Source organism: Ovis canadensis, chromosome 5 (genome assembly GCF_042477335.2).
Source record: "Ovis canadensis isolate MfBH-ARS-UI-01 breed Bighorn chromosome 5, ARS-UI_OviCan_v2, whole genome shotgun sequence".
NCBI classification, from domain to species: domain Eukaryota; kingdom Metazoa; phylum Chordata; class Mammalia; order Artiodactyla; family Bovidae; genus Ovis; species Ovis canadensis.
In genome coordinates this window covers 19,236,213-19,510,898 of record NC_091249.1, presented here as the reverse complement: position 1 = coordinate 19,510,898, position 274,686 = coordinate 19,236,213, and the positions used below count along the sequence as shown (strand labels likewise).

The 274,686-nt window shown below is 54.2% G+C and overlaps 9 protein-coding genes, 4 long non-coding RNA genes, 1 other non-coding gene and 1 pseudogene across 55 annotated transcripts in view; 6 read left to right on the top strand and 9 right to left on the bottom strand.

The window, feature by feature from the left end:
• Nucleotides 1-13,469: 13,469 nt before the first annotated feature.
• JUND (JunD proto-oncogene, AP-1 transcription factor subunit) lies at nt 13,470-17,599 on the bottom strand. The gene has a single exon (XM_069590376.1). The coding sequence runs from the start codon at nt 15,442-15,444 to the stop codon at nt 14,161-14,163; it is 1,284 nt and encodes a 427-aa protein (XP_069446477.1). The 5' UTR covers nt 15,445-17,599; the 3' UTR covers nt 13,470-14,160.
• A 1,376-nt stretch (nt 17,600-18,975) lies between these two features.
• On the bottom strand, nt 18,976-23,040 carry LOC138440702 (uncharacterized). The gene is made up of 2 exons (XR_011257096.1): nt 22,989-23,040; nt 18,976-19,652 (listed from the first exon to the last, which is right to left on the bottom strand). It is a non-coding gene; the product is annotated as an uncharacterized lncRNA (long non-coding RNA).
• An 8,593-nt stretch (nt 23,041-31,633) lies between these two features.
• Nucleotides 31,634-44,880, bottom strand: LSM4 (LSM4 homolog, U6 small nuclear RNA and mRNA degradation associated). The gene is made up of 5 exons (XM_069590377.1): nt 43,700-44,880; nt 39,409-39,450; nt 36,778-36,876; nt 34,081-34,264; nt 31,634-32,266 (listed from the first exon to the last, which is right to left on the bottom strand). Exons 1-5 carry the CDS (start codon nt 43,700-43,702, stop codon nt 32,175-32,177), a joined length of 420 nt encoding a protein of 139 aa, XP_069446478.1. The 5' UTR covers nt 43,703-44,880; the 3' UTR covers nt 31,634-32,174.
• Nucleotides 44,881-48,092: 3,212 nt separating this feature from the next.
• Nucleotides 48,093-50,803, top strand: LOC138440701 (uncharacterized). Its single transcript, XR_011257095.1, has 4 exons — nt 48,093-48,189; nt 49,202-49,353; nt 50,274-50,381; nt 50,553-50,803. It is a non-coding gene; the product is annotated as an uncharacterized lncRNA (long non-coding RNA).
• Nucleotides 50,804-55,439: 4,636 nt separating this feature from the next.
• Nucleotides 55,440-58,418, bottom strand: LOC138440697 (uncharacterized). The gene is made up of 2 exons (XR_011257094.1): nt 58,242-58,418; nt 55,440-56,163 (listed from the first exon to the last, which is right to left on the bottom strand). It is a non-coding gene; the product is annotated as an uncharacterized lncRNA (long non-coding RNA).
• Nucleotides 58,419-58,522: 104 nt separating this feature from the next.
• PGPEP1 (pyroglutamyl-peptidase I) lies at nt 58,523-96,075 on the top strand. 8 transcript variants are annotated; one of them, XM_069590369.1, is made up of 5 exons: nt 58,523-58,689; nt 60,680-60,732; nt 81,182-81,298; nt 86,407-86,639; nt 91,502-96,075. In XM_069590369.1, exons 1-5 carry the CDS (start codon nt 58,656-58,658, stop codon nt 91,692-91,694), a joined length of 630 nt encoding a protein of 209 aa, XP_069446470.1. In that variant the 5' UTR covers nt 58,523-58,655; the 3' UTR covers nt 91,695-96,075. The 8 variants fall into 8 exon arrangements, with proteins under 8 accessions (XP_069446470.1, XP_069446469.1, XP_069446475.1 ...); XM_069590368.1 differs by having other exon boundaries at nt 58,547-58,689; nt 81,182-81,313; XM_069590374.1 differs by having other exon boundaries at nt 58,557-58,689; nt 91,542-93,881.
• LOC138441889 (U6 spliceosomal RNA) lies at nt 69,103-69,209 on the top strand. The gene has a single exon (XR_011257464.1). It is a non-coding gene; the product is annotated as a U6 spliceosomal RNA (small nuclear RNA).
• LOC138440695 (putative coiled-coil-helix-coiled-coil-helix domain-containing protein CHCHD2P9, mitochondrial) lies at nt 75,678-76,159 on the top strand (annotated as a pseudogene).
• A 19,554-nt stretch (nt 96,076-115,629) lies between the features above and the next one.
• On the bottom strand, nt 115,630-133,649 carry LOC138440696 (uncharacterized). The gene is made up of 4 exons (XR_011257093.1): nt 133,391-133,649; nt 116,309-116,409; nt 116,063-116,210; nt 115,630-115,897 (listed from the first exon to the last, which is right to left on the bottom strand). It is a non-coding gene; the product is annotated as an uncharacterized lncRNA (long non-coding RNA).
• Nucleotides 133,650-135,253: 1,604 nt separating this feature from the next.
• On the top strand, nt 135,254-138,967 carry GDF15 (growth differentiation factor 15). Its single transcript, XM_069590361.1, has 2 exons — nt 135,254-135,653; nt 136,707-138,967. Exons 1-2 carry the CDS (start codon nt 135,371-135,373, stop codon nt 137,348-137,350), a joined length of 927 nt encoding a protein of 308 aa, XP_069446462.1. The 5' UTR covers nt 135,254-135,370; the 3' UTR covers nt 137,351-138,967.
• Nucleotides 138,968-140,396: 1,429 nt separating this feature from the next.
• Nucleotides 140,397-168,731, bottom strand: LRRC25 (leucine rich repeat containing 25). Of its 6 annotated transcripts, none has more exons than XM_069590364.1 (5): nt 168,239-168,731; nt 166,595-166,748; nt 144,241-144,391; nt 142,907-143,697; nt 140,397-140,818 (listed from the first exon to the last, which is right to left on the bottom strand). In XM_069590364.1, exons 4-5 carry the CDS (start codon nt 143,686-143,688, stop codon nt 140,680-140,682), a joined length of 921 nt encoding a protein of 306 aa, XP_069446465.1. In that variant the 5' UTR covers nt 143,689-143,697; nt 144,241-144,391; nt 166,595-166,748; nt 168,239-168,731; the 3' UTR covers nt 140,397-140,679. The 6 variants fall into 6 exon arrangements, with proteins under 6 accessions (XP_069446465.1, XP_069446467.1, XP_069446466.1 ...); XM_069590366.1 differs by having other exon boundaries at nt 142,907-143,710; nt 168,239-168,509; XM_069590365.1 differs by lacking the exon at nt 166,595-166,748 and having other exon boundaries at nt 168,239-168,706.
• SSBP4 (single stranded DNA binding protein 4) lies at nt 160,833-176,585 on the top strand. 24 transcript variants are annotated; one of them, XM_069590353.1, is made up of 17 exons: nt 160,833-161,275; nt 169,568-169,640; nt 170,018-170,079; nt 170,166-170,250; nt 172,982-173,071; nt 173,707-173,766; nt 173,851-173,920; nt 174,060-174,127; nt 174,208-174,278; nt 174,595-174,640; nt 174,727-174,762; nt 174,864-174,918; nt 175,006-175,076; nt 175,156-175,234; nt 175,584-175,612; nt 175,728-175,835; nt 176,197-176,585. In XM_069590353.1, exons 1-17 carry the CDS (start codon nt 161,217-161,219, stop codon nt 176,224-176,226), a joined length of 1,092 nt encoding a protein of 363 aa, XP_069446454.1. In that variant the 5' UTR covers nt 160,833-161,216; the 3' UTR covers nt 176,227-176,585. The 24 variants fall into 24 exon arrangements, with proteins under 24 accessions (XP_069446454.1, XP_069446445.1, XP_069446449.1 ...); XM_069590344.1 differs by having other exon boundaries at nt 160,917-161,275; nt 175,153-175,234; nt 175,728-175,951; XM_069590348.1 differs by having other exon boundaries at nt 160,930-161,275; nt 175,728-175,951.
• A 257-nt stretch (nt 176,586-176,842) lies between these two features.
• Nucleotides 176,843-180,631, bottom strand: ISYNA1 (inositol-3-phosphate synthase 1). Of its 2 annotated transcripts, XM_069590335.1 has the most exons (11): nt 180,005-180,631; nt 179,770-179,898; nt 179,455-179,616; nt 178,956-179,088; nt 178,680-178,873; nt 178,343-178,492; nt 178,046-178,261; nt 177,769-177,933; nt 177,569-177,682; nt 177,276-177,493; nt 176,843-177,151 (listed from the first exon to the last, which is right to left on the bottom strand). In XM_069590335.1, exons 2-11 carry the CDS (start codon nt 179,887-179,889, stop codon nt 176,950-176,952), a joined length of 1,674 nt encoding a protein of 557 aa, XP_069446436.1. In that variant the 5' UTR covers nt 179,890-179,898; nt 180,005-180,631; the 3' UTR covers nt 176,843-176,949. The 2 variants fall into 2 exon arrangements, with proteins under 2 accessions (XP_069446436.1, XP_069446437.1); XM_069590336.1 differs by having other exon boundaries at nt 179,770-180,106.
• A 2,910-nt stretch (nt 180,632-183,541) lies between these two features.
• Nucleotides 183,542-260,742, bottom strand: ELL (elongation factor for RNA polymerase II). The gene is made up of 12 exons (XM_069590334.1): nt 260,541-260,742; nt 212,356-212,403; nt 205,723-205,844; nt 205,179-205,342; nt 203,065-203,339; nt 199,186-199,310; nt 193,300-193,396; nt 191,569-192,055; nt 187,886-187,952; nt 187,445-187,616; nt 186,383-186,427; nt 183,542-185,713 (listed from the first exon to the last, which is right to left on the bottom strand). The coding sequence occupies exons 1-12, from the start codon at nt 260,673-260,675 to the stop codon at nt 185,597-185,599; spliced, it is 1,854 nt and encodes a 617-aa protein (XP_069446435.1). The 5' UTR covers nt 260,676-260,742; the 3' UTR covers nt 183,542-185,596.
• A 10,110-nt stretch (nt 260,743-270,852) lies between these two features.
• Nucleotides 270,853-274,686, bottom strand: part of FKBP8 (FKBP prolyl isomerase 8) — a 10,527-nt gene continuing 6,693 nt past the window's right edge. For all 6 annotated transcript variants that reach the window (XM_069590328.1, XM_069590329.1, XM_069590330.1 and 3 more), the window contains exons 6-9: nt 274,512-274,684; nt 272,421-272,498; nt 271,807-271,938; nt 270,853-271,373 (exon numbers count right to left, since the gene is read on the bottom strand). In XM_069590328.1, coding sequence (XP_069446429.1) covers nt 271,287-271,373; nt 271,807-271,938; nt 272,421-272,498; nt 274,512-274,684 — 470 coding nt within the window. In that variant the 3' untranslated portion in view covers nt 270,853-271,286. The remainder of the gene's footprint in view (nt 271,374-271,806; nt 271,939-272,420; nt 272,499-274,511; nt 274,685-274,686) is intronic.

Genomic DNA, 274,686 nt, shown 5'->3' with positions numbered 1-274,686 from the left:
CCAGATAAATAAATAAATCTTTTTTTTTTTAATTGGCATTTTTGGCTATAACTGTCCATGAATATCCTCCATGTTCATGTCTTTGGATTAAAAATGAAACATCAAAAACAAAGCATTTTAAGTCCAAAAAATGAATGTGCAAGGAAGTTTATTCCTTTTTTAAAAAAATTTTTATTGAAATATAGTTGATTTACAATGTTGTATTAGTTTCAGGTATATAGCAAAGTGATCCGGTTATATATACATATCTATATTCCTTCTTAAAATATTTATTTGTGCTATTTTATTTATTTAGCTGCACCAGGTCTTATCTGCGGCATGTGGGAACTTTAGCTGCAGCATATGGGATTTAGTTCCCTGACTAGGGATTGAACCCAGACCCCCTGCACTGGGAGCTTGGAGTCTGAGCCACTGGACCATGAGGAAAGGCACATATATATTCTTTTTTTACATTCTCTTTCATTATAGGTTATTACAAGATATTGAGCATAGTTCCCTGTGTTATCTTGTAGGTCCGTTTGGTTATAGATTTGATATGTATCCAGTGTTATTTTGTACCTTAAAAAAATAAATAAATAAATAACTGAAAATAACCAAAAAGGTGATTGCTAGGGGGTCAGTTAACAAGTGCATAAAGAAGGGTACTCAGGATGTTCATCACTGTATTGTTTATGAGAGTCAAAACTGAAAACAACAATGCTTATCAGCAGAGGGGTGGCTTAAATGCAGGAGGCCCAGGTTCAATCCCTGGTCAGAGAACTAGATCCCACAAGCCACAACTAAAATTTCTCATGATTCAGTGAAGACTGAAGATCCTGCATTCTGCAACTAAAATATGGCACAGCCAAATAATATTTTTAAAAAAGAAAAGAAAGGGTTTAAAATAAGAAATGGTGTCCAGATCCAAGAATAGGTAAAATTTAAAAGGTAAACAAGTTACAACCACTTGGATCCATATCTTGAAGACAACTCATCAATTCCACACAGATGAATATACTCAGGAGGTTCAAGTGTTTATACTCTCCCCAAACCAGAAACTATACAAATGTCCATCAACAGAATAATGAGTAAATCAACTGTGTATCCATCAATATAGTAATATAAATGAATAGAATTTAAAATATTGACCTATTTATAAATCAATGGATCCTATTTGAGATGTCAGTGAGAAAATGGTCAACAGTACAGAGGCACCTCACATACATTGTTTTGAGAGAAAGAAACTGAACGTAAAAGATGACAAATTGGTTACTCCAGTTACAGGACATACGAAAGAGAAGAGAAGAAATTAAGCTCTGCTATTAAAAGGCTGGACAGGGGCTTCCCTGGTTAAAAATCCACCTTGAAAAGTAAGGGACACGGGTTTGATCCCTGGTCCAGGAAGCTCCTACATGCCAAGGAGCAGCTAAGCCCGTGTGCCGCAACTGCTGAGCCCGTGTGCCGCAACTGCTGAGCCCGCGTGCCACAACTGCTGAGCCCCACACACCTGGAGCCTGTGCTCCACGAGAGGGGCCACCGCAATAAGAAGCCCTCGCATCACAACAAAGAGTAGCCCCTGCTCACAGCAACCAGAGAAAGCCAGTGTGTAGCAAGGGAGACCCATCACAGCCAAAAAATAAAATGCAGAAATGAGGTGATTGACAGGGGACATGAGGGGGCTTGGGAGGCCAGTCACATAGGTTTCTTTGGATTGTGAAAATAAGGCCTGGCTTTTCTCTTTGCATCACCTTCATATAGAGGCCAAAATACTCATAAGTGATGATGAGGAGTATGTAAGGAGATAAGCAAATAATCCGAGCATACCTTAAATGAAAAATGCAAGTTACAAACAGCAAGCTCCACAGGCCTTGACCTTTTTTCTTCTGTTCATGTGTTTGGCTGCATCAGGGCTTAGTAGTGGTGGGCAGGCACTTCTCCACCTACGGCGTGTGGGCTAAGTAGCTGCAGTGTGCCGCCTTAGCTTCCCCTGTGGCATATGGGATCTCAGTTCCCCAATCAGGATCAAACCCACATCCCCTGCACTGGAAGGTGGATTCTTAACCACTGGACCACCAGGGAGGTCCCAGGACTTGACTTTAAAAAAAAAAATAGCCCATACAAACAAGCACAACACACACACACACTGGAATGGACATTAAAAAGTCAGGAAGGATAAACATTAAATTGACAAGTGCTTATGTGTGTGTGTAAGGAGTAGACTCAGGGGTACTTTAATAGACAAAATTTCACTTAAAAAATTAGAATTTGGCCTTTTAGTCAAGGTGGCAGAAGGATGTGATGTGGGAACCTAGCCTCCTTCACTCCTTCACTCAAACATAGAAAGAATGATGGAATATTTTAAAACAATGTTACATGGTGATCATTGTTTAATGCATAGAAACATCAGATTACTAAACTGTAAACCAGTAGTAACTAACTTAACACTGTGTGTCAATTACACTTCAAAAACAAACAAACAGGGATTTCTCTGGTGGTCCAGTGGTTAAGACTTCACACTTCCACTGCAGGGATCTCGGGTTCAATCCCTGGTCGGGAAACTAAAATTCCACATGCCTTGTGGTTCAGCCAAAACAAACAAACAAATAAACTCATAGGAAGAGAGATCAGATTTGTGGTTACCAGAGGGACTTGGGTAGGGAGAGGGGGAAGTGGATGAAGACAGTCAAAAGGTACATACTTCCAGCTATAAGATAAATACATATTAGGGATGTAATGTACAACATGACTTAAAAATACTGTTGTATGTCATATACAAAAGATTTAAGAGAGTGAATTCTGAGTTATTATCACAAGGGAAAATAATTTTTTTTCTTTTATTTTGTATCTATATGAGATGATGGATGTTCACTGAACATTTTTTTCTTTTATATATTTATTTATTTATTTAAGGCCATGACTTGCATTATGTGGGATTAATTCTCCAAGTGAAAGTGAGTCGCTCAGTCATGTCCAAATCTTTGCAACCCCATCTTCTATACAGTCCATGGAATTCTCCAGGCCAGGATACTGGAGTGGGTAGCCTTTCCCTTCTCCAGCGGATTTTGCCAACCCATGAATCGAACCGGGGTCTCCTGCATTGCAGGCATATGCTTTACCAACTGAGCTATAACCAGAGATCAAATCAGCACGCGCTGCATTGGGAGCTCAGAGACTTAACTGCTGGACCACCAGGGAAGTCCCAATGTTCACTAGACTTCTTGTGATCATTATTTCATGATGTATGTAAGTCATTATGCCATACACCTTAAATTTACACAGTGCTGTATGTCAATTATTTTTCAATAAAACTGGGGGGGAAACTTTTCTTTAAAAAGAAAACTATACCTCAAAAACAAACCAACTCATAAAAAAAGAAAGAAAGAAAGTGAAGTGGCTCAGTCGTGTCCAACTCTTTGTGACCCCATGGACTCTAGCCCACCAGGCTCCTCCATCCATGGAATTTTCTAGGCAAGAGTACTGGAGTGGGTTGCCATTTCCTTCTCCAGGGGATCTTCCTGACTCAGGGATCGAACTGGGGTCTTCCACTTTGCAGGTAGACGCTTTACGGTCTGAGCCACCAGTTACCATAAAAAAAGGAAAAGAAAAACTTTGTAATTTCCTTTTTAAAAAAGAAGAAAAAAGAAAAACATTACCAAAATCTAGCTCTCCCTAACAGATATGATGCAAATACTCTAAAAAAAACGACCAGTTATCAGAAGAATAATACTATACCCAAGTAGGATTTATTCTAAAGATGTAACAGTAGTTCAGTATCTTTAAGCTCCCAAGGTAATTCATTACATCTAGGACTTTAAAAGATAGCCATATGGTTTTCTAAATAGCACCCCAAAGCATTTTCCCAAATCCATAGCTATTTATGATAAATATTTTTAAAAATAGATAAGATAGTACCTAAAAATGGTAAGTCTAACCACAAAACCATAACAAATGCCATTTTAAAATTGAAATTCTGAAGTCATTTTTGGTAAAGGAAGGAGAAAGATGTTGCCCACCCTTGCTATGGGTCTCATTATTTTTGGTAATTACAGCAAAAGCAAGATAGCTGGGACTTGTAAATGTTTGAAAAGAGAGCTTAGCAGGAATTGTCAACTTAGAAGATCCAAGAAATTCTAATTTTTAAAAGCATATATGTACACACACGCAGAACACATGTATGTATATATCCCATCATTCTTAAGGCACATGGCCGCATACAAAAAAACGAGCTGTAAATGGGAATGAGGAAAAAAATTCATAGTGATGTCCAAAACTATATAATTCACAGGAACAAATATTACACAAAAGCCAGGCTTACGTGAAGGCTAGGAAAAGAGACAAAAGATCTCTTGGAGGCTTTTCTCTCTGCATCACCTTCATATAGAGGCCAAAATACTCTGAAGTGATTTTGAGGAATATGTAATGAGGTAAGCAAATAATCAGAGCAGACATTAAATGAAAAATGCAAGTTACAAACTACAGGCACCCTAGCACCTGATGTACCACCAATTTAGGAGAAAGAAAGAATTCCTATAACAATTATTACACAATGTCACAATTCACAGACTATAATTCATGTCCGATTAGAATCTCAATGTGGAGTGTTTTGGAAATATTGAAGTAATTTCAGTATTCAGATGGAAGAGTGAGTGTAGCCAAAAAGATCATAAAAAATAACAGTAATAAGGAAACTTTGACTCGCCAGATGTATAGACTTAGAAGCCATCCTAATCACAGTATGGTTCACATCCATGACTAGAAAAATAGACCAGCGGGACAGAAAAATGAAACCAGAAATTAATGCCAGTGTACCAAAATACCAATGATATAATATATTTCAATTTAGGAGAGGGAAATCCTGTGTTTAAATAAAGGGTACAAGGCAATCTATCTGCAACAACATATGCTTGGATCTCTACCTCATACCATATACTAAAAAATTCAGATGGATTGAAAAATTATAAGAACATTTATTACCATGTGTGTATAAGTAAGTGAGCTCTTATGATACTAAACAGGAAACCCAAAAGCTTCGAAAAAGATAAACGTGTTTAACATCACAAAGACAAAAACAAAAAAGTGTATGATTAATGGTGCCATAAAAAAGGCCAAAGTGTAAGAGACTAGGAAAAAAGTTTGCAATGCATGTGGTAAAGAGTCCAAGTTACTCTCCTGCTAAAACAAAAATACCCATACTTTTGGAAGACTATGACAGTATCCAGAGTGTCTGCAACTTAACATTTGCAATGTCTAGGATATAATCCAAAATGACGACACACTTGAATAAACTCAAAAAAATGAAACATTCTCATGAGAAAAGTTATCAATGGAGTGTGACCCCAAGAGGCTCAGTTCTTGTAATTATCAGACAAGGATTCTAGAGTAGCTATTATAATCATACTTAATAGGAAAACATGCTCATAAGGAACAGAGGCAGGGGATCTCAGTAAACAGAAAAATAAAGATATTGGAAAAGAACCAGGTGGAAATCCTAAAATTAAAAATATAAAATATCTGGAATTCAAAAAGTATCTGGATGGGCTGAAAAGCAGAGTGCAGATGACAGAAGAGTCAGTGAGTTTGAATATAAATAGGTAGAAATTATGCAATTTGAAGAACATAGAAGGGATAAAGAATGGGCCATAAAGCAAGCCTTAGGGACCTATGGGGCAATAGCAAATAAATAATTGGGTCCCAGAAAAAAGGAGGAGGGTATAAAAATATGTAAAGAAATAGTGGCCAAAAATTTATTGATACAAAATGTATAAGTTTAAAAAGCTCAGAAAACCCTAAACAAGTAAGCACAAAGAAACACACCTGGGCTCAACACAGTCAACATCCTGAAGAGCCAAGATCAAATCTTGAAATCAGTCACAGAAAAATAACAGATAACATACAGTGGAGCCATGATTCAGCCAACTTCTCATCCAAAACTATGGAAGCCAGAAGACAGTGGAATCATATTGAAGCAAGTCTGGGCCCAATCAGGAGATCAAAACCAACCATAGATTAAATGAGGGATGTTTCATGTACTGTTTATGACAATAAAACAGTAACTATAAGGTAAAAAGAAGCTCTGATGTGGTTTCCTAGGGTTGAGCTATATCTCCAAAGAAGGGCAAACTGGGAAGAAATTCAGACTTCCCTGGAGAAGATGTGGTTAAGACTCATCAGACAATAGAGATACCAGCTGGTTTGGCCAGACTGAAGCAGGTTTGGAGTTTCCAAGCAAGCAAAGGCACCCTCCCCCTGAAGTGCAAATGAGGGAACAGGTGATCAGTAACTGGTGATGTGAACACATATCAGGAACCCAGTTGCTGGAGGCAGAAGGTCTGCAGAGTGTGTGGGCTACCATGGGGGCTTTGACGTCAAGAAGGCTACAGAAAGGTTTTCACCAGGCCAAGCCAGCAAAATCTCAGGAGTGAGGCAGATTCACCAGGAATCTTCACACTTCTACTACTGACCCATCCTGCAATGTCTCACCAGCACCCTCTACTAAGAAAGATTAATATTAGGCTCACTTGAGACAATGAAAGGAACTCCTTTGTTTATTACAGATAAGGTACATAGTGAAAGGTACATTTGGAGGCAAGAAGTAATAGATTGAGGACTGGCATGCACATAATGAAAGAGCTGAAAGAACAGCCACAAAACACTGCCAACTGGTAATTCTAAACCTAGTAAACACGTCCTTTGGGAATAAAGGTAAAGACATTTTCAGGTAAAATAAAACTAAAAGAATTTGTCACCTGTACATCTGCATTATAAGAAATGCTAAGAAACTTCTTCAAGTTGAAGGAGAATTATGCTTGAGAGAGACATATCTGGGGAGAAATGAAGAATGCATAAGGGATGATAGATACCTACATAAAAAGGAAAGACTATTATTTTCATTAAAAAAAACACATATGCAGAGAGTAACACAGGGTCTTGTGGCATCTATAATCTATGTAGATGTATTTCACATGAAAAATAGAGAATAAACAACAATGTTGAGGGTAAAAGGACCTATATGGTTGGAAGATTTTTACATTTTAAATGAAGTAAAACAACAGTGACTCTAATTCAGTTATCATTTAAGGATGTTTGTTAAGGATTACAATTCCTTGAGCAGCCCCTAAAAAGGAAAAAAAAAAAAAAGGCAGTAGAGTTTAAAATAGAATTCTAAAAATGATTCAAAAAAAAAAAAGGCAGAAGGGGGGATGGAGGAATAAAATTCGGAGGCTACAGAAAGAACACTAGTAAAATGGTATATTTAAGTTCAATCATATTAATCACTGATATGGTAATGGGCTAAATACCTTAAGACAGAGATGATCACAACCAATTTGTTTTCAAAGACCCAAGCACCACCTCCTTTCGCATTAGAAATTTGACTTCACTTGTGTGATGGTCTGAATATCTGGCCCCAAGATGGGCCAGGCCCAGGCACAATGGGCATCAGTGGGAACTGACTCATAACAGCCAACTGGCCTGAGGCTGGTTCCCCTGGGGGTCTGCACAGTCGCTATCTCCATGTCACAGAGGAGGAAACTAAGGTCCACAGGAGCCAACATACCATGTCTTACTTCTTTATTTCGTTTCTTATTTGCCTCCCCCATTAGACTGTGAGCTGACCACCAGGTAGGACCCTTCGTCTGCTTTTGAGTCCCAGTGTCTAGTACAGTACAGATAGTAGGTGTCCCAGATATATTGATGGGGACACTTCCCTGGTGGTCAAGTGACTGAGACTCTGTGCTCCCAATGCAGAGGGCCCGGGAATTGACCCCTGTTTGGGACCCTAGATCCCACACGCCACAGCTATGAGTGTGCATGTCTCAGCTAAAGATCCTGCATGCCACAAGGAAGATGGAAGATCTCGAGCGCCACAATTAAGACCCAGCACAGCCAAATAAGTATTTTTTTTAAACAGAGAAATGTATGGATAAATGGAAGAATGAATGGAAGGATGGATACATGGATGGACCAACAGATGGATGGATGAGCGTGGCCCAGCCTTCAGAACTCGGAGATGGCAACTTCAGGATCTGAATCAGTCCATCTCAGGTTCTGAGGTTTCCTCAACCACATGGTTCAGCCTGTCCCATAAACTCAGAATGAGACAAAGGAAGGACAGGGTGACAGAAACAGGATGTCGAGAAATGAGAAGAAGGGGTAAGAGCCGCAGACATGTGAGCTGAGTAGCCAGTTGGGCAATTTTGAGTAAACCCCTCTGAGTCTCCATTTAATGTCACATGAGCAAAGACCACCTCCCCAGGTTCCCAAGAAAATGTGATAGGCTCTCCAGGCTGGGTCTCTGAGGCAGACAAACTCACCATCAGGCCTTTGGGGGCCCCTTGCACCTTTGCTGTGAGGGGCTGTGGGGCTGTCCCACCTCTCAGACCAGCCTGGAAGGCCCAGGAGGACCCTGAAGACCCTGGGGGCCCTGGGAGAATGACCAGGTCTCCACGTACCCACCCTTACTAAACCCACAACCAGCCTCACTCACCTGCCCTTGAAGCTGAACCCACCAGCCCGAATGGCCAGCCTTGGGGTGCTGGTACCACGGCGGCTTTGTGACTCACAGCCAGGTTCCAGCCAATCCCCACCAGTTCCTGATGGGAGGGGGTTCTAGAAGGCTGACTCAGTGGGATAGGGGAGGGGCCAGGGACCCAGGTCAGGGCTGAAGGGTTGCTACATCTTGCCTGCCCACCCCAAATAGAAAATTTAGGGCTCTGAGCACAGAGGGGACCCCAAATTATCCCCCTTCATGTGTCCGGAGATTACTTAGTCTCTCCCATCCCTTGGGCATTTGCTGAACACCTACTCTGTGCTGGGACCTTTGTGCTGGGGACACAAACAACTCAAATAATTTAGGGGTGTGAAACTGTTAGGAAGGAACCTGTCGACTGAAAAATAGTCACAACCTGTACATAGAGAATTGTTCTATTTGGTAGGAATGTTAAGGACACCAAGCCCGGGAGCCAGCTTCTCAGTAGCGCTGAGAAAACTGCTCCAAGGATGCGGGAGGGGGAGTCAGGCTATATCCAAGTTTGCAACAAAGGGAGCAAGCAGTCAGAACATCAAAGATTATTGTGAGGTAAGAAAAATCAGGTATCAAGGAATTTAACACACTATGTAAAAGATGTAAGCCTCTGGGCTCGCTGAAATGATTTCTTTCCCATGCACCTGAGCCATGTGGGGCCAAATCCTGTTTCCTTGTTCACTGTAAGGGGTGGCAGGTGTGGCGAACAGCTACTTCTTGCATCCTCCCTAACCCCGCACCACCCAGCTCCTCAGCAATCACCATGGGGGAAAGCTGCTGGATCGCAGGGATCTTGTGCCCTTTTGGGAGCCCTCATTTACATTTAGAAGCCAGAAATTGCTGATGGCTGTGACATTTCTTGCCCACTGGATTCAGAAGGAAATATTTCATTTCACAAACCAAAGAGGGGGTGGGATGGGCTGAACCCCACAGAGAGAGAAAAAGAGTTTACTGGGGGCCTGCTGTGAGAAGGACAACCCAGATGGATGGCAGGGCACACGCCAAGGCCCTGAGGTGAGAACAAGCTGGTCACGTTTAGGGAACATGGTGAAAGCGTTAGTTGCTCAGTTTTGTTAGACTCTGCCACACCCCTGGACTGTAGCCCACCAGGCTCCTCTGTCCATGAAACTCTCCAGGCAAGAATAGTGGAGTGGGTTGCCATTTCCTACTTCGGGGGATCTTTCTGACCCAAGGATCAAACCCAGGTGTCCCGCACAGCAGGAAGAATTCCTTACCGTCTGAGTCACCAGGGAAAACCATAGACATCATGGAGGCGGCTAAAGCCGTTGAGGGAGGGAAAGGAGGGTAGGGAGGGTGACTGTATAGGTGGGGCTTCAGAGAGGAGGACAGCAGCTTTGGTTTTGTTGAGAAGGTGCAGGGAAGCCATGAGAGGGTTTAAAGCAAAGGAGCACAGGCTCTGGGCTCCCGCTGTTGAGGATGGGGGCTCCTTAGGGTAGTGCCCGATCCAGGGCCCCTTGGGAACTTACCACTGCTTGGCAAAAGTGGGCACTGACCCTGAGCCACAGTCCTGGAAGGGGAACTGAGGCCACCGTCCCCAGTCACCTCCTGGGGCTGGGCCAAGGCCTGGTGTGAATCACTGCTGGCTGGGTCCCGGCTGACACACACTTTGGCCTCAGCTCAGCAAAGTCCTGCCAAAGCCACAGAGCCTGGCCCACAGGCCTCTGGCTGGCCTCCCTGGGGAGCCTGCAGGGTGGATGTGGGGGACATCCAAGCAAGAGGCCATCAGGGATGCTCAGCCTTCCTCTCCAAAGACCCTGTCTTTTCCACACTGTGGGTGAGGTTCTGGGCAAAACCAGGGACATGGCAGGTGGACAAAACTTTGGTCTTTTGTTTCGGCAGCCACCAGGATAGGTCCTATCCTGGCCCTAAGAAAGCCAAACACAAATCCAGGGTGATCAGGGCAATAACAGCAGAAGCACAAAGCACCGATGGAGCCCCATAAGGGCACCTGCAGCAGAGGCTGAAAGGTGGAGATGAGCTGTGTGGCTCAGGGAAGAGGTGTCTCAGGCCATGCAGCTGTGCAAAGGCACCGAGGCCAGAAGGAAAGGCAATAGTTTGTGTGGGGAGGTGGGGCCTGGAGAGAGACACCTGCCCAGGACCAAGTGCAGTCAAAGCCTTTTTATCCAGAAAAGTATCAAGTAGGGGTCAGATCTGTGGTTTCCAGAAAGCCTTTCATGGCACATGCTAGTAAAAAGACTGGGCTTCCACCGAGCCCCAAGGCTCCTTCGAGGGAGGTGAAAGGCCGCCGACCTGCCATTTAGCAGGAAGGTGTAAGACACACTTGATCCTTTTTTGGCTGTGCAGGGTCTTAGTTGCAGCATGCAAACTTTTAGTTCTCACATGTGGGATCTAGCTGCCTGACCAGGAATCCAACCTGGGTTCCCTGCCCTCTGAGCGTGGGGTCTTTATCCACTGGACCACCCGGTAGTCCCAAGATATATCTGATGTTTGTCCTTGGTTTTTAGCACACAGCTTCTAAAACTTTGGTGAACTCTGGAGTTTTTTTTTTGTATCTAATGTGTCTTTTGTATGCTAATAAGAAAACCAGTGGCCCAAGGCACTTAAATAGCTTCAGAATGGGGCCTGGTCTCCAAAAAGACCCAAGATATGACTGTGCTGTGTGAAGTCACTTACTGTCCTACTCTTTGCAACCTCATGGACCTTAGCCCACTGGCTCCTCTGTCCACGGGATTCTTCAGGCAAGAATACTGGAATGGGTTGCCACTTCCTACTCCAGGGAAGGCGTGATTAGATGGTTGTAAATTTCAGCCCTAATTCCCAGAACTCCTGGGAGGGGAGATGGCTGGATTTTGAGTTAATCCCCAAATGCCAGTGATTTCATCCCATCGGTGAACACATGGGATGCTCAGAAGATGAGGTACCTAGAGAGAGCAGGGAAGCTCCTTGCCCTTCCCCCATACCTTGCCCTGCGCGTCTCTTCCATGTGCTTGTCGCTGAGTTGTTTTCTTTATAATCAACTGGAAATAGTCTGTGAGCTGGGGTCTGTGAGCTGTTTTAGCAAATTACTGAACCTGAGGAATGGGTAGTGGAAACTCTCGGGTTTATAATCAGTCGTTAAGAACTATAAGGGGCAGAGAACTTCTTAGCGCTCCAGTGGTTAGGATGCTGCCTGTCCACTACACGGGGCACAGCTTCAAATCCTGGTTAGCATGCTCGGCGAGGCCAAAAATAAATAAATAGGTAATTTTTTTTAAATTAAAACATAAAGGAGTATAGGTAGTAATCTAGGACTGATTGGTATCTGAAGTGGGGCAGTCTTGAACTCTTCACCTGTGCAGCCTCTTCTAACTCCAGTAGAGAATTGTAGGATACCCAGTTGGTGTCTGGAGTTGGAGAACTGGTTGGCGCAGGGAAAAATAAAACAAACATGCATTTGATGTCAGAAGTGCTGTGAGTAAAAACATTTCAGGGGGCATCAGATCTTTTAACCTCCCTGGGGTCCCCCCTTCTCTATGGATTTGGGGCTGCACGGGGTGCACCTCACCTGACTACTCTTGCTCTAAGGTTTGTCTCCTGAGCACTTCCAGCTTCTGACCTGAGACATGTTACCTGGACACAGGAAACATCCTTTTTCACAGCGCAGGAAGTAAAGGCCAGAGCAGGAAGGGAACTCGGCTGAGGGTCACCGTGGCAAACTGGCATTCAAGCTGGGACCCAAGTCTTCCAAAGAGTGAGGCTCTGCCCCCAGGCATGGTTCTTCTTGGTCCCCTCTGTGTGGACACCCCAAGCTCAGTTACCAGCCCTCTTCTCACTCCAGGCCCCTCTCTTGAAACGTCTGCCTGAAGGTGGTACCAAGGAGAGGTCACATGGTTAAAACAGCAGCTCTCAAAGCCTTGAAAAGTGGGCAACCAGGGTGACCTGGAGGAAAAATGAACTTGTAGGTAGAGGCCCCTCTCTTTTGATGGCCAAGGGGGACTGTGGGCACGAGACCTTCCTTCTCTGCATCTGTTTCCTCATCTGTAAAACGGGCATATTTGCCCACCTTCCCTAGCAGGGTTGGGTACACAACTGGAGTTCAAAACTCACTTGCCCTGTGTCGTTGGCCACCAAAGCTCAAGACCCTAGGGACCCCAAGTTAGGCAGAAGCCCAAGGTCTGGGGTCTTTTGCCCCCACAATAGGAAAAGCCAGAGCAGACAGGGGAAGAGGGGAACCTGGCAGTCAAAGCTCTGGAGATGAGAGGTCCAAGGTCCATACATCCCCACACAGGCTCCTAAAAAGGGTATGTGACCTCAAGCCAGTCACTCAACTCTCTGAACCTTAGTTTCTTCAAAACGGGAGAATAGGATGTTGGGGGAGGGGTGTTTCAGAAAGTACTTGAAAAATCCTGGATTTCAAGTTAGTGCTCTAACAGGGAGGTCCCACAGAACCTACCTACACCCCAGGCCTGGAGGAAGATAGCCTTTCTTCTGGTCCTGCGATTCAGGTTTCCCATCCAACAAATGATAACACAAGCTTAGACTGAGCACCACCTGTAAGCCAAGACCTGTTCTGTAAACTAACTCTCTTAATCCTCACTTTATGGGACAAGTTTACGATTGCTCTGCCCATCTTAGAGACAAGCAGACAACAGCCCGGAAAATTCACGTTTCTGCCTTTCACTCCGTCTCGGGCTGGAGTTGACCCCCGCTCCCCTCTCGCAGTCCCTCCTACGCAAAGGGGATACCCGCGGGTTGGCTATTTCCAAAGGCAGGTTGCAAACCCCAATGTCCCCCACCCAAGCCGACTGGAGTCGGCCCGGCGCCCAGAGGCGCCTAGATGGCGCTCGCTGAGCGCCAGATGTGCAGGCTCTTCCCGGACGCCGAGTCCGGCCTCCTCCGAGCAGAGGCGGAGGGAGGAGGTGAAGGAGGCAGGAGCGGAGGGGACTCGGCCAGGCCCCGCCCACCCTGTCAGGCCCCTGCGAGAGAAGAAGGAGGCGAAGAGCCGAGCTGGCGTCAACGAGACTTTACTGAAAACAGAACACCGGGCGAACCAAGGATTACAAACAGGAATGTGGACTCGTAGCAAAACAAAACAAAAAAACAAACAGAGGAAAAAGGGCGGGAGGAGGGGGTGTCGGAGGGATGGAAGGGGAGGGGGAAGCGAGAGCGAGGAAAGGGGGGGAGAGAGGGCTTTTTTTTTTTCTTTTTCTTCTTCCCATTTCCTTAAAAAACCAACACAGGAGAACACACACACACACAACCAACGTTTGTTCCCGAGTAGAAACATAAATAGGGCAGAATCGAACACTCTGTTCTTCTCTCTTCCAAAGTCAAAAAAAAAAAAAAAAAAAGGGGTAAAAGAAAAAGGAAGCGCAGGGCTTGAGGCTGCGCCCCCTCGGAGCCTCCTTCGGCGGTGGTGTGTACAAAGGGGCGGCCAGGACGCGCGGGTTTGTGCAACACGGGGTGACCGCGGCCCGGGATAAAGGCAGCGCAAGAGCGGGGCAGGGGAGGTCATGCGCTCACCCCCCCGGGAGCAGGGGGTCCAGCTTGTCGAGTCTGAGGCGCCCTCTCCGAGTCCTGGCACCATGGGGGGGGGGTCCCCGGGGCCGCGCCCTCTCCGAGTCCGGAGCGCCCACGCCCCCCCCCCACGCGAGCCCGCCTCTCTGGGAGGGGGCCGCGCATGCGCCCCGTGCGCGGGCTCAGTACGCGGGCACCTGGTGCTGGGGCAGCAGCTGGCAGCCGCTGTTGACGTGGCTGAGGACCTTCTGCTTGAGCTGCGCCACCTGCTCGCGCAGCAGGCTCGCCGTGGACGCCAGCTCCGTGTTCTGGCTCTTGAGCGTCTTCACTTTCTCCTCGAGGCGCGAGATGCGCTCCAGCTTGCGCTTGCGGCACTTGGAGGCAGCGATGCGGTTGCGCAGCCGCTTGCGCTCTGCCTTAATGCGCTCTTGCGTGTCCATGTCGATGGGAGACAGCGGCGGGCTCTCGCCGAAGCTCGGCACGTCGGGCACCGTCTGCGGTTCATCCTTGAGCGCGGCCAGGCGCGGCGGCCCCAACGTGCCTGGGGGTGGCGGCGGTGGGAAGGGCACAGGCTCCGCGGCGAAGGCGACCGTCGCAGAACCCCCAGCACTCCCGGTGCCGCCCGCGTAGCTGCTCAGGTTCGCGTAGACGGGTGCCTCGGGCGTGGCCGCCGCTGGGGCCAGCTCACTGGGAGGCGCGGCGCCCGCAGCCGTGCCCGAAGGTCCCCCGGCGGCGGCTGCAGCGGAGGCCGCGCCCGCGCCCAGCTGGTTTTGCTTGTGTAAGTCCTCTAGGGCCTTGACGAAGCCCTCGGCGAACTCCTGCTCCTCGCTGGCCGCCACCTTGGGAAAGAGGAACTGCGTGCTCGTCGGCGTGGTGGTAACCAGCCCGTTGGACTGGATGATGAGGCGCTCGAGCTCGGGCGAGGCGAGCTTTAGCAGCCCCAGGTCGGGCGAGGCAAGCAGACCGTCGGGGGGCGCCGTGCCCGGGGCGCCGTCGGTGCGCAAAGGGCCCGGGGGCGGCGCGGCCGCGGGCTTGAGCGCTGCCGCCACCTGTTCGCTCAAGCTTAGCGTCAGCGCGTCCTTCTTCATCATGCTGCCGGCCGCCGCCGTCGGGGGCGCCCCGGGGAACAGACGACCCGGGGACGCGAAGCTGCCACCGCCGCCACTGCTACTGCCGCCGCCGCCCAGGCCGCTCAGCGCCTCATCGCCGTAGAAGGGTGTTTCCATCCTCCGCCTCCCCCGCCGCGCCGGCCCGGGGGGGGAGTGGCCGCGGCCGCCCGGGGGCCCGCGCCCCCCCCCGTCCGCTCGGCCCTGCACCCTCCCCGGCCGCGGCCGCTGCGCCCAGCCCTCCACTGGCGGCGGCTCCTGCGCCGCGCAACCCGTGCGCCCCTTTATAGCCTCGGCCCGGCGCGATGAGCTCACTGTCCCCGCTCGCCATTGGGCACGAGTGACGTCTCTCATTTGCATGATGGGGTGGGGCCAAGTCAATGACGCCCCCCTTATCCTCCACCGCCTGCCGTTGTCCGGGTGACGCGCGGTAAACGGCACAACAGCGCGCTGCCTTGTGGGTTGACGTCATGGGGGCGGGCCGAGCACCAGGCCTGGTCACTCCGCCCCAGGAGTGCTGTGTACGACCAATGCCCCCAGCGCCGCCTCCCGCCAAGGCACGTCCCGGGTGGCGTGATGGGCCCGGCCACCCGGCGCCCGCCCTCCCAGAGGCCCCGCCCCGCGTCCGCGCGTGGGGCCCCGGGCGGGACGGGGGCGGTGCTGGCCTCTGGGGACCGGAGGGGGATGGGGCTCCGGATAGATAAATAACTCCCTGGCGCCTCTCGCTTCACTATGCTGTCTCCCTTGTCGCGCCTCACACTGGGCATTGTGCGGGCCTAAGGGAGCTGTGTCCGGCGGCTCGCCGGGGGTGTGCGCCAGGTCTCTTTCCAGCTCACCCCCACCGCAGTGTGTTTGCCCCAGAAAGACTGAGGAGGGGAGAGGAGGTTCCAGCCAGAAGTTGTTGGAAATGCTTTGATCCTGCTGCTTTTCATAGGGTGGGGTCTAAATCGCGGGAGTCCGACTTCCTGACTTTACAGACGGGAAATCGAGGCTCTGCGAGGTGGAGTGACCTGCCCTCGAGGCCAGAGCGTGACCAAGCCTGAGCTCTTATCCATCCAGTAGAACCCGGGCGTCCATGCCCCAGGCAGCGGCTTACGTTTTTACCTCTGCGTCTGCCAGAGCCTCCTGTGGGTACCTCGGTGGCTCCCGGACTGGGCTGTTAAGTCAGGAATCCCAGATGGTAATTATTACCTGTTAATTACTACTATGATTGTCAGGTCAGGCTTAATAGGCCTCCATAAAGACTGGCTGGAAATGGGAATATGAGGGAGGTTGCAGGGGCCCTTCATCACACTGCCAGGAGATCCCTGGGACATCTGGGTCTGACCTACGACCCCTGCACAAACCCCCCCCCCCCCATGGCTCTCATCACACACTGGATGGCCCCCAGTCAGTCCATCACCAGTTGGTGGAGGGCCCATACATCCCTTTGTTCTTTCCGGTGACACCCTCTAACCTTTCACTCTAACCCTCTCTGAGCGGCGTCTTCCCAACTCCTTGCTGCCCTCACGGCCTTAACAGGTGCTGGCTCCCTTCAGAGAGGCCCCTCCCTACCTGGAACCATCCGCAATGCTAGGGCGGACCAAAAGTCCCAGCAGGGCAGACTATCTTGGGGCTGCTGGGTCTTCGGCTCCCTGCATGAGGCCTAGCATCCAATAGCCAGTGTTAACGGGGAGGGCTGGTGGGGTTGCTGTGGCACTTTCTGGCCTGTTTGTCCGACTGGCCTATGGACATGAACACCTGCTTTCTGTTTCCCTTCCTCACATGGCCTTGCCCCTAACTGGGCTGTGGAGCAAGAAGGCCTTGAGGGAGGCTGCACCATGAGCAAGAGGCCTGGCCTGGCTGGTGGAGCGTTGGGGGTATGTGTGTCTGTGGACCCGCAAATGTCTGTTTGTGCCCACATGTGCCTGTATGTGTTCATGTATGAACCTAGGTGTGTTCACACACAGGAGTGGGTGTCTGTGCTTGTGTGAATCCATGCATATGTGTATGTATGTGTATGTATGTGTGTATATGTGTTTCCAGGCATGTGGGTTTCTGTAGCCTCCAGTCGTGTCCTCTCGGGCCCCAGTCTGGCCAAAGGGACGCCTAAATGAAGGGGATGCAGCCCGTAGCCTATAACCAGCCGCAGCCTAGGACCCTTCTCTGGGCCTATGCGGTGGGGCTAGACTGAAGGAGATGAGACCATGCTTCTCCCCAAGGCAGGAGGGTGAGTGGGTAGCCTGAGGAGGCTCCCCCCGACCTTGGGCCTTGACTTTGATAGGTCAGAATGGTCTGGTGAGCTGCAGGCAGGGCTAGCCTGAGCTGAGAGGGTGACCAGCAGACAGGCTTTGGAAAATGGAGGCAAAGGAAGCCCAAGGAGTATTACCTCTCTGTTTATATTTATTGCTTATGAAAATGGAGCAAATAATCCCACCTACTTCATAGAGTATTGTGACTTCTATTGGAAGTATTTGAACAAATAGTAAGAGCTCAATAAATGTTTTCTGTAATTGTTTTATTATCATTTGGCCAAACTTAACTGCAGTTCTTTGGAGTACCCTCAGCCTGGACTGCCCTTCCTTAGCCTCCTGGCAAACTCCTACTCATCCTTCAAAACCCACCTCCAGTTTCCCCTCCTCCAAGAAGTCTTCCATCACCATGCCTACAGGGATTTCCCTAGACCCTTCCATCTGAGTGAGCCCTTCCCACTCTCTATGTCTGATTTACTCTGCCCCAGGAGGGTCCTTGGGGCTAGATGGGGAAGACCTGTCTTGGCTGCCCTTGGCAGCCTCTGCCATCCCTAGTCTCCAATACCTACCCCATTAGGCTCCTGTGCTGTGACTTGCCATTCCTTGTGACCCAGTGTCCTTCCTCATCCTCTCCTTTTTCCCTCTGGGATACCCCAGTCCTGATCCTCCGTTGGGCCAGAGGCTGACCCCCCAGAGCTGGGGTGCAGCTGTTTCCAGCTTAGTCTTCCCAGACTGGGGGCTCCTCAGGCAGGTCAAAGGGGGCCTGAAATCCATCAACCAGTCCCAGGCAGTGAACATGGGCATCTCCCATTCATTCATTCCACACACATTGACTGAGCACTTACTGTGAGCCTAGTGATGGGGGAACACATGAATGACACAAACACACGAGCACCCGCTCAGGCACAGAGTCTGAGGGAGGAACCTGACAAGCACAGCTTCAAGGAGAGTAAATGGTACCTCTTTCCTGCAGGATGCAGGGGGAAGTGGTTTTAGAGTTGAGTACTCTGGGAGGGTTACCCCAGGAGATGATGCTGAATTCAGGAGGAGCTGGAGCAGATCATGAGATAATTCATTTGAGGGCAGTGTCCCAGGGAAAGCAGCAAGTGCAAAGGTCCAGGGGCAGAAACCTGCTGGCCACATCTGTGCAGGGTAGAGACGGAAGTGAGGCTGGATTCACTGAGCCAGGGAAAGCCAGAGGGAGAGAAGGTAAGGGTAGCGGTGAAAGGTGAAAGTGCTTCCACTGAAACCCAGGTGCTATTTGAACTTTGGGACGTGGTAAAAGATAGGAAGTCCATGGGATCGCTAAGATTCGGACATGGCTGAGCGCCTGTCTCAAGGGCAGAAGTGGCAGATGGAACTGAGGGACTAGACGGTAAAAGGGCTAGGTTGGGACTCTGCATTCCCATTTATTCTCCCTGCAGCGTCTCAAGTCCTGGGAATTATCCCACCCCACCCCCCACCCAGAGCAGGGTCCATAGAGGATGTGTGACCTGCCCTGGGTCACAAAGCCGAAGCTGAAGCCCCATCCCCACCCTAGCTTTCCAAAGGGAGGCTGGCTGATCTTAACGGCCCCCTCGCCCGCTTTCAAATCTCCAGGCTCTGGCCTCTCCCCAGCGCGAAGAGATTGCGCTCTTGTTTAAAGGAACCTACAATTCGATTTAATGTTTAGTCTTTATTTGAAGATCGAGACCTAAAATCTACTTAATAAAACACAAAGCCCCAAAGAAAGAAAGTTAAGGAGGAAGCCGAAAGGAATGGGAGGGGTCCTGGGGCAGAGGGTCTTGCCAAAGACGGTCCCCGGGCGCTCGGGACCCCGCGGGGCAGGTGGGGCTCCTGTCTACAGAGTCCCCGGCGCTTAGGACCCAAGGGCTGGTTGGGGTGGAGCTTGCGGAGACCGTCCCCAGTGACAGGACCCGTGGATCGGCCGGGGGAAGGGCGCCGGGCTCGGGCTGGGGGCGCGTCTGGCCCCGGCGCATTCCAGAGGATCGGGTTACTGGCGCAGGCGGCGGCCCCTCCCCTCCTGCCCCGCTTCCGCCCTGGCCTGGAGCGGGAACGGCAGTCATCTTCCTCGTCCAGTGCAGGTGTTTGTCCGGTCGCTGGGTGAGGACCCAGCCCCAGCCCTCTGGCTTTTTCCAGTCTCACAAGACCATTTTACAGGCGAGGAAACTGATGCGCCGCCAGAACCCTTCAGCACCAGAAGAAAGGGCAGAGCCTGCTTTACGACCGGCGACCCTGTTGACTGTTCCCCGAGATTGTGATGTCCCTAGGCTCCCAGAAGAGCCGCTAAGTCCAATATATGTTGATTGATCGACGTACCAAGTAAGCCCAGAAGGACTATGGGACAAGAAGAAAATAACTTAGCCCACTCTGACACCGCTCCCCCCACCAGGATACATTTGCTGAATACCCATGCCCAGGTTCCCAGGTGGCTCAGTTGTAAGGAATCCACCTGCCAATGCGGGAGACAGAGATTCCAGTTAGATCCCTGGGTGGGAAGATCCCCTGGAGTAGGAAATGGCAACCTGCTCCAGTATTCTTGCCTGGAAGATTTCATGGACAGAGGAGTCTGGCGGGCTACAGTCCATGGGGTCACAAAGAGTCGGACACAACTAAGCACATAGTACAGGCCTAGGTGAGTACACTTACTGTATACACAAGCCAGGCCCAGTGTATTCACAGGTGGACACTGGAGAAACAGATTTAAGGGTCAGATGTCACAAGACCAACTTCAGAAGTTGATTTTTGCTTTTGGCCAAGTTGAAGCATCATCACTCATCTACCACCCTCTACTGAACAACTTCGGTATGCCAAGGCCTATGCGCTGGGGGAGGGTTTAGGGCCGTCACCTCTAAGCTGGCTAGAATCTCACGGGGGATGGGAAACCACCACTGTAACAGAGATGCCCACTTTAGGTCAGGGTCACCATTTTTTTCCCCTTTAAGTCGACCCCTTTTCAGCTTTTACTTCAGTAAATGCATTTCAAAAGGGAAGCTTCGAGTCACCACCAGGAATGGAAAACCAGTTTCTCTTGCCATAAATAGAAGGAAACTGAAAAACAAAGAAATGAGAGCAAAACTCAGGCATTCCCTCCTCGGGGACACTCCGAGTCGATTCCGGACCCCAAATGTTCCAGTATCCAAAAAATAGTAAAGGCTGGGAAGCCCCAAACCAAGAAGACAGGCATGTGTGTTCACAGGGCAGGAAGGGCCGCAGGCACCCACACAGCATTCCAAGAGGGGGGTCAGCATACAGTAGGAGCTCAATAATGTGCCCAGCCTGGGTGATAAGCACCTACTATAATATGTGTGGGGTTTGCCTGCATCAGCCAGAATCCTCCCAAGGTCCTTCGAGGTACTGAGCTGTTTGGGGGGCAGGGGGGACAGATGGCAGTGGCAGGCAGAGGCCTCTTGGGTGTGCATCGCCATGGGTCTCTCTGAGGAGGCTTCAGGTTGGTTAAGTGGAAGCTCTCATTTCTGCCTAAAGACCTTGGGGCTTCCCCACCCACAATACTGTGGGACCCTGACATCCTTCCCATACTACCTGGGGTTGGGGAAGGGGGGATGTCAGTCGTGTCTGACTCTGCGACCCCATGGACTGTAGCCTGCCAGGCTCCTGTCCTTGGAATTCTCCAGGCAAGAATACTGGAGTGGGTAGCCATTCCCTGTTCCTGGGGATCTTCCCGACCCTGGGATCGAACCCAGGTCTCCCGCAATATAGGCAGATTCTTTACCATCTGAGCCACCAGGGAAGTTGGGAATCAATGGATACAGTAACAAATAATTAAACGAATAAGTGTATAATTTAGTGAAGTAATGAGCAGATGCTTCCAGGAGGCCAAGATGGGAAACTCACTCGACATTGTTCTTTAAAAGCCCCACAGAAGCACCACGAAGAGGTACACCTGTCCCCATTTTTCACATAAATAAACTGAGGCTGAGCAATGCATAGATCCAGACTTCGGAGGAAGACTGGAATCCAGGTGTATCTCTACGGGCAGGCAAGGCTCAGGGAGCTGGGCATCTCGGGGAGACGAGACCTGGGGCTGCGGGGGCCCCTGGGGGAAGGCACCACGGCGGCAGCGCTACAGGATCCTGGCCCCTGTAGGGGAGTAGATCGAACGGGGGGCTGAGGCAGCCGGGAGGAGGCGGCGGGGGGCCCCAGAGTGGGGAGGAGCAGGCGGAGTCCGCGTCGCTTAGGAAGAGGCCCCAAGGAAGGAGCAGACTGGGGGCGAGGGCCTACATGGGTATGTATTAACGCCAGTCCTGCCCTTAATGGGCGAAGGGGCCTGACGACCCTTCCTCTGAACCTGAGGACATTCTTCCGAACCCCCTAGCCCGTCGCCTCCTCCCCCTCCCCCCAGGCTCCGCCGCCACCGCCTCTCCCAGGGAGGAAGTGGTGAGGATGCGGGGGAGGGCCCCCCATTCTCACTTCCCCTGGGGCAGGGCGGGGCCTGCAGGGTTCCCTCCCCCGCAGCAGGAATCCAGAGCCCTCACCCCAGCACACACACAGAGGTTGGGGCCAAGGGGGGGGCTGCCCGAGCTGGGACTGGGCCAGGGCTGCACGCCTGCCACCCCCCACCCCACCCCGGTAACACAAGTTCTCTAGGCTTTGACGGTTCTCATCTTAAATGTGAGGGTAAGAAGCTCGACCTTGAAAGTGAATTGCTGGGTGAGAGGTCCCCGCCCCGGACCTGACAAGCCCCTCGACCCTATCCATTCCCCACCCCAGCTCCCGGCCCGGGGCGGGAAAACCCAGCCGGACAAGGACATGCCCAGCCTTGGAAGGGTCAGGGCCGGGCCGGAGGGAGCGACGTCGCGGTAAACGTGGACTTGGAGGGAGGAGGGAGGCGCATTCCGCGGCGCAGGCCAAGACCGGATCCCGGTGGGGCCTCTCGGCTTGCCTCGCGGCTGCGCTACCCAAAACCTGTCTCACGTCGGTCCCCGCAGCCTGGCCCCGCCTCTGGCGGGGATCGGGGAAAGGTGGTGGCGGGGGTGGCGAGGTTCGGCGCAGCGGGCGGCAGCGCAAGAGTTAACCCCTGCTGCGGCCGGACTCTGGCGTGGGGGTGGGTGGCGTCAGAACCGACGTCAAGGCAAGGAGGAGCGGCGTAGACGCGGATGCTCGGGCCTGCGGGCCCGCGCCCCCGCCGCTCGGGAGGCGGTGGGTGTGTTTGGTGGGGGGAGGCCTACCCCCGCAGTTTCCCCCACGCGGTGCAAAAGGACGGGGCCACTGAGGCACGAGAAGGGGCGTGGCCTGCCTGGAGTCGCCGCGGGTCTCCGGGCTGCAGGCCCCCGCCCGCCCCTGTCCCACCTGGTCACCCTCATCCAAGCCGGGACGCCCCACCTTCGTCCCCCGACCCGGGGTCGCCTGGCTGGCACGGACTGATGTGTTAGTTTTGTTCTCCAGCACGCGGACAAAGCCGCCTAAATACTCGCTGGGGGGTCCCAGGCGCGGCCGCACTTAGTCGCCCCTTCAACGTGGGCCTCAGTTTTCTCCACCCGACAATGGGGAGAGAGCTGGCGTTTACTGCGAGTGCCCGCTCGGCCTTAGGGAGGGGGTTGGGAGGGGATTCCCACCCCTAGGGGCGGGGAAGAGAGAGCTCAGAGGTACGAGTTGGGGACGCTAGCCAGGCAAGGTTCGAATCCCCACTGGCTCCCGGCCCCCCCTCCTTACCTCCAGCCCTCTCCGGTCCCTCTCCCTCCGTTCTTTTCCTCCCTTCCACTTCTCCCCCCCTCCACCCCTCCTCCTTCCCATCGCCCCGCCACCCCCGGGCTGGCTGGCCTCCCCGCGGGGCCGCTAATTAAATGCAGGGCTGGGGAAGGGAGGACCGTACGCCTTAACCCCTTCCATGCCGGGCCCTGGAGCGCTGTTACTGCCCAGGAAGGAGGGAGAGTGTCAGCTGCCAAGCTCCCCTCCGCCCAGAACTTCAGGCCCCAGGACAAGCCCATCTGATCAATGGGTTGTGGTTGTTTGGTCGCCAAATCACGTCTGACTCTCGCGACCCCATGGACGAGTAGCCCACCAGGCTCCTCTGTCCATGGGATTTCCCAGGCAAGAATGCTAGAGTGAGTTGCCGTTTCCTTCTCTAGGGGATCTTTCCCACCCTGGGATGGAACCCGAGTCTCTTGCATTGGCAAACGGGTTCTTTACCACTGAGCCACCAGGATAAACTGAATAGATCCATCAAGGCTTAGGAGCTGGCCCCAAGATTCTGGACAAGGCAGACTCTTCATGGCCTCCTAACGGAGGGCTGGAGCCTACAAATAGTTGGGGGGGAAAAGGAATTATGGTGACTGTGAAATATAGTGAAAGAAGGCAATGACACCCCACTCCAGTACTCTTGCCTGGAAAATCCCATGGATGGAGGAGCCTGGTAGGCTGCAGTCCATGGGGTCGCTGCGGGTCGGACACGACTGAGCGACTTCACTTTGACTTTTCACTTTTCATGCATTGGAGAAGGAAATGGCAACCCACTCCAGTGTTCTTGCCTGGAGAATCCCAGGGACGGGGGAGCCTGGTGGGCTGCCGTCTATGGGGTTGCACAGAGTCGGACACGACTGAAGTGACTTAGCAGTTAGCAGTGAAATAAACAAAGGGAGAAAGGCAGAGACGGAGGAAGAGAGCAGGAAAGGGAGGGAGGCAAAGTCTGGGGGAGATAGAGGGAGACCAGAGAGAAAGGAGGTGGGAAGAGAGACCAGTTACAGAAGGCAGAAGAACAGCAAGAGACACTTGATTGTTATAAAATCAAGCCAGTTTTCACTGGGATGCATGGTTCTTGGCTGGGGATTGGAACCAGTCTTCAGTCCTGTTGGGATGGTGAGAAGGTGACATTATAAATCTGTACAAGGAAGGTACTATCCAAAGTGGCTGTCCGAGGGCAGCCTAGTTGGAGCTAGTGAGGACATGGTGGCCCCAGCAATGCTCAGTATGTGTGGTGATAAGGGATTCAGGAGGCCACCTTGGTACTCTGGAGGCTCACAGGGCAAGACCCCTGACGCTGGCTTCTGGCCGTGGCCTGGCTGACCCACTGCTCGGTGACCTCTGACAGTGTTTCGTGGCCTGAACCACCCAGGGAGCTGTGGCTCTCGCTCCCAAGCCCCCAGCCTGGCCCTGCAGCTCTGGGTCAGGTGGAGAGGACCCAGACACTGGCGTTTCCTGGTCTGGCTTCCCCTTCCCTCGGCACACTGGCTACTGCCATCGTTGGATAGACCGACACTCTGAGAGGGGCCCGCATTCTTGGGGTGGGAATGTCTGAAAACATAGGTAATATAATATCTGGCAAGAGCTGTGAAGAAATCTCACCAGGAAGAGAGGAGTGGGGAATACAGCGGGTCCATGACATCTGCAAGAAGGCACCAGGGAAGGAAGTTCCTAAACGCCGGATTAGCAAGTGCAAAGGCCCTGAGGTAGAGATAGGGGGTGTGTTGGAAGACAATCAAGGAAGAGGCTGGAGTGGAGTGAGGAAAGGGGACGTGGGGGAAGGTAAGGGCAGGGGTGAATCACAGGGGCATCCATGTTGTCAGTAGCTGGGGTGGGGCTAGGTGGAGTCCTTGCCAGCTCAGGTAGAGCCTGTGACTACCCTCTCTGCCTCCGTTTCCCCACCAATGCCCATGTTCCAGAGAATGCAGGGGAGACACAGGGGGCATAGAGGCTGCCCAGGGTCACAGGGGTCCATCTTCGGCTCTCTGAGAGTGCCCCCCTGGCCTCTTCACATGCCCTGTGGCTCCCTGCTCAGCCCATCTCCTTGTCACCCCCTAGCTCTCTGCCCACTGCTGCCATCAAGCCACCTAACCTTTGCCCATGATATTCCCTCACTAGTGCCTAGAAAACACTCTGCAGCCCCCCTATCTAGCCGAGCCTGAAGACTTCCCTCGGCTGGCTCCCCAACCCCACTGGGCCCCTCAGCCCCCTCACCCCATGTTTGGCTGCAAGCTCTGCAGAGAGGGGGTGGCTTAAGAGACAGAGAGGCTGACAGATGGGAGAAGGTGGGCATCGGGGTCCTTGAGCTCTGCCCGCAACCTGGTTAAAAATAGCTGCCCCTCTGCCCCAGCCCCGTGTGAGGAGGTGGTGGTGACGGTGGCTGCAGTGATGGGGGATGTGCCCGGAGGAGCATCCGGCAGGGCCCGCGTTGCCATGGTGATGTTGACTCAGAGGCAGAGGCAGGTAGCAGCATCTGGTACCCGGCGGCCGCCTCTGCACGCAAGGCACCCTGCCCAGCCCCCACCCTGCAGCCTCCACTCCACTCATCTTCTGAGACCAGAGAGGGGTGGGTGAGGCCCTGTGGCAGCTGGTTAAGTTCCTCCACAACCCCCATCCAATCACCTACTAGCAGGTGGGAGATCCTGTTCTCACTGCAGTGACTGGGTACCAGCTCTTCCTCCCTCCATCCACCTGTCATCCTGCCCATCTGTCTGTCCACCCATCCATCCACCCACCTATCCATCCATCCCTCTGTTCATTCATCCACTTAACGTTTATGGACCACTTCCTGTGTGGCCACACTGTTCCCAGCCCAGGGTAGTTAACTTGCCCATGCAGTCAGAGTATCTGAGAAGGGTTTGGGCTGGCGAAGACCCTTGGCCACTTGGGCCCCGGGGCCTCAAGATGCTGAGGCCCTCTTTTCTCCCTTCTGCTGTCAGTCTCTCCCCCTCTTCCTGTGTCTCTTTCAGTCTCTCTGTCTCTCCATCTCAAAGTACAGCCCAGACGCTTCCCCACACCCCTCAGGCCTCACAGCTGTGCCCACCTCACTCTTCACTTATCCTGCTCTAGCCACATCAGCCCTTGTGCCTTTCCTCCAGTACATGAGCTCATTCCTACCTTGGGGCCTTTGCACATGCTGCTCTCTCTGCCTGGAAGACCCTTAGGGTCTTCACCCGGTATCTGTCTTGTTTAATTCTTGGTTTCCTGGTTATCTCTCTACCCCCATCTTCAGAGTATATAGACCTAAGAGATGGCCTGTTCCTTAGGTGTAAACACAGAGTAAACACTCAGTGGACAGTCTAGGAGCTGATGAAGGATAAACACAATGTATCCCGTCATGTGGCATATTGTTCAGCCAAAGAGAGGAATGAAGCACCGATACACCCTGCAACACGTATGAACCTTAAAAATCCCATGCTGAGTGAAAGAAGCCAGATGCCAAGGGCCGCATAGGATGTGATTCCGTTTATGTGAAATGTCCAGAACAGGTCAGTTCGTAAACACGGCAGGCAGATTAGTGGTAGTCAGGGGCTGAGGAGGAGCGAGTGGGCGTGAGGCTTCTTTCTGGGGTGAAGACAGTGTTCTGGAACTAGGTACAGGTGGTGGTTACACAACATTGTGAATGTATTAAATACCGCTGAACTGCTCACTTTCTTTTGGTTGTTTCTAATTTGCCTGTGCCAGGTCTTAGATGTGGCATGCAGGATCGTTGGTTGAGGCAAGTGGGATCTAGTCCCTCCTGACCAGGGATGGAAGCCTGGCCCCCTGCACTGGAAGCAAAGTCTTAGTCACTGAGGTCCCTGAATTGCTCACTTTAAAAAGGTTGACTTTATGTTACTGAATGTTACTTCAATTGTTTTTAAAGTACTTTAGGTAAAAACTGTCTGTGTTAGTTGCTTGGTTGTGTCCGACTCTTTGCAGCCTCGTGGACTGTAGCCCGCCAGGCTCCTCTCTCCGTGGGATGTCTCAGGCGAGAATACTGGAGTGGGTTGCCATTTCCCTCTCCAGGGCATCTTCCCAATTCCAGGGATGGAACCCGGGTCTCCTGCATTGCAGGCAGATTCTTTACCTTCTGAGTCATCAGGTGTGGACTTTAAGCAATAATGCTCACTTTGCTGTGTCTTCAAGACACCCAGCATGTGCCTTCCCCGGGGCCTTTGCACCTGCTATTCCCTCCAACTGGAGGCTTCAGGGGGTAGAGAAATGAATCAGACCCCAGTGGGCCAAGCCACTCTCAACTCGAATCATTCCCCTCTCCTTCCTGGGGCCACAAGAAAGGTCAAGGAGCTTGGTGGTTAGGATGGAGTGTTCCCAGGACACTGAGTGGTTAGGATGATGTCAAAGATATTTGGGTGTGTTGGAGGGGGACAGCCTGCTCCCTGGGGGAGGGAGAAGGACCAGTAACCTACGTGGGGCCCCAAAACAGGTGGCCGGGGGAGGCAACAGGATTGGATCCAGCTGGGGGCCCTGTCCTAGGAGCCTGCTTCCAGCAGCCTCGTGAACACAAACAGCAAGATCCATTTTCTAATTTTGAAGGAAAAGTGCTGAGTAATGAAGATCTCCCTGATCCATGTTGCTGCGTCCTGGCCTCCCTCTCCAGGAATCAAGACTTCTAAGGGTTATGGAAAAGGCTTCGCCCTTCCAGAGAGTTCTGGGGAACCTGTGGAGTCTCTCCATGGCAACAGGGAGGAAGCAAGGCCACCTCACCACACTTGACAGGGATGTGGGCACTTGCGGACCTCCCACAGCCCTGCTGGCCAGGGAGGCATAACCTGCTGGAGGGGTGTAGCGTGGAGGGACGGGCCCGGGGTGCTTATAGGGATGGTTTTCCAAGGAACAGAGAAGGGAACAAGGGAGGGGAGATGCATGCCTGTATTCCCCACATATTTTTAGACACTGAACGTGGCCCTGAAATATTCCACGGCCACTCCCAAGAGTGAGCTGGGTGACTATTTTGGTGCCTGGTTCCAGCGGGGGCGGAGTGGGGGTGAGTCATCCCTGGGTGGCTGGGCCCAGACCAGGAGGGGGGTTCTCAGGGCAGGACCCAGGGCCTGTAAGGTGACAGCTTACAGACCTGGGGCCAGGCATCTGGTGTTGGCCTCCGGGGCACAGAGGACGGTGGCCCGGCCCCTCCCTCTGGCGTGGCACCACAGCCCAGGTCCCCCCGGCCAGTCAGTTACGCTGCCCCCACAGCTAATGGAGAGAAAGAGGGTCCCAGGTGAGGTTTCAGACACTCCCCAGGTGCCCAGTGAGGCGCTTCTCCTGTTTCCAAGCAGGAATGAGGGACTTCCCCAGAGGTCCAGCGGCTAAAACTCCGTGCTTACACTGCAAGGGACACGAGTTCAATCCCTAGTATGAAAAACATTTTATTTTTTAAAAAAGCAAGTATGGAGCGCTGGCTGTGTGTCTGAGGCACAGTGGGGCTACACGTCCCAGCGTGTGTCCTGGGGTAGATGGCTCGCCCTCTCTGTGTTCGCACACGGGCACTGCCTGTGCCCCACTCGGCTGTTACTGGGATCGAGCACCTGGGTCTGCTCATCCTCACTTCCCTCCCCAAGCAGGCCCCAGAGTCTCAGGGGTTTTGTGCCTACTGTTCCGTTTACCTGTTATTCCCTGCTCTCTTCCCGAGACCAGAGGCTTTTTTTTTTAAAGACTTTTTTGATGTGGACCATTTTTAAAGTCTTTATTGAATTTGGGCAGTCTTGTTACTGTTTTCTGTTTTGGTTTTGTGGCCCAGAGGCATGTGGAATCTTAGCTCCCTGACCAGGGATCAAACCTGCACCCCATGCATTGGAAGGCAGTCTTAACCACTAGGCTTCCAGGAAAGTCCTGCCCAGAGGCTTCATGTCCTTCAGAAACCAGTTTGACCATGTGCCCCTTCTTCAGAAAGCTCCCAGCCCAGTGTCCTGAGCTTGCAGAACAACCCTGTCCCCTTCCCCCACCGCCTCTGTGGCCTCTCCCTTGGGCTGACCCCACCCCCCACCCCAGCACTGCTTCCTCTGGTCTCTTGGCTTCCAGGCTTGCCTCCGTCTGTTCTAGAACCTTCTGTGGCTTCCTGTCTCACTCAGGGCCTGCACCTGCCCCATTTCCTGTCCTCTCACGTTGTTCCTGCCACCACCTGGCACAGGACCTTTGCACAGGCTGTCTCCCTGTCAGGAACACTCTTCCGCCGGGGGCATGGCTCCTCTGCCTCCCTCCAGCCCTTTTCTCAAATGTCACCCGTGGGTGGCCTGCCCTGACCGCCTCTCCCCACCCTCATTTTCTTCCTGGCATTTGTGCATTTGGGCTGTTCGTTGCCAGCTCACCCTCCTGGAAGGTTAAGGGTCACTGGGCTGGGGGACTCTGTTTAATTCACAGCTTAGTCTCCAGTGCCTGGGATGCGGTTGTGGCCCCAGTTCCTCCACCCCCAGCCAGGCCTCTGTTCCCGTTATGGCGAACAGCTGCCCCCATTGAGACTGTCTGAGTGGACATCAGACCACCTCCCGTACCTCCCATAGACCAAACAGCCTTGTCCACGGAGGGCTCTCAGAGAACACTGAGACAGTGATGGCAGGTAGGGACACACAGGCCGGGACACGCAGACCCCAGGGCCCAGCTGAATGGCTGGGGAGGGCACCTGCCATCAAGCCTGCCTGAGGAAGTGGGAGGCAGCAGGCTGGGGCAGGGCTTCCAGGGGAGGTGCTGGTGGAGCAGCCGGTGAGGCCAGTGGAGGAGGAGTCAGTGCTGAGGGGTGTGCAGGACAGGAAGGCAGAGTCGCCCTCCTGCCCACCACTACCTGGGGGCTGCTGCTTACCGCTGCCCACTGGATCCAGCTCCCTGAAATGGACTCATGGCCCCAGGTTGAAGCAACAGGGCAATCCAGGCAGGCCCCAGGCTGAGTCACACCTGGGTGTGTGGGCCTCTCTGGCCTGACAGCTGGAACAAACTCCAAAGGGAGGACGGCCCGCGGGAAACACCTACACTTCACCACCTACACTTAAGGTAGCCCGCAGGCTGCGGGTCATGCAGCAGTCAGATGGTGGGGGCGCTAGCCCCCGGAGACAGACCATCAGGAGGGCAGAAAGAAGGAGGCCGGCTTGTGGGAACCAGCCCGGCACTTTTGGTTTCTCTTCTTGTTCAGGGCGTTGAGGCTGGTTTCTTGAAACCAACCAGGAAGAAGAACTGGAAAACCGGGCTGTCCTGACACCCAGCTCAGGAGGACGGAGGCTTCCGGAAGCCCCTTGGCACCTAAGCGGCCAGTGCTGGGGAGGCGGCTCACGTCACCAGCGGGCTCGGAGAGAACTGGGCCGGGAGCCGGGGCTGCCCGGCTGGAAAGGTCAGGGGCGGCTGGCGGCGCGGGCAGGAAGCCGCGATTACGCACGCCGCCGGGGATGCGCCCCTGTGTGGAGACGGGGCGCGTCGGAGACCCAAGACCTTGAGCAGCGGCGAAGAGGCCCTTGGGAACGTCTGAACATGTTCTTGGTCCAGAGCTAAGGAAGAAAAACCAAACCGCGAACGGCAGGAAGGGGCGGGGCTTCTAAAGGGTTTCTCGTTCACAGCCGTGCAGGACACCCGAGGCAGAGCCCCCGGCTTTCATCAAAGCCTCACCAGACATCACGCCCTTGCAAAGTGGGAAACCCAGACTTCAGACCAAGGCCCCCAAAGGCCATTAGGGGATTCTGTGTCCAGGGCTATGGGGTGAACACAGGCCCTCCCTCCCCGCCATTTTTTGTCTTCCTACCAGCCTGGCCTGGCACCGCCCACGTCTCTGAGGGAGGTGGGTTCCCAGGGCCCAGGTCACATTCAGACCCCGCACCCCTGTCCCCAACCTATGCCAAAACAAGGACTCAGGCAGCAGCAGGTCCTGGGCGGGGTGCAAATGGAGAGAAGCAATGATGAGGAAGTGGCAGGGAACAGCACTCTCCAGATAGGATGAGACTGAGAAAACTTGAGAGGCTTTGCCATAGCTAGGCCAGTACTTGGCAGACCTAAGTGGAGTTCTACAGGCACCACCATCTTTTCTTCCAATCACCCTTCAGAACCGGTCTCAACATGGTATCGGTGACAAGTAGACCTCAGGCCAGGTAGACCTCACATCCATAGGAACCAGCCTCTTAACACCAGGCTGTCCAGGAATATCGGTCAAAGGACCACATCGCCGGAAGTGTTCCGCACAAGTGCTGGCTCAGCGTCTCAGGCAAATCGCTGAGTCGCGGACCGGCAAGTGCCCCGACCCTAAGAGGAGGTAAACGGTTCGTGAAAAGCCTTCCTCATGTGTTCCTGGAGGCAGCTCCGTGTCACGGCTTCTCAGGGAGCTCTGCTGTGAACAGTGCTTGCACAACAGAGACGGAGGCTGAGGACAGGCAGTGTGGGTGTCCCACTGGCTCCCACCCACAACTTCCCTCCCCCACCGCCCCACAGAGGGGAAGGGGCTCCCCTACTGCCCAGACCCCCATTTTGCCTTCCACCTTTTGTAAGAGGCTGCTGAGGGTCATGGGAACCAGTGTCCCATTGAAATGCTTCCCCTTGGTGAGAGGCCACAGGGGGCAAAAGGAAACTTCTTGCGTGGGGGCTGTGATTTCCTGAGGACACTACAACTAGATTCACCCAGTGGTTCAAAGGAATTATGGATTTCGCAGTTTGTAGTTGTATTTGTTTTTATTTTTCTAAGACAAAGAGGGAGAGAAGAAGGGACGGAATAGGGCCCAGCATCATCCCCCAGAACAGCTTCTGAGGCATACGTTTGCCTGGATCCATTTCAAAAAGGCAGTTTCAGGGTCCGTGTTTCAGGAGACCCTCCAGGCTATCAATCTCAGTGCAAACAGCTGAAAATAAAAAACCTCCCGTCTGTTTACCACACAGAATGCAAAACAAACCTGTTTGGAAAATGCCTGCCCTTAATACAAGAGTGAGGGCTTTAACGATGCATTAAACACAGAATCTTCCAGGAATCCAGTTGGCTGCGGCTTCACAAAACCAGAAGCACAGAATTAACATTTCCAACCATAGAACTGCTAACAAAAAAAGAGGAGGACCACAAGAGGACAGGCAGGGGGTCCTCCCCGACCCCTGCCTCTTCTTTTTGTTCTGAACAGTCATAAACTGGAGACCAGGAATGCAGCCTCAGGGTGGGAGCAGGTGCTCGGCCCGGCAGCTCAGTCTCGGGAATGGAGGGGCGGCTCACTGTTTGCCCGCCTGTCTGCCTGGCTTCTTTTCCGGTTGACCTCTGCCAGTCCCAGGGATCCCACCTCGGCCCCGGCCACCGAACACACCTGTGAGACAGGAGGGGGGGGTTCAGTAGAGCCAGGCTGGGAGGGTCACTGTGGGCAAGGGCCAGGAACTGGAACCCTTAGACTATAGCCAAGTCGTTGAACCCCTCTGAGCCTCAGCTTTCACCTCTGTAAAGTGGGGGCAGTGACTGTACCGTCGGTGGGAAGAGCAGGTTGAAAACCTGAGATGGAGTGTCTGACCAGGGCTGGGCAGGGGTACTGCTCCACAACACTCTCAGTGTGACAAGGGATATCAGACCAGGCGCCCTAGGGGTGCGAAGGATGCCAAGAAGGACAGAGGTTGGCATCAAGTCACACTGGGGCTTGCGGGGGCGGCGGGGGGGGATATGCTTCCTGGAAGAGAGGGCTGAGGGCCAAGGTGAGGGGGTGGGTAGTCATCAGCAGGACAAAGTCAGAAGGGTTTCCAGGAGGAGCTGGGAGTACAAGCTAGGATGAGGCCTGGACTCAGCCCAGGGGTGGAGCAACGATGCTCAGCTCTGTGACTGGGGCTGCACCGGGGGACCCCACCCTGCCTTGCTGAAACAATGGGGTGGGGTGGGGTCTCTGTGTGTCCAGCCCAGAGAAGGGGCGGGGGAGCCTCCTGAGCTCTGACCTCTGCAGCCAGAGGTGGGGCTGTTTCCGAAAGGCATTTTACGTGGAGCACACAGCACTGCTGCTGGGGAAGGTGAATAGCCCAAGGGTGGGTGCAGCCCCTGCCCAGGAAGTCGCAGAAGCAGCAGCCTGGCCTTCCAGGGCCCCCTTCCTCCACACGCATACAGGGGACAGGGCCAGGGCTGACAGGGTCTGCCCAGCCTCATCTCTAATGGAGCAAGACCCAGCTTGGGCAAGGGGAGCCTGGTCATGCAGGGGCCCCTATGCAAGCGCCTCTCCCTGTCCTCCCTGCTCCTTCAGGCAGTTTACTCGACAGCGATGGCACCCTGGGTGGGCAGCCTAGCCCTGGGGGCAGGTCCTGGGACCTCTGGGGCCCTGCTCACCCCCATCCTAGGTTCTTCTCCACCTGCGGTGCCCTCTTCTCTCTGGCTCCTTTCTGTCACTCAAGCCTCAGCTCAGGGGGGGCTCCTATGTCTTTCCTGGCTCTGCATATAAGCCTCCAAGGTGGGTTCCTGGAACCTGGCATACAAGCCCCTCCAGGTGGGTGAGACAGAAGTCGGGTGGGGGAGGGTGGGGCCCACAGCTGGCCTCTGGGCTGCGGCTCTGGCTGACTGCACGTTTAGTTTTATGCAAGATTTATGATTTCAGGGTGGTGCGGGGTGATCTACCCAAAAGGCGTGACCTTGGTTTTGTCTAAAGGAGTCACAGCATGGAAGGGTCCCAGGCTGGGCACCACGGGGATCTTCTCCGCAGGGGGGAATCTGAGCCTCCCCGAGGTGCCCAGAGCACCTGCCAGGAAACACAGGTGGGGCTCAAGTCCCAGGTCTGTGTGGGTGCTGGGTTAGTCTGCTGGGCGGCATCTGGAGCTGAGGGAGCACCAAGAGCCACTGCGGGGAGGAGGGCCCACATTGTGAGGATGGGCGCGGTCAGCACTGACCACTAGGGCTTAGCTGGGCTCCTGGGGTGGGGGACACGGGGCATGCAGGTGGCAACCAGCAGCACCAACTGTTCTACAGAAGAGCCCCGTGAGTCACAGCCCCCTAGTGCCATGGAGGAGGGGCGCAGAGCCAGGCCCTCGGCAACATGACGCCACCAGTGGAGAATGCCAGCACTGGGCCAGGCCAGATGCCGCGCGCGCGGCAGTCACGCTCCAGTGGGGAGGCCCCGGCTGCCTGCCAGGGGAGAGGGAGGAGAGAAGGGCCTACCTCGCCCGGCGCCCCCCATCCCGCGGCCCTTCTGCTGCTTCTGCTGCTGCAGGCCACCGCGGCCACGGCCCTTGGCCACCACCTCCTCCTTGACCATGTCGATGATCTCGTCGGGGATGCGCAGGTACTTGATGGTGCTGCCGCGGATGTAGCACTCAGGCATCCGCCAGAATTTGTCCCCGTCCTGCAACGGGGGTACGTGTCAGAGCTGTGGGGAGGAACGTGTAGGCAGCCGGGCAGCATCCATCCACTCAGGCTCCCTGTGCCTGGCGTCGCCCCCGCAGGGTACGAGGCTCCTCCTTCTGCACAGGACGCGGGAGGGCTGCCCTCCAGCAGGCTCTCTCCAGACCCTTGGCAGCCCTTCACGCACGAGGGCGGGCAGGGCAGGGCCTCGTGAGTAGCCTGTGCCCTCAGCCTGTCCTCTGGTGGGGGATGCCATCCAAAGCCTGGAGAGGCGCGAGGCTGCCTCACAGGCCAGGTGCTGCCACAGCTCAGCTCCTCCCCCTTCTGCTCCCCGTCTCCCCGAGCTCTCCTGGAGTCCGCTCCACGCACTGTGACTCAGTCATTCACACAAGTGTCTCGTGGCAGGGTCTGAGCTGGCCATGGGACACAGGTGAACAGGACACAGACCCTGGGTGGTGGGTGAAGAGGGCCAGGAGAGGGTGGGGAGGCAGGTTTGGGGCCAGCCGGGGCAGCATCCAGTGATGCCAGTTTACAGGGGAGCTAATTGAAGCGCGAGAGACAAGGGGACTTGTACAGTTGTAGACTCTTGAGCAACGCCGACCTTGAAGTTTTCAGGATGCTGTCTCCCCCCAACTCTCTAAACACCCTGTGACCAGCACAAGGCCTCACCCCACCCTCCTGCTGCCCTTGGGCAGGAGCCCGGGATCTCATCCATCAGATTGCTTCTCCTGCCCCACCCCTGCTGCCCCAAGCCAACCCCTCCCCCACACCCCTAGAAATCAGACCAAGACATCTCCCTGCTTAGATCCCAATCAGGGCCCCGTTGGCCAAGGACGAGGTCCAACTCTCTCAGTGTGGCTCCAGAGGGCCTGAGATCCAGCCCCACTCTGGCTGCCCTCTCTCAGCATTCGATGTGCCTTCCAGATGGAACATTCTGGAACACACGCAGTGGGCTTCTGGCCTCCAGCATTTTGCACACGCTGTTTCCTCCTTTTCATGTCTGGCTAACTGCAGCCCTCAACAGGCCTCGCTTGCAGCCTCCTTGAAGCCCCCAGTCCTCCTGAATGACATCAGCAGTGCCTGGACCACTTGGCGCAGCCCAGTGCAGGCGCTCGGCGGGGACAAGTGGAATGTCTGAGGGCCAGCTCTTCCCAGGAACATACATAAGAGCCCCCGACCCATACAGGAGCCCCAAGAGGCCTCAGAGCATTCTTTTCCCAGAAAGGGTAGGCGAGCAGCCAAGTCCGTGGGGATGCAGAGTACAGCCAGGCAGGACGATGATTCTGTGGAAGCTCAGGGCTGGGACCGGGGCGGCCTTTCAGCGTGAGGCATTTCCCCAGCCAAGGGCAGCCCAGCCCAGCGCACTCCCTGGGGGAACCAGGCTTACACGCTTTCCATGGGGGCAGCTCATGCCTCCAGACGCTTGCTCTCCTGCACACTCTCAGCCTCTGGGGTCTCTGGATCCGGCTGCCCCAGGGGAGAAGGGGCTGCTGTCACCTGCTTACAGGTGAGGAGGCCTGATGGCTGCACAGATTGGTTCCTCACACCCAGTTTCTCCTCCCAACTGCTGGGTCCTGAGGGGAACCTCCAGGGGGAGCCATGTGTCCAGGCTTGGCCGTGGAGGCAGGACTGACCTTGGCCCCAAGACCCAGTGATTGGCTCCATGTCCTCAAAGTGGACAGAAACCCGTTGGCCGTGTGCAGAAGGACACGTGCCCAGTTGTGCACCATGGCGCCATGTGCTACAGCCACAATGGAAATCCCCAGCCACCTGCCACCTGGAGTTTGGTCCCAGGAAATAAGCCACAGAGCTGAGCAGCTGAGGGGGAGGGGGGGTGGTCCCCCCGCCCCTGTGTGTCTTCGAGGACAAGAGTGGCTGCCTCGTGCTCTGCTGAATGCTGGCAGGGCGAGCCCTGGGGGTACCCTGTCCTTGGCTCAAGACAGCCCGGGCCTCCCAGCAGGTTCTTCCCCGTAACATGGGGGGCTACCTTGGGCAGGTGATGGGAATCAAGGGGAAAGGAAAGCGCTAACTAGCAGAACCCAGTGCAGGCAGGTGGAGGGAGTCTGCCCTGGAGGCCACCCCCTTCCTGCAGAGAACGGCGCAAGTCCTTCCTGGTCAGGAGTGGGGTTGGGGTTGGGGGGTGGAGGAGCAGCTCAGTGCCTGCTGGGCAGCAACCACAGGTGCAAAGTCCAGGGCACCAGAGACTTGGAGCCTTGTGCCTCTGCCCAGCTCCACATCCAGCCCGGTGCCTCGGGCCCCGGCCCTCCACAAAGCCCTGCCACTGGCAGGATGACCTGCAGTAGAGGCTGAGGTGTGGGCTGTCCCACTCCTCCCAAAAGTCCAGGCAGAGGGCTTGTACCGGACCTGGAAGTGGGAAGGCCGAGGCTCTGGAAGGTCATCCCAGGTCCCAGTGCGTGACCCTGGCCACAGAGCCTCCACTCAAGACACCCACCAGACCAGTACCACCTGAAGGCCCCCGGATGGGGGTACAGGCTGAGGGCACAGGGTACTCACCCTGGACGTGCAGATCACCTCACGCAGGTTGATGTTCATCCAGTTGTCACAGCTCACCAGGTGCCCGTTGTATGTCTCCCCGTTTTTGAGCTCCACCAGCTGGAGAGAAACGGGCCCCACATCAGGCACAGGCCCCGAGGAAGGGCAGACCTACCCCGAGGAGCAGGTCGCCACCATCGGGCCTGGTCAGACACGGCCTTGGCTCCTCTTAGGACCCAGTGGGCACAGCGCACGGTGCCCAGGCCCCCAGGGGCCCATCTTGCAGGAGATGTGCTCTGCTTTTTCAGTACACTTTGCTGGGCATTGTACACTTTCTATGATGAAACCGTTTTCCTGTGTGTGGAAGAAATGAACAACACCCACACATCTTTAAAAGAACGAGTAAAGTTAGGGTAAGAGGGTGGCCAGGTGCCCAGTGATGCCACATGTGTGATCTATGGTGGTCTGGAGATAGTCTTTCATTGCAGGAATTACTTGCCTGTCTTGATGTGTTTTGGGAAAAGCACCTCATTCAGAAGATATGCTTTTGCTAGGAAAAGCCTGTCTTAAAAAAAATATCAACTGAGAGAACAAACTTATGGTTACCAGAGGGGGGTGGGGGCGAGGAGGGACAGTTAAGGAGTTTGGAATTGACATGTAGACACAACTATATTTAAAATGAATAACCAGGAACCTGCAGTATAGCACTGGGAGCTCAGCTCAATGCTGTGTGATGACCGAGACGGAGGGGAAGGGGGTGGGGTGGGACGAGGTCCAAGAGAGAGGGGATATATACACATATTGCTGATTCACTCCATGGTAGAGCAGAAACTAACGGAGCACTGCAAACCAATTCTACTCCAAAAGCAAACAAAAAACTGAGCAAGGACCTACTCTAGAGCACAGGGAATTCTTTGCTCGACATTATATAACAGCCTAAATGGGAAAAGAATCTTTCAAATAGCAGATACCTGTGTATACATAACTGAATCACTTTGCTGGACACCTGAAACTAACAAAGTGCTGTGGATCAACCATATTTCAATCTAAAATAAAAATTTTTTTTAAATGATCAACTCTTGGGGCTGGAGAGGCACTGGGCTGCCCAGACACCACCTCTGCACCATTCTGTGGGCTGAGCCTGAGCACTGGCACAATGCCGGGTGCTGGCACGATGAGCGCCAGCGGCAGCCCAGCCCATGCCCGTGACTTCCTGCTCAAGTTCCTGCTGGTGGGTGACCAGTGACGGGGGCAAGGGTGAGACCCTGGTAGGCCTGTAGGACAGCTTAGCTGAGTCCCCGGATGGCCACCGGCAGTCATCACGTGCTCTCCCCTGCCTTCCATGGTGCTGTCGACATTTTACAGCTACTCTGCCTGTTTCCCTTGGCAACCACTTTAAGGTTTAAACATGATTTAGAAAGTCATCACTTTCCAGTTTGAAAAAATTGAAAAAAAAAAAAAGAAAAGAAAAGGAATCAACTCAGCTATCTGCCCAAGAGAAATGAAGGCATACATCCATGGAAAAATGTGCACACGAATGTTCCCGGCAGCTCAAACTTTCAGTAGCCAAAAAGCGGAAAGAACCCAAATGTCCGTCATCAGGAACAAATGGATGTGTGTTAGTTGCTCAGTCGTGTCTGACTCTGTGACCCCATGAACTGTAGCCTGCAAGGCTCCTCTGTCCACCGCAGTCTCCAGGCAAGAATACTGGAGTGGGCTGCCATTCCCTTCTCCAGAGGATCTTCCCGACCCAGGGATCAAACTCTGGTCTCCTACACTGCAGGCAGATTCTTTACCATCTGAACTATCAGGGAAGCCACCAGGACAAATGGATAAAGTGTCATATATCTACACAATGGAATAGCACCTGGCCATAAGGAACAGAGGGCTGACACACGTTATAAAGTGGACAAACCCTGAGAACATCATGCTGAGGGAGAGAAGCCAGACATGAAAGGCCACATGTTGCGTGATCCCATGTATGGGAAATGTCCACAACAGGCAAATCCACAGACAGAAGGCAGAGTAGTGGCTGCCAGGTGCTGGGGGAGGGGGCTGCGGGGTGGCTGCTAATGGGGACTGGGCCACCTTTTAGGGTGACAGGAGTACTCTGCAATGACACAGAGGTGGCGGCTGCACAACACTGCAAACATGCTGCGCGTCCCTAAACTGTCCGCCTTGAAAAGGCTGAACTGCATGGTCGTGTGAATAACATCCGAATTTAAAAAAGGAAAGACAACAGAACATATTGACAGATATCACACTCTATCACAAAGGAACAGAAGCAGATTAGGAAATGTGTATTGCATGAACCCACCCAGATTTTAAAAATTCATTCATGCCTACACACACGTTAAAAGTCAAAACGTGTAAATACCGAAGAAAAAATTGTTGGGAAGATTAACGAAGAGGGGATTCCACTTCCTCCGAATCTCTAGTATTTGACACTTTTAATAAGTACGTATGACTTGGAGCAGGAGCGGAAATGACACAGGCCCTGGCGTGCGGGAGGGAGGAGAGGACAAGCTGCTGCTTCGCGGACAGGCAGGAGGCGGGCTTGTCTGGAGGCACCTCGCCCTGTGCCCAGTGTCCGTTCCTGTGCTGAGGCTGGGCCCTGCTGAAAGGCACCACTCCAGAGTGGCACATACTCACCATTGGGTGATTCTGAGCCGTTTTCAGCAGCGACAAGGGAAGCTGAAAGGCAAACAAAAGCGCATGATTTGTCTGGCTCATCAGCACAGTGGACTCGTCCTCTAGGCAGGGCTAGCATATCCCTCAACAGAAACACAGCCTCTGAACTCTGCCCAACCCCAGGCCACATATCCGCCTCCCAGGTTAGCACTGAGGTCTAGAAAAAATCTCATTTCAGCAATTCTGCAGCTGGGGAGACCCCAGCCTGGAGAAGGACGTTAGATCTTTGTCCTCCCAGCCTTTTGACCCTCCCCTGAAGTCCTTCAATAAAATGGTTTGATCTCTCCCCTGATAATCTCAGCAGCAGCTGCCCTCTGGTGCTGGGGCTGATCATTCTGGGTATTTCTCTGTAGCTCATGCCTGACAGGACCAGGCATAGCCCTCCAGGTTTATCAACAGCATCATGGCACATGGGTCCTGCTCCTGCTTACGTGTTTTGCTCTGATGATGTTTCAGAGATACGTCCAGGTTAACACATGCAGTTCTAGCTAAGCCTTTCATTTTCAGTGTGGTAGATGGTTATCCTCACACCCACTTTACAGGTGAGGATGAGCTTAGAGACTGAGGAACCTGCCCAGCACCAGAGACCTAGTGAGAGATGGAGCGTGGCTCGACCCTGTCAGAAGCCAGCTCATGCTGGGCCCACACCTTGGGGGGCAGCCCTGACTGTCCCCTGGCAGAGTGATCTATCAGGCTCAACTGGCCTCTTGATCTAAAGAGGTGACATCTGAGCTGGGTATTCAAGAGGAATTTACCAGGTGAGAGGAAGAAACATTTCAGAACAAGTCTGTGGTTACTGGAAGGGACAGCAGATAAACGATGGGATTTAAAAACTCACCCAGGTAAGGTAAACTTTCAAGATAGTTCTGTTTCCTTCATTACTGAATTTCTTTTTCATAAAAAAAAACCCATATAGTGTTAACTGGGGTGGGGGTGGGAATCAGTTTTCATTTTTGTAACACAAATCTTGAGCCTTACCCTGGGGCCTGTCTCTGGGCCTCCAGAAGGGTGACTCAAGGGGCAGTGCTTGGGTTCAGAGTCCAATGGCAACCTATCCAGTATAGGCAGGTGAAAGTTCTAGAGCAAGGGCCCCACCAGACAGGAAATTACCTCAGGGAAAACCGTACCATGCCCCAGTAACTGGGGAACTCTAAGTTGGCCTGACCCCCAGGAGCTCTTTGCTGGGGAGTCCCAGCCTACCCTCAGGCTCTATCTAATAGGGGGTAGCTGTTTCTCCAGGTGGTGGGGACTGTGAGCCTCTCTGTCAGGAGGCCACAAATGGCCCTCAATCTCCAGAGGAAGGCTCCCTGTGGAAGGGCTTGGAGGGAGGGGAATTCCACATCCCACGGGCCTTCCCTACAAGCCACCCAGGGGAGGTCCAGTGGCAGCAGGAAGCTAGGCCCAGGCCCACTTCCTGCACAGGCTTCCTGGAAGGGCAAGATAAGGAGGAAGAAGGGGCCACGTGGAAAGGAGGTGGTTGTTCCCAGAAGGGCGCGTAGGTGGCCAACCTGCCCTCTGCTCTGGAATGAATCTGTGCAAGGCTGCCCGAGTGCGGTGAGCCGGAGGCTCAGACACGCGTGCAGCAGCCACACACCCAGGGTATTTACAGAGGCAAAGCCTCGCACTCTTCCTGGGCAAGCCTGTTCTCTTGTTCTCTTGTGTCCACAATGGGAATCTGCACCGGGGCACACCGAGATCCTCCTCCCAGATCACCAGGTTAGCCCTGGAAGGTGAGAATGAAGATGGACTCTGAGAGGTTGGAGGGGGTCGGAACAGTTCAATCAAGGAGCCTCTACATGAGACACCAGCGGCTAGAGCAGGAGGAACCTGCCTAGGGCCACAGAGCAAGGTCCTGGTAAAGCTGGGGAGAGGGGGCTGATGCCTGTCAGCAGGGAACCCACAGATGTCCCTTTATGGCACACAGAGCCTCTAAGCTGGTCCCTCTCAGGCTGCCACCAGTACCAGCTACCAGTAGCACAGACCTGCAGGACCCACAGCCTCCACAGCCGCTGCTGGCAGTGTGCCCTCGGAGGATGGCTGCGACACAGATGGGACCAGCACCTGCTCCCTAGGCAGCCCACAGAGCCAGACCTGATCCAGCTCCAGCAAACTGGCCCACTCTGTGCCTCACACACCGCGCCTGGTGCTGCTGGCAGCCTTTGTTCTGAGGCTCCCTCTGCCTGGGGTGCCCTGCCCCCAGCTGGTGACTGTGCCCTCAGCCAAGTCCTCGTTATAACCCTGTCGAGGGAAGAAAGGAGGTTTCCACCTGGGTCACCCTCTGCTGCTGCTATTACAGGACACAGCCAGTCTCTAATTAACTTGTTTATTTATGATGTCTCCCTGGCTAGACTGGAAACGCCAAACCTCCTGCTAGACTGGAAAATTCGGAGGGTGTAGACTTTGTCCAGCACTGAACACCCGGTCAGGCACACGAGAAGGTCTCAGTAAATATTTGCTGAACAAATACAGCACACACCACCCGCTGGAGGCACGTGGGGCGGGGGGATTCCTGCTCCACCCCACAAAGAAAGGAGAGCTTAGGTAGGGAGAGGTGGAGCTGGGACAGCCCAGGGCCTGGAGCCACGGTCACATCTCACCATCTTCTACAACCCCAAACTGTGCTGAAGACAGGGCTGAGGGGAAGGGGAGGATCCTGAGGAACCTGAAAGCCAAGGGGAAGGGATAGCAGCACGGGTGGGGGATGGAAGATGCTTGAAAGTGCCAGGGAGACAGGAGAGGGCTGAACACTCAGTTCTGGGGGAGACAGGGTCCTCTGGAGTCAGGGAAAAAAGGTTGAGGAAAGAAAGGCCTTTCTCAGAACGCCTGGGCCCTGGTCCTCAGGCCTAGATCTAACAGTACCCTGAGGCTCCTAATTCAGGAATTTGTTGCAGACCACCCACTCCTTCACCCAGACCTCTGCTTCCGGCCCTGCAGGGACCACAGGGAAAAAGCCCTGTCAACGGCCTCAACACTCCCCAGAAGGAAGGAACAGGCTGAACGAGCCTGTCCTTCACGCAGGCACTACTCTAGGCTCTGGGACTCCTAAGAGAATAAAAAGCAAAAATCCTGTCTCCATAGAGCTTAACACATGGATTTTTCCAGTTTTGCTCATTCCCTGAGACCAACTGTACCCTTGAGCAGAGAGGAACCTGCTCCCTTCTCTCCAGCCTTACACTGACCAGGAGAAATTTAATGAGCCCTCACGGTTGGCTCAGAGAAATGTGCAGCGACCACCTCAGAGCAACCTGGGTGCTGACAGGCCAAGTACTCTCTCAGGAAAACCTTGGCTCTCAATTCCATTGTGGGGCCACAGTTTTTCTGTCATACACTGGGCGGGGCGGGGGGACGTGCACTCTCTGGTTTAGATCTATAACTTGTCCACAACTTGTGAATAGCATGCCTTTGGAGAGGTTTCCTGTCAGGGTCTCAGTTTTTCCTTCTGTGAACTGGGAGGACAGTTAGCCCATTTTGGCTCAAAATGACCCCTCTCCCTCTGAACCGCATCCTGTGTGACCCTGAGAAAAGCAAACCCATCTCTGGATGTTTTTCAGCCTGAAAAGGAGAGGCACAGGAGATTGTGCAGCTAGCATCCTAAGGGCCTTGTGTTCAGTAACTAAGTCGGTCCGACTCTTGCAATCCCATGGACTGTATTCCGCCAGACCCACCTGCTCACGAGATTTCTCTGGCAAGATACTGCCATTTCCTTCTCCAGGGAATCTTCCTGACCCCGGGATGGAACTCGCGTCTCCTACACTGACACGCAGGTTCTTTACCACGGAGCCACGAGGGAAGCCCTCTAAGGACCTTACAAGCTCTGAAATTACCCAAGTTGGCTTAATCTGAGAACGCACAACGGGTCTCTACTTCCTGGCGCTCTAACTTTACATTCTACGAGGTCAGACTGGGTCTGATCACTCGGAGTCACTTCTCTAACTGAGAAGTCATGCTGTTTCATTCACTGGGATTCTGGGAGGGGTGGGGGGTTCCCCTTCCTCTCCGACCTCATTTCTCCCATACAAAAAATGAGAAGACTGCCGCTAGATTGCTACACTATTACACGTTCGTCCAGTCCTCTATTCCCCTGAGACCGACGTGCCAGGTGTCTTAAGAACCCCCTGCATTCTCCGGTCTGTTTCCCCAGCTCCGACCGGGTGGCAGGACTCGAGGCCCGGATGACACACTCGCTCTGCATCGCCCCTGCCCCAGCACCCGCCCCGAGGGCCCTTGGCGGCCGGCTGCCCCGTCGCCTCACCATGGTGTCGGTAGGGACCGGCCTCCCCGGCCACTTCCGCCACCGCCGCCGCCGCTCACGTTCCCGCCGGGAGCCGCCGCTGCGCGCCACTAGGCTGAAATAGAGTGGCAGCGACGCGAGCCAGTCAGAGCGGGGCTCGTGGGAAGGATAACCAATCCACTCAGAGTAAGGCGGGGCCTACTAAACTCGAGGGGCGGGCCGGGCCGTGTTCTCACCAGTGAAATAAGGACCAGAGTCGTAAAGTGCCGTAGTTGAGTGCTGCAAAAGGGGGCGGAACAATGTGTGCCCGAGCAGGAGGCTTTGTGGGTAAAGGCGCTTGCGCAGGTCAAACGCTCGAGGATCTCATCAGCTCCACGCTGTGGGCAAAGTCGGTTATTACTTCCAATTTCCTTGAGAAATGGAGGCTCTTCGGTTATTATCGGTTATTATTGGAATGTGCTTAATGTCTGCCTTCTCGCCCCTTTTCTGGTTCTCATTATTGTTGTTCAATCGCTCAGTGAGTCGGACGCTTTGTGACCCCCATGGACTGCAGCACACCAGGCATCCTTGCCCTTCATTGTCTCCTGGAGTTTGGTCAAACTCCTGGCCATCGAGTCGGTGATGCCATTCAACGATCTCATCCTCTGTCGTCCCCTTCTCCTGCCTTCAGTCTTTCCCAGCATCAGGGTTTTTTCCAGTGAGTCGGCTCCTCGCATCAGGTGCCCAGTGTATTGAAGTTGAAGCTTCAGTATCAGTCCTTCAAACGAATACTCAGGGTTGAGGATTGACTGCTTTGATCTCTTTGCTGTCCTGCTGCTGCTAAGTCACTTCAGTCGTGTCCACCTCCGTGCGACCCCATAGACGGCAGCCCACCAGGCTCCCCCGTCGCTGGGATTCTCCAGGCAAGAACACTGGAGTGGGTTGCCATTTCCTTCTCCAATGCGTGAAAGTGAAGTCGCTCAGTCGTGTCCGACCCTCAGCGATCCCATGGACTACAGCCCACCAGGCTCCTCCATCCATGGAATTTTCCAGGCAAGAGTACTGGAGTGGGGTGCCATTGCCTTCTCCGTTTTGCTGTCCAAGGGGCTCTAAATAGTCTTCTCCAGCACCACAGTTCAAAAGCATCAATTCTTCCGGCGCTCAGCCTTCTTTATGGTTTAATCCTCATATCTGTACATAACTACTGGAAAAACCATAGCTTAGACTATACGGGCTTATGTCGGCAAAGTGAAGTCTCTGTTTTTCAATACTCTCTCTGGGTTCGTCATAGCTTTTCTTCCAAGGAGCAAGTGCCTTTTAATTTCATGACTACAGTCACCATCTCTTTGGTAGGTTGGAATCCTGGCTTTGTCCCTCGGAGCCTTAGTTCACCTCCCTTTAAAATGGGCGTAATGAGTGCTGTAGAAGGTTGCAGTGAGGAGGACATGAGGTAAGCCATGGGAAAGCACACAGAACAGTGTCTGCTTGATATATTCAGATGTGCAATATTTATTGAGCACCTACTATGGGCCTGCTCTGGGAAACACAAAATGAATAAACCAGACGAAACTCCTGGCCCTCCCAAGGCTTAGGAGGGGTGACAGCTGGTAAACAAGACAAATTGGCAAATGTATTCGTTCCCTTGGGCTGCCACAACAGAGCAATCAAACTGGGTGGCTTTAAACCACAGAACTTGATCCAGAAGTCTGAACTCAAGGTGTGGGCAGGATTGGTTTCTTCTCAAGGATCTGAGGGACAGTTCATCCCAAGCCTCTCCTCCAGCAATCCAGCAATGCTTGTAGTTCTTGGTTATAAACATGTCACTCCAGTCTCTGCCTGTCATCACATAGCTTTTCTCTTTCCTCTTCTTTTCTTATGAGGACACTCCTTTCTCTTATTGTGTGCTGTGCGTGCTAAGTTGCTTCAGTCGTGTCTGAGTCTTTGCCACCCTATGGACTGTAGCCCTCCAGGCTCCTCAGTCCATGGGATTCTCCAGGCAAGAATACTGGAGTGGGTTGCCATGTCCTCCTCCAGGGGATCTTCCCGACCCAGGGAATTGAACCTGCGTCTCTTATGTCTCCTGCATTGGCAGGTGGGTTCTTTACCACTGGCGCCACCTGGGAAGCCTGCCCACCCTAAATCCAGGATAAATGTCACCTTGAGATCTTGATTAAATCTGCAAAGAATGTATTTCAAATAAGGTCATATTCACAGATATGGGGACTAGAACTTATCTATGTTATTTAAGATATGTTAGAATGTATCTTTTTAGGGCCAATACTCAACCCACTACATCAAGTATGAGCTATGGTTCCTTTGAACACTAACATTTATGTGAATAGTTCACATCTCCGAGGTGACCGTGCATATACTTTCACACACTCGTGAGCATGTCTGCAGCCTAAATTTCCAAGAGAGATCCAGCTGGGTGGCCACTGAGTGTTCCTTTCTCTGTGTTGGCTTCCACGCTTGCCTTGACTCAGGTTTGTAAATGAGACATAGGTGTCCTCCTCCAGGACTACCCTTTTCCTGGCCTCCTTAGTGTCATCATCGGCCTGAGAGATTTTTCCTTTCTTTTTTTTGGCAGCGTTGCATGGCTTGTGGAATCTTAGTTTCCCAATCAGAATTTGAACCCAGACCCTGGCAGTGAAAACGTCAGATCCTAACCACTGGACTACCAGGGAATTCCCAAGAGCCCAGAGCCAAGCTCTTCCAGCTGAAAAGACCCGATGCCTCTCAGAGCTGGCTTAGGGAACCCCTGATGCTCGGCTTCTCAATAAGAGATTCCCCTGCATCAGGTCTCAGAGACCGGGGCAGAAGAGGATGAGAACTGCCCCGCCACATCCCACCAGGCAGGGCACTAGAATCTCCCCTCCAGGACCTAGTGAGGGGAGACGGTCTGGGGGTCAGTTTTGTTATGAAGGGACTGAGTAGCTCAGGCTTGTTCCGCCCTCTTTCTTCTCGCTAAAAACAAGAATACAGATTTCCCTTCATTCGTGATAGCGTGGTGGTTGTTTAGTCGCTGAGTCGTGTCCGACCCTTTTGCAACCCCGTGGGCTGTAGCCCGCCAGGCTTCTCTGTCCATGGGATTTCCCAGGCAAGAATACTGGAGTGGGTTGCCATTTCCTTCTCCAGGGGATCTTCCTTATCCAGGGATTGAACCCAGGTCTCCTTCATTGGCAGGTGGGTTCTTTACCACTGAGCCAGCAGGGAAGCCCTGTGATGGGGTTATGTCCCAATAAACCCATGGTAAGTTGAAAATGTAATAAATTGAAAATACATTTAATATATTTAGCCTACTAAATGTCGTAGCTTAGTTTAGCCTAGCCTATTTTAAACGTGCTCAGAACACTCAAATAAACCTACAGTTGAGCAAAATCATCAAACACAAGCCTATTGGATTATAGTGTTAAATACCTTATATAATGTATTGAATACTGTACTGAAAGTTAACAAAAAGTCAGTGTATCAGTTGTTTACTGCTGTAACCCCATGACTGACTGGGAGCTGAGGCTCATTGCCAGCTGTCCAGAATCACGAGAGAGCATCTTACCACATATCACTAGTCCAGGAAAAGATCAAAATTCAAAGTTTGGTTTCTCCTGAATGATTGCTTGCCCACATCATGAAGCTGAAAAATCTGAAGTCAAACTATCACAAGTTGGGGACTGTCTATGATCATCTCTGCCAACCAGGGTTACTGTGTGGAGTGATCAAATGTGAAACTCGTATAAAGACTGAAGCAGCAGATAGCCCTGGACCCACGGTTGTCTTTCGTGTCTTTGTTTGGGGTCTTCCCTCCCTCAGAAGCTGACCCTGAAATGAGAACTCAAGGGTACATAGAGTACTCAAGGGATGACCCTAGGAAGTCCCCACTGGGGATGGAGAACTGAGACACGGAGGGAAGGACCCCTGTAGTGGACGCCAATGAGCAGATGACAGCGGGCACCTGAGGGTTAGTGCAGCTGTGGACCTTAGGGAGACAACATAAGAGCTTGTGTCTCAAAGAGGTCCCACCCAGGTCAGGGCAGTGTTTATTTTCCTCTCTATCATGGGCTGGGGGATGATCCCAGGGGTGCTGGTGAGGTCTGGGAAGTGTTTAGGACATTAGTAGCAGGCAACAGTGATATGCCAACTGGGTTAGAGGGATCAGCATGACCAGCCAAGCTGTGTTTGGCAAGGGTAAAGGCCACTTTGATGTAAACAGAAACTGGGGCACATGATGTGCTCCAACGTCAACATGGTGCTGGCAGAAAATTGCATGGTCATGCACCTCTTCCTGCCTTTCTAGATCTTTCTATGTGCAGTCTTTCTCCTTTTGCGCAATTGATAAACTCGTATTCATCCTTGGAAACTCTGCTTGGGTGACCCCTTGTGGCAGACTATGGTTGCTACAGTTTTGCTCAGCTCTTTCAAGAGCTGAAAGAGTGAAGTCACTTTCACTCAGGAGTGAAGTTGCTCAGTCGTGTCCGACTCTTTGTGACCCCATGGACGGTAGCCTACCAGACTCCTCCCTCCATGGGATTCTCTAGGTAAGAATACTGGAGTGGGCTTGCCATTTCCTTCTCCAGGGGATCTTCCCGACCCAGGGATCGAACCCAGGTCTCCCGCATTCCAGGCAGATGGTTTAACTTCTGAGCCACCAGGGAAGCCCTTTGCTGGGCAATTAGAATTCAATCGTAAAGGAAATCAGTCAGTCAGTCCTTAAGGAAATCAACACTGAATATTCATTGGAAGGACTGATGCTGAAGCTGAAGCTCCAATACTTTAGCCACCTGTTGCAAAGAGCCGGCTCACTGGGAAAGACCCTGATGTTAGGAAAGACAGGGCAGGAGAAGAGGGGAATGACAGGGGATGAGATGGTTGGATGACATCACTGACTCAATGGACTTGAGTGTGAGCAAACTCCAGGAGAGAGTGAAGGACAGGGAAGCCTGGTGTGCTGCAGTCCATGAGGTCACTAAGAGTCGGGCACGACTTAGCAACTGAACACCACCACCAAATCAGTTCTCTGTCCACCTGGGCAAAGTGATTGATCGGTTTAATAGGAGCAAGTGACCAACCAAGGCCAGTTAGACTCTCCCTTGAAAGGGATACTGAGGGCTAGAAGGGAGAAAAGCACTTTCTACAGAGGTTTTTGAAAGTGCAATAGTGAAAGCCCAGGGCTATTACAACTGATCTTCCAGAAGCAGCTCTCTACTAACATACACAAGAACTTCTCTGTGGAAAAGAGGCATGTTTTCAGTTCCTGGATCCAGCTGTACCTGAAGTCATAGGTCTGCTTTCTACATATATGAATACAAGTAGTTGTCCTTTGTTGCTTAATCCACTTGGAGTTTAGACTCTGTCCCTAGCAATTGGCAAGCCCTCCACTAATACCGTAGCTGCTCTGAATTCTTGAGTGACCGTCCCCCCAAATCTAATCATTCCGTTTCTTATACTTTGAACTTCAGTACCTTGTATTGATTTTCAATCAATACCTGGTTTGGCCCAAGTTGTAATTGCTTGTTTGCACACTTAATCTTTCTCGATCCTGACTTATAGGAACAATGTGAGAGTTCGCATGGGCCACTGTTTGAGGCTGTCAGCACAGGTTTTCCTTCCCCTTTATCACGGACACACGACACAGGTTCAGCCAATTAGAGGTCTTCCCTGGGAAGCTTCTGGAATCGCAGAGCTGGAGTACTGTGAGTCAGGTACAGACATAGCCATCTTCCCACTTTGGCATCTTGGTCCTGGTTAATCCTAGATCCAGCTGCAGCTGAGGCTTCATAAATTGTCATCATTTCCTATCCCTTGAAAATACTCCTCCATTTTCGCGGTCCAGTTTAAATTATATTTCTGACAGTAGAAACCTAGAGAGTGTCTGCTAAACCCATCAAATTAAAAAAGACACACTAGAGACTTCCTCGGTGGTCCAGCGGTTAAGAACCCACCTTTCAATGCAGGGGACAGGGTTTCAGTTGATGGATCTGGGAACTAGGATCCTACATGCAGCAGGGCAGCTAAGCCTGAGCGTGCAACCAAGACCCCACGCAGCCAAAAATAAATAGATAATTAATAAAAAAAAAAAGATACACCACCCTCCACTTTAAAAATGAGGAGAGGAGGATTTTAAAACTCGATACTGACAAAGTGAAACTGGTAGACATGTATTTTCTTTTAAGTGCAACAAAATGGCATTGTTTCAAAATCCATAAAAGTGTCACAGCCTGCAACTCAGTAATTCATTTCTGAACACTTACACTAAGGAGGTCTTACAAATGAAGGGAACTGCTCTGTGCCAAGGCCTTGCAGCAATGTCACCAATTTTAAAATAGCAGGAAGAATATAAATATCTAACAACAGTGGACTAGTTTAGGAAGCTATATTTCTTCCACTAGACAGAATATTTTCCATTCATTAAAAAATTATATTTTAATCCTCCCCCACCTTTACCCTGGGGCAGGGGGAGCTGCAGTGGGCTGAATTTAGTGGTTAGATTTTAAACAAGAGAGAAAGGGGAAAATAAAAACCCAACAGTAAAAATACTAGCGACACCCCCTGTAGTGGGTTGAATATGTGGTGTGCATATACTCACGTGCTTGGTCGTGTCCAACTCTGACTTGCTCGCCAGGCTCCTCTGTCCATGGAATCTTCCAGGCAAGAATACTGGAGTGGGTTGCCATTTCCTCCTCCAGGGGATCTTCTCAACCCAGGGGTCAAGCCCATGTCTCCTGCATCGGTAGGTGGATTCTTTACTAAGGGGCCACCTGGGAAGCCAGTGGGGTGAATGGTGGCCCCCTAAACATATGTCCAAGTCCTGACCCCAGTACCAGTGAAAGTGACCTTATTTGAATAAAGAGTCTTTTCAGATGTAATTCAGCTAAGGAGCCTGGGGTCGTCTGGGATTTAGGTTGGAGCTGGAACCCAGTGACTGATGTTCTAAGAAAAGGCAGAGGAAGATTTGAGACACTGACAGAGAGGACAGAGGTGGAGACTGGAGTGATGCGGCCACAAGCCAAGGGATACCTGGAGCCCCAGAAGAGGGGTGTGACAAAGAAGGGCTCTTCCCCACAGCCTCTGGAGGGAATGTGGCCCTGCCAACACCTGGATTTCAGACTTCTGGCCTCCAGGAGTGCAAGAGAATAAACGTGTGTTATTTAAGCCAGAGTTTGTGGTCATTTGATACAGCAATCATGAATCTCATACACCGCCTTCATCAAGTAATTCAGATCATGTCACTGGGACAAGTCGTGCGGATGTCAGGGATCCCTGATATGGCAAGATGGGAAGGGTGCCTCAACTCTGTGGCTTTCCTCAAACACCCATTCTAATCATGACAAGGACATCAGACAGACCCAGATCGGGGGCAGCATGAAGGACACCTGGCCTGCCCTCCCCAAGACTTCAAAGGTCATGAGCAACAAGGAAAGCGCAAGGAGCCGTCCCAGCCAGAGGAAACTAAGGAGCTATGAGGACTTAATGGAACAAGGGTCCCTGGCCAGGGTCCTGGGCCAGAGAGAGGACATGAATGGAAGAACTGGGGACATCTGAATAAGGCCAGATGGTTGGTTGACAGCAGCGCGCTGGTGTCGATTTCTTAGTTGTACAAACATTAGAACTGATCATGTAAGCTGTTCCTATTTGGTGACTATGGGTGAAGACATAGGGAACTTTCTGTGTTGTCTTTGCAACTTTTCTATAGATCCGAACTTATTCCACTATTAACAACTTATTTAAGAAGTCACATAGGGGACTTTCCTGGCAGTCTGAGCTCCTAATGCAGGGTACACGGGTTCAACCTCTGGTCTGGGGACTAACATCCTGCATGCCGCAGGGTTGGGCCAAAAAGACCAAAAACCAAAACAAAATTTCAAAATCATAAAACCAAAACATGGAAGCAATATAAATGTCTATCAACAGATGAATGGATAGAGATGTGATATATTACATATATAAATACATAAATAAAATGGGATATTACTCAGCCATAAAAAGGGCTTCCCTGGTAGCTCAGCCAAAGAATCCACCTGTAATGCAGGAGATCCCAGTTCAATTCCTGGGTTGTGAAGATCTGCTACAGAAAGGATAAGGCTACCCACGCCAGTATTCTTGGGCTTCCCTGGAGGCTCAGCTGTAAAGAATTCGCCTGCAATACGGGATCCCTGGGTTGGGAAGATCCCCTGGAGACAGGAAAGGCTACCCCCTCCAGTATTCTGGCCTGGAGAATTCCACGGACTGTATAGTACATGGGGTCGCAAAGATTTGGACACGACTGAGCGACTTTCACTTTCAGCCATGAAAAAGAATGAAATAAAGCCATTTGTAGCAACATGGATGGATTAGATATTATCATATTAAGTGAAGTAAGGCAGATAAAGACAAATATATCACTTGTATGTAGAATCTAAAAAAAAGATACAGATGAGCTTATTTACAAAACAGAAATAGACTAACAGACATTGAAAACAACTTACACTTACCAAAGGGGATAGCGGTAGCTGGGGGAAGAGAAGTTTGAGATTAACATATACACACTACTATATAAAAAAACAAGCAAACAACAAGGACCTCCCAGATAGCACAGGGAACTATACTCAATATCTTGCAATAACCTATAATGGAAACGAATCTGAAAAAGAATACGTGTCTATGTGTAACTGAATCACTTCACTGTATACCTGAAATAAACACAACCGGTTAATGAAGTATGGTTCATACTTCAGTTTAAAAAGGCACCTGTAACATACATGCTACACATAGGGCAGGTTATGATGTTATGTGGAGACGCACTAGATAGAGTAACTGTGATGAGGAGGAGCTCTTCCACGAGGTCAGGGTCTTTGAGCACAAGCCGCTGGAGCCACCCACTCTCCTTTATGGGGCCTTGCGATAATTGTTACGCTCTCCTCCCCCACAAACCCATATCCGTAGATTGACTTTACCGTGTGCATGTGAGCAGACCCAAGTTCGGTTCATTAACAAAAGCACCCCTTCCATTTGCTAGCCTGAGACCCCTAAAGGACTCACAGGTATCAAGGCCACCTGGAGTAAAAGCAGCATTCACCTTTTTAAACGTGCACATCTACCCAACTGTCCCTCTGCCTAATTTGGTCAAAAGGCCATTCGCGTCCCTGAACTGGGCCCAGTCTGCCCTTGACAGAGTCTAAAGAAAGGAGCCCCAAGAAGGAGTCACGGGTCCTTTGGGCGTCCACTCTCTCCCTCCTCCCCCAGGACCACACCCAGCAGCAGCTGGCAACGCGAAGAGTCTTGAAGATGCCAGGGGTAGGTCCAGTCCCAACCCCCCCAACCTGGCTCTGGGTGGCCATGTGTCTCTAATCTCCCGGTGTTGTCACAGTGGGAGCCCACAGGAAAATGCAGCTTCCTTCCCAAGCCAACCTCCAGCGTGGGGGGTTCTGTTCTACTTAGCACATTTACTGAGCAGCTACTGCGTGCTGGGCCCTCTGCACAGCAGTGACAAGTCACACCAGGTCCCCGCCCTCCCAGGCTCACAGTCCAGAGGGAAAGACAGCCTGTAGCTGCATAATTGTATGAACAAGCGTGAAATGACAGTCGTGACACATGTTAAGAGAAACTGGAGATGGTTTCTGGAGGGAGGGCATGTGGAAGACACTGGATAGGCTGTGGGTTTGTTGATCAAGTAAGCAATACACCATACTCATCTTTCCATATTCAAACACACAGACCATTCTACTAAAAAAAACACACTGTGTAGTACAGGGTACTATATTCAATATCTTGTGATAAATCATAATGGAAAGGAATATGAAAAAGAATGTATATGATGTATAACTGAATCATTTTGCTGTAGAGATTAACACAACATTGTCAATCAACTATACTAAAATACATTTAAAAAAATATGTTCCACAAAGACACACTGACCACATTTTTATCTATGCTGCTGCTGCTAAGTCGCTTCAGTCGTGTCTGACTCTGTGTAACCCCACAGATGGCAGCCCACTAGGCTCCCCCGTCCCTGGGATTCTCCAGGCAAGAACACTGGAGTGGGTTGCCATTTCCTCCTCCAATGCATGCATGCATGCTAAGTCGCTTCAATCGTGTCCAACTCTGTGCGACCCCATGGGCAGCAGCCCACCAAGCTCCTCTGTCCACAGGATTCTCCAGGGAAGAACACTCCTATTACAGACTTTACCTTCCTTCCCAGGACTCACTGGGGCCTCGGCACTCTTTGATCCTTATTTTACAGATGAGGAAACAGGTTTGGAATGTGAAAATAACTCATCCAAGAGTGCACACCATATGAGGAGCCAGGAAGAATTTGAACTCAGGACAGTTTGCTCTAGCTGCTATACTTCTTGCCCTCCGTTCTCTCCCTAAGAAAAATGCATAATAATTTTAAGAGGGACAGTTCTTTTTAGGAACAATTCTTGACAAAAGAACTTTTTTTGTTTGTATGGTGACTCTGTGGCATTTGGGACCTTAGTTTCCAGACCAGGGATGGAACCCACACCCCCTACACTGGAAGTGCAGAGTCTTAAAGTTCCTGAAATGTTTTGTTGTTGTTGTTATTTTTTAAAAACTCTGGGAAATCATATGTGGCACCTGAGTCTCTTGGGCTTTCCAGGTGGTGCGAGAGGGAAAAAACCCACCTGCCGATGCAGGAGACATAGATGTGGGTTTGACCCTGTGTTGGTGAGATCAGCTGGAGTGGAAAATGGCAACCCACTCCAGTATTCATTCTTGGAGAATCCCGTGGAGGGAGGAGCCTGGCAGGCTACCGTCCATGAGGTCACAATGAGTCAGACACAACTGAGCGACTACTATTTGGGGGCTTCCCTGGTGGCTCAGAAGGTAAAGAATCTGCCTGCAATGTGGGAGATTGGCGTTTGATCTCTCGGTCAGGAAGGTCCCCTGGAGAAGGGAATGGCACCCCACTCCAGTATTCTTGCTTGGAGAATTCCATGGACAGAGGAGCCTGGTGGGCTACAGTCCACGGGGTCGCCAAGAGTCAGACATGACTGAGTGACTCCACTTAAAAGGGAAGGGTGTTCTGACACGTGCTACAGCTTGGATGGACCTTGAGGACATCATGTTAAGTGAAATAAGCCAGGCACAGAAGGACAAATACTGTATGATTCTGCTCTTATGAGTTTCCTAGAAGTAGTCAAACTCACAAAGAAAGTAGAATGGCAGGTGCCAGGCACTGGGGGAGGGGCGAATGGGGAGTTGCTTTTTCATGGATACAGTTTCAATTTTGCAAGATGAAAAGAGCTCTGGGCCTTCCCTGGTGTTGCAGTGGGTAAGAATCTGCCTGCAGATGCGGAGGACACAGGTTCAGTCCCTGGGAGGATTTCACATGCTGCGAGCAACTAAGCCCGTGCGCCACAACTGCTCAGTCCGTGCGCTGCATGTAACCACTGAACCCACTGAACCCACACGCCCAGAGCCCCCGTACCACAGCAAAGAGTAGTCCCACTCGCTGCAACCAGAGAAAGCCCAAGCAAAGCGACGAGGACTCAGCGCAGCCGAAAAAGTAAGAGTTCTGAAGACTGGTTGCACAACAATGTGAAGAATGTTCTTTTAAACATTGCTGAAATGTACACTTGAAAAATGGTCAATTTTATGTGTGTTTTACCACAATAATAATATTAAAAAAATCTAGGACTTCCCTGGTGGTCCAGTGGTTAAGACTCACACTTCCGTTGCCTGGTGGTCCAGTGGTTAAGACTCACACTTCCGTTGCAGGGGGCATGAGTTCAATCCCTGGTCAGGGAACTAAGATTCCATATGCCATGTGGAACACAAAATCTAGTGGTGTTTTTCAAAGAAGAGAGTGTCCCTATCATCTTTATTTCTGAGTAGTACAGTTCAGTTCAGTTGCTCTTTGTGACCCCATGGGCTGTGGCACGCCAGGCTTCCCTGTCCATCACTAACTCCCAGAACTTGCTCAAACTCACGTCCATCGAGTCAGTGACACCAGTGGAGGAAACGTGGAGGTGTCTCCCTCCCACCCCCACTTCCACCTCCCCCACATCTTGGTTCCCTCCCCAAAGGCCCCACTGCCATCAGTTTCCTACTCTTCCTTCCTCAGATATTTTCTGCATTTGCAAACAAATCTTTTTTGACATTTGTATTTCATTCCAACAATGCTTCCACACTTAAAAAAAAATCATTATGACGGAATATACATAACACTTAACGCTTCAACCATTTTAAAGTGTATCATCCAGTGGTATCAAAGACATTCACCGTGTTGTACAACCATGGCCTCTTATCTAGTTTCAGAATGGTTTCATCACCCTCAGAAGAAACCCTGTCCTCATTAGCAGTCACATCCTATCCCCCCTCCCCTAGCTCCTGACAACTACTAATCCACTATCTGCCTCCACGGATTTGCCTGTTCCGGACATTTTCTATACTTAGAATCATACACTATGTGGTCTTTCCTGTCCGACTTCTTTTATTCAGCATGATATTTTCAAGGTTCCTCCAGGCAGTACCATGTGTCCATGCTTCATTTACTACTGAGCAGGATTCCACTGTTGGGAATGATGGAAAGTAAACTTTTTTTAATCTGCTAATGAGCATTTGTTTTATTTTCTCCCTTTTGGTGATCCTGAATTGTACTGTCATGAACATTCAAAAACTTTCACAGTATTTGGACACTTATTTGTAATTATTTTGGGAGCATCCCTAGGAGAATTGCTGGGGCCTTTGGTAACTATGTTTAACCTCTTAAAGAACGGCCAAACTTTTCCACAGTAGCTATGACTTTGCAGGAGTGGCTTTCCAATGTAACCATCTTTTTTTTTTTTAAAAAAAGCTCTCTATCCGTCCCCTTCCCTTTACCTAGGGCTCTCACAGGCCCTGCGCTGCTGGTTACACTGTTGTAAGCCAGACTGTGAACTCACAATTTGGCTCTTCCAGCCAACTTTCTTTCACCCCGCTTGTCCCTGAGGACTCAGTTATTCCTGATCCACGTCCCAGCCCCTTCCATGTGTGACTTGGGACAAGCAACTTAGCGGCTCTAGGTTCCTTTTCCTCACTTGCAAAATGGGATAAGAACAGTTCCTCCCTCCAAGGCTTTGTGATATTAAAAACAAACACACACACACACACTAGGGACTTCCCTGGTGGTCCAGTGGCTAAGACCCTGCATTCCCAATGCAGGGGGCCTGTGTTTGATCCTTGGGCAGGGAACTGGATCCCACATGCTGCAACCAAGTGTATGAACGCCACAGCTAAAAATCCTGAATGCCACAACTAAAGGTTCCACATGCCACAGCGAAGGGTGAAGATCCTGAGTGCCACAACTAAAACCTGGCACAGACAAATATTTTTTTTAAAAGACCTTAAAAAAGAAAAAAAGAACACTAGTGATATGCTTAAATGGGGGCTGCATCCACTGAACACGAGCTTTCATCCCCAGTCACTCGCGGCAGTAGCATATGACTCAGTTTCTCTGATCACCATTGACTCTGGGTGTTGTTTCCCTGTATTACTGCCCCATTGCAATGGGGGGAAAATGACACCCACTGTGGCTTCTCTCTTTCCAAAGCCCCAGCTTCTAGCAATGCATGCACTTCATCCCAGACACTTATTACATGTTTGAATGATAAACTCTGATCTTGGTTAAGATTTTAGTTCTGTTCTCTTCTTCCCATTGGCTGAGGTCTCACTCCCAAGCCAGCCCAGGCAAGATCTCAGATTTTCTGAATTCTACCTGAAGCTGCCAGAGACCAAAATAGCCACTAAGTATGTGATCTCGGGCTTGAGTTTACAAACAAGGCTTTGGGCAGTTCAGAGAATGCTGCATTGGGTATTCTGAGGCCTGGGTCAGAGACTGACGGTCCTTGGTCAGCACCCTGGTTAAATCCAGGCCAAGGCTGCTTGGAATGAGAGGTCAGTGACCCAACTCCAAGGTCCAGCCCTGTTTCTAAGGATGTGGCCAGAAACTCAGCGTTATTTTTCTGGCTATCTTGGGATGAATTCTGACCTCTGATGAACGTGGACTGGGGACCTACTGTGTGCCAGGCACAAGGCTCTAATGGAGACATGCCCCTGCTCTGGAATTTAGGGCAGGAAGTGGGAAATAAATCAGAACAGCAGGGCCCCCTAAAGGGATGATTTCTGAATGTGATTGCTGCTCTGAAGAGAGTGGAACAAGGAAATGAGATGGACCTACTAGGGTGGTGGTGAAGTGGGATAGGGATTTCAGCCGAGGTGAGGCGGACACCTAGGAGGAGTTTATGCTCCAGCTGAGTTCTGAAGGAGAAGCATTTGGTTTCGCATTAATCTTCAGAACACGTTCCAGGCAGAGGGAACAGCAAGTGCAAAGGCCCTGAGGTTGGGCCCTTGGAGGACTCCTGGGGTTAGAGCAGCAGCTGTGTACTGGAGAAACAAGCAGGGGAAGGCCTGGTCTCTGGGGCCACATCAGCCTCCTTCTCAACGTAGGAGCCTGCTTAGGGCACCACCCAGCTGTGCAGTGTTTTCACTTTATTTCCTTCCCCCCGCCTCAAACTCCTGGCCTGAATGCCGCATATGTAGCCCCAGGAGGCTTCAGTTGAGTGGCTCAGCTTTCTCTATCAAAGGGACGGGGAGAAAGAGCCTTACTCACAGGGAGATGGAAGGGGGGCTCCGATATAATTCACAGCAAGCGATCTGTGAACATTTGTGGACTAAATGATCAGCTCGTCCCCAAGGCATGACCCAGTGAGTTCGAGAGGCCACAGCCTGCGAAGCGAACCGTCCGAATCCTGCAGGTGGGGAAACTGGTTGGGAACGGCGAACAGCCACGCACTTCTCAGCGGAGAGTTATGGACGCGGCGCGCAAGCTGCGTCTCGGGCCCGAGCGGGGGTGGGGCCTGGCGGGGCGGGGCCGGGCTCGGGGGCGGGGCCGGGCTCGGGGCGGGGCGGGGCCGGGCTCGGGGGCGGGGCCGGGCTCGGGGGCGGGGCGGCGCGGGTCCGAGCCGCGGCAGCTGACTCGCCCGCGCAGACCGGGAACCGGTCAGAGGCACAGCCTGAGCCCGCCATGGAGCAACCCAGGAAGGCGGTGGTGGTCACGGGTACGAGGGCATCGCGCGGATGGCGGCCGCGGTGGCGGCGTCCTGGGGCAGGGCTGGGTGGGGCGGCTCGGGAGGCGGCGAGGCGCGTCTCGGGGAGGGACGCGGCGGCCCGGGTGGGGCAGGTGCTAGAAGTCGCCTCAGATTTGGAAGGTGTCATCGCCCGAGGGAGCCCAGCGCAGTCCGCGCGAAACGGAGAACGTGGAGAAGGGGGCGCCCCTGTGGTCCCACTGTCGGGGGTCGGGGCAGCCAAGGACGTGGGGGTCCTGGCAAATGCCCTGCGCGGAGCAGGCCCCTGGGCGTCCTTCCTTTCCCCGTTGGGGACAGTGACCCTCCGGACACCTGTTTGTTGTGTCTGCCCTCTCGGGGTCGGGCTTGACACCACCCCCGGTCCCAGGGGACAAAGGCCGATTTGCGGGCAGGAAGTGCCCCGGTGACAAATGAACGTCTTGCCAGACACTGCTCCCCGAACCCTGCGCTAATGAGGGGCTGCTCCCCCGAGGCAGGGGCAGGCGGAGTTCGGGGAACTTCGGGTTGCCGGCCGTTCTTCCGGTTGTTTCAGGGACTGTCTTGATCAAAGTCTTTCCTGCCCGGGCTGTTTGTGATTAAGCCGGCTTCCCCCCACCCCCCACCACTCCTCTGTCGCCAACTCCCCGAAACTAACTGCGCCTCCCCCTCTGAGAGACTCCGCCTCGGAGCCTCGTGGGCGTCAACTTCCGCCGGGCCTCTGCGGGGGGTGGGAGGGGGACCGTCGCGAGGGGTGAGAGTGAGAAATACGGCCAAGATTCAAACAGGTGGTGTGTGGCCCAGGAAGGTCCGGGCTGGTCCTGGAATTCCCAGGAAGATGGAAGAAGCCACTTACCTGACAGGTGTGTCAAGTTGCCGGAGGGTCACTCTCCCCTGCAGCCCTCCTGTGTCTGCTCGTTTATTACTTTAGGGCTAACTCTGGCGGCGGCCCTGGGAGGGACATTTTTCTGGCCTGAGGTTATTACATCTTTACTGTCTCATTTTGCAGAAGGGGAAACCGAGGGTCACAGAGGTGCCCTTGTTTGTCAGTGGCTGAGCTGGGACCCATATTTGGTCCATGCAGGAGGAGGAAAGGGGTAGAGAGATTCTGGCCCTACATGGGGCCCCCCTGCTGTTCCAGCCCATGTATTCCTCCCAGGGCCATGATACCACCTGGGGCACTTGGCCCAGCTGGAGTGACCCATGACACGTGATCAAGGACAGCCTCTCTTCAAGAGATTTATGTTTTAGTGTGTTTGGGTTGGTCAGAAGAGGCAGGCCACAGACTCTGCTGGGTCTGGGTTTGAATCCATGCTCTTCCTTCTCCTTGTGTGACCTTGGACAGCTGGTTTCACCTCTCTGTGCTTCAGTCAGGAAACACCCTTTGAAAGGGAGGCACAGGGGGGCTGAAGGCCACAGGGCATGAGCACCTGGGACATCTTCAGGTACAGTCTGGTTTGTAAATAAATGGGGCCCAGTGACTAGGGAAGAGGATGAAGGGATGGTGCCTAGACAGCCTGACCTGGGAGATACCAACGTACCTTCCTGAAGGGCCATTCCTTATCAGACTGTGAATCATGGAGCACCTCCAGCCCTGTAATTCCAGAGTCCAGGAAAGGTGCACAAAGACAGTGATGAAACAGTTATATTTGGGGATCAAGGATAGGGGAAGAAACTGAGAGGGGAAAAAAGTCAGCCTTTTCTGGAGCAAAAAGGGGGCGCTGGCCCCTTGCCGACACAAGATCAGGTGAGAGTGAGAACAAGATAGGACTCACAACTTCAGTTAAGAACAGTTATGTGGCAGGGCGCTCTGAAGGGACCACTGGGTGCACCCCAGAACTTGGACAAGGCCCCTGGCATTGTCCCCGGGGAGGGCTGCTCCCGAAGCTCCGCGCTCCGTTCTTGTGGACACACGCAGCCGCCTGGCCCTGGGCAGGCCAGGAGGGGCCTCTGGGTGGTGATGTGCTGCTTTTACTTTTTTTTCCAGGATTCGGCCCTTTTGGGGAACATACTGTGAATGCCAGCTGGATTGCGGTCCAGGTAACTGAATCCAGAGGGGAGGAATCAGGCTGGGCTTCCCCTGGCAATATTTGGTGCCAAAGAAAGCAAGCAACCTACGAAGAGAGCGTCTCCCGTGAAGCTTCCTGGAGAGAGATGTTACCAGTCTGACAGATATTCCTGCTCAGATAGTTAACTGCTCTAATGTTTGTTGAGAGCTTGTTCTGCGCCAGGCATTTTTTCTGCCTAGAGCACTGAATTCTTCCAAGAACCCTTAGGTGTGTTTATTCTTGTGCCCACGTTACAGATGAGGAAACTGAGGCCCACAGAGAGTTATTTGAGGTCATCCAGCTCAGAAACCAGAATGGCCTTTCTTCAAGAGTTCCCATGCCCCAGCCAGCGAATACTGGGAATGGTGGCAACCTTATAGAAGGGATTGCAGTGATCTTCTGTGTTGCCTCTGGGCAGCTGAAGCAAAGACTGCATATTGAGGGCAGGGAGGGGGGAGTCCTTCCTGTTGTCTCAAGCCTTCTAGTTTCTTTGTCAGCTGGGGCATTTGGAGAGACAGACTAGGGAACAATGGGCAGAGAGAAAGAGAGAAACGTTTTCTCCTTATATAAATCAGATCTGCAGAGACTGGAGCCAAACTAGTGTTAATCCTAGCCCATTAGCTGCTTGATTTAAAGCACCCGCCCGCCCCCCGCCCTGGCTTTCCACTCCAGAGCCCTGAATTTGGAGAAAAAGCCAAGTTGAAACCTTAGTGTGTCAACACCTAGTTGGGAAACCCCCATGTTTTTTTATCTCCCTTCTTTCAGACCTCAAAATCTCAGCCACATTCATCTCCCTTTTTTAAAAAAAATTCACCCCACTTTGGAAGCAGGACAGAGGGACGGGATCCCCGGGACTCCACAGATGGGAGCGTGTCTGAGGCCCTGCTCGTTGCACCCGCTCCCTGGAGCCCCAGACAAAAAGGAAACAGCATGTTTCTCAAGGCGTGTGTGTCTGGCTTTGTGCGAGTTTCAGACAGGAGCCTTCACGGGGCTGAGTGGACACAAAGCCGAGTGTCTGAGTTCCCGGGCCCCCAGACACTATGATCTGCATCTAAATAGGAGAAAAATCAATTAAACAATCTTTGGAAATCCCTTGGAGCATCAGGACGGGGATGGTGAAGGATGGCAGCTTCTCTTCCTGCTGCTGGAGGGGAGATCCACTTTGTTTTTCAGTCAACCCTCTCTCCAGACCTTGCCTCTAGAAGTCTTTCAATTTTCTTCCTTTACTTTATGAGACAGGGTTGGGTTCTCCACCATTGCCCAGCTAAAAAGATGCCAACCTTTCCCTTTTAAAAAGCTGGAGCCGCCCCCAGGTACCCTGAGTGCACGCAGCTGTCTAACTTCATGATGTTTGACGCCTGTGTACCTCTGTGGCGCCTGAGCCCAGTTGAAATCTAGAACATTCTCAGCGCCTTCTCTGCTCTTCTGCATTGCAGAAGCCCCTTATGTCCTTTCTGAGCTATGTGCACCACCCCCTGCCCCCCACCCAGGTGCAGGCGTCTCTGCAGACTTTATGGCCACCCTACGTGCGTTCTGCCTGTTCTAGAACTTGGTGTCAGCACAGTTGGCAGTTGGGCCCCATGCCTTTGCACTCCAGAACTCTTGCCTGGAAAGTCCCATGCACAGAGGAGCCTGTGGGCTACAGGCCATGGGGTCACAAAGGGTCAGACACCACTGAGCGACTAAACCCACACCTTCTGTGCAGCAGGGCAACCGCGGGACCTGCCCATGGGGCAGCTTGGAGCTGCTGGCGGTGCTTCTCAGTTGCTCTGGATGGAACAGATTTGCCCATGGGAGGAGTGTAGCCTCTGGACGGGTCCAACCCAGTCCTCAAGAAAATATGCCTAGAAGTGCGTTTGGTGTGGTCCAGACATTAGCTGTGGGCAACCACTGATGTCATCACCTCAAGCTGAAGATGGGTGTTGGGTAAGAGGAGGTGAACAGCAGTCACCTCCTGTCCCAGCTGCTTTTTCCTGAAGCTTAAGCTGCCACCTGGGGAAGGAACTCCTCTTCTGCCAGGGAGTCTGTCTCTCTCTCTCTCTCTCGGCTCCTCTCTAGGTGTCTCTCTCTGTTTCTCGCTCTCTGGACCTCTGTCTTTCCCCTTCTCTCTTCATCTCTCTTCCCTTTTGTCTCTCTCTCTTCCAGTTTCCCGTGGCCTCTCTGGGTCTCTGCCTTTCCCTGTCTCTGTTGCTCAAGCTCTCTCTCTCTCCCCTTCTCCCTCCATCCCTGTCTTTTGCTCTCTCCTTTCTCTCTCCCTCTCCTCGCTTCTTGCTCTCTCTCTCTGTTTCTCTCTCTCTTCTCTCTCTCATCTGACCTTCCTTCTTCATGCCCTGGGTGAAGCTGTGCCCCAGCAGAGGGTGACCTGTTTCCCACCAGCTCCATGGGGGAGGTGGGAGTTCTGGGGACAGAGGGGCACCCCCTTTCCTCTTGCCCAGCACCTCAAGCAGGAGGGGAGTGGGTTTTTCAAGCGTCACATGTCCTCGTAGGTCTTGGATGGTTAGCATGGGATGTTGGCTGTGGGTGTGTCTCTCCCTAGGAGGCTCAGGTGGGTGTCAAGGGCTGGGATGTCGGGAGCCTTCCCTGACCAAGCAGGGCAAGGAGGAACTGGGTCACAGGTCCTAGTGACATCACGGGACAATTACTGCCACAGTGAGTCTAGACAGACCTGCTAAGGATATTAACCAGGGAACAAAGGGGGTCTTTGTTGTGGGGTCAAGGGAATCGGTCAGATGCGGCTGAGCAGCAGGGTCTTGTCAGGTAGATGGGTGTAGACAATGCGTTGTCTGGGGCGCCCAAGTCCCTTTCCTTTCACGGTATGTGCCTGGCGGACTCGGGGTGCACTGCTATCCTCCCCCCACAAGAGAACCGTCCAGATCTTTTGGAGCAGAAAGTATTCAGAGGCCAAGAATTTAGCTTTTCCTAACCTTTCCAAACTTCAAATGAAAAGTGTAGCTATTCCTCTCCCACTCTTGCCCTTCTTAAAATTGGGGAATCTTTTGTATAAAGTCATGTACCCATGTCTTCAATGCCCCCATCACTTTGGTGAAAAGTATTTATGCCTAGGACTTCCCTGGTGGTCCAATGGTTAGGACACTGTGCTTCCGCTGCAGGGGACTTGGGTTCAATTCCTGGCCCAGGAAGATCCCCATATACCGCGCTGTGTGGCAAAAAAGTAAAAATAAAGACGTTTCTATGCCCATGTCACTAATGCTTTGAGCAAGATAGTTGTTTGATTCCCATCAACCCAGAACATTCTTTCCTGCTCAGTGCCCACCCACTGCCGCCCATCACCTTGTCCTGCTCTGTGGGCAGCTGCTTCCCGAGCTCTGTCACCACAGATGGGTGTTGCCTGGTCTCAAGCTGCAAGCAAAGGAGGTGGTCCATGGAGCAGGCTCCGTGGTCCTCTCACACTGGCTGCTTTTGCTCAGCCTGCACTGCTGTGTCTGTGGGGGCAGGGACAGCTGTCTTCTCTCCTGACCCCACCTCTTCCCCTTGGCAGTGGCACTGGGGCCTTCAGGGTTTGCTCCCCAAGAATAAAGCAGCAAGGATGCCCCTCTCAGGGTCTTTGATGAGCAGGTGGATGCCTCTCCGGGGATGCTGGCCATGTGATGTGTGTGTATCTTCAATGAGGATTTTCTTTTTTTTTTTTAAATCTCCGTGGCGGTGCTGGGTCTTCATTGTAGTGCCGAGGCTTCTCTAGTCTCAGCACCTGGGCTTAGTTGCCCTGGGGCGTGTGGAATCTTGGTTCCTCAACCAGAGATCAGACCCATGTCCCTTGCATTGGAAGGCAGATTCTCAACCACTGGACCACCAGGGAAGTCCCAGGGATGGTTTTCTTAGTTTATTTTACCCCCAGCTGGGGAGGGGGTAGGTGAGGACCCAGAGGACATGAGGAGAGAAGGTTAGAACTGGAAGCTGACCCACTCCGTGACACCCTGCTGGCATCAGGGGATTTCTGAATCATCAGCAGTTGATGTGGGCAATTGTTCCCACTGATGCTCGGTAAACAGCACCCAGTGGGAGTGACCCTTGAGTTCCTGTGTGCAGGTGAGGGTGATCGGCATGCAGGAACCAGCCTGCTAGGTGAAGGGAGAGGGGCAGAGAGGATCCAGAGGGTGGGGCTGCTGCGTGTCCGTCTGGCACATCACATCATGGCGGCCACCGAGAGGGTTCCTACGTCCTCCAGTGTTTCCCTGGCTGGGTTACTAACCGAGTCAGCAGCATCTGCAGTCTCCCAGCCCCCCCACCCGCAGAGATGGCTCCGCCAGTTAACCTGCCCGCACCCTGGGTGGCGTGTTGCAGTCTCGCTTTGAGGACAAGTCCCCAAGCGAAACTCTAAATGAATAAAGGCAATCCTTTGAAGTCCTCACTTAACCTGGGGGATGGATTTGTTTTCTTTAGAATTCTTTTAACAAATTGTTTTCGGCTGCACTGGGTCTTCGTGGCTGCGCGCGGGCTTTCTCTGGTGGTGGAGCGCGGGGCTCCCGTCTGGTTGCGGCGCGTGGGCGTCTCCCTGCAGCGGCTTCTCTTGCTGCCGAGCCAGGCTCTAGAGCTCCGTGTTCAGTAGTTGCGGCACACCGGCTTAGTTGCTCTGCTACATGTGGATTCTTCCCGGACCGGGGATTGAACCCGTGTCCCCTGCATTGGCAGGCGGATTCTTAACCCCAGGACCACCAGGGAAGTCGTGGATTCTTTTAATTACTGGCCTTTCATCTTCCGTTGCCAGAAAGGGCTGCCAGGTCCATGGGGAAAAAAAGGCAGAGAGGGGACAGGAAAATTTCAAGCTGCAAGGGGCAGGAGGGTAAGGAAAAATGAGGTTGTCGTTGATAGGATGTCAAAAGGTCTTGATTTCTCCTCTCAGCAGTGGTGGGAGAGAAAGCCATCTTTAACCCCATTCATTTAAAAAAAAATTATTTTTTGACAAGTTATAAGGATAGTGCCAAGAAGTCTTTTCACACCCGGAGTCCCCAAATGTTAACATTATATTGCATTTCTCTATAGATAATTAGGGGCTTCCCAGGTGGCTCAGTGGTAAAGAATCTGTCTGCCTGTGTAGGAGACTCGGGTTAGATCCCTGGGTTGGGAAGATCCCTTGGAGAATGCAATGGCAACCCACTCCAGTATTCTTGCTTGAAAAATTCCATGGACAGAGGAACCTGGCAGGCTACAGTCCGTGGGGTCACAAAGAATTAGACGTGACTGAGCACATAGATAAATAGGTAGGTAGGTAGATAAATATAGTTTAAAATATTTTCTTATTGCTAAGTAATTTTTTTAATTGTGGTAAAATATATATAACATGAACTTTCCACATTAACTGTTATTAAGTGTGCAATTCAGTGGCATTAAATACATTCACAGTTTTGTAACCATCACCATCATTCATTTCCCAGAAACTTTTCATCTTCCAAACTGAACCTCTGTTGCCGTTAAACCCTAACTCCCCATTCTCCCCTCTCCCCGCAGCCCCTGGCAGCTATGATTGTACTTTCTGTCACTAAGACTCTGACGACACTAGGGACTTGATATAAATTGAACCATCCAGTTTTGTCCTTTTGTGTCTGGCTTATTTCATTTAGCATAATGTTTTCAAGGTTCACTTGTACAGTAACATGTGTCAGAGTTTCCTTCCTCTTTAAGGCTGGTTAATAGTCCATTGCGTGTATATACCACATTTTGCTTATCCATTAATGGGTCAGTAGACACTTGGGTGGCTTCTAAATCTGAGCTCCTGTGAGTAACGCAGCTATGAACGTGAACAGGGAGTATCTCTTCAAGACCCTGCTTTCAGCTTTTGTGGGTATGCACCCTGAAGTGGCATGGTTGCATCGTAAGATAATTCTGTTTTGTGTTTTGAGGAACTGTCATGCTTTGTGTCGTTTAGGAGTCAGTTGCAGGCACCAGACCCCTCTATCTTTAAATATGTCACTGTATATTTCCTAAAACACAACCTCAGCACAGTGACCGAAATCAGACTCCTTGAACACTGACACAATTCTATAATATACAGCTCTGATTCAGATTTTGCCCGCCATCCTATTCAAATTCTTCACGGCGAAAGAGAATTCTGGATTGTGCATAGGGTTCAGTCATTCCATTTCTGTAATCCCTTGTGATCTGGAAAGTTCCTTAGTCTTCCTTTGAGTCTCACAGATGATGTTGTTGGCTAAGAATGTCCCTCGGGGTGGTGTTTCCTCAAGACTAGACCAGAGGCTGTGCGTTTGGGGCAAGAATCCCGCAGGAGTGATGTTGTGTCCTTCCGCAGGGATGGTATCAGGAGGCACTGGATGCGCTGATGACCTGTTAAAGATGCCAGCGGATGGGTTTCTTCTCTGCAAAGTTACTTTCTTGCCCTTTGTGATGAAAAAGTATCCCATAGAGAGTTACATCGAGATCATATTAGGGTCTCCCGGTGAGTCTCACCTCAATTAGTTATTATTTTCCTATGATGGTTGCCAAATGACGGTTTTCTAATTCCTTCGATCCTTCGATCCTTTTTATGGCTTTCTACTGGAAGTGTGTTTGTATCTGTGTGAATTCATGGGTACTGACTGTCCTCCACAGATGATAGTCTCTTACTCTCTTCATTTTTAAAATTATTTTTTCTTTGACTACGCCCCATCTTAGTTGCGGCACATGGATCTTCGTTGCAGCACGCAGGATTTTTAGTTGTGGCAAACAGGATCCAGTGCCCTGACCAGGGATGGAACCTGGGCCTTTGGAGCACAGCGTCTTAACCACTGGACCACCAGGGAAGTCCCTCTCTCAATTTTTTTAAGAAAGATTTTATATTTTATGTTGGAGTAGAATTGATTGACAATGCGTTAGTTTCAGGTGTACAGCAAACTGATTCAGTGGTGTGTGTGTATATATATATATATAGACACATACTCTTTTCCAGATTCTTTTCTTACTGTCTTAATTTTGATGTTCAAATTGTCCCACATGTGGCCCGTGGCAGCCTGTTGAGGCTGGCTCCTGTGACTGTCGTCCACGTGCCTATCATTCTCGGATGTGTGACGTCGCTTCAGTCCTGTCTGGCTCTTTGTGACCCCCTGGACTGTAGCCCGCCAGGCTGCTCTGTCCGTGGGATTTTCCTGGCGAGAACACTGGAGTGGGCTGCCGTTTCCTCCTCCAGGGGGCCTTCCCCACCCAGGGGCTGAACCCGGGTCTCTTACGTCTCCTGCATTCTCGAGTGTGTTCTGTACCCACTAGTGCCACCTGGGAAGCCCACTATTTTTGAGCACTTTTTTCTTTTTTTGATTCCATGCTCACTTTTTGAAAATTCTCTTTTTTAAAAAAACAGTCATTTAGTTCGCCTATGTTTGGCTGCCCTGGGTCTTCATTGCTGCCTGCAGGTTTCTCACTGTAGCGGCTTCTCTTGTTGCAGAGCATGGGTTCAGTTGTCCTCACGTACAGGCTCATTTGCTCTGTGGCCTGTGGACTCTTCCTGGGCCAGGGATTGAACCTGTGTCCCCTGCACCAGGAGCGTGGAGTCTTTAGTCACTGGACCACCAGTGAAGTCCCTGGAAATACATATTTAATTTCCCAGTAATTTTAGATTTACTGATTTCTGCCTGAGTGTTGGATGTCAGATGTTTTGTGTGCTTTTTTAAAGTTGATATATAATTTTATTGCAATATAATAGTGTGCCATAAATTTCACCCTCTTCAAGTGTATAATTTAGTATATTAATTATAGTCACAGTTGTGTAACCATCACCTCGATCTAGGTCCAGGACATTTTCATCACCTCAGAAAACACCTCATTCCCATTGACTATCATTCCCATTCCTCCTTTCCCTCCCGGCCACTCATTTACCTTCTGTCTCGCTGGATTTGCCTTTTCTGAACATTTCATAAAAATGGAATCATACAAGATGTGGCCTTTCATATCTCCTTTCATTCACTCAGCACAGCATTTTTGAGATCCATCCCTGTTGCAGCGTGAATCGGGGCTTCACTCCTTTTCATGGCTGAGTAGTATTTCACTGTGTGGATGAGATCGTGTTTCGTTTATTTGTTCACCTGTTGAGGGCCACGTGGGTCATCTCCCCTTCTTTTGGTTATAAGAGTGATGCTGAATGGACATTCACATACAGGTTTTTGTGTGGGTGAAGGTCTTCGTTTACCTTAGGTGTGTATGTTTATATCAGAAGGGGAATTAGTAACTGGGTCATATAGTAACTCCTGGCGTGCTGCAGTTCATGGGGTCGCAAAGAGTCGGACTGAGTGACTGAACTGAACTGATAGTAACTCCAGGTCCACCTGTATAGTCCCCCTGCCCCATCCTGGAAATGAGCCACTTCTCCAGGAAAGCCTTCATTCTTTTAGCGGATAACAGTATTTCAAACTGAAAGCTGGAGCTCGCTTCGGTAGCACATATACTAACATTGGAACAATACAGAGAAGCTTAGCATGGCCTCCACCCAAGGATAACGGGCAAATTCGTTAAGCATTCATATGTTTAGCATGGACATATATCCACTGCCGTGTGTAAAGTAGATAGCTAGTGGGAGGTTACTGTATAACACAGGGAGCCCAGTCTAGTGCTCTGTGACGACCCAGAGGGATGAGAAGGGGGTGGGCTGGGAGGGAGGCGAAAGAGGGAGGGGGCATGTGTATATTTATGGCTGATTCACATTGATGTTTGGGAGAAACCAACACAACAGTGTAAAGAAATAATGAAATCCTCCAATTAAAAATTTTTAAAAATCATAAAGCTGGAGTCGGGGAGCTGGGTGTGCTCACTGCTACTAGGATGTCATTGTTTCTGAGCTCTGTCAGTGGACAGAGCCGGGAAGTGGAGGTGTGTGCATTCATACCCACTCACCCACCCCTGCACCTCCTTCTTTAAAAAAAGACCCACTTTTTATTTTCTGTTGGAGTACAGTTGATTGGGGCTTCCCTGGTGGCTCAGTGGTAGAGAACCTGCCTGGCGGTGCAGAAGACAGGGGTTCGATCCCTGGGCTGGAAAGATCCCCTCGAGAAGGAAATGGCAACCCACTCCAGTATTCTCGCTGGGGAAATCCCATAGACAGAGGAGCCTGCAGGCTAGAGTCCACGGAGTCGCAGAATTGGACACGACTGAGCAGGTAACGACCACCGACATAGTTGACTAACAATTAGTTTCAGGTGTCCTGCAAAGTGACTCAGTTATACATATACATATAGCTTTTTTTTCCGAATTCTTTCCCCATTTAGGTTGTTATATGGAGTAAAGCTCCCAGTGCTATACAGGGGGTCCTTGTTGGCTATCCATTTTTAAAAATAGCAGGATTTTGAGAGCACCCAAACTCACACCCATTTCTGTATCAAAACTCTGAAATTTGCACGGGTGCCTCCAAATTGGATCCAACGTCACAGACATATAACTCATTCCTCCAACAGTGTGGACCACCCCCGTCCGCCCCCCCGGCCATGATCCCCAGTGTGTTCACGTCTTTGATCAGTCCTAGAATAAACAGATAGGAACTTCAGAATTGCTAACCCAGGCTTCCCCCAGAGGAAACCTACTCACTAGAATTTAGTATTTGCTGATGGTTCTTTTTGTCTTTAACCTGAGGGCAGAGTCCAAACACCATGCTCAAAAAGATTACTTCAGTTCCTTTCATTTATTTATTTATTTTTAATAGAAATATAGTTGACTTACAATGTTGTGTTAGTTTCTGGTTTATAGCAAAATGATATGTATATATATTCATACAATATTATAGGTATGGATATATTCTTTTTAAAATTATTTTCCATTATAGTTTATTACAAGATATTGAATATAGTTCCCTGTGCTATACAGTGGGACTTTGTTGTTTATCTACTTGAGTTAGTTTTCTTTTTCTTTTTTTTAACTTGAGTTAATTTTTAAAGGAATAACTTAAAAATACTTTTGGAGGAAGAGAGAAGTGCTTTAAACTATTTTTGAAATATTTCTTTTATGAAAAGTATACGCACACTGTATATAGGGCAATTGTGAAACTGAGCATGAAGCACACGTCTTTAATATAATGTATCTTACATTAAAGTTACCCTGTAACTCATGGGTATTGTCATCTAGTATTTGCGTGTGTGTGTGTGTGTGTGTGTGTGTGTGTGTACGAGTGCTCAGTCACTCATTCATGTCCGACTCTTTGTGACCCATGGACTGTAGCCCGCCAGGCTCCTCTGTCCTTGGAATTTCCCAGGCAAGAATACTGGAGGGGGCTGCCATTTCCTTCTCCAGGGGATCTTCCCAACCCAGGGATCGAACCCATAACTCTTGTGTCTCCTGCATTGGCAGGTGGATTCTTTACCACTGTGCCACCTGGGCACCTAGGGATAAGGCTAAATTTATTTAAGGGAAAAAGTTAAATGATTGAGCTTGAGGAAATATTAAGTAGTATTAGCTCCACTGGGGAAAAGGAACTGAATGTGGTGGACTGTCCAGCCCGAAGCTGGGGCAAAGGTGCGCTGTGCTCTGAACTCATGGCTTTCTGGGAAACTCACATTTCTTGCAAATGAAAAGTTTGTACATCCCCATTTCCTCTACACGTTCAAGATCCTGACAAAGGGACACAGTTCCTCATTTAAGGAAACCGAGGAGGACGCCACACTGGGTGCCTTCGCATGTCTGCCTCCTTCCTGTTGGAGGTGTGTGGAGGCCTTGGAAGCGGATATTTACTCTGTGGTGGGGGTTTGGTCACTCAGTCGTGTCTGACTCTGTGACCCCATCGCTCCTCTGTCTGTGGGATTTCCCAGGCAAGAATACTGGTGGGGGTTGCCATGCCCTCCTCCAGGGGTTCTTCCTGACCCAGGGATCAAACCTGGGTCCCCTGGGTTGCAGGTGGACTCTCTACTAACTGGGCCACCAGGGAAGCCCATTTACTATGTAGATTTTATTTTGTTTTGTTGATTTGTTCGGCCATGCTGTGCGGCATGTGGGATCTTATGGGATCCTCGCCCCCTTGCAGCAGAAGCTCAGAGTCTTAGCCACTGGACAGCCAGGGAAGTCCCATCCTGTGTAGATTTTAGATTTTTCCATTGCGATTGAGAGAAAAAGCAGGAAGGAATCCCAGAAAGTTCTGGAGGATTTATGATTGGAATCTAATAGTTCCCAGCTTTCAACAAATGAAGTACAGTTAGTAAAGAGCCCAATTCGAAATCTCCAACGTGGAGAGTCCGTTGCGCAGGGAACAGCTCAGACCACAGGGAATCATTAGCTAAGATCCCACAGTCAGGGAAAGAGGCCTGATGGAAGCTGTTTGTCTTCCTGATAACAAGTGCCTGAGAGTCCTTGGTGTCGGCGCTGCAGCAGGTGCCTTTAGCGTCCCTGCTCAGTAAGGTGGCTGATACAGACTGTAGCTTCCAGCTTTTTCTTTTTCAAACTGCAATAAAATTTACAGAACATAAAATTTGCCCTTTGAACCATTTGTAGGTGTACAAATCAGTGGCACTAAGTACATTCACGCTGTTGTGTAGCCATCCTTACCATGGGTTTTCCAGGTTGCGCTACTGGTAAAGAACCTGCCTGCCAATGCAGGACACTCCAGAGATGCAGGTTTGGTCTTCCCTGGTTCAGAAAAGATCCCCTGGAGGAGGAAATGGTACCCCACTCCAGTATCCTTGCCTGGGAGATCGATCGGCAGAGGAGCCTGGCCGGCTACAGTCCATGGGGTCACAAGAGTCAGACACGACCTAGCACCACACCATCACCACCATTCATCTCCAGAACTTTTTCATCTTCACGACTGAAACCCCACACTGAACACTAATTCCCCACCTTCCCCTCTCCCCAGTCTCTGACACCCGTCATTGTAAATGCTTTCTGTCTCTATGAATCTGACTGCTCTGTGCACGCTCAGTCGCTTCAGTCATGCCTGACTCTTTGCAACCCCATGAACTGTACTACCTATGAAATTCTCCAGGAAAGAATACTGGGGTGGGTTTCCATTTCCTACTCCAGGGGATCTTCCTAATCCAGGGATTGACCCCAGGTCTCCCTCACTGCAGGCAGATTCTTTACCATCTGAGCCACCTGGGAAGCCCTAGGTGGCTCAGATGGTAATAGGGACCTCATATAAGTGAAATCATTCAGTTTTTGTCCTTTTGTGTCTGGCTTCTTTCACTCAGCATATTTTTTTCTTTTTCTTCTTTCTGGCCATGCCCCATGGCATGTGGGATCCTTATTCCCTGGCCAGGGATCCTTATTCCTGGAAGCAAGGAATCTTAGCCCCTGGACCACCATAGGAGTCCCTGATTTTTTTTTTTTTTAAAGGAAACACATTCATGTTTTAAAATATAATTTAACATGTTTTGAGCCCTTTTCAGCACCAGGCCTTTCACATGTATTGTTTTATTATTTTTTCCCCCTATGATATGGGCGCCACTGTTCATCCATTTCCAGATGAGGAAACTAAAGCACACAGTGTGAGCGCCTTGCCTGGAGTCGCCCAGCCAGGAAGTAGGGGGAGAACAAACCCGGTCCCCTGGCCCTAGAGGCTCTGCCCCAACTCCCACCCTGCACCATCTGTGCAGTGAAGAGCTGCTTTTTTCCCCTTTCTTAAAAACAAATTGAGATGAACTTACACAATATAAAATTAACCCTTTTAAAGTATACAAATCAGGGGCACTTATTACATTCACCATGCTGTCCAACCACCGCCTCTAATTCCAGGGTGTTTTTTATCATCCAGAGAGGGAATCCTGTCCCCACTGGCAGTCATTCCCCATCCCTAGGCCCCAGGCCCCTGGCCACCACCGATCTGCTTTCTGTCTCTGTGGATTTGCCTGCTCTGGACATTTCGTGTAAGTGGAATCACTTAACATGTGACCTTTTGCGTCTAACTTCTTTCACACAGCATGATGTGTTCGGAGTTCACCCACGTTTCAGCTTGTGTCCCTGTTTTCTTCCTTTTCGTGGCTCAGTAAAATTCCACTGTGTGGGTGGGCTGTTTTGTTTATGTCCTTTCATCCACCGATGAACACGCAGGCTGTGTCTGCCTTTCAGCTGTTGTGAACAGTGAGGCTACTTTTATTTTATTTTATTAATATTTATTTCTTTAGCTCTGCCAAGTCTCAGTTGTGGCCCATGGGGTCTAGATCTAGTTCCTGATCAAGGATCACATTCGGGCCCCACTGCGCTGGGAGTGCAGAGTCTTAGCCACTGGACCACCAGGGAAGTCCTGAGGCTACTTAAAAGAATGTTTATTTATTCTTAATTGGAGGATAATTGCTTTACAATATTGTGTTGGTTTCTGCCATATGTCAGCACGGATCATCCATAGGTATACATCTGTCCCCTCCCTCTTGAACCTCCCTTCAACCTCCCACCCCCTCCCACCCCTCTAGACTGTCCCAGAGCGCTGGGTTGAGCTCTCCGAATCGCGCAGCAAATCCCCGCTGGCCATCTGTTCTACATACAGTAATGTGTGTGTTTCCATGCTCCTTTCTCAGTTCGTCCCACCCTCTCCTTCCCCCGCTGTGTCCACAAGTCTGTTCTCCGTGTCTGCGTCTCCATTGCTGCCCTGCAGGTAGGTTCATCAGTACCGTCTTTCTAGATTATGGAATATATACACATCAATAAATGGTATTTGTCTTTCTCTTGCTGACTTACCTCACTCTGTATAATGGGCTCAAGGTTCATCTGCCTCATTAGAACTGACTTGGATGTGCTCCTTTTAGGGCTGAGCGGTACCCCGCTGTGTGTATGCACCGCAGCTTCTTTGTCCATTCACCTGTCGATGGGCATCGAGGCTGCTTCTGTGTCCTCGCTGTTGTAAATAGTGCAGCAGTGAGCGCTGGGGTACGTGTGTCTTTGTCAAGTATGGTTTCCTCAGGATTTATGACCAGTTGTGGGATTTCTGGGTCATATGGATAAGGCTACTTTTAGATGTAAGAAAGGATAAAAAGGAAAGAAGGGTCTTAGCCAACACCAAGTCCAAACCCATTTACAGTTAAGGAAAGCAAGGCACCCTCAGGGGCGTCAAGTACTTGCCTAGGCTCGGCTAGTTCTGTGTTTGTTCTCAGCCCATGCTTGAGCTGCTCACTTGTTCAGCTGACATTCATCAGCGTCTAATGTGTATGCATCCTGGGATGTGGCTGGGACATTGACCTGTGGGGTTGAGAGAGCATGTAAAGCGGGCTGGGCTTCCAGAAGGTCTTGGGAGGCTGAGACATAGGGCCAGAAGTCAACTGACTCCTCAAAGAGGGGGACAAAGCATTTTACGCAGAAGGACCAGCCAGTGCAAAGCCCCTGAGGCAGGAGTGAGTCTGTATTGGGGAAATGGAACAGAAGGCAGAGGAGGGCAGCATCCAGGCCCCCAGGGCATCGTGGGCCATAGTGGGGAGTTAAGAGTTTCATTCCGAGTGCGGCAGGAGTCACAGCAGGGAAGAAGCAGGAAAGGCTGTGAGATGATTTTATTTTATTTTTTTTAAATATTAATTTATTTGGCCAAGCCGGGTCCTAGCTGCAGCACATGAGATCTTGCGCTGTGGCATGGGAACGCTCAGCTGTGCGATGTGGGATCTAGTTCCCTGACCAGGGATCAAACCTGGATCCCTTGCATTGGGATCACGGAATCTTAGCCACCAGATCACCAGGGAAGTCTCATGATGTGATTTTAGATTCTGCCTTGGGTTGGGAGGATCCCCTGGAGAAGGGAATGGCAACCCACTCCAGTATTCTTGCCTGGAGAATTCCATATACAAGGGAGGGCCAACTCAGGAGAGGAGATGAGATTTGGTTTCCAATCAACCTGCCAAACAAAACGTGTGCTGCGCTGTGCTTCTTCCTCTCATTCCTTAAGGACGATGGGTGTGCGTGCGTGCCAAGTCGCTCAGTCTTGTCCAACTCCGCGACCCCGTGGGCTGGACGATGGGTGTGCGTGCGTGCCAAGTCGCTCAGTCATGTCTGACTCTGCGACCCTGTGGACTGTAGTCCACCAGACTCCTCTGTCCATGCGGTTCTCCAGGCAAGAATACTAGAGTGGGCTTAGCAGTGCAGTCAAGATGCCTCGTGGAAGCCGAGGCCACACTTCCTGCACGGCCCCTCCTGCCAGCCTCAGATGAGAGCAGTGCCCAAGCCAGTGCCCGCAGCTCAGCCACCAGCAGCAGCTCCCCCACCTGCCACTGGCCTCCCTGCTGCTGCTCCCCAGCAGTCAGGCCTGATGGCCCAGCTGGCAACCGCTGCTGCCAGCGCGGCTGTGGCTTCTGGGTCACACCATCACGGGGGGGCTTCAGGGGAGGAAGCAGTGCTGAGCCCTCAAGGCCTGAATCACTTACCAGAAGGCTCAGGGAACCCAGCTGGCACAGCTGCAGCAGAATGGCCCCTGCTTCTGTGAGGTGAAACAGTGTTTAGAGTGTGCCCAGAGCCAGGGTGACCTTAAACTTTGCGAGGATTTCATCAAGGCGCTGAAGCAGTGCAGATTGGCCAACGGATTAGCTTAATCAAGAAGGGCCAACTGAAGACATGAAAAATCACCTCTCATGACCATGTTGATTTAGCAATTTAAGTAAAATTAATAGTGAAGTATGAAGTGTGAGACCGCCCGTTAAACTTCTCCTTAATCATTAATAGCTTTTGTGCTTCAGGATTACAGCGGAAGAGGGCTTTGTCACTATATAGAAGTTCATTGAGATGGCCTTGAGTTTGGGTTTGGGCAGAAGAAGCAGTTGTGGCCTCTTAAACGTGCTTTTCTGCTGTTATTGTTTGTGAACTAATTAGAATAAAGTGATTTTCTTTCTAAAAAAAAATACTAGAGTGGATTGCCATGCCCTCCTCCAGGGAATCCTCCCAACCCAGGGATCAAACCTTGGTCTCCCTCATTACAGGCAGATTCTTTACCATCTGAGACACCAGGGAAGCCCAAACAAAACTTGGGTGTATCCAGTAAGCCTCAAGCAAAGTGGTCTGTAATGTCTTTTTTTGCTTTTTTGCCCACACCGAGCAGCATGTGGAATCTTAGTTCCTGAACCAAAGATTGAACCCGAGCCCCCTTCAGTGGAAGCACAGGGTTTTAACCCCTGGAAAGTGAAGTTGCTCAGTCGTGTCCGACTCTTTGCGACCCCATGGACTGTAGCCCACCAGGCTCCTCCGTCCATGGGATTTTCCAGGCAAGAATACTGGAGTGGGGTGCCATTTCCTTCTCCAGGAGATCTTCCCCACCCAGGGATTGAACCCGGGTCTCCCACACTATAGGCAGATGCTTTACCGTCTGAGCCACCAGGGAAGTCCTTTAACCCCTGAACCTCCAGGGAAGTCCCAAATCTTGTTATTTTTAATGTATGGCCATTCAGAATAATCGCCCTGGGCATGCAGTGTGCAGAAACAGGGTGAATGTTGATAAAATCATGGGAATGGGAAGAGGGAGCACAGAGCTAAAACTTCCAGCTCTTCTCAGGGGTTCGATGGTGTAAAAAACAGTATGGTCAGGTAGAGATCGTGGCGGTGTGCCAGGAGCACCAGGCCTGTCTCATCTCTGGATCTGCAAACCTTTAAGGAAAGTCCCCCCTGATTCCCATCTCCACAGACCGGAGAGTTGAGAGGAGAAGGGAGCATGAAGAATAAAAATATTAGTGACCGAGAAAAATGATTGTGCAAGAAATCACATATTTTACAAAGTTTTTTCTTCAGTGTGTTGTAAAATAGATTTCACATAAAATATAACCGCCTTGCCCCCCAGCCATTGACCCACCAGTGTCGGCAGCTCACCGTGCACAAGTTTGCATTCTGCCCTCGTCTCTCCGGCTGTGGAATTTCTTGGGGGCCCCCTCCTGGTCTTACACGTCACTGGGCTTGGCAAGAGCGTTGGGGTCCTAGTTGCTGGTGTTGGCATTTGAGGCCCCCCGCCACCACCCTCCAGATGTCCTTGTCTCCAGGTGACCTTGACACACCCTCTTTGGGGAGCAATTTGGAATTTTCTATCAATGAGGGGGAGCTTCCCAGGTGATGCTAGTGGTACTGTAAAAGAACCTGCCTGTCAATGCAGGAGACATAAGAGACGGTTTGATTCTTAGGTTGGGAGGATCCCTAGAGGAGGGCATGGCAAGCCACTCCAGGATTCTTGCCTGGAGGATCCCATGGACAGAGGAGCCTGGCGGGCTACAGTCTATGGGGTCTCAAAGAGTCGGACACGACTGAAGTGACTTAGCACACAGCTCATCAGTGAGGAGAGACCCGCCTTTCCTGGACGCTCTCTAGAGCAACTGCAGTCAACGGGGCACAGAGTTGGAATAGTGTGGGTAGCAAGGTCAAGGGGACTGAGAAGAGATCCTGCAGCCGCTGCAGGAGATGCAAGAACTCACCTCTGGGGACTTCCCCTAGTGCTCCTGGAGCTGTTCACCTCTGACTGGGGCTTGAACCCATGCGCCGCAACTTGAATCAGGCCAGAACTCACGGTCTTACAACTGAGATCACAGCACCTGGTTTAAGGACTTAATGAAGCTCAGGTTCTTGAGGTCTCATGGCAGAAAGAATTCAGTGAGAGACGAAGTGAGGCAAGAAGTAGATTTATTAGTGTAGGATGCTTGGAAGAGATGCAAGCGGGCAAGCGAGGGAGCTCTGCCCTGAGGATTAACTGGGCTACAATTTTTTAGCCAGAGGAAAGGGGGCGGGGAAGACTGTCTCCCTCGAGTAGATGTGAGGCTTACATCACTAGCTCTTCCTTCATTTCGGGCAGAAGAATATCTGACCCTCTGAGGTCAACTCAGAATATTGTGATGCTTGTTCAAATCGGGGGAAGGGTGGTGGGGTTCTCCAGGCGGCACTCAGTCAGTTCAGTCTCTCAGGGGAAGGGTGGTGGGGTTCTCCAGGCGGCACTCAGTCAGTTCCATCGCTCAGAATGTCAGGTCTCCCTGTCCATCACCAACTCCCAGGTGGCGCTAGTGGTAAAGAACCCGCCTACCAATGCCTGAGACTCCTGAGACACGCGAGACACGCGTTCAGTCCCTGGGTAAGGAAAATTCCCTGGAGGAGGAAATAGCAACCTGCTTTGATAGTCTTGCCTGGAAAATTCCATGGGCAGAGGAGCCTGGCGGGCTACAGTCCATGGGGTCACAGAGTCAGACGTGACTGAGCATATATACATACATAAAAGGGTGGTGACATTTTTCTTCCACCTAATGGCCTGGGGCATATCTCATGCTTTTATTTTTGGCTTTATAGTTAAGCATGCTGTTTCATTCCACGACATTCCAATAGCTTACATGAGTGATCATTAACTTACAGTAATCTCCCCAAAGTTCCTAGGTTTCCCTCTCTACTCTCTGTCCATAGCCCCCTTCTGGAACTTCCACAGTCACCTGCGTAACTATCCTATTCTGTCCCTGCAAGTCCAGTGGTTAGGACTCCACAGTTTCACTGCCAGGGGACTGGGTTCGATTCCTGGTGGGGGAACTAAGATCCTAGAAGCCATGTGGCATGGCAAAAAAAAAAAAACCCAAAACCCATAAAAACTCACCTCTAGTGAATCCCACAAGTGTTAGGTACCCAACTCTTTGTGACACTTTGGACCACAGCCCACCAGGCTCCTCTGTCCATGGAATTCTCCAGGCAAGAATATTGGAGTGGGTTGCCATCAACTTCTCCAGGAAAATTTCCTGGGTCTGCTGTGCACTGGGCCTTGTGCCGGTCTGGGGGAAGAAGCCCAGTCATGAGCACTGCCACACTGAGAATCTGAAGAAAACACCTGTTTCCCCAGAAAAGTACCCCTGTGGTGATCCATCAATAGCCCTGTTTTCCAGATATTTATATCCAAGCCTGTGTGCTCAGTCAATGCCCGACTCTCTGCAACCCCATGGACTGGAGCCCACCAGGCTCCTCTGTCTGTGGGATTCTCCAGGCAAGGATACTGGAGTGGGTTGCCATTTCCTCCTCCAGGAGATCTTCCTGACCCAGGGATCGAAACTGCATCTCTTGTGCCTTCTGAATTGGCAGGCAGGTGGATTCTTTACCACTGAGCTACCTGGAAAGCCCCGTTTATTTATGTAAATATGTATATATAATATATGTATATCCATACATGTATCTATGCATATAGATTTTTTCCATTATAGGTTGTTACGAGATATTGATTATAGTTTCCCGTGCTATACAGTAGGTCCTTATTGTTTGCCTGTTTAATATATAATAGTTCATGTATGTTAATGCCAAACTCCTAATTTATCTTTTTCCTTGACCCCCCACCCCCTTTGGTAACCATAAGCTTTTATCTATGTCTGTGAGTCTGTTTCTGTTTTGTAAATAAGTTCGTTTGTGTCATTTTTTTAGCATCCAGGTAAGTCATAAGGATAATATCCTCCGTCCATGGGATTTTCCAGGCAAGAGTACTGGAGTGGGGTGCCATTGCCTTCTCCGAATATCACTTATATCATACAATATTTGTGTTTCTCTGTCTGGCTTACTTCACTTAACGTTATAATCTCTAGGTCCCTCTACATTGCTGCGAATGACGTTATTTCATTCTTTTTTATGGCTGACTAGTATTCCATCTATATACATATATATAACACACATCTTCTTTATCCGTTCACCTGTTGATAGATATTTAGATTGCTTCTATGTCTTAGCTATTGTGAATAGTGCTGCTATGAACACTGGGGTCATCACAGCCCATTTTTGTTTATAATCCATGATGTTCTTGCACCTCTTCATTCCTGAGATGGTTAGAGACTGTAATGAGTTGGGTCCATCTGTAAATATGTTGGACCCTGCTATGTACCATGCACCAAGATCATAAATAATTCTTAACAGGTATAACAAAGGAAGACCATAATAACAAAGAGCAAAAATAATAGTAGTGATGGTAGCCAGTATTATTTGAGCGCTTATAATATGCTAAGCATTGCAGCATTGCTTGAAACTCTTGAGTGTGAATTAGTTCCTTCAATTATTACAACTACCTTGTGAAGAAAATACATCACTATCCCCATTTTACAGACGGGAGAACTGAGTCAAAGAGAGGTCAGGTGACTTCCCCAAGGTCACACGTGTGCTCAGTTACTCAGTCCTGTCTGACTCTTCACGACCCCATGGACTGTAGCCTGCTACGCTCCTCTGACCATGGGATTCTCCAGGCAAGAATACTGGAGTGGGTTGCCATGCCCTACGCCAGGGGATCTTCCCGACCCGGGGATTGAACCTGGGTCTCTTGAGTCTCCTGCATTGGCAGGCAGGTTCTTTACCAGTAATACCACCTGGGAAGTCCAAGGTCACACAGGAAGGGTTCAAATCCAGGAGCCTAGCTTCAGAGGCCACAGCACCATGCTGCCGCCCATGGAGATGCTGAGAGAATGGGTGGAGAAGGGGCTGAGGGAGGAGCTTTGGGGTGGATGAGCGCGGGTACCTTCCTGTTCTGCCGTGAGTCAGGAGCCCTGCTTTTTTCTGAGGACAGATCAGCTTATCCCCAGAGATTGTGTTATCCCTGCAGCCTGGACCTAAGACCACAGCATTTCCTCTGCTTTTGCTTTCAGGAGCTGGAGAAACTAGGGCTTGGGGACAGCGTGGATCTACATGTGTATGAGATTCCAGTGGAGTATCAGACAGTCCAGAGGCTCATCCCTGCCCTGTGGGAGAAGCACAGTCCACAGGTGAGTGGGGCACAGGTGAGTGGGGCACAGGTGAGTGGGGCACAGGTGAGTGGGGCACAGGTGAGTGGGGGAAAGGCAGGCGCTTCCCTATCAGGATCTGCAGGTGGTTGGCCCAGGATGGATGGTTCGTGTGGCTTTGTTCCTGCTCTGATCATGTGGTTGACACCACAGTCTTATCCCCCCAGGTGCCACACTTTTCTGGGTTACCCTTGGAGGTGAGAGAGGAAAGCAAACATCTGGAACTTCACAGAGGCTGATTCTGTCCCACTAGAGCTCTGTATCAGTCACAACATGTTTCATTATAAGTGGCAGTTTAAACACACCTCGACCCAGCTTGAGCATCAGCGTCTGCATGCTTCAGGTATAGCCTGATCCAGGTGCCCACCCAATGTCATCAGCCTCCTCTCTTGACCACTCATCTTTGCCTTGCACTTCGCTTGTGTTTTGGCAATAATAGGTGGCTGCTACTCAGCCCCTCAGCAAAAAGAGAACACCTGTCTTCCAAATAATTCCCCAAAGTCTATACCTGATTCTCATTGGCCAGCTTGGGTCACGGTCCAGTCCCTGAGCCAATCACGATTGGCTGGGGAAGAAGGAACGCTGTGATTTGTGAAGCCTGGATCCCACATGCCCACTCTGGTGGCCAGGGGTGGTGTCACCTTTCTCCAAACCTCCTAGAATGTGCAGGAGTCGGGAGAGAGGGTGGTGTTTCACAAAGGGAGAATGGCTGTGGGAGGGAGCTGTGGTTTTTAACCGCATGTGACAGATTGGAGGCCGGACAGGCAGGGATCACACCCTCCTACCAGAGGTAGCTGTGGCCCAGCCAAGACCCTGGGCACAAACTGCGTAGGAACTTGGCTGGTATCTCTGACAAGTGAGGTCCCAGTCTCCTATGGGGGCCCCAGTTTTCCACTCTAGCCTATTATTTCATATTCTCCAGGGTTGGCTAGAGGCATCTTCCTTTTTAAGGAGCCCTCTCATTGCCCCTCAAGTGGAATTTGCCTGTTTTTACAGAGGGGGACCTGGAGGCTTAGCGAGAATTGGCTGAAGTTTCTTTGAATGAGCTTTTTCCTCTACTGTGTCTATGCAGCCCTGCCTATTCTAGTTAAAAAGAAAACCTCATGCATGAAAATGTTTTTAGGAAACTTCTCACTGTACAGAATGGCTTCCACATGCCTCAGTTTCCTTCTGTGACAGGTGGAAATAATAATAGTCAAGATGCAACCCAGCACAGATCAAAAATATTAAAAAAAAAAATTCCAGGGAATTTCCTGGTAATCCAGTGGTTAGGACTCTATGCTTCCACACCCTGGGTTCCATCCCTGGTTGAGGAACTAAGATCCTACAGGCAGTGCAGAAAAAAGAATTCCTGAGAGTTCCAAAAAGCAAAATTTGTATTGCCTTGAGTGGGAAGCTATTTATTGACATAGTGTTTACATTCTGGTAGGTATTATACGTAATCTGGAGGTGATGTCATGTATACAGAAAGATATGAGTAGGTTATGCAAATACTAGGCCATTTTAGATAAGGAACTCGAGCACCCCCAGATTTTGGTATCCAAGGGAGGAGAGGAGACCTGGAAGCTATCACCGATAGATACCAAGCCAAGGGGTGACTGTAGTACTGAAATTCTACCACCCAGTTCAGTGTGTGCAGGGGATTATCTGCACACCATGAGATTCCTGGACAGCAGCTGGGAGTCCTACAGCTCAGCTCAGTTCTCACACCCCAGGACTGCCCTGGCTCTCTAGTGGTTAAGATTCCGCCCTTCCACCGCAGGGGGTGTGGGTTAGAGTCCTGGTTAGGGAACTGATCCCATGTGCCTTGGGTGTGGCCAAAAATATAAAAAATAAAAAGAATCAAATTCCACAGGTTAAGGACTGCCCGTCAGATTCCAATCTTTTTTTTTTTTAATTGAAGTACAGTTGATTGACAATGTTGTGTTAATTTCTGCTGTATAGCAAAGTGATTCAGTTATACACACACACGCATACACACACTTCTTTGTAAAGCTATTTTCCATTGTGGTTTATTACAGAATATTGAATATAGACCTTGTTGTTTATCCATTTTATATAGAATAGTTTGCAGATGGCAGTCTTAACTCTAGGTTGTTACCCGTGCTTCTGTCCAGTTGACTTTAAATCAGATCCCTTCTTTGGGTTCAGTTAACTTTGCTGAAGTAGCTCACTACTCAGGAACCCGTTTACTCACTGGATTACCAGTTTATCATGAGAGCACGGAACTCAGGAATAACCACTCAGATGAGAGATGCTCAGGGCAAAGCATGAGGGGAGGAGTGCAGAGCTTCCACGCCCTCTCTGAGTGCCCCACTCTCCTCAAGTCTTCGTCTGTTCGCTAATTTAGAAGCTCTCCCAACCCTGTTGTTTAAGGGTTTTATGGAGGCTTCATGACATAGGCATGACTGATTAATTGTTTAGCCACTGACGTCTGGACTCTCCGTCCGGGGCCTCTCCCGTCCTCTGAGGTCGGGGGGACAGGGTTGGAGTTGAAAGTTCAGTGCTCTAATCATGTGGCTGGTTCCCCTGGCAACTAGCCCCCCTTCTAAGGTGCTCTCCAGACGTTATCTCACTGGACTTCCTGATGGCTCAGTGGATAGGACTCTGCCTGCCCGTGCAGGGACACGGGTTCGATCCTTGGTCCAGGAAGATTTCACAGGCTGCAGAGCAACTAATTTCGTGCACACAAGCACTGAGGACCGTGCACCTAGAGCCTGTGCTCCACAAGAGAAGCCTCTGCAGTGAGAAGCGGGAGCGCCGCAACCAGACGGAAGCCCCCGCCCTCTGCAATTAGAGAAAAGGCCCACAGCGGTGAAGACCCAGTGCAACCAGAAACAAATTTTAAAAATAAACTTTTTAATTACCTCATTAACAAAACAGGGATTTCCTTGGCAGTCCAGCGGTTAAGATTTTGCACTTCCCTTGCATGAGGCATGGGTTTGATCCCTGGTCAGGAAACTAAGATCTCGATGCCACACGACCCCCCAAAAAACACAGCAGGACACCTTTATTGCTTTCATCCCTTAGGGAACTCTAGGGGTTTTAAGAGCTCTGTGCCTGAATAGTGGACTAAGAACAAATAAATGTTTCTTTTTCTAAGATTTTTTTTTTGGATGTAGACCATTTCTAAAAGCTTTATTGAATTTGTAACAATATGGTTTCTGTTTTATGCTTGGCTTTTTGGCCACAAGGCATGTAGGATCTTAGCTCCCCAAACAGAGATCAAACCCACACCCCCTGCATTGGAAGGCGAAGTCTTAACCACTGGATCGCCGGGGAAGTCCCTATATTTCTTACTATAGATCAGAATATCACCAGTACCAACATCCTGAGTTTGTGGTGGTAATGAGGGAGACGAGGCCAGAAGGGTGATAAACGGTTCCTTAGCCTACCCCAGGATTTCTCAGCCTCGCTGGGACCAGAGCCTTCCCTGTGATGGGCCGTGCTGCGCACTGTAAATGGGGCTGAGCACCTTACCTGGCCACCGCCCATTAGATGCCAGGAGGTCTCTGTCTCCAGTTTGGTACCCCCTAATGTCTGCAGATGCTGCCACAGCCCTGGTTGAGAACTCCTGGCCTACAGTGGGCTCTCAGCAGTGGCTGGCTGGAACCATGGTCACTGTCATCGCTGACATCTTCACAAATATACAAATGTGCCCACCTGCGAGTACTGTTTAAGCAGTGTATTCCATGGGTAGGGCTTTCCGGGGGGCCCAGTGGTAAAGAACCTGCCTGTAGAGCAGGAGATGCAAGAGATAAGGGTTTGATTGCTGGGTCAGAAAGATCCCCTGGAGTAGAAGACGGCAACCCACTCCAGTATTCTTGCCTGAAAAATTCCACGGACAGAGGAGCCTGGGGGGCTACAGTCTATGGGGTCGAAAAGAGTCGGACGCCGCTGAGCGACTGAGCGTGCGCTACATGGATTCGCGGGCCTGCTGTAACAGTTGACTGCCAACGAGGTATTTTAAAACAGCAGAAATGTATCTGCACACAGTCCTGGAGGGCAGAAGTCCGCAAGGACAGCGGAGCTGCGGCTCCTTCCCAAGGCTCTCGGGGAGGCTCCTGCCTGTCTCCCAGCTCCTGGGGCTCCAAGCGTTTCTTGTCTTGTGATTGCCTCACTCTGTCCTCTGCCCCTGCCTCCACGTGACTCTCTCCCTCCCTCTCCCTCTGTCCCTCCTCTGTGTGTCTCCTTTAAGGGCATTCGTCAGTGGATTTCGGGTCCGTCCAGGTAATCAGGAGTACTTCATCTTGAGATCCTTTACTTAAGTGCATCTGGCGTGACCCTTTTCCCAAAAAAGTTCCCGGTCACAATTTCTAGGTATTAGCACAGGGACAGACCTTTCTCGTGTGTGTGTGACGGTGGCAGAGTCACCATTCAGCCCTACAAAGTATAAACTGCAGCTGCTGGTTCGTTTTTACATTCAGAGGAGATCACCGTGTTATCTGGTGCTGCTGGCTTATGGAGCACCAGGTAACAGTGTAGCCAGGCAGCCCGTAGCAGATAGAGCAGCCCAGGAGCTTTTAATCACACAGGTCGTTAAAAATTCTCCCTCAACATTATTTTAATAGCTGAGTAGTATTTAGTAATTAACATAGCCATTCTTCTGTTATTAGGCTTGCTGTTCATTCCATGATTTTTTTTTTTTTCTCATTTTTATAAATTACACTGAAGTGACCATTGGCAGATTTTTATCTCTTTGACTATTTTTAGGTTAGATTCTTGGAAATTATACTTTGCCTTTTGCATCTGGCAATATGTCTTGAAGATTATTCCATAAAAAATTGCCCTGAGCATAGTAGCTCATAATTTATTTAGTCAACCCCCCTCCCCATGAATGGCCAATTAGATTGTTTCCAGTATTGTGATGACAAAGCTCCTATGAACATCTTGGCGTATTTCACGTTCTTGCATGTTTCAACCGGCACATCTTTCTGTAGGATCTATTGCAGGATCTTTTCCAGCAGCAAGATGTCAGAAAGCACATAACCACCAGCAGAGCTCTGTGAGGATACTGTCCTCTCCTTGGCCTGGGGGGATTCCCCAGCCCCATGACCAGACCTCATTAAGCTGTACCCATCTGTCTGCAGCTGGTGGTGCACGTGGGAGTGTCAGGCATGGCAACCGCAGTCACACTGGAGAAATGTGGGCACAACAAGGGTTACAAGGGCCTGGACAACTGCCGATTCTGCCCCGGCTCCCAGTGCTGTGTGGAGGACGGGCCTGAAAGCATTGACTCCATCATCGACATGGATGCTGTGTGTAAGAGGGTGACTACGCTGGGCTTGGATGTGTCAGTGACCATTTCACAAGATGCAGGCAGGTAAGGCACCACGGGGCCCCTGTGGTGTAGGTGTGAATGGGGTTTCCCTCCTGTCAGCCCAGGCTGAGTGTTGAATAAGCCAAGTCTGTTTGACTGTGACCTCTTTGGGCCAAGCGCTAACTTATTTATTTATTTAGCTTTTAACTTATGGAAAGGTCGTTGATTTACCACTTGGTAGACTATTTATTTATTTTCAATTTCTTTTAAATAATGAAACACATTTATAGGAGACTTGGAAGATACGGAACAAGGTTACATATAGTTTCTCTGTGTGTTAGTTGCTCATTTGTGTCCGACTCTTTGGGATCTCATGGACTATAGCCTGCCAGGCTCCTTTGTCCGTGGGATTCTCCAGGCAACAATGCTGGAGTGGCTTGCCATTCCCTTCTCCAGGGGATTTTCCCAATCCAAGGATCGAACCCAGGTCTCCGGCATCGCAGGCAGATTCTTTACCACCTGAGCCACTAGAGAAGCCCAGTTCCTTTATATATTACAATTATTTTTTAAGTGGATAAATTAAGATTTTTGGTTGGAATTTTAATATCAAATCTTCAAAAATTGATGGAATGAATATACAGAGGAGTAGAAGAATATAGTAGACCTGAAAAGCACTGTGAACCAATTCAACAGAATTAAGATTTATACAATTTGCACAGAGTAGTAGGATACAAATTCTCTTCAAGTTCCCATAGACTGTAAACTAGGAGACATTGGAACATATCCAGGGTCATAAAACAAGGTACAAAAATGTCGTGGCCTAAAGGTATTGAAATCAAAGCACAGACTATTTAAATAGTATGGTCGAGAAGAGTCTGACATGACTAAAGTGACTTAACATACACACGTGCTAAGTCACTTCAGTCATGCCCAACTGTTTGTGACCCCCTGGACTGAAGCCCGCCAGGCTCCTCCGTCCATGGGATTCTCCAGGCAAGATTACTGGCGTGGGTTGCCATGGCCTCCTCCAGGTTTCTTCCCGACCCAGGGATCCGACCAGCCTCTCTTACGTCTCCTGCACTGGCAGGTAGATTCTTTGCCACGGAGCCACCGGGCAAGCCCAGCACACACACATAATACTTTACACAGTAAACTTTACATAGGATTTCACAGTACATAATTCTCAGTGTGCATAAGGCACACAGCTAAGTACGTATTCATAACAGGCCCCATCTGCAACTCACTCTGTGTGACTCTGCCCACTTTTCCCAACCCAGGCCCCTGGCATCTCCTGGCCGTGGCCCCGGCTGCCTCTGCTGTGCCTCCTGCCGCCTCTGCTCCAGCCCTGACGGGCCTTCTCCCCTAAGCAGCCAGTTTCTCTATTAGCTTCCTGTGGCTGCTGTAGCCCGTGACCATGTTGGTGGCTTAGAACAACAAACGTTTATTCTCTCCCAGTTTGGAGGCTAGAAGTTCAAAATCAAGGTGTCAGCAGGGCTGGTTCCTTCTGGAGGGCCTGAGGGGGAATCTCAGACCCTCTGCTGGCTTCTTCTGGTGGCTTCTGACAACCCTGAATGTTCCATGGCTTGAGATACATTACTCCAAATTCATCTCCACATGGCTTCCTCCTGGTATATGTCTTCACATGGCCTTCTTACAAGGACACCAGTCATTGGATATAAGACTTACCTTCATCCAGTGTGACCTCATCTTAACCAATTATGTCAGCAAAACTCTGTCTCCAGATGAGGTTACATTTTGATGTTCCAGGTGAACATAAATTTGGAGGAGAAGCTGCTCAGCCTATTACAGTCTTTTATGGATTTAAGGCAGATGAAGCCCCTAACTTGCTTAGCTCTCCCTGCAGTCCCTGCTGCACTGCAAATGAAACCCCAACTCTCCGCCATCCACAGGGCCTGGGCGGCCTGGCCCCCGTCCGCCTCTCCAGCCTCCCCTGCCTCCACTCTCCCCTCGCCCGATGCCTTCCACCCGCAGACCACTCTCCTCCCGTCCTCACACGCCTCAAGCTCACTCTGGCCTCAGGGCCCTTGCATATGCTACGGCCTCTGCTCAGAACTCACTTCCAGCTGGTAAGACTGTTTCAGGTCTTAGCTCCACATGTTGGCTCTTTGGGAAGGCCTCCGCTGCCTCCCAAACTTGTCTGTTCTATGCGCTCTCGACACCAAGTGCCTCAGTTTCTCAACACCGTGTACACCTCACCAGCCCAAAGGCAGCAGGTAGCAAATTCAGTTGACGGAATGAAGAAGTAACTGAATTTACCATCAGTCTTTTTTTTCTTTTTTTAATTGAAGTGTAGTTGACGTACAATATTATACGTTACAGATGATTCACAATTTTAAAGGTGTATATACTCCATTTATAGTTATTATAAAATATTGGCTATATTCCCTGTGTTATACAATATGTGCTCTATTTTTGTAGCTTATTTTACACCTAATAGCTGTATCTCTTAATCCCCTACTCTTGCATCGTCCCTTCCTTCTCCCATTAGTCTTTTTTTAAAACTTTTTTTTTTTTTTTTAAACTGGGCCACACACATTGCTGGCCCTGCCAATGAAAGCCTGGAACCCTAACCACTAGGCCACCAGGAAACTCTCCTGAAGCTAATTTTAAGTTACTCGGATAATTCTGAAATATATTTTCATGTGTTCCCATTGTGAAAGATTCTCTTGAGCGCTCTCTCTCCCCACCTCACGCCCTGCCCGGGGTCCCTCTGTTAAATCAGACTCACATCGTGACACTTCCTCCCTAGCACACGTGTTTCTGTCCATGTGTGGGACACTTCATGCGCTGCTTCTGCGTTTTGTCCTGCTTCGCTTGGCTTTTCTGTGGATGAGGTTATACGGTGCGAACTTCTTGAGAGTCCCCTTCCTCGGTTTCATGCGTGGGCGTGTGCTCCGGGTCTTGGTGAGCTCTGTCTTCCCTTGGGCCCACCACATGCCTTGTAAGCCGCTGCACAGTACCCCACTGCGCAGCTGAGCCGGTTTTCTAGGTCATTCCTCTGTCGGTGGGCGGGCTTCCCCGGTGCCTCGGCTGGTAAGGAATCCGCCTGCGATATGGGAGACCTGGGTCAGATCCCTGGGTTGGGAAGATCCCCGGAGAAGGGAGTGGCTACCCACTCCAGTGTACTGGCCTGGAGAACTGTACAGTCCATGGAGTCCCAGAGAGTCGGACACGACTGAGCCTCCTTCACGTTCACTGTCAGTGGGCATTTAGGTGGTATCTTATTCTATTCAGGCCTCTATAACCAAAAAAATCCCAGATGGGTAGCTTGTAAACACCAGAAAGTTATCGCTTATAATTCTGGAGGCAGGGAAGTTCAAGATCAAGGTGGCAGCCCAGTGGCATTCTGATGGAGGCTTTCCTACAGGTTGCAGACTGCCGACTGGCGGTGTCCGCCACAGGGTGGAGGAGTTTGGGAGGGGACCCCCGTGTTCACATTCTAGCACACAGGGTGGAGGAGTTTGGGAGGGGACCCCCGTGTTCACACTCAAGCACACAGGGTGGAAGAGTTTGGGAGGGGACCCCCGTGTTCACACTCGAGCACACAGGGTGGAGGAGTGTGGGCGGGGACCCCCGTGTTCACATTCTAGCACACAGGGTGGAGGAGTTTGGGCGGGGACCCCCGTGTTCACACTCTAGCACACAGGGTGGAGGAGTTTGGGAGGGGACCCCCGTGTTCACACTCTAGCACACAGGGTGGAGGAGTTTGGGAGGGGACCCCCGTGTTCACACTCTAGCAGTTTGCTTCCTGGCTTTCTGTTTCAACACATCGCACTGTACCAGATGCCTTGCTCATCATTCTGCTCTGGTGCACATGGTTCCCAAGATAGATTCTAACAACTTGAAACATCAGCTCAAAGTCGCTGCATTTGTACTTTTAAAAATAATTATTAAAGTATAGTTGATTTACAATATTGTATTAATTTCTGCTGTACAGCAAAGTGATTCAGTTATATATATATATACACACACACACACACCTTATCTATCTATCTATCTATATATATACCTTATCTTGGAGAGGGCAATGGCACCCCACTCCAGTACTCTTGCCTGGAGAATCCCATGGACGGAGGAGCCTGGTGGGCTGCAATCCATGGAGTCGCTAAGAGTCGGACACGACTGAGCGACTTCCCTTTCGCTTTTCACTTTCCTGCATTGGAGAAGGCAATGGCAACCCACTCCAGTGTTCTTGCCTGGAGAATCCCAGGGACGAGGGAGCCTGGTAGGCTGCCGTCTATGGGGTCGCACAGAGTCGGACACAACTGAAGCGACTTAGCAGCAGCATATACCTTATCTATGTGTGTGTGTGCATATGTGTGAAAGTCTCTCAGTCATGTCCGACTCTTTGCCATCCCATGGACTGTAGCCTGCCGGGCTCTTCTGTCCATGGAATTCTCCAGGCCAGAATACTGGAGTGGGTAGCCATTTCCTTCTCCAGGGAATCTTCCCAACCCAGCTATTGAACCCAGGTCTCCCACATTGCAGGGGGATCCTTTCCCATCTGAGCCACCTAGGAAGCCCGTATCTATGTGTATGTGTATGTACATGGTATATATATACACATATATTCTTCTTTGTATTCTTTTCCATCATGGTTTATCACAGGACATTGAATATTGTACACCTGTAATTTTACCAGCCTGCCAGATTGCCCTCCCCTGGGGCAATTTGCGTCCCAACCAACAGCATCTCATTGCTTCTTTCTGCACATATACACCAGCACTTGGAGTTATTGTTTGGCTTTGTTTTTTCATTTTTGCTGCCTGGGGAGGGAGGAGCAGTATTCCCTCTTGCGGATGACTGGTGAGGCTGAGGGGCTGTCTTATGACGGATTTGGATGGAACATTCACTCTCTAACCCCATTTTGGCCTCCCTCCTATCCCCAACGCCTCATGGCTTAGGTACCTCTGCGACTTCACCTACTATACTTCGCTGTACCAGAGTCACGGCCGCTCAGCCTTCGTTCATGTGCCCCCTCTGGGCAAGCCGTACAATGCAGACCAGCTGGGCCGGGCGCTTCGGGCCATCATTGAGGAGATGCTGGACCTCCTAGAGCAGTCAGAAGGCAAAATCAACTGTTGCCATGAACACTGATTGCTGCTCAGGCCTCCCAAGACCTCATCCTGCCAAGGACCCTGAGAGAGACGTCCGCCCTCCGGGCCCTGACCAGGAAAGACAAGCCCATCCAGCGGGGGATCTGATTTGGATCAAATATGCCAGCTTGCACACACCTCCTCTCCCTTTTTCTCTGCGTAAGCGCTGGTTGGTTTGAAGGCAGCAACTGAAGATTTTTTTTTTTTCTATTTCTCTTTGCACCTGGGGATACAGCTGGGGCAGTCAGGAAGCTGGGAAGTCCTGATTTCTACTGAGAACCTCAAAAAGGTGGATCTCTACTCTGCGATCCCATGGCTGGGGCCACCTGCTTTTCTAAGTCTATGGTGGAAGGATTCTAGAATTCCCTCTGTCCATGACTGTTTTTTTCCCAAATTGAAAATCCTCATGAAGACCCTTGGCCCTGATCCAGGTCCCAACAGCCTGGACAGCTCCGGCAAGGACCAGCTTGGGATCTGGCATGGGTTCTTTTTCTTTCTTTCTTATGCTGTTTTTAAAAGCAATAGTGCCAGTTTGGGCACAGAGTTATTTATATTCCCTTTGGTTAAAATGAGGGCTTTAGCCAAACACAAAAGTGTCTTTCCTCTTTCCTGGAGTGCAGCTGCTTCTGCCTCTGGCTTTGAACACTGGACCTACATTTTTGTTTTTGGGGTGACATTAAGATCCCCGTGTTCAGCGGGGGTGGAGCCTAGGCCCTTGGCCAGACCATGGGGAGAGGGGGTTGCTGCTGCCTCAGGAGCCTGAAAGGGTTGCCTAGTCCTTTCGTCAGCCGAGCTAGCTGTGAGCTGCACCCGCGGGGCCTCTGGAGCTGGACCGCTGGTGGGAAAGCAGGCTGTCATTCTAACACGCACTTTTTTTTTAACATGTAAAAGTGTGTAGCAACTACAAACCTACCCCACATCTGGCCTGGATTTTCAGTCTTGGTCTTGGGGACCAGCTTCTTGTTTTCCTTAAGAGGGGGACAGAGTGGAGTCTGGGGGCTGAGCTCCGTGTGTGCTGGTGTGTTTGGCTGGAAGGGCCGTGGGGCAGCCAGTGAGCTTTTGTGAGGCTGGGTTTTGGACATGCCTTGGACTTGGTAAATTTTTATCTTACTTCCTGATGACTTTGAACTGACCAGCCAGGGATGCGCATCTCCCAGGAGGCAACTAAATTCAGCTGGACCTTGACACCCGTCAGAGAGAGGGGACTGGCAGCCGCAACCGTGAGGAAAACAACCATTTGGAAAGTATTCTTCTGTTTCTCTGGAGAATACGCAGCTGCTCCCTCTGTGTGAGGCGTGCTGGTGTCTGATGTGTTAGATCATGGTGGTGTTTCCCAGCAGGTGCTTCTTTTGAAAACAGCTGAGATTTTTGTTTTGTTTTCCTAAATGTTCACCCTCTTTCCCTCCTGTTCCGATGCCCAGGGTAGTTGCCGCCTCCCCTGAGCCGCTGTGTCACTCGGAGACCAGGTTGATGGGTTTCTGAGTGAAATGCATTTTCTGAGTCCTGTGTTTTCTCTGGAAGGGAAGCGTGATGTGGGGTCAGCATACGGCAGTGGGTGTGGAGCGTGTCCTGCAGGGTGAAATGATCAGGGCCTTCTCCCTCCTCCACGCCAGCCCTCCCTCTTCCAGAAACTCCTCCTCCACACCCCCAGTCTGCGTTTGCAGTCTCCTGAGGAATCTGGAGTGTAGGATGCCATTACATCCACTCAGCCAGCCAGCTTCTGTGAGCAGAGCTTGTGGCTCTTTTAAATGAGGGTCTCCCTGAGGTCCCATTCAGAAAGGCATTAAACTCTAATGAGCTCTGTTCTCTAAAGGTCTGATCTGGGGGACTCTGATGAAGAAGTGGATCTAGGCAAGTTGGAGAGGGGAGAGGGGGCTGGAAGTGAGTCAGGTTTGAGCTAAGCTGGGTACTCACAGGAACCCAGACACACCATCCCCAGGTTCTGCATTTCCATCTTTCTTTCGTCCTCATGTCTTCTGTCTGTTTAAAGCAACGTGAGATTCAGCCACTTAGAGATGTAACTTACCGTCTGATCATTATCGAGTGTGTGTGTCATTTTCTGTCCCTGCGACGGTGTTAGATTTCCTCAGCGAGTCAAGCCAACACCTTGTCCTTTTCACGATGCCCAGCATATAGCTCGTTTTTATTTAATTAGACAGCCATTAAATATTTCACTCGCTCCCTGCCAGCTTTTTAATGTTCCTGTTTTTAATTATTTTTATCTTTTTCCTTTTGGGCAAATTCATCCATTCACTCCATGGCGTATCTGTCTGCATTTGTTGGGTCCTGGACTGAAATATCCTTGTGTAAAAAAGGGGGGCCAAGTCCCATTACTTCTCCCTTGTCGTTTCAGAGTCTCAGATTGTGGGGGTGGGGGGGGGCGCAGAACAGGCAAAAGGATAGTTCTGTGAAGTGAGCACAGCCTGGCAGATGTGAAGGTGAGCGATGCCAGAAGGGGTGGGTGCATGAGTGTTAACGGTGGAAAGATGGGCTGAGCGATGTCGTGGGAAGAGTGGTGGAGGAAAGGTGAAAAGTGCTACTGAAAAGTGGAGGGGGTCCTGTCTCTGATAAGCTCCTGTGGCGGGTACAGAGGTGGGGGGTGGTGTCAGGTAATGGTATCTCCCTTAGGATGCCAGAACCTCGGCCCCCTGTAACTTTATTCTTCTCTCAGCCCCTTCGCTTCCCCGCTTCCCACCAAAGAGAAGGTCGGCAGTCTGTGCGTGAGTATGTAGTTTGAAAAAGAAGCTTAAAAGAGTGGATAGAAAGCAAGCAAGGTGGGAAGAAGCAGCGATCCCAGTGGGTGAGCTGGACTTGCTGCCACCCGACTTGTGTGGCCCAGTCAAGAAACAGTCAAGGTCCCAGCCACTGCGAGACACAGGGCCCTGGAGCAGCGAGGGGTGGGAACCCCCAGTCAGTGCCACGTTTTGGGGGAGAGGTCAGACTCTGACCTCTCTGATAGTTTCAGCAAGAAAAATAGTTTTTCGCTACCCTGCTCTTTGCTGGTGTGAAAACTTCTCGAACAGAAAGGACCTGCTCAGGGGGATGACTCAAAAAGTATACGTGGGATGCCTTTTTGTCATCTTGGAAGTTTCTGCCAAGAAGCCAGGCCAGAGGCTGTGCCTGTGCACCCCCCAGGCCTGTGCTCCCCGCCCCCTTCCCAACTCAGGGGTACCTAGGACGGGGAGGGGAGCTGCTCCTGGAAATCGGCCCTCCACACAGGCCTCTTTTTTCTCTGCTGCTGTCTAGACTGTTGACCTTTGACCTCCCCGCCCCTTGGAGTGTGTGAACCCAGAAGTCCCTTGTCATTGTCTGGGTTGGTGGAACAAAGCCTCATTCTTCTCTGTGGCCCCAGCCTCCCCCCGAGACCACTGGAAGCTCTCCTGAGCCTGCAGCCTGCATGGGGCACTGATGGAGGTGCCTCCCCTCGTGGCCACGAGCCCCATGGCCTTCATCCACAGGCTTCTGTGGAGCTGCAAAGGGCTTTGGTTTTATATCTCCAATTAAATTTCCCTTCTCCTGGAACAAGTGCCTGGTAAAGGGCCTGGGGCTGCCACTGGGAGGAGAAGCGTCTCTATTTCCACAGAAAGAAAGTGTGTTAGAGGCCAGGATCCCCCTCACAACTCCACGTCTTGTGAGTCGCCTCTTGGATGAATGCCACTCAGAGACCCCATTCTCCAGTTCGAGGGCGGTGGTTGCAGCTGAGTTTCAGGAGCTCCCAGACCTCCAGGGGCTCCAGTCCAGCCTGAGCTGCTCCCCTGACTTGAAATCCGTTTCCCCTCCTCCCCTCCTCACCCAAGCCTTCCCTTCAGCTGCCCAGAGATCCACAGAAGTGCCTGCCCCCGCAGCACACGTGAAGCACAGAGAGGGGAGACAGGACAGGAGAGAGAAACACCCCCAGACCCGGGCTCCCCGCTTCCCTGGGTGGGGCTCACCCAAGCCCTTCACAGGGGTGGGACCTGGGCCAGGGGCTTTTGGGTCCTGCACGCTTTGAGGAAGCCCCAGGGAAAGCTGGAATTGGGCTCTCTGCCCGCAAGGCCCGGCTGGAGGCCACAGGAGATCCATCTGGGTCTTGGGGGTACCTGGCATGCTTCCAGGGCCCCCTCCCCATCTCAGGTTTCTGTCTTGCCCTAAATCTCTCTCCAGGAAGAACCCTGCTTCCTGGAGGTGACCCTGTGTCCTGTCCCCAAAGGAGAGACCAGCCCCTGCAGCCTTGGGGTGGCCTCTCCGTGACCCCAGGGAGACCCCTTGAGTGCCTTGTCTGAAAGCCCCGTGTCTGGGACCCCAGGCCGGCCGAGGGTCTGCCGGACTTTGCTGGTGGCTAGGCCCTGGGACACCCCAAACTTGACATCCCAGAAAGCAAATAAAACAGTTAACATATGCAATCTCTTGTGTGTCTTTATGAGCAGCTGGCGTCCACCAGGGTCACCCTCAGCCTGGGGTTATCGGCTGGCAGAGGGGGCCCCAAAGCGCCAGAGTTTCTGTCCTTGGCGTGAGACCTGGTGCTTGGTTTGTAGTGGCTGCTGCGAGTGTGCCGAGTGGATAATGGTGAAAGCATTTCTGTGCTGAGTGTTCCTCCTCCTACAGCCAACCTCCTGCCTTTGTTTTGATGCCCAGAGAGGCTGAGTAACTTGCCTACAGTCACACAGCAAGGGCGGGTGAGGGGGCGTGCAGGAATTTGAATCGTGATCACGTTGATCCCCAGGGTGTGTGGAATCCCCCTGTGGAGATGCCATCACCACTTTTTACAGAAGGGGAAACGAGCCTTTGTCAGTTGAAAGCCTGATCCCAGGGAGAAGAAGAGTGAGGATGGGAACCCAAGCTGGCTTCCCTGAAGCTGAGAAGCTTAAATTCTAGAAACAGGATTCGGTCATCCCCCTGTGTGTGTCCTCAGCCAGAATGGGGATATTCCAGGATCAATGGCCTTCTAAGAAGAAGGGGCTTCAGCAATAAAGAAATGGCTTGTCTTTGGGAACATGGGTCCTAGGGGAGGGGGTACCGGCTCCAAGTCCCTGAGGCCCCAGGGTATATACACCTCCCAATGCATAAGTAAGGTACGGGAGGTAGGGGACAATCTGAGTCCCACTTCACTGAGCCTCAGTTTCCCCATACTCAGGCGTCTTACGTGACGCCTGGCACATAGTAGTTACTTGATAAGTACAGACATTGTCACTTCCTCCTCCGGGAAGCCCTCCTGGCTGTCTAGGTACCTCCTCTGCCTCCCATAGCTGCCTGCTCCCCACCCCATCCCCCTGCCAGCGTGCTCTGGGTGGTGACTGACCGGTCCTCTGGGAGCCCTGAGCACAGTCAGATCTGTCTGGGGTCCCCTGCGTGTTGCACCCAGCAGCACAGGGTATGTGATGGTGGTGGTGGTTTAGTCACTAAGTTGTGTCCGACTCTTGCGACCCCATGGACTGTAGCCCGCCAGGCTCCTCTGTCCATGAGATTCTTGCAGCAAGAATATGGGAGTGGGATTGCCATTTCCTTCTTCAGGGGATCTTCCCGAACCAGAGATGGAACCCACGTCTCCTGGGGCTCCTGCTCTGGAGAGCCAGTGCCACAGAGCCAACTGGGAGCCCGCGTGTACCTATAAGCCCATCGACACATATGTATGTATGTGTGTGTGTGTTAAGTCGCTTCTGTCACGTCTGACGCTGTGTGACCCCATGGGCTGTAGCCCGCCAGGCTCCTCTGTCCATGGGATTCTCCGGGCAAGTGTACTGGAGTGGCTTGCCATTTCCTTCCCTGGGGGAACTTCCCTACCCAGGGATCGAGTCTGTGTCTCCTGCATTTGCAGGCAGATTCTTTACCGACTGAGCCACCAGAGAAGCGCTGGGTATGTACCAGCTGTGCGATAAACACCTGGGAAGCCCCGAAATCAGATGGTGCGGAAGGGTTTCCGGTGAAATGTCTCTTTCCCACTTCCCACTCTGGAAACCAGGTCTTTATCTCAGAGATAACCCCCTGTCAGCAGTTTCCTGGGTATCACTGGGTTGCCATTTCCTCCTCCTGGGGGATCTTCCCAACCCAGGGATCCAACACGAGTCGCTTTTGTGTCTCCTGCATTGGCAGGCGGATTCTTTACCACTGAGCTACCGGGGAAGCCACACGCGAGATTCGATCCCTGGGTCTGGAAAACCCCCTGGAGGAGGAAATGGCAACCCACTTCAGTATTCTTGCCTGGAAAATTCCATGGTCAGAGGAGTCTGGCGGGCTATGGTGCATGCGGCTCGCAAAGAGTCGGACACGGCTGAGTGAGCGCACACTCACGAGGAGAGAGGAGAGGCGGGTGCTGGGTGTTCCGTTCCTCCGCCAACAGCGGGCGCGGGGAGGCGCAGGAGCCTGGGGAAGGGGGCGGGGATGGCGAGCCCCTGAAGGTCCGCACCTCCTCCAGCTGAGGCCCCATGCTGCCAGTTCTCTGCCTCTAAAGCCCTGTTTTCTCTTGGCTGAGCCACCTAAGAATTGCCTACTGTGCGCTGGGCTTTGGACTGGAGACACACCAGGAAACCAGCAGCTCCTGGTCTGGGGGTGCAGTACAGGGATCCCAGCTGTGATGAAGGACAGGCAGCTGAAGGGTCCGGGGCATATTCAGGGAGGCTCATTCAGGGTAGGGCTTGGCCCCCTTCAGCAGAGTTTCCCTCAGCTCTCGCCTGGATATTCTCCATCTTAAAGGTGAGGGTCTCAGACTAGTGTCCTTCCAGTTCTACCGATTTGCCTGGGCCCCCCTCCACCTCTCACACTCTCAGTGGCTCCTGTTGGCCCACAGGAGAAAGCTAGACTCTTATGCTGGACATCTGAACCCCTTTTCCCTGGTCTCTGCTGATCCCAGTTTGTCTTTTCTGCCTGGAAGTCCCCCGTCCTCCATTTACTCCCAGAGAACTCCTATGCATTCCTCAAAACCCTAAGTTTGGGGGGAAGATGCTGAGGTCATCTTGGGACACTTTGAGTGGGACGGGTCTGGGAAAGGGTAAGAAGGGCAAAGTATCACCCCGGAAACCTCAAGCTGGTCCTTCTCCCACACCCTCTCTAACCTTCCTACCGGCTCCTTCCTGCCCTGGCAGCTTGCCAGGCATTCAGCAATATCTGCAAGTGCCCAGACCTGCCTGGACATGTCCTGGTCCCCCAGAAGACAAGAAGGGTGGGTTCAGGCTGCCCCCCAGCACCCCCACGCATGCACGCACACACACGCGCACACACACACACACTGTGGTGTTGGTGGTGAGAAACTGAAAAATAGCAAATGCAGTGAGGTCCAGGTGGGGCAAAGGGAGCGAGGGAGCAGAAGAGATGTGGACGCCTCCTAGCTGTTTTTTCTTCCAAGCTGCCGTGTGCGGGGTGGGGACACCCAGAGACCAGCCAAGGAGGAGGACCTGGGGTACTGGGTGACGGGACCTCCACACTGAGTCACGCATGGGGCTGCCCTGTTTTGGGCTTCAGTTTCTGCTGTATCAGGGAGCTGACTTACATGTGCTCACACAGCAGGCGCTCCATAAATGCCCATGGTCTGTGGAGCCATTACAGGAACAGGCATGCAAACCAGGGTGCTGCAGCAGGCTGTGTGGGGGCGGCTTGGGGTTCCGGGCAGTGAGCAAGTGGGGCCTCAAGCTGGAGGCCTCAGCTGACCCACTTCCTGCCTGGCCTGGGCTGTCTTGGTGACCCCTGCCCGCCGTGGCCAGGAACCCACACAGCTGGTCCCAGGGTCTGAGCTGACCACTTCCGTCCCCCTTTCCTCCTGCAGTCCGGCGCACCCTGCTGACTCATACTCAGCTGGCCTCATCCTTCCCCGACTAAGCGCTGATTTGGGGGGTCTGGCAGAGCCCCAAACCCAGAAGGCAGGGAAGTCACGGCTGACTGGAAGCATCACAGAGGAGAACCATACCCCAGACTTAACTGCCTGACAAATAAAAACCTGCCCTTGATAAGGAAGAAAATGAATACTTTAGGGATAGTCCATTAGGATCCATTTCAAACTTTCCAGCCACCAAAGAAATCCATTAAAAAAGAAGAAGAAGAAAAGATAATCCAGGGACAGAGAGGTTAATATCTGTGATGCATTTAACTAACCAAGAAATAACTTCCAGGACATGCGAGCCACCCCCTCTTCATGAGACACACTAGACAGAAAAACGGGTGAATGGTAGGAATTCCCTGGCAGCCCAGTGGTTAGGACTCAGTGCTGTCTCTGCCAGGGCACAGGTTCGATTCCTGGTCAGGGACCTAAGATCCCACAAGCTGTGTGATGCAGCCAAAACAAAGAAAAGAAAGAGAAATGGGCAAGTGGTATTTTTTTGCCGTAACAACCACCACAAACTGGGCGGCTTACAACAGCAGAAACTTTGTTCCTTCACAGTCCTAGAGGCTGGAAGTCCCAAATCAAAGTGTCAGCACAGATGAAGGCTATGAAGAAGAATTGGTCCCAGGCCTCTCTGTTGGCTTCTGACGGCTTCCGGCACTGCTCAGGGTCTCTTTGCTAGTGGCTGCATTGCTCCAATTTCTGCTTCCATCTCCATGTGCCCTCTTACAAGGAAGTCAGTCTGGTAGCGGGGGTTTAGGGCCCACCCGACTCCAGTATGACCTCAGCTTAATAATTACATTGACAAAGACCCTCGTGGTCACAATCTGAGGTTCTGGGTGGACATGAATTTGGGGACTCATTGTGCTTCCCAGGTGGCACAGTGGTAAAGAAGCCACCCGCCAATGCAGGAGACACGAGAGACGTGGGTTTGAGCCTTGAACTGGGGAGATCCCCTGGAATAAGAAATGGCAGACTGCTCCAGTATTCTTTCCTAGAAAATTCCATGGACAGAAGACCCTGGTGGGCTACCATCCATGGGGTCACAGAGAGTCAGATGCAACCGAGTGACTAAGCGCACACACACACACGTTCAGTGCAATACAGGAGCAAACAGGTAATTCCAGGAAGACGAACCCAGGACGACTAATAACTAGAAACTCAATCTAGTCATTCGTGAACAGAAATCACTGAGATGTCTCTTCACTCTTAGGAAGGGGACAGAATCACTGGTGATTAGGCCTGAGAATTGACCATCGAGAAGAACAGTTTGCTTATGCCAGTATAGCTGAGAACGGCTAGAGTCTCCCTCCTGGCCGTCTGGTCTTGGCGTGAACCCCGGAGAAATCTACACGTGCATGCCTTCCCAGCAGCATGGTTCAAAATAAGGAGGACCTGAAAACCAGGGAAGGTTTAGAGTGTGTTCCCATGAACGGAGTGCTATACCGCAGTGAAAAAGGATGGCCAGACTTACAAGCAAAAATGTCCAACTCAGGTCATTCAGTGAAAATTATTGGAAGAGTGTGATACCATTTTTATAAAGTTTTTTTTAATTTGCATTTTTGTATTGTGAAAAAATATGTGTAACATACATAGAATTTGCCATTTTAACCACTTTGAAGTGGACCGTTAGTGACTTAAGCATGTTCCCAATGTTGAGAACACATCATACGTAACCACTGGGGACTTCGCTGGTCTCCAGTGGGTCAGGGAACTAGGTTCCACATGCTGCCACTAAGACTTCCTGGAGCCAAATAAATAAACAAACATTTTTTTTTTAAAAAGCGCAAAACATCACTACTATCTCCTTCCAAAACTTTTCCGTCACACCTAAACAGAAACTCTGTAACCATTAAGCAATAATCCCTCATTTCTCCCCCTCCTCCCCCAGCAGCTGGTAACCTCACTTCTACTTTGCCTTGTCAATTTGCATATTCTAGACGTTTCATACCAGTGGAACCATAACACATTTGTCCTTCTGTGACTGACATTTCACTCAGCATAATTTTCAAGGTTCATTTGCACTGTGGCACAGATCAGAATGTCATTCCATTTTTATAGCTGAGTGATATTCCATTGTGAGGATACACCAAATTTTGTTTGCCCATTTGGCTCTGGGCGGACGTTTGCGTTGCCTTCACCTTTTGGCTATTGTGAATAGTGCTGCTGTGGACATTGGTGTACAAGCTCAGTTTGAGTCCCTGCTTTTCGGTTCTTTTAGAAAAATACCCAGAAGTGGAATTGCTGGATTATATGGTCATCCTATGTTTAGCCTTTGAGGAATGCCAAACCATTTTCCACAGCAGCTGCACCATTTCGCATTCCCCGCGAGGCACAAGAGGGTTCCAATTTCTTCACACCAAAACTTGCTATTTTCCTAAGAGCCATGCTAACGGGTATAAAGTGATATCTCATTGTAGTTTCGATTTGCATTTCCCTAACGATTAATGATGTGAGCAGCTTTTGACCTGCTTCATGGCCATTTGTATATTTTCCTTGGATGTAAAATTCTTTGCCCATTTTTAAATTGGATATTTGTTGTTGAGTTGTAGGAGTTCTTTATATATTTTGGATAATGAACCCTCATGAGACATATGATATGTAAATGTTTTATAGCTTTCTTGTAAATTCTTTGGGGTTTTCTATGACATAGGGTCATGTCATCTGTGCACAGAGATGGTCTTACTTCTTCCTTTCCAATTTAGATGTCTATTATTTATTTTTCTTGTCTTATTGCTCTCATTGAAACTTCCAAATATCACGTTGAAACAGCAGGGGTAAAAGTATACATTCTTGGCTTGTTCCTTGTCCTAGGGGGAAAGCTTTCAGCCTCTCCCTGTTGATGATGAAGTTAGCTATGGCATTTTCATAAATGTGTTTTATCCTATGTAAGAATTTTTCTATTCTTCTGAGGGTTTTTATCATAAAAGGATATTGGGTTTTTTCAAGTGCCTTAAATGTATCAATTGAGATGATCACGTGGATTTTTTTCTCTTCATTTCATTAATAGGATGTGTTACATTGATTGGTTTTCTTATGTTGAGACATGCTAACCTTCCCAAGATCAACCCCACTTGGTTATGAGTTGCCACTAGGTAACTCTTTTAATATGCTTTTGGGCTCAGTTTGGGTTTGCTAACATTTGGTGTGGCAATGTTTCATCTCTATTTGTGAGGGATATTGATCTGCATCTGAAAAACTTCAGTCCTCCTCCTTTGTTTCTCTCTTTTTTTTTTTTCCAGTCACCCCACACAGCAGGCCAGCACATGGGATCTTAGTTCCCCACCCAGGGCTCAAACCCACACACCCTGCATCCCTGCATCGAAAGTTCAGAGTCTTAACCACTGGGTCGCCAGGCAACTCCCTTATTCTCACCACTGTCCCCCTCACAACACTTCTGACCCGAAAAACGCTTCTGTATCTCCCCCACAACAAGCAATTCTCAAGCAACTCACCTGGGTGATCATTTAACTCCGTTCTGATACTTCCTACCTGGAGATAGCATCCGATTCCACAGGTTACTGGCTCAGTCTTGCAAGACGGGCCCCACTTGAGATGCCAATCATAGGTCCAGGTGGCCACCTGTGCTTCTGACCACTGGTCATAAACTGGAGTCTCCCACAGTCCCATGTCCGGGCTATGTGAGTCAGAGCAGATCACAGAACTCAGTACAACAGTTTGCTTCGTGTCTCTGACTTTCTACGACCCCTGAACTGTAGCCTGCCAGGCTTCTCTGTCCAAGGAATTCTCCAAGCAGGGATACTAGAGTGGGTCACCGTTCCCTTCTCCAGGGGATCTTCCCAACCCAGGGATGGAACCTGGGTCTCCTGCTTTGCAGGCAGATTCTTGATTACCTGAGCCACCAGGGAAACCCTTTACTTAGTATAGATCTGTTTATTATATTAATGAAAGAACATGATAAGAGCTAAAGGCTCACAGAAATTTGCAACCCTGAGGCCACACAGTCCAAGATAAATTGCTTACTCATTTGGCGAAAATAAGAGAAAAATTGGGATGACTTCACTGGAATGGTAGATTTACAGAGGGTAACTCAGACGTGCTTTCTCAGCTCTTCTCTTTTCTTTTTGGGAAGTACTTGTGAAAGGGGCAACCTCCCCATGTGGAGGGCCCACTGAAGAGCTGATTGACAGGTGAAATCAAGTTATAATGAAGTCCTACTGCAGTGGCATGGACCCCTAGTCCAGTGTGACACAGAGACAGGTTCACCCAGGAAGAAGAGAGCCATGCGACAATGGAGGCAGAAACCATCTGGGGGGCACCGCACCTTACGGCATGTGGGATCTTGATTTCCACACCGAAGATCGAACCTTCACCCTCTGCAGTGGAAGTGAGGAGTCTTAACCATTGGACAGCCAGGGAAGTTCCTGGAAGCAGAAATTGGAGTGATACACCTACCACCCTGGCAAGAATACACAGAAGAACCATAAAAAAAAGGTCTTCATGACCAAGATAGCCACGATGGCGTGATCACTCAGCTAGCGCCAGACATCCTGGAGTGTCAAGTGGGCTTAGGAAGCATCACTACGAACAAAGCTAGTGGAGGTGATGGCATTCCAGTGGAGCTCTTTCAAATCCTGAAAGATGATGCTGTGAAAGTGCTGCACTCAATATGCCAGCAAATCTGGAAAACTCAGCAGTGGCCACAGGACTGGAAAAGGTCAGTTTTCACTCCAATCCCAAAGAAAGGCAATGCCAGAGAATGTTTAAACTACTGCACAATTGCACTCATCTCACACGCTAGTAAAGTAATGCTCAAACTTCTCCAAGCCAGGCTTCAGCAATACGTGAACCGTGAACTTCCAGATGTTCAAGCTGGATTTAGAAAAAGCAGAGGAACCAGAGATCAAATTGCCAACATCCGCTGGATCATCAAAAAAACAAGAGTTCCAGAAAAACATCTACTTTTACTTTATTGACTATGCCAAAGCCTTTGACTGTGTGGATCACAGCAACCTGTGGAAAATTCTGAAAGAGATGGGAATTCCAGACCACCTGACCTGCCTCCTGAGGAATCTGTATGCAGGTCAGGAAGCAACAGTTAGAGCTGGACATGGAACAACAGACTGGTTCTGAAGTGGGAAAGGAGTACGTCAAGGCTGTATATTGTCCCCCTGCTTATTTAACTTCTATGCAGAGTACATCATGAGAAATGGTAGGCTGGAAGAAGCACAAGGGGGAATCAAGATTGCCGGGAGAAATATCAATAACCTCAGATATGCAGATGACGCCACCCTTATGGCAGAAAGTGAAGAGGAACTAAAGAGCCTCTTGATGAAAGTGAAAGAGGAGAGTGAAGAAGTTGGCTTAAAACTAATCATTCAGAAAACTAAGGTCATGGCATCTGGTCCCATCACTTCATGGGAAATAGATGGGGAAACAATGGAAACAGTGTCAGACTTTATTTTGGGGGGCTCCCAAATCACTGCAGATGGTGATTGCAGCCATGAAATTAAAAGATGCTTGCTCCTTGGAAGAAAAGCTATGACCAATATAGATGGCACATTAAAAAGTAGAGACATTACTTTACCAACAAAAGTCTGTCTGTCTATGGCTTTTCCAGTAGTCATGTGTGGATGTGAGAGTTGGACCATAAAGAAAGCTGAGTGCTGAAGAACTGATGCTTTTGAACTGTGGTGTTGGAGAAGACTCTTGAGAGTCCCTTGGACTGCAAGGAGATCCAACCAGTCCATCCTAAAAGAAATCAACCCTGAATATTCATTGGAAGGACTGATGCTGAAGCTGAAGCTCCAATACTTTGGCCACTTGATGCAAAGAACTGACGCACTGGAAAAGACCCTAATGCTGGGAAAGACTGAAGGAGAAAGGAGAAGGGGACAACAGAGGGTGAGATGGTTGGATGGCATCACCGACTCAATGGACATGAGTTTGAGCAAGCTCTGGGAGTTGGTGATGGACAGGGAAGCCTGGCGTGCTGCAATCCACGGAGTCGCAAAGAGTCAGACACGACTGAGCAACTGAACTGAACTGAACTGATCTGCCAGCCTAGGAGCACCAAGGATTGGCAGCAAGTGCCTGAGGTTAGAAGACACAAGGAAAGGTTCTTCTCTATAGTTCTCAGAGGGCCCTAGCAGATGATACCATGATTGCAGATTGTATCCTCCAGAAATATGAAAATATAAGCTGTTACTTGTTGTTGTTGTTTAGTTGCTAAGTTGGGTCTGACTCTTTGCCACCCCGTGGGCTGCAGCACACCAGGCTTCCCTGTCTTTCAGTGTCTCCCAGAGTTTGCTCAAAGTCATGTCCACTGAGTCAGTGATGCCATCCAATCATCTCATCTTCTGTTGCCCTCTTCTCCTTTGGCCTTCAATCTTTCCCAGCATTGGGGTCTTTTCCAATGGGTCGGTTCTTCCCATCATGTGGCCAAAGTACTGGAGCTTCAGCTTCAGCATTAGTCCTTCCAATGAAATTGCTACTATTTCAAGCAAAAAAAAAAAAAAGATACAGAGATGTAGAAGGGAAGGCATGCAGGAAGAGGCTCAGGGGCTCCATGCCATTTCCGAGCACCTCCGCACTGTCGCTCTCTGAACCTGGTACTTTGGGGATTTTTATCGTGGCATCATCACATCAGCATGATTGATCATTAACTCCATTTACAGGCCATCTCCTCTCTCTGGAGAATGGGGGGAGGGGGTGGGGAATGAGGCTGAAAATTCCATACTCCCGGGAAGGAAATGGCAACCCACTCCAGGGTTCTTGCCTGGAGAATCCCAGGGACGGCGGAGCCTGGTGGGCTGCTGTCTATGGGGTCACGCAGAGTCGGACACGACTGAAGCAACTTAGCAGCAGCAATCATGGCTTGGCCCCTGTGGTGACAGGCTCCCATCCAAGAGCCATCCACACGCCCTGCCAGAGTTACGTCATTACAATGAAAGACACTTCTGTCACCCAGGAAATTCCAGAGGATCTAGGAAGTCTGTGCAGGGAATGAGGGTTAAAGACCAAATATAAGCACAAAAAATGCTCATAGTAGGAAGTTGCAAGGGTTTCAGGAGTTCTGTGCTGGGAACCTGGGGGCAGAGACCAATAGAGATATATACACATATATATTTTCTGTTATCTCATGGTGTATAATTTTATTTTCTGGTGGCATGTTTAGCTGTCATTATTATCAGAGAAATTCTAGCATTGTTAGAACTGTTGCTTCCCCTTCCATTTTTTTGGAAGAATATGATAAGAATTGGGAGAATTGGTTTTGTTCCATAAATGACGGAGAGTTCACCAGTGAAGCCATCTGGTCTTGGCCTTCTGTGTTGGAAAGTTTGTTATTATTTATTGGCCGCACCTCAAGGAATATGGGATCCTAGTTCCCCAGCCAGGGCTCAAACGTGTGTCCCCTGCATTGGAATCTGGGTCTCAACCACCAGACCACCAGGGAAGTCCCAGAGGGTTTTTGAGTTTTGATTCCATCTCCTTATTTGTTATGGGTCTATCTCCTCCTGTATTCTTGTTCCATGGACAGAGGAGCCTGGAGGGCTACAGTCCATGGGATCACAAAGAGTCGAACATGACTGAGGGACTAACATTTTCACTTTCCAGATTTTCTATTTCTTCCCTTAAAAAATTTTTATTATTATTTATTTATTTTGGCTGTGCTGGGGCTTGCTCTAGTTGCGGTGAGTAGGGGCTCCTCTCTCGAGGCTCTTGGGCTTAGTTGCTCCAAGGGTTCTGGGATCTTCCTGGACCAGAGATTGAACTGGTATCCCCTGCATTGCAAGGCAGATTCATAACCGCTAGAGCACCAGGGACACCCTCTATTTCTTCTTGAGTCCGTTTAGGTAATTTGGTGTTCTTAGGAATTTGTCCATCTCATCCAGGTTATCTAATTTGGCATACAATTTTTCATGATATTCTCTTACCATTTTTTTTTCTTTTTATTTTCTCTGTTTATTTTGGCTGTGCTGAGTGGTGCGGCATATGGGATCTTAGTTCCCTGACCAGGGATTGAACCCGTGTACCCTGCTTTGGAAGCACGGAGTCTTAACCACTGGACCACCAGGGAAGTCTCTTGTCTGTTTTATTTCTTTTGAGTCAGTGGTTATGCCCCACTTTTATTTCTGATTTTAGTTTTCTGAGTCTTCTCTCTTTTTCCTTTGTCAACGTAGCTAAAAGTTTGTTGATATTGTTAATCTTTTCAAAGAAGCACTTTTTGGTTTCATTAATTCCTGTGATTCTATTATTTCTTTATTCTCTACTTAATTTGTCTCTGTTCTAATCTTTATTATTTCCTTTCTTCAACTAGCTTTGACTTTATTCTTTTTCTACTTCCTCAAAGTATACATTTAGGCTATTGACTTGAGTTTTTTTCTTTTTTAATGTAGTCATTTAAAGTTGTCAGTTTCCCTATGAGCACTGACTTCGCTGCACCCCGTAACTTTGAGTAAGTTTGTCATTGATCAGGACGCTATGGGGCTTCCTGGGACAGAACCCCCCCGCACGCCCTCACCATATTTTCTGCCTGCATTTCGTCTATAGGAAAACATTAGCCTCCCAGTCCTTCCTCAAGTTCCAAAGAATAAATTTAATCAGAGATGTGAGAAAAGGCAGAAAGAATAGCCCAGCAAGACAAAATAATAATAGTTCAGCCATTAAACAAAGTCAACGATCTTTAGTTCCATCTCAAGGGCTATAAATAATATTCTGAGTCACGTCCCCTGAGCTGGTTTTTAGATAGTGAAACCTCTGCCAGGTGGAAGAAGTTAACCTTATGATGTCCCCAGGCACAGAGGACTCGGAACAGTTGAAACAAGAAGGTCGATGATGTTGACTCCTGATTACCTCACCACCAGCCATGAGCGGATCACAAACCCACAATCCCTCTTCCTCACCTTGTCCTTAAAAACCTTTCACTGAAAGCTAGCAGGGAGTTCAGGTGTATTGAATACTAGCTTGGTATACTCCAGCAAAGGCTGCGTTTCCCTTCACTACAACCAGGTGTCAATAGACGGACTTTACCGCGTTAGGGTGTGTGGGCCCACGCTGGGTTCGTTAGCAGGTGGTATTTTTGTCTTCATTCATCCTCACGTATTTTCCGGTTTCCTTCGTGACTTCTTTAATACATTGTTTTCTGAATAGTATGTGTTTTCATATCCGCATGTTTGTGAACATGCCACCTCTCCGTCTGTTATTGACTTCTAGTTTTATTCCATTGCTGTTGGCAATGATGTCAGCCTTTTAAAATTTACTGAGTGCACCTGCGACATAGACTACTCTATATCAACTATACTTCAATAAAAATAAAATTTGAAATGCCCCAAAATGTGTTGAGAGTTTCTTTTTTGCTGAATAACTGGTCTGTCCTGGAGCACGTCCTAGATGCATTTGATAGGGTATGTGTGTGCTGCCGAAGGAGTGTTCTTTCTATAGATGTCCATTTGGGCCAGTTCAGAGTGTTGGTCAATCCTCATATCTTGAATCTTCTATCTAGATGTTCTATCCATTATTAAAAGTAGGGCATTGACGTCTCCAACTATTATCATAGCACTATTTACTTTTCCCCTCAATTCTTAGATTGAGTTAACAGCTCTGAGTTACTATTTAGAGTAACTTTCAACCATCCAGACTCCTTTTGGCATTTCTTGCATTGCAGATATAATGGTAACAAACTCCTTCAATTTTTGCTTACCAGAGAATGTCTTGATTTCTCCCTTTTCTTTCTTTCTTTCTGATTTTTTGGCCGTGCCCCACAGCTTGCAGAATATTAGTTTCCTGACTAGGAATTGAATCCAGGCCCTGGCATCGAAAGCACCAAGTCTTAACCACTGGGCCACAAGGGAATTCCCTCTCCCTTATTTTTGAGAAACAGTTTTGCTGGATATAGAATGCTTGATCAACAGTTTTTCTTTCAGCAGTTTGAATATGTCATTTCATTGCCTTCTGTCCTCTAGGGTTTCTGATAAGAAATTGGTTTTGATCTTATAGAGGATCCCTTGTACTTGATAAGTAGCTATCTTTTGCTACTTTCAGAGTTCATTTTGCTCTTCGGCTTTCAACAGTTTGATTACAGTGTGTCTCAGTGTGGGTCTGTTTGAGTATATGCTACTTGGAGTTCACTGAGCCTCTGAGATGTGCAGATTTGTCGTTGTTCAGTCACTAAGTTGTGTCCAACTCGTTTGTGACCTCACCGACTGTAGCCTGCCACGCTCCTCTTTCCCAGGCAAGAATACTGGAGCAGGTTGCCATTTCCTTCCCCAGGGGATCTTTCCAACCCAGAGACTGAACCTGCTCTCTTACATCTCCTGAACTGGCAGGAGGATTCTTTACCAGTGAGCCACCAGGGAAGCTCACTAGGGTGGTTTTGTATCTTTCATCAAATCTGGGAAGTTTGGGCCATTATTTCTTCGAATATTCTCTCTGACCTTCCTCTCTCTCCTCCCTCTGGAACTCCCACAGTGCACATGTTGGCCCTCCTGATGGTGCCCTACAGGTCTTTTAGACTCAGCTCACCTTTCCTCACACTTTTTATTTCTGCTCTTCAATTGATCATTGATCTTCAACTTGACCGTTTCAATCAGATGTGCTGATTCTGTCTTCTGTCTGCTCAGATCTTCTATTGAGTGCTTCTAGTGAATCTTTCGCTTAAGTCACTGTACTGTTCAGATTCAGAATTTCTGTTTGGTTTCTTTTTATAATTTGTATCTCTTTATTGATGATCTCAATTTTGACCATCTGGTGATGTCCGTGTGTGGAGTTCATCTCTTGTGTTATTGGAAGGGGGTGTTTGCTGAGACCGGTGTGTTCTCTTGACAAAACTCTGTTAGCCTTTGCCCTGCTTCATTTGTTACCCCATGGCCAAACTTGCCTGTTACTCCAGGTATCTCTTGACTTGGTACTTTCGCCTTCCAATTCCCTATGATGAAAAGAATATCTTTGTGTGTGTGGGTGTTAGTTCTAGAAGGTCTTGTAGGTCTTCATAGAACCATTGAACTTCAACTTCTTTGGCATTAGTGGGGCAAGTTGGGGCAAGACCTGGAGCTGAGATCATGAGCTCCTTATTGGAAAACTCAGACTTAAATTGAAGGAAGTAGGGAAAACTACTAGGACATTCAGGTATGACCTAAATCAAATCCCTGATGATTATACAGTGGAGGTGATGAATCAAGAGATAAGATCCGGTAGACAAGAGTGTCTGAAGAACTATGAATGGAGGTTCATAATACTGTACAACAGGCAGTGACCAAGACCATCCCAAAGAAATGCAAGAAGGCAAAGTGGTTGTCTGAAGAGATCTTACAAATCTCTGAGAAAAGAAGAGAAGCAAAAAGCAAAGGAGAAAGGGAAAGATGTACCCACCCAACTAAATGCAGAGTTCCAGAGAACAGCAAGGAGAGATTTAAAAAAAAAAAAAACTTCTTAATCGAACAAAGCAAAGAAATGGAGGAAAACAGTAGAATGGGAAAGACTAGAGGTTTCTTCAAAAAAACCAAGGGAATATTTCTTGCAAAGATAGGCACAATAAAGGACAGAAATGGCAAGGACCTAACAGAAGTTGAAAAAATTAAGAAGAGGTGGCAAGAATACACAGAAGAACTATACAAAAAAAGATCTTAATAACCCAGATAACTATGATGGTATGGTCAGGCACCTAGAGCTAGAAATTCTGGAGTGAAAGTCAGGTGCGCCTTAGGAAGCATCACTATGAACAAAGTTAGTGGAAGTGATGGAATTCCTACTGAGCTATTTAAAGTCCTAAAAGATGGTACTGTCAAAGTGCTGCACTCAATGTGTTGGTAAATTTGGAAGACTCAGCAATGGCCACTGGACTGGAAAAGGTCAGTTTTCATTTCGATCCAAAAGAAATGCAATGCCAAAGAATGTTCCAACTACCATACAATTGCACTCATTTCACATGCTAGCAAGATAATGCTCAAAATCCTTCAAGCTATGCTTTAATGAGATAAGAGCCAAGAACTTCCAGATGTTCAAGCTGGATTTTGAAAAGGCAGAGGAACTAGAGATCAAATTGCCAACATCCACTGGATCATAGAAAATGCAAAGGAATTCCAGAAAAACATCTACTTCTGCTTCATTGACTACGCTAAAGCTTTTGACTGTGTGTATCACAACAGACTGTGGAAAATTCTTAAAGAGATGGGAATACCAGCCCGCCTTACCTGTCTCCTGATAAACCTGTATGCAGGTCAAGAAGCAACAGTTAAAACTGGACATGGAACAACACACTGGTTCAAAATTGGGAAAAGAGTACATCAAGGCTATATATTGTCACCCTGTTTATTTAACTTATATGCAAAGTACATCATGGAAAATGCTGGACTGGATGAATGACAAGCTGGATTCAAGATTGCCAGGAAAAATATCAACAACCTCAAATATGCACATGATACCAGTCTAATGGCAGAAAGTGAAGAGGAACTAAAGAGTCTCTTGATGAGGGTGAAAGAGGAGACTGAAAAAGCTGGCTTGAAATTCAACATTCAGAAAACAAAGATCATGGCATCCTTTACTTCATGGCAAATAGATGGAGGAAAAGTGGAAACAGAGACAGATTTTATTTTCTTGGGCTCCAAAATCACAGTAGATGGTTACTGCAGCCGTGAAATTAAAAGACACTTGCTCCTTGGAAGAAAAGCCATGACCAACCTAGGCAGTGTATTAAAAAGCAGAGACATCATTTTGCCGTCGAGTGTCTATATAGTCAAAGCTACGGTTTTTCAAGTAGAGATGTTCCAATGTGAGAGCTGGACTGTAAAGAAGGCTGAGCACCGAAGACCTGACACTTTCAAACTGTGGTGCCAGAGAAGACTTTTAAAAGGACAGCAAGGTGATCAAAAAAGTCAATCCTAAAGGAAATCAATCCTGAACACTCACTGGAAGAACTGATGCTGAAGCTGAAACTCCAATACTTTGGCCCCCTGATGCAAAAGGTGATCTTTTCATTGGAAAAAGACCCTGATGTTTGGAAAGACTGAGGGCAGGAGGAGAAAGGGGAGGCAGAGGATGAGATGGTTGGATGGTATCATTGACTCAGTGGACATGAATTTGAGTAAACTCTAGGAGACAGTGAAGGACAGGGAAGCCTGGCTTGCTGCAGTGCATGGGGGGTTGCAAAGAGTCAGACTCAACTTCATGACTGAATAATTGACCATCAGTTTTGTTCGTACACTGCTTACGGCTGCACTGGACTTCCTCTAGTCATACTGCGCAGGCTTCTCGTGGTGGTGGCTTCTCTTGTTACAGAGTGTGGGCTCTAGGAAGCGCGGGCTCAGTAGTTGTGGTGCTTGGACTTAGTTGCCCTGTGGCAAGTGGGATCATCCCAGTGAGTGTATGTTTAGTCACTCAGTGGCGTCCGGCCCTGTGTGACCCCACGGACTGTAGCCTGCCAGGCTCCTCTGTCTATGGGATTTTTCAGGCAAGAATGCTGGAGTGGGTTGCCCTTTCCTCCCAACCTGCATTTCCTGAGTGTCCTGTGTGCAGGTGGATTCTTCACCACTGAGCCGTCGGGGAAGCCCGGCCCAGGGACCAGACCTGCGTCCCCTGCGTTGGCAGGTGAATTCTTATCCACTCTGCCACCAGGGAAGTCCCATATATACACATGCTTTTGAATGGCCTAATTTCCTAAAGAATATCCCCACAGCTTTTCCTCCCGGGGAGTAAGCGGCTGTTAATACGCTTTCCCACAACCTTTTACCCTAGGTGTCTGTATGTGGTTGGTTCAGCTTGAGGTGCTTTTGAGCAAAGCCTACCACTTTTCCAGCCTGAGCTTCAAGTTAGGCAATTCAGAAGTGAGCGCCCATGCCAGTCCTTCAGGAAGTTTCCAGGCAGGTTAAAATAGACCTACAAAATGGTCTGTGAATGAGATCTGCCCTGCTCCCTCCAGATCCGGGGACCAGGTTCCTGTTCTGGGAAACAGGGGTGACCGAGACCACTGCCGAGCTGCAGAGTGGGTATGGTGAGGGCAAGCGGAAATGCCGCAAAGCTTTCCTACCATTTTCAAGTTGCCTTTTTCTTGTTTCAACATTCGCTTTGTTGCTGCAAACTTCTGTTCTCCAGAGTTCTAAAAAGTGGATTCTGAGAGTTTTGTTTGATGGTCCTGTAGGGGAAGGAGAGGTTTGATATTCCTTGCTGTTGTCCAGTTGCTTAGTCGTGTCTGACTCTTGCGACCCCATGGACTGCAGCAAGCCAGGCTTCCCATCCTTCACCAACTCCCATAGTTTGCTCAAATTCATGTCCATTGAGTCTGTGATGCCATCCAGCCATCTTATCCTCTGTCGTCCCCTTCTCCTCCTGCCTTCAATCTTTCCCAGCATCACGGTCTTTTCCAGTGCATCAGTTCTTTGCATCAAGTGGCCAAAGTATTGGAGCTTCAGCTTCAGCATCAGTCCTTCCAATGAATATTCAGTGTTGATTTCCTTTAGGATTGACTGGTTTGACCTCCTTGCAGCCCAAGGGACTCTCAAGAGTCTTCTCCAACACCACAGTTCAAAAACATAAATTCTTTGGCGCTCAGCTTTCTTTATGCTCCAGCTCTCACATCCACGCATGACTACTGGAAAAGTCATAACTTTGACTACATGGACCTTTGTCGGCAAAGTGATATCTCTGCTTTTTAATATGCTGTCTAGGTTGGTCATGGCTTTTCTTTCAGGAGCAAATGTCTTTTAATTTCATGGCTGCAGTTACCATCTGCATTGATTCTAGAACCCAAGAAAACATCACTGTTTCCATTGTTTCCCCAACTATTTGCCATGAAGTGATGGAACTGGATGCCATGATCTTTGTTTTTTGAATATTGAGTTTTTAAACCAGCTTTTTCATTCTACTCTTTAACCTTTTATCAAGAGGCTCTTTAGTTCCTCTTTGCTTTCTGCCATAAGGGTGGTGTCAGCTGCATATCTGAGGTTGTTAATATTTCTCCCAGCAATCTTGATTCCAGCTTGTACTTCAACCAGCTCAGCATTTCTCATGATATACTCTGCATATAAGTTGAATAAGCAGGGTAACAATATACAGCCTTGATGTACTCCTTTCCCAATTTTTAACCAGTCCACTGTTTTATGTCTGGTTCTAACTGTTGCTTCTTGACCTGCATGTAGGTTTCGCAGGAGGTAGGTAAGGTGGTTTGGTATTCCCACGTCTTCACTGCACCGTTTTGCTGATAAAGTTTTAAATACACTTACCATATGTATGTATGTATGTGTGTGTGTATATATATATATATATATATATATATATATATATATAGAGAGAGAGAGAGAGAGGCTTCCCAGGTGGTGCTAGTGGTAAAGAACCCACCTGGCAATGCAGGAGACAAAAGAAACTCAGGTTTAAACCCTGGGTTGGGAAAAATCTCCTGGAGGAGGGCATGGCAATCCACTCCAGTTTTCTTGCCTGGAAATTCTGTGGACAGAGGACCCTAGTGGGCTACAGTCCATAGCGTTGCAAAAAGTCAGGTGTGACTGAAGCGATGTAACACACACATACATACATAGATACATACATACATACGTATATACATGTATATTTATATGTACACATGCACTTCCCAGGTGGCTCAGAGATAAGGATCCACCTGCCAGTGCAGGAGTCTCAGAAGACATGGGTTCCATCTCTGGGCCGGGAAGATCCCCTGGAGAAGGAAATGGCAACCCACTCCCGTATTCTTGCCGGGAGAATTCCATGGACAGAAGAGCCTGGAGGACTACAGTTCGTGGGGTCACAGAAAAGTCAGACTCGACTAAGCAACTGAGCATGCAGGTGTATATATACACATATATATGGGGACGATCAAATCCCAATTTTAGACAAGGGCTTGATGAGTGGTAGGGGTGTACAGTGGCTTCAACTGTCTTGGGAATGTTTTTTCATCAGGGCACCAGGTACATGGGTGTTTGTTCTTTATAACTGACACTTTCTGTATGCCTGGAATATTTCACGATGAAACACTAAACTGACAAGAGAAGGCTTGGCGATTTCTCAACAAGTTAAACATAAAATTACTACATGACCCAGCAATTCCAGGCTTTGGTATATTCCCAAGAGAACTGGACAGGTGTTCAAACAGAAACTTGTATATGCATGTCAATCCCAGCGTCACAGAACTGGGCCCATTCGCCTGGCACGCAGCAAGCCAAATGCTGAAATCCTGAGGTTTGCAGCAGAGAAAGAATTTATTCACCAGGCAGTCAAGCGAGGAGACGGAAGAACAAGGTGAGGGGGCTGGGATATCTACAGGATAAGCAGCGCAGTCTTGGGCATGGGGAAAGGTTTGGAGGTAGGAGAAAAGGTGACGTAATTGGTGATCTGCACAGGTGTATACGGCTTACTTGCTTCCGCATCTTCAAACATGGAGGTGCTTAGCATAACCTGAGGGTGGACTTTTCTGATCCTCTAACGTCAAAAGATCATTCATCCAACACCTACACAGGCCAAGTTTTAGGGTCAGTGGTCCCCATCAGCCTTAGTTGGACAAGCGCTGACTGCAAGTTCCTGTAAAGCAACTGGGCTACGTGACACTGGGGAAGGCAGGCAGTCCAAGAGAGGAAGAAAAGAGTGAAAGGAGGAAAGCACTAAAGCAAGCTTACTCCGTGAAAGCAGGTTACAGCCAGAGGGGCTTCAGCAAGCTGCTTCCCTGTGCGTTGCTTGGCAAGACGAACTCAAGAATCCCCTCCCTTCTTCATCTGCTTCTCTCACCTCTCTGGTGTCTAAGGCCGTTTCAGCGGTTGCCGAGGGCTGCGGGAGGGTCATGGGGAGTGACAACTAGTGGGGACTTTTGTGCTGCACAAAAGCATGCCAGGCCTCCCTGTCCATCACCAGCTCCCAGAGTTTACCCAAACCCATGTCCATTGAGTCGGTGATGCCATCCAGCCATCTCATTCTCTGCTGTCCCCTTCTCCTCCTGCTTCAATCGTTTTGTGTTGCTGGAAGGGTTCTGGAGATAGATAATGGTGATGGTTACACCACACTGAGAAGGCACTAAATGCTGCTAAGGTGCACGTTTAAATGGTTAAAAAGATACACTTTATGTTGTGTGTCTTTTGTGTGTGTGTGGTCAGTCACTCAGTTATGTTGGCCCCTGTGCAACCCCATGGACTCTGGGGGCTCACCAGACTCCTCTGTCCATGGAATTTTCCCAGCAAGAATACTGGAGTGTGTTTCCATTACTTACTTCAGGGGATCTTCTTGACCCAGGGATCAAACCCTTATCTCTTGCATCTCCTGCACTGGCAGGCCGGTTCTTTACCACTGGGAAGCCCCTGTGTGTATTTTACCACAATTTAAAAAAAATTTTTAAGGCAAGGTCCTATTGAAACTTCCCTGGAGGTCCAGTGGTTAAGACTTGGTGCTTCCACTGTTCAGTTCCGTTCAGTCGCTCAGTCGTGTCTGACTCTTTGTGACCCCATGAACCACAGCATGCCAGGCCTCCCTGTCCATCACCAACTCCCGGAGTTTACCCAAACCCACGTCCACTGAGTCGGTGATGCCATCCAACCATCTCATTCTCTGCTGTCCCCTTCTCCTCCTGCCTTCAATCTTTCCCAGCATCAGGGTCTTTTCAAATGAGTCCGCTCTTCCCATCAGGTGGCCAAAGTATTGGAATTTCAGCTTCAACATCAGTCCTTCCAATGAAAACCCAGGACTGATCTCCTTTAGAATGGACTGGTTGGATCTCCTTGCAGTCCAAGGAACTCTCAAGAGTCTTCTCCAACACCACAGTTCAAAAGCATCAATTCTTCAGCACTCAGCTTTCTTTATAGTCCAACTCTCACATCCATACATGACTACTGGAAAAAACATAGCCTGACTAGATTAGATGGACCTTTATTGACAAAAGTAATGTCTCTGCTTTTTAATATGCTATCTAGGTTGGTCATAACTTTCCTTCCAAGGAGTAATCGTCTTTTAATTTCATGGCTGCAGTCACCATCTGCAGTGGTTTTGGAGCCTAAAAAAATAAAGTCAGCCACTGTTTCCCCACCTATTTCCCATGAAGTGATGGCACTGGGTGCCATGGTCTTAGTTTTCTGAATGTTGAGCTTCCGCTGTAGGGGACATGAGTTCAATCCCTGGTCCAGGAACTAAAATCCCACACACCTTACAATGGAGCCAAAAAAAAACAAAACAAAAAACCAAGGTCCTATTGTATAGCATAGAGAATGATATTCAATACTAATATCAATGTAATTTAAAAAACTATTTTCCATTATGGTTCATTATTGATACTACTATAGTCATTAATTAATATACTTAATATATCAATAATACATTGATTATTAACTATGTCTTTGTTTACATGACCCTGGCCATCAATTGGGCACTTTCGGGGTGCATTCACACACTCACAGATTTTTTTAAACTTACCTTGACTATGAAGAGCTTAAAAAAAACCTCTCCAGGTGAGGAAAACTACCTTTGAAAAGCAAAAGATTACAGAATGTGAAGTGCTTGCTTGCCCAGGTCACAGAGCCAAGAAGTCAAACTGGGATCTGAACCAGGCCCGCTTGCTGTGAACGGCCTCATGGGCCCGGGTCAACTTTCGAGTTCCTTTACCGGCCTGGTGCCTGGCATTGCCTGTCTGACCTCAGGGCCTTTGAATATGCTGTGTTCCCCTGCCAGGATCACCCTTTCCTCTCCCTCTCCCATGCCTAGAGCCTTTCTTTTGCCACTTGAAAGGAGTCCAGGCACATAATAGAGGGGAAAGAAATATTTGTGGGATGAACAAATAAGGAGTGAATGGATAGCTGAACAGATGCGTTCCTTTAAAACACCTCCCCAGCGAGCACAAGGAGAAAGACCTGCGGATCCTCACAGCTGCGTCCAGCCCAGGGTTCGGGACGCTGAAGGAAGAGTGGCGTAGAGAGGCCGAGCCACCTGCTCAAGGCCCCACAGCCAGGAACTGGCAGAATCAGGATTCGAACCTGGATCTCCCTTCCCTGCCCCTGGCTTCTTCCCACAGCGCCCAGGTACTGCAAGCCTATTTTAAGCCTGACATCACCAGTGTTTCAGCCCCATCTTAAGGCAGCAGAAGATGCCTCTTCAGCATAAGGATTCTTTTGAAAAAAAACTGCAGATACTGGAGAAGCTCTGAAAACAGAGTAGAAGTTATGCTTTTGTAAGAGACATTTCCATTCCCGTTTATAGAGGAAATCTCCGTTTGTAAGTGTGGGTCCCTTTGTGTGCCCGGAGAAGAACAGCTCCAAAGGACGGGAGAATCTTCTACACGGAGAAAGCATGAATTAAAACCTGGAGGTCCAGGGGTTAGGACCCCGCGCTTTCACTGCAGGGGCCCAGGCTCAGTCCCCGGTTGGGGAACTAAGATCCTGCAAGTTGAACGATGTAGCGGAAAAAAAAAAAATTAAATTAAACACACACACACAAAATCTCCTCCCCAAACTGCAGAACAAATCCTTGTTTACTCTGCTTTTCCTGGTCATTTCCCAGAATTGGCCTCAATAGCCCCCACCAATAGCTTAAAAAAAAAAAGTGTTTTTATTCTGATAAAAGTCACATAAAACATACTATTTTAACCATATTTAACCATACAGTTCAGCGGCACTAAATATGTTCACATTGTTGTCCAACATCATCTGTCTCCCAAAATTTTTACGTTCTTAAGCTGAAACTCTTCCCATTAAATACTAACTCCCTCCCCTCCTCCAGCCGCCAGTCCCTGGCATCCACCAATGTACCTTCTGACTCTATGAATTTGACTATTCTAGGTACTTCCCACAAGTGGAATCAATCCCAGGTGGCACAGTGGTAAGGAATTTGCCTGCAATGTAGGAGACACAAGAGACTGAGTTTCGATCCCTGGGTCGGGAAGATTCCCAGGGGAAGGAAATGCCCAGCCACTCCAGTATTCTTGCCTGGACAATCTCATGGACAGAGGAGCCTGGTGGGCTACAGTCTCTGGGGTTGCAAAGAGATGGATACGACTGAACACACGCGCACACACACACACACTGTATATTGGAATGCATTTTTAAGGTTAACTTAATATATGTCCTGCAAACATATCACACCTGCTGAGGCAGTCCAAGCGCAGGTTGGAGAATTTCCAGGCACAGAGCATTTCAGAAGGGAGTGCATTTATTAAGAACAAGGGACAGAGATAAAGCGGGCACTGCGAGCGCAGTGCAGACCTCCTGACCCTGACCAGGGAGAGTCAACAATTTTCGTGGGTTAACAGCCTCAAGATGAAGAAAATTCCTGCCAGACGGTTGGCATTAGATGATTGGTTGGGGCGCGCTATAGGGTGTTGCTGGAGTGGCCATCTTCACCTAACTGGGAGTCAGGAAGCTTGTTAGTGATCATCAGGGACTTTTGGCAACAGTTACAAAGGGGCTCAGTCAGCTTCAAAGGTGACTTTGGTTCCGGGCTCCGCACGCAAGGCCTCACAGTCCTTGGGGCAGGACTCAGCAGTACCTTATGCTTTTTTCCCCTGGGCTATACAGTAGGCTCTCCTTAGATATCTATTTTTTATATAGTAGCCAACACCCTTCTTTTGTCTTTAGGTAAAACTCTTGAGAGTCCCTTGGACTGCAAGGAGATCAAACCAGTCAATCCTAAAGGAAATCAGTCCTGACTGATTGGAAAGACTGATGCTGAAGCTGAAACTCCAATCCTTAGGCCACCTGGTGCGAAGAACTGACACATTGGAAAGACCCTGATGCTGGGAAAGATTGAAGGCAGGAGGAGAAGGGGACGACAGAGGATGAGATGGTTGGATGGCATCACCCACTCGATGGACATGAGTTTGAGCAAGCTCTGGGAGTTGGTGATGGACAGGGAAGGCTGGCGTGCTGCAGTCCATGGGGTCGCAGAGTCAGACACAACTGAGAGACTGAACCGAACTGAAAGATGGTATTTAAGGGAGTGGCTTAGGCACTTTTGGGGAGCTTTACTCATTTCCGTCTGAAGTACACATGTCAAACTTCTGTGTGTTTCTCTCTTGCCAGTCTATTTTTATTACAGGGGGTCGCAGCCAGTAACTTGGAAGGGAGGAGGGCAAGTTCATCTCCCTCCCCACCCGCCATCGCATGCTCATCCCTGAGGGCAGCCGTATTCCCTGTTCTAAAGGCTCCAGTAAGCTGACTGCCTCGGGCTCCAAGCCCAGCTTCACTGATTTCTGGCCTTGGCACACCCGCCTCTCTGGCCTCAATTTGTCACCCTTGAAATGAAGACACTGATTCCACCTTATCAGGTCTTATAAGGATTATGTCTTACCTGCTGGACTGAGCGCCGCCCCCCCCCCCCCCCCCGCAAAAAAAAGAGTTCCCTTACCAAGTTTATGATTAATTCATCTGTCCCAAACTTTATTCCCTTTCTTGTCCCGTGTGACCTCAATCCTGTGCTAACTGAACACTAATCAACCAGTCAGATGATTACAATTGCTGATGTCGATAACAGTATTAATGTACCAAAATGATCGTTGGAGATAATATCACTAATGTACAAACTCAGGTTGTTTCTCCAGGGCAACATGAACTCACAGATCCTGGAGGCACGGAGCACCTGGCCGGAAAATCGTAAACCAGAGACATCTGATGCTTGGAACTACGATTAAGAAATGTCATAGCGGAACTTCCCTAGTGATACCGTGGATAAGAATCTGCCTGCCAACGCAGGGGACATGGGTTTGATCCTTGGTCCAGGACGATTCCACATGCCTCGGAGCAACTAAACCCATACACCATAACTACTGCATTCACAAGCTGTAGCTACTGAAGCCCACATGCCTAGAGTCTGTGATCCACAACAAGAGAGTAGCCCCTGCTCTCTGCAACTAGAGAAAGCCCGAGCACAGCAACAAAGACCCAGGGCCACCAAAAATAGGATAAAATAAACAGGGGCCTCCCAGGTGGCACAGGGGTAAAGAATCCACCTGCCAATGCCGGAGACACACGAGACGCAGGTTTGACTCCTGAGTTGGGAAGATCACTGGCATAGGAACTGGTAGCCCACTCCAGTATTCTTGCTTGGAAAATTCCACGGACAGAGGAGCCTGGCAGGATGCAGTCCATGGGGGGGGGGGGGGGGCAAAGAGTCGGACGCAACTGAGCGACTGAGCACACGACATAAATAAATAACAAAAGAGAGGAAGAAATGTCATAGCGGGACTTCCCTGGCAGCCCAGAGGTTGAGAAACCACCTTCCAATGCGGAGGAGGCGGATTCGATGCCTGATCAGGGAACTAAGATCCTACGTACAGCAGGGCAGCCCACATTCACCAACAAAGAAAAGATTTAAAATTCTTAAAAAGTCACAACAATGCCACAGGATGATTAATTCCAGCCTCTTTGTTCTCCCCCTTAAAAAAAAAACCAAACTCCTAACTCAAGGTCCAAGGTGCAGTGGTTTGGAGGCTTGTCTTCCCTTCCCTTGCTTGGCGCCCTGCAATGACTGTTGGACTTCTCTTCAACACAGCCATGTTGCGTGTAGAGTGAACTGACCTGAGCTCCCTTTGGCAACAGCAGGTGTTCAAAACTTTTTCCCCTGGTGTTTATTTCTTTGCTCCACACTCTGCTGCAGATCTAGGTATCCCCATGCCGCCACTGCCATTCGCTGCTGCGATGTCTCTCAGGGCTCTTCTCTGGACCACACCTACCTTGAAGATCCATACCTAACCTCAATCCCCGTGAATGTGACCTTATTTGAGAAAAAAAAAAAAAAAGGTCTTTGCAGATGTAGTTAAATTAAATATCTTGAAATGAGGTTGTTTTGTTCTGGATTTACACTGGGCCCTAAATATACCGACAGATTGTCCTTAGAAAAGAGGAGAGATAAGGACTTTCCTGGTGGTCCAGTGGCTAAGACCCCGACCTCGGGGTGCAGGGGGTGCAGGTCGGATCACTGCTCAGGCAAGTAGATTCCATATGCTGAAACTAAGAGTTCACATACCAAATCTAAAGACCTGGCATAGCCAAGTAAGCAAATACATATCTTTTAAAAAAGGAAAACAAGGGGCTTCCCTGGTGGTGCTGTGGACAAGAGTCCACCTGCCAATGCAGGGAAGGTGAGTTCAAGCCCTGGTTCAGGAGATCTCACAAGCAGAGGGGCAGCTGAGCCCATGTAATAGAACGGCTGAGCCTGCATGCCGCAACTGCGGAGGTCCGTGCGCCTGGAGCCTGTGCTCTGCAGCAAGAGAAGCCGCCGTAATGAGAGGTCCGTGCACCGCAATGAGAGGTCCATGTACCGCAATGAGAGGTCCCCACTCGCTGCAACTAGAGAAAGCCTTTGAAGACCCAGCATGACCAAAAATAACAATAAGTCAATAAAAACAGAGAAATAACTAAAGTTATTTTTTACAGAAAAGAGGGAAGATAGAGAAGAAGGGAAGGACGTGGGAAATCAGAGGCAGAGACTGCAGTGATGGAGCCACAAGCCAGGAAATGCCTGGAGCCCCGGGCGCTGAAAAAGACAAGGAAGCTTCCTCTCCTAGAGCCTCTGGAGGGAGCAGGGCCCTGCTGGCACCTTAGTTTCAAACTTCTGGCCTCCAGAACTGTGAGAGAATAAGCTCCTGTTGTTTTTAAGCCAGCCCGTTTATGGCGATGTGTTCTGGAAGCCACAGGAAACTAACAAAGTAACAGAGGGGCTCGGTCCTTGAGAAAGCTCTGGTCTGGCAGGACATAGAACCAGACTCAGACCCTCCAGCTCTGTGCGGTCAGGATGGAGCCAGATGGAGGCTCCCCCTTAGCCTGAGGGAACCAGGGCAGAGAACAAGGAAGACTTATTGGAAGACAGGGTCTCAAAGCTGGGGCTGAAGAGATAAATAAGAGTTTGCCAGTGGGGGCCATTCTTTGTAAGCAAACTTACCCAGGCTTGTCTGAACCCAACTCTGGCTGAAGCTGAGACATTATTGATTGGCCAGCTACCCCAAATAATGTGTTATTAATTCTAAAACATTGGGATTACACTCCAACCAATCTAACCGGCACTACCCTATAAGGGGGTAACACAGAGAAGCAGGTTGCACTGAGAAACTGGGGTTTGGAGAGGAACTGAGGTTCCCTAATCTGCTTGGCATTTCAAGGACTAAGCCAGGATTCGAACCCAGGCTGCCCGTGGACTCCCCTCGATGACACATACACGTTGACCTGGAGGTATGTTTGCAGTGATACAACAGTGATTATCCTTGCCTGTTGAACTCAGAGATTTTTAAATAACCTGCTTTTTCATCTCTTCCAGATTTCGTGACATGACCATGTTTGCCTTACATCATGAGAAACAAACAGCTGGGTTTGGGTTGTTTCTTGTGTGGGGAGCATGTTTGAGGAGGGTGTCTATGGCCAGCAGGAGGTAGTGGGGAAAATTCTAAGTGGTTGGGAGCTAAGCCAAGGGGAGGGAGCAGCATGACCGGTCTCTGTGACCTGTTTATACCGCTGCCCTGGCTTGGCTTCTGGAGCCCATGGAAGCTGCCAGTGAAGATTACAGAGCTCATCACTGGCTGGCTGCCTGCAGTCTGCCCCACCACTCCTCCCAGCTTGGCCAAGGCTGTGAGGTCATCAGCTAAAGATGCTGTGAAGGGGGGCCAAATTGGCTTGGTTGCCAGCATTCCAGAATGTGATAAAGTGGAAACACCATGGAGCTAATGTTCCCTTTTCCTGTCCCTAGGGACCACCCCTGGGCTGTGCCCCCTTGAGAAGTTCCAGGAATAAAGGGAACTAATTACTGTCCTGCTTGTAAAGTGACAGACACCCACTCATGAGCCATCAGCTCCACTCCTGGACATGCCCAGTGGAATACTATACAGCAAGGAAAAAGAATGCGCCGCATGACAGATGAAGAACACAACCATTCGCAGACATGGTATTGAGTGAAAGTCACCAGGCAGGAAAGAGGCTGCACTGGCTGGTTCCATTTATATCGAATTAGAGAATGGGAAAACCCACCCATGTAACAGAGGTGGGCACAGCTGTTACAGGAGGTAGGGAGAGTGGTGAAGCTGGGAATGTCCTGGAAACTCATTTTGGGAAGTGGTTATGTGAAATGTCATCAGGCTGAACAGCTAAGATTAGTCCTTTTTTCTTTCCATAACTTATATCTTTGATAAATGTTTAAAAATAAAAGGCATCTGGGAGCTACCCTGGTAGTCCAGTGGCTAAGACCCCATGCTCCCAACGCAGGGGGCCTGGGTTCAATCCCTGGTCAGGGAACTAAGACCTAGCACGGTGCAGTAAAAAAAATACTAAAAAATTAATAATAATAAAAGACAGAGGGCTATGAAAACATTCTGGTCATGCCTCAGAAAGTTAAACATAGATGACTATATGAGCCAGCAATTCCATTTCTGGGTACAACCTCACGAGAATTAAAAACAGACCCTCCAATCTTCATGTATGGATGCTCAAGAAAGCGCTACTCAGCAGTAATTCAAAAGGTGGAAACAGCCCAAACGATCATCAGTGGATGAACTGATGAACAAAGTGTGGTGTCTTCACACACTGGACCATTAGTCAGTCATAAAAAGGAATAAAGCACAGATAGACGGCCCAACAGAGATGGACCAGGAAAACATGCTGAGTGAAAGAAGCCGGATTCAAAAGGTCACATGCTGTGTGATCCCATTTAGATGTGTATATTGTGGCTTATGGGTTTGCCTGGTAACTCAGCTGGTAAAGAATTCACCTGCAAAGCGGGAGACCCCAGGTAGATCCCTGGGTCGGGAAGATCCCCTGGAGGAGGGCATGGCAATGCACTCCAGTAGTCTTGCCTAGAGAATCCCCATGGACAGAGGAGCCTGGTGGGCTACAGTCCATGGGGTCGCAAAGAGTCGGACACGACTTAGCCACTGAGCACAGCACAGAGCGGCATAGAACTCCTAAAGTCCTCGGGGTCTTCTGTGATGAGACAAAGGTGTCTTTTGTTACGGAATAGAGGTGACTTTGGGGAAACAACCCAAGAGTGGGGGTTGGTTGCTAAGAGCACAAACCGTGTGATCAGAGGGCTGAACATTCAGCTCCACCCCCTCCTGCCAATTTCAGGGGTGGGAGAGGGGCTAGAGCTAGATTTCAGTCACCAACAACCAATGCCTTAATCAACTGTGCCTGTGGAACGAAGCCTCCATAAAGCCCCAAAAGATAGGCTTGGAGAGTTTCTGGGTTGATGAACATACGGAGGTCCTGGGAGAGTAGCGCGCTTGGGGAGGGCATAGAAACCCGTGCCCTTCCTACGCACCTTGGTCTATGCATCTCTTCCATCTGCCGGTTGGTCCATTTCCTTTAATATCCTTTGTAATAAACCTGTGGTCTAGTGAGTAAATGGGTTTCTTGAGTTCTCTAACTTGCCCTAGCAAATTAATCAAACCCAAAAAGGGGATGGTGGAAACCTTTGATACAGCCATTTGGTCAGAAGTACAGGTGACAATTTGGACTTCTGACGGGCATCTGAAGACAGGTGGTGATGGAGGGAGCCCTGAAGTTGTGGGGTCTGATGTCATGTCTGGGTTGTTGCTGTTAAGTCACCAAGTTGTGTCCAACCCTTTTGCCACCCCATGGACTGTAGCCCGCCAGGCTCCTCTGTCCATGGGATTTCCCAGGCAAGAACACTGGAATGGGTTGCCATTTCCTTCTCCAGGGGGTCTTCCCGACCTAAGGATCGAACCTGCATCTCCTGGCAGGCGGTTTCTTTTCCACCGAGCCACAAGGGAAGCCCTACCTCTGGGTGGACAGTGACATAAAGTGAAGCTGTGGTGTCTGACTCTTTACAACCCCACGGACTGTAGCCGGCCAGGCTCCTCTGTCCAGTGAGATTCTCCCAGGCAAGAATACTGCAGTGGGTAGCCATTCTCTTCTCGAGGGGATCTTCTTGACCCAGATATCAAACCCAGGTCTCCCACATTACAGGCAGATTTTTCACCGTCTGAGCCACCAGGAAACCCTAATTGAGTTGAATTAGAAGGCACCTGGAGAAGGCAATGGCACCCCCCTCCAGTACTCTTGCCTGGCAAATCCCATGGGCGGAGGAGCCTGGTGGGCTGCAGTCCACGGGGTTGCACAGAGTCGGACACGACTGAGCAACTTCACTTTCACTTTTCACTTTCTTGCATTGGAGAAGGCAATGGCATCCCCGTCCAGTACTCTTGCCTGGCAAGTCCCATGGGCGGAGGAGCCGGGTAAGCTGCAGTCTATGGGGTCGCACAGAGTCAGACACGACTGAAGCGACTTAGCAGCCGCAGAAGGCACCCAGCTGGCATCAGAGAACTGTTCACGTGGGGAAAGAATGTTTAATGTGAAATGTCCAGAACAGGCAAATCCATGGAGATAGAAAGCTGACTAGCGGTTGCCGGGGGCTAGGGGCAGGAGGATGGGGAGTGACTGCTAACAGGGGTGGGGTCTCCTTTTATGGTGACGGGAATCTTTCAGAACTATAGGGTGGTGGTAGTACAGCATTGTGAATGTACTAAAAGTCACCCGATTGTTCATTTTTAAAGGTGAATTTCTGTTAATTTTCTGGGGAGGCGCATACCTGGGAGGCATGAGAGTCCTGTGAACGTTTCCCAGGAGAGGCAGGGAGGGGAGCAGAGATGACTTCCCCAAAATTCCTCCCCGGCCTCCAAGCTCTGGGTTCCCAGGGAACCCAGGCATTCTGACAAGACTCACTTGGATGAAGTCATGGCCTGTGCGGACACGTGCGCGATCCCAAAGTGGAATTGTCCCTGACAACTCTACCCACCTTACTTCCCCCAGAGTCTTGGTTTCCTTATCCCTATAAAGGGAATGAGTCGTATGGGAAGAAGACTGGTCCAGTCTCCTAAACAGCTGCAGTCACATGGACGTGATGGTGACGGGAGCAGCCAGATGTCTTACGGAGCAGGTGCTGAGCACCTGGGGCATCACAGGCAGAGCCTCAACCCTCCTCTCCACCGCCTGCTGCCGTAGGGCAATCTCACTGCACGCAATCCAAGGCTAAGACCAAATGGAGCCTGAGGTTTGGTGGGCTTACACAGCTGTAGGTGGGGAGGGCCTGGATGTCATTGCTCCAGTGAGAGAGACTTGCTGTGCCCCCGCCTTGTACCTGTAAACTGCACACACCCTATCACACTTTACAAGCGCCCACAGTCTGCCTCCCACAGCTGCCCATTCTCTGTGAAGCCCGGAAGCTGGACGCAGGCGCAGGGATGGATGTCTGGGGCCAGGAGTTCTGAGCAACAGAGCACAGGCTGGGTACCCTTCGGGAAAGGATGCTCCTGGGGCACCCTCCAGCCCTCCATCCTCTGGTGGCTAGACCTGATGCCAGCCTTCCCTGCCCCAGGCTCCAGCACTCCAATTCTCTGCCACTTCCTCTTCAGTCTCAGCCAAAGGATTAGGGTCCAAAGTAGCTTCATCTGACTTATTTACAAAACAGAAACAGACTCACAGGGACTTCCCTGGTGGTCTGTTGGTTGAGACTCTGCACTTCCAATGCAGGGGGCCAGGGTTCAATCCCTGGCTGGGGAACTAAGATCCCACATGCCTGAGATGCCACGTTACGGCCATGGTGTGACCAAAAAATAAAATAAAACATTTAAAAAAAAAACACTCACAGACTCAGGGGGCTTGGGATCAACGTGTACACACTGCTATATTTAAAACGGATAAATTATCACAACATTGCTAACTGGCTAGACTCCAATACAAAATAAAAAGTTTTGTTTCAAAGTTTTTAAATAAAATGGATAACCAACAAGATCCTACCATATAGCACAGGGAACTCTGGACAATGTTATGTGGCAGCCTGGATGGGAGGGGAGTTAGGGGGGAGAATGAATACATGTGGTATGTATGGCTGAGTCCCTTTGCTGTCTGCCTATCATGACATTGTGAATCTGCTATGCCCTAATACAAAACAGAAAGTTAAAAACAAAAAAAACAAAGAAGTTTCATCCCTAAGCCTTCAAGATGCTCCCAGTCTGGAGCAGAAAGGGCAAAGCACACACACTCCCAGTGCTGTGGGGTCAAGGCTGGGCTGGAGAAAGGGGTGGATTGGAAGCACACTGCTGAGCCTGGAAAAGTAATGTCAGAGGTGGGAGGGGCTTTTTGAGTAGGGTTTTGAGGAATGGATAGGAGTTCCCCAGCTGAGGCTGAGTAACTGCAAAACTAGCCAGTCTATTAAGCACCTGCTGTGTGACCCTGTCCTTTATACCACATTTGATCTTCTCTCAAGTGAGAGTCTCAATCTTTATTTTCCAGGTGAAGAAACAGAGGTGTGATAGAGAAGCATGACTTACTCCAGGTAATCCTTTCTGGCTCTTTCTGGTCATTTTCCCTCTGCTTCCTTTTTTTTTTTTTTAACATCTTCAGGCTTTGATCCTAACCAGAGGGAAGAGAGGGGAGAATCCTATGGGTGAAGAAAGCCACCTCTTAAACTCCTGTTATGGAATTTAGCACAGCATAAAGTTGGCTTTTTATTTTGTTTTTTGACAAAATCATTCTTTCCCCAAGCCCATCAGGCTGGAATGATGTTCTCAGTTAATGGAGGAAGATACTGAGGCTCTGAGTGGTGCCTCAGCTTCCCCAGGAGCACATCCCTGGAACCAGGCCCAACTTGGACCTCTTAAGTATTTATTCTTCACACAAGGGCAAGCAGAAGACACCAGGCAGGCCAGAGTGGATAAGCTCAGACTATGCAGGAGGTCCAAAGGTGTCAGTTCTGGCTCAGAGCCCTCCAAGCACAGACATGCCTGGGCTTTTCACCAACCTGCTCTCTGATGCCGCTGATGCCCTGGGGGTGATGTCTGGGGTGCACCAACACTGGCTGAGGAGGGCCTTCTGGCTTTCCCAGGACCCTCAGAAGCGCCATCCAGCCCAGACACCCCCAGACTCCAGGAGCTGCAGAAATCCTACAAAGATTTGCTGACTGGGCTGCGAATGAAGGGAAACTCAAAAGACTGGAACCCAGACTTCAGACTAAAGCCCAAGCGGAAGTGCTGAGATTCCCCCTGGGAAGCCCCCACATCTGACCAGTGGTTCCATGTCATAGAGACCCAGAGCTGCCACTCAGCCTCAGTTTCCCCATCTGCGAATCCTGCGGGAACATCCCGCTCATCTTCGGGACTGACGGGGGAATCAGCGGTCTCCTTTGTGGCCAGACAGGGTGGGACTCGGCCACTCTAGGCTTGTAGTAGCCCCTCCTGGGGTCGCAGATGGGGATACTGAGGCCCAGAAAGCCCATTGACTCTCCCGAAGGGGCACAGCACCCCAAGAACACAAAAGCAGGATCTCTAGGAGGGCACAGTTCCTAGCCCTCGGCTGCGGGGAGGAGGGAATTCAGGAACAGGGATGTGGGTAAGCTTGTGGGGGGCAGGGGAGGCAGAGCTTGCCCAGACTAGCCCTGGATTTGAAGCAATCGCGTGTCAAACACCACTGAAGCTACCGGCAGTGGGAACCCTTACAATTTCCCCTAATTCCTTGCATTCCAGGGAGGCTCCAGGGGGGTGGAAGGAGATATGGGCTACACCAGGATCTGGAGGGACTTCCTGTGTGTGTGTGTGTGTGTGTGTGTGTGTGTGTGAGTAACTTGGTGGGGGCAGGGGATGTCACACCTCAGAAGGCGCTTTCAACCCTCTCTAACCTCACCTGTGCTGTGTGACTCCAAGCAAACCCCCGTCTTCTCTGAGCCTAGTGACGACACTGAGGGCCCTAGACCCACAGCCCCGCCCCACACTCAACTGCAAGATCTGGACCACACTGGGAGAGGGGGGGTGGTCCGTGGACTCTGGAAACTAGGTGACCTGTGTGGTTTGCGTGCGTGCTAAGTCACTTCAGTTGTGTCTGACTCTTGCGACCCCATGGACTGTAGCCCACTGGGCTCCCCCGTCCATGGGATTCTCTAGGCAACAATACTGGAGTGAGTTGCTATGCCCTCCTCCAAGGGATCTTCCCGACTCTGCGATTGAACCCACGTCTCTTATGCCTCCTGGATTGGCAGCCACGTTCTTTACCACTAGCACTGCCTGGGAAGCCAAGGTGTGTGGTCTGGTACCCTGCATTTCTCAGCTATGGAATCTGAGACCCAGAGAGATGAAAACACAGCAGCTGCTTGCTGCATCCTCAGCCCCAGGCACTTAGTAGGCCTTCAGTAAAAATTATTCTGGCTACCAGAAGGAGGCACAGCCAGTGTGGGAATCTCTCTGTCTAAAGATCGGACATACACTCAATATTCCTGCCAGTATTAACTAAGCACCTACTGTGTGCCAGGCACAGTGGCAAGCAAGCAGACAGAAATCCCTGCTGTGACTCTGGTGGGGGAGGCAAATGATGGACAGTCAGGAAAAATAGGGTTGTGTCTATTTTAGGAAGGTTGGAGGGGCGTGTAAGCAGCCACGCTCAGGTTCAGGGGAAGAATGTAACTGGTAGAGGAAGTCGCTTGTGCAAAGGCCCTGAGGCAGGATCCAGCTCGTAATGCCGGAGGCAATGGGCGCGCACACACTCCCCCGTCTGTTGTGTGCTTCCCTCTTTGACCCCCAGGGAACCTCCAGCCTAGCATCCCCTTGCCCATGAGAAATTCCACTTTTTCTGGACCCTGCTTCCTCTGTCTCCGGCGGCACCGAGTCTGCTGGGAGTGTTAGGGAAAGCGCACTGTCTAAAATTGCCCACCCTAGCCAGGCACCCTAGCAACCATTTATAGGCGTTGTTTTAGGACAAGAGGTCCTGGTAAGAAACACAGAACTAATAAGCCACCACCGACTGGAAGAGTTAGAGAAAGGTCAAAAGGAGACACCATGTGCCCGGCCACCTCCCGGAGTCCTTCTCGCTGGCATCCATCTTGGCTGAGCGATGTGTGTGCCACCAGGAAGGACTCTGAGTCAGAATGATTGGCTAAAGACCACCTGGAAACTAATCCCATCAACATAAAACCTGCAAGCCGCACGGCAGAGCAGTCCTCCTGGGCTCCCTTCCCCTGCTGCTCTCCACCCGGGCGCCCCTTCCCAAGAAAATCTCTTGCTTTGTCAGCACATGTATCTCCTCGGACAATTCATTTCCGAGTGTTAGACAAGAGCCCAGTTTCGGGCCCTGGAAGGGGTCCCCCTTCCTGCAACAGGAATCTGAGGGTCCCTACAGCCCCAGGTGGGGGTCACTCATCGCCCAATGCAGAGGCTGTATTCAGGCCCCTGAGGCATTGGATCTGCCGGAGAGGGTACCCGTCCCCCAGTCTGGGATTCCTGTCAGCCCCTTGTCTGACCACAGCCACGATGCCAGCCAAGAGTCTGAGTCCATGCTAGGCCCACAGGTCAGAATGGCAGCGTTTAAATTGAGGAGATACTGGCCAGGGTTCATGCCTGGAAGCTTAATTCTTTTCTTTTTTTGGCTCAAGGCTTGTGGGATCTTAGTTCCCCAACCAGGGATCAAACCTGTGGCCCTGCCATCGGAGGCAGAGAGCTGTAACCACTGGGCCGCTGGAGAGTTCCTGACACTTAATTCTAATGGATGCCAAGCAAATGTTGCAACAGACCCTGCCCCATGACTTAGTCCCTGTGAGAGCTCCCACAGTTCCGGTCAGGGGTAACATTAACTAACATCTTTCACTGATGAGGAATCTGAGGCTCAGTGGTCGCAGCTGAGTTTCAGGAGCTCCCAGACCTCCAGGGGCTCCAGTCCAGCCTGAGCTGCTCCCCTGACTTGAAATCCGTTCCCCCTCCTCACCCAAGCCCTCCCTTCAGCTGCCCAGAGATCCACAGAAGTGCCTGCCCCCACAAAACACGTGCGGCACAGAGAGGGGAGACAGGACAGGAAAGAGAAACACCCCCAGACCCGAGCTCCCCGCTTCCCTGGGTGGGGCTCACCCAAGCCCTTCACAGGGGTGGGACCTGGGCCAGGGGCTTTTGGGTCCTGCACGCTTTGAGGAAGCCCCAGGGAAAGCTGGAATTGGGCTCTCTGCCCGCAAGGCCCGGCTGGAGGCCGCAGGAGATCCATCTGGGTCTTGGGGGTACCCAGCAGGCTTCCAGGGCCCCCTCCACATCTCAGGTTTCTGTCTTGTCCTAAATCTCTCTCCAGGAAGACCCCTGCTTCCTGGAGGTGACCCTGTGTCCTGTCCCCAAAGGAGAGACCAGCCCCTGCAGCCTTGGGGTGGCCTCTCCGCGACCCCAGGGAGACCCCTTGAGTGCCTTGCCTGAAAGCCCCGTGTATGGGACCCCAGGCCGGGCAAGGGTCTGCCGGACTTTGCTGGCAGCTGGGCCCCGGGAGACACTAAACTTGACACCCCAGAAAGCAAGTAGAGCACTGAAACATCAGCTTTCCAGCATGTCTTTTGAGAAGCTTGCATCCACCAAGATCGTCCTCAGCCTGGGGTCATTAGTGGGAAGAGGGGGGCCCACAGCACCAGGGTTCCTGTCTTGGTGTGTGACCTGAGGGTATTTCTGCAGCAGCTGCTCTGGGTGCCCTGGGTAACAACTATACGAGGGTTTCTGTAACGATTATTCTCTCTCCTACAACCAAACCCCTGCCTTGGTTCTGGTGCCCAGAGAGGTTGAGTAACTTGCCTGTGGTCACACAGCAAGGCGGTGTGGGTGGGGGTAGGTTGCTGAGATTTGAATCCTGGCCATGCTGACCCCTGCGTTCCCTGTAGGCTCAGCAGTAAAGAATCTGCCTGCAATGCAGGAGACGTGGGTTCAACTTCTAGGTAGGGAAGAGCCCCTGGAAGAGGAAAGGGCAACCCACTCCAGTATTCTTGGCTGGAAAATTCCATGGACAGAGGAGCCTGGCGGGCTATAGTCCATGGCGGGGTAAAGAGTTGGACACGACTGAGCGACTAAGCACGCACACACACACACTGATACCCAGTGCATGCCAAATTCCCACTCACACACGACCCTGTGTGTATGTGTGTGGGGGGTGCTCTTACACCTTTACAGATGGGGAAACTGAGGCTGAAATCCTTTTTTGCAGGTATCACAGTCAGGGAGAAGAGGGATGGGAACGTGAACCCAGACTCACCTCTCTGAAGCCAAGAGCTGTCCAGATTGTTGGATCAAGGATCAGGGCAAATTCTTCACGAGGCTCTTAAACTGGGAGGAAAACCAGTAACAAATGGAAGGATCTCAGAATCCCCTCACAAGCCCAGAAATGCCAGGTAACAGATGGCCCAGCCGAAGGCTTGATGAGCCCAGGCCATTGTGGAGTCCAGCATTTCAGCCCTAGACACACACCAGTCCCCCGGGGCTCAGTTCCTTTATCCATTAACGGGAGTGCGTGTGAACTGTGCCCACAGCCTGGAGTCCAGTAAATGCTGGCTTCTCACCATATTGACCTTGCGGTGATGCCATCCCGGACAGCGCCCCCTCTGCCCCACCCACCCCTAGTCAAGCCTGGGCATGACAATCCTGGCTGAAGAGCCCCTGCCGTGTTCAGCATTACTCAGCGTTCTGCCTTGCCTCCAGGGTTTGGCCTCTGCAGGGGGGGTGGGGGTCGAGAGGAGGATGTGGTGGGGTGGCTGTGGGGCATCCCTGTCCCTTCAGTCCTGCACCCTTTACTGAGCACTTACTCTGTGTGCCAAGATGTGGGTGCAGAAGACCCAGCCTCCCAAACAGCCACAGTCGCGATGGTAGCACGTTTACTCAAGGATGTTTATTAAGCCCAGAGCATTGCCAGGGGAACCTCTGAACCCCTGCATAGAGGCTGAGACTGAGCCTCAGGGGCTGCCGGAGGCATAGCTGGGCTCACACGGCAAGTGGGTGTGTGCCAGGGGTGGGAGAGACTTAGACTCCATTCTTTCACGGGGATCCTTTCTGTGTGACCCCTAGTAAGTCCTTGAGCCCGTTCCCTGCACATATCCTTTTCACACTTTACACATCCTTACGATCTGCTTTGAACAGCTGCCCACCCTCTCTGAGGCCAGGAAGCTGGGAGCAGGCACAGGGAAGGATGCCTGGGGCCAGGAGTCCCAAGCAGTAGAACAAGGTCTGGGTGCCCCAGGAGGAAGGGGAGTACCTGCTGCCCCTCCATTATCTAGAGGCTAGACTCAACACCAGCCCTCCCTGCCCTAAGCCTCACCACCCTAATTCCCTGCCATCTCCTCTTCAGGCCCAGCCAAAGGATCAGGGCCTGGATCCATTGTCCCTGTCCAAGCCTTCAAGAAGCTGCCAGTTTGAACCAGACAGGGCCAAGTACACGCACTCTCAGAACTGTGAGGTCAGGGCTGGGCTGGAGGAAGGGATGGGGTTGGAAGTACCCTGCTGAGCTTGGAAAAGTGATGTCAGAGAAGACTTGCTGGAGGAGGGGCTTTTTGAGTAGGGTTTTGAGGAATGGATAGGAGTTCCCCAGCTGAGGATGAGTAACTGCAAAAACACCCAGTTTATCAAGCACCTGTTCTGTGCCTGGCCCTGTCCTTTACACCTTGTTTGACCTTCTCTCAAGTGAAAGTCTCAATCTCTATTTTCCAGGTGAAGGAATAGAGGTGTGATGGATAGGAATGTTTTACCCCAGTTTGCACTTTCTGGCTATTTCTGGCCCTTTTTTCCTCTTTTTTCTTTGTTTTTCACTATCTTCAGCCTTTGACTTGAGCAGGGGGAGAGGGGGAATCTCATCAGAGAAGAAAGCCACCTCTTAAATCCCTGCTATGGGGTTTAGCACATAGTAAATAATAAATCTTTTTTGAGAAAATTATTCTTCCCACCAGTCCAGGTGGGATGATGACCCCATTTCACAGTAGAGAATACTGAGGCTCAGAGGGCTCTTGAGGGGGGTTCCCCAGCATACCTAGGAGCAACACCACCACCACCCCCAACCCGGCCCCATCAAAAGCACCGCCTTCTGAAAAGCAGCGGAAGACCCCGCCCAGTTTTGGTCCGTGGAGTGTTTACTCTGCACCCACGGCAGGCGGGACCAGGCAGGCGGGGGCGGACAAAGTCCAGGGAATATAAAGGCTGGTCCAGCAGCGACCGGTCAGTCCTAGTTTAGAACTTAACTAACATAGCTATGCCTGGTCAGCGACCGGCAGCGCCACATCGCTCTCTGATGTTGCTGATGCTGCTCATGTTCTCCTGGCTGCGGTCGGCAGGTGCCCTGTCTCTGACCCAGGAGCACCTCCAGACTTTCCAGGGACCCTCAAACGTGCACTCCAGCCTGGACATCTCCAGATTCCGGGAGTTGCGGAAACGCTACAAAGATCTGCTGACACGGCTTCGAGCGAACCAGACCTGGGAAGACTCGAACCCGGACCTCATGCCCCCTCCTCAAGTCCGTGTAGTCACTCCAAAACGTGAGTAAAATCTCGGAGACCCCACCCTGGGCAGCTCCAGTCATCTAACTGGTGGTTCTTAGACCTACCGCCGAGCCTCAGTTTCCCCATCGGTGAACCAGGCAAGAAAGTTGCCCCTTGGGGGAGCAAAAGACCAGACGTGCAGCGGGACCAGGCGAGGCTTAGCCAATCTGAGATGTTACAACACCTCCCGGGGTCGCATGGGGAAACTAAGGCCAGAGAATCCAGCGACTCCACTGAAGACTCAAAGAACCCAGGAGAACCCGGAGACAAGGTCGGGCTAGGGGGTGTGGTCCCTGCCCTTGGATATAAGGAAAGGGCTGTTTGTACGGGGGATTTCCCGGGGGAAAGATCCAGGTGTCCCGCGGAAGGAAGGGAAGGGGGGAGGACTGAGCGGTGCGCTGAGATGCGCTAAACCTCCTTGGGCTGGTTCCGAATCTGATGCAATCGCGCGCCAAGACTCCGCTAAAGGTGCATGTGACTGGTGTCTTAGCGAGGGAGTGGAGTATATTCACGCTCTCCACCGAGCCTCCAGCAGGCGGAGCAAGCGCAAGATCTGGGCTGCGTTAGGAACTGGGAGGAGTCAAGTCAGAAGTGAGAGCTCTTATCCCACCTTAATCCCACTTGTGCTGTGGGACTCCAGCAGAAAGAAGGAGGCAGAGACAGCGTTGGAATCGCAGACTCTCTAAAGCTCAGATATACATTCATTCCCGCGGGTACTAACTAAGCATCTACTGTGTGCCAGGCACAGTGGTGACCAAGGAGTCAGAAGTCCCTGCTGTGATTCTCATTTGGGGGAGGCAAATGATAGACAGCCAAATGAAATCGATCGATGCCAATTTCAGTCAGGCTGGAGTGGTATGTTACCAGCCACGCTGAGATTCAGGGGAAGAATGTGGCCGGTAGACAAAGTGGCCTGTGCAAAGGCCCTGAGGAAGGATCCAGCTTGGGGTGTTGGAGGAAATGGCACACACACCACCACCACCACCACCACCCCGCGCTCAGCACACAGTAGGCCTGTGAGTGACTAGCTTTCTTTCCTCTTTTCCATAGTGCGACTTGGGCCAGGCGGCCACCTGCACCTGCGCATCCCCCGGGTCAACTTAACTGAGGGACTCCCTTCAGCCTCCCGCCTGCATCGGGCCCTTCTCCGGCTGTCCCCGAAGGCGTGGAGCTCGTGGGATGTGACGCGGCCACTACGGCGACAGCTCACACTCGGAGGCTCCCGGGGTCCCTCAATACGCCTGCGACTGTTAGCAAGACCGGACCAGTTGCAGGAGGCGTTGCCTTCTTCACCACCCCAGCTTGAGCTGCACTGGCGGCCAAGCGCCACCAGGGGGCGACGTCACACGCATGCTCACACTCGGGACGGCTGCCCGCTCGGGGAGGGGCGCTGCTGTCACTTGCAGAGCCTGCGCGCGTCGCTTGAGGACCTGGGCTGGGCCGACTGGGTGCTGGCGCCGCGGGAGCTGGATGTGCGCATGTGCATCGGCGCGTGCCCGAGCCACTTCCGGTCCGCTAACACGCACGCGCAGATGCAGGCGCGCTTGCATGGCCTGAACCCTGATGCTGCGCCGGCGCCGTGCTGCGTGCCTGCCAGCTACGAGCCGGTGGTGCTCATGCACCAAGACAGCGACGGCCGCGTGTCACTCACGCCCTTTGACGACCTCGTGGCCAAGGACTGTCACTGCGTGTGAGCGGCCCTGGTCCTTCATTTCTGGCATGGACGCACTGGAAAGGCTTCGGTTGTCCTTGCCTGTCTAGTGGGCTCCTGGAACCTGAAATACCCTGTTCATAACCGTTGCTGTCTGCTCCCTCCCCCCTAAACCTATGTATTTATATTTCTATTTATTATTAATTTATTGGGGTTGTCTGCCTGGGAACTAGGGGGCTGGGGAGGGGTGGTCTGACAGGGTGTGTGTTTATGAAAAACCCTGGTAATAAACGTGAAGCTGTCTGACCAGCCTTCTGTGGTGTCCAGGCTGGAGTCATTGACCTTGGGAAGAGCCCACCCGCACCCCTAGCCCCGTTGGCCTCAGTTCCCCCAGGGGATCTGATATGGGATGATTGAAACAGGCCAGGGGATGGGTGGCAGGACGTTCTTTGGGGATGCCAGGAAACTGCGTGATGCTCGTGTGGGAGTCCCTGGTGGTTCAGACGGTAAAGAATCTGTTTGCAATTCAGGAGGTGGGGGGGGGGGGTTTGATCCCTGGGTCAGGAAGATCTGGAGAAGTGAATAGCTACCCACTCCAGTATTCTTTGTGTGTGATTTTATTTGTTTTTAAAATTTTATTTATCTTTTAATTGAAGGATAACTGCTTTATAAAATTTTGTTTTCTGTCAACACTCTCAACACTCCACTATTCTTGCCTGCAGACAAAGACAGAGGAGCCTGGTTGGCTATACATTTCATGGGGTGGCAAAGACTCGGACACGGCTGAGTGACTGACCCTTTCTTTTCACTGTCAGGACATCCCTCTCGCTGCTTCTGTGTTTCCCTCCCTGCTCCTCTGCTTCTGTTTCTGAGACCCTTCTGGGTCTTAAGTCTCCCTCCTTGTCTTCTCATCTCTTGGTAGTCCAGTCTCTGTAGGTATCTGGCCCCGTCTTGATCACCATCCTGCAGTCTCTCCCCCCATGGGGGTCCCCTTTCCAAACCTGGGCAGCCCAGAGACACGTCCATCTGCCACCAAGTGCACTGACCTAGAGGAGTCCCCGTCCCTCTGCTGTTTGTGGCACCTCCCTTCATGTTAACGGTGCATCTATCCTTTCATGTAAAAAGAGCATGCGTGGAGGGACTTCCCTGGTGGTCCAGTGGTTAAGATTCCATGCTTTTACTGCAGGGGACATGGGTTCGACCCCTGGTCAGGGAGCTGAGCATGGCTCATGCCTCATACCAGTGTCAAAAAAAAAAAAAGAGTATGGAGAAAAAAGGCGTGAAGAACATTTTCATGCACGTCACATCTCCCAGGTTATATCCTTTTCTACTTGGGATCGTGGAATTGCTGAGATGTGCCAAGTCCAGCCCCCTCCTCACTTGCCTGTTCACCCTGAGGAACTGGAACAGGGATCTGGAGGAGACAGTTCCAGCTCCAGCAGTGAGTGCAGTGTGACCCCTGTGAAGCCCCCCACCCAGAGGCAGATTGGAATGACTAGGTGCCCCTGAATGTATTTAATGAGTACCCACTTTGTGCCAGGCCTTGGCTGTGCCCTGAGGGGAGGAAGTGACAAGGTAGGCAAAAACCACTCTGTTCCAGCTCAGTCAAGTGCAGGAGACAAATGAATACAAGACAGATGAGTAAGAGAGCAGTCACAGGGGAGCACCTGATTCGCAGGAAGGACTGTGCCAAGGAGTCAACCCAGGCAATGCATCAGTGAACAGAGGGAGACAGGTGATTGGGGGCAGGAGTGGGGGCTTGAGCCACGTAGCACCGGATGCAGGGGTGCAAGGAAGCCGAAGACCCTCATAGGTCGCCCCTCCCACTTCGGGTCACTCCCAGGTGGTGCGATTCAATAAGACGCCATGTCAGGATGACCCAGAGGCAGCAGATGCTATGCTGAGTCTTTCCCCAAACACCAAGTGTTGCCTTTGCTGGACGCCACTGCCCATGTGTCTTTTCACACCTGCAAGCTGGTCCCCTTGCCCAGCATGCCTTGTCCTTTCTACTTCTCAAACATCTATGCATCCTTCGAAACCCACTCCAGATTCCCCTCTTACATACAGCCTTTTAAAAATGCCTTCATTCATCTCTCTCTGGGGATCCTGGCTCTCACTTTCCCTCTGATCCAGGCTTGACCTCCCAGGACTGGGGCTGTCAAGCTCTGTCTCCCGTAGTCTGAGGGCTTGACAGAAGCCAGGCTGGGGGCAGCTGACAGAAAATCCAGCTGAGGCATGAGCTGGGCAGCAATGAACTCTACCTGAGGAAGAACCAGCTTCTTGGAGTGGCACTGGTGCTGCACCTAGACCCGGAAGGATGAGTTAAGGTGTCTCAACACATTAGAGGAGAAGGCGATGGCACCCCACTCCAGTGTTCTTGCCTGGAGAATCCCAGGGACGGGGGAGCCTGGTGGGCTGCCGTCTATGGGGTTGCAACAGAGTCAGACACGACTGAAGTGACAACAGCAGCAGCAACAGCAGCAGCAGCAGCAGCAACACATTAGAGCTAAAACAACCTTAGAGACCAGTTCTAATCACCCTGTTTTACACGTGGGGGAACTGACACCCAGAGGTTTCACGACGGGGTCAGGAACTGGACCCGTGTTGCCCAGGCCAGAGTTCTACACCTGCATACAGATGCTTAAGAGTGAGAAGATGTGGAAGGGGATGGCAGTCTGGGCAGACAGATGGCATGCGTAAGGAAATGAAAGCTGCAGGAGGGAAGTGAGCTTGATGCGAGAGGAGGCCCAGATCAGAAGGGCAGAGAAATGGGAGTGCGTGGTGAGTTGGACAGGGCTGGGTCCATGCAGGTCTCAACCACCAGGCGGAGACTCTGGGGGCACTGGGGAGCCACAGAGGGCGTGTGAGCAGGGGAGGAGCACAGTCCTATTGTTGAGTTAGAAAGACCCTTCTGAGTCTGGTGTGGGCTGCCTTGGGGGCCAAGACGATACCAGGCATCTAGAAAGGGGCCTGAGAGGGACAGAGGGGAGAGACTGGGGGGTTGGGAGCAATTGAGGAGTCTCAGAGTTCTTGTCTTGGGAGCTCAAGAAATCTGCACCCTGAGGAGCCCACTCACCAGCAGCCTCGTCTGTCCTGAAGAATTTATTTGCGCACTGACAGGGAATGCCAACAGAGTTCACACATTGACTCTCCCACCCCCATCCACGTTGGGGTCTCTCCTCCCCTTCTGGCAGCCCAGTGGCCTGGGGGGGCAGAATGGGCTAGGGATGGGGCTCCAGAGCCGCTCTGGAGCCTCAAGGATGACCCTCCCCTGGTGCCATTTCTCAGACGGGAGGACTGAAGCCAGGGAGGAGCCAGAATGCCCCGTCACCTGAAGTCTCAGGCTGGAGTCTGAGATGGTGAAGATGTTGCTCAGCGCCCGGGGACCACATACTCCTCGTCATCCAATGGGACCTGGCCCAGCGACTGCAGGTTGCAGTAGACAGGCTGGGACTCGTGCTGGAGGCTCTCATAGCTCATGTAGAAGTCGCCGCCCTCTGAAGGGGGAGACCTATGGGGAAAAGACAGATGGGAGTTCAGGCAGGACTCAGGGAGCAGGCACATCAGCTTTTAGAGGCAAAGTAGTTCATGGTGGTTGAGTCCACTCCTAATTACATATGGGGCTTCCCTGGTGGCTCAGAGGTTAAAGCGTCTGCCTGCAATGCGGGAGACCTGGTGGCTCAGAGGTTAAGCGTCTGCCTGCGATGCGGGAGACCTGGTGGCTCAGAGGTTAAGCGTCTGCCTGCAATGCGGGAGACCTGGTGGCTCAGAGGTTAAGCGTCTGCCTGCAATGCGGGAGACCTGGTGGCTCAGAGGTTAAAGCGTCTGCCTGCAATGCGGGAGACCCGGGTTTGATCCCTGGGTTGGGAAGATCCCCTGGAGAAATTACATATGAGAGGAGTGGGGAACGGGGCAGCAGTCTCCCAGCCTGGCCCAACTTTCTGTGAGGAAAGCAAGAAGGGGGCAGTGACTTGGGGAAGATTCTGTGCCTTCAGCATTGCAATGCTGTGGTCCAAGGACCTTGAGTCATGGCAGGGTTTTTTTTTTTTTTTTCCTTCCTTAAAGCTGAGATAGTTGCCCTTTTTTTATATTCAAATTTAGTTTTGGGTTTCCTCTTGAAAAACTGGAAGCTCTGGTGCCTGGAGCTGAATCAGTGCCCCTTCAGATGGGAAATTTTCCCCCAGGTCTCCTGAAGCAACTGACTTTGGGCCTCGATACAAAAATCTCTGAGCCTCAGTTTCCCCACCCATTCAATGGATCAGAGGGGATGGTAGCTTCTAGGAATGTCTTGCTATGGTGGGCAAGACCCCAGAGAAGAACTTTCCTGCCTCCAGAACATCCTAAACCCACCCCTGGCTCCTCCTGGAACAAAGGCCCTATTGACTAAGTGGTGTCTATCAGTCATGTATACTTTAGTATAAATTACTCCAAAATACATAAATGGTTATATGGGGATGGAAGTCAGGGTTTGTTCTAGTCTCTGCTTCTAACCTTGAGGAAGTCATTCTCCTGCCTCCCAGAACCTTCATTTCTTTCTTTCTTTTTTTTTTTTGGCTGTGCCGCCTAGCTTGTGGAATCTTAGTTCCTGGACCAGGAATTGAACCTGCACCCTCAGCAGTGAAAGCACAGAGTCCTAACCACTGGGCCGCCAGGGAATTTCCAGAAACTCTATTTCTGCCACTGTGAAGTGCAGGATGAGATTGACACATTCTCTTGTAAACAATGTTTTTAGAGGAGCCTGGCCCTGAGATCTTGGGGACAGCAAAGCAGAGCAGGCATCAGAACACACACTGCCTTAGGAAGTCTGGTGCCATCTACTCCCCACCGCAGACCACTTCTGCTTTTGGGCCGTATTTGTGTGTGCTTTGCATATGCTCTCATTTCTCATCAATAACTTCCCACAGGCCTCCCCATCTTTTGGATTCTGCTGCTCAGCCCAGTTGCCCAGCCCTCTTCCCTTCCTGCTTGGGTCCTCTCAGCCCCCTCCAACCCCAGCCCTGAAGTCTTGCCTTCTCAAAACACATTCACAGCAGTCTCTGTTCTCTCCCACCTCCGGGCCTTTGTTCCTCCTTGTGCCTGCCCCCTAGAAACCCCCTCTCTCACCCAACCTGGAAACAGACCCATCTGTCTAAGCCTAGCCCATTTGGGGGGCAGGGCTTTGTGGGGGTCGAGAGACACAGATGGCTTTCTTGGCATCTCCTATGTGTCGGGGAGAGATGGGGATGTGGTCTCATTTTACAGAGACAGAAACAGAGGTTCAAAGGCAGCCTGGGGTCACACGAGATCTAAGCCTAGGCTGCTGACCACAGAGCCCCCACCACCTTGAACAGCTGCCTCCTCCCTCCGCATCCTTGTCAGCCAGAAACTGGGTTTGCAGGTCATGCATGGGGATGCGTGTCTTCTGCACAGGAACTCACTTAACCCAGCTCTGTGAGGCGGAGGGCTGTTATTAATCCCATTTTATCTAGGAAGAAACTGAGGCCCAGAGAGGGGAAACTACTTGCCCAAGATCACGCAGCCTATAAGAGGCAGAGCCAGGAGTTGGACCCTGGCCATCCAGCTCCAGAGACTCACAGACACACGTGTGTGGGTCACTCACCTGTGTTCATCCCACTGGTGTCTGGCAGCCGGTGGGCCCACGAACATGTTCTCGTAGTCAGGGGTGGAAGATCTGGGCGGGGTGTTGGCTGGGGGCTTAGGCCTGCGGCCTTGGCTACCGTACCTTGACTGCCAGCCTGAACCAGACCTGGAGCCATCCTGAGCAGCCCACGTTTTGCTCAGGTTCTGGCCCATCCGATGTCTACAGAGTCTCCAGGCCAGCACCGGGCCGGCAATGGCAAGCACAAGGAGCAGGCTTCCGCTGGCCGCCAGTGCGCCAATGGTTGTCTTGGTCAGGCCAGAGGGGCAGCTCACATCCAAGAAGACAGAGAGGTTGTGCCAGGCACCAGTGGGCACATCTAGGCACTTTGGAAGCTCTGGGCCAGAGCAGTTGTCCTGCCGGTCTCTGTGCCAGTCTAATAGGACACAGCTGCAGTCAGCCTGCAGGTCGAGGTCACAGCGTTTGGCCAGCGCCCTGTCCACGAAGTCCAAGGAGTTGTTGGTCACAATCAGTAGCTGCAGCCGCTCCAGGTCACTGAAGAAGGACCCTGGGAGCCGTTGAAGGCCGTTCGCAGACAGGTCGAGGAGCTGCAGGAATCTGGCCCGCAGAGACTGGTTCTGAGGTAGCTGGCTCAGGATTTGGCCGCTGAAGTTGAGGCAAGTGTCAGAGTATTCCGTGGTCCAGTCCACGTCCCCTGAGAACACGCTGCATGACGACGTCTGGCTGCCTGCCTGGTGCAGCAGCAGTGGCAACAACAGCGCCCACGTCAGGGCACCCCCCATTCAGGCAACCTAGGCAGAGACACTGGAATCCAAGCCCCCGACCTCAGCTTGTGGCTCACCCTCCCCCTTGCCACTTGTATATAGATAGATAGATAGATAGATGTATATATTTTTATAGCTCAGGCCACTTCTGAAGTGTTAAAACAGCAGCCTTTCACTGGTTGCTCCTCTTTGATTGGCTCTGGCCTCAGTCTCCCCTTCTGGGGAATGGGTACCTAACCCTGATGCCTCAGGGGCTTGAAAGGCAATGAGGAGACTTGGCCCAGTCAGCCCCTTCCCTTTCTCTCAGATGTGCCCCTTCGGGCTAGGTTGCCCAATTTCCCCAAATATTTCGGGAGAGCTAGCCGGCGAGACAGGACTATATGCAAATGAGCTGTTGCCCCAGAAACGACCCCGCCCCTCTGCCTTTCTTCCGAACTGCAGGAGACTGGGAGTCTGGGTCTGAGAGTCTTGGGGTGGGGTGCTGACGAGTACCCCCCGCCCCACCACCCCCTCCCCCCCCCCCACCGGCTCTGGTTTGCACAGACCCAAGTTCCAATGCCTCCTTCCTACCTTTCTGGTCCTACTGCCCGGCCTTGGCCTCGGTCTTGCTGGAAGTTGCCGGCAGCGTGGTGGCTCACCTGGACGCGGGGGTCAGAGGGTCCGACCCTCCCCGGCTTCCGATCCACTGCTATGCCTGGCGCTCCTCGCGCTCTGCACCGAGCTGCTCATGGGGAAGAGGAACTTGTGCCGAGTGAAGTGCCGAGGGGAAGAATAAAGAAGACCCAGAGACCCGCCCCCGCTCTGCTCCCGCGGAAGGCCTCAAGAATCGGGATTCTCACGGGAGGGGCAGGGGCGGGAGGCCTCCTTCCTTCTTGCTGAGACCCAATGACTATATGTCCCCCAGTGACACCCCAACTAACTGCTACCTCATCAACTCACTCTCACTTCCCAGTCTCAGCTCAGTTGACTCCCAACCCATGCATTCATTTATTCATTCAACAAACATTATCCATGGTGAGCCCCCCAAGAGGCTCCGCCCCCCGTTCGGTATCTCTAGGAGCAGCCAGTCTTGGAAAAAGATAAAGCTGGAAACAGACATCCCCAGTCTGACGGAGTCAGGTCAAGGTCGGAGTGAGGGTCAGAGTACTGGAAGGTTTCCTGGAGAAGGAGGCATTAGAGGTGGGGTTTCAACACATGAATGGGAGTTTGCCAAGGATTCCTAAAACCTGCCCTTGATTTTCCAAGCTCTTACCCTCTCCCACAGACTCAGAACTCTCCTTGTGTATGAACATGCTGTGGGGGAGCATTGAGAGGAGGGCTCGCTGGGGAAGAGGACTTTGAGTCTGGGGCTTGGAGGAAGAGTTGCAGTCGCAGGCAGAAATGAACGTGTCGCAGACTGCAGCGAGAAGCCGCAGCAGGAGCACAGGTCCTGTCGCTTGAGAAGACATGCCCGCCTGGGATACAGTGGTTAAGAGTGGCAGCCTCGTTAGGAGTGGAGTGGCTGGAGGGGCGAGGCTAAGTGGAGGAACTGGCGATGGGTGGGGGCCAGGCGGCGAAGGCCTCCAAAGCCAGGCTTTATTCCCAGGGCCAAGGCAGGTGTGTGAGCAGGGCAGGGGCACTGTGTGAAAAGATTCTTCTGGAGTGAGCCTGGGCTCTGGAGGTGGGGAACCCTTCCAGGAGTCTGCAGTCTCAGGAGCAGAGGGCAGCCTGAGTCAGATCCCGGGAATAGTAACACAAGAGACACTGGGGGGGACTGCCCTGGTGGTCCAGTGGCTAAAACTCAGTGCTGTCAATGCAAGGGACACAGGTTCAATCTCTAGTCACGCCACATTGTTATTCAGTCACTCAGGCGTGTCCGACTCTTTGCGACCCATGGACTGCAGCACTCCAGGCTTCCCTGTCCTTCACCACTTCCCAGAATTTGCTCAAACTCATGTCCATTGACTTGATGATGCCATCCAACCATCCCATCATCTGTGGCATGGAAAAAAATAAAATGAGGGCTCGAGGAGGGAATGGGCACAGGTGGGCTGGGAGAGGGTCTCTGCCTCACTGGGGTCCTGGCTTTAGGCAGACCAGGTTCAAATCCTTTCCAGCCCCTGGCTCACGGCTTGACCTTAACTGTTCTTTATCGTAGTTTCCACATCTGTAAATGGGATAAATGTCAAGAGTCTTCTCCTGGACTCTGGAAGGCTGGAGTCTACTCCCCCATGCTTTCCCCTCTCCTCAGACTCTGCCCTTTTCTATCTTCAAACTCAGAGGAGTTTTGCGTATTTATCAGATGTGCAAAAATTCAAAAGTGTGATGAGCCCCTGAGCTGGCCAGGATGTGGGCAGACAAGCAGCCCCACACGCTGCTGGGGGCGCATCAGTAGCTCAGAGCAATGGAAGGCGTCCTGTGACGGGCATTTTGAATGCCCGGGCCCTCAGATCCAGCATCCCACTCCTGGGACTCTCCAATAGGTGAGTGTTTACAAAATGATAGGAGCGCGAACTGGTGAGGGGATAAACTAAATGTGGTCCATCTATACAGTGAATATTATTTGTCCATAAAAAGGGATGATGTTGGGGCTTCCCTGGTGGTTCAGAGGTAAAGAATCCACCTGCCAATTCAGGAAACACGGGTTCAGTTCCTGGTCCGGGAAGATCCCACATGCGGCAAAGCAACTAAGCTCACGCACCGCAACTATTGAACCTGCGCACTAGAGCCTGGGAGCTTCAAGTACGGAAGCCGGAGAGTCCTAGAGCCCACGCTCTGCAGCGAGAGGAGCCGCCGCAATGAGAAGCCTGTGCACCGCAATGAAGGGGAGCCTCCGCTCACAGCTAGAGAAGGCCCGCTCGCAGCAGCAGAGACCCACACAGCCAAAAGTAAATACACACATTTTAAAAAAGGAATGAAGCTCTGGGACCTCCCTGGTGGTCCAGTGGCTAAGACGCAGCACTCCCAATGAAGGAGCTTGGGTTCCGTTCCTGGTTGAGGAACTGGATCCCACATGCCACAACTAAGAGTTTGCATACCTCGAAGGGAAGACCCTGAATGCCTCAGCTGAAGATTCTACTTGCCGCAACTAAGACCCAGCGAAGCCAAATGAATAAACTTTAAAAAGGAGTGATGCTCTAAATCACAGCAGGAGCCTCTATGACCCACCTCCCAGAGTAATGGAAATAAAAGCAAAAATAAGCAAATGGGACCTAATTAAACTTAAAAGCTGTTGCACAATGAAGGGAACTATAAGCAAGGTGAAAAGACAGCCTTCAGAATGGGAGAAAATAATAGCAAATGAAGCAACTGGCAAAGAATTAATCTCAAAAATATATAAGCAGCTCATGCAGCTCAATTCCAGAAAAATAAACGACCCAATCAAAAAATGGGCCAAAGAACTAAATAGACATTTTTCCAAAGAAGACATACAGACGGCTAACAAGCACGTGAAAAGATGCTCAACATCACTACTTATCAGAGAAATGCAAATCAAAACCACAATGAGGTACCATTTCACGCCAGTCAGAACGGCTGCGATCCAAAAGTCTACAAGCAATAAATGCTGGAGAGGGTTCAGAGAAAAGGGAACCCTCTTACACTGTTGCTGGGAATGCAAACTAGTACAACCGCTATGGAGAACAGTGTGGAGATTCCTTTAAAAACTGGAAATAGAACTGCCGTATGACCCAGCAATCCCACTGCTGGGCATACACACCGAGGAAACCAGAATTCAAAAAGACACATGTACCCCAGTGTTCATCACAGCACTGTTTATAATGGCCAGGACATGGAAGCAACCTAGATGTCCATCAGCAGACGAATGGATAAGAAAGCTGTGGTACAGATACACAATGGAGTATTACTCAGCCATTAAAAAGAATACATTTGAATCAATTCTAATGAGGTGAATGAAACTGGAGCCGATTATACAGAGTGAAGTAAGCCAGAAAGAAAAACACCAATACAATACACTAACGCATATATATGGAATTTAGAAAGATGGTAATGATAACCCTGTATGCGAGACAGCAAAAGAGACACAGATTTAAAGAACAGACTTTTGGATTCTGTGGGAGAAGGTGAGGGTGGGATGATTTGAGAGATAGCATTGAAACATGTATATTACCATATGTGAAATAGATCCCCCAGTCCAGGTTCGATGCATGAGACAGGGTGCTCAGGGCTGGTGCACTGGGATGACCCTGAGGGATGGGATGGGGAGGGAGGTGGGAGGGGGGTCAGGATGACCCATGGCTGATTCATGTCAATGTATGGCAAAACCACTACAATATTGTAAAGTAATTAGCCTCCAATTAAATAAATCAATTTTTTGAAAAAGGAGTGATGCTCTGACATACCCTATGTCGTGGATGAACCTCAAAAACATTGTGCTGGGTGAGTGAAGCCACACACAAAAGACCACACAATGTATGATTTCATTGATAGGAAATGTCTAGAACAGTCAGATCCACAGAGACAGATAGTAGATCTGTGATTGTCAGGGGCTGGGGAGGGGGAATGGGAGTGACTGCTAGTGTGCACGGAATTTCCTTTTGGGGTAATAAAATGTTCTGGAACCATACAGAGGGATGGTTGCATGACACTGTGAATGTAATAAAAATCACTGCCTTGCTCACTCTAAAGTGGGAACAATTATAAATTTTATGTTAAATGTACTTTTGCACAATTAAAAACAAAAAGGCACTTGAAACTTACGTGACGTTGTGAATCAACTATACTTCAATACATTTTTTTAAAAAAGGCAAAAAGCATAGCCGTGATTCACTGCGGTACTCTTTATTTTATTTAAAAAAAAAAATCAGAAGCAACCTAAGGAGTTGGTTAGATCAGTAACGGTTATTTACCCCTGGGAGATGCCACAGAGTCATGAAAATGAAGTTATAGACCTCTGAAACAATAAGGAAACACTCGTTCACTTACTCCATAGGCCTTTATTGAGCTCCTACTGTGTGCCAGGCGCTGGTCCAAGAGCTGCAGATAAAGCCAAGGACAAGACAATTCCCAGTCCCTGTGGAGTTCTTGTAGCGTCAGGGAAACGGGCAACATGCAAAATCCGGCAAGAAAATGTGTGACAGGTGCCAGAGAAAATGAAGTGGGGAGGCAAGCAGGGACGGCGACAACATTTTAATCCAATGATCGAAGGAGACTTTATTGCAAAGAATAAAGGAGCTTGTTTAAGTAAAGGGATGGGGCAGGGCATCTGGGGGATAATAGCCAGTGCAAAAGCCCTGGGGCGAGAGTGGATCTAGGTGAGAGCAAATGCCTCTCAGTGAGTGTGTTAATTGGAACAAATAAGTAAAAAAATTTAAAGCAGCTTCCTAAAAAAGACTTCTGATGAAACAGGAAAAACAAATACCCTGGGGTTACTTCTTAGTGGCAGATGGATGGGAGGAACAGGTTCCCCATGCGTGTTTTTATATTTTTCCCTTAGAATCTCATCATATCATGTGAATACAAATCGCAGGCAGAACGTTCGATGCCAACATTGAGATCAGCCAACAGGCCCAGACAAGCACTCGGGCTTTCAGGAGAGGGACCCAGGGGCACCAGTCAGCTGCGGCTCTGGGTGGATTCCAATGCTGAGGCCCCTTAGACTAGAAGGAAATGAGGAAACGAAGTGAGGGAAATGAGGAAATAGGGTTAGGCACTCAGGGTTGACGTGGGGGTTGGGGAGAGACAAGCAGGCTTGGGGCCTGAGAGAGCGGGTGGTAGAGATGGGTATGGGGAGGGGGCGGGGGCTGGGGCCTGGCCCTCCCTGCTGCTGCCCCCTGCAGGCCATGGGTAGGCTGTGGGAAGAGGGGCGGTTCTAGGATATGCGGCCCCCACCCTGGCTGGAGGAACCGGAAACTTCCAGAAGACACATCCTCATACTCCCCTTCTTGCTGATCTGAGTCCCAGGCAGCCCAGCCTGTCAGTGCAGAGACCTCGGAGAGCCTCCAAGACTTCTAGAGACCTTCTGAAACCCCCATGTGTGCATGCTCAGTCGCTTAGTCTGTCCGACCCTTTGCAACCCCACAGACTGTATGTAGCCCACCGGGCTCATCTGTCTATGGGATTTCCCAGGCAAGAATACTGGAGTGGGTTGTTACTTCCTCCTCCAGGGCATCTTCCCGACCCAGGGATTGAACCAGAGTCTCCTGCAGCTCCCGTTTCGGCAGGTGGATTCTCTACCACTGAGCCACCTGGGAAGCCCCTCAGAAACTCCCAGATACCCACAAAAATTCAGACATCCCAAAGACCCCAGAGATACCTAGAAAGATTCAGAGGTCTCCCTCAAAGACAAAAACAGAGATGCAGGGGGTTGTCTGGGGTAACCCAGCCTTGGGGTCACCCACTCGTGGTCCCTCGATTCGGTCACATGCACCCAACACCTTTTGATCTCCCTGTAACCACCCTGGGCTAGGTGTGGCCTCGGTTTGCTCCCAAAGGCCCCTAGTCTGGAGAGTGGGGCCAAGGGCTTCCCCTCCCGCACATCCAGCTCCAGCCCTGTCCCCGGGCACTCACTCATCCAGACCCAGCCCCTCTCCACCTCGAGCCTCCCCAGGGCCAGGCCTCCACATACCCGGCCCCAGCCCCTTCCTGCCTCCGCCTTTCCTCCTGTGACAGCCTTCGTAGCTAAGCTTTTAAATGTTATTATTTCTTTATTTCCGGCCGCTCGGGCTCTTGGTTGCTGCCTCTCTAGTCGCGGTGACCGCTCTTGTGCGGAGCATGCGCGTTAGGCACTCGGGCTTCAGGAGTTGTGGCGCCATAGCCTTAGTTGCCCCTCCGCAAGTGGAGGCTTCCTGGACCAGGGATCAAACCTGTCTTCAGCGGTGGCAGGCAGATTCTTAACCGATGGACCACCAGGGAAGTCCCCTGTGACGGCCTTTGAACCACCAACCCCTCTATCCCCTGGCCTTGGTCTAGCTACTCTCAGCGTCCAGTTTCACCCCAGGGAGGGTGGAGGGCAGGGTGCTAGGCAGCCGGGGCACAGTGGAAGCTGTTTACAAGCCCTGGGGATCTTGAGGCATCAGAGCGGCTATGGAGTTGGCAGGTACGAAGCCCGAATGCTGGGCTAAGATGGCCAAGCCAACTTAGGGACAAACCTGGGGGGTGAGCAAGCCCGAGCAACTGCGATCTCTGTGCATTAATCCAGCAAACGGTGACAGGTTCGTTCAGCCACTTCACTGCTGTGTGTCCTGGGGCCAGTACCTTTCCTCCTTTGTAAAACAACTATAGGAAAGGACTGGGAGACAGAGGTGGGCGTGAGCATGTGAGGGATACCCGGACGTGTGTGACGCGAACAGCAGCTGAGGGTCCCAAGGGTGGGGGAGAGGTAAACGGTCCATCAGGCACAAAAACCGAATTCAGAAGGCCAAGCTTGATTTTCAAAGAAATGGAAAGACCTTGTTTGAGGTCACACGGCTTCGCTGGTGATAGTAAAAATTTAGAAGCCACAAAAAGCCTCTGGGAGAGGGGCTGGCAAACAAAACGTGGCACCAGGGCAGCTGCGGTCAGCAACCGCGCTCCACCTGCCTGAGGGGCATTTCTTTGCTGAGGTTGCTCTGGTCACAAAGGGCCACGCCGATGGCCCAGACTGCTCTCCTGGGAGCAACCCTGACCACAGACCGAAGGAGAGTTGATTAGAAACGCCTCAGCCCCCTCCTTCCTCAGGTAGGAAGTCTCGGAGGCGCGGGCTCCCCAGGGCCTCCTGGGAACGCGGCCCTGTGGAGTCTGCTCATTGGCGCCCCTGCAGCCACCGTCTCTCTTCTCACCTGGACCAGGATTTCTTTCCAGATAATTCCTCTGTTTAATTCCGATCTTTGGCCTACTCCCGCTGCTGCCAAGTCGCTTCAGTCGTGTCCGATTCTGTGCGACCCCATAGACGGCAGCCCACCAAGCTCCTCGGTCCATGGGATTTTCCAGGCAAGAGTACTGGAGTGGGGTGCCATTGCCTTCTCCATTGGCCTGCTCCTCAGTTCAGTTCAGTCACTCAGTCGTGTCCGACTCCTTGCGACCTCATGAATCGCAGCTCGCCAGACCTCCCTTACCAACTCCCGGAGTTCACTCAGACTCACGTCCATCGAGTCAGTGATGCCATCCAACCATCTCATTCTCTGTCGTCCCCTTCTCCTCCTGCCCCCAATCCCTCCCAGCATCAGAGTCTTTTCCAATGAGTCAACTCTTCGAATGAGGTGGCCAAAGTACTGGAGTTTCAGCTTTAGCATCATTCCTTCCAAAGAAATCCCAAGGCTGGTCTCCTTCAGAATGGACTGGTTGGATCTCCTTGCAGTCCAAGGGACTCTCAAGAGTCTTCTCCAACACCACAGTTCAAAAGCATCAATTCTTCAGCGCTCAGCTTTCTTCACAGTCCAACTCTCACATCCATATATGACCACCGGAAAAACCATAGCCTTGACTAGATGGACCTTTGTTGGCAAAGTAACGTCTCTGCTTTTCAATATACTATCTAGGTTGGTCATAACTTTTCTTCCAAGGAGTAAGCGTCTTTTAATTTCATGGCTGCAGTGAGTTTGGAGCCCCCCAAAATAAAGTCTGACACTGTTTCCTCATCTATTTGCCACGAAGTGATGGGACCAGATGCCATGATCTTCGTTTTCTGGATGTTGAGCTTTAAGCCAACTTTTTCACTCTCCACTTTCACTTTCATCTAGAGGCTTTTTAGTTCCTCTTCCCTTTCTGCCATAAGGGTGGTGTCATCTGCATATCTGAGGTTATTGATATTTCTCCCGGCAATCTTGATTCCAGAGCTGTGCTTCTTCCAGCCCAGCGTTTCTCATGATGTACTCTGCATATAAGTTAAATAAGCAGGGTGACAATATACAGCCTTGACGTACTCCTTTTCCTATTTGGAACCAGTCTGTTGTCCCATGCCCAGTTCTAACTGTTGCCTCCTGACCTGCATACAGGTTTCTCAAGAGGCAGGTCAGGTGGTCTGGTATTCCCATCTCTTTCAGAATTTTCCACAGTTTATTGTGCAAAGGAGAAAAGGAAAGATATAAGCATCTGAATGCAGAGTTCCAAAGAATAGCAAGAAGAGATAAGAAAGCCTTCCTCAGCGATCAATGCAAAGAAATAGAGGAAAACAACAGAATGGGAAAGACTAGAGATCTCTTCAAAAAAATTAGAGATACCAAGGGAACATTTCATGCAAAGATGGGCTCGATAAAGGACAGAACTGGTATGGACCTAACAGAAGCAGAAGATATTAAGAAGAGGTGGCAAGAATACGCAGAAGAACTGTACAAAAAAGGTCTTCATGACCCAGATAATCATGATGGTGTGATCACTCACCTAGGGTCAGACATCTTCGAATGTGAAGTCAAGTGGGCCTTAGAAAGCATCACTACGAACAAAGCTAGTGGAGGTGATGGAATTCCAGTGGAGCTCTTTCAAATCCTGAAAGATGATGCTGTGAAAGTGCTGCACTCAATATGCCAGCAAATCTGGAAAACTCAACAGTGGCCACAGGACTGGAAAAGGTCAGTTTTCATTCCAATCCCAAAGAAAGGCAATGCCAAAGAATGCTCAAACTACTGCACAATGGCACTCATCTCACATGCTAGTAAAGTAATGCTCAAAATTCTCCAAGCCAGGCTTCAGCAATACATGAACCGTGAAATTCCAGATGTTCAAGCTGGTTTCAGAAAAGGCAGAGGAACCAGAGATCAAATTGCCAACACCTCCTGGATCATCGAAAAAGCGAGAGAGTTCCAGAGAAACATCTATTTCTGCTTTATTGACTATGCCAAAGCCTTTGGCCTACTCCTACGGGACCCCAAATTAAGATAGGTGGACGACTGGGACTTCCCCACTGGTCCAGTAACTACAGCTTCTCGCTTCCAATGCAGGAGGGCCAAGGTTCAATCCCTGGTCAGGGAACCACGTGCTGCAACAAAGACCCAACTGCAGTCAAATAAATACTTAAAAATTGAAAAAAAAAAAATAGGCGGAGGACTATGAAGGAATACTATAAGCAGTCATATTTTTGAAACATTCTAAGAATGATAAATTGCAGCAGCCAAGCACTGGCTATTTAAGCACCATTAAGTGATGTCATCTTCACATGATCTTGAGGCAGGAAGCATCATTATCCTCCCCGCCCCATTTTACAGATGGGGAAACCGAGCCACAGTGTGTTGAGTAGCTTGCCCAAGGCTCTACAGTAAGCCCCCGAGTCGTGTGGTTGACCATTAGCCGGCACTGTGCTCAGACAAGTTCATTTGTCTGGATCTACCCGGGAGACTGTGCAGAGCCGCTGAATGGCACAGGGTGGTAATCTGTTGCTCCTGGATGTGCGGGTTTAGACTTGACTTCCTGGTAGTGACTGCCTGCGGGGGAGGGGGGGGGGCGTGGAGGCGGGTTAAGAAGGTTATTTAGCTTTATCTGCTAGGTTTTGTTTTATCTGTTTCTTACAGTTGTGTAAGATTTCTGCCTTCGTTCCAAAACTATTACTGAGCGTCCGCTGGATGCAGCAAAACTTCGGCCCTTGGAAAGCTGACATTCGGGGGTGGCGAGGGGAGACGCGATGAACTGTAAATTAGTAAATTTCAAAGAGGTTAGGAAATAACAGTCCTGGAGAGGAAAAGTTAAGCAGAATTTGAGAGATTCAGAGAGCAAGACAGGGAGGTTTGCAGTTTTGAAGAGAGTTAATCAAGGCCTCTCGAGAAAAAAAACAGGAGATGCGCAGCCAAGAGCTCAAAATAGGAACGTTTTTTTGAAGGGATGGGAGAACTGAGTTGATTTTTTCTTCGTTTGTGCCATGAACTAATTTGGCACATAAATACGTAAATATATATTTGGAAACCTACTTGGATGCATGGGCTAGATCAAGAAGGGGTGGACTAGGTTACAAGCCTGAAACTTGGGGTCTCAAGAGCCACTCCAAAGGGGCGCTAAGGCGGGGCCTGCCAGGTCCCCCAAATCGAACTTGCGAGTCTCTGCTGCCCCCGTGTGGTTACACTCGGGATTGCAATCTGGGTGGCCTTAACAGAGGCAAAAAATTGGTCCCGCCCACCTTTTTTTTTTTCCTTTAAAAAATGTATTTATTTTGGCTTTGTTGGGTCTTCCTTGCTGCACCAGGTCTTTCTCTAGTTGCTGGGCGCAGGAGTTACTCTTCCTTGTGGTGCACGGGCTTCTCTTGCAGAGCACAGGCTCTAGGCACAGGCGCTTCAGTAGTAGCAGCATGTGGACCCTGGGGGAGGGGGGCTTCAGTAGTTACAGCACAGAGGCTTATTAAGTTGTGGCTCCTAGGTTCTAGAGTGGTTATGGCCCATGGGCTTTAGTTGCTTGAGACATGCAGAATCTTTCCAGATCAGGGATGCCCAGTGTACCCTGCATGGGCTGGCGGGTTCTTATCCACTGTACCACCAGGGAAGTCCTGGTCCCTCTCACTCTGATCCCGACTCCAACTCGACCAAAATGGGAAGGGTGGGGCAAGGTCAAGATGGTCTGGGTCGCCCTCAGGTGACGATCTGTGTTGCCCCCCACTCCCAGCACAGGCACAGGGGACACTGGTTCAGCAACAGGTATTTATCAAACGCCTCCTGTATGTCAAGACTTGTTCTAAGTGCTAGGGACACAGCACTGAACAAAATCATAGAATTCTCTGCCCTCCTAGAACTCATGGGTTACTGGGGACATGGGCAATCGATGTGCAAAACCATGATTGGCGGGAAATCCAACACAGCAATGTGCCGCAGATGGTTGGAGGGCCTCTGGGACAAGGAGAGGCTGGCTAGGGGAAGGGCTGGGCAGGGTGTGGGAGGCCGGGGGGACAAACCCTGCTGAGGCTTTGGGGGTGGGAAAATGAGCTGCATGCCTGCAACAGTGGTATGAACAGAAGTAACCAGGTTCTGGTGCTTAGCAAGCATCTACTCCTCAGTGCTGTTATTCAGCAGAGAAAAGTGAAGTGAAAATGAAAGTCACTCAGTCGTGTCCGACTCTTTGCCACCCCATGGACTGTATAGTCCGTGGAATTCTCCAGGCCAGAGTACTGGAGTTCCCTTCTCCAGGGGATCTTCCCAACCCAGGGATCGAACCCAGGTCTCCGCATTGCAGGCAGATTCTCTACCAGCTGAGCCACCAGGGAAGCCCCTCAAAGGGGAAGAAAAGCCTCTCTAGTGTATCAGCCCTGTGCACTGAACCTGAGTCTTCGGTAGGGTCCTTCCTGTCTAGAGCCCAGCATCCCCAGCATTCCCCCGGTACTGCCTGGGAATCTTGGGCCTTTGGGTTGCCATGGAAACGCCTCCACCACAGGAAAAGAGGGGGAGCTTCAAAGAGGAGGTGACGGAGGGGCATTGCCAGGGGACGCCAAAGTGGGACCCAGTGCCTCCACTCTCTACTGTGTCCCGGGCAAGTTGCTTCCTGGCTCTGAGCTTCAGTTTTACCTGCAGAACTTTCTCTGCAGCTCCTATAGGTTTCTCCCTCCCCCATTCCTCCCTTCCTTGCTCTTGGAATCTCCACAAAATGCCTCCAATTTCCCAGCGTGTTCTAGATCCGGTGGGAGCTGAGGGCGCTCCAGTGAGCGAGGTGCTGCCTCTGGGCGTTCCATGGATCTCTATGCCTTTCTGAGCCTCGGTCTTCCCATTCTGTAACATGGGGAGGGAAAACAAAAGGCTGCCTCTCTCCTGAGGCTGCTGGGAGGATTTACGGGATTATCAGAGCTGGGTGCACCAATTCCTACTGATTAGTCTGACTCTGGAAAGGGCAGGGCGGAGAGGCGGGGTCTTGATTTGCGGGTTGCGGAGCCAAGGAAAGTGCTGGAAGCGGGGCAGTCTGTGTACTGGCTCAGATTAAGCTTTGTGGAAGATGAATAGGGTGTGGCGGGGGAGGGGCAGTCTGTAGGTCAGACTGAGGCGCGTCCACTCATTCCCCCAGTGTCCCTCCTCTCGCCTGGAGTTTCTTAAGACACCGAGAGCCTGGGGGCTGAGCTTCAATCGGCTCCAGCTGGCCCGGCACCGCCAGGTTTCCAACCCCAGGTGGAGACCCTCCAGCCGGGGAGTTCCGCCTCCAGGTGATCGATTTGGGGCATAACCCGAGGCTACAAGGGCTTGCTGGCTCTGCAGAGTTCAGCCTGTCTCAGCGACCCTCCACCCTGTGTTCCTTCGCTCCGCCCCCCAGCCCCCAGGTCTAGGCCAGAACCCGCAGCTCAGCCTGCCCCGGTGCCCGCCAGCTGCCATGGCTTCTTCCCTCCCGATGGTGTTTGGGTTTTAATTTTTGTGTTGCAGTTAGAAAATTACCCATAATTACAGCTTCTGAGAGGAAACGTCTCATGGCGCAGACCCTGCTCCCAGCTGTGGCCGTCTCCCACACTCGGCTGGGGAGGGGCTGAAGGGGTCTCGGGTTCGGATCCTGGACCCTACCTGGACCCCTATCCCATCCCGTTAACGGGCTGCACCCATCTCCCGTGGAGAGGAAACCCACCAACGGGAAAACCCAAACTAGCCTTCCCAACGATGCAAGCAACATATTCATGAACCCCTACCGCTGTGTCTGCAGGGAGGGCAGATTCAGAGGGAGGCGAGGGCTGCCAACGGATGACTTAGGCATTATTTTATCATAACAGTGACAACCAAGGCTAGTGCAGAACCAGTAATCTGGAGGAGATGGCCAGGGAAGGCGAGGAGGAAAGGGGAGGGAGAGCCGGAGGAGAAGAAGGGGAGGGGAAGAGGGAAGAGAGAGAGGAAGAAGAGAAGTGGGGGTGGCGAGAACAAGGAATACTGCGGCCAAAGGCCGAAGGAGAGACCAGAACTGACCAGGCTGCTGCTGCTGCTAAGTCGCTTCAGTCGTGTCCGACTCTGTGCGACCCCATGGACTGCAGCCTACCCAGGCTCCTCCGTCCATGGGATTTTCCAGGCAAGAGCACTGGAGTGGGGTGCCATTGCCTTCTCCAACTAACCAGGCTAGTAGCCAGAGAAAGCGCGCTGCAGGCGGCAGGAAGGGCTAGTGCAAAGGCCAGGAGGTGGGCCTGTGAAGGAAGGGTCTGCAGAATGCAAGGGCCGGAGGGGAGGAAGTGAGGGGACGGATGGCTCCTCCTCCAGGCAAGCCCTCTGCCCTACCAGCGGAGCCGACTCCGAGCTCCCGCGGACAACGACCCCGACCTCGCGGGGCTGGGGTTTGGGGGAGTCGGTGGTACCACGAGTCAGAGACCCGGCTAAGGGCTGCGGTCCCCGCGCAGCCACACGGGGGCGACTGGGAGCCAGCAAAGTGGCCGCAGGTCTGGGACCCAGCCTTGACCCTTAGCTCTCCTCGCTTACCGTCCCTCCCGCCCCCACTCCTGCTCCTAAACCAATTCCCCCGCTGGCTCTGTCTACCTGGGCCTCTTCCCGAAACAGCCTCCCTGCCTCCTCAACGCCATCGCTACCCACCCGGCAGCCCCTTGGAGCTTCTTAAAATCCTGATGTAGACCCCGCCCCTTGCGACCACACACCTTCCGGTGGCTCCCGATTCCCTTCAAAACAAAGCCCAATCCGTCCCCTCCGGGAATGGCCCGGCTCCTCTGCTCTTTTCCTGCCTGCTTGTCACGCTGCCCTCCTCCCTCTGCCTCCAGCACTTTAACCGTGTGCCCGCCTCAGGGCCTTTGCACTTGCCGCCACTGCAATCCGAATATTCTTCCTCCAGATCTCAGATCCACCCTCCCCCTATTTAAAAATAACCAAAAATCTTTTTCTCCTCATGCCCCTCCCTTGCAAGGGTGCGGGATGGCGGTGGGGGGTTTCTACGGGTTCTGCGTTTGCAAGGCGTACGATCCGGTTCGTGATGCGCTCGGCTCAGCTTCCTGGATGCCGCTTGGGACCCAGATCTTGCTCTTCTCGGACTTTTCCGCCGGCGCCGACGCTGTGTTTTGCAGATCCGTCCCCGTTGCCATGAGAACCATGCTAGTCTCTCCCGCCCGCCGCGCCTACCCCCTCCGCAGCTAGCCTGGCCGCGGGTGCCTCCGCCTCCCAGCCTCCCTCCCTCCCGCCGCCTTCTGCCCCAGCGGTCGCCCCGTCCTCTTCACCGGGGTCCCCTCCCTCTGCTCAGCACGTGGCACCCTCTGAAATTATTCTCCTGTTCGTCAGAAGCCTCTGCTCAAGCTGTAGCAGTGTGTCCCGACTGGCTCCACAGAGTCAGCATACAGCAGGCGCTCAATAAATGTTTGTGAGGAGAAGGCTCACATCGATCGACTCAAGGAGCCGCAGATCAGAGCAGGCCAGGGACCTGGCCAGGGCACACAGAATTCTGGAGAGCCACCGAGCCTTAAGAGATAACTGCGGGCGTCCAGGGTGGCGACTGGAGAGTCTGGGGGACCTGGGAGTCACAGATGTCACCAATACACTGTGTGACTTGGGTGAGTCACACCCTCTGTGTGCCTGCCTGCGAGGAGGTGCTGGAAAGCAGTGATGGGAACCGGTATTACGACAAGGGTGTCCTTGATGCCAACGTCCATCGGTGGCCCCCGGGACATTGGACAGTCGCCAGCTCACCGTCTGACGGAAGCGGGCGGGCCGCGCCCCCATTAGCGCGCAGCGCGGGCCCCTCCTCCGCGCCTGCCGGGGGCCAGGAGGCCCGCGGGAGAGGAAGTTGGGGGAGGGGACGAGCGGCTGGACAGGAAGTGGGAAGGGCTGGCGTCCCCCACCCCCAACCCCAGGCCCGGGCCCCTCGGGATGGAGGCGGGGCTGGAGCCGGCCTAGCCCTTCCCTTCCTCTTCGCCTGTTTGGAACCCCAGCGGCTCCAGACTTCCCGCCCACCAGAAGGCCTGGGTCGGAGGAAGGCCACTGGAGGGGAGGGGTACTAAGAGGGAAGCTTATTAGGGGGTCGGCCGGCAGCCGCTGGGGCGCTTCAATCAAGACGCTCACGACACAGGAAATCTGAGCGGACGCCACACATAACACAGGTCCCAGGGGGCCAGCAGTCCACCCACTCGCGGAGGCGCACACACACTAGTGTACAAAACCTAACGCAGCATCACTCGGCCCAGCACACGACCCCCGCGGACACACAGCCACCGTCGCAGAGCTAGGAACAACTGCCCGGACAGCGATTGGGGCCCCGCCAACCCCCCACGCACAAAGACGAACACGTGCACTCAGAGGAACCGCGTGTTTACACACACACTCTCGGCTGTGCAAAGCAAAGCAAAAGAATATCCACGGCAAACATTCACAGAAGCATCTAGACCACAGTCACAGCTGGACCAAGCCCCCACCCAGCCCAAGCAGGTCCAGCGCACACTGCGCACGGGTACCCTGGCACACAGGTCTCCACCCCCACCACCCCAGGCGCCCCTGCCCTGCGGGTGTCGGCCTCCACCTCCTCTGCACACCCCCAGGGGGGGAGAAGAGAGGTCCTAGGAGGGAGAATGGGATGTCTACTGCCTGCACCCCGACTCCTGCAGAGGTGCTATTAAGGTGGAATATTCACAGCTGGTACAGGCTGAGAGGCGGAGCCAGCGAAAGTGACCCAGTCAGTCAAGCCACCCAGCACCTGCAATTGACAACAGGTGTGACTGTGAGGCAGTGCGGGGTAGTCCCCAGGAGGTAGCCTGGGTACCCCGGGAGCGTCTTGTCCGTGTGGTGTCTGTGTTGTGTGTATCTGTGTTGTGTGACTGTGTGTTGCGCGTGACTGAGTCATCTCTGGCTCGGTGAGACTCCAGGTCCCTGTGTGAAGCCCTCAGGAGGCTGCGACGGTGTGCCCCAGGGTAGCTGCGTGGATTCTTTCCACAGCTGTTGGAAGCTGTGGCATAGCGGTGCCTATGCGTGTCTCCGTGTGGGTACCTATGTGAGTGTAGAGTGTGTTGCAGTGTTTTGTAACAGCCACTCTTTTAGCTGTGTATACCTACATGAATGACAGTGTGTCCTGAAGGCGGGCTATATGTGTGGCAGTTCCCTCCGTGCTGGGTGTGGGTAGCTCTGCGGGGGTGATACACCCAGTGTGACTGCCTGTAGCTTTATGGGGCTATCAGTAGTTGCTCCAGCAGCCACGAGTCCTGCGTCGGCGAGTGTAGCCGCAACTAAGTGTGTGGCTGTGTTTCTGTGTACAATTTGGGCTTATCTGTACACTGCGTGTGTAGCAGCTATCAGCTGTGTCCTGTTGTTCGTCCTCGAGTGGCAGTTCCCACTAGCGCCCTGAGAATGTGTAGCCCCGCGCCCCTTCCCCCCGCGGCGGCCACTGCGCGTGCGCGCCCGGCCCACGGTCCCGGCGGCGGGACCCACCCGCGCTCCCGCCATCGCCCTTTTAAGAGCGGCGCCCGCGGGCGACGGGGTGGCGGCGGGCGGGGGCGCGCGCGGCAGGAGGAGGGGGCGCGCGCTTCCCGGAACAGCCCGCGCTGAGGGAAGAGAGGAAGAAAATAAAACCCGCGGCCGGAGCCAAAGCTGGAGCTGCCGCCGCCGCCGTCTGGAGCTCCCCCGCGCGGACAATGCCCGCGATGCCCGCACGGGGCTCAGGGCGGTGAGGCCCGGGGCGCGGGGTAGCTATGGCGACAGGGAGCGCGGCCCGCGGCGCCGCCTGACAGGTGTGGGGCCCCGGCGGCGGCGGCGGCGGCGGCGGCAGTGCGGAGCAGCATGTACGCCAAGGGGGGCAAGGGCTCGGCCGTGCCCTCCGACAGTCAGGCACGAGAGAAGTGAGTCGGTGGGTCGGGACCGCGGGAGCCGGGGGCGGGGCTCGGCCACTGCGCCGCTTCCGGGGCCCCGATGCCGGCGGGCATCGCGTGGGGCACGTGGGTGCGGGTCCGTGCGGGGCGCGCCAGACCGGAGGGGCTCGGGGAGTCGCGAGCTAAGTCAGAGCGCCGTAGAACCGAGAGGCATGAGAGGTTTAAGGGGTCGCGAGATTTGAGGGGACACGCGAGATCCGAGAGGTCGTGCGAGTGGAAGGGGCGCGGGAGACCCGAGGGGAGCGAGATTTGCGGGGGCGCGCGAGATCCGAGGGGTACTGAAGGGTCGCGAGACCTCCCCGACGTCGAGACTTGGGTGTGCGAGGTTGCCACCGGTGTGCGCGCTCGCGGTTCGTGCCACTTCCCCCATCCTCTGGGGGAAGTTTCCCTGGCAGGCGAGACTGGCCACTCTGCTGCCCGCCCCCTACTCTCCTCCTTGGTGAAAGCTTGAGGGGCGGCGGGCCCACCCCCGTAAGACCACCTGTCCAGCGGGGCCTGGGGCAGCTGGGTGGGGCCCTTGGGGAAGCCGTAGGGCTCACAGTCTTGGGGCGCCCACTTGTTCTAGGCATGGCGCTGGGCTTTGGGTGGCAGATGCTTTCAAGGCTGTTAGAGGGACAGGTACCTAACTCCCAGACTCTGCGATGAGGGGCTGGGGGCGCTCAGAGCTTCTTGGAGTAGGGTGGTAGCTGAGCTGCTGCTCCTGCCTCCAGGCACTGCCACTTACCTGTGGTGGGACTTTGGGTGAGGGACTACAGCCTCCTAAGCTCACTCTTTATCCTGAGAAATGCAGACGTAATAACAGTTCCGTTTCTTAGGTTTAGGGAGCATTTGAAAAGTGCTAGGACCTGTGACTATCACAGCAAGGGCACCCAATGGTGGTTTGTGATATTGTTATCCTGCCAGCGAAAACGGAAGGCTTGCGAGGGCTGATTTGCAGGATCGTAAAAGTCAAGCCACCTTGTGTGGGAAACCAGTTGCTGGAGATGTCAGGAGACTGGGTTCTCAGGGAGAGGCCCCATGATGACTCAAGGAACAGAGCAAGAGAGGATTTGAAAGTCTGAGCAGTGAAAAGGAGCCCTAAACACGGGCTCTCTCCTATCCTGCGTTTTCTGCCTGGGCTGACATTGGGACCCTTTCCCGCCCCCACCGGGACCTTCAGCTGTCCCTGTCACCTTCATCCCCTTATTTAAAGCTTTATTTACTTATTTTATTTTTTGGCTGTGGTGGGTCTTCGTTGCTGCACACCAGCTTTCTCTAGTTGTGGAAAGCAGGGGCTACTCTTCATTGCAGTGTGCAGGCTTTCTTTTCATCTCTTACAGCTCGGCAACCGTTTCTCTCTTGGCTGAGGACAAGCAAAGCTTGAAGGCTCAGAGGTTGGGGCTTTTGGGCTCAGTCATTGCGGTGCACCTCTTAGTTGCTCCACAGCATGTGGGATCTTCCCAGACTAGGGATCAGACTGGTGTCTCTTGCATTGCAAGGTGGGTTCTTAATCACTGAACCACCAGGGAAGCCTTATCTAAAAAGATCTGAAACCAATGACCAAATGTAAGCACTAGTTAGTTGGTGGGAGGTGCTCTTGGGGCCTCCTTGTAAGCTGGAGCGTTCTTCGTTTACAGGAGAGGCTGTGTCTTCCTGCAGGCAGCCTACCCAGGCCCTACCTCCCCCTCACCCACCCTGCCTTCCCTCCCCTGTATTCCTTGGAGCCTGCAGTCACCACTGTGTGCTGTGAACCCCCAAGGGCAGGGACCCACCATCTGTGCACCCAGCAGACGCTAAGTCCACTGCTAGGACAGGCTGGCCCAGACCTCATTCTGAGACAGGGAGCCAGAGGGGGCTCAGGACAGGGGCCAAAGAAGGAAGGAGAAGAATGGCAGGAGGAGGCAGGAAGGTGAAATGAGGGAGAAAAGAACAGGCCTGGAGAGTTAAGGACCTGAGCAGTGGAACCCCCTTCACCCCATTACGCAGAGGAGGAAACGAAGGCCCAGAGACGGAAGTGGCTCAGTTGCTGGTGGCCTGTGAGGTGCTCTACCTGCAGCCTCTCCCCCAGCCCTGGTGAGAATCCTGCAAGGCTGACTGTCCGCATTTCAGATGGGAGACGGAACCGGGCTCAGAGCCCCCGGTCTGCCTTTCTAGTGTGTCAGCCCCACGCTTCGAAGAGCTCTCCTGTGCCCCTGAACCTGAGTTTTCGATGGGGTCCTTCTTATCCAGAGCCCAGCATCCCCATCAGTGAAGCAGATGCCACCATCTGCTGTTTTCCTAACTTTTTTTTTTGCAGCAGAACCTCGTCCCCAAGCCAGCACTTCTGCTGGACCCTCCTGACAAGAAATGGCTGAGTGTAGGATAGCTCTGGCCAAAAATGAGGGGGGAGGGGGACCGAGAACTCAGATAACCCCCTCTTCCATCCCTGGCCAAGAACTGAGGCTGGATTCAAAGACGCAGAATCTCCCCTGGGTTGTCCAGTGGGGTTGAAACTCAACTCCAAAGCCCTCCTTCCCAGCTCAAACCTGTTTCTTTTTTTAAAATTGGTTTATTTTTAATTGAAGAATAATTACTTTATAATATTGGTTTGATTTCTGTCATATATCAACATGAAGTCGCCATAGGTATACATATGTCCCCTCCTCTTGAACCTCCTTCCCTCCTTCCACCGCATCCCACCCCTCTCAGTTGTTACAGAGCCCAGTTTGAGTTCCCTGAGTCACTCAGCAAATTTCCATTGGCTGTCTATTTTACATACGGTACAAACCTGTTTCTTCCCTTCTCTTATCTCCACGGCCGTCCCCTAAGCTGCCACCATCAGCTCTGTTCCAGATAACTGCCTGCCTCCCCCAGGTTTCCTGGCCCTCCACCCACCAGCAGACCCCCAGAAGCCCCACTCCACAAAGGAGCTGGAGCGCACTTTAAAACACAAACCTCTCCAGCCCACATGGTGCGCCCCCACCCTGGGTACCAGCCCCAGCTCTCTGGCCCAGCCTCACCCCAGGGCCTTTGCGCTTGCTGTGCCCTTAGTCAATGGCTCTTCCTCTAGACCCTCCACATAGCTGACCCCTCCCACACCTCACTACCACCCACTTTCCCACTGCACTTTCTTAATCGCACAGCATCAGATCCCTGGATAACTCACCTACCTCTTAGCTAGGATGTGGGCTTCTTCTGGGCCAGCACCTGCCTTTCACTACACCCCAAGACCCAGCCCAGCACATGTCTGAACAAGCAGACCATTCCCACCAGGAGAGTGGTAGCCCCCAGACCCCAGCCAGGGTACAAGGATGGCTCGAGAGGTGCCAGGATCCCCAGGAGTGGGGTGGCCAGACACCTGCTTCCAACCTGGGCAGAAGACAGGTGTCACTTTTAACGTCTCCTGCTTAAGGGTGCGTGGAAATGGAGCCCAACCTCACAACCGCACAGCTAGATAAGAGGGAGCCAGAAAGACAGTCATCTGTCTAGCGTCTTCTGGCCAGAAGAATCTCTTCTCCAAAATGACCCCGAGGCTGGGTAGAGAGTGGACGCTCGTTGTGCACTTAGGGCTCCAGGCACACAGCGGCGACTGCAGGGTCCAGAGGGTACAGGGGAGGGGGGGGGAGGGGAGGGCGGGGGGGGGGGGAGGGGAGGGCAGGGTGGGCCAGAGGGTACAGGGGAGGGGAGGGCAGGGTGGGCCAGAGGGTACAGGGGAGGGGAGGGCAGGGTGGGCCAGAGGGTACAGGGGAGGGGAGGGCAGGGTGGGCCAGAGGGTACAGGGGAGGGGAGGGCAGGGTGAGCCAGAGGGTACAGGGGAGGGAGGCAGGGTGGGCCAGAGGGTACAGGGGAGGGGAGGGCAGGGTGAGCCAGAGGGTACAGGGGAGGGAGGCAGGGTGGGCCAGAGGGAGGTGGGATCTGAGTGGGCTGCCTGCAGGGAGACACAGCCTCTCCTTCTGTAAATGAACACCAACCTAGAGGTCGGTCCCTGGAGCGCTTCCCACCCAGAACGAGCACGTGCGTTTGCCCATTGGTCTCAGTCTTTCTAAACAAGGAGATGAAGCTGACAGGGACAGCTGAAGGTCCCCACGTCTGCTGGGCATCCTCTCCCCCTTCCAGCTCCAGAGGCTCTGCTGTCCTAACCTGGGGGCAGCGTCTAAACTTTAGCTGTGGGACACTTTGGGTGCTGCCAGGCGGGTTTAGAATAGTTCCATGAGCAAGAGTCCTGTCAGTGTCCCTGGGCATCTCGTGGGTTTTTCCGCCAGAATCGGTTTTGATATAAGCACATCACCTCAGGGAGTTTGTCCATCTTCCCAGGGGGTAAGGGAATGACCGTGTGTCTGTCCCATCCCTAGCTGAGTGTTCAGGTGTGGCCCTGGGCACCCTTGTTGGAGGGGAGCTTGTGGGTAAGAGGTTCTTGAGAAAGGCTGAGCGGAGCCAGCCGCACAGGGGAGACTTCTGGGAAGGCAGGGTCTGGGGGCAGATGCTGGGGTGGAGTTTATGAGTGGGGGTCGTTCCTTTGGCTGCTGGGTGGGAGGAAGGCCGTAACCTGAAGGCTGGTGAGGAGGGGGGCTCTGGAGAGCTGAAGGCCTGGCCCTGTGGGTGGTGGAGAGGAGGGAGGAAACGTGTGGGTGAGAGTCCCTGAAGGGCGTAGGTGGAACTGGTGACGGATTAGGCGAGGGTGGAGGGGTGACAGAAGGCCTTGAAGGCAAGGCCTGCTCCCAGCCCCCAGTGGCACACGCCCCCAGGGGCTCTGGGGGAGGGGGAGCTGAGCAGGCGGCACCTGTTACCTCAATTCTTGGCCAATTACGGCAGTTCTTGATAATGAAGGTGGCATTGCTGAGTTTCTGCCCCTGCTCTGTGCTCAGCTGCAGGGAGGCCCATGGGCACTTCTCCCTGTAAGCACTCCCAGTCCAGGCATCTCGCATGCTCCAGGTCACTGGTCCTTCTGGAGGGAGGCCCTGCTCCCTCCCGTCTCCTGCCCTCTTGCAGCAGGGATCCCCTGATGGATGGGCTCTTCCTTCTGTAGGTCATTTGCTGACGAGGGCTGGGGCGGGACAAGGATTTGGACCCAGAGCCCCGGCCCTTTCCCACAACCCCGCTCAGGGCCTGGACAGGGACCGCCCCCCAAAGCCAGAAGCGCCCCAGAGGGGAGGGCTCTGGAGGTCCCCAAACCACCTGCCAGGCTTCAGGCAAACAAAACTGCTCCCAATTCTCTGAGACTTGATCCAGATGAAAATGAAAAGTACTAGCATGTAAGGTGTTCGGTTTCAGCAAAACTGAAAACCTTCTCTGGCTTCTCTATGCTCTTGGGATAAAACTCCAAATCCTTACCATCACAATAGTAGGTGCTCACATCCCCAGGGGGTTCAGGGTCCATTCCTTTGGATGGCTGAGGGCCCAGTGCTAGATAAGTTCAAGAGTGAGATGAAGTCCTTGCCTGCCCATAGCGACATTCAGTGGGGGCTGCAGGCAGTAAGTGGAGAGCCTGGTGTCAAACAGATAAATAAAATGATGGGGGGTGAGGGGAGACTGGAGCAGGGCTGAGGTTAGAAGTGATAAAGACATCTCTTACAGGTGACATTGGAGCCGTGAGGGTCTCTGGCTGAAGTGCCCCAGGCAGGGAAACAGCCTGTGCAAAGGCCCTGGGGTGGAGAGTAGTGAGTGGTCAGTGTGTGTATGTGGGAGGGGGCGGAAGGAGGGTCTGTGTGCGGAGTGCTGGTGGGGAAGGAAGGAGACAGCCTTTGCTGAAGTCCAGGTAAGTGATGGTGGCAGCCTGGAGTGTGCGGAGGAAGGCAGCATGAGGAGAGAGGGCTTTTTCCTTAAGTTCTTTCCCCTAAATTCAGTAAAATGTAGTGATCTCTGGGGGATAGCTGGGTGGGTCTTCACACTTGCACCGCACACTTGTGTGTGCAGACCACCCAGGATGGGGAGCAGGAGGGGAAGGGGAGAAGCTGGGCTGGGGCTGGGCCTTTAAGATACCAAGTGGGCAGTGGACACTGAGTTCTGAGCAAGCCTGTGGGCAGCTGCAGCAGTCAGTCATCCGAGCAGGAGGGGAGGCTGCCCAGGGAGAGAGGAGGAGAGCAGGCCGGGGTGGGTTCCGGGACCTGTGTCCTAGGTCACATGCCACCCTGAGGGTGGAGGGTGAGAGGCGATGGAGGACACGGTGGGCTGGCGGCGTAGATCCCTTGGTGGGAGCCACTGTGTTCTTCAGAGGACTCTAGAGCCCTGGGAGAGCCTCTGCCCTTGGTGGGGGTGGGGGGGTAGCAGACTGCAGCCCCCTGCGTCCCTGCTGGGGCAGCCTGCCCGGCCCCCTCCCCGCCCTGTATTGCTCCCTGTCTCTGGGTGTCTCATCCCCCTGCCTTTCCTGCTCCCTGCACTGCCCCCCAAGGTGACGGGGTCGGCTGGGCCTCTCACAGCCTCTGTCTTTGCCTGCAAGGTGAGGAAGTGAGCTGGCTGGAGCTGGTCAGCTCTGCTCTGGCCCCATCGGCCTTTTGTGTTCATTCTTGTACTGATGGGCTTGGGCCGGGCGGATGCAGCCAGGCAGATGCAGACCACTGGTGAAGGCTCAGGAGACCTCTAGAAAGGGGGGGGGGGGCTCTGGGAGTGAGGTGGACAGATGAGCCCCACACCTGAAGGGTGAGGGAGATCACTGGGCCGGAGAAGGGAGGATGCTGGGGACTGCTGGGTGCGATGTTGGAACCTGGGGTCGCCTGGGCCTTGAGGAGCTGCTGGGAGGAGTGTGATGACAAGGCGGGGACCTTGGCTAGTCTTGGGGGAAACCCACACTCAGAGCTACGTAAGCCCCACAAATCCCACCTCTCAGAGCCCCGCTTCGGTCCTTCCAGTGGCTGCCACGTTCGGGGCACAACGCGAGCTGTGGACGTAACTTGCCCTGGGACAGCCGCCCCCCCGACTCCCTAACAGCTCCCCTCGTCCTGTGGCATGTACCGCCTTCCAGCCCACCAGGCCGCTTACCTTCTCCTCTGTATTGTTGCTCCTCCGTCTCGCCCCGCAAGCTGGTAGCCTCTGGGAGGACAGGAGCCTGTGGGGTCACTACTCAGGGAGGCGCTGCTTGAACGTGTGTTGAATGAATGAAGGGATGGGTGGATGAAGAAAGGAAGAAGGTCCAGAACAAGGGCGGAAGCCATGGGGCGGGGCCGGGGCAGAAGGACCTCGCCGTGGGCCAGGGCCTGGGCGGTCTGCTGAAGGGGCCGGGATGGGAGGCTTGAGCAGCCTGGCTGGGAAGAGCGAGAGAAAACAGGAGCGTGAGTCAAGGCAAGGTTATTTTAAGATGGGGCTGTCAGCCAGGGGAGGGCGGCCAGCTGGGAAGGCAGGCATCTGGAAGGGCCTCCAGCTTTCACCAGAGCAACCTCAGGCTGGCCCTTGGGGAGCCTCCAGTCTCGGACCCACACTCCCCTCAGCCCATCTGGGGCCTGGTTGGGCAGTGGGAGGACCCTGGGGGCGCCCCAAAGGGCTGGGACGGTAGAGGGCGACTAGGTGACTCCAGCCAGTGGGGAGTTGTGCCTCTGCTGGCTGGTGTGGAAGATAGACTGAGGGGTGGCAGAGGCCAGGGAAGGAAAGGCCTGGAAGGCAGCATGGGTGGCCCGGCTCCCTCGTGTGGCCCTCGAGCGGTGCTGCTGGCCTGGGCAGTAACCGGGCTGCTGTGCGCATGGGGGCTGGGCGCCATGGGCATCTGGGCAAGGCGGTGTCGCGACAGCTGAGTGGCACTGCTGGCCCTGCTTCCCGTGCCCCAGCGTCTCCTGGGGGCTGGCACGAGTGTCTCATAGCCACCACTGGTGCCTGCAGACTGGCCCTAGAGAGGACGGGGGCATCCAGGGAGACCTGGAGGAGGAAGACCTCAGGTCAGAGAGCCCCCTCTTTCCTCAGCAGCTGAGGCTGGGCATGCGCTAGGTGCTGGGCCTGGCCACGTGGCCCAGGGTGCCTGCTGGGAGGCCCTACCCAGAGCACAGTCGAATGGAGCCCACGAGCCCCTTCCCCAAGCAGAGGGCCTCTCTGGGGTCAAGGCTGCTCGGGGGTCTCAGGATTGGTGGGATGGGCCCAGGACTTGGTCCATCAGGGGGTGTTGAACAGAACAGAATTTGACCTGGAAGTGGATCTGGGGACTCCTAGGAGAGCTGCCTAGACGAGGGGCCTGCAGGCTGGGTGTTGATGTGGGAGGTGGTCAGGCTGAGCAACTGGCATGGAGGCCGGTACTTGGCCTGAGAGCCCTTCCCAGGGACCCTTGGGGCGGGGCACTGAGTGTGGCCCAGGCCTCTAACCTGGCCCCTACCTGACCACCTGCAGGCTGGCATTGTACGTGTATGAGTACCTGCTACACGTCGGTGCCCAGAAGTCAGCCCAGACCTTCCTGTCTGAGGTAAGCTGGCCAAGCCAGGCAGGGACCCCCTGCAGCCAGACCCTTCCTCAGCCCCCGAACCCTGGGGGCCTCCTTACCCCATTTTTATCAGGTCTCTGGTGGTAGGGTCAGATCACGCCCTGGAAGGTGAGGGCTGGGCTGGGGCTGGGCCTGCAGATGGGCCTCCTGGCATCTGCCCATCCATCTGAGGGTCTGCCTCCTGCTTCCCCGCTGGGCTTCTCACCAAGCTGCCCCCTCCTGGCTCCCCGGCCCTGACCCACTGGTTTCCTGGCCCAGTGCTCCCCAGGCCGAGCGGGGCTGGCGCTGCCTTTTGGGAGGGGAGGGTGTCAGGCAGAGCTGGGCAGTGAGTGCCTTGCCTTCTTTCCTCTCCCCTGCAGATCCGATGGGAGAAGAACATTACACTGGGGGAGCCCCCGGGCTTCTTGCATTCCTGGTGGTGGTGCGTGTGAGGCGGTGCGGGTGGGCCTTGGAGGGGGGCTGGGTGGGGGCGCGTGGGGAAACCATCTCCCCCCCTGCCGCCCACAGCGTGTTCTGGGACTTGTACTGTGCAGCGCCCGACCGCAGAGAGGCGTGTGAGCACTCGAGCGAAGCCAAGGCTTTCCAGGACTACGTGAGTCCCCGCCCCAGGGGCTGGGACCAGGGCTTGTGGGCGTGGGCAGGGGCCTGTGCTCTGAGGGGCTCCAGTGGGCAAGTGGGCCGGGCTGTGAGGTCTGACCTGAGATTGTGCTCCTCCTATGCTCCTCCACTGCACCTCCTGCGGGTCCCCAGAAGCCCGAGACCCTCTGGAAGCCAGCCCCTCCTTTGCTTCCCCTCCTGTGAACTCCAAGTGGAACCCGATAGACAGAACCCCAGTTCCTGCCTCCCTGGCTGCCTGCCTCTTTGTGTGCAGGGTGGGGCTGGCCGTCCCCCACAGCTGGCCCCCTCCCCTCGAGCCTTCTGCGGTGGGGGCCCAGGCAGGGGTACACCCTGGCGCTGGAGAGGCCTAGCTTGGCAGACCTCCCAGCCTTATTCGGTGACTGGGGCTGCTCTCTTCACCTCTCCGGCCTCGGTTTCGGTGCAAGTTGAGTTCAGTGTCGTCCAGAGCAGAGGCTGGGTAACAGGAGGGGGCCCGCAGCACCGTGTGGTCACATGGGGGGCGTTGGCCGCCCCCTGCCTTTACCCTCTTCCTCCTGGTCTGTGGGGCTTGCTCACCCAGCGCCGCGGAGACATCCCCCCCCTGCCCTCCCCCTCCCCCTGCCCTCCCCCTCCCCCTGCAGCCGGCGCGTTAATATCCTGAGCCCTCCGCTCCGCTGTGCCCCTGGGGCGGGGTGCCTGCCAGGGCCCTCCCTCCACCCTCCCTCTCTGCAGTTAGCCGGAGTCCCCCACCAGCACCGCCTCCCGACAGAGGGCCCCCGCAGTACAGAAGGGCCAGGGTGCAGTCCGAAAAGGCCAGGGTTCACCGTGTCCCCAAAGACGCCCGGGGCACGCTGTATGCGCCTTTACGGGAGGGGCGGTTACTGGTGTCCCCCCCGCCCCCCCCGCCCCGTCAGGTTCCACCGGTCATGTTGTGGTCCGGCCAGAACGGGGGTAACAGACGTGTCTGGAGCTGTGTGCGCGTGTGACTCGGCGTGGGCCCGACTCCCTCGCCCAGTGCACCCCACTTCTCCCCGTGCCTCTGTGGGGTCCCTGGGGCTCTGCTCCTCCTCCGGGCTGAGCAGCCCGCCCCTCCCTCCCCGCCCACGTCTCCCTGGAGTGAGCGGCTTCCGGGAGCACGCTGATTACCGTGGCAGCGGGCGCGTCCAGGGAGGGGGCGGCGCCCGGCCGCGGCCGGCTCCCGGGTGACAGGGTCCCTGTGTCAGCAGACGGGAGCCGGCTGCGTGTTCTGCCCCACCTCCGCACTTACTGGCGGTGGGGTGAGGGGCGTCCTGCCGCCTCCCCCTCGCAGTCGGGGCTCCCTCCTCCCTTCCACCCCCCAGCTTCTGAAGGGGCTCAGTCAGCGCCTCTGGGCTGGGGGCCGACCTCAGCGTCTCCAGGAAACGAGAGCGCGCCCAGCCTGTCGTCATGGCAACGCGGGCCTGGCTGGTGCCTCCGGGTGGATGATTGACGTGGGGGGTCCAGCTCAGGCCCCCCACTGGGAAGGGTGGACCCCACCCGTCCCCCCCGGATTAACCCTTCGAGGCCTAGACTTGGGGAACCCCATCGTTTCCCCCACCCGCACACCTCAAGGTCTGGAAAGCCAACCACCCGCACCACCAGCCACCTTCCCCGACCAGGAAATGCTCTGGCGCCGCCTGCCACAGCCCAGAAGGGGGGGGCCTGCCCTCCCTGTGGGCGGGGGAAGGTGGACAGACGCAGGGCCCAGAGCTGTTCCCCTCCGGCCAGGGAGAGACACGCGTCAAGGGGCCTCAGGAGAATCGTTCTCGGTGCCTGCAATGCCCTCCCCCCTTCCCTGTCCTTTGATGTGTCTCCTCTGCCCTGAAGACTAGGCCTCTTTCTACCCCCCACCCCCCCCCCCCCCCCGCCCCCGCCTGCTCTGTGGGCCCCAAAGGCAAGCAAGCCTGGGACTTGGAACTAGCCAGAGGAAGTGGCCTGTCCGCCTGTCCCCCTGCCAACTCTGGGCCTGCCACCAGCATCCCCACCCTTGGCAGACACGAGAACTCCCTTCTCAGGCTCCCAGTCTAGTTCCCTCCTCCATCTGAAGAGAGACTGGGGGCCTGGAGAGGCACTGTGGAGTGCCCCTCCTCCTCCTCCCTCCTTCCTGGAGAAGGAGGGGAGTGGTCTGTACAGTGGCTCTAAGAAGGAACCCTCTGGGAGGGAGGTTCATCTCCAAGCTGCCTATTGATTTTTGTTGTTGTTGATTTGAGGGGTCTTGGGGGCCCAGCTAAGCTGCCTTGCCAGCCAGAAGGATTCAGGGCTGGTTGAGATGGGCTGGGAGTGGGGCACTGTGCCCCCACCCATCTGAAGTTGGATTCAGACCAAAAGAACAAGCCTGTGCTAGAAGGACGAAGCGCACACTGGAGTTGTCGGCAGGCGGCATTTTCAGACCCCCAGATCCTCAGGGTGGAGACTCACAGGGGGCTGGAGTCCCTGGCCTCCTCCCTAGTCTGGGGTCTCAGCAGGTCAGGGCCCGCAGCACAGAGGCAGAGCCCTTGCTTAGGGCCACTCAGCATATGGGGCTGCTAAGCCTGGGGGGAACAAGGATTCTTTCCTCAGTGTTAGCCCCCCTCCCCAGTCCTTCCATGCTTCAGTAGTTGGATGGCTTGGGTTCCTTGTTCTGCGGGGCTGGCTGGCTGGGGAGAAGAGAAGAACCTGGTTCAGAAAGGGACCTGACTTGGGTCTTGCCATCTCTCCTGCTCCTGCAGAGTGCTGCAGCAGCCCCCAGCCCGGTGATGGGGAGCATGGCCCCCAGTGATGCAATGGCATCAGGCCCCATGGCACCCGGCTTCTTCCAGGTACAGCCAGGGCTAGGACCCCCTGTCTCCCTGGGTGGGCAGTGACAGGGTGGGTATGTACTGTGCGTCCGTGGTAGGGCCAGAGAGGGGCGGAGCTGCCTGGGCCCCAGTGCCAAGGAGGGCGGGTGCTCTGCGCTAGGACTGCTCATGTGTCAGGGTGCTTGGGGCCGCAAAGCTTGGCTCTCTGAGCCAGGGGTCCTGCCCATAACCCTACCTTTAGGGTCCCTTAGAGGGGCTAGCTGGCCCCTTCTGCCTCCACGGCGTCCCCACCCCTGCCCTGCCAGGCTCAGCAGAGCCACAGGAAACCGTGAAACTTCGGGTGACCTCGCTCCTCCCAACCCGCCTGGTTCTGTCCTCCTAGGGCCGCCCCCCCCCCGCCCCCGGCTCCCAGCCTTCCCCCCACAACCCCAGTGCCCCCATGATGGGGCCTCATGTTCAGGTAAGGACCTGTAACGCCCCGCCCCTTCGAGCACACACACCCCTCCCTAGGGCCCCTGGGTGCATACCACTGAGCTCCACACACCCAGGCACTGGGCTGAGGTATGCCGGCTGGTGCTGGAGGACAGCAGGAACCGGGTAGTTTTGAGGGCTGGGCAGGTTGGGGGAGGTGCTGATCCCCGGCCCACCTCTTCCAGCCCTTCATGTCACCGCGGTTCCCAGGGGGCCCCCGGCCCACCCTGCGGATGCCGAGTCAGGTGAGAGAGGGATGTGGGGGGGCGGGCAGGAGCTGGGCCGGGGTGGGGGCACCTCCACTCAGTGCTGCCACTCCCCATCTGCAGCCTCCGGTGGGCCTCCCCGGCTCCCAGCCCCTCCTCCCTGGCACCATGGAGCCCTCCCCGCGAGCTCAGGGTGAGTAGGGAAGCTCCAGCTGCTGTCCCCCCACCAGCCAATCAGGACCCCAGAACCAGGACCACCCCCGCGCCAACACAGCGCGTGTCCATGCTGGGAAATGGTCCAGATCTGAGCCTACTCTTCCTTCTGCCCCCAGGGCATTCGAGCATGGGCCCCATGCAGAGGGTGACGCCTCCCCGGGGCATGACCAGCATTGGGCCCCAGGTAAGGGCTGGCCCAGGTGACTGGGAGCATCAGGGGCTGCCCCCACTAAACCTGCACTCACGGCCCCTTTGCCTTCGCAGAGCTACGGAGGAGGTGGCATGCGGCCCCCACCCAACTCTCTTGCTGGCCCTGGCTTGCCCACCATGAACATGTAAGGCCCTCAGGGACCCCTAGGAGTGAGCCCAGGCGGGTAGCACCCCACTTCACGGGCTGGGTGTACTGAGGCAGACCCACAGGGCAGTTCCTGGTACTGTTGACGTCACTGCTGGGTGGGGAAGCTCAGGCTCGAAGACCAGTGAGCCATGGCTTCTTGGGCTTTGAAGCTGGCCTGGAATCTGTGCTTGGTTACTTCCCGGCCAACACCTGTTGCTCGGAGGGCACGTGGGGCAGAGTGGGTGTGTCAGGGAGTGTGTGGTAGGGGACGTACCACCGGGCTTAGACCCGGGGTCCACCGCTGTCTCTTCTAGGGGCCCTGGCGTGCGCGGCCCATGGGCCAGCCCGAGTGGCAACTCGGTGAGTATCCGGGACGGGTGTGGGGTGATTGGAAGCAGGCGGGGTGGTCGCGCGGGTGGACTGCTCACAGCTGCTTCTGTCCTCAGATCCCCTACTCCTCCTCCTCCCCCGGCAGCTACTCGGTGAGTGGGGCCTAAGCTGGGACACCTGGGACCTGAGCGCAAGGTTTGTGGGGTGACACATGGGGGCCTTTCTCACCGTCTGTGCCTCCCTCTGTGTGCAGGGACCCCCAGGAGGAGGCGGGCCCCCTGGAACCCCCATCATGCCTAGCCCTGGAGGTAGGACAGCCTGAACGCGGCATAGGGAGGGGTGTGCTTGGTGGGGGGAGCCCCTCTGACACCCTGCCCCCTCATGTGCTGTCTCAGACTCCACCAACTCGAGCGAGAACATGTACACCATCATGAACCCCATCGGGCCGGGCGCCGGCAGGGCTAATGTAAGTAGGGCTTGGGAGGGGGTTGGTTGGGGGGCGGGGAGCCGGTGGCCCGAGGCCCAGGCCGTTTCTCTGCCAGCAGTTCCCGCTTGGCCCTGGTCCGGAGGGCCCCATGGCCGCCATGAGTGCGATGGAGCCTCACCACGTAAACGGATCCCTGGGTGAGTGGGCGTCCGGGGGCACCGACACCCACTCACCCGTCCTCGCCCGCTGCTCCGCGAGCCTCGTGCGCCCCCTGGCGGCCTCCTTCAGCCCGTCCGCCTCTGTGTGCTGGGCGGGTATTGAAGGCGCCTTTGCTCCTCTGGGCTGCTGCGTGACCCGCTGAGCTGGGGGAGGGTCCGGCATCTAAACCGTGGGGAGGCCCGGCCGCCAGCCCTTCCGCCCCGATCTTGGCCCTCCCAATGGGCTGGGCGGAGGGAGGGGATGCGGCCGTCGGGGGAGGCGGTGGGGGAGCGGATTTGGCGGCGCCGGCGCGTCTGAGCCGCGTGTCCGCCGTCTGTCGGTCCACAGGCTCGGGCGATCTGGACGGGTTGCCGAAGGTGAGGGGGCGGCGCTCCGGGGGCGGGGCGGGGCTGCGGGGTAGGCCGGGTGGGAGAAGCAGAGTCCCGGCGGGGCCGCGCGGCCGGTCTTCGCGCTGACCGCGGCCGCCCCCAGAGCTCCCCCGGCGCCGTGGCCGGCCTGAGCAACACCCCGGGCACCCCGCGGGACGACGGCGAGATGGCGGCCGCCGGGACCTTCCTGCACCCGTTCCCGAGCGAAAGCGTAAGCGACTGCGTCGACTCCCCCCCCGCGGCGGCGTCGGGCCGGAGGGGCCTGGCGGGCAGACCCCGGCGGGGCGGCCGGGGGGCCAGAGCAAGACCGTGACCGCGGCGGGCCAGGTGGGGGGGCGGCCGCGGCATCCTTCCCTTCCTCCTCTCCGCTTCCCCCGGCCCGCCCCATCTCACCACCCCGTCCACATCCCACCCCCAGCCCTGGGACCCGTGGCTCCCCTATGCACCGCCACCCGATCCTTTCCTCTCCCCCTGTCCACACCGCCCTGTCCCTCATTCCCCCCGGGGGGCGGGTCCCAGCCTAGGCCGGAACTGAGCCGGCCCCCGCGCGCCACCCCCTCGTCTTTCCGCAGTACTCCCCCGGGATGACCATGAGCGTGTGATGGGGCCGCAGACCCTTGCCCACTGCCGGCCTCGGCTTCTGCCCAGCGCCCCTGCCCGGGCCAAGGTCCAGGGGCTCGGGTGGTCCGCAGGGTGAGGGTCTGAGGTCACACCGCGGGCAACTGGACTCCCAGTCAAGGCTTGGATGGCTGGGAGGCCCCACACCAAGGACTCATTCATTTTATATATATATATATATATATATAAACACACAAGGACCTCAGAGACGTTCTTTCCTGTTTGGGCCCTTCCCGTCATTTCTATTTTGTCCTGGGGGGGCGCTCCTTGGGGGACCTTCCTTTCCCCTGGACAGCAGGGGTGGGCCCTATCAATAAATGTAACTTGATTTTGGTTTTTGGTATCTGGTCTCAAATTTCTTTGGCTTGCAGCAGACACACCCTACTTATAGCCCAGCCTTCAAGGGTTGTGGTTAGGCAGAGCCGCCGGCTCCTCCCCCATCTCCCATAGGTGGGGGAGGGGGGTTGCGGTTCTAGAAAGCTCGGGAGGGTTGGGGCAACAGAGTTGGGAAGGGGAGGTAGGAGTCTACTGATGAAAAATGGAGACAGGGATGGAGTTGGGCGGGTTTAGGGTTGCAGGCGCCAAGAATACAGATGTGGCTCATATTGGTACTGGGTTTATTGTCTCCAGGGGGCCTAGAAGGGTCGGGTCCTGGGGAGCAATGGGGGCAGGAGTTAGGGGGAGCCATAACTTGTAAGGCCATGGCCTTAGGTGGTGGGCATCTGGGGTGCCTCAGCCTGTGAGTGCCCATTGGCATCACCAGTACAGCCATTGGGTGAGGTCAGCGCAGATCCTTTCTTGCAAAGCCCCGGGGAGGCGGTGGCCAAGGGCCCAACTCTCTGGAGGCCAGGGCGTTCCATCTTGTGCTCCAGAAGCATGTGGTTCTGCGGCGGCAGCCCCACGCAGGCCCTGCGGGATGATCAGGGCTCAGCAGGGCCAGACCCGGAGAGGGCCGTGCAGCCCCTAGGCCCTGTGCACAGCCCCGCCAGCAGACATCCGGGCGTGGATGGGGACCCCCGAGGCCGGGGCACACCTGAGGATGTTCTCGATGCAGCTGCGCTGGCGGAAGAGCGCATTGACCACGGGGCTGCCGGGCGGTGCCAGTGGCGCCTTGAAGAGGAAGCCGAGCAGCGACAGCACCGGATGGAAGCTCTGCGGGTCCGGGTCGACGTCAGTGCAGAAGCTCACTCGCTGACACAGTTCAGTCAGCAGGGCCAGGTCCAGCATGATGGGTGCGGCCAGGAGCGAATCCTAGGGGGCCAGCGGGTCAGGAGGTGGGCCGGGCCGGCGGCCGCCCCGCTGCTCCTGCCCCCTCGCGCCCCACACCTCGCACGTGTTGTGCAGCACCAACGTGTTGGTGCCACCCAGCATCAGCTCCGATGTGTACTCATCCAGGGCACGCTTGCTGTCGCCCACGTATGGCACGTACTTGATGACCACCTGGGGGGCGGCACAAGGTCACACGGGTCCCTCGGTTGGGCGCTCCCTCGCCCCGGCCCCTGCCCCTACTCCCGCGCCCCACGCACGCAGTGGTCGGGCCGCTCGCCCGGCGAGTAGAGCACCGGGTTGCTGTGCACCATGTCGTCCACCACGCTGCTCTTGGACACCTCCTTGGAGCGGAACTGTGGTGGCGCTGACAAGTTCTGCCCGTCGTTGTTGCCCAGGTGGTTGTAGCTCACGATGGACATGGTCTAGGGGGACAAGGGGATCCGCGGTAGCTGCAGGCCTCGCAGCACACAAGCCCAGCCCTCGGGGGTCCAGGCCTCCCCTTCCTGAGCTGAGCAGTCCCCCAGGCCCACACACCTTGAGGCCAGAGCCGATAAGGAAGTCCACGAGCACAGACTTGACCTTGGTCTGGCCCGACTTGAAGTCGTCTCCACCCACAAAAACGCGGCGCTGCCACGCGAGCTCGAGGGCACCAGGTACCAGCGTGTTCTGTGGGGACCCATTGAGGAAGGCACAGCCCTCCAAGATGCTGGCCACGGCAAAGAGTGTGGAGGGCGACACTTCCAGGCCCAGCTGCAGGCAGAGGGGGCCAGTCAGCACAGAGGAGTCCTTGGGGGCTGGCCCTGATCCCACTCCGCCCCTGGGTGCACCCACCTGGATGGTGCGCAGCAGGTTCTCAGCAGTGTCATTGAGGCCTGGAATCACTTCGCAGAAGCGCTCCGTGTTCGCTGTCCACAGCACGATGACTTTGTCCAGGCCGGCGCTGGACCGGAAGTCGCGGATGTCCCTACGGATCTGCTCCAGCTGGGGATGGGGAAGGTAAGGGGAGGTTGTACGGGCTCATCCGACCTGTGGAGGCCTGGGCTACTCAGTTTCCCAAGTGCGCTGGACCCTCGGGATGGGAGCATGGGGACAAAAGAGGGAGAACAGGTGCGGGGGGTGGGAAGGACAAATGGCTGGGAAGAACAAGTGGCACGGGGCGGGGCTGCACCTGCTGCGCGCGCGTGCCCGGGATGACGTTGTCGGCGCGCGCGCTCTGGTTAGCTGCGATGAACTCCGGGATGTAGACAGAGGGCCGCGGGCGCATGGCCTCCATGTGCGGCCAGAGTTGCTCTTGCAGTCCCCAATCCAATACCTGTGCGCGCCGCATCGCCTCCGCCAGGTTCAGCGAAGATATGTCCCAGCCTGGGGGGTAGCCTCAAGCTCGACCCGGCCCCAAGCCTCGGCCCCGCCTCCCGCCCCACCCCCGGCCCAGGGCTCCGCCCACCGTCGAACACGAGGTCGTCGGGCGCCACCATGGGCAGCAGCGAACTGAAGGGCACGAACACTTCCTTGCCGTCGGCGTCCAGGCCCAGGCTAACAGTGCCGGCCTGCGTCAGCGAGCCGTAGTAGTTGGCCTCCTGGGGGGCGGCAGTGGGAGCGGAGTGAAAGGGGGGCGTGGCGTGGAGAGGGCCTCGAGCCGGCCAGGGCCCCGCCCGGCACCCGAAAGCTCCGCCTTGCTTTTGGGCACCTCCCCTCGGAGCTCCAAGCCTAGGCGGAAGCCGCTCCGCTTGGGAGGTCCCACCCTGAAGCCCTCCCACACCTTAGGCTCCGCCCCCGAAAGACCCCTGAGGAATCCCCGCCCCCCGTGGAAGCCCCGCCCGGAGTCCGCCCGCAGCCAGAAATCCCGCCCCCTATGTGCCCACTCCTCCGTTGGAGCCCCTCCCCCGCCGCAGGGATTCCAGCGAAGCCCTCTCTCCGACCGAGCCCCACCCGACTCCCCCCACCTTGCGGCCGGTGCGCGTGGGCCAGGACAAGCGCAGTCGGTTGGCCAGCACGGCAGCGGTCAGCGTGGAGCCGTTGTTGCCGCCCCAGCCGACGAGCATGACCCCGAGCCGGGGCACCTGCCGGGCGGTCCGGAAAGTGAAGCGCGTGGACGTGGGGTGCACCTGGGGGGCGGGCAGCAGGGTGAGCCGGGGGCCGCAGGCCCCTCCCCGCTCGCTACTACTGGGCCGGGGGTCGCAGACGTTGGGCAGTCCCCGCTCCCTCCCCGCTCCCTGACTCCACCAGCCCCGCGGCCCGCCGGACGGCCCCTCGCCTACCTTGAGGACGCCGCCCTCGCGGCTGACGCTTGTCGTCCGGTACTCGTACTGCGCCTCGATGGTCTCGGGGCTGTAGACCACGTCGGGGCTCTCGACCACGAACTCAGTTGCGGCCTCCATCGCGACAGTCTGGGGGCGCGGGGTTGGCAGGAGGTCAGCGGGGTCCCAAGAACTGGCCGGGCCAAGCCGACTTCGGTCCCCAGGGAGCCTGCACCTCTCCCGGGGCGGCACTCACCGATGCAGAGTCGGCTGGGGCAGCGGCAGACGGCTAGGGATCCGGGCGCGCGAACTCCAGAGAAAAGAGCCGCGGCTCCACCCCCGCCCCGCCCCTCGCTCCGCCCGCGCGCGGGAGGAGGGGCGCTCGCGGCGGGGGGAGGGCGCGCACCGACCTTGGGCTCGGGTTCGAGGCCTTTCGGTCCCGAGCCTCCGCCGCTGTCTGGTTCTTGGCCGGCCGGGCAAATAACCTGGGCCCCAGCCCCCCAGCCCTAACTCGGCCCTCGTGAATCACTTAGGACCCCCGGCCGCCTATCCCCACTGTACAAAAGAGGACTTTAAAGCTGTAAGGGAGCGCCAAGCCCCAGCCACGAGGCAGGAGTTTGAGTTAGGCTGGGAAACGCATTATTTGGTGGGTTGGAGGAGGAAGCGTCTCTAGAGAAACTAAGGCAAAGGAAACTGAGGCAGAAGACTAAGCGAGGAATCGGATTTCAAAGCGTGACACTCCTCCAGCCCCGGCTTCCTCCTCGTCCCCCTTCTTGAGCAGCAGTCAGACTCTCCACTCCCACAGGGCTCGTCAGGAGAGGGACTAAGGGGGAACTGTGAGTTCTCGGTGCCCCCACCTGTAGCAGGAGGGCCTATCAAGGGCAGGGCTGGGGTGGGGGCGGGGGGAGAGACTGCTCCTTGGGGAAGCGGGGGAAGGCGATGGGCAGGGCAGAGGCGGCCAGCTGGGAGGAGCTAGGCCTGCACAGCTCTGAGCCCCTCTAAGCGCCCAGTGATAAAGGAGCGTGGGAACCCGGCAGGCGGGCGGGGGCGGCTCCCCCAGGAACTTTCCAAAACAAGCGGCCTCCTCCGGCTGGAAAGTTTCCACCCCTGGAACTGACCCAAAAGGTGGATAGTTGGGAACGTTTGCAGGAAACATGGTCAAAGTCTGGCCTTGGGGAATGGGGGCTCTAAAACTAGTCCAGACTTTGCCCTCAAGGGGTTCCAGTTGTGGGGGAGTCAGAAGTGAACTGGGGGGACTTCCCTGGTGGCCCAAGGGTTAAGAATCTGCCTGCCAATGCAGGGGACATGGGTTGGATCTCTGGTCCAGGAAGATTCTACATGCCGCAAGGCAACTAAGCCTGTGCACCTCAACTGCTGAGCCCGTGCTTCAGAGCCCCACTGCAATGAGAAGCCCCAGCTCACCACAACTAGAGAAAGCCTGAGCACCACAATGAAGTCCTAGCACAGCCAAGAATAAGTAAGAAGTGAGGGGGGCACTCCCAACCAGAGGGACCTGAGAGGCAGCGGCGGGCAGGGCAGGCTGCCTGGAAGAGGTGGCTGCTGGACGGTGTCTTGAGATAATGAAGACCTCTCTTATCAAAGAAAAATATGAAGAGCTGCCTAGACAAAAACCAGGGGGACTGGTTTTAGGGGCAGATGAAAAAGGGCTGGCTGCGAGGGGGAGGGAGGCAGTTTGGTCCCCAAATCAAAGTAGACCCTCAGGGCTGGGGACCGGGCATTCGGTAAAATAAATATTTGGGTTTTGTCCTGCTTTCTGACTTGGAGATTGAGTTTGATCCCTAAGTGCCAGGGTCTTCCCTGACAGTCCAGCAGTTCCGCACTTCCACTGCAGGGTGCTGGGGCTCAATCCCTGGTCAGGGAACTAAGGTCCCGCATGCCCAGCAGTGTGGCCTAAAATTAGAAGAAAACAATTATCAGTGGCCAGTGATTTATTCAATCATGGAAGCTCTGTAAAAGCTCCTAACAATGGGGTGTGGGTGAAAACATGGAGATGCTGGGTGACACCTGGGGAGGTCACGGCAGCCCTGTGCCGTTCCCCACACCCTGCTCCCCTCCATTCAGCTGGTGAAGTGTTTGCTTAGCACTGTGAGCCATTCTGGCAAACCTCTGAGGGGGTGGGAGGGAACCCCTGAGGTTGTTCAGAAGTACGGGTGGCCAAGGACTCGGGGCTGCTGTCTGAAGTGGGGACCTGAGCCCCATAACCTGGGAACGGAACTTTTCGACCCCTAGTTGGTATTGGAGAATCTGCAGGAGCTGGAGCCCTCCAGGCCACATGTCACACCACAGGACTATGTAAAAAGACCCAGCCCTGGGGAAGCCCAGCATTCACAGGGCAGCCTGCGGTGCTGGCGGGAGGGGTGTGGGCTGAGCAGGTCCAGGCAGGCTCCCTGGAGGGGCCGTGTTGCAGTTCCGGCTATTGCTAGTACTACTTGTACTACCTCCTCCTAGTAGGGACCAGGTGGGGCTGTGACACGGGTGAGTGCTGCCTGCAGGTGAGTACTGGATGACCAGGGGCCCCCGATTCCCACCAGTCTGCAGGCTTCCAAGGGCAAGGGCAAAAACGCCGCCATCACTGCTGAGTGCCAGCACCCGGCCGGAGCCCGGTGCACGGGAGGTGTTGACGGATCCAGGCGCTGGCAGATGTTGTCCAGCAAGTGGCAGGGACTGCTGGGCACCCCTGAGCCCTGTAGCCATGGTGTGGGTTGTGAAGATGGGAAGTCCCCTGGAGACCTGGACTTGGGGTGTCTTGGGCTCAGGAAGGATGGTCAGGGAACTGCCTGTGGCCACAGGGCTGTGGGGGAGGCCAGTGGAAGGCTGGGGGAGGTGGGTGGGCAAGGCGAGCCTGAGGCGAGATGAGGCTGAAGCAGGCAGGGGTGTGGGGACAGAGATTTATCCACTAGAACAGTGTGGCCAGGCTGCCTAGGGAGCAGGGTACACTCTGCCCCGTAGGGCCTGCCTGACCTCCCCTCCCGCGCCCCTCAGATTCCTGGGCCGCCTCAGAACTCAGGCCAAGGCCACTGGCCAGCAGGGCCACCAGAGAGGATAAGGCCCACAGTCCCTGACCCCTGGACCCCTTTAATCCTGGTCTTATTCTTTGTTTTTCCTTCCTAAAATAAACATTCCCCTCCACTGTGTCCTTGGAGGGTAGAAACTGCCCCCTGCCTCCTGCTCCTCACCTGGAGCACAGGGCAAGGATGGCTTTCCGGCTGGTGTCCTGCGCCTGTGGGGCTCCACTGGGCCTCAGGTTCGGTACCGCTGTCCCCGTGGGGGGGCGAGGGGAACCCCACCCCCACCCCAGCGTGCGTCCCGGGAGGACTCATCAAACAGTGCCCTGACTGCCATCAGCCAAAGCTCATCAGCCCGAATGAAGCACTCGCTGTGCTGCACACGGCTCCACCCCAGGGTCCCCCTGCCCGGCTCAGCCCACCCTGTGCACTCCACAGGGCCAGCACTCTGCTCAGGTGCTGGCCACGGCTCCCCACTGCCTCCGCCTCCCGTCTGTCAGTCCTCACCTGTGAGCAGGCTGGCTGGTCTGCTCTGGCACCTGCAGGGCTCTCTGCCTCAGGTCCGCCCTCCACCTGCCAACCTCATTCCTGGGCAGCGGCTGTGGCAGTCTGCCCAGAAAGCTTTCTCCATGCTCAGCCCATGCCCGCCCCCCCACCACGGTTGCCCCATGGCCAGGTAGCCTCCTGACCCCAGCCCACCCCAAGACAGAACCAGTCCCCCCGATCCCTGGGGAATGACATATATACTCCCAGCTTGGGCTCACAGATTCAGTTCAGTGAATTTATTGTAGGTTGAAAAAAAGATCAGCATTCACCTCTTTAGTGTACAAAAAGGACACTAGATCTTTTAAGAAAATATTAGGAAACTGAAGATGCAGACGTCTTTCAATTGTAACATTTTGGCAAAAGTGAAAAGTTCTTGTAAACACCAACTCCATGGCTCAAAATAGTTTTTCTCCACAGTACAATATTAAAAGAAAAAAAATAGTATCAATAAGTTAGACCATATTTAATCAGCTAGAACTTTTGTCCATCAACCCCCACCCCAAGCACAAAACTCCTCTTAGCTTCATAATTCCTTAAAAGGATAAAATAAACAACAACAAAAAACAACGAGGAGGAGGAGGAAATTCAACCGAGTCCCTCGAACTGGACCCCAGGGCAGAGGCAGGCGGGCCCTCCGGGGTGGGGCCCCTCGAGTGACCCGGCGCCGCCCGAGTGTGCGCGTTCAGGCCGAGCGCACGATGGCTGTCCACAGAACGCAGGGTCCCAGGGTCTGCTCAGCCTGTCCTCCTCCATCCCAAATGGAAACAAAACGACAGCTACTGAAACATGAAGGATCAGCCTCCTCAGTGCTCCGGGCACCCCAGGGGCCCCGTGGAGATGCTGGGGTGGGGTGGGGCACTGCAGGCGTGACTGCTCTTTGGGAAGCCATTAGGAGACAGCCCCGCAGCTTAGAAAAACAGACATGTCTATGCGAGCATTTCCGCCCTCCCTGCCTCACTAGGATCCTGGCAGCAACCCCTGCCCCCGCCCCCCGCAGTGACCCCTGGACTGGAGGTTGCAACCAGCCCCACGGCCTTCCCCCATCGTGGCTTCACTGAACGTGGCTCTGAATTCACGTGAACGCACGCTTTAAACCCCAGCACGGCCTGGCGGGGCCCCGCGCACACACACACGCGCGCACACACACATACACAAACATATACATGCCCCCTGACGCTTTCAGGGACATCAGACTAGGCACAGTGACTAAGCAGCAATTGGGGTGTCCTTGGGCCAGCACCCCCAGAGAGGGGGGATCAGGCACCTTTTCTGAGCTCACTCTCCGGGGGCTCCCTGGCTCCCTCAACCCCCAGCCCCTCCCTGAGTGCAAACCCCGTGGTGGCTCTGCAAAGACGACCCCAGAACCCATACATGGGGCTGAGGGGTGGAGCGAGGTCAAGAACACGGAGGCCACTTGGCCTCAGCAGTACAAAGTGAGGAGCAGCAGCAGAGGAGAGGATGGAGGAGAGAGAGACAAAACCCAACCCTGGTGCTGCAGAGCGCGGGCTACAAGCACAGAAGCTCCCGGCGACCCCCGACAGCTGAGGGCCTGGAATAGCAAGGTGGGCCTGGTGGCTCCCAGCAGCTGCTCCTGGGCCAGCTGGAGTTTTCCAAATAGAGCTGCAGGGCTTGCATTGCCGAGCCCGCCCCACTCAGAGCCCGGGAGAGGCGGTGTGTGAGGGAGACCAGCGCAGGAGAGGGGCCCCCAGCGCCCCCCACAGGTTCTCTCCTCACAGAGGCAAGGCCAGACTTCCGGAGCATCTGTAATACTGTAGAAAGGACCCAGGGCAGCGTCTAGACCCTGGGCATCCAAGGAGGGGAGGCACAGGTGTAGAAAAAAGATGCTTTTTCTTTCGTACAAAAATAGACTCGAGTCTCGTCAGCAGTAGCCTGTCTTTGTATAAAACTAGAAAAGGCAAGCAGGCAGGCTGGCCTTGGAGTCTTTCTCTGACAAAAAGTTGAAGTCCCCTGTGGGGTGGCTGGCGAGGAGCAGGGCTTCTTGGGGAGCCCGTCCTAGGCAGGGGGGCTGCACAGGAGGTGTGGGGGACCTGGGGAGAGCTGGACACGCTACCTAGGTTTGCGTGGGCTCCCCTGAAAGCCGGCATCGCTGGCTCAGATGACTGTATTCTTCCTCACATTTATTGTGTTAAATAAATCTCTGTTTTCTTGTCTTTAGCTCCCCCTTGCCCCCAGCTCCCCCACCATCCAGAACAGTCAGCCAGCTGAGGTGAGCTGGCCTGGCTGGTCGACTGGGGCCTCCTGCCCGTGGCCTGGGGCTAAGGCCACGCCTGCAGCTGGCGCTGGTCGTACTCGGCGATGAGCCTCTTGATGTGGGCCAGCTTGCTGTGCAGGTACTCGCAGCGGTGCTTCTCCTGGCTGTAGTTGGTGTTGGTCTGGGAGAGAGCGGCTGGGGTGAGCCTCATCCACAGGGCCTGGGTGGAGAGCCTAGCGCCAACCCAAGCCGCCCCGCCTGGCTGTCCCCAGCCCCCACTCACAGGCCAGAGCCCTCACGCCCTGACAGGGACCCCTGAGCGGCCCCCAGACTCCACCCTGGGAAACAGGGTCACGGCTAGGGTGAGAGGCGGGGGGAGGTGGTCATGCAGTTTCTGTGCTGGGCTGGGGTGTGGCCGGTGGGAACCACCCCAGCACATTCGGCCCTAGGGAAGCACGTGCCGGGAGATGGCCAGGGAGCCCGAGCTGGGGGCAGCCGGAGCCCGGAGACCGGAGACCGCAGCTCCTCCCTGACTCGTGCGCTGAAGGACTCCGACGGGGCCAGGAGGGGGTGGGGGACTCTGTCTCCTCCCCCTGACCTTTGAGGGAGCTGCGAAGGGCCTGGGGCTGTGCTCACCCACACTGGCAGAGTGTGCAGGGTGCAGGGGAGGGGGCACCCAAGTGCCCAGGACTGACTTAAGCTCCTCAGCTATCAGCAGGGGAGGAGCTACTCTGAGGACCGGAGACCAACCCAGGGAGGCCGGCCTGCCCGCCCTGCCTCCTCTCCCAGACCTCGGCACCACTCACCTGATCCCACCCCACCCTAACCCCACAAGGGGATGGAGGCTCACCTTTTTGATTTTTCGATATTCCTGAAGGATCTGCCCACGAGTAGTCTGGATGAAAAACAAAAGAAAAAGTGAACAATGCATTATCTGCAGGATACCCCAACGGAGTGACCCCTTCACCTTAGTAACGGTGGCCTGCCAGGTCACTGCATGCTTGGGGACAACGGCTGCGGCTGTGGCGTGACCGCCTGAGGGTGTACAGAGCAGGGGCTGGGCCAAAGGGGGCGACTCGGGGACATGCACGAGGCCACACGGCGGCTGGGGGAAGGCAGGGAGCAGCTGGCAAGGCACCTTCCCTCGCACCCAGCTGGCCGGTGCCCAGGTTGAGGCCAAGCACAGAGGCCCCCTGACCACCTGTGGGGGCTGCAAGGAGACAGGAGAATGGGGGTGTCCGGGGGTGCTCCCCTGTCCTAGACCCTCAGAACCCCCACTGAGCCTCCAATCACAAGCCATCTCCTCGGGAAATCAACCTGGCCTCCACGAGGGAGACAGAGCCTAGTACCATGGTTCATCAGGGCTGGCCCTGTCGTCAGGTAACCAGCTCCGAAAGGGTCCCAAGGTGGAGGCTGGTGTCCCAAGGCCCCCTGCAGGGACCAAGCCCCCGGTGGTGAGGTCCCACTAGGGATGGCTAGGGAAATGCAAGTGCCCCAGGAGGGGGAAGGGGTTGGGGCCCCAGGGAGCCTCCATCCCCTCCCCACGGCGGCTGTGACAGCTCTGACCGGCTGTGGGGTGTGGCCAGGGCCCACCCCTCCTGCTGGGGGGTGGCGCTGAGAGCAGTAGGGGACTGCAGAGAAGCCCCAGGTGCTTGGGGTGGGGGGTGGGGGGAGTGGGGGGACGCATGCACCCCAGCCCCTGGTTTCCTGGCTGTCTCCACTGCTGAGGCCACCCCCGGCTCCACGGTCACCTTCCACCTACAGCGCTGCTCTTGCCCAGCCTCATGGCTGAGGCAGTGGGGCTCCCTGAACAGGCCTGACTCACTCGGAGTGGGAAAGAGGGGCGGGCAGCGGGCCCGCCCGGAACAGGAGGGGCCTCATCTGAGGGCGCGGGCGCCAGGCAGGGCACTACCTCATACTCCTCAGAGCCCTGCGAGAGCTGCCGGAGCTGCGCGTCGAGCTGCGTGAAGCGCCGCGTGACCCGCTCGATGCGGGCGTGCAGGCCTCGGTACTCGCTGTACTCCGCGTTGAAGTCATTCTTGTAGCTCTGCCGCTGCTCCGAGGAGGAGATGGTGGCGTATTTTCTGGGGAGACGGGAGAGAGGGGCCGGAGGGGCTTAGGGGGCTGCGGCAGAGCGCCCGGAAGTGTCCACAGCCAAGCGGCCAGCCCCACCCAGGACTCAGCCCTGACTCCGAGGAGACTGGCCGTCAGGAACACACACACAGCCACAGAGTCAAGCCAGCGCACACGCGTGCACACAGGCGGGAACACACACACACAGCCACAGGGCCTGTGCTGCCTCTGCTCACCTGCAGGATCGGGAGTGGGGGGCAGCAGGCGAGGAAGTACTCACAGCAAGTAGTCGGGCGTCTCCGAGGTCGACGTGGGGACACTTGAGCTGCTGCAGGTCCCGTTTAAACCTGCAAAGAGAAAGTGTGTCTCCCGAGTCCCCACCTCGTGTGTCTGTGGTGAGATCCACAGAAGGTTGATGCCCTATTGTCTGAAGGCCTCAGGGGGGAGGCCACGCGGAGGGAGCCAGGATGGGCAGAGGTGGCGTGGGTCAGGGCGAGCACCATCTGGCCGCCGTGGGGGGCTGCCTGGAGCTGGAAGTGCCCCCTGCCAGTAGGAGAGGTGGTGAGCCAGCATGGTGTGCGTCCCCAAAGCACAGCCATGCAGAGACGGCATCATGGGCGCAGTTTTCAGCAAGCACTCAAAAGTACGGGTTCGCTGCAGGGTCAAAGCCTGGGAAGCTTGTCCAGAGCCTTTGCTGACCCCATGTAAAAGGCCATGAAGATGAAAACCAGTGACCCCTGGACAGTTGAGTCCCAGGGGCATACCATTTTTGGGCCCCACAGGCTCTGGTCTCTGGCCCGACCGTCCCCACCCCGCCACCACACCCATCCTCCATTCTTCCCACCAGACCCAGGACTGCGAGATCAGAGGGTCAGCCCTGGGACTGTGACCTGAGACAGTGCCCGAGGCCTGCCCGGGCTACAGTCTGCTCCTTTTCCCCGGGGACTTCTCCCAGACGACCTTTGTAACCCTGAGACACAGGCGACGTTATCACTCCGCAGCATTTGCTGAGTGCCTATTTTATATTTTGGTGCCTCTCTTGAGGAGAGCAGCCCTCCAGTGGACCAGCGGTCTGATGAGCCCCGTGCGGTTTTATACTCCATCCAGTGCAAGGGGAGATTCCCACCAGCGGATGGAGCCCACCCACACCCCCATCCGGGGGTTGCCTCTGAAAAGGCTGCGGCCTCCCTGGGATGCAGCCCAACAGGCACAAATGTGCAGATTCAGTCTACATCCCCACCCCCACAGCCCAGGCCCGCCAGGCATCCCGCGGTGCTTCACCTTGAGGCTGAGAATCAGATGGACCTGGCAAGACACCACAGGGGCCCAGCCTGTGGCAGCCAACCCTCTGTGGGCTCCGCTCCCGCCCTGCACCTGGCCACCCCTGCACCAGCCCAGCTGCTTCCCACCCGTGTGCCCCCTCCCAGGGCACTGGGTGCAGGGACGTGTCTGTCGGGTCACCCTGTAGGACCCAAGTCTGGGTGCCAGTGAGGGTGCCCCAGTTCCCACATACGGGTCAGCAGGCCTGAGTTTGGCCTGGATGAACTGAAGCACGCCCCTACCCAGCACGTGGCCCGGCCAGGAAGGTGCCCTTGGGCCACAGGTGGAGTCCACAGTCTGAGCGAGAGCTGGGGGCAGGCACGAGGGTGGGTCTAGGACCCAGGAGTGGGCCCGTAGCACAGGGGGAGGAAGGTGGCAGAGGGGGGCCTTGGCGGGGTAGGGGGGCGGGGGGCACAGGTGGGCTGAGCTGAGGAGGCTGCCACACCCATCAGGGTCAGAGGCGGTCACAGGGCAGGGTTGGGACCACAGGACAGACGAAAGGGACAGCAGCATGCAGAAGGGTGGACTGCCTCACAGGACACAAGGGTGAGGGAGCTTCTGCACTTGGGTGCCGACCTGGAACCCTCGCCAGCGGGGCAGGAGAAACATTCAGAGGATAATGCTGCTGTTAGAGGCGGGTGGGGAGCTCTAGCCTGCACAGACGCCCACCCAGGAAGGAGCCACAGCAGGAAGCTGTGTGTGGTGGGAGCTTGAGAGGAAAGGCAGGCCCCCAGCCACCGATTATCACTATCAGCTGAGCTGCCAGAGAGGCCAGTCAAGGGGGATCGCTCGGTGCCATACCCAACTTCTGGTGCCCCACTTGTCCTTTTGCTCCCCCTTGGGGCCCCTACTCTCTGGCTTTCCTGATCCCAAACCTCTTTCTCACCTTGGCCTGGGGCCAAGCTGCCTGTGGCTGACACACACTGGGCAGGAGCCAGAGCCTTCTGAGGCCTGCACGTGGTGCTGGTCTGGGCAGCATCTTCCTGGCCTGGTCTGCTGCCTGGCCCCATAATCCTACTTCCCCGGACCCTGCCAGAGCACATGGAACCTCGCTTCTGCTGTTTGGGACAGATGGCTCCCTGAGCCCAGCTGCTCAGGTCTGTGTCCCTGGGCGGGACCTGGGTCAGATGGCCTGCGCTCAGGGAGCCAGGCTCCCTTCCCCTCCGGGAAGCTGAGCATGCGGCAGGACCGAGGGGTCCCAGAGGACTGACGGAGCTGCGAGGTCTGCCTTCATCAGACCCACCCCGGACCCGGTCTCCAGCTGCAGAGTGAGGAGCGGGCATGGCCTTTCTGGAAGACAGCTGAGGGACAAATTCAAAAGCCTGAAGGAGCAAGGGCTCCACCTCTGGTCCAGGAAGGCCCCCTGCTGGGGATCCTCCTGAGGAAATAATCTGAAAGCTACAGCAGGTGAAATGGCCCACACGGCCGGCAGGGCTGTTCCTCTGTTGCTGTGACATGCTGATTAGGTTAAATTACGTGAGAGGAAAATCACAATGGAGTCAGTATTGCTCAGAGAGCTCTCTAAAAATGGAGTCAAGAAGCCATTAAGGAAGTGTGACTTGTGCACGGCTCAGCCTGCATGGAATCTGACCTTTTGACCCCATGAAGTCATCTGCCAGGAACTTGTGACAGCTGATCTACTTATCAGACCCCCACTCTCAAACCACGTGTGATACTGTCGACTTACTGGACCCCTAACCTAAAACAAGTATTTTCTGACTTGCGTCAGAGTTAAGCCGTTCTCACCAGAAATGTTTAACGAACTCAAGGCTTTTGGTCTTCATAAACCCAACTCTTGCTCTTCCTGAGAACTCGTGGTCACCTGAGCCTATGTCTCCCGAATGGTAATTCTTAAGGCCCTACAGAAACCATTTCCCTATTTGCAGCCTCCAGAGTTGTTTTGGGGTTGCCAGTAGCCACAAGGGGTGCTCAGCTCAGATGCCTGGGGCTCTAACTGGGAGTGGGGAGGCTCTGGGGGTGAGGATGCCGCCCCTACGAGCCCCAGGCCCTCGAAGGTCTCCCCGCTCAGCGTCAAGTCCCGGCAGCCTCACACCCCTCATCCCGCTGAGGGTCTCCAGAGCGCCAGCTTCCCGACAGGCTGCACGTGCGAGGCCCTGCTCTGGCTCTTACCAGCTGCTGTTCAGTAGACGAGTCTCCCACCTCCTCCTGGACCCGCCTCTCAGACCGTCTCTCTGCAGGCTTGCTCCGCAGGTCACAGCAGGTCCGCAGTGATCCAGGGACCCCCTCCCCACCAAGTCCTGACCCCTGCAGCCAACCCTGAGCCCCAGACCCCTGCTGTGTGCTATGTCTGGGGTCTCCCAGCAGCCAGAACTGGGCCCTGGAGTTGTTCTCCCTGTGAAATATCCCCTCCCGTGAGCCTCAGCTCCATCAGGCTCCGTGCCCCTGGCCCCCATGGCTGGCCTGGCACACACCTGACTATAGGAGCCTTCGAGAACAACGCCTCCAGGGCAGTCACGTGAGCCAGTGCGAGGACACAGAGGGCCTTAATGTGCAGGGTGGGCCCAAGTGGTGACTCAGGAGGCAGCCCTCTCAGCATCCTGTGGAGTGAGGGTGCGCGGGCACAGGCCTCCAGTGACTCCCCCTTCTGCAGAGCCCTCTGCCCCTCGACCTCCTGACACCTACCCGGGGCGACTGCTGGGGCAACTGGAGGGGCTCCAAGGGGGCCCGGCATCTGGCTGAGTGGCCGGTCCCGGGGCCTGTCCTCAGCTGCCCTCTCCTTGTCTTTGTGCTTCTTGGATTTCTTCTTGGATTTGCTGTGCAAGGAGCTGCCGTGGGGCCTGCTGGGCTGGGCACAGTCCGTCAGCAGGGGCATGCTGAGGCGCTCAGTAGGAGCTGGGGCGGCCACTTCCCCACGCTCACAGTCCCGGCCGCTGTGGCCCAGGTCGTTGCTGACGTCGGCCAAGGGGTCGTGGGCCCGCGGCGGCTCCAGTCGCAGGGGCAGGTGGGTGTCCGTACCAGCCAGGGGGCCCGGGGTGGGCAGCAGGCCCTCGCGGCCGAGGGTTGCGCTCAACTTCCCGTTGACTGTGGGCTGAGCTCTCTGGGTGAAGTGCGATATCCTGGGTTTCTTGTTGGCCAGAGGGTCAATGAAATCAGGAGGCTGCGGCCGTTTCTGTGACGGAGAGGAGAGAATTTCAGGAGTGAGCCGGTGCCTGGAGTCACTGTGTGCCCCAGGGAAAGGCTGGGCGGCAAGAGGCCAAATTTGAGCTGACCGGTAGCCCCACCACAGGCCTTGAGGGAGCCAGCGCCCACAGGTAGGGCCACTCCAACCACAAGGGGGCGCGCGAACCCCACAGCAAGCCCGAGAGGCCCAGGGCTGGGGGCCTGCCTGCCCAGGGACCCGGGAGGGGGCGACGGGCCAGCAGGGCAGAGAAAGGGCGGCTGGGCCATCGGTGGGCCCAGGTCAGCCCATAAGGACCACCCCTGGGAACTGGCCTAAAACGTTACTGTGCTCAGCATCCCCAGCGGAGCCCAGTCTGAGTGGGAACTGGCCTAAAACGTTACTGTGCTCAGCATCCCCAGCGGAGCCCAGTCTGAGTGGGAACTGGCCTAAAACGTGACTGTGCTCAGCATCCCCAGCGGAGCCCAGTCTGAGTGACACAGGGCAGGCCCCGCAGGCCAGGACTGTCCTCCCCAGGGCCCTCGAATCCCCATGGCACCCCTGTCACATGGTGCAGGCCTCATCCCCATTCACGAAGGAGAAGACTGAGGTCTGGAAGGCAAGGCAAGAGCAGAGGTATGGAGCCAGGATCAGACCAGTCGGCCTGGGTCCAGGGTGCGGCAGTGTGGACCAGAGTGAAATGAGGCCCTGCCCTCCACGCCCCAGCCACGGGGTGCCCTGGGAGGCTTCAGGACCTAGGCTGGATGCCTCCAGGGGGAGGCAGAGCGGGGAGGAGAGCTGCTGGCCAAGCAGGGGACAGAGACATGGGACTCACTGGTCAGGGCACGTGGGGGGAAGAGACAGCTGTCACCAAACAGCTTGACAACGGTGAGGGACCCCACTGCTGAAGATCAAGCCCCCGACAGCAAGGCCCTCCCCGCATACCCTTCCCGCCTACTAACACGGCAGATCCTGCTGGGCACACAGTGATTTTTAGAGCAGCCCTGGGAGTCAGAGGCCTCCAGTGGCCAGAGTGGCCAGCGGCCCGTGCACCCTCAGCCACACTACCCCGACAGGCAACCCAAGGAACCTATCCAGGTTCCAGGCCTGGGACCCCCCAGCCCCCAGTCAGCTGCTTACGCCTTCAAGAAAACTCGCCAGCCCTGAGTCAGAGGCCCAACAGGCTCCCTGAGAAGCAAGGTCAGGCCCACCACCTCTGCTGCAGCCCGCCCACCCTCCCCGCCAGCCGCTCCTACCTGAGGGGGCGAGGTTGAGCTCCCGTGCTCGCTCGGAGGACTGTTGGCAGCAAGTTCCCCAGGGAGGCCCCCTGCGCTCTGTGGCTGGCAGAGTTTCCTGCAGAGGAGAATCAAGGCAGGTTGGAGGGTCCCGAAGCAATGCCCTCCCTGCGAGGCACACCCAGGCCCGCCCATCTCTGCACTGCCACTTGCACCCAGCGTCTGGGGGAGGGCCTGGCTCCTTGCTGAAGCATGGCAGGGCTGGGCGCGACGGGCACGCCTGGCAGGCAGAGAGCAGTCGAGCGCACCCTGCCCTGGGCGCATCTATATCCGCAGTGGCCCTGTGGCCACAGCCTCAGCCTCACGGTCAGAAGGCCGGCCACGCTGGGTGCTCTGTGCCCAGAGAAGGGCCAGCTGACCAGACGCTCATCTTGACTTCCATGACCATGGAGACCGGGACTCCCGGTGCAAAACTGACCGGACACTCAGGGTCCATGCTGTGTCCCCATGGGAGCTACAGACATTGGGTGTTGGCCCTTTTTAAAAAACATTTGGTCCTTACTTTTATAAACAAGTGTCATCCCAATAACAACGCTCACTGCAGAAAGAGAATGCAAAAGAGGGCCGAGATGCCCTGCTCTGAGGTGGGAGGACCCCCGCCCCCAGATTCAGCTCCCATCTTCCTGGGAGCCCAGCCCCAGGACCTCCAGGGATGGCAGGAGCAGCCAGCAGACCACCGGAATCAGGGCAACAGCGCAGCCAGGGATGAGAGAAGCAACGCCCCGACGCTTGACAGAAAACGGAGGCACTGAGAGTCACCCTGGCTGGGTGGGGCTGGCCTCTTGAACTCCTGGAGGCCGAGAGTCTCAGGGGAGCCCAGGCACCCAGCTGGCCCCCACGCCCTGCAGGACGCCGAGCTGAGGTCCGGGGCCACGTCCGCTGCTCCAACCAGTGGCCAGCAAGCACCTCCCTGGCCCTCAGCCGCACTCCAGACTCTGGAGGCTGCCCTCCCCACAGCGGCCTGAAACGCAAGGCGAGCCGAAAGGAAGGTTCCAAGAGTGGGTGGGGCAAGTCTACTGCCCAGCCCTGTGGAAGCAACCAGAGCTTCCAGTCAAAGACAGAGAACCAGGTGTCCACATCCATTCTCTCAAGTCCCCACTAAAAAGGCATAAAAGAGAAAGGGAACAAAAGACAGCAATGCCACCTAACGCGGGAAGCAGGAGCACTCGTGGCGACTGTCCTGGGGGAGCCAAGGAAACGGAGCCCTGGGCGACAGAGCCCGCAGGCCCGCAGCATGCGCCTCGGAGACCTCAGTGGAGGCGCCTTCCAGGCTGCCCCCAGCAGCCCTGCTCTGGGGCCTGGCCTGCTGGGGGCAGCTGCAAGGGGAACCCCCAGCATGTTCGGGAGTAAAGGAGCCCAGGCCTTCCCCAGGGGGCCAGGAGGCTGCTTGGGCCACACAGGATGGACAGAAGCATGGCCTCCAGAGGAGAGGAGACAGAGGGGCCTGTGGAAGGACCCAGAGATGCCTCAGGGCTACCAGGGAGGCTGGGCTGCCAACAGCAAAGCTCTGCGGAGGCGGCACCCCGGCTTCCAGGCAACACCTGTCAGGCCCTGAAACAGACAAGACGACGCATTTGAAAGGACAGAGAGCAACCAAGCCGCTGTGCCACAACTACTGAAGCTGAGCCCCAGAGCCCATGCTGCACGACAGGAGAGGCCACCGCAAAAAGCCCGAGAGCCGCAACTGGGGAGCAGACCCCTCGCCGCAGCTAGAGGAGAGCCCGCGCAGCAACAAAGACCCAGCACAGCCACAAATAAAGTACCGTTTAAAAAGAAGGAGAGAGAGACTCTAAGAGGATGAAAATGTTAAGTCCACCAGAAACACACCGGCCTTAATAGCCTCAGAAAGACAAAGATCTGAAATGCACACCTCTCCAAAGAAAACATACAAACAGCCGATAACTGCAGAAACAGATGCTCAACATTCCCTGCTCATCCAGGGAAACTCAAACCGATACCACTGTAAAATACCACTTCACACGGGTCAGAATTTAAAAAAAGAAAATATAGCAAGTGTTGGTGAGGCTGTGGAAAAACTGGAATTGGGCACTGCTGGTGGGAATGTGAAATGGGGCAGGCACTGAGAAAAAGCGTCTGGCAGTTCTTCAGAAAGTTAAACACAGGATTACCACATGGCCCTGCAATTATACCCCTCAGGACATATTTGAGAGAACTGAAAATCGGTGTCAGTTATATTTGCATCCTTGTACACAAATGTTCACAGCATCACTGTACACAATCCCGAGAAGGTGCAAACAGTTCACATGTACACTGACAAAAAAATGAATAAGCACAACTCAGACACAACAGATACAGAGAACCACCGAGAACCAGACCGTAGAAAAGAACGAAGCTCTGCCACACGCTAAAATGCGGAGAAACCTTGAGAACATAACACCGAGTGGAAGAAGCCAAACACGAAGGGCCACAGAGCACACAATCCCATTGATAACAAGCGTCCAGAACAGGCAAATCCAAGAGACCAGAGGCAGATTGGCAGCCGCCAGGGGCGGGGGGCGGGGCGTGACCGCTAATGCAGGCTGTTGGGTTTTTGGGGGGGATAAATGGTTTGGAACTAGATGGAGGTGGTGATTGCACCCTGGGAACTAGAAATGATGGCAAAGAGAGACAGATGGGAGCAGCGGAAGAACTCTCCCCAAAGTAGAAGAAATAAAAATAAGCCACCAGGAGGACAAGAGTGAATGGTGTGGGACCACGGCCCCCGGGGGCAGACTGAGGAAGCCGCCGGGAGGACACCGGGGCCTCCCGCAGCCGGGCCGAGGACGCAGACTGCCAGGGGGCTGCCAGCCCCAGCCCCAGCCGCCCCCCCATGCCACCGCCGCCCCCCATGCCACCGCAGCCCAGGGAGGGAGCTGACGAGGCGGCTGCGGCCAGACCTTCAGTGTGGAGGGAAAGCGCCTTCCCATCTAGAAGGCTGCTGCTGCTGCTAAGTTGCTTCAGTCCCATCCGACTCTATGCGACCCCATAGACGGCAGCCCACCAGGCTCCCCTGTCCCTGGGATTCTCCAGGCAAGAACACTGGAGTGGGTTGCCATTTCCTTCTCCAATGCGTGAAAGTGAAGTCGCTCAGTTGTGTCCGACTCTTAGCGACCCCATGGACTCCGTGGGATTTTCTCCGTCCGTGGGATTTTCCAGGCAAGAGTACTGGAGTGGGGTGCCATTGCCTTCTCCAATCTAGAAGGCGAGATGTGGCCGACTGGCATGCTGGCCACCCAGGTGTGGAGCTGTGGCAGACGGACGTCCCAAAGCGTTCTCCGAGAGACGCTCCAAGAGCTAGGTTCCTTCAGCATCGGGGCAGAATCCCAGATCCGGAAACAGGAGGACTTGCGAGGGAAGAAGGCAGCTCCCTGTGGAAGCCCTGGCCCCTTGAAAGTGATGAAAGGCCATGAGACAACCAGAGGGAGCTTGTGGCTGGACGTGAAGGACACAGAAGGCTGAGCACTTGGCCAAGCAGGTTACCAACTACAGGGAAAGTGCACTGCCTGTGAGACAGACCGAGGCTCGGGCTGTCTAGGCTATGCCCTGGGGGAGGGGAGGCCAGGACAGGGCAGGTTGGGGGACTGATTTCAAGGCCACATGGGGTCCAGGCCTCATCCTGCACTGGGACATCCAGACTCTGCCTGGGACAGGCCAGGCCTGAGCCGTTACACACGGGGACTGAAAGCACAGAGGAAGCATCCAAATAATCAGCTGAGGGCTTCCCTGTGGTCCAGTGGTTAAGAACCCGCTTGCCAAGGCAGGGGACACAGGTTTGATCCCTGGGCCGGGAAGATTCCACATGCTGAGGAGCAATTAAGTCCATGTGCTACAACCACTGAGCCCGTGCTCCAGAGCCCGAGCGCTGCGCCCAGTGAAGTGTGCGCCCCGAGTCGGTACTCCGCAATGAGGAGCCTCCCAACGAGGAGCCTCCGCAACGAGGAGCCCAAGTGCTGGTCTGCAGAGCAAAGCCACGGGGGCACAGGCAGACCCTGGAAGCACAAGCGCACTCAACTCAGGCCCAAGTTTAGAACAAGCTGTAGGATAAGGGAGGCTGTAGCCCCTGGGGTAACACGAGCCCCCACACCCAGCCTGTGACACCCTAAGACCTCATTTCTCCTTCTTGCCATGAGACCCACGGCATGAAGAGCGGTTGTAATAGGGCTTTCTTCAGGGAGGGAGCAACCTAAACATGATAAAAAAAAAAGCTGCCCCGAGCAGCGCTGGGTTGTGGCTATCAGTGATATTGACCCTGACCTCTGCCCACCAATCAGGTCAAGCTCCCAAGAGCAGCAGATGCTGTCAGCTTCTGGAGAGGCATCGGGCCAGGCCACCCCCCCGGCCAGCTGGCCCACGCAGCCCGAGAGGAGAGTGCCAAGACGGCCCAGGGCAAACATGAGGGAGGAAAGGAGAGCTTGGCGTGGCCCTGAGCTCCAGGAGTTAAGAGCCTGAGGAATCTCCCACCTGATACGCCTCAGTATTCAGCCCAGTTTCCTAGGGACCACACCCACCCATGGGCAGACTGCCCACAGGCTGCTTGCTCCTGGCCGTGCCCCTCCTGGAGAGCTCTGGGACACCAGTGCCTGGGGGCATGAGATCAGCGGGCAGTGTGAGGCTCTGAAGGAAGGAAGGAAGGGTGGGAGCAGCCTCAAGGCAGCCCACCCCCACGTGCCCCTTGGCACCTCAAAGCACTCAGGTGGGTGTAAATTACTATTCCAACACTATTGCCATGCGTGCGTGCTCTACCGCTTCAGTCGTGGCCAGCTCTTTGCAACCCCACGCCCTATAGCCTGCCACTAGAGTGCATTAGAGTCTCCAGGCAAGGGTACTGGACTGGGCAGCCATGCCCTCCTCCAGGGGATCTTCCCAACCCAGGGACTGACCCTGCACTGCAGGCAGACTCTTGACCGCTGATGCAAACACCTGCGGGAGGTGACAGTGTCTGAGACATGCCTGGTGGGCAGCAGACGGCGCCCAGAGAGGGGAGGGGGAGCGTCTTCTGCCGAAACCATCCCCTCTCAGCCCCGCTGAGCACCTAGAGACGTCTAGAGAGCCGCAAGAGTGACCCTGGGACAGCAGGTGCGCACCCCGCAGGGCCAAGGAGGAGCTCATGGTTCACCTAGAGTGGCCCCGACTTGGCTTTGATTTCCAGATGCAGTTACTGCTTTAAACAACTTAAAAAAAAAAAAAAAAAACAAAACCTTCACAAATTGCTCCAAGTCCCCAAGAAACCACTTAAGGACTAATTAGCATCTCAGGCTGCTCTGAAGGGCGCTTCACAGCCGGGGCTCCCAGGCATCAGTTGAGAAGGAAATCATTAACTGCTTGCCTTAGACAGGGGCCGACTTAACCACTTCTCCCCAGAGCCACCTTGGCTACTCCTGACTTCGGGTCCCCATTAATCCGAGAGGGGATGCGTTTAATTAACGCTGCTTAATAGTGTCTGTGGGGAGGTTTGTTTTGCTTTGTTCCTCTCCACTTCCAGTCCTTTAGACTTTCTTTTTAAGAAAGAGGTGGCCTGCAGCCGTAGCCTGTGGGGACGTGCTGATGTCAGAAGGAGCTTGACAGGAGGGGCAGGAGGGGCAGCAGAACTGCTGCTTTGGGGTCTTCTGTCCTGAAGTTCTCATGTTCAACACAGAGACTCAGGCCCTCCACCCTACTCAGCAAGGCTCGCCTTTTCCCTACAGGAGGCCACGGTGGGCTACCCAGGCAGTCTCCACAGACCCCCTCCATCCTGCCTGCGGGGCCTGTGGGCTGTGGTGCCACGGGAGGCCGCCCCAGCCTCGTGGAGATGAGGCGAGCCCCAGGCCCGGGGACGGGACTCGTTGCTGGACGGGGCGGCAGTGTTACCGGATGAGCATCCGCTTCAGCAACTGCTGGTCCCCCTCCGAGTAGCCAGGCCAGTCCTTCTGCACGTCCTTGTACACACAGTCCTTCAGGGTGCACGTGCCATCCTTGGCATTCACGTTGGCCACCTGCAAGACAGAGCCAGGGGCACCTCGTGTACAGCCCGAGAGACAGAGGAGACCATGCAAGCATTCAGGGGGGCGGCGCGGGGAGAGGCGGAGACGGGCGTTAAAGGGGAAAGAGGACAGCCCTTCTGCCCCAAGCCAAGACTTGGGCCCCCAACCCCTCTGCAGGCCGGGACGGCGGCCCTTGGGGTGCCGAAGGGTCAGAGCAGCAGGCCCAGATGCTGCTGGAGGCCAGGCTGGCTCCACAAGGGGGCGCTGCCATCTACACTCCCAAGACTCCATCAGCAGCCCATCCCCCTGCTATGGACTGAACCATTTTTCTCCTCCACAAATCCACGTTAAGTCTGACCCCCTGCTAACCTAAGGCGATGGTATTAGGAGGCGAGGCCTTTGGGAGGTGATGAGGTCATGAGGGTGGAGCCCCCAGGAGGGAGTGTCTGTTTTGGGGGGGAGAGGCTGTGCTGGGTCTTTGCTGCTGGGAGATTTCTCCAGACGTGGCAAGTTGGGGGCCACTCCCCGGCTGCAGTGTGCGGCTTCTCATCGTGCTGGCTTCTGCCGCAGAGCACAAACCCTAGGGCTCTCGGGCTTCAGCAGGCGCGGCTTCCAGGCGCGAGAGCACGGGCTCAAGAGCAGTGTCACAGCGGCTTGGCTGCTCTGCAGCACGGGGGATCTGCCTGGATCAGGGACTGAACCTTGTCTTCCGGACTGGCAGGCAGAGTCTCTACCGCTGATCCACCAGAGAAGCCCAGGTGTCTTTATAAAAGAGAATCCAGAGTTTCCTCACCCCTCCCTGGATGACCACGAGAAGACAGAACGCAGGCCCTCACCAGACACCCAACCTCCCGGTGCCCTCATCCTGGGCCTCCCAGTCTCCAGAGCTGCGTGCCGGGCCTGTGGTGCCTAACCCGCCCAGGCCACGGTGCTCTGCGACAGCAGCCTGAGGCGCGCGCTCCCAAACCCGCAGCCCCTGCGGCAGAGCCAGCCGAGGGGGCAGCTGCGGGAGGGGTGCCGTCAGGGCCCAAGCCGAGCCCGCCTCCCCTGCAAGCAGCCAGCCCTGCTGCTTCTGCTTAACACAAGCTGAGTTCGTCTTCAAGACTCTGTGCAAAGATGCTTTTAGAACATTTGCCTAATGTGCTTGATGGAATTCAGGCCCCTGACTCGCAGAGGGCACGCTCCTAAGTGTCTTGTCAGGCACCATGATCCCCAGAATGCGCGTGCGGAGCTGTGTGATTGCCAGGGCAGCTGCTGTTTTTCACTACAACTGAGACTATCAATTTATCCTCCACGTCATGGCAGTTTCCCCAAAGAGCATTTTTTAATGGTTGAGTAATATTCCACCAAGAGGCTGCACTGTGATTCGCTCAACCCCTTCTCCTTTGTTGGACGCGGACTCTGTTTCCAGCTTCTCTGGAGCATAAACAGATGTCACTTGTGCAGGTTTTTCCATGCTGGTGATGGTTCTCTTCGGCTCGCTTCCCAGAAGTGGGATTAGTGGGTCAAAGACTCTGAACATTTTTATGGCTTCTGAGATGCTTTGCTAAAATGCTCTCCAGAAGAGCCACCCACCCATCCAAACTCCCACCAGGAAGGTGGAATGCCTCAAATCTTCTCTCCGGATGTTTTCACAAAAGTGAAAGAGGAGGTGTCTTTTGCACAGTGCTGCTCATCAGAGTCACTGGGTGGGGGGTGAGAGGGCTGGGAAATGAGCATCCTTAGTGAGGTGCAGCCCCCTATACCTTCCTATCCTCATGCTGGTGGGGTCCCAGTGCCCCTCCCACAACTGCTGGGGAGAACAAGTCTGCTAGCAAACACAGAAGCTCAAGGCAGATGGGACAGGAAACCAGAGAATGGGAGAAATCAGAGCAGGCACCCAGGATGCTCTAGCGCTCTAGTGCAAGACACTGCCTGGGCCGCCTCGGGGAGCTGCCAAACCCAAGTTGGCTGGGGAAGCTGGCACCCAGCACGATGCCTCTCTGGCCCCAGGAAAGGACCAGTAACAATGAGAACACCTTGGCGGTTAAAAGTGAAGCAGGTGCCCCGGGCAGACCCAGGTCAGCCCCGTCAGCCCCTCTCCCCAGAGGACTAAGCCTGGCGCCCCTGGCGTCTAAGCGTCACTCAGTGGGTAAATCTCAGGCGCCATCAAATGCTAGGTTGGCCAAGGTTCACATTCTGCACGTGCTGCTTTTTTACTCTGGGCCTGAACAGAACAAGACTGGAGAGCAGGAGCAAGGGCGCTTTTCAGAATGGCCACCCCAGGGGCTAAGGACCTGGCTGGACGGTGATTCTCGCTCCAGGCACCGGCCGGGGCAGGCATGGCTGTCACCCGTGCCCTCAGTCTCGGCTCACAGCTGACGACCCTGCCCAGCTCCCTTAGCTCTGCCTCAGTCACCCTATGGTGCAGGAGGCAGCTGTGGGAAGGGAGGCCCCAGGGAAAGGGCCTCCCGAGTGCTTCCCCCAATTTCCCAAGGGTAAGGCAACACGTGACTTTCCAAGGAAATGAGCACCCTGGGAAATGTTCTTCTTGGTTCCAGAGTTTTCTGGATGCTCTAGCAAGCCCCAAGAAAACTCCTGGACTACAGAATACTGTATCTGTCTTCTCTAGGCCCTGAGCTGACTCCGGAGCTTGCCGGGAGAAACACTGCCACTCAGTCCTCGCCAGCACAACCTCCACGTGGGGGGCGGCGGCTCAGGAAGCCAAGTTTGCACAAAGGCCACCAGTGAGTACATGGAGGAGCCCCTGATGGAAACGAAGGCTCTGGGGAGCACCTCCACTCTCAGGACACAGGGGGCTTCTCCATGGTGAAGGGGAGGGGAGGCACCTGCCCTGTGGGGCAGGCCCAACCCCAGATCAGCACTCGGGCTAGGAGTGCGGGGCTGGTCCCCCAGGCCCCTCTTCCCTCTTCACCCCTGCCCTGCACCCTGAACTCGCTGGGGGGTGGTGATGACATGGGGATGCCAGTCCGAGCACGGGGGGACGAAAGCCACAGCGATGTTCTCCTACCAAAGGTGTGGTCACCCCAGCCTCGGACTGCACTCTGGCAGCAGGGCGCCCACAGGAGAACTCAGTCAATCAGAAATCTTCAGAAATGCGTGGAAACTCTTCAGATACAGTTCCGGATGGTCATGGCGTCAACTTTCGACCACAGGAGGCAGCACCCAAGAGCCCAGAGTGTCTGGGGCAGGCCACAGCTCCTCCCAGGACACTGGCGTGACTGCTGCTGGCTGTGGGTCCTCACAGCAGCAGAGCTCTGAGGTGGCCTGTTTCCACTTCACGGCCAAGCGACATGCACGTGGCCCAGCTAAGGCGGTGAATCGGGAGCGAGCCACCGACCCTCTCAGGAGTCCGTGAGCTGCCTCCTCCAGGGCAGCTCTGGGACCAGCGCTGTCGCTCCAAAGTCCTGGCTGTTTAACAGCAGGCTCTGCCTGCTGGCGCCGTGTTCCTGCCTGATTACCTCTTGACCCCAAAGAGAGGTGCTGTAGTCACTTCCCAGCCACAGACAGAAGCCTGAGAGTCCAGACATGAAGCCCCTTGCCTAGTGCCACAGCCGATAAGCCACAAGGAGACCCACCTGATATGAAGCCTGAGTTCTTGCTTACTTGCGCTTGCGGATCCCCCAGGCTTCACTCAATTCCGAAAGCCTTGTGCATCTGAAGTCCTGGGTCCCCCGTGCTACGCCCACTGCCTGCGAGCCCACAGCTGTGAGGAGACGAGCCCTGAACGGTAAGTGCCCCACGCCCCGGCCCGGGCAGCACGCACCTGCTGGAGGAGGCCGTCCAGCGCGTCCTTGTCCGCCTGCGCCAGCCCGTCCTTCTGCAGCCGCAGCAGCAGCTCGGCCTTCCGGTAGGGCCTCAGGGCCAGCAGGTGCAGCACGCGGTCCCGGACGGGCCGCTGAGCCACCCCGCTGCCCCCGCCGGCGCTGCCAGCGCTGCACTTCTTGATGGCGCTGGCCGGGTTGATCGGGGTTGCCCGCTTCCGGGAGGGCACAGCATCCACTGCCCCCGGGGCTGGCTTCCGAAACTGAACCTTCTTGCCTACAGTAAGAGCCAGGTGTCAGGGACGGGAAGGGCTGAAGGGTGGTCGCTGTGTCCCCCTGCCTGAAGCGGATGGCATGTTCCTGAGCAAGCACACGTACACCCACGGATGGCCCACGGCCGACAGTGCTGAGCTCTCACCAAGCCCAAGGCATCTTAAGCCTCGTGCAGCCCCACTCGTCCAGTGAGAGCGCCACCTGCTGACCACGAGCAGATCACAGGGCACTTGCGGGGTCCCCAGTCTCAGAAATGGGCTGAGAGCCTTAACTAACTTCATCCAAACCCCTGGACCCTGCGGGGAAGGGGGCTGATGGTCAGAAGGGAGTCCCGGGACGGCAGGAGCAGCAGCCCGGAGCCTGCAGTGCCCAGCTCTCTGCTGCCCCCCTGGGCCCCACTGTGCTCTTTTATGACCAAAGAGAAATAAAAGTGTCAGGCCACTTGGGCAGACCTGCCTGTGCTCGGAGCCCCAGGGGCCGCAGGCCTCTCTCCCACCCTCCTGGTGCAAACAGAGACGTGTGAGGGGTCCTCTTGGCGGAGGGGGCTCCCATCCAAAGTTGCTCACTGCACCTTGGACAACGCCCCTGCCACCGCAGGAAGGAGGACCTCTGAGCCAAGTCAGTGCAGGTCTTAAACCCTTGGGCCACAAAGCTCTCCACGACAACTGTCTTTTGCACATATCCCTCAACTCTGACTTGTCAAATGAACACAAGGAGGAGGGCTTTTAGAACCTGCAGGGCCAGACTTCGTCCCCAGAGAACCTGATGGCATGGGGCGGGGAGAGGCCTGGCACAGCCAGGACTGCATGTCTGTGGCCTCTGAGGCCAGAGAGCAGTAAGAGCCTTCACTGTATCCTAAGTGGAACAGTAAGACAAATTCTGGCTAAAAACCCACCCAAAACTTATTAAAATGGGTACAGATGTCTGTATCTGCATTGTAAGGCCGAGCAGGTAGCTGCAGCCGTTCGGGATCCTGGCCGCCTCCTCCTGGGCAGCTGGCAGCCTGGAGCCCAGGCTCCCCGGGCGCACACTGCCATGCCCACCAGGGCCACGTGCTGCCAGGAGGACCAGTGCCACCTAGGGCTTCATCCAGAGCCGGCCCCACCGCTAGGCAAGGGAGACTGCGTGCTCTTCTTAAAGGAGAAAAAGAACTCCAAAAGCCATCAAGTTCTCCTCTGCTTCATGCCTCTCTCGGGCCTTTTCTGCCTGACAGTGAATTCACTGGAAATTCCGTCTACATCCAGAGGTGGGAAGACTGAGGCAGCACTGTGGAGCTTTCTAAATAAACAGTACTTCTCTCCGCACTTTTAATGTGGTCAGTGTCTCAATTTCTCTGAAATTGTTTCCAAGCAGATGCTGAGGGGGTGGAAGGTCCTGGAAACAGGGATCAACGCGCTTCCTTCCAGGTCTCCACCCCATGGTCCCTCGCTGGCCCCGACACAGCAGCAGGCTGCCCGCAGCAGAGTGCATCTTGCCATCTGCACTGTGCGCTGGCCAGGTCAGCCATGGGAAAGAGACACCTGGGCAGGTGAGGGCAGGGGTGGCCACTGAAGTACAGGCTGAAGCTCTGGCTTCATGCATGGTGAGGGGCAGACGTACCTGAGGCTAGAGCCTGGGGAAGGGGCCCTGGGATTCAGAATTCCTGTAACTCTCAGGCCCTCTAGTCCATCCTGGATTCAGAATGCAGCAGACACCACCCAAGAAGGACCCGGCTCCCCTGGCCTCTGTCAGCCCACCACTCCTGTTCCTGCTCCTGACGGGCCCTGAGACTCGCCAGCTCTCCTGACATCTGCCCAGCAGGCACAAGACCCCCACGGGTGAAGCCCCACCCCCCAAGCCTTACCCAGGTAACGGCCTCCGGGCTTGATGACGATGGCACCTCGACTGCGCGTCTCCTCCTCAGCCTGCGCCAGGCTCTGCCGCGCCTTCTGGTAGGAGTCGTCAGTGGCGCACACTGTGATCTTGTCCTGGATGCTGCCCAGGCAGTCCAGGTGGACATCCCCATGGCTGCAAGACAACAGGCCAGAAGGTGAGGTGAACCGCTGGGGTGACCGGAGAGGCAGCCTCGGGGCCGCCCCCGCCCACCCGCCCCTCCCGGCTAGGAAACGGGTCTGGTACTGACTTGGGCAACAGGGTTTCTGCAAGGCGCATCTTGACCTGGAAGAAGCAAGGGAGCCTAGGTTCCTGGGCAGGAGGGGGCACGCCAGGACCCATACCTGCACCCTAGACACACTGTAAGAGCCAGGACGGTTCACCTGAGAAGCAGAGCTGGGGCTGGAGGTGGGGGGAACATCTGCAGGGCGGGCTGGCGCGGGGGACGCCACGGCGGGGGCCACGGCAGGCGGGCCTGGCCGCCGTGAGAGCTGGGGCGGCCGGGCAAGGCTCACCTGGAGACGTACTGCTGGATGCAGTCGAAGCTGCCCTGGGGGCTGTCGCGGCCGATGTTGGAGAGGTAGAAGGAGAACGTCCGCGCCTCCGCGGGGCAGTCGGGCTGGGGGATGGAGATGTGCTGCACAGAGACGGGGTGTCACTGGGGGGCCCACCGGCTGCGCCAGCACGCAATCCTGGCCCATCCCTGGCGATATGTGAACGCACCCCCTTGGTCTCCGTCAGTGACAGACCAGCCTGTCCCCACGGCCGGGCTGCTGGTGGGTCCCGGGCGGGGGTGCGGTTTCCCGTATCTGCAGCAGTGGCACTGCGGGCTAAGGAGCACGATCCCTCGGCACACAGCCGGAGGCAGGGGCCCACTCCAACCTGGGCAGACCGGGCTCGAGACAACCCGGAAAGCTGAGCTGGGCCAAGACGGGTGGGCGTCAGGAGCGGGCTGGCACGCTCGGCCGAGATACCCTGGCACACATACCCCCTTCTCCTTCTCCACGTCCTCCAGGCCAGAGCCACCCTCCACCTGGGTGTCTGGGAAGAAGGCAGGCATACAGGCACAGGCCTCAAGGGGCTCACAGATGGGCAGCACTTGCCCCCACCGGCCACGACACGGGCTGTGTACACATGGCTCACCTAACCCTGAAGGCAGATGGCACCGCTGCAGCCTAACTAGGCAAAGCCACAGCTGCCGGAGAGGAAAGACAGACGGCCTCGCCGTCAGTGGCACTAGTCCTGGCTGAGGTGCAGGGCTCAGCGCAGGGCAGCAAACCCAGAGGTCACTTTATTCCAGGCCGACCCTCTGGCCCCCTGCCCACATGGGCAACGGCCAGCAGCTGCTGAGAAACACAGACAGGAAAACCTCACGCTCCAGCTGCCAGCCCCTGGGCAGGCCGGGCACGGCCTCCAGAGCCCTGTCGCCAGAGGAGACCAGCCTTAAGGTCCGCCCTGGGCTGGAGCACCGGGGTTTGTCACAGTTAGGGAGACACGCCGGGAGGAGTCACGAACGGTCGACAAGGGGCAGCACCAGGGCTAAGGGGGCAGAAAGCTGTCCCTGGGCTGTTGTGCCACCTCCACAGGCCGAGCCGAGACCGCCTCCTCTGAGGCGACGTGAGGACACAGCACGCCCCATCGGCGCTGGATACCACGCGACCCTGGGCTGAACGCCTCCTGCCCGGTGCCCGGCTGTTATACACGAACACAGCCAACTCGGCCTGAGTCGAGTCTGTGTGATCAAGGACACGAAGCTCCGGCCACAGCAAGAGCAGCAGCTCCCCAGCCCCAGCCCTCGGGGGGTGTGGAGACCCTCGAGGGAAGCTGGGAGGGCACGCAGCCCAGGATTGGCTCCAGATGCCGTGGAAGCCCCTCCACGCACAGCCAGTCTCTGCTGCAAGGAGAGACTCCCTCCTCCTGCAGGGAGAGCCGAGGCATCAGAGAGCGGCCCCCAGGCCCAGCCGCTCGGGACAGAAGAGCCTGGCCTGGGGGAGAGGGGCAGTCTGCGGCGGCTGTCCAGGGACTGCAGACGACCTTGGGCTGACGATCACGCCGTCCCCCAGCTCCCCGCCCCGCAGCTGGTGCTGCCCAGCGTGCTCTCCCGGTCCTCCAGCATCCCCCTGTGCACACGGCAGGTGGCAGAGGGCCAGGTCAGGACGCGCAGCCAGTGGCAGGGAGACCAGCAGGGCACCACGTCAGCCCTGGCCAGCTACACAGACCCTGATCTCCACACACACACACGTTGCTGTAAGGGTCACAAAGGGGACGAAGCAGCTGACGCTTGGCAAGCGTGTTTATACTATAAACCTGGACTGCCTGCTATGACTCACCTTGGGCAGGAAAACACCTATGCGTGCGCGCGCACACACACACACACACACACACACACGCACGCACTGGAGTCCACGGGCAGCATTGCACTGTCCAGCACTGGCAGCCACCCTGCACCGTCAGTACACACTCCCGGGCAGACGGGACTTCCGCTCTCCATTATGGAAGTAACTGGACACCCAGTGCCCAGATGCTCCTGAGGGTCACCACGGGAGAGGCCCCCCATGGGCACCACAGGCAGGTACACACTGACGTAGCTACCCAGAACACAGCGGGAAGAGTGTGCCCCATGACATCAGCAAAAGCAAAAGTGCCCCTGATGGAGCCTGAGCCCTGATACGCGGCTCCTCCCCACGCCCGACCCTGAGCCTCTCCCTCACCACGTGCTGGCTCTGGCAGAGACCCAGCCTCCCCCGGCGACGCTTTCCCATCTCCACCTGCTCAGAGGGCAGTGGCTGCCTGCCTGCCTGCCACAGCCCCCGTCGGGGAGAGCAAAGGAGAGGGGTACAGTCTAGGTCCCGACACCACATGCTCCTCTCTGGGCGTGGGCGTGGGGGACCACTCCCTGTGATTCTTCAGCCCAGTGAGGACTTATCCACATGGGTATCTGCCCTTTCAAAATCCTTGGGTCGGGGGAGCATAGCCCAGCGCCCAGAGGAGGGTCTGTGCAGCCACTGGGGCCACAAGACAGGGAGGGGAAGGCCTGCGTGGAGCCTGCCACAGCAGCCCTGAAGCCCCAGCCCCTCCCCAGCTCTGGCACCAGAGCACACGGAATCCTCTGGTTAACGGGCTGTTATGACGCTGGTTAATGGCTACCAGTCCCTGGGAACCAGTGAGGGAAACCAGCCCACTGGGCACGAAGGCCCAGGACACCTGGCTTTCTCTGTGACGGCAGAGAGCGTGCCCCGCGCTCTGAAATTTGGCCTCTGCTCCGCCGTCTTCTGGACTGAGCCTTGGCTCCCCCAGGGGCCCCCGGGGGGCCGCAGCGGGCCTGGGCAGGGCAGGTTTTGTGCATCTGATGCCAGCCCCGACTTCTGGTATGAGGAGGCCGAGGGAGGTGCCGCAGATTCATGGGCGTGCCTGAGTGCGAAGACGCACGGGCAGCCGTGTCCCGCCCGGAGGACCGAGTGGCCGACGTCCAGCCCTGAGGCTCAGGAGGGCGCTGGCTCCACCGTGGGCAGGTCAAGCCCCTTTGAAATTCGTCCCAAGTCAGGCTGGCAGCCCTAACCCCACGTACACGGGGCCTAATGTGTCTGCAGTGCAAGTGGGGGCTTCAGAGAGACGAATAGAGCCCCGAGCAGGCTGTGGGCCGGAAGAAACAGTGGGGGCGCACCTGGAATCCTCTCTTCAGGAGAGAGCAAGACCGAACGGGGCACACAGGAGCCAAGCACTGCCTCGCCAACTCTGACCAGAGGGTTTTCAGGGGACACGCGTTTCATTATCTTTATTTTCAGGGAACCTTCAGCATAAAATATATTTTGGATCAAGTGTTACTACTGCACGGCTGCACGGTCAGGAAGATCCTCTGGAGGAGGAAATGGCAACCTACTCCAGGATTCTCGCCCAGGAAATCCCACTGATAGAAAAGCTGCCGGGCTACAGCCCAGGGGGTCCCACGGCGTCAGACGCCAAGTGAGCAACACCTTGGATGGCTGAGGAGGCCTTCCAAGAGCAAAGCAGCCTCTTCTGCCCACTGGACGGCCCACGTCCTCAGCCCCAAACCCAGGTGCTTTCTGAGCACCTCCTTCCTTTCTGAGAGCTGCCCCCGCACTGTGGACAGGGAGGGGGAGCACACTCGGCCCCTGCCCACCACTTCCCAGGCTTCCAGGTCATTCCCGCCTCACAGCAAAGGGGCAGCCCTGGGCTCAAGCGCAGGCCGGCCCTACGGACTCCTGCAGAGCCAGCGCCGGGACTGCAGACAGGCGCTGGTCACAGCGTCTGACCAGGGCCATCAACGCTCATTCCAGAAACCACCTTTGGGCCCCGCTGCAGCACACAGGAAGGCCTCACATGGCCCTAGACCCCGACCCCTCCCTCTCTGTCCTCATCAGCTGAGGAGTTCTGGAGGGGGCCTGGCCCACGAGGGGGTTTGCTCTTCCCCTCGAGAAGCTGTTGCTTCACCAGCTGTCAGGGAGTGAGAGCTCAAGTGACCCCTGATGGCAGAGGGGCCCAGGGCAGCCTCCCCAGCGTCTGAGAGAGAGCAGAGAACGCACACACATGCACGGACACGGCCCACGAAACAAAGGTGAGTGCTTTGCTCCGCAGCACGCCGATGCTGGGCATGCCACAGGGTGCCACGCGGTCACCCCCAGGAAGCGGCGAGCACCAGGGCCTGGCCACACACCACCACGGCCAGGCCTCGCAGCACTCCCGGCACGGGTGGGGCAGAAGCCAGGCCGGCCCTGACTCCCACCCTGGGAGCTAGGGGACACGAGGCCCTACGCCAGCTGGGCTACATTCACACCGCGGGGGACTAGCGCCAGGACCCAAGCGAGCGTGTTCTGGACCGCAGAGGGGCTCTGCTCCTCCTTGGGCCATGGTTTACTTTGTTGGCTGTGCAGGGCCTCACAGGCCCAGCTGTGGCACCTGGGATCTCTGCTGCGGCAGGCAGGGTCTTCACTTGTGACATGCAAACTCTTAGTTGAGGCATGTGGGATTTAGTTCCCCAACCAGGGATGGAAACCAGGCCCCCTGCATTGGGAGCGCTGAGTCTCAGCCACCTGGCCGCCAGGAAGCCCCTCCTGAGGCCATGTTAACCTGCGTCCAGCCCTTAGGTGCGAGGCCCCTCTCCTGGGCGGGGAGGCCAACAACCAGAGGGAGACCTGGCCGAGGTCCCTGAGGGAAGGAGCAAAGAAGGTCTCAGTCTTCAGTCCGCCAGCGTCATGGGCCTCCGGGAAGCAGGCCCTGCCAGCCTACCCAGGGTCCAGAACATGCAGTCAGCACAGGCACCAGGGGTGCTGACCGAGCTGGGCCAACCCGGCCCGCCCACCTCCTGCTGCTTCCAGCCTCGAGGCTGGAGGGCACGACCAGGAGAACAGGGAGCAGAGAGCGAGGGCCTGGCCTCCTCCCCCGCTGCTCCAAGTGACCGCGACGGCATCCGATGTGCACCTGCCCCAGGCCAGGCCTCGCACACCTGGCCGGAAGGAACGGTCACGGTCTATCAAAACCCAGGAGAAGGACAAGGCCCAGAGGTCACCAGGGGCAGACCAAGCGCCTGGTCCTTCACAGTGAACTGGGAAAGAACAGGCCTCCTCCAGTCCTCACACGGTCCCACCCAGGGAAGAGCCTCTTAGTGGAGACTCACGGCCTGGCTTGCTGCTGGCTGCAGCACACGGCCTCCACACCCTCAGAACCTTCTAGGAAGTCCACGACACATGAGAATACCCAGAGGAAAAAAATGTGGGCAAAGCATAATTCTCAGTTCGGAGGCAGGGACCCTTTCTTGAATGGATGTGGCTCTTAAGTTTGGCACAGGGATTTCGGCGACACAGTGTAAAGCCCAGGAGACCCTCCCAGTGCTTCTGTGAGCATCCCAGTGGTGTCTTGCTGACTAGGAAGCATTGCTCATGGATAAAAGAACAGCAATCTGTGCCCTGGCTTCCTCATCTTCCCACAGCTGCTGAGGGCACACTGTGACCACAGGCCACAAGAGGGCGCCATTAGGCCAGTCTGGCAGCAAGCCCAGCGGGCCCTGCCCCTTGGGGAAACATCTCAGGGGATAAAGGAGAAGCAGGTGGCCAGGGCCAAAGAAGGTATGGAAGCCCCAGAGAAGGGACAGGGCAGGGCGTGTGCCCTGGGGCCTTTAAGGGCATCTCACTGACCCTGACTGGTCTTGGTGTGACAGTGTTCCCCTGGCCAGGCCACAGCCTCTAGTGACTGCACGACCAGGTCTGGGCAGGCCTCATACAATCAGTGGAAGGCCTTAGGGAAACTGAGGCTTCCCTGATCAGGAAGAAGCTTGCCCATGAACCTCGGGGCCAGCTTCCTGCTTGCCCCATGGAATTCAGACTCATCAGCCCCACAAGCCTGTGAGTCAACGTCTTGCAATAGAGCTCTTGGTATCGCCGTCTGCACTTGCAGACATGTATCTCAGGGCTCCATCTCTCTGGAGCACCCTGCCTGGGGTGAGACCTACAGGTCTCCCTGCTTCTGGAAGAAGCCAGCAGGCTATCAGGTGGAAACTGACTTAGATGTGTGTGGCAACTCTTCAGATTTAAAGGGAAAAAAAAAGACTTGCAATAAAGATTAGGAAAAAAACCAAAGTGTTCCAAATCATCTTTAGTGGGTGGACTGATATGCGGGTCCTAGGACCTGGGTTGCAAGGATTATGGACAACGCGCCCTTTCTCCCATTCCTCAATTTTTCTGTAAGATGGTCATTTATGATCAAGTATCTTTCATGAAAAACCTGGAGTATTGAGTTTCTATACCTCCCGGTACTAAAAAGCTAAATACCTGTGGTCCTAGGTCCACCGACAGAGAGCAGCGCCCTGCCCTTGGGGGCGGGCACATTTCCAGGTTCACTTGGGCTCGGGGGGCATACTTTCCAATCAGCACAAAGATCAAGTCAGAACATGAGTTTGGCAACGACAGGAAGTGGGAAACTCGGGAACTGCTGGACAGAAGAGCTGCCTTCAGCCCACAGAGGGCCTGCTGATGTGGCCCCAGCCTGGAGACGACCAGAGGCAGACCGTGGCTCGGCAGAGGGCCCTGTCTGGCACAGAGGGGGATGGGGCCAAAACACTGCTCCCAACGGGCTGCTGTGCCCAGCAAGCCACAATTCTAAATCAGTAAGATTAAGACCGAAAAAAGACTTACCCCTTGACTTCCCTGAAATCGAATCGAAGGTCTCAGTGAAACAGAATCCTGCAAAAGAGCAAAATGGGAACATGTCAATGACGATATCTGGAACACGTTTATATATGGCTGAGTCCCTTCACTGTTCACCTGAAATTACCATCTGGAACACGTTTATATATGGCTGAGTCCCTTCACTGTTCACCTGAAATCACCACAACATTATTCATCAGCTAAATAAAAAGTTTAAAGTATGAGGAAAAGAAAAAAGATACCTGGAAATCCAAAGACTCATTTCCCAGTCATACAAGGAGCAGGATAAAGACAGTGTTTTCAGGAGGGGTGAGAGGAATAGACTACGCGTGTTGAAAATGACAGGAAAAGCCACCAGAGCAGGGTTCTGACGCATCGGTAAGAGCTCCTCAGATGGCCCAGCGGCCAGGGTTGAAGGTACACGAGAGGCAACGCGCAGCGCTTCCCCATCCTCCCGCAAACCGGCACCAGCCCAGGCCGTGCCGCCTCAGAGGCGCTCCACGCGGAGCGGAACTGCAGGGGCGAGCAGGGCCCGCCAGGAGGCAGGCTGATGGGGCGATGCCCTCCGCCCCAAGGCCCTGACAGGACCCAGCCCAACGCCGGCCCAGCTCCCACGTCAGAGCTTCAGGGCAGCTTGTCCCTGTGCTTGGGGCGGCGGAATTCCCAAATGTCACAGGAAAAAATTACACCAAAAAACTACTAATTTAAGCTTCAGCTATTCAGAGATCAGCCTTCTGGTGGAATTTTAGAAAGAACACGGATCCAGATGGAGGGTCACACTTCTCTTTCTCATTTACCCCGGGCCCTTGACACTTTCTGGGTAGCATACCTCACCCCACAGGGTGGTGCTGATTCGTCACGACGACCCCCTCCCCTCCATCCTCAAACCCACAGGGCCCAAATCAGCCTCTGGGTCTGTGGTTCTCCTCAGCTTTCCTCCACGTGGCAGCCTAGATCTTGGGCTCGCCCATCTCCAACAGAGCCCACCTCTCAGGCCTCCGCCCCAGCACCCCCAGGCGTAAGGGAGGCCCCCCACCTGGACCCCAGGTCCAGTCTGCAGTGACTGCCTGTCTGCTCTGCACCCAGAATGTCAGGCCCGCCGTGGGCCCTGGGTGGGCAGAGCAGCTGCACACACGGGGGAGAGCCAAGCAGCGGGCGGGCTGGCCTCTCAGTACCTATGACCTGTCAGACCACTGAGCAGCTGTCCACAGGTGAGGGGGCCGCGCTCAGCCAGCCTGGACCATGGGGGCCGCACGCTCACCCTGCTCGGCTTACAGGGGCCTCCCCTTCGGCCAAGAGTCTCCAAGGGCTTCACTCACGCACCTGGAGCAGACCTGAGCGGCCACACTCAGCTCCAGCACTCACCTCCCCGGAATCAGACACCCCAGAAGTCAGCCACACTGTTTTTAATTTGAGAAAGACTGAAACATTAAAAAAAATTTTTTTTTAATGTGAGAAAGAATGTAAGGATTTATTTTATTTTTTGGACCTTAGCCCCTGACCCGTGCCCCCTACAGTGAGGATCGAGCCCACGTACTGTGCACTGGAAGATGGAGTCGTGACCACTGGGCCCCTGGGGAAGCCCCCACCCCACACACATCACGCCTCACTGCCAGGTGGGCAGATACAGCATGTCCTCCAGCCCCTGCAGGTGCAAAGGGCTACTGCGTTGCTGAGACAGGGGCCAGGCTCCCTTCACAGCAAGCTCAAGACCAGATGACCTGCCCCCTAAACCATGGTCAGACTGCTGCCTGGAATGCAGTCCACAGGATTAGAGAGAGGGGCGGCACCAGGGGGGTCCTGTCTAGCTGGGCCCTTGGAGCTGCAACATTTAAGCAGCCTTTGCTGGGAACTAGGTTAAAGACAGAGGCCCAGAAGAAGATCTGCAGGTGGCCAGTAAGCGCGGGAGCAGCTGCGTCTCATCAGTGAGGTGCAGACTGCGCAGGTGCCTACTGGGATAGCCAAAAGAGGAAAGATGACAGCCCGAACCCTCACCCCTCACTGGTGGGAGCATACAGGGTCCTGCAGAGAAGCCCGGCAGGTATTCCAGCACCCATCACCTCGGCTGTGCCAGGCCCTAGCTGCGGCACACAGGGCCTCTGCTGCAGGGCACAGACTCTAGCTGCGGTGCACGGGCTCAGGATCTGCGACACACGGGCGCAGCTGTTCCACAGCATGTGGAATCCCAGTCCCCTGACCAGGGACTGAACCCACATCCCCTGCACAGAAAGGCAGACTCTTAACCACTGAGCCACCAGGGGAGTCCCGGGGCGGCTTCTTAAAAGGGTTAACACAGTCATCACGTGACCCACCAATTCCAATTCCGAGGGATATACCCGAGAGAAATGAAAACGCAGGAGCACACGAAAACAGACGTAAGCGTGCGGAGCAGAGACACTCTACTTCCCCGGTGGCTCAGCAGTGGAGAGTCCACCTGCCAGGGCAGGAGACACAGGTTCCACCCCTGGGCCGGGAAGACCCCCTGGAGGAGGAAATGGCGACCCACTCCAGCATTCTTGCCTGAGAAACCCCATGGACAGAAAAGCCTGACGGGCTACAGTCCATGAGGTGGCAAAGAGTCAGACAGGACTTAGTGACTAAACAACATTCAAAAAATAGCCAATAACCCAAATGTCCATCAGTTGGCAGAGAAACAAAATACTACCTAGAAATCAAAACAAATGACTCCCCAATGGACAGGACACGGACGAACCTTAAAGCCACCAGCTAAATGAGAGAAGCCCAATATAGAACGCGATACAATGGATGACCCCACCTATGTAAATTTCCAGAAAAGGCCAAACTAACAAGGCACAACTGTGAGTGCCTGCAAGTGGGGCTGGCGGGAACGTCTCAGGCGGAGTGTTAACACTGACTCTACACCTAAAATGGGCGTAAGTTCTATGGGTTGTAAATGGCCCCTAGGGCACTCCGCAGCCTCCTGTGGGCTTTGAGGAACATAACCTGAACATACAGAGAATTACTGAATAGGCGTGGGGAGCCCCTGGTCTCTTAACCAGTGTCAGTCGACAGTGATGTAAAGTGAACGGAAGGGAGACGGCAGGACAGGACGTGAGAGGGCAGCCGACAGCACCAGGGCAGAGCTGCCCCCCACCCTTACGGAGTCTCTACCGCCGTCACCTGGCCCCGAAAGCCAAGGGGCAGGCCGCTCTGGCTGGGGAGCAGCAGGTGCAGATTTGCAGCAGACACGGGGCGCCACAGAAGCGAAGGGCTCGCAGAACCTGGTCCCTCACACCCTCAGCCCAGACCCCTCCAGCCAGAACCCAGCCCAGGGCTCACTGCCGCACGCCTCGTCATTCACTCACCCAGGGCACTGCGAGTTATACTGTAGGGAAGCTGGCCAAGGCTAAAAGCTCAAGCTAAAAGGACCGCGATGCCAAGACGGCTGGTCTCCAGTGTGCGTCCCTGGGTCTCCTGACTTTCATCGCAGAACTAGGCTCGAGGACCAGGCCAGGTCAGTCCTGTCAACAACAGAGCAATTCACTCATCCCATCGTGCATACACACACACACACACACACGAGTGACCGCCACACTCAAGTCACCTGCCTACAGCCACTAGCAAAAGGGACCCCACGCAGAAACCTAAATTACACCAGCCCCGTGGCAGGCAGAGGACAGGAGCCCCGTGCGGAGGATCTCAGAACGAGAGGAGTCAGCGCCACTTGGTCACTGACCGAGGCGCATTCTTATTTTCGGCCGTGCCCCATGGCTTATGGGATCCTAGCTCCAAAGCATGACATTTTCACTTCACAACGACTCGACCACCAGGGAATTCCCCTGAGGTATGTGCTTGTCTGTCTGTTCGTTGATTGGCTGATCGGCTGCAGCCAGAGGCTTGTGGGATCTCAGTTCTCCAACCAGGGGCTGCGGCTGGGCCCTCAGCAGTGGAAGCATGGAGTTGAAACCATTGGTCCACCAGGGCATTTCCCCTCCCGAGGTGCATTCTAATGGCACTCAGCCCTTGCTGCTCAACAGCAGTCAGAACACACCTGCTGGCACCAGAGGGCCCAGCCTCAGCATCTGGGTTAGCGCCGCTGGCTGTGGCCCTCATCCTCGGTCCTGGGGGCGACAGCCTTCCCCTCCTGTGTGGACCGTTCCACCCGGGGTGCCTGTCAGTGAGCTGCCAGCTCACCACTGCGCTCCCCCAGCCAGGTTTCCAGGAGGCAGCGCTGGCACCGGCCGGGCCGCCTCTCCAAGGGTTGCAGGAGCCTCTGCTTTTGGAGTGCCCTTCGCACCGGCACGTGACCATCCCACCTGTCACAGACTCTCAGGCTTGGGGGCCCAATGACATTTTAATGAAGCAGAACAAAATTAAAACTGTTACAAGAAAAGAAAATGTCCTGAAGAGTTCTAAAATGTACTAAAATTACTTGTGTGTCTTCAGCATCGACCAAAGTGGCCTTTGGCACCTACTGTTTTGCTGTGAAGATGGGGTCTGTTCTAGACCACAGTAAGCTTTCTCCTCTCCTTTCTGAATGTCGATTTATCCGGCTGCACCAGCTCTCCACTGCAGCACTCAGGAGCTTCCATCTTCACTGTGGCATGTGACATGTCTAGTTCCCTGACCAGGGGTTGAACCCAGGCCCCTTGCACTGGAAGCACTGTCTTAGCCAATGGAACACCAGGGAAGTTCCAGGCTTTTATTTTGTCACACCAAAGTTTACAGATATTTACTGTGAAGCAAATACACTTCATCTGAATGACTCAAAGTGCATCCAGCCCTATTACCTCCAAGAACCTACTGAAAGGAAGCTGGCTGCGTGATAACTTACCAGCTTTCTCCCTTCCCTCTGAGTCACGTTCCAAGTGGGCCAGGTAGGCTAAGGGGAACCTCAAGTGCCATGGGCCCCTCTGCCATATGGGTCGGTCACACTGTCAGAGGGGGCTCCCAGCCCCGGGAACGTGGCCCCATTTCCTCCCTCCGCTGTTACACCAGGCAGGGCAGGACCACCTGGGTTTCTTCCTGCGCCAACCAGCAAGCTGCGGTGGTTGCCAATGGGGACTCTCACATGGGAGGGTGCTGGGTGCCCACTGGGTATGCTCAGGACACACAATCCACCATCACAGGCAGCTGGCCAGTGGGCCAGTGGGGGCAGGAGCGGCTGCAGGTCTGACGCTGGCCGCTCCTGAAGGCTCTGGAAAACCCTGGGCAGAGCAGCCTCAAGGCCCCACGCCAACAACTTCCAAATTCCTACAGGCAGGACCCTGAAAGCCAAAGGCCTAGGATCCCTGAGAAACAGCCCGCCTGCACCTCCCTCGACTTAAGCCTCCACAGCCAGTAAAGGCTTGGACCCCTAGAACCATCCTGAGTGGGGGCACCCTGGGACCAGGGCACATGGCTCCAGGGGCATGGCCTGCGGGTCCCAGGCTGAGAGCTGCATTTTAGGCTTGTTATCGCTAAACTCTACACACCTCAAGGATCAGAAAAGGTCAAAGGACGTGCCCAAACCCACACAGGGCCAGGAGCCAACTCCACCTGTCACCTCCAAGGTTCTCTGCAGGGATGGTACACACACTCGCAGCCTCCTTTTCTCAGAGGAGGGCTTGGAAGCTGACCCCAGGAAGACACAGCTGCAGTCATCTCCAACCTTTTATCTGGAGATTTCTGTGTTTAGGTCAGTGATGCACGCCCTCCACTCCGAGGGGCAGGCCTTTCCACCCCAGGGAGGCCATGATGGGACACCCACGCCCAGGAGATACTCACTGGATGGATGGAAGAGCAAACGGACAGAGAGCAGTCCTGCTGAATCTTCTCAGCCTCCTCCCAGGCAGGCACCCATGCCAGGGCCAGACAAGCCGTCCACTGGTGACAGCTAGGGTGCTGGACAGAACACACAAGCGGGCTCTCAAAGTGAACACGGGCAGCACCGGCCAGACCCGCCTGCAAGAAGTGAAAGGGCCAAGGGAGCCTCTTGAGGCTGCTGGGCTCACTGCCTAGAGAAGCCTCTGGACCATGGGCTGGGGAGTCTGACGGAACCAGGAGTGCGGGCAGAGGCCCACGAAGGAGAGATGATGCAGAGAGACTGCTCCTGGCACCAGCACGGGGCCTGAGCTGCTGCAGAGGAAGGCCTCAGGACTCCCCCTGCAGTGGGGGCCCAAGCCTGGGGGGCAGGAGATGCCATCCACAGCCAGCCCAGAGGAGGCCTCCCTGCACCCCGATCAGCAGCGGAGCTAAACGAGCCCTCATTTAAGGGCTTCTCTCACTCCTCTTACTAAGGAATTTCAAAAGCAAGCTTCCCCAAGATCAGCTGATCCACCGCTAACCAAACTGCCTGTCAGCAGCCAGAAGGACTGTCAGGCTCTAAGAAAAGACAACCAAATCCAGCACATGGACTCTGCAACACTCAGTACCCCAGACCAAAAGCCTTCAGATGGAAGCTGTAGAAAAATGTGCGAAGCATCAGGCAACGCAAACACACCCAGAAGGACAGAGGAGACGGCATTATCAGACAAGGGTTTCACTTAGGGCAACTATCTTAAACTTACAATGCTAGAGAGCTTGAAGGGAAACTTGAACTGATGCAAAGAAGAACAGGAAGCATCAGAGCTCCAGAGCCACACAGAACTCCCTGAGCTGAGAAACACAGTGTCTTGAGGTACTGAGTGGGATTAATATTAGACACTGTGGAAGAAGAGGTCAGTGAATCTGATGACAAGGCAACAGAAATCTATCCAAAATGAATCACACAGGAAAAAATCTATTAGGAAAAGGAACAAAGCCTTGGTCAACTGCTGGACAGTACTAAGAAATCCATTATACATATAACTGGACTCCCAAGGCCATGGTATCCAAAGAAATAATGGCCTCAAACCTCCAAATGTGACAAAGACTATAAACCCACAGATTTAAAAAACTCCAGCAGGAAAAGAAAGCGCCCCATGGCAACACACCTTGCAAATTAGTGCAGCAGCTGACTGAGGCACCACCTTCGGAGAAGCCAAGAGAAGACGCTCTGAGACCACAGCAGACATCTGCAAAGCATGGAGGAAAGAAGAGCACCAGCCCGACACCCCAGACAGTGCAAAGATAAGGCAACAGCAAGGCTGGCTCAAAGGCGGACAGGCTCTGCCTGCAGCACCTCTGCACCATGAGGAAGGTTCTGGAAGCTCTCGAGGAAGAACGGATGGTGACCCCAGATGGGCAGGCAGATCTGCACAGAGGATGACGAAGGCTGGGCTACGGTGAGCATGTATGAACATGAAAGATGTCTTTCTCAGGACGCTTCTGTAAAAGGCACGACAGGTTAAGGTGTAAATAACGGTAACGACGTGCGGGATTGGCACGTGAGCACTGAACAGGTGGCAACCGGGTGCAAGGATGGGGGCGGAGGGGATGGCAGCAGACGGTCCCAGGCCCTGACACCTCTGACCCTTGGCCGGAAGTTAACCGGAGGGTGTGGTCTCCAGGTGCCAGAGCTGACCCTGATGTCCTTGCACCTCAGCCTTGAATATTTGCCTGCTGGACACGCTGAATGCGACACTTCGGGCCTGACTGGATCAGTTTCCTGTTCCTGCGCTCAAGGGGTACTGCCCAAGCCTTCAGGCTGAAGGCAGAGCGCACACGGCACGAGGAGGCTCAGCTGAGACACTGAGCTGGATGCAGGCAGCGGGGGGGGCTGAGACCGCGGCTGTGGATGAGAAGGCACGGTGTAGAGCATGGCCGCGGTGCCAGGGGCAGCGCTCCCCTGGGCTCGTGCCCCCGAAGGGAAATGCACCACCAGGCTCTTCGGAGGAAGCAGGCAGAGCCCACCTCGGTGGTGTCCTTACACCAGCAGCGGGGGCACCCTCCGGACCTGCCCAGCCTGGCCCCCAGGGCGCATGGGCTCACCAGGCAAACATGGCCCTTTCCTTCTGCATCAGGGGCTGACAGCGCAGAGTCAGGGACACGCTGCCTGTTCGGGTGCCCCACCACCCTGTCACCTCCCCTGCAGGTCTGTGGACCAAGACTGCTCATTTCCCTGTCTCCCTGTGGGCAGCTTTCGGGTCAGCCCCAGACCAGCAAGCGGGCAGGTAACGTAATTCCCGCGACACCCCCGCCCAGGCTCAACACAGCCCATTTCCACTCCTCTCACTCTCGGCACTTGCACGGGCTATGCCTCAGGCTGGCAGCATTACACACGACACGCGGAGTCTCCTCAGACCCTCTGAGGGCTCACACCGCTCACCGCAGGCTCACAGGCCACACACTCCTCCGGGGCCAAGCTGTCCATCGTGGCATCACCTGAGCAGCAAGCACTGGCCCCCACACGGGCCCTGTCAGCACCCCGAGTGGCAGGACACCATTCCCATTAGCAGTGCAGGGGGGATAAAACCACTGGCTTCTCGGGGCCAGTGGCACTCCACGTGCCAAGGTGCGGCTAGGAGCCAGGGCTAGGGCTAAGTTGGGAGGCTTGGCAGGGCTCAGCAGTGGGAAGGCCTCCACAAAGCAGGGCAGGGGGTGTCCACAACCCGAGGTCACATGGCACCCAAGATACTCCGTACGACTTGGATGAAAAAACCCATGTCATAAAGATGTTGATGGATGTAAAAAAATACGGGGCGGGCAGAGGACAGTGCCAGGCAGAGAAACAGATGGGCCCAGGGTGGGGGGGCAGGGAGGTGTGAGCACTGGCTTTAGACTCCTCTTGCCTAAGATGGGGCAAGGAGAGGGTGAGGAGGAACTTGATGGCCGAAATCCCCTCCTCTCCCCATGAAGAAGGCTTCGAGGGTGAAGCAACAGGAAGTGGCTTACGAAACCCACCTCCAGGTCTAGCGACCAGTTTGCAGGAAGCGCAGTGCGTAAGGCATCCAGTTACACTTGTGGGTCTCACTGGGTGACTCTGCCATGTCCAGAGACACATTTGCATGTCAGCACTTGGTTGTGGGGCGCTGCTCCTGGCATCTGACAGAAGACCCTGCCCAGCAGACTGCAGTGCGGCCCCACCACCCAGTCACCCAGCCCCAGACGCTGGTGGAGCCAAGGCCGAGAAGCCCTGAGCCAGCCGGGCGGAAAGCAACGAGGACAGCGATTGGCAGAGCAGAACGTGGGAAATTCCACGGGACCAATGAGCTAGCTTCTTCGACAGAAGAGTGCCTCCAGGGAAAGAAGAGCAGAGTGCTGTAAGCCACCAGACTGACGTGGCTGTCCCGAGTGGCTCTGTGTGGACACTACCTGAACCAGTCCCAGAAAGGGTGCTCTCAGGGAGCTGCACAGAGGCGATGTCTGAAACACACACGTCCGTATCTCTTGATATCACAGTGACTGAGAAAAGCCACGGGCGAGATGAAAAGACACCCGGGCTTATTCTAAAGATGTTCTATCAAAACCAAAGAAACCAAAAATGGGGAGGCGAGGGCACCGGGCAAAGCTGAGAGAAGACAGGTCACAGCTCAGAGGGTGAGACTGAGTCTCAGCCAGGGGGCAGTTGCTCTTCTCAGCCCTGTCGCATCAACCCCAGAACACTCCCAGGTGAAAGGGAGTTTCCGGTAAGACGTGCCTTAGTACAAGTCCCGCCCACCCCTCAGTGGCACACAGAGCAGCCAGGGGCAGGGTCCTGTCTGTGAGCACAGACCAGTGTGTCCTCAGGGAGAAAGAGGGCGAGGCGGAAGGAGTGCTGCACTCAGGGCACAGCTGGACACAGTGGCGGGACGCTCAGGGCTGACTGAGCGTGGGGAGCGGTACCCAACACCGCCCTCCGGGTCCTCCACTGCCCACCGGGGGGTGCTGACTGTGCCCAGGCAGCACCTTCCCTGTGGCCTGAGGCCCTCGTAACTCAGAGGTGCCTGCACAAAGTGATGAAGGTGAAGGCTTCTGCCTCTCCTTGAAGAGTTTGTCTTTCCAATGACAAGAAGCACAAAGAAGTCCCTGAGCTGATTCTTCAGAGCTGGGATGCTCCTTCCCCTGGGCAGCGTGCGGCCAGCAAAGGGGAGGTTAAGTCCTGAGACAAGGCCTAGCTGCTAACCTCCTGGCAACTGCCCACCACCCCACACACCCATTTCCAGTAAAGCCGAGGCGATTGAGAAATGCCTTTCAGGAATCCTTCCTGTGGCTTCCTGGCAGGTTCCAAGGGGATGGCAAGGCCGTGGAGAGTTTAGACTGTGGCGTCGGGGACCAAGACGGGGGCCTTTCTGTGAACCACAGGCAGGAAGAAAGGCCTGGGATGCAGCCCCAGCTCAGTGCAGTCGGTGAGGCCAGCTCAGGGCTAGGCTGGGAAACCTGAGTGGACACACAGATTCTACACTCCTGGCTGAGGGCAGAGAACAAGGGTGCGGCAGGCCAACACCAGGGCTCACAGCAGCTCCTTCCTTTAGCTGGGAGAAGGGCACAACATTCACCACTGAGTGAAGGGACACCGAAGACAAGAAAAAAGGGATTCTGGTCGGGAGCCAGGTGTAAATCAGGACCCATGCTGGTTGCCAGCAAACAAATATTTGTGTCAAAATGTGTGTCACGGAAGAACACAGAAAGCTTAGGGGAAAAAATTTAAGACACCTTAGGGATTAGAGAGACGGATGTAAATCACCTGTTAACCGGCCCTGGCCCTGCCATGCATTTGTTTAGCTCTTCCTGGATGAGCAAATCAACACGGCCAGCACCGGACGGCCCCCCTCCTTTCTGCGGGAATTTCCGCGGGCCCAGCAGACTCTCACTCTCCCCTTACCCGCACCGGCCTCCGATCTGTGTCCTGGCCTGCGGGTGCCCCTTTTCTACATGGTCACATAAATGGGATCACACTGCATTAGTCTTCCTGTGGCTATTGGAACAAGTCACAGCAAGCGTGGTGGTTCACACCAACAGCAGCGCGTTTATTCCCTGGGTGCTGCAGGCTGAGGTGGGGCTGCCGTCAGCGGGGCTGCACTCTGAGCTCTCCAGAGGAGGCACCGTAGTCCCTGACTCGACCAACTCTGACAGCCCCAGGCATCCGTGGCTTCTGGACACACCACTCCAATCCCAGGGTCAATCACCTCCTTTTCTTCTGACTGCTTCAAATCTCTCTCTGCTCTCAAAAGATCACTTGTGATCACATTTAGGGCCCAAGAATCCTAGATAATCCCATCTCTGAACGCTTAACTTAAAAAAAAAATTTTTTTCCCGGCTTTTTTTGGCGTCTAAGCTTACTCCTTGGAAGAAAAGTTATGACCAACCTAGATAGCATATTCAAAAGCAGAGACATTACTTTGCCAACAAAGGTCCGTCTAGTCAAGGCTATGGTTTTTCCAGGGGTCATGTATGGGTGTGACAGTTGGACTGTGAAGAAGGCTGAGCGCTGAAGAATTGATGCTTTTGAACTGTGGTGTTGGAGAAGACTCTTGAGAGTCCCTTAGACTGCAAGGAGATCCAACCAGTCCATTCTAGAGGAGATCAACCCTGGGATTTCTTTGGAGGGAATGATGCTGAAGCTGAAACTCCAGTACTTTGGCCGCCTCATGTGAAGAGTTGACTCTTTGGAAAAGACTCTGATGCTGGGAGGGATTGGGGGCAGGAGGAAAAGGGGACGACAGAGGATGAGATGGCTGGATGGCATCACTGACTCGATGGACTCCGAGAGTCCACTGAGTGAACCCCGGGAGATGGTGATGGACAGGGAGGCCTGGTGTGCTGCGATTCATGGGGTCGCAAAGAGTCGGACACGACTGAGCAACTGAACTGAACTGAAACATAGATTTACATGTATCATATCTTTTTCAACTTTTTAAAGCTCTTTAGTGAGTGAATTTGAGCAAACTCAGAGAGAGTGGAGAACAGAGGAGCCTGTGGGCTGCAGTCCGTGGGGTCACAAAGAGTCAGACGCGACTTAACGGCTGAACAACGCAACGAACTGAATGAGTCTTTAGACTCACCAGAGCTTTATGGTTTCCAGAGGCTTCATGTACATGATTTCACGTAATCCCATAGCAACCCTTTTTGTAAAATCCCCTATGCCTATCTGCCCCTCCTCATTCCCTCTCCTCACTGGTAACCACTAGCGTGCTCTCTATAACTGTGAATCAGCTAAAGAATCCTTAACATTTTCTCATCTGCAAAGTACTTTTTTTCATGTAAGACCAAATTCACAGGTTCCAAGGGTTACGACTTGGACATCTACTGGGGGTCCCTATGCAGCTGACTTTACGCTAAAGCCTCTGACTGTGCGGATCACAACAAACTGTGGAAAATTCTTCAAGAGATGGGAATACCAGACCACCTTACCTGCCTCCTCAGAAACCTGTATGCAGGTCGAGAAGCAACGGTGAGAAACGGACATGGAACAATAGACTGGTTCCAAACTGGTAAAGAAGTACATCAAGGCTGTATCATTGTCACCCTGGTTATTTAACTTAAATGCAGAATACATCATGCTGGATGAAGCACAAGCTGGAATCAAGATTGCCAGGAGAAATTATCAGTAACCTCAGATATGCAAATGACACCACCCTTCTGTCAGAGAAGAGAAGAGGAACTAAAGAGCCTCTTCATAAAGATGCAAGAAGAGAACGGAAAAGCTGGCTTAAAACTCAATATTCAAAAAACGAAGATCATGGCATCCGGTCCCTCACTTCACGGCAAACAGATGGGGAAACAATGGAAACAGTGACAGACTTTATTTTCTTGGGCTCCAAAATCACTGCAGATGGTGACTGTAGCCATGAAATTAAAAGACGCTTGCTCCTTGGAAGAAAAGCTATGACCAACCTAGATGGTGTTTTAAAAAGCAGAGATGTTACTTTGCCAACAAAGGTCCGTCTAGTCAAGGCTGTGGCTTTTCCAGTGGTCAGGTATGGATGTGAGAGCTGGACTATGAAGAAGGCTGAGCGCCGAAGAATTGATGCTTCTGAACTGTGGTGTTGGAGAAGACTCTTGAGAGTCCCTTGGACTGCAAGGAGATCCAACCAGTCCATTCTGAAGGAGATCAGCCCTGAATATTCACTGGAAGGACTGACGCTGAAGCTCCAATACTTTGGCCACCTGATGCGAAGAACTGACTCCCTGCAAAGACCCTGATGCTGGGGAAGAGTAAAGGCAGGAACGGAAGGGGACGACAAAGCATGAGATGACTTGATGGCATCACTGACACAATGGGCACGAGTCTGAGCAAACTCTGGGAGATGGAAAGGACAGGGAAGTCTGGCGTGCCGCAGCCCAGGGAGTGGCACACAGCTGGGCACGACTGAGAGCCTGAGCACGACAGACGCAGCTGACCACGGAACACTCAGCGTGAGCAGCAGGAGACCTGCCCGTGCTGCCGTCACTGGAGCGTCTTTTTACTGCTTAGTATTAACCCACCGTATTATACTACAGTCTGTTCATCCGTTTGTAGACCGAAGGACACTGGGGTCATTTCCACCTTGGGGGACTAGTGAATCTACTGCCAGAAACATTCACACGCAGCCTTCTGTGCAGACGTGCGTTTTCATCTCGCCTGACGAACAGCCAGAAGCACAGGCTGGATCTCAGTGGCAAGTGCATGTTTAACTCCATGAGACCAGCCCCCATCCACGTCAGGACTTCATGTTCTCAGGTTTTCTATCTGAGCCATGCTCCTAGCTGTGAAGTGGTATCCACGGCTTCAACTTGCATTTCCCTAAAGCCTAATGTCGTGAAGCAGGTTCTCATGGACAAATCTGCCATCCGGCATCTTTATAGAGAAGCTATACAAATCTCCAACGCATTTTTAAAAACCAGGGTCAACTTTTCACTACTGCATTTTGAGAGTTCCTCATATGTCCTAGATCCTCGAGCTTTAGCAGATGACTTTTACAAAGACTTTCCTCCCAGTCTGTGGCTTGTCCTTTCGTTCTCTTAACAATGTCCTTCAAAGAGCAACTATAGACTCCGATAAAGTGGCATAACCAGAGAGTAGCCCCCATTTGCTGCACCTGGAGAAGAGCCCACAGGTAGCAATGAAGACCTAGCGCAGCCAGTAACAAATAAGTAAAAATAAACACGCATTTCTAAGTGGCTCTATTGCACCGAGCCCTGTTCCATCCACGGCTGCTGGCAGCACATCCCAGACCTGGCCCCAGGGAAGTGTGGCTGTCGTGAGCCACCAACCCCTGGCACCACGCCGAGCTCTGCAGCCCACGCCTGCGCCAAGCCCTCTTTTCAACACCTCTGCCTCATTACTATCTCATCTTTCCCATCTGCCTTTCCTCAAATAGAAAAATTAAGCCCCACGTCAGTACCTGCTGCACGCCCCCAGCACACGCAGCCTGCAGCACTGGGCCTGGGCTGTGGAGGGTGAGGTCCACACGCTGGGCTTGGTCCCTGGTCCCCACGGCAGTGTAGGCAGCCAAGTGGGTCTCGTCTCCTCTGCCACCCAGGCCCTGTGCGCACGGAGCGAGCTGTGCACGAACGGCACCAAGTCTTGGGGCTTGCAGCCCGCGCCCTGGTTCCACCCCGGGGACCTGAGCCCCCACTCCCAGCAGAGGCCCAGCCCAGAGTGCGTCCTTGGCCTCATCCCACTCTCTCCCTGGGAGCCCCGATGAGGCTAATGGGAGCCCTGGGGAAACGGACAAGTGGGCGGGAAAGTGCACAGGGCGCTCTGCACCGACGTGCTCCTGATGCAATGCACCTCGCCAGGAGCCTATGTGCTGAGTGGGCTTGTTTCTCCTCTTCTTTAAAACCGTACTTGCTTTCTTAACTTTGGGCTATGCTGGGTCTTCCTTGCTGTGAGCGGGCGTTCTCTAGCTGCAGTGAGTGGGGGCTCCTCCCTAGTTGCCGCGTGTGGCCGTCTCACTGAGGTGGCTTCTCTCGGTGTGGAGCAAGGGCTCTAGGTGGGTGGGCTGCAACAGTTGTGGTGCGCGGGCTTAGCGCCCCTCGGTCTGCGGAATCTTCCGCACCAGGGATCAAACCCGTGTCCCCTGCATTGGCAGGAGGATTCTCAACCACCAGACCACCAGGGAAGTCCTACTTTTCCTTTTTAATTGCTCACTAAAACTTATCAACAGGCCCTGAGCTTGATACCAAACTTCACTCTGCCCAAGCCTGTCTTTCGCCCACTGGCTGGGGGCACCATGACAAAAGAAACACACACACACCCCCCGCCCCCCGCCCAGACAGCAGTGACTGGGATGGAATCTTCCAGCAGAGGAAGCTGAGGGCCTGACCTAGATGGCCCAGGCCCTCTGGGGGCGCAGCCCAGGATGTGGGCTGCCCGGATGCTCTGCATCTCAGCACAGTGCTCAGCTCAAGTTTCTCCCTTCTCATCTTCTACAAAGCGCCCCAGATCCGTCCCAGGAGATGCAGGCACAAGTCGTAGAAAAATAAAAGCCGTGGCTGAGAACTCAGCCTTCTCTTCCCTGTAGGATGAGACCCGGCGCCCCCAACCCTACAGCCTCCAGCTGGTGCCTAAGCAGGGTCACTGGCTCGCATCCACTTTTGTTTGTTTGTTTGTTTGTTTTATATGTGTGTGTCTTTATTCTCTCTTTGAGTTAAATTTCTTTTCAAAGTCTTTTATTTTTTATTTTTTTTAATTTTTATTTTTACTTTATTTTACTTTACAATACTGTATTGGTTTTGCCATACGTTGACATGAATCCACCACGGGTGTATATGAGTTCCCAAACATGAACCCCTCCTCCCACCTCCCACCCCATATCATCTCTCTGGATCATCCCCGTGCACCAGCCCCAAGCATCCTGTATCCTGCATCAAACATAAACTGGAGATTCGTTTCTTTCATGACAGTATACATCACATCCACTGTTAATGCCCACACACACAAAGCACGCCAGGAGCTGCCGGGTCAGGGACCCGCATGCCCAGCCTAGGAGCTCACTCGGCATCAGTCCCACGAGGTTGCCTTGGACACGCTCCAAGCCCCCACACCTCTGCGCCCCAGCAGCCTCTGAGCGGCCGCGGGCACCGGCTCCGCCCTGTCCACACGCCCCGCCGCCGCCGCTGTAGCGCTGCACTGTGCTTGGCCGTGTCCCTTTGCGGCCCCATGGCTAGAGCCGGCCAGGCCCCTCTGTTCACATTCATGGAATTTTCCAGGCAAGAATACTGGAGTGCCTTGCCATTTCCTTCTCCAGGAGATCTTTCAGACTCAGGGTTTGAACCCGCGTCTCTTTCATCTCCTGAGCTGGCAGGCGGGTTCTTCCACTGCGCTCCCTGGGAAGCCACCACGTCGCTGGAATAAATCCTAACTGCTCAGGAACAGAGAAGGCCCTACCATGCAGACCCTGCCTTGAACACCCCACCACTCACCAGTTGGGGACCCCAGGAAAGGGGACTGCCTCCGAGCAGAGCCAGCTCTGGACCAGCTGGGCTGTGAAGGCTGCCTCCCCACAAGGTCAGGTCAAAGACGTGGCCTTGGACCACAGCCTGAGACACCCCTCCTGGGGGGTCCAGAGACATCCCAGAGGCATGGAGAAATGGCTGAACAAATCAGCCTCCTCAGAGAGCTGGTAACCTTTCTCTTTCAAGTAGTTCTGATATTTTGAGCCAGAAGACTCCAAAAGTTTCAAAGAGCCATAAAATCTGGGAGAAGGAACTTCCCTGGTGGTCCAGTGGCTAACACTCTGAGCTCCCAATGCAGGGGAGCCCCAGGTTCGGTCCCTGGTCAGGGAACTAGATCCCACGTGTGACCACCAAGAGTTCGCCTGTTGCAACTAAGACCCAGCACACCCAGGCACACACACACACACTTAATGCGGGAGAAAAGACGGTCCGGGGCTCAGGACCCTCCCACAGGTCCCTCGGCCACCGGTGCGCTTCCGTGGCGTGGAGAGCAGGCACGGACTGGGCGCAGGGCCCAGCCTGGCCAGTCCTCAAATGCGTGGGGCAGGGGGACGATCACGTGGAAGGCAGCCGTGTCTCAGGAAGCTGGCCGGCTGAGCTCAGTCCGCGCTCTTTCTTCTCCCAGCGGAGCACGGGGGGGCTGGGCGCAGAGCCGGGCTGGGGAGCGCCCTCCAGCTCGGGACAGTGCTTGGAGCATCCAGGTGGCAGACTCAGACATGGGTCCCCAGTTATCAGCTGCCTGTCCCAACAAAGTCCTCACCCTCACAGGGTCTGACCCAGAGGAGGCTACCGGAAATTGCTTTGAGGAACAGCTCCTGAGCTGGTTGAGGCTGGCTGTGCCGGATCCATAGGGAGGCCCAGGAGCCAAACACGGCCCGGAGCCCTGCACCCGCAGAGGGTCTCCACGGTGAGGAACTGAGCGGCTGTCAGAGGCTCAGGCTTCATCCCTACCAGGGCCAAGAATGAACTGTTTCCTTCCAATCCTTGCTTGGACTCCAACAGACCCAGGTGTCAGTCTCAGAACAACAGGGTCCTCTATCAGCCAGCAAACAGAACGGACCTTCCTGGAACAACTCTGGACACTCAGGAGTTGCTGGAGCCCAAGGAGGGTGGGGGCCCGGCTGCCCACCCAGCTGTCATCCCAGCCACTGGCTCAGACCCAGCCCTCAAGGGGCTCTCTGCTGCCCCCAGCAGGTGTAAGGACGGCATTCTCGGGCACGTGTGGGCCGACTGGAAAGAGGTGGCCAGGTGGGCTCTGACCGCCCTCCCCCTGCCCTGGAGTTCTGAGAAGCACGCCTGCGGGCCCCTGCTCACCTGGCGGGCTGCCGCTCCATGCACATCAGCTGCCCCCTGGCTCTCATCAGGCAAGGATCAGCCCGTTCTTGGGTTGAGTTGTACCTTGGTGTCCACCCAGGTCTGCCAACTGACTGCTCCCCGGAAACATGAGTGGTCCTCAGAGGGAACCGCACGATGAGAAATGTCACCAAACAGCCCGTCCTGCAGAGCTGGCCGGGCAGCAACGCTGGTCTCCTCTGGGGCGGGAGCAGTGCGTGCTCTGCCAGGGCCTTGGTGTCCCAGTGGCCCTCAGGAGCCTGACTCTGGGGACCTCCCGTGGACAAGGTCACATGTTTCCCTGACCGGCTCGGAGTGATGAGGAAACTGGGGCTCAGGGAAGCCAGCAGCTCTGCTCAAGGTCACCAGCTCAGGAAGCGGCAGAGCCCGCACTCGAACCCAGGACTGCCCCCCCAAATCAGGAGGCGGCAGGCCCCCTACCACTTTAGGACAGAATCTCTCCCCCAGTCTGCTTCTCCCCCAGCATTAACAGGGGGTCACGCCGCCATGGACACTCCTGCCCCTCCTCAGCTGGCTGACCAGAGTCCTCGCCAGGGCTGGGCACTCACTGCTGCTCCTGCAGGCCTGCTTCCACTCCCCAGCCTGCTCTGCCCCCCAAAGCACAAACGAGCCGGAAGTCTGAAACCGTCAGCCACCGTTTTACAGGACGTCTTGTCACCTGCCGCAAAACAAGTGACTAATCTTGGCTCAGAGTGACAAGACCAAGCACTGCGCATCTGCCTAGAGCTGAGGTGCCCCAGAAACCAGGAGGGAGCTAGAGTGCTGCGGAGAGAACCACGGACCCTGCAGGAACAGAGAGCAGACAGAAACCAGGAGTCCTTCCCGGACGCTCACAAGCATCCGTCGGATCACACCCCACAGCCCGGGGGCCCATGGTGATCCCCTTTACAACACTCAAACCAGCGCTGTGCGGCCACTCCCCCCGCACCAAGCCACTGTCCAGGGCATCCCTCCCTGGACCCAGCCAGCTGCCTCCTCCGCTGAGGCTTCCTCAGAAAGGCTCCGGGGGCATGCTCACTCGGACCCCTGCCACCAGGGGAGGACTTAACCGACATGCTGGGCTGGTCTCTCCCACAGGAAGCTGAGTCCCGGGAGGGGGAGGATGTCCCACCACTGCTGGCCTCCAGGGTGTGCAACAGGTCACCTGATTCGGGGCTCAGCCACCTGCAGAGCAGAGACAGGAGCTGGCTCTGACCACACGGCGTGGCAGGCGAGGTGCTGCTTCCAGGAGCAGGGAATAAACGCCCCTGCCTGGCTCGCTCTCCTAGATGTGATGTGGAAATAATCCCAAACTCGCAGGAAAGCTGCCACAGCACGAAGAATATCCAAGTACCTTTAAACCCACAAGCTCTCTGCCGCACGCACGCACCCCGTAGCACAGAGATCTGGGTGCATCTATTTGCTTCCTCAAACCAGTCAAGAGTGAGCTGCGCGTACCACTACGCTTCACCCTAAACACGCGGTGCGTTTCTGAGGAGTAAGCCACACGCCAGCTGCCGGCTGCACCGCGTCCATTATCGACAGGCCACTCTGCACCACTGCCTCCCTTCCGTGTCGCCACCTGGCTCGGTGGTGTCCCCCCACTGCCCTCCCTCCAGCGGAGAGAGCCACACACGGTACGGACCTGCCGCATCTCACCAGCCACCTTTCTCCTGGAGGCTTCTCGGCTGTTCTTTGACGCTTAAGACATGGACATTTTTGGAGGAGTCCGCCCACCCCCCTTTACTAGAACGTGCTACCCAGCATTGCGGGTCCACCTAGTGTGAGTGTGATGAACTGTGCTGTGCTCCAGGCACGCGCCCGGAGGGGACCGTCCTTCTCAGTGGCACCCCACCCAGAGGTCCTCCCAGAGGGGTCTGCCTGCCCTTGCAGGACCGTGAATTCTGACCACCCAGTCCTGTCTGGCCTGCCTTCTGCCCATGCAGCTCACAACAGATGCCTGCCCCCCACCCACAGCCCAGGTTCAGCCAACCCCACCATCCACAGGTTTACGGCAGCGGCTGTCAAACACAGCTCCTATCCCTGCCAGCTGCGGCATGCCACCAGAAGCAGTAGCCCTCCCGTGTCCCCACTAATTTATTTACATGCTGTCATCCGCAGTGTGGTGGTGAATTTATGTGTCAGCTTGGCTAGGTCACAGAGCTGAGCTGTTTGGTCAAATACCAGTTGCACTGAAAGCATTTTTTAGACGAGATTAACGTTTAAAAGTAAGATTCTGAGTAAAGCTTCCACAAGTCTCCCAATCAGTATCTCAAGATACAACTTCAGCTCTTCCCTGGGTCTCCAGCCTGTCAACCTGCCCTACAGATTTTGAACTTGACAGCCTCCAGAGATGCGTGAGCCGATTCTTTAGTAAGTCTTTTCTCAAACACAAATGGCCAACAGACCCATGAAAAGATGGGTTAACTCTTAGAGTTAACTATTAGAGAAATGCAAATCAGAACCACACTGGGGCACACCACCTCACACCGGTGATATGGCCATCGGCAGAAGCTCTACCAAAAACAAATGCTGGAGAGGGTGGAGAAAAGGGAACCTTCCTACACTGTTGGTGCTAATGCAAGCTGGTGTAGCCACTATGGAAAAGAGTATGGAGGTTCCTCAGAAAACTAAAAACAGAACCACCTACGATGCAGTGATCCCACTCCTGGGCATAACCAGGCAAAACTGGAACTCAGAAAGACACACGCACCCCCACGTTCACAGCAGCACTATTCACAGCAGCCAAGACACAGAGACAGCCCTAACGCTCGCTGACAGATGACTGGACAAAGGAGACACGGTGCGTGTACACAATGGACTACTACTCGGCCATCAAAACTGAATTGATGCCGTTTACAGCAACATGGATGCAGGCAGAGATGCCCGTACTACGCGAATCAGGACGAGAAAGAGAAACCGCATGGAATCACTTATACGTGGAACCTAAGCTATGACACAGATGAACCTGCAGACAGAACAGACTCCCGGACAGAGAAGGACCTGCGGCTGCCGAGGGGAAGGGGTGGGGCAGGGGTGGCCGGGAGGCTGGGCTTACAGACGTGAACCACCGCGGACAGAACAGATGGCATCAAGGTCCCACTCTGCAGCGCAGAGGACTGCATTCAATATCCTACGCTAAGCCACAGCGGAAAACGCACTTTAAAAGCAAGGCATATAGGGACTTCTCTGGTGGCCCAGTGGTTAAGAATCTGCTGTGCAACGCAAGGGTGGGTTCGATCCCTGGTGGGGGAAAAAGAATCCCACCTGCCACGGGGCAGCTAAGATCCCATGCCGCACTCCAAGCCCTTGAACTCTGGAGCCCCCCACCACAACCAGAGAGCCCGTGGGCTGCAGCTAAGACCCAAGGCAGCCAAATCAACTGAAAAAAGAATGTGTACACACACACCCCAGAACCACTTTGCTGTACAGCAGAAACTAGCACAGCACTGCGAACCAATGCTACTTCACCCTTTAGAAATCACACACACACACACACAAGGGGGGCTTCCCTCCCTGGCGGTTCAGTTATAAAGAATCTGCCCGCCCATGCAGGAGATCCGGGAAGATCCCACACGCCTTGGAGCAACTTCAGCTCGGGCACCACAACCACTGCGACTGTGCTCTCGAGCCTGGGAAGTGCAACTACCGAGCCCACCTGCTGCAGCCCACGCGTGCTGGAGCCCACGCTCCGCAACAAGAGAAGCCGCTGCAGTAAGACGCCTGCACACCACACCTAGAGAAAAAGTCCATGCAACCCCAAAGAGCACGCACGGAACTGAACAGATACACTTACTTAACACACACGCACGCACATACAACGGAGCTTCCCGGAGGCCCAGCGCTTGCACTGCTGCTGCTGCTAAGTCGCTTCAGTCGTGTCCGACTCTGTGCGACCCCAGAGACGGCAGCCCACACAGACTAAACCCCTGTGGGGGAAGGAAGATCTCACAAGCCATGCAGCATGGCCAAAAAGCACGCGCACGCGCACGCGCACGCGCGCCTCTTCTCACTCTTTCAGTCTTAGCGGTTTCTGCTTCTCTGGAGAACCCTGACAGACTCATGGGCCGCCTTTTGCAATGGTCTCAAATGCACTGTAGTCCTCAGTCATCCTGATACTCGGGGCTTCCCAGGTGCCTCAGACAATAAAGAATCTGCCTGCAATGCAGTAGATGCCGGCTCAATCCCTGGATGAGGAAAATTCACGGAGAAGGGAATCGCAACCCACTCCAGTATTCTTGCCTGGAGAACCCCATGGACAGAGGAGCCTGGCGGGCTACAGTCCACGAGGTCACAGAGAGTCAGACACAGCTGAGCAGCTAAGCACACATCCTGACGCTCAGATTGTCTTGGGCTGGTCCTGGACCTCTGGTGCTGGCTGCCGACTCATCCCCGCCCTCCTCTGCACCCTCTCTAACATCTGAGGACCACGAGGGATCTGACCAGAGCCGTGGGGTCAACCACCTCTCACAAGAGCCCCACTTCCGAGACTGAAGCTGGGAAGCTTCCTCATTCATCAGAGCAGGTTACAAAAGTCCACTTTGGGAACAGCCGCTGAGGGCCCTGCACCGGAGGACACGGACAGAACAGGGCTCCCATCTGGGCTGTCCTTGAATTTGGGTGGGAAGCAAAAACATCTCTTTTCTTAGCATTTCCTTCAGCAGTTACCAACAGTATCGACTCTGATATGCTTTATCAAGTGATAGATAGTATGTCGCTGTTTTCCAATGCCACTTTTGCTCACCACCATTTCAAAATTATAGCAATGAAATCCTCTGCTTCATCTCATTACTTAACATGATGACATAATGAACTTGTACCTGGTCATAATTCCTTGTTTTTAAAGTTTTTTAAATTCTTATTTTTGGCTGCACTGAGCCTTCCTTGCTACACACAGGCTTTCTCTAGTTGCGGCGCACAGGCTTCTCACTGTGATGGCTTCTCTTGTTGCAGGGAACGGCTCTGGCGCACGCAGGCTCTGTAGCTGTGGCACTCGGGCTGAGCTGCTGTGGTGTGGAATCTTCCTGGATCAGGGGTCAAACGTGTGTCCCCTGCATTGGCAGGCGGATTCCTAGTCACCGGACTACTAGGGAAGCCCCTATTACTTTTTTTTTTTAGTTTTTCTAAAATTCAACTAATTTATTTATTTGGCTGTGCTAGGTCTTAGTTTCGCCAAGTGGAATCTCTCTCTGACTAGGGATCGAACTCAGGCCCCCTGCATTGGGAGCACAGAATCTTAGCTACTGGACCACTAGGGAGGCTCCTCTGCCTTTCTAAAATACTATTTACTCCTGGCCTCAGAAAGCTGGGGAGGGGGTGAGGACCTACCAGACAAGGCACGCCAAGTGCTACCTCAGGCGTGGACTGTCAGCAGCCCACCCACACCAGTGCTGCGGGGGGACCGGCTTCCCCAGTGCTTCCCGATGCCCATGGGGGTGAGGCAGAGGTGTCTCCATGCAGCAGGAAACACGCGGCTGAGTTCTGGGGCATCAGGTTCCAGTCATTTAAAATCTCACTAGTACTTCATGAACACAGGTGCGTGAAGGTGCCCCAAGAGGTCACACAACAGAGAGGACATTTGGAAATGAACGCCCCACCCCACCCCCACCCCACCCCAAGGGCCTGTCTGGAGCACGCCCACTGACCAGGCCCCTCTCTAAACCCTCACTCAGGGTGCTCTTCTGCAGGGTCAGGCTGCCTCTCCCCACCCTGTATACTTTGCTCCAAGGAGCGGCTGTCCCTCCTGCCCCATCTCCCCAGACATCCAGGCAGGAAGAGCCCGTGTGCTGGCCTCCATCAGCCGGGCTGAGGTGATGCCAGGAAAGGCCAGGAGAGTCCATGCTCCCCCCACACCCAGCGGTTCCTGAGCCCCCTCCATCCTCCAAACGCACAGCAGGGCCTGAGCGCCTCACAGGGCGTGCTGGGCCACGCTGCTGCTCCTGGTCTGGCAGCGTTTCCCTGCTCTTCCTCCCCTGACTGTCGTGTCCTTGGCTGTGTCAGGCCTCAGCTGTGGCTCTCTGGCTCACTGTCACACGGCATGTGGGATCTTAGTTCCCCGATCAGGGATCAATCCCACGTCCCCTGCGCTGGCAGGCAGACTCTTAACCACGGGACCACCCAGGAAGTGCACAGGGTGGCTTCTAAAGGCAACGTGGACAAACAGAGGTGAGTGCAGGCTGCCTTCTCCTTCAGCACCAAGAACAGACCAGGAGGCTAACTGCAGAGGGGCTGGGGGGCACGTACCAAAGACAAACCATTTCTGTCAGCCCAGAGATTCGTGCGAGGAATTAAAGAGGAGGCTGAAATGGGCAGCTCAGAGGCCACGGTGATGAGAAGGGGGTCCCACCAAGCCAGGCTGGGGTAGACAGAACCCATCAGGCTGGAGTGGGAGAGAACTCACCTCCCCCAGACGCCTCCGCTGCCCACAGGAGGCCCTCGAGCGCGGGCACTGGCTGAGATTCCAAATGAAGCGGGAGATTCCCGCTGCCTTCTGTGATCTTGGAGACCCTGGAGCCAGAGCCACTGCCAGACTCGGGAAGCAGCAGGGCCTCCGGAGGGGTGACCCAGGCAAGGAGTGACCCTCCACGCCTTGCTCGGCTGCTCGCCGGGCCAGACCTGAGAGACCCAGCCCCACGCCACACTTGTGGCTGACAGAGCCCACCTTCCCGGGCTTGAACATAAATAAAACCGGGCCAGGTGTGAGAAATAACTTTTTTCAAGTTACTAGAAGGCTAGTCTGTGCAGGGGACACCGTGAGGCCAGCCTCGGTCACCGAGCCTTCTCAGAGAGCAGACACCACGACACACCTTGAAGGAGAGCTCAAGCCACCCGCCTTCCTACTCCTCAAGCCCAGGTCGACAAAAACCATTTTATCTCAGGCCTGAAACTAGATTTGGGCACAGCTTACCATCTGCGCCAGCACAGAAGTAGAACCTGGCGGGACTCCCAGGCCAGCTGCCTCGGCGGAAGGAGGACCAGAGGTCTATTCAGGAAAGGAAGACGGACGGGCCTGCTGGAGCTGAGAGCTGTGTGTGGCAGCAGGGAGTGCACGGCACAAGCCAACCCTTTCTGAGCGTCCAGGCTAGGAACCCAGAAGTGAGCAGGGCAAGGAGTCAGGTGGACTTGGGGGCCCTTGGCTGGTCCAGCCTCACATCGCCAACATGCTGCCCCGGGGACCAGGCTAAGGAGAACACGGAACTCACCGCCTGATGGCAGGAAGGACAAGGCAAAAGGTGCTAACCCCCACCCCCACCCGAGGCCCAGGGTCCCCTCCTCCACACCACTCCAAGCAGTTCAAGCCCAGGCCAGAGCTGCGGTGCAGGGAGGGGCTGGGTGCTGCCTGGAAGCTGAGGCAGCACCAGGAGGGGTCCTGTCCTAATAAGAGATCAGAGCAGTGCACGGGCCCCGCCCCCACACCGAAGCTGGAACCAGAGGCTTCAGAACAAGAATGACACACTGGGGCTCTCGACAGCTGCTGTGACTCAAACACAAAACTTCGGTCTCGGGGCCCAGAACTAAGATCAGAAAACTCGCTTCCACTTCAGGATCTGCCATCTGGAAGCTGTGTGACCTAAGTAAGACCCTTAACCCCTCTGACTTGGTCACACGGGGCTGGCAATAACTCAGCAGCTGCTTGAAACTGCGTACGGAACAGCACAAACCGGCTCTGCCACACGTGAGCCCCAGCTCCTATCTCAGGTTTTGCATGCTGTTAAATAAACCACTGCAACACTCTTTAAAACAACAACCCGGACACCAGGAAGAAGGCAAGAAGAGGCCTCCAAGAACCTTCAGAGTGAGGGAGACCATACTCTAACCAGCCGTGTGGCCTTGGGAGACAGACTTCATGCCTGAGCTAGTCAGTTTTCTCATCTGCGAAATGGGAACGACCTTGTTCATGCCTTTCAAGGCAGCAAGGGCACTGCAGGGGTAGCCTGGGTCATATGATCTCACTGAGTCTGCTCTCCCATCAGGGAAACGACTAGCCGCAGGAGAAGAGGGCTGGGAGAAAGGGCACTTACAGGCCCTAGGCACACTGGGAGGCCCCACCAGGGACAGCTGACAAGACAGACTCGGACAAAGGGAGCACCCCGCCCCCAAACCAAGAGAAGCATCAGAGCCACAGAACCTTTCCCAAAACTGTATTCATGACCTCAAATAATACTCAACAAAGTGATGACGAGTCAATAATAAGTGCTCACTTAGGGACTTCCTTGGTGGTCCAGGGGCTTCCCTGGTGGCTCAGAGGGTAAAGCATTTGCCTGCTATGCTGGAGACCCAGGTTCGATCCCTGGGTCAGGAAGATCCCCCAGAGAAGAAAATGGCAACCCACTCCAGTACACTTGCCTGGAAAATCCCATGGATTGAGAAGCTCGGTAGGCTTCTGTCCATGTGACTGCAGAGTCGGACACGCAGAGAGTGACTTCCCTCTCACTCTCTCTCTTGCTGGTCCAGTGATTAAGAATCCCAATGCATGCAGGTGGAGTGGGGGGGGGGGGTGGGGGGGGGGAGGGTGTGCCCGGCAGAAGTTCAATCCCTAGTCAGGGAACTGAGATCCCACATGTCACGTGGTATGGCCAAAAAACTTAAAGCAAGAAAAAAAGAAAGAAAGAAAAAGTGCTCATTTAAGTAAAACATGAGCTCTGGCCACACCCCTGTTTCCTGCCTCCACACCTATCGTGCGTGTGGCGGGTAACTTTCTGCAAGGACCCCAGTGCATGCTCGGCATCTGACTGCGTCCCCTGGAAGGTGCTCACCAAGCACTCAGCACGCAGGCATCCGCCACGGACTCCTTTAACAGCCCCCTCAGCAACCCTCTGGTCATGACACTTGAACTTCTGCAGGCCAAATCCAGCGCTCTCCAAGCAAGACCTGTCAGCAGAGTCCTCCTCAAGGAATCAGCTCTGACAAAGGCAGAACAGGGACCACCCTTGCAGGACCAAATGATGGGGAAATCACGGCTCCCTTCAGGGAAGCGGTGCTGTGTCGGCGGTGCTGTGTCGGACTAATGGAAGCTGTATCTTCATCCCAGTCAAGGCTGGCCCGGCACCAGGGCCCAGGCTTCTCGGTGAGCCCTCTCCATGCCCCGGGACAGGCAGCACACCTCCCACGGCCTGGCACAGTGCCCCTAACTGACCACTCCCGGCTCCTCAGGTTGGCACGGGCTCAAACACTCTACATACATGGAATAACTCTGGGGAGCAACGGGATTCATATGGAATGTAGTATTTTCCAATCCACAGTCATCTTTCTCCCACTAATATGTCATGGAGATAAATGCAAGGAAATCCAAGACCCTGAAAATGAGCCTAACAACACAGTCCTAAGGGCTTCAAAGTCATCAGCCAGCTGGGTCCACGGTCACACTTAAGAAACTGACAAACGGCCTGCTGGTTTCCAACTTCACACATCTGACTCGCCAGAGAAGAACCTATGAGTAAGCACTGCTCACAGGGACAGCCAGGCCAAAACTCACAGCAGGTGAGGTGATCTCGTTCTGTCAAGAATGGGACGGGTCACTCCTGGGAGAAGGAATGCCCAGGCCACAACGCCATCCTGGTGAGCAGACAGCACATCATCCTGTGAGAGAGCTGCCGAGGCCAACCTGCACTGGAGCGAGCCCCAGTAAGAGACAGATACACCCCAACAGGAAAAGGTGACGAATACGGCACAGACTGAGAAGACAGCGCGAGTGGCTAAAACACAGAAGTCAGCAAGAAAACAGAAATGAGAGATTTTTTTGCCCAGCACTGCTATAAACTTAGGAAGAATAAGACAAGCTGGTGTGCAAAGGACGTGGGAAACGTCCTGGGACGCACGCACAGAGGCGGCAGGAAAAGTCAGTTGTTGCTGGACTTCCTTGGTGACGCAGTGACAAGAAGCTGCCTGCCAATGCAGGGGACGGGTTCAATCCCTGGTCCAGGAAGATTCCACATGCCTTGGAGCAACTAAGCCCAGGCACCACAACTTCTGAGCCCGAGCTCTAAAGCTGGCAAGCCACAACTACTGCACCCGCGCGGTGCAACCGCTGAAGCCAGTGCCCTCAAGCAAGAGCAGCCCCTACTCGCCCCAACCAGAAACATCCCACGCACAGCAACGAAGACCAGGCACAGCCAAAAGTAAATAATTAATATTTAAAAAATTAACAAATATTTTTAAGGCAAGTCAGCTGTTGTTGGGGGAGGGCAGGGGTGGTGGGGAGCAAGGTACAACCCACAGGCTGGCAGAGTGGCCCCTGGCCCTCCCTCGAGTCTGTGGTCAGGCTGGCCAAACGTCTTGGGCACACGCCAGCTGCTCAGCTGGAGTCCTGGGGTGGGACCCAAGGGGCCTTGGCACTCAGCAGGATGTGCTCTTGGGGAGTGAGGCACTTCCCACTGGTCTGTCTGACACACCAGGCTGATGTCGAAGAGCTGGCTGCGCCCTGTAAGAGCAAACAAAGGTGGGAACCGCTGATTCGGGCAGGGAAGACCCAATCAAATTCACAGGCTCGTGGCAGAGGCCCTCTCACGCACTCTGTCCCTGGGAAGCGCCCGGGGCTCCAGGAGAGTACTTCTCAGAAGGCAAGGAGGAGGAGAGGCAGCAAGGGCACTGCCACCAAAGAGGCATTTTCTTGGCACATGGCACAGGCTTGTGGGACATTAATTCCTTGATCAGGGATCAAACCCACAACCCCAGCAGTGAGCACTCAGTCCTAACCATGGAACCACCAGGGAATTCCCCAGGAGATTTTCAAAGAAAGCAGCCGAGAAGAGAACGCTGGGGCCCCAGCAGCAGGAACCCTGTGACTCACAGCCGGCGGCCCACAAAGGTCCCCAGCAGCCATAAGCGGCACCACCACCCAGCTGCCCGAGATGAGGAGTTTGTTTACAGGTGGCAGACACTCCACGTTAGGCCACCAAGTACCCCAGAGCTCTGTAGGACAGGAGGGGCCCCCTCATGCGGTGGGACAGCCCGCTAAGGACCCACACACCCAGTCCAATGGCAGTGATGCACGAGGGTTCCAGGAAAGCAGCGGACCCAGAGAAGAGGCATGGCAACCCTGGGGTGGCGAGCCGCGGGAACACAAGGCAGGCCCCGTGTCTGTGGGCGCCGAGCGGCTTCCGGGAGCCGTGACCACAGCGCCATCTATGCTGACAGAGCGCTTTCCATGAGTCGTGGTGCTACTGGAGGGAGTCAGCAGGGAACAGAGGGCATCCGGGTGCAGGCGCAAGGGGCACAGACCCCCAGGGAGGGCGGGGTGCAGGCCTGCAGCTCCTGCCCCAGGCGGAGGCCCTCGTGGGCAGCGAGCCTCACCCCGTGGCATGCCGGTGGCAGCGGTGCTGCAGGCCGCTCGGGCAGCTGGAACCAGAGTGAGCTCGCCTCAGTCAGCCCTGCAAATGGGGACTCCCCCACCACGGAAAACCCTGCAACCAGCCAAATTAGGCGCAAACCTGTAGAGTCTCATGGAGGACATGTCAGGACCCCAAACAGTGGCTTTTGGGGTTTCCCAAAGCCCTATCCCATGAAGGAAGACAAACAGCAGTGACACTACTACCTGCCGCAGCCCGCACCTCCGGGACAGAGGAGCAGGAACGCAGGGCGTGCGGCACGGCCAGCGCTCTGCAAGGAGCTGCCTCCGAACCAACTGAGGGAAGAGGCTCTGGGCCCATAAAAGCAGAATCCAAGAGCCCCAAAGGCAGGGGAAAGCACTCAGCAGCCTGGCGAGGTCTGCGATGCCCGAGGAGGAGCCTGGGCACTGGGAACGATACAGGGCTCCACGCAGACGCCCCACGGCTGCCATCTGAGGTGCCTCCACCACAGGCAGGCTGAAGGGGCTGGAGCACCCCGGCAGTGGGAGGATACTGTCGGGACCCCATGAGGCCAGAAGCTCACCAACAGCCGCAAGCTCCTGGGCAGAGGCCAGGAGCCACCCAGGGCACAGGCCACCCAGCAGGACTCCCCAGCCCCCACCAGGGTGGCCCATCACCTGCTTTATAAAGTGGCGCGTTAAAGCTGGTCTGAGGGACTCCCTGGCCGTCCAGTGCAGCTAAGCGCTGCAACTAAAGATCCTACGCACCCCAACGAAGAACCAAGGTCCTGCGGGGCTGCAACCAAGACCGGCGCAAGCAAATAAACGAATACATAAAGATAAATACTGGGCTGCCCTGGTGGCTCAGAACCCAATCGCTGGTCTGGGAAGATCCCACATGCCGCAAAGCAACGAAGCCCATGAGCCACAATTATTAAGCCTGTCTTCCGGAGACTGGAAGCCTCAATTACTGAAGCTCAAGTGCCCTGGAGCCCAGGCTCTGTAACAGGAGACCACCGTAATGAGGGGCCCCACTGCAGTTAGAGAGCAGCCCCCACTCAGCAAAACCAGAGGAAAACCTGCCCAGTAACGAAGACCCAGCACAGACAAAAACAAAAACATAAAAATGAATAAACAGAGACGTCCCTGGTGGTCCAGTGACTAAGACTCTGTGCTCCCAATGCAGGGGCCCAGGTGTGATTCTTGGTCAGGGAACAAGACCCCGCATGCCACCGCTAACAGATGCTGCATGCCACCACTAATAAATAATCTTTTAAATAAATAAATATTTAAAATAAGTAACAATAAAGCTGATTTTATTTGGTAAAAAGGGAAGCCAGCTGAAAAAGAAAGCGTTACAGTCAGCATCACAGGCCAGGCCCAGGCCCGCCACAGGGCAAGTGCCGTGAGCAGTGGTCTGAGGGCTCCGGGCACCACCACCCCCGGGCCCCGCGCTGCTGCCCTGGGCAACTCCAGCGGGGCCTTTACCCCCTGGGATGAGAGCTGGGATAAAGCCAGGGAGGGGGGAGGGGAGGGACTTTTATTTTTGGAAAAAGAATCTGGCAGAGCTGGAGGACGGGAAAGGAAGGGAATCGACACAGGCAACTGAGAAGAGCCCCCCACCGGGAAGACTCGAGGCCCAGGGCAGGGCTCCCCCTGCAGAGGGAGCTGAGCTGACAGCACCCTGGGTCCGGAGCCAGATGCCGGCCCCGGAACGACAGAACAGACTGTGCCCAGCGAGCCGGACACGGGGGCCACTCAGGACCGCCCCCTCCTCGACACGGCCCCACCGCGCGCTCCGAACCCGGCTCACCCTGCTGCTACAGTGCGGCAGTGCGGCCCCAGACGGGGCGACAGGAGCACACACCCCTCAGAGGACACCCTGAGCGCGGGGGCACGTGGAGAAGCAGGCCTCTGAACACAGGCTGCAAGGGCAGGCCGGAGGAGCCCGGAAGACCTAGGGGAGTCACAGACTTGCTCGCCTGGGGGAGTAACTGGGGGAAAGACAGGGGGTTTGGGATGGACATGTACACACTGCTCTATTTAAAACGGATAACCCACAAGGTCCTATTGTATAAGCACAAGAAACTCTGCTCAATGTTACGTGGCAGCCTGGATGGGAGGGGAGTTAGGGGGAGAATGGATACATGTATATCTTTGGCTGAGTCTCTTTGCTGTCCACCTGAAACTATGGCAACACTGTTAATCGGCTATCAGTTCAGTTCAGTCCAGTCCAGTCACTCAGCCGTGTCCAACTCTTTGCGACCCCATGAATCACAGCACGCCAGGCCTCCCGGTCCATCACCAACTCCCGGAGTTCACTCAAACTCATGTCCGTCGAGCCAGTGATGCCATCCAGCCACCTCATCCTCTGTCTAATGCAAAATAAAAAATTTAAACAAAAAAAAATTTTAAAAACCCAGAGGAAAAGGGTTTGAGGCACAGGCACACAGGCCATTTCCTGAAGCCTCTGCCTTGCAGTGAGGTGTGCTGGCCACCCTCCCCACCACTCTGGCCTCTCACCCTTATCTTGGCTCTTCTGGAAGAGGATGGGCTTCGCATCAGCACAGCCTCCTGGAGTGGAGGCTCTTTCTCACCACCTGCTTTGACGCCAGGAACTCCACTTTTCAACAGGTCCCAGCAAATATTCCTTCTCCAGCAAGCCCTCCTGACCTGCGGTGGAATCTGAGCCCACAGGACTACTGCACTTCACTCAGAACCCATGCGGCCTGGCACTGGGCCAGGCACCCCTAAACTGGGGATGCCACTCCTGGGGGCTGGCTGCAGCCCGCCCAAGGTGGAGAACAGGTGCTCTGGGCCAGATGCCTGGGGCTGACCAGGACTCCCCATGTCCATATGCCACTGGTTTATTCCTCGCAGTCAGGGTCTCCCCTGGGTCTCAGAGCCTGGGGAGGGCTTGTCAGGTGGCTGTCGCGTGCAGAAGACACACACACACACTGCTTCATCTCAGGCCCCGGAAGATAGGTGCTCGGCCACTGTGCAGACACGCAGGGGCAGTTCTGGGAGCCGCGGAGAAGCAGGAGGCCAACCGCCCTGCCGAAGGGTCTGCCCGGGTAGGCTGACCGATGCCGCTCTTGTTCTGGTTTTCAACGCCGTCTTGTGACTCTCTGAGTTACCAAGTTTCAGAGCACATCCTGAGTGACAATGATGACACGGGGATCGCTGTTCTAAATTTCCCCTAAACTTTCCGCAGACTTCAGGATTCCTCCCGAACGCCTACATGAAGCTGCGGTGCACATCTGATTTCTGGCACACTCGTTCTGTAACTGGGCCGGAAAGGGAAGCAACTTGAGGCTCCAGAACCCACAATCCTAGCTTCCGGTTTTCAGAGGAGCACCAACCCTCTTCCCTCCAGAACTGGCCGGCTTGCCAGGCCTATGGAGCCCAGCAGCCAGGCCTACCTGAGGTCTACAATGCGGGCATGCGGGAGACTCTTGGCCTAGAGCTCCAGCAGAGAAGGAAATGCCTCCCTTTCAGACACCTCAGGCCTTGACTTCTGCAGATAGCAGGGGATGTGGCCTGGAAGGAAGGGACAGACGCTCATCTTGCAGGGGCTGAGTCCAGAGCCCAGTCAGCCCCTCTTCCTGGTCCGGCTCAGGCACTGCACTCTACAGTTGGTCTCCTACCCTGGCCCTCACTTATGGAGGGATGGAGCTCAGACACCCAGAACCTCTGCACCTAGGCCTGCAGGGTGCCCACCAGAACGTGGGGCCAGAGGCCACCAACCCGGGGCGGCAGGCTGGCTCAAAAGCAGCCCCAGCTCAGCCAGTGTGAGGCATCCTGCTGCCTGCCCCAGGCCCGGGCCATGCGTCCTCCAGGGACCTGCTTCAACACTTCTGAGTTCGCCCACCCCCCTCCTGAGCTACGCAGTAAGAGCCACCACCCTGGGTGCTCGCTCTCGAATGGCTGAGCCCTGGGGAACAGCAGCTCAGGAGCTCCGAGGAGGAGGTGTGGAGAGACGCCACGCCCACTCGGGCAGCCACTCACCTGGGCTGAGCGGTGCCCCGCAGGCCACCTGCTTGGTAATTCCTGTCACACAGTGTCTGGGCCTCTGAATCCTCCTATGAGAGACCAGAACTAGGAGGAGCAGAGGCAGGTGGCAGGAGCTGTGGGAAGGTCCCAGGATGAGGGACAAGGAGGGGCCTGGCTCTGGAGCACAGACTCTGCAGGGGCACCTTCAACCCCTGAGGAAGAGGAGTCCAGGGCCTTGAGCCTCTGCACCCCGGCACCAGCCCACCTCCCGCAGACAGCCCGTGAGCCTCGCCCTGCGCACTGACGCACACACTGGCAGACTCCACTCGTGGCCCCACCCTCATGGCCCAGCTCACCTGACGGGGGAGGCGGGGATCAGTTATTAACCTCACCCACTCAACACGGAAGGAGCCCTCCCCACAGAGACATCAGGCGGCAGGGCTAAGACCAGGGAGGGCCAGGGGCCACGCACCATTCATCCTACACTCGAAGCCAAACACCACCTCAGAACCCTTCTGAGCACAGCTCCACTTCCTGTCCGGAGGGGCTGGCGCAGACCGCCAAATCTCTACACACACGGCCCTGCACCAGCAGGACTCTGTGCACACGAAAGGCAGCGAGTAAGGGCCGCGTGCCCCCCCCGCCGAGCAGGCGGGAGACAAGCTGGACACAGGCCACCAGGGCTGGCTGTCCTTGTCCCGTGTGCCAGATCTACCGTGAGCTGAGCGTATTTTGTTGGAACGAGCAGACATCTGTGAGCATCCAATACCGAAAGCAGCACAACCAGGGGAGGAAGGAGCACATCCTTCCAGCTGCGGCCCGCCCCCACCTCAGACATCTCTCGGCGGTCTCTCCACCCTGGGGTGTCCCCCGTGTCGTCCCCCCTTGGACCGCCCCCTCCTCTCAAACTCCCCCCTACACCACCCTTGCGTGTCCTGCAGCAGCTCAACAGTCCCATCCAATTCTAAAAAGAAGTTACCCTACCAGATAATGGCAAAATCATGCCTTTTCTGTGAACAGAACCCAGAAACCACAGCCCCTTAGCAGAGGCCTGCCCAAGAAGGCCTTCTCCAGGATCTAGTTCAGAATCACCTGCAGATGGCGCCCATCAGAATCTAACTACAGGGGGCACTGGCCCAGAACTGAGAAAGCGCCAAAGGTTCACCAAAGCCGCAAGCGCGGACCGGCCTGTGAGAGCTCTCTCCTGGAGAGCAGGACATGCCTGCTGCCTGCCGTCTCAACACCAGGGGCCCATCTGAAACCACTGCCACCTGACTGTTCCTCAGGCCGGGCAGCACACACTCGGAAACACTGTGTGGACAACTGACCCCTTGCTGGACACCAGCCTGGTCTTACACCCACAGAGGTGAGGCAGAGGGATCGGGGGTTCTGCCAGAGCCTGACTCGGATCACAGGCAGACCCCCGCCCTCCCAGGGACTCGCACACAGCTGTTTCCACCCAGGCTGCGCAACTATGGTTTCCCAAGTTCACCAGAAGGTCACAAACGAAAAGGCCAGGCCCACTGGAAGCTGTGCCAAGCCTGACACTGTGCTTGAGGAAAGCTGCTACCAGGGAAGCCAGCGCCTCCCTCGAGGGGCGGAAAGCACGCAGAGTCTGCGCTAAACGGGGAGTGCAGGCAGGCCCTGAGCAGACCCCCTCGGGTCTGAGGCTCCCCACCACTCTCTAGACACTCCCACTCATGAAATGAAGGGGTTGGACCAAAAGAACCCTCTGAAGCGAGGGCCCAGCCCTGAGACAACACCAAGCTGTCTGCCGGGGCTCACGGACCGCACCCGACAGCACAGGGGCCGATGGCCTGAGTTTCGCCCCAGGACAGTACAGTCTGCTAACACACCCATCCCAGCACTCCAGACCCAGCACTGCAGGCCTCCTCCGTAAGGGGCCAGAGAGTCGACGTCTCAGGCGCTGATGGCCAGACAGTCCCTGATGGAAAGCCTCTGCCTGTATCACAGCGTGACAGCAGCCACAGACAACACCACTGCATCCCAAGAAAACGTGCGTCACAAGCCCTCCTTCCAGACTCTCAGGCCGGCACTGAAGAAAGGAGCAGCCGTGGCAGTGCACATCCCCGGCACCCTCCCGAGTCCGCTCACCTAGCACGGTGGCAGACTGCCGGCACCTTGGTTTTGCAACACTGGGCACAACAGACTCAGCTCCTTCACGAGCAGACAGTGGCCCCGGGAGTTCTACCCCCAATCCCACGGGCAGAGGGAGCAGCCGAAGGGCGGCGTGGCACAGGCTCCCTGCCAGGACCCTGAGAAGGGGGCAGGGAAGCACCAGCCAAGACGGGCAAGATCCAGCTGCGCTTGCCCCCACTCTGGCCCCTGTGAGGCAGGCTGCCATCACCCGGCTCAGTGGGTGTTCCCCTTGGTGGAAGTGTGGCACCAGGACCCTTAAATCACTTCCGCCAGATGTGAGGAGAGCCACAAAGTCCACAGCAGGAAGCTGCACTTCCCCAAAAAGTCACTGTTGAAGAAAGACGGAGGGGGGACTTCTCTGGTGGTGCAGTAGATGGTGTCCGTCTGTCAAGGCAGGGGACATGGGTTCAATCCCTGGCCCAGGAAGATTCACATGCCACCGGGGAACTAAGCCTGTGGGCCACAGCTACTGAAGCCAGCATACTCTAGGGCCCACAAGCCACAACTGCTGAGCCTGGAAGCTGCAACTGCCGAAGCCCGCTCACCCAGAGCCCGCTCACGCTCCGCAGCAAGAGAAGCCACTACAAGATACGCTCGAGCACCACAAGGAAGAGTAGTCCCCACTCACCTCAACCAGAGAAAGCTGACAGCGACAAAGACCCAGCACAACCAAGCAAGTTAAGTAAAATATAAATGAGTCACTTTTTAAAAGGCGAGGGGGAGTATTTCCCCGCTGATCCAGTGGCTAAGACTGTTCCCAATGCAGGGAGCCTAGGTCCAACCCCTGGTCAGGCAACCAGGCTGCCACATGCTGCAACTCAAGATCCCACCAGAGGCTGCAATGGAAAGCAAAGATCCCGCGTGCCACAACTAAGGCCTGGTGCAGCCAAATAAATGGTTTTAAAAGGGAGGAATTTCCTGGAAGCCCAGTGGCTAGGTAAAGAAGGAAACAGAGGCCCACTGCAATACCCTTGCCTGGGAAACCTCATGGACAGAGAAGCCTGGCGGCCGCAGTCCCTGGGGCCGCCAAGAGCCAGACACAACTTAGCAACGAAACCATCACCCACCACCACCAGCAGTTACGACTTGGTCACTGCCAGGGCTCGGCTTCAATCCCTGGCTGGGGAGCTAAGATCCTGCAAGCCTCTCAGCGTGGCAACTGGTCAGTCAATTTGAAAAAGGGAAAAGGAAAAAGGAACCTCCTGGCCTGCTTACCCTCCTCAGGGCAGTGGGACAGGGCAAGATGTCTCTGGCCCCAGCAGCACCCTCACCAGGAAGGAGACATGACAAGGCGGTCACCCCCACCAGGGCCCTTGGGTCCCGTCAGAGCAGCCTCCCCTGGACCGAACATACCAAAAGTGTGTGGCCAAGGCGTGTGCATACACACACACGCACACACATACACACACACCATGCAAGAAGAGGGGAGGCCCCACCACCCAGAGGTCAGCGGGCAGGATTTGCCCACAGGGTCCAGGAAAGCACCCTGCTCCCCAGGCACCTTCACCCAGGCCCTGAGGTCAGGTCCAGCGCAGGAGTGGAGGCAAAGGCACTGGAGGCCTTGAAGGCTGAGGCCCAGCCTGCACCTGCCCGGCACCCTACAAAGGGCAGTTCCAGGCCCTTGGGCTCTCCAGGCCGCTTCCCACCTGGAAGAGAGCCCGTTTTCCAAAGCATTCCCCCTGTGATTCAACGTGGGCCACAAACTGCTAAACTCACCAAAGCACAGCAGATTCTGCCCCATCCAGGTTCAGGACCAGGGAAGGGTCCAGCAGCCCCTCCCTGTCACATGAGCTCAGGACCTCTGTTTGGGTTTAGGGGAGCGGGGAGCACAGAAGTCTTGCCTCTGGGAGGGCAGGAAGTAGAGAGGGTGGCCGAGAGCTGAGCTGCCTGGGCTGACTCATGCACACACACTCCCGCCCTTCCCTGGCCCTCAGCCCGCTCTGCTTGCCCCCTCCCGACAGGTTTTCTAGACCACCTAAGTTGAAAGTGTTGAAAACTTGAAAGTGTTAGTTGCTCAGCTGTGTCTGACTCTTGGCAACCCCATGGACTGTGGCCCGCCAGGCCCCTCTGCCCGTGGGATTCTCCAGGCAAGAATACGGAGTGGGTGGCCACGCCCTCCTCCAGGGGCTCTTTCTGACCCAGGGATCGAACCCCGGTCTCTTGCATTGCAGGCAGCTTATTTTTTTACTGCCTGAGCCACCAGGGAAGACCACCCAAGGCACTTAGGAACCCTCCCAACTTGCGCGGTGCAGGCCCTGACTGGCCCAGGCTCCCGCACGGTCGCTGCCATCTCTACGCGTCACTGTCCTCCCTTGTCGCTGCCAGCACCACTGGGCCACAGCTTTGCACGCAGGGCGGGGCCGCACCTGCTCTCCCTGCCCTTCCTGTCAGCTGCTCCCGGGTGACCCTGCTCCAGCTCATCCCTCAGGCGGGCCTTCAAGTCGTGTATGTATCAAGTCACTTCAGTCGTGTTCAACTCTTTGTGACCCCGTGGACTGTAGCCCGCCAGGCTCCTCTGTCCATGGGATTCTCCAGGCAGGAATACTGGGGTGGGTTGCCATTTCCTCCTCCAGGGAGGATCTTCCCGACCCAGAGATCAAACCCACGTCTCTTATGTCTCCTGCATTGGCAGAAGGATTCTTTACCACTAGCGCCACCTGGGCAGCCCCTGGAGCCAGCCCAAGCCTACCTCAAGTGTGGGTGCCTACACGGCCCCATCCTGCTGGGGCCAGGCTCTCTGTCAACCAGGGAACTCCTAAGCCCATGAATGGTTCAGCAAGCGCCAGAGGCCCTTCAGACTGCAGCTCTCGTAAGAGAGTCACAAGTATCTTAGCGCACTTTAAAGGCTCGAAGACCACCTCTCACTCGTCAGAATGGTTACTACCAACAAAAGAGAAAATAGCAAGTGCTGGTGAGGATGTCTACTCACCAGGCTCCTCTGTCCATGGGGATTCTCCAGGCAAGAAGACTGGAGTGGATTGCCATTTTCTTCTCCAGGGGATCTTCCCAACCCAGGGATGAAACCAGCGTTTCTTAAGTCTCCTGCGTTGGCAGATGGGTTCTTTACCACTAGCACACCCGGGAAGCCTAGCAAACTTGTAGAGACAGACAACAGAACTGTAGCTCCTAAGACAGAAAACAGAATTGTAGTTGCCAGGGGCTGAAGGAGAAAAAGCTGGGAAGATGAACAAGCTCTGGAGATGATGGTGGTGATGGCTGCAAAGTCATGTGAACGTACTTCGTGGCGCTGAACTGCACATTCGAAAATGGTTAAGACGGCAAATGTATGCTATGTGAACAATAATAAAAAGAATGTTAAGGCTCTGAGAGGTCCCAGGTTTAAGACTGGGGTTGACTGGTCTTAGCACTAGCAAGGCCTCCCTGACCACAACCTGCCCCCAGTCCTGCCTGTCACAGGAGGAAGCCCCCAGGGGAAAATGTTCACACACAGAGTAAAGTCAGCCATGGGGTTGAGGCTTCCACAGGGAGCCCAGGAAGGGGTGGCAGCCATCCACACCCACACAAAGAACAGCAGCCACAGCAACTCGCTCAGGGCTTCCCTGGATGACAAAATTAACCCCAGCTTCCGGCTCAGGCACCCCTTACCCCCACCTCCTCCGGCTGCCCCCCAACTCCCAGCTTCCTCCTTCAGCTGGTCTCTCAGATCTCCTGCAAACATTCCTGGCCCTCCCCGTGGGGTTTCACTTGCCCTGCACCCCCAGGGCACCTCCTGCCCATCGCCACTGTGTTTCTCCCTCCCTCCCACCTCGTCACCATGCCCTCCACTGGCCTCCCCAACAGGGATGCGGAGGGTGCAGGGCAAAGCCAACTCAGTCCATCTAATGAACAGGACGTGGAGGCCACAGGCACACAGCCAGGTGGGCGGAGAGGTAGGCCAGGGACTCCTCAGGCCCTCATGCCCATGTCCTGCCGCTCCTGCCCAGAGAGAAGCCAAAGGGTCTGGGAAAGGGCAGGGGTGGGCCCTCGCTGCTCGGCTTTTACACACCTTTGCCAGGGAGACACGCAGCAAAGCTGCCAACGGAGGGGAGAGCACTCCCCACCCCGCAACACACCTGGGGACCAGTATTTTCGGACGGAGGGAGGTTTGACCCCTCGAGGCTGCCCTCGTGTGAGCCCCCAAAGGCCACACACCTGGGCACAACCTGAAGGCAAAGACAGAGCCACCACAGCCTGGGCTCTGGGCCTGACTCCTCACGCTCTGCCATCAGCAGCCACCAGCCCAGAGGGCTCAGCAGTCAGCCTGCGGCCCAGCCAGACATTTCTCCAGAAAGCTGGTCGTGCCCTTCTGCCCCCCTCAACTCCAGCTGGGCTCTGCTCGCCTCCTGCTCCATCACCACTGTCCCCGGAGACCACAGAGGGGCCAAGGAGGAGGAGGCACGAGGGCCCAGCTCCCTCCAGCACCGCGCGGTGGACTTCCAGGCACAGGAATGTAGCTCAAAAGACCGAGAAAATTCACTTAATGGCCATTCTTCATTCTACAAAGAAATCTTTGACAGCAGAGACAAAGAAGTCGGCGTTTTATATTCTGAAGGCCTTCACATTTCAGGTCATTTGTAGAATGCCCATATACACAGCGGGGGCAGCAGGGGTGGTCAGCATCCATATGCCTCACCTGCCTGACCTGGGAGGCCAGTACACCTGCAGGGGTGGCTTCAACCAGGGAAACTGAGGCTGGGGAAGAAGCCAGTAGCCCACGAGCTGGCTGGAGCCAGGCCACCTGATCCCAACGCTAAGCCTCCTTCGACAGAGACACCTCCTTGTGAGGACATCCTCCCGGCATATCTAAGATGGACACAGAGCAGCCAGGCAAACCACGAGGAGCTGACACCCTCCCGACAGGCGCAGGTTGTAGAAACCAGAGGTACTGGGAGAGCACACGCTCGGGACAGGTGTCCCCGTGCCGCACCTCATTCCCTTGCTGAAGGCCTACCAGGAGGACACTGATGATGGACCAGCGACACTGAGCATTAACCTCAGCCCTCGGTCACCAGCAGCTTATTGATTTCTCGAAAGCAGAGCAGGCCAAGGCAGGTTGAACCACCCCAGGACCGCCTGTTTAGGAGTGGGCCTAGGAACCCTGGGAAGTGATAAGCAGGCCCTGGGCCCCTGACCCAATGTTCTCTGTGCGTGGACAGCACAGCCCACTTGCTTGTCTGCCCAGGAAGCTGACGAGGGGTGACACTGACCCCCAAATGCTGTCTCAGGTCCAGGGCCCAGCCTTGGCTCTCCCAGCATCCAGAACATCCACGGTCCAGGAGCTGGTCCAGGCCAGCACAATCGAGGAAACCTGCCATCCAGCTGCCCCCAAGCCTCAAACACAATCCAAGAACCAGAAAAAGAAAGGCTGCTGGCTTCCACGGCTGCCACATCCATTCAAAACCACCTCTAAATTGCACTCGTTAGGACTCTGGCAAGAAGCTCGTGACATCCACACCCTGAGACAAAGGCAGCAGCCCAGGAAGACACAGGCCCTGCAGCAGCCGTCGCCAGAGCCGCACACACGCCCTCCACCTCGCCCCTCGTCGTTCACCCCCCACAGACCCGCAGCGGCCCTCAGATGGGCCACAGCCGCCTTTCCTCCCCTGCCAAGAGCCACTCCAGAGGCGACCACCAGCGTCTCCTGAAGCCCTGCATAACCTGACTCTCACAACCTAGCTCGAGCGTGACAATGAGCCGGGCGTGCAAAGGCATTTCTGCTCTGTGGCCAGAACCAGCAAAGGTGAGAGACGTGCGCCTTCCCCAGCCAGGCGCAGGTGGCAGCCCCAGTACTTCCACGTGTACCCCCACCTGAGCCCAGTGGACCCCAGCTCAGGCACCCACGTTTCTACCCCCAGTCTCCCCTGCCCCGTGCCTGACCGAGCTGACAGTCCAACGCCACCAAAGAGACCATATCCCTCCTGGGCCTCGATGTCGCTAGACAAGAGTTCAGTTGCTCAGCACCTCGCTGCAATTCTGCATCTCTGCACAGCCCTACTCAGCACAGGACAGAGGGCAAGGCTCCAGGCACCTGGGAATCCCCAGGGTCGGTGCGATGCCGGAGGACTACAGACCTGTTCAGAGTCTGCATTGCAGGAGAAAACGCAGCCACAAAAAGCAAAGCTTAGCACTGTGCTTTAAAGGGGAAAAAAAAGCTCATATGGTTTTGGGGAAGAATTGAGACCTAAGATTATGTAAGGGGCTTCTCTGGTGGTTGAGTGGTTAACTACTGAGCAGTGATTCTGGAGTCCAAGAAACTAAAATCTGTCACTGCTTCCACTTTTTCCCCTTCTAGCTGCCATAAAATGATGGGACCAGATGCCATGATCTTAAGTTTTTGGGGTTTTTTTAGTTTTTTTCATGTTCCGTTTTAAGCCAGTTTTTTCCATTCTCCTCTTTCACCCTCATCAAGAGGCTCTTTAGCTCCTCTTCACTGAGCCTGCAAGCCGCAACTAAAGAGCAGCCCATACCCAGCAACAAAGACCCAGCACAGCTAAAAGTAAATGTTTTTCAACAATAAAATTTTAAATTAAAAAAAAAAAAAAAAAAGACTACATGAGAACACCACTGTGATGCCTCGTGCCTAGATACCAGAAAGAGGAGGGCACCAAGGTGTCAACAACATCCATGGGGACAGGGAATCACTAGCATTCGTCACTGAACTATACTGCTTGATGGTAAAAAGAAAGAAATTCTGACCCACGTCACTTTTAAATAGGAGCTCAGTGACCCCAAAAGGCTTCCCTGATAGCTCAGTTGGTAAAGAATCTGCCTGTAATGCAGGAGACGTGGGTTCGATTCCTGAGTAGGGAAGAGCCACTGGAGAAGGGATAGGCTACCCACTCCAGTATTCTTGGGCTTCCCTTGCGGCTCAGCTGGTAGAGAGTCCACCAGCAATGTGGGAGACCTGGGTTCGATCCCTGGGTTGGGAAGATCCCCTGGGGAAGGAAAGGCTACCCACTCCGGTATTCTGGCCGGGAGAATTCCATGGACTGTATAGTCCACGAGTTCACAAAGAGTCAGACACGACTGAGTGACTTTCACTTCACTTCAGTGACCCCACAAACTTCCCAAACCCGTGAGGCCCCCTCCCCTCTGGAGGGGTTGTGGCAAGTCACCGACACCCCGCTCTGGCCTGGTGACTCAGCCAGGAGCCACAGCTCAGTGTGGCCAGGGAGGGCCCAGCTAGGAGGATATAATTAGCATCAGGCTCCAGCGCAGCCACTTAGCACGGGGACAGGAGGTCTCCCCTGGATGCTTTGCTCGGACGCCAGCTTCTTCATTAAAAAGCTAAGGGACAGAACTGCACATCGTGGCTGTCTGTGCCACTTACTGCACAACCGGTCAGAGGCTGTCTCTGCAGGGACTGTTCTAGAATACATCCCTTTGGGCTCTGGGTGACTGCAGAGTGGCCACATATTGCAAAAGATGAGATCTCAGACAACTCCAGGTCACGCAAGCCGCCGAGAAGAAAGAAGACCAAAAAGAAAGTCACACAGGCAGAGCAAGGGAGCGAGGCCCTGCCAACGAGGAACCCGGGGAGGCAAACCCAAAGGCGCAGGATGGACTGACAGCCGGGCGCATCAAGCAGGGCCGCCGCTGCAAAGCAGCAGCTCCCTCAAAGCCAGGGTCTGATCCGGGACCAGGAGAAGCAGTCTTGTTTTCAAGATGTCACAATCCGGGTATGATGTCAAAACTACTTCAAGGGTGATGAACTCTGGCCTTGCCGATGAGTCAACAGAGGATGGGTTTCCGAGAGCCGACGACTGTTTACACACAGTCACCATGGCGAACGGCTGCCGGAAACCTAGTCAAGGGTCACAGCGGCGGATGGGGGGCTTGGCCCCTCACATAGAGCCTCACAGGCTAGCTGCAGAAATGACCAGCACTCACCCTACAGCCCTCGGTACCTGTGAGGCATGCGCCTTCTGGAAGGGACTCCCCACTCATCAGAGGGGGCAAAGATCAAGGCCACACACTGCGTCACTGCCCTCCAGCCAGGTGCCGGACACTCCTGGCCCGTCTCAGCTGTGAGACTCCTTCTGGAGACTCGGCCTCCCAGAGCCTTGACCTGTGTCCTCATCTGAGCAGTGGGAACCACTCCCCACCTGGGGCTGACAACCAGGAGACAAGGTGAAGTCACGTGTACAGCTCAGGCCAGCGCCAGCACGTGGGGCATGATCCACAGGCACTGGCTATCACCTGCAGGTCTTCTCAAGGGAGAGGGGACACAGGACAGTCAAAGCTGGCAACTTCAAGCACCTGTATGGCCACTCACGTCACCAACACTCCCAGGAGCCTAGAAGGCTGGCATTTCATAAGGACTTGAGACCACAGTGGGACTCCCTTTCAGAGCCAGGTCCCAGTGGCTCAAATTCCCTCCGAACTTGAGAGGGAGCCTAGGCCAGTGAGGACAATCCAAGTGACCTCAGCTAGCAACACTGCCCTTCAGAGCCTCAACTGCCCACAAAGAGCAGTGGGAAGAAGCAGCTAGTCTACCAGCCGAGACTGCCAAGAGGATGGTATGTGCGGGACAAAGGGCTCACAGGGGCCTGGCTGAAAGCCAGGAGGAGCAGCAAACGTAGCTGGTCACTATTCCCAAAGACAGCCCGTCTGAAAGACAGACATGGCTGGCAAGAAGCCACCACCAGTTACAGCCAAGTGGGGTAGCCCCCCCCTCCCCGGAAGGGGAGACGAACCCACCTCCCGGGGCCTCCCCAAGGCGGAAGGGAGCAGAGGCTAAATTAAGGCTCCTCCTGCCACTGGTGTCCAAGCTGAGGCCCACACAGCTAGCCCCTTAGCAGCGGTCGAGCAGCCCCCAGTGGGAGCCCAGAACAGTCTCATGGTATTTGCTGCAGAGCCCCTCTTCCTATGCCCGTCCCAGGACAGAGCCCTGTAGCCGCCCCCACCCCTTTACCTAGCCCCCAGCCCCCACCCTCAGCAAACACCTGCCCCAGCCCCTCATGTTTCAAGGCCTGTACATGTGCCATGCCTGGAACCCCTACCCCTTCCCCCCTGGGGACCCCTCGCCTGGCAGACCTCAGCTCTGGCATGCCCTAAGCATGCCTTTCTTAATCAGCGCCCTTTCACACCGCCCCATTCTATTTCCTTCCTGACACTGACCGCTGACAAGCTCTTCATGCCGATTTCGGTGCCACCCTGTTCATTATCTGTCTCCTGCCTCTAGCATGCCAGCTAGAGAGACTGGGCACACATTCTGGTCACTGGTAAACATCTAGCCCCTGAGCGGTGTCCCTGTACAGACCAGGCACTCAAATCAGATTCAGGAAGATAGTCTCCCATAGTCTCTGCTCGGAGAAGGCAATGGCAAGCCACTCCAGTACTCTTGCCTGGACAGAGGAGCCTGGTGGGCTGCAGTCCATGGGGTCACTAAGAGTCAGACACAACTGAGTGACTTCACTTTCACTTTTCACTTTCATGCACTGAAGGAAACGGCACCCCACTCCAGTGTTCTTGCCTGGAGAATCCCAGGGACAGGGGAGCCTGGTGGGCTGCCGTCTATGGGGTCGCACAGAGTCAGACACGACTGAAGCGACTTAGCAGCAGCAGTCTGCTCATACCTCCAGGTGGGAACCGGCCCTGGGTCCCCACACCAAGTGCTGAGAACCTGTGAGGGATCAGGGCTGCACACAAGCCAAAAGAATCCTGACAGCCCCAAGAGGAGGAGCCAGAGCTCAGAGAGGGCAGGGCCTGAGATCCTCGGAGCCTGGAGAGGACTGGGCACTGGGAGGGCTCAGATACTAGGACCCTCACAGTCCCGAGAGGAGAATCCAGAGCTCAGAGAGGGCTGGGCGCTGAGACACCCCCAACCCTGAGGGCGGGATTAGGAGCTAAGAGGGCTCGGGTACTAGGACACTCATAATCCTAAAGAGAAGAAGGATCCAGAGCAGCCACTGGGATCCTCAGAGCTCTGAGGAGGAAGAGCCAGACTGGGAGGGGTCAGGCTCAGAACCAAGGCCTCACCCAGGTACACCTGAGATGCAGAGATTCAAACCCAGACAGGCTCCAGTTCGCAGGTTTCTTGGGCCCTTCCCTGAGCCCTCAGTTTTCCCTAAACAACATCTTCCTCTTCATTAAGAAACTTATAATCCAGGAGAGGACAGGGTCACTCAGCAACAGATCCATCAAATCTGACGGTGAAACATCCACGTGATCGAGGAAGGTGCCCCAGCAAAGGTCACTTCCTCGGAGTCACTATCAGGGACACTTCTCTGAACAGACCCATGATGGGGTCTTGGAACGATGGGCTGTGTTTACACCTTCTCTCTCTTCTCTCCCGGAAGTAACCCATCACAGCAAAAAGGGAGATCCATGGGAGTGCCCTGGGACACACTCGAGACTGCCCGACACCCCAGTCTGGACAGCGGCAGCCACATGTAACTTCACCTTTACCTTCCACCACGTTCCAAGCTGGTCACTGGGTCGATACAAAGGCAGTTCAGGCTCCAGATCCCTCGGGAGATGGAAGCTATCAGGGACTCCTACTTGGGCTAGTCCAACAGCTAGGATTACAGGCTCCTGGGAGCCACAGAGAAAGTTTTGAAGGAAGCTCCTCGCCAGTCCCCTGCCACATCTGAATTTGTAAAACCTCTTTGCCATTACAGCTCACCCTTGAACAACACCGGGGTTAGGGGCACCAAGCCCCTAGGAGTCAAAAATCCTGAATAAACTTTATGGTCGGCCCTCCATATCCTGAGTTCCACATCTGCAAAGCCAACCAACCTAGTACTATGGTACATATTTGGTGAAAAAAAACCCCATGTATAAGTGGGCACCTCAAACCTGTGCTGTCCAAGGGGCAGCTTAAACATAAGGTGACAATATAAAGTACAACATAAACAACATAAAGTAAAAGTGAAAACCATCCCTCTCCACAAGCTGCCACTGGCAAACCACACAGTCGCAGTGCTAGAGAAGAGAAAACGCTGAGCTGTGACAGGCACATAAATCAGAATGCATCAAAACGCATACTGTGCTAACAGCCAAGACACGTCTCCAGGCACACAGGTTCATCAGGTCACCTTCCCCGTGCCCACCACCCAGGAACACTGAGTGCCCGGGCTGCCCCAGGGCAGCCTCAGTCCTCAGGGTCTTACCTCAGTCCACGACACTGCCTGTCTGGTGGGATTAAATACAAAATTGCCAAGAAACTTCAATCACCTGTCCGCCTCTGAGAAAAATGGAAGTTTGAGTCACCCCCAAAACTCAGCCCAACCAGTCAGGTTAACACGACCGGCCTGCAGGAGACGCTCTGCGAGGGAGCCCCTTCTGGCTGATCAACACGAGGTACACAGCTAGGCTCTGCGTGGGGCGAACTTGAGTCTGCAGTTATACCTTCACCCTCACAGGAGGAAGATCCAGCTTAAGGGATGTAACCAACACCCTAAATTTAAAAATAGCAGCGTGACAGCATGAGGTGGACGCATAGGCGGGCCTTCCGGGCAACTGGAGCCAGGGAAGGCAGCATGGCAGGGAAGGCGGGGCTCCCAAGCCACCGTGACCAGGTGCCAAGTTCACCTTATTTACACGGCGCAGGAGCTCTCCCCCAGCTGTTTCGAGGAAAGCTCGCCTTCCTGCAGAACGAGTCGGAATTGCCCAGGGGGAAAAAAGACTCTGGGCTGGGATTCTACAAGGAAGGGAGGCTTCACCTGGCCATCCGGCCCCCTCCTCCTCACCTGCAGGGGCACCCCAGCCTCACCGGGGGGAATCTGTTTCGGACAAGGTGGGCGCTCGCTCTTCCAAAATAGACGAACTCCCACTTCAATGAAGGGGAAACCGAGACACGAGGACAGGAAGGAAACTGCCCCCCAAAGTGGGAAGAAGGGCGGGAAGGGTGGGCACTGGGAACAAAACAGGGAAAGAAATTCCGGGCTTAGCTAATGGTGCCGAACAAGCCCAGGGCAGGAAGAAAGCCGCATTCCTTCCTAGTTAGTCTCTCTCCTAACCCGCCCGAGGCCCCCCCATCCCCAGCACATGCACTCACACGCACGCACACACACACACACACAGGGCAGGGCCTCCCCGAACCTAACACCAGACCCAACCCCCTAACCACTGGCTATGAAGCCCCAACTTTCCACGCAAGGAGGAAAAGGACCCCCCCATCCATTTCCCCTCAGGACCTGACCATTGGGCACCTGCAACTTCTGTCCCAACACAGGAGGGGGGCGCCATGACACAAACAGAAATGGGAAGCAGCAGTTTCTGACCACCGGCCCAGATGTGCTCCCCAGTCAGGCCTAGAGAGACGGTGCACAGAAGCCCATCCCCAACACCCCTCCCCCGGTGGGCCAGGTGGCAGAACTGAAACGCCTCCAACTTCCCCAGAAGGGCCCAAATCGGCCCCTGAGAAGTGTGAGAGTCAGCGGCCAGGTGCAGTGGCCAGAGTGCCTCCCCAGGTGCCCACCCCAGGCTCCCATGCTAGGAAAGGCTCCATGCCAGCAAGCCCCCCTCAAAAAGACTCCCTCTTCCTAAAGGTGTCCAGCGATTCAGGGTCACCTGGGGAGCTAGGAAAACGCTGTCAGGTTCTGCCCAGACTTCCCTTCCCAACAAATGAGTGAACCCGACTCCAGGAGCCTCACCGGAAAGCGTCAAAGACGGCCCCCAGGCGCAGACAGAACCTCCCCACACAAAGTGAACAGGACCCCACAGGAGCCCCGACAGCGGTGACCCACTGACCCACCCCGCCAGTGACCTAGGCGGAAAAGCTGCTCCCGGGAGCGCAGTCAGCCATCCCTACCAGTCTCCCTGCCAAGCAGCCAGACAGAGAAGCCCTAACCCCCCACCTCCTGTGCTCGGACAGCGCTACCTCTACCCCCTCCCCTGGTCAGGTGAGAAAACCAGTTCCTGCCCAGGTGCCGGGTGAGTCCGGAAAGGCCCCGGACGCCTCCAGGTGCCGACAAAGACGCCCCCCGGGTCAGGCGCGCGAGTTCTGGCCCTTCGGCCGCCCTCGGCCGCCCTCGGCCGCCCGCCAGGGTCGCCTCCCGAGCCGAGGCTCCCCGCTCTCCGAGTGGGACATGCGCCCACCCCGCGCCCCGCTGGCCCAGAAACCCGCGAGCAAGACCTCAGACGCCGGACCCCGCACCCCCAAGCCAGGGCGCCGCGGAGAGGGGCGCGCGAGGCCGACCTGCGCCCCGACGCCCGCGCCGAGTCCGCCGCTCACCTGGCTGGCGCGGTAGCTCTCGAAGGCCCTCAGGGCACTGTCGGTGAGCTTCACATGGAACACGGACACCTTGCTGCCGTCGCTCACCCGCCCGCACGACAGCCCGTAGCTCCGATCCTCCTTCAGCGCCGCCATCTTGCGACCATCGCTCCCCCGCCCCCCGCTTCCCGGCTCCGGGGCCAGCGGCGCGCCGGCCACGCCCCACCCCGCCGCCCGCTGACGCACTGCATTATTCATGAGACGCGGCTGGCCACGCCCCCTAAGGGCCCGGCTGGCGCCGTATTGCCCGCCGACGTGCTGCATTATTCATGAGACGCGGCCAGCCGCGCCACGCTACGGGCCGAAGGCGGCACGCAGTCACCGCCCCTGTTTTCTGCATATTCATAAGGATGGCTGGCCCCACCTCTCAAGGCCCCAGAGGCGTCCACTTCCGTGCCCGGACTCCGCCCCGACACGCGCACTCCTTCAGGCCCCGCCTCAATGTGTATTATTCATAACCCTGACTCAGCCAAGCGCGTCGAAGCCCCGCCCCACCAGCCGCTGACGTGATGTATTATTTATGAGGTCTCTCCAAGTCTTCCGTCTTTGGCTTCTGTGGAGAGTCCCAGCGAGGGCGTGGAGGGGACCGGGCTGCGCAAAACACGTGGGGGCGCGGAAGCGGAGGCTGGCTGGGTGAGTGGGCGTGTCTATGCAAACCGAGCCCGAGTTGGACGCTGGGTTGCGCTGCTGGGTCTTCCCTAAGGTGGCCCGGGGCTGTTGGGGGATCGTGGGGGTTAGTGAACTTTGCTCTTCTGTAAGAGTAGACTTTTCATAGAATAAAATCCTACATCCCCAAAGGACCCTGAGAGATGGAGGTTATCCAGCTCGCCAATTTAAAAAAAGCCACATGTCATAAAATTAACCCATTTAAAGTGTACAATTTTTTTATTACCAAATTCAGACTTAAATTGAGGAAAGTAGGGAAAACCACTAGACCACTCAGGTATGACCTAAATCAAATCCCTTACAATTATAGAGTGTAAGTTAGAAATAGATTTAAGAGACTAGATCTGGTAGACAGAGTGCATGATGAACTATGGATTCATGACATTGTACAGGAGACACGGATCAAAACCATCCCGAAGAAAAAGAAATGCAAAAAAGCAAAATGGCTGTCTGAGGAGGCGTTACAAATAGCTGTGAAAAGAAGAGAAGCAAAAAGCAACAGAGAAAAGGAAAAATATACCCATTTGAATGCAGAGTTCCAAAGAATAGCAAGGAGAGATAAGAAAGCCTTCCTCAATGATCAGTGCAAAGAAATACAGGAAAACAATAGAATGGGAAAGACTAAAGATCTCTTCAAGAAAATTAGAGATACCAAGGGAACATTTCATGCAAAGATGGGCTCAATGAAGGGCATAAATGGTATGTACGTAACAGAAGCAAAAGATATTAAGAAGAGGTGGCAAGAATACACAGAAGAACTGTACAAAAAAGACCTTCACAACCCAGATAACCACAATGGTGTGATCACTCACCTAGAGCCAGATATCCTGGAATGTGAAGTCAAGTGGGCCTTAAGAAGCATCACTATGAACAAGCTAGTGGAGGTGATGGAATTCCAATTGAGCTATTTCAAATCCTGAAAGATGATGCTGTGAAAGTGCTGCACTCAATATGCCAGCAAATTTGGAAAACTCAGCCCTGGCCACGGGACTAGAAAAGGTCAGTTTTCATTCCAATCCCAAAGAAAGTCAAGGCCAAAGAATGCTCAAACTACTCCACAATTGCACTTATCTCACACCCTAGTAAAGTAATGCTCAAAATTCTCCAAGCCAGGCTTCAGCAATACGTGAACCGTGAACTTCCAGATGTTCAGGCTGTTTTAGAAAAGGCAGAGGAACCAGAGATCAAATTGCCAACATCTGCTGGATCATGGAAAAAGCAAGAGAGTTCCAGAAAAACATCTATTTCTGCTTTATTGACTATGCCAAAGCCTTTGACTGTGTGGATCACAATAAACTGTGGAAAATTCTGAAAGAGATGGGAATACCAGACCACCTGACCTCCCTCTTGAGAAACCTATATGCAGGTCAGGAAGCAACAGTTAGAACAGGACATGGAACAACAGACTGGTTCCAAATTGGGAAAGGAGTACGTCAAAGCTGCATATTGTCACCCTGCTTATTTAACTTACACGCAGAGTACATGCAGCAACTGAACTGAACTGAGTGGCTGCACAGCAGTGTGAATGTACTATATGGCATAGTACTGTACACTTTCAGTTCAGTTCAGTCGCTCAGTTGAGTCCAGCTCTTTGTAACCCCATGGACTGCATCACACCAGGCTTCCCTGTCAATCACCAACTCCCAGAGTTTACTCAAACTCATGTCCACTGAGTCAGTGATGCCATCCAAGCATCTCATCCTCTGTCGTCCCCTTTTCCTCCTGCCTTCAATCTTTCCCAGCATCAGGGTCAGTTCTTCACATCAGGTGGCCAAAGTATTGGAGTTTCAGCTTCAGCATCAGTCCTTCCAATGAATATTCAGAACTGATATCTTTTAGGATGGACTGGTTGGATCTCCTTGCAGTCCAAGGGACTCTCAAGAGTCTTCGCCACAGTTCGAAAGCATCAATTCTTCAGCGCTCACCTTTCTTTATAGTCCAACTCTCACATGCATACATGACTACTGGAAAAACCATAGCTTTGACTAGGTGGACCTGTGTTGGCAAAGTAGTGTCTCTGCTTTTTAATATGCTGTCTAGATTGATCATAGATTTCCTTCTAAGGAGCAAGCATCTTTTAATTTCATGGCTGCAGGTACCATCTCCAGTGATTTGGGAGCCCCCCAAAATAACTTCTATCACTGTTTCCATTGTTTCCCCATCTATCTGCCATGAAGTGATGGAACCAGATGCCATGATTTTAGTTTTCCGAATGTTGAGTTTTAAGCCAACTTTTTCACTCTCCTCTTTCACTTTCATCAAGAGGCTCTTTAGTTCTTCTTCACTTTCTGCCATAAGAGTGGTGTCATCTGCATATCTGAGGTTATTGATATTTCTCCTGGCAATCTTGATTCCAGCTTGTGCTTCATCCAACCCAGCATTTTGCATATGTACTCTGCATAGAAGTTAAATAAGCAGAGTAACAATATGCAGCCTTGATGTACTCCTTTCCCAATTTGGAATCAGTCTGTTGTTCCATGTCCTGTTCTAACTGTTGCTTCCTGACCTGCATACAGGTGTCTCAAGAGGGAGGTCAGGTGGTCTGGTATTCCCATCTCTTGAAGAATTTCCCACAGTTTATTGTGATTTACACAGTCAAAGGCTTTGGCATAGTCAATAAAGCAGAAATAGATGTTTTTCTGGAACTCTCTCGCTTTTTCGATGATCCAACGGATGTTGGCAATTTGATCTCTGGTTCCTCTGCCTTTTCTAAAACCAGCTTGAATATCTGGAGGTTCTCGGGTCATGTACTGTTGAATCCTGGCTTGGAGAATTTGAGCATTACTTTGCTAGCATGTGAGATTAGTGCAATTGTGTGATAGTTTGAACATTCTTTGGCATTGCCTTTCTTTGGGATTGGAATGAGAAACAAACTTTTCCGGTCCTATGGCCACGGCTGAGTTTTCCAAATTTGCTGGCATATTGAGTGCAGCACTTTCACAGCATCATCTTTTAGGATTTGAAATAGCTCAACTGGAATTCCATCACCTCCACTAGCTTTGTCTGTGGTCATGCTTCCTGAGGCCCACTTGACTTCACATTCCAGGATGTCTGGCTCTAGGTGAGTGATCACATCATTGTGGTTATCTGGGTCGTGAAGATCTTTTATGTATGGTTCTTCTGTATACTGCTACAGGGATTCCAACTCCAGCCTGTCTGAGTTCAGGGCCGAAGTTGTGGGATCCTCCACCCTTCATCTGGGATCAGTTCATAATTTTAAAATATATAATTAAAAAATATACAATTCTGTGTCATTAAGTGGAATTCACATTGTTGTACAACCATCACCATTGTTCATTTCCAGAATTTTTTCCATCACCACTGATCAGACATGCTGACAAGTTTGCCCACTGCTGTGCCCAACTGTTAATCTGGAGGCTAGGCCAGGTAAATATGGGAGCAGGCCAGGGCTGCACTGCCCCTAGAAGGGCCACATATAGGCAGGAAGAGCAACTGAGAGGCAGGTGGTCTGGAGTTAGAGGATGGAGAGGGGACAGCCAGCCAGACTGCTGAACAGAGTGAAACATGGGAGGAGCCAGCTCTGAGTGCTGACCAGCTTGTGTGCCATTAGAAAAGGCACTTCCCCTCCTGGAGCTGAAAGTGGTTTCAGCTGAGAAACAGACAACAGCATTAACCACCACCCCACGACGAGCGCTTAAAACGCACCAGGCTCTGTTTTCAGTGACACTCACAACTGCCTTTTGGGGTGGATACTGTGGTTCGGTCCCATTTGCCAGATGGGAAACTGAGGGCTTAGAGAAGTTAAAAAGAATTAAGAACACTGCAACTATGGGCTGTTCTGCTTGGCAACAATTATTTCTCCATTTTACACTGAATGCCCCAGTGGCTCCCAAGACGACCCTGGAAACAATAATGGAGAGAATCATCAGGCATTGGTGTGCGCTCCAAAGCCTCTAAGAACTAGGTCACCCAAGAAACTGGAAGCCAGTTGATTGCCTTGGGGTGGTCTCTCAACATACAGTCCACGTAGCAAGCCCATTGAAAATGTTCTAGTTCTGTGATGGGAACAGTGACCCTGGCCTGACCCTCACCCTATGGGACCTGGGATGTGTCTTGCCCTCTCTTTTCCTCACTTTGCTTGTCCATAAAATAGGGATAATAACAGCATTTACCCAAGGGCCTAGGCCTAGACCAAAGAAGATGCCATTATCATGAGGATCATTATTAATGGTTTTACAAGAGTTTAATCTACATAATCCCTTTCCTTTAGACATTTATGTTTGCAGTTGATGGAATTTTAAGCCACACTGGGATGAACCCCACTATTCATTAGCTGCCAACTGCTAACATATATATTAGTTAGCTATTGCTGCCTATTACGGCATAACAAAGTGGCTTAATAAAAGGAGCAGTTATTTCATAGTTTCTGAGTGCTAAGTCTGGTATGTTTTAACTGATTTTCTGCTCAGGGGCCCATGAGGCTGTAGTCAAGATGTTGGATGGGCTATGTCCTCACCCAGAAGCTCACCTGAAGAAGGCTCTGTGTCTGAGCTCCTTCAGCTTGTTGGTAGAACTCATTTTTTGGTGGTTTTAAGACTGAAGTCCCTACTTCCTTGCTGTCACTGGGGGGCAGTCTCAGGCACTGGCCATGTGGCCCCCTCCATCTCAGTAATAGAAACCTCCCTTGTGTTGAATCCCTCTGACTTCCTCTTCTATAGCCAGCAGGGTCAGGCCTACCCAGATTATCCCCATATCTTAAGGTCAACCGTGCCCAGTGACAACACAATCATGGAACCGAGATACACTGCATTCCCCATCCAGGGATGATGCAGGATAAGAAATCTCAGGAACGCCTTAAAATTTCTGTAACACACAGCCCTTAGAGACGCATTGCTGCACATCTGTCCCACAGCTTCCTGAAAGTTGAGTTGCTAGGTCAGAGCAAATGGACCTTGGGGATTTTGAAGCAAACAGTTTTGCAACAGAAGGAACTTGAAGATCCCTGAGAACTCTGTTTGGAGCTGGCCCCTCTGCATGGTGGGGTGGCCAGCAAGCAGTCTGCTCCACTGCTCTCTTAGCTGGCCACCTCAGAGCCAGCAAGTCCACCTTCGGGGCCTCAGGGCTTATTTGTGCAATAGGGAGACTCACATCTCTTCTTGGGATGAGGCCAAAGACACCTGTTATCAGGAATCCCTAAGACCACGGTCAGACTTGGTAATTCACTAGAAGGACACAGAGAACTCAGAAAAGCTCTTATAGTCATGGCTGCGTTAATCACAGTGAAAGGATACAGCCTAGGATCAGCAAAGGAAAAGGATGCGGAAGGCAGAAGCCAAGAAAAACCAGGCACAAGCTTTTGGTTGCAGACAGCACTTAATTTTCCCAGCAACGATCGTGACGGCACACACAGTATACTGCCACCCAGGGAAGCACACTCAAGCCTTGTCCACGGTTTTTGTGGAGGAGGAGGGGTCAGTTATGTAGATATGGCTGATCACCCATCCAGAGACTGAGCTGATACCATGTGACCAAAAGCCCCTACCCTATTTTTCTCTCTTTTTTGGGGGGTGGGAGGGGCAGGGGGCAGATGGCATGTGAGATCTTAGTTCCCTGACCAGGAAGTGAACCTGTGTCCTTCGGATTGGAAATGTGATGTCTTAACCACTGAACCATCAGGGAAGTCCTGCTGCTGCTGCTGCTGCTGCTGCTGTCGCTTCAGTCGTGCCCGACTCTGTGTGACCCCATAGACGGCAGCCCACCAGGCTCCTCCGTCCCTGGGATTCTCCAGGCAAGAACACTGGAGTGGGTTGCCATTTCCTTCTCCAATACATGAAAGTGAAAAGTGAAAGGGAAGTCGCTCAGTCCTGTCCGACTCTTCGCGACCCCATGGACCGCAGCCTACCAGGCTCCTGTCCATGGGATTTTCCAGGCGAGTACTGGAGTGGGGTGCCACCGCCTTCTCCGCAGGGAAGTACCCCCGCCCCCAACCCTAAATCATGCTGTTATTGTGGACTCTTTGGCATGGCCCATGGCCTCAGGTAAACTGATACTCTTATCAGTCAGGACATTCCAAGAGTCTAGAAGTAACCTCTCAGGTGCCAGTCAAGGGCCAGTCCTTTAAATGTGCAGGCTTTGTTGTGCAGGTTTGCACAACCCACGCCTTCAGTTTCTTCTTTACTGCTCTACAGATGGGGTTTTAAGAGCCCTCAGGGCTCCAGCGGAGGTACCAGGGAAGGCCTTGATTGGGTCACTGTGAGTCACATGATCGCCCAGGAGCCAATCACTGTGGCCAGGCCACTGGACGGCTCTGATTGGTCAGGCCTGAGTTGCGGATCCACTCCTGAAGGCTGGTGGGGCACCAGCCCCATCTGTGTGGTAAGGAGTAAAGGTGAGTTCTACCAGGAGGCCTTGAATGCCAGGGCATTCAAAGACACTGATGATGCTACACTGGGTGACCCCAGCCAGCACTCAAGTTGTCCTTTAGGGAAGATGTGAGATGGAGACGTGCAAAGGTCACCCTGTTGAAGTGCTCAGGAGACGTGAGCTTCCACACACAAAGCTCATTCTTCCGTGTTCACTTCCAATTCATGGCCCACTGCAAGTCGCACCCCTTGAGGGCAAGGGCTAGCCTGAGTCATCACTCAAGACAGGGTACACAGAAGGCACTGGTATACATTTTGACAAGAAAGAAAATCCATCCACCCAATCTCTGAACACAGCACACGCTGTCCAGCCAGCACACCTTTGCACTTACTGTGCCTGAATCGGGAGCAAGCCCCGTCTGCCCCACAGGCCTCCTGTGTGCTTAGGGTAACCTTATTGCCCCTCTGGCTCCCTACCGCTGTCCTGTTCACACCACTGAGGATGGAATGACCCAGAGGATGGATACACTTAAGTCCCCACCTGGCCCTGGCATTCAAGGCTTTTCTCACCTCTTGGCCTTAACCTGCAGTAAGATGCAGAAACAGCTGCCTGGACTCTGGAGGCAGGCTGACCTGGGCCAAATCCTGCCTGTTACTTCCAGGTAGTGAGACCCTGGGCAGGATCTGTCTCCTCTCTGAGCTTTCATCTGCTCGGCTAAGAATGGGCACAACCAGAGCAACCATGAAGAAGAGGGGCAAAGGAAGGAGGTACAACCAGCCTGACTCCATCATCACTAAAAAGCTAGTCTTCAGGACACGTGAAACCTGCCAAGCAGACAGAAACTCTCAGCATGGAGCAGAGTCAGAAAAGACTCACAGGTGTGTGGTCAGTTGCTTTTTCTTTTCCTAATATTTACTTACTTGGCTGCTCCAGTCTTAGTTGCAGCATGCAGAATCTTTAGTTGTGCTACGCAAACTCTCAGTTGCAGCTTGTGGGATCTAGTTCCCTGAGCAAGTATAGAACTTGGGCCCCTGCATTGGGAATGCAGGGTCTTAGCCACTGGACCACCAGGGAAGTTCCTCAGTTGCTATTTGACAAAGCTATCATAGTAACTCACTAGGGGAAGCAAAGTCTTCTCCACAGATGTTTCTGCAACAGCTGGACACATGCGTGTGTGTTCAGTTGTGCCCAACTCTTTGTGACCCCATGGACTGTAGCTGCCAGGCTCCTCTGCCCTGGTATTTTCCAGGCAAGATTACTGGAATGGGTTGCCATTTCCTACTCCAGGGATTTTCCCCACCCAAGGATCGAACCAGTATCTCTTGTATCTCCTGCATTGGCAGGCAGATTCTTTACTAACTGCACCACTGGGAACCCAACTGGATGGTTATTTGGAAAAATTTGAACCTCAACCCCAACCTCACACCACTTAGAAAAGTTAACTCAAAAGTGGCTCCTGGATCTCAATATAAAAGTTAAAGCCATAAGAGGTTTAAAAGAAAAACCAGAAAATCTCTACAAACGGCTCAGCAAGTTTTGACGAAAAGCATGTGGAATGAAGGGGGGAAAAATGACTAATTGGACTGCATTAAATTTTAAATGTCTGTTCTTTGAATGAACAGAAAATGAAAAGTAAGGAACTTCCCTGGGGGCCCAGTGGTTAAAAACTGCCATGCTCCCAGTGCAGGGGACCCAGGTTCGATCCCTGGTCAGGGAACTAGATCCCACATGCCACAACCAACAGTTAGCATCCCACAACGAAGAGACCCTACATGCGCCTAAGATGTGGTGCAGCCAAATGAATAAACGATAGGAAAATGAAAAGTGAGACACAAAGTGGGAGATATAGTCACAACACACCTGACAAAAGCCTTGTCCCCAGAGTATATGACGAAAGGGGCACAGAACAAGGCTGCTGCGGGCCCACGGTGGACGGACGCCAGTGCTGCACGGCCAGTGCTCAGGAGCGGCAGCAGTGACGGCCCTCACAGCCAGGCCAGAAAGCCGCCCCAGCCAGCCCACAGCCCATCAGGCCAGCTTCCCAGCCTGAAACCACGGAGACCGAGCAGAGAGGGGGCATCCTGCCTGAGATGCAAGCCTCCTAGGCCTGGCCAACCCACGGCCCCCACCCCAGCGCCTGCCATGGAACCCTATTCCCGTCAGCGGCCAAGATAGAAACCTAAGGGGATTGAGTGGTGCAGAGTAGGATCAGTTCCAAGCTACGGCCAGATGTGCCCTAAGAGTAATCCAAGTGGCCCCGAGGGCCTGGAGCAAGCAGGGCAAAGATCAGGTTTCAAGGCCTGACGGCCACTTTCTGCTGGGTGGCTGTGGCCAGTGGCTTCTCCTCCTGGACTGTAAGGGGGTGTGTGCTAAGTTGCTGCAGTCACGTCCAACTCTGCGATCCTATGGCCTATAGGCAGTGGGCTCCTCTGTCCATGGGGTTCTCTAAGCAAGAATACTTGAGTGGGTTACCATTGCCTCCTCCAGAGAATCTTCTGAACCCAGGGATCAAACTGCTGGTTTCACACCTCCTGCATCGGCAGGTGGGTTCTTTATCACTAGCGCCACCGGGGAAGCACTAGTAAGGGGCCGGGCATGAGCCAAACACTTGTGTGCTCTGCCTCAGAGATCTCCTTTCCTGGAGGCAGGCTAAAAGAGCAAGAAGGAACCCAGGTTGATAAAGGTGCCAAACACTGGCTTTGGCTATCCTGGTCGGGACGGTGGGCAGCGTTCTGGGGAGAAGCTCCTATAGCCCTGGGTTGTTAGGAAAAGGAGATGGGACGCAGCTCCTGGAATCAACCCCACCCCTCCCCAGAGGCCTTGCAGCGTCCAGCTCTGCTGAGCACCCACCTTTATCACCTTTGAACATAAAAGGTTCCATCCTGCTCCAGGGCCTTTACACCGGCTATGCTGCTGCCCAGATACGGGTCTGCCTGCTTGCTGCACAGCCAGACCTCTGTGGTCACTGAGGGCTCAGCACAGTCCCGTGAGGTCCCATCAGGGTCCCCCGCTGCAGATGATGCGGCAGAATCGAGAGGTGGGGTAAGGGCCACACCTAGCAGGGAACTCCCGCCGAGTCTGATCAGGCGCTCTGAGCACCTGGCCCCGCTAGGCCAGGCCTGCCTGCCACTCCGCACAGAGGGCGTGCTGTGGCCTGAGAGCAGACAAGCCCCCTGTGGCCTCAGCCCGGCCACGCCCCCCGCCCTCTGCGGCCCTGGATGTGGCACAGAAGGCCCCCGGCTCAGCCCCAAGTGACGCTGGAAGGTTCCAGGGTGAGCAGGCAGCGGGGTGGGAGGCTTTTATTTCACTGTGTGTAGGTGGAGGGGGCCTGGACAGAGGGCAGCAGGCAGGGCAGGAGGGGCTGGAGGCTGGAAAGGGGCTGGGCAGGGGGAGGGCTGCCCCCAGGCCTGTTGGGAAGAGGACACTGGGACTGATCCCTGCTGGGACCTCACCCCCGGGGTGGGGTGGGAATTGGGTCTGGAGCAATGAGGGCCCCCTTGCTCCGGGCTGGATGTGGGGTCCGGGCCCTGCCTCACTTTCCTCCAATAGGGCTCAGTCCCTCCTGCTCGTGGGGGCACATGACCCCCAAACCTCACTGCCCCCGCCCCAAAGGAGGGGGCTAGGCCAGTTAGGGCAGTGGACAGGGAGCCTGGGGGAGTTAGGGAGCACAGGATGGGGGTCCACGGTGAGTGGAGGGGATGGTGGCCACCTGGGCGGTCAGTTCCTGGCAGCAATGACCACAGAGAGAGCCACGCCCCCCAAGGCGACAGCAGTTGCCCCAAACAGCCACTTCCATGGGATGGACTGTGGATAAAGGAGAGGGAGAAGGCGGCTAGACAGTGGTCAAGACAGATGGCTTGCACCTCAGCCAACAACTACGGTCCCAACGGGCCTCCCAGGAAACCACGGCCTGAAAATGCCTTGCCTACCTCTCGGAAAACTCCTACATCTGCATCAAAACTCAAGCCAAGCCCCCCTCCTCTGGTACACCTCCCCGTCCCCTCTGAAGGGAGCCAGCACTCCTCTGCCCGAGCCCTCCTGACTGTGTTGTATCTTCTGCTCAGGCTCTGATCACACAGTGCTGGGGACTCTCTGTGTCCATGTCCCCAGCACGATCCAGCATGGCCCAGCTCAGGAAGACACTGATGTTGCGAAATGAAGACGCTCCCTCTGCATGGTGTGCCCTGCACACAGTCCTCCTCTGGGAGCTTCCCTGTGCCTGCCCGCCCCTGCTCACCCAGGCACCCTTGCCAGGACACTTGGCAGGCAGCCGGCTGGGGTTGCCCAGCATCTTCCGGTACAGGGCGGTCTCCGTGCTCCTCTGGGCCGCATGCTTCTTCACCAGCTTCGAGAGCTCTGCGTGGATCGTCTGTGAGAGCAGAAGCCAACCACTGTTGCTAGCAGCCTGCCTCCCTGGGGCCCGGGGGCTCGCTGGGGCTGGAACCGCTGGGCCTTGGGAGCTGTCTGCTACTCGCCGGGCATTAGCAAAGTGGGGGTTGCTGTCTGCGTCCTCCGAGGAGGCCAGAAGATGAGGTGGGGCAAGGGTGGCCAGAGGAAGGTTTCCAAGAAGAAATATTCTGGGAAGGAAGCTGAAAACACCAGCACTGGCCAGGCTGGCAGTGCCCTTGACCTCTAAAACCCCTGCTGGGGTCAGAGCCCAGACTGCCTCTGCAGGGGTCAAAAAGGGTCTCAGCAGGCAGGTTGGGGCCCTTCAGTCACGTACCCCCTGCTACTGCCCAGACAGAAACTCTACAGGGGAGAGCCACAGCAAGAAAGATAAGGGGCAGACCACAAGAGGAACTTCCCGACAGGTCAGCATGGCAAGTCTCAGGGTGCCCCCATTCTGCTCACCTTGTTGGAAGGTTCCAGCTTCAGGGCTGCTCTCAAGATGGGGATGGCCTCACTATACTCGCCTTGCTGGGCCAGCACCTGCAGGAGCAAGTGGGGAGTTATCACTTGGACCCAAGCTGGGCCACGTTCTCCTTCAAGAGACCCAGCTCTGCCAGGCTCCCGGCCATCTGACTAGTTCCAAGTCTATCTCCAGCAACTGGCCCAGGGCTCCGGTCACCCCTACACTGCTCCCCAGAGCCCTCAACTACCTGAGCGGTGCGCCAGGCTCGGTGCCCCTTCCCATGAACGCTGGTTTCACCGCGTGCAAGTGGCCCAGGCACTCTCTCTCCTCCTCCCTCACCACCTTGGCCGACTCGAGAAGCCAACCAGAAGCTGCCAAAGCTCTGGCCACACTGAATGGTTCAGAGCCAGGCATGTGACTCAAGCCAGCCAATGAGATCCAGCCGGAACTATGCTGGGAGCACTGGGAGGCCAGTTGCTTAGTGGAAAGGATGGCTGGCCCTTTTGGCAGAGCAGGTAGCATCTTGAGAGAGGAGTGTCCCTGAGAAATGAACACAGCAGGCAGACACAGGCATCTCCGTAACACTGCTGAACACCTGGATCCAGCTGTGACTGAAGCCAGCTAGGCCTGAAACTCGGCCGTTCCACAAGCCATCAATTCCTTCTGCTTGAATCTGAGTGGGTTTCCATCACCTTAGACCAGCAGACCCAAACAGGTGTGAGGCTACAAGAACCGACAGTCTCATTTCCCCCAAGAGGATTCTTTTAAACCCTGAAAAACAGGGTCAGCATCTTTTCTCTCCTCACGTTTCTATACCCAGAAAGTACTTTAAAAAACACTGGCTGGCCTGCTCAGTAAAAGTGAAGTCGCTCAGTCATGTCCGACTCTTTGCAACCCCATGGACTGTAGCCTACTAGGCTCCTCCGTCCGCTGGATTTCTGAGGCAAGAATGCTGGAGTGGGTTACCATTTCCTTCTCCAGGTCTCTGACACACGAAGTGACCCAGCATTTGCTTATGCCTTAGTTTCCTCAGTTTACTGCTAAAAAGTGCTGAAGGCACCCCCTCTCCCAGCAGAGTGAGGATGAACAGAGACAGGGACAAAAGCAACTCAGGTCAGGTCCACTCAGGCCAAGCTCCCCGCCACACTCCACCTGCACCTACTCAGCACCTACTGTGTGCCTGGCTCTATCTGCAGCGCTAGAGATGTAGCAGCGAATGAGACATACAAAGGGCTTCCCCGGTGGCTCAGTGCTAAAGAACGCGCCTGCAACACAGGAGCCACAGGAGACGCAGGTTCAATTCCTAGGTCAGGAAGATCCCCTGGAGGAGGGCACGGCAACCCACTCCAGTATTCTTTTGCCTGGAGAATCCCAAGGACAGGGGAGCCTGGTGGGCTATAGTCCATAGGGTCACAAAGAGTCGAACACGACTGAAGCGACTTAGCACGCACGCATACGACATACAAAATCCCCACCTTCTGGGAAGGGAAATGGACAAGAGGCATGACACCTGCCCATGCTGACAGTGACATGGGAAACAGGAAGACAGGGCAGGGGGGTTGCAGGGAGGCCTTCCTGAGGAGGTGACATCACCGCGAAGGCTTGAAGGAGATGAGGGAAGGACTCAGGGGAGTAAACAGGGCGTGGACAGCCCACGCAAAGGCACTGGGGCAGCAGCAGACCTAGCCCCCGTACCAACCAACAGCAGACTGGAAGGTGATGGCAGGGGGAAAGACCAGATGGCTCTCAGCCTTGAAGTCCACGAGAAGGACCCAGCTTTTACTGGGGGAAATGGCAGTAACAAGAGGGTTATATGTGAGGAACAATTACAGATGGGCCAGGCGGCAGTGCCGGGGAAGAGAGGGAACCTAAGACCCAGGGCTCGGCTCAAACATGGCCTCAGTCAAGGAATTGCTGTGACCCAAGCCACACCCCTGCACCTATTTGAACCTCAGTTTTCCCATCTGTACCCCGGGGAGCTTGGGTGGCTGATGCTCACGCCCTTCTCAAGTGTGGGGTGGGAGACCAGCCTCACTGCCCTGGGATGGGGAGCCAGCCTGCCCACCGGGAGCCTGCGAGCTGCAGCTCACCTTGCCCTTGCGGAAGAGAGCCTTGATGTTGTCAGGCTGGTGCTCCAGCACGAGGCTGCAGGAGCGCAGCGCTGCGCGGTAGTGATCCAGCTTCAGCTGCGAGGCCGCCAGGTTGTTCAGACACTTCACCTTCAGCTGCAGGAGCTGCTCCTCCTCCTCGAATGTCATGTCCACT

Bases quoted from the DNA above. Each gene is read 5' to 3' on its own strand.
- JUND (XM_069590376.1), bottom strand. From the start codon at position 15,444: ATGCAAATGAGAGACGTCACTCGTGCCCAATGGCGAGCGGGGACAGTG.
- SSBP4 (XM_069590338.1), top strand. From the start codon at position 168,933: ATGGGGGCTGGGCGCCATGGGCATCTGGGCAAGGCGGTGTCGCGACAG. The intron at 174,641-174,726 runs GTGAGTATCCGG...TTCTGTCCTCAG, and splicing joins CCAGCCCGAGTGGCAACTCG to ATCCCCTACTCCTCCTCCTC. The intron at 175,235-175,583 runs GTGAGTGGGCGT...GTCGGTCCACAG, and splicing joins CCACGTAAACGGATCCCTGG to GCTCGGGCGATCTGGACGGG.
- ISYNA1 (XM_069590335.1), bottom strand. From the start codon at position 179,889: ATGGAGGCCGCAACTGAGTTCGTGGTCGAGAGCCCCGACGTGGTCTAC. The intron at 179,089-179,454 runs GTGGGGGGAGTC...GCCGCCCCCCAG, and splicing joins CCACGCGCACCGGCCGCAAG to GAGGCCAACTACTACGGCTC. The intron at 177,934-178,045 runs GTGTGTGGGCCT...TTGTCCCCCTAG, and splicing joins TTATCGGCTCTGGCCTCAAG to ACCATGTCCATCGTGAGCTA.
- LSM4 (XM_069590377.1), bottom strand. The intron at 34,265-36,777 runs GTGAGTACCCTG...CCCCCGTTGCAG, and splicing joins AGGTGATCTGCACGTCCAGG to GACGGGGACAAATTCTGGCG. The intron at 32,267-34,080 runs GTAGGCCCTTCT...CCTGTCTCACAG, and splicing joins GATGGGGGGCGCCGGGCGAG to GTGTGTTCGGTGGCCGGGGC.
- PGPEP1 (XM_069590368.1), top strand. From the start codon at position 58,656: ATGGAGCAACCCAGGAAGGCGGTGGTGGTCACGG. The intron at 60,733-81,181 runs GTAACTGAATCC...TTTTGCTTTCAG, and splicing joins CCAGCTGGATTGCGGTCCAG to GAGCTGGAGAAACTAGGGCT. The intron at 86,640-91,501 runs GTAAGGCACCAC...CTCATGGCTTAG, and splicing joins ATTTCACAAGATGCAGGCAG to GTACCTCTGCGACTTCACCT.
- ELL (XM_069590334.1), bottom strand. From the start codon at position 260,675: ATGGCGGCGCTGAAGGAGGATCGGAGCTACGGGCTGTCGTGCGGGCGG. The intron at 212,404-260,540 runs GTGAGCGGCGGA...GCTCTTTTGCAG, and splicing joins AGAGCTACCGCGCCAGCCAG to GATTCTGTTTCACTGAGACC. The intron at 185,714-186,382 runs GTGAGCCTCCAT...GCTCTCTCCCAG, and splicing joins AATATCGAAAAATCAAAAAG to ACCAACACCAACTACAGCCA.
- GDF15 (XM_069590361.1), top strand. From the start codon at position 135,371: ATGCCTGGTCAGCGACCGGCAGCGCCACATCGCTCTCTGATGTTGCTG. The intron at 135,654-136,706 runs GTGAGTAAAATC...TCTTTTCCATAG, and splicing joins CCGTGTAGTCACTCCAAAAC to TGCGACTTGGGCCAGGCGGC.
- LRRC25 (XM_069590364.1), bottom strand. From the start codon at position 143,688: ATGGGGGGTGCCCTGACGTGGGCGCTGTTGTTGCCACTGCTGCTGCAC. The intron at 140,819-142,906 runs GTGAGTGACCCA...TTTTCCCCATAG, and splicing joins CACCAGTGGGATGAACACAG to GTCTCCCCCTTCAGAGGGCG.